The 207,813-nt window shown below is 38.7% G+C and overlaps 11 protein-coding genes across 24 annotated transcripts; 3 read left to right on the top strand and 8 right to left on the bottom strand.

Annotated features, from left to right (window-relative positions):
• Positions 1-1,168: 1,168 nt before the first annotated feature.
• mfsd4ab (major facilitator superfamily domain containing 4Ab) lies at positions 1,169-25,607 on the bottom strand. 5 transcript variants are annotated; one of them, XM_074682051.1, is made up of 14 exons: positions 25,553-25,607; positions 25,079-25,150; positions 14,668-14,709; positions 12,716-12,840; positions 5,942-6,091; positions 5,660-5,858; positions 5,329-5,562; positions 5,057-5,219; positions 3,277-3,392; positions 3,003-3,176; positions 2,775-2,922; positions 2,616-2,686; positions 2,358-2,478; positions 1,169-2,253 (listed from the first exon to the last, which is right to left on the bottom strand). In XM_074682051.1, exons 4-14 carry the CDS (start codon positions 12,784-12,786, stop codon positions 2,168-2,170), a joined length of 1,533 nt encoding a protein of 510 aa, XP_074538152.1. In that variant the 5' UTR covers positions 12,787-12,840; positions 14,668-14,709; positions 25,079-25,150; positions 25,553-25,607; the 3' UTR covers positions 1,169-2,167. The 5 variants fall into 5 exon arrangements, with proteins under 5 accessions (XP_074538152.1, XP_074538151.1, XP_074538153.1 ...); XM_074682050.1 differs by having other exon boundaries at positions 25,496-25,573; XM_074682052.1 differs by lacking the exon at positions 25,553-25,607 and adding an exon at positions 25,372-25,447.
• On the top strand, positions 25,580-30,944 carry lemd1 (LEM domain containing 1). Its single transcript, XM_074682054.1, has 11 exons — positions 25,580-25,960; positions 27,641-27,752; positions 27,901-28,050; positions 28,128-28,192; positions 28,420-28,494; positions 28,586-28,741; positions 29,359-29,445; positions 29,559-29,645; positions 29,745-29,843; positions 30,121-30,194; positions 30,300-30,944. Exons 1-11 carry the CDS (start codon positions 25,766-25,768, stop codon positions 30,595-30,597), a joined length of 1,398 nt encoding a protein of 465 aa, XP_074538155.1. The 5' UTR covers positions 25,580-25,765; the 3' UTR covers positions 30,598-30,944.
• Positions 30,945-32,099: 1,155 nt separating this feature from the next.
• On the top strand, positions 32,100-91,662 carry pm20d1.2 (peptidase M20 domain containing 1, tandem duplicate 2). 2 transcript variants are annotated; one of them, XM_074682489.1, is made up of 13 exons: positions 32,100-32,389; positions 32,503-32,589; positions 34,793-35,028; positions 35,126-35,212; positions 35,317-35,450; positions 35,546-35,665; positions 35,795-35,870; positions 35,959-36,020; positions 36,096-36,174; positions 36,743-36,814; positions 36,900-37,065; positions 37,160-37,259; positions 91,299-91,662. In XM_074682489.1, exons 1-13 carry the CDS (start codon positions 32,170-32,172, stop codon positions 91,303-91,305), a joined length of 1,446 nt encoding a protein of 481 aa, XP_074538590.1. In that variant the 5' UTR covers positions 32,100-32,169; the 3' UTR covers positions 91,306-91,662. The 2 variants fall into 2 exon arrangements, with proteins under 2 accessions (XP_074538590.1, XP_074538589.1); XM_074682488.1 differs by lacking the exon at positions 91,299-91,662 and adding an exon at positions 37,607-39,052 and having other exon boundaries at positions 32,101-32,389.
• Positions 40,808-46,345, bottom strand: LOC141799933 (chitinase-3-like protein 1; the record flags this gene model as incomplete). Its single annotated transcript, XM_074682358.1, has 12 exons — positions 40,808-41,012; positions 41,538-41,619; positions 41,983-42,006; positions 43,206-43,338; positions 43,455-43,571; positions 44,628-44,810; positions 44,905-45,028; positions 45,117-45,241; positions 45,332-45,497; positions 45,811-45,867; positions 45,966-46,167; positions 46,303-46,345. Coding segments are annotated over 12 exons (1,461 nt in total), but the record flags the coding sequence as incomplete, so codon positions are not given.
• LOC141799932 (chitinase-3-like protein 1) lies at positions 65,264-75,902 on the bottom strand. Its single transcript, XM_074682357.1, has 12 exons — positions 75,797-75,902; positions 69,236-69,262; positions 68,944-69,145; positions 68,790-68,846; positions 68,278-68,443; positions 68,067-68,191; positions 67,852-67,975; positions 67,574-67,756; positions 67,320-67,436; positions 67,070-67,202; positions 65,731-65,762; positions 65,264-65,686 (listed from the first exon to the last, which is right to left on the bottom strand). The coding sequence occupies exons 1-12, from the start codon at positions 75,900-75,902 to the stop codon at positions 65,264-65,266; spliced, it is 1,695 nt and encodes a 564-aa protein (XP_074538458.1).
• Positions 84,909-87,837, bottom strand: LOC141799931 (chitotriosidase-1-like). Its single transcript, XM_074682356.1, has 10 exons — positions 87,813-87,837; positions 87,381-87,585; positions 87,237-87,293; positions 86,980-87,145; positions 86,539-86,663; positions 86,338-86,461; positions 85,728-85,910; positions 85,529-85,645; positions 85,277-85,409; positions 84,909-85,177 (listed from the first exon to the last, which is right to left on the bottom strand). The coding sequence occupies exons 1-10, from the start codon at positions 87,835-87,837 to the stop codon at positions 84,909-84,911; spliced, it is 1,404 nt and encodes a 467-aa protein (XP_074538457.1).
• A 1,190-nt stretch (positions 91,663-92,852) lies between the features above and the next one.
• Positions 92,853-99,772, bottom strand: LOC141799119 (acidic mammalian chitinase-like). The gene is made up of 12 exons (XM_074681228.1): positions 99,198-99,772; positions 98,845-98,905; positions 98,727-98,756; positions 98,434-98,638; positions 96,028-96,084; positions 95,767-95,932; positions 95,548-95,672; positions 95,200-95,323; positions 94,921-95,100; positions 94,665-94,781; positions 93,381-93,513; positions 92,853-93,291 (listed from the first exon to the last, which is right to left on the bottom strand). Exons 2-12 carry the CDS (start codon positions 98,867-98,869, stop codon positions 92,996-92,998), a joined length of 1,458 nt encoding a protein of 485 aa, XP_074537329.1. The 5' UTR covers positions 98,870-98,905; positions 99,198-99,772; the 3' UTR covers positions 92,853-92,995.
• A 1,973-nt stretch (positions 99,773-101,745) lies between these two features.
• nfascb (neurofascin homolog (chicken) b) lies at positions 101,746-119,146 on the bottom strand. Of its 4 annotated transcripts, none has more exons than XM_074681313.1 (28): positions 118,597-118,944; positions 115,176-115,266; positions 113,929-114,046; positions 113,727-113,832; positions 113,448-113,638; positions 112,727-112,849; positions 112,385-112,603; positions 111,810-111,921; positions 111,468-111,655; positions 111,258-111,389; positions 111,020-111,163; positions 110,617-110,728; positions 110,350-110,513; positions 109,666-109,813; positions 109,000-109,124; positions 108,815-108,916; positions 108,536-108,733; positions 108,029-108,099; positions 107,696-107,918; positions 107,230-107,345; positions 106,283-106,493; positions 106,064-106,186; positions 105,540-105,713; positions 105,287-105,418; positions 105,137-105,206; positions 103,739-103,750; positions 103,545-103,580; positions 101,746-103,457 (listed from the first exon to the last, which is right to left on the bottom strand). In XM_074681313.1, the coding sequence occupies exons 3-28, from the start codon at positions 114,002-114,004 to the stop codon at positions 103,223-103,225; spliced, it is 3,543 nt and encodes a 1,180-aa protein (XP_074537414.1). In that variant the 5' UTR covers positions 114,005-114,046; positions 115,176-115,266; positions 118,597-118,944; the 3' UTR covers positions 101,746-103,222. The 4 variants fall into 4 exon arrangements, with proteins under 4 accessions (XP_074537414.1, XP_074537413.1, XP_074537412.1 ...); XM_074681312.1 differs by lacking the exon at positions 115,176-115,266 and adding an exon at positions 119,083-119,146 and having other exon boundaries at positions 101,747-103,457; positions 118,597-118,752; XM_074681311.1 differs by lacking the exon at positions 115,176-115,266 and having other exon boundaries at positions 101,747-103,457.
• A 229-nt stretch (positions 119,147-119,375) lies between these two features.
• LOC141798749 (calcium-independent phospholipase A2-gamma-like) lies at positions 119,376-127,630 on the bottom strand. Of its 2 annotated transcripts, none has more exons than XM_074680569.1 (9): positions 127,408-127,630; positions 122,435-123,936; positions 122,207-122,359; positions 121,963-122,120; positions 121,420-121,514; positions 121,166-121,337; positions 121,010-121,067; positions 120,720-120,914; positions 119,376-120,168 (listed from the first exon to the last, which is right to left on the bottom strand). In XM_074680569.1, exons 2-9 carry the CDS (start codon positions 123,836-123,838, stop codon positions 119,710-119,712), a joined length of 2,694 nt encoding a protein of 897 aa, XP_074536670.1. In that variant the 5' UTR covers positions 123,839-123,936; positions 127,408-127,630; the 3' UTR covers positions 119,376-119,709. The 2 variants fall into 2 exon arrangements, with proteins under 2 accessions (XP_074536670.1, XP_074536671.1); XM_074680570.1 differs by lacking the exon at positions 127,408-127,630 and adding an exon at positions 125,317-125,439.
• A 787-nt stretch (positions 127,631-128,417) lies between these two features.
• On the bottom strand, positions 128,418-131,163 carry LOC141799703 (uncharacterized). Its single transcript, XM_074682017.1, has 3 exons — positions 130,686-131,163; positions 129,209-129,397; positions 128,418-129,104 (listed from the first exon to the last, which is right to left on the bottom strand). The coding sequence occupies exons 1-3, from the start codon at positions 130,824-130,826 to the stop codon at positions 128,910-128,912; spliced, it is 525 nt and encodes a 174-aa protein (XP_074538118.1). The 5' UTR covers positions 130,827-131,163; the 3' UTR covers positions 128,418-128,909.
• Positions 131,164-131,696: 533 nt separating this feature from the next.
• On the top strand, positions 131,697-194,481 carry LOC141799744 (monocarboxylate transporter 2-like). 5 transcript variants are annotated; one of them, XM_074682085.1, is made up of 6 exons: positions 131,697-131,968; positions 133,564-133,683; positions 133,785-134,015; positions 134,200-134,343; positions 135,924-136,775; positions 136,866-137,693. In XM_074682085.1, the coding sequence occupies exons 3-6, from the start codon at positions 133,799-133,801 to the stop codon at positions 137,087-137,089; spliced, it is 1,437 nt and encodes a 478-aa protein (XP_074538186.1). In that variant the 5' UTR covers positions 131,697-131,968; positions 133,564-133,683; positions 133,785-133,798; the 3' UTR covers positions 137,090-137,693. The 5 variants fall into 5 exon arrangements, 3 of the variants coding, with proteins under 3 accessions (XP_074538186.1, XP_074538185.1, XP_074538187.1); XM_074682084.1 differs by having other exon boundaries at positions 133,530-133,683; XR_012599258.1 differs by lacking the exons at positions 131,697-131,968; positions 133,564-133,683; positions 133,785-134,015; ... (1 more) ...; positions 135,924-136,775; positions 136,866-137,693 and adding exons at positions 155,842-156,300; positions 157,565-157,709; positions 190,496-190,636; ... (1 more) ...; positions 193,391-193,477; positions 193,633-194,481.
• Positions 194,482-207,813: the final 13,332 nt, after the last annotated feature.

Genomic DNA, 207,813 nt, shown 5'->3' with positions numbered 1-207,813 from the left:
TATGTGTGTGTGTGTTCTTTTCATTTATCTTTTTGTTTAAGACAATAAAAGAACTATCTATCTATCTATCTATCTATCTATCTATCTATCTATCTATCTATCTATCTATCTATCTATCTATCTATCTATCTATCTATCTATCTATCTATCTATCTATCTATCTATCTATCTATCTATCTATCTTCAAATTCTATGAAGTTTGTTCTGCTTGATGCAAATAAAAAGGTAGATTTTCCATTTTCAAACACTTACATTGTTTTGTTCTTACACTGTGTGTTTACAAATGTTTCAGCAGTCAGAGCTTTTTTAGCTTCATTAACTCTTGTGAAAATATGAATTTATTACACTAACTGGGTATACAGTCACCAGAGGAGGCTCCTCTGAGGATATTTAGCACTATTCTGTTTTTAAAAGCATATTTGGGAGTATCTTTCTCCTCTCTGAGGTTTAATTAATTTCTTACCTGGTTGCAAATTTGCTGTTCCAACTCAAATGTTTCAGATATGATAAATCCCTATTGGGTTTATTTGTGCCATGGTGACTTAAAGTTGGAAGCAAAACAACTTACAAGCTCACACAAATTATTTAGTTAACTCCATACTGGATACTTTTTATCTGTTGCATTCAATGGGAGACGAGAGCTGCCTTAAAGAGCAAAGCCTAGCAAAGCAACAAGGCTCCTCTTCTGATGTCTGCTGCTGGAAAGAACACCATTGATTCTGTTTATCAGGGTCCTGAGTTAGGTCAGTGAGCAATTGAAGCACTGTGTGTGATGTTTTCAATCTTATTCACAGCAGCATCACAGTTTGGGTCTCAACCTCAATTTCTAAAAGATCAATAAAAGGTTGTTATCCATCTGTGTTAAATATTTGATTCTGGTAGGTTAAAACAACATCACAAAAATACTGGTTAATTCTCAACAAAATAAACAATTCCAGGGACAACCTGATTAAATACATCAAGTCAAATCAATCCACGGAAAGAATACAGCACTTTTTTCTTCTACATGTGGACAGGTATGTCAAAATGTTAGTTTCCAACAACACAATGCTTATTTTCAATACACCTTTTATTTCGTTTGAAAGACATAAAACTCTGATAAATTCTACCAATTGATGAGAAAAAAGGAAAAAAGACCCTGTCCTGCAATCAGGGCACAGCTGCTGAATGCATCTTTAAGTTCAAATCATGATAAAGTAACTAACCCATGAGCTATAGTTGTAACAGCAAGAACAGTGAAAGCTGTGATTTTGCCCCATACATAATTGCAAATGTCCCCCCAGAAAAGAGAGGTGAAAGAGATCAGAAATATCGAAATTAGTTTGACGTAAATTATATTAACCAAGCAGGCTAATGTGACAGGGATGATGTATTGTGAGTTATTTGGATTAGAATTCCAACAGTGTGAACAAGACCATATCTTGTGAAAGGAGCATTATTTTTTTTTCTGGTTTGAAAGTCATATCTTTATACCTTTTTGTTCCAGGTATATCTCATAGGCTTCTGGTAAAGCAGAAGATCCCAACCTGTAAAACTGAATTTTGATTTATTTCCTCCTTTTTTTCTATCCCATGTGCACATGTTGTTGCAACTATCCTAAAAAAGTTACCAATTGACTGGTTTACTCTTCAATAACTGGATAACTGTTTTACATGTGTTATAAGTCCCAAAGTTCCCATTTCCTTGAGATCAAAGTCCTTCTTTACACATTGTGAATGTTTAACGATGCCAATGAAAAGAAAACAAGAAAAAACAGTGATGCCTGAAGATGTAGTGTTTACGTTCGCATTTTCTTCTTAGTTGTTGACTGTGGTGTCTGAATTGATTTTGTATTATTTTGACTGCATCTGCTTTTTTTGACCACACTTCAAGTTAGATTACAAAATATCAGAAACAGGAAAACATATATTTTATACAGGCAAACTTCATCTTTTTTCTTGAAAATCTTTCAACAAAAATGGCATATTTAACACAACGCTATGGTCTATGATTGCGTTAAAAAAAAGAAAGAAACTAGAATGTTAAACATTAGTACAATATCTGTGTTGCAAAAAAACCCACTTCATTTCAAGTACAACCAAAGTATAACAGAGGCTCTGATGATAAATTACTGTGTCATCTCACTCTACAGCAGCCAGTTAAGGACAAAACACAGCATTTGCTAATCTCAGCTGCTTTCTTTTTGTACTGTTTTGGCTGAACCATCCTGCTCTGTAGCTGCTTCTTCCACCATGGCAGACTTTTTTGATGTCCCTGTTGGGATGCAGAGAGGATGTTGGAGTTATTGAGGATGAGAAATAAGTAAAAACAAACACCTGAGAGCAGTGTGTGTACACGTTAACTGATTGATTCTATACCTGTGAGGTAATTTCTGTGCATTCGATGGAACAGCATGAGGCCAATGAAGACGATAAAGCCGATGCAGGCTATAATCATCCCGCACAGCAGGAAGCTGTAGCTGCCTTCAGTGTGGATAATCTAGGAATGAGATAGGAGCATTAAACTGCTGAACATGACGGTAAATCTCTGCTGGGCTAGCTTTTGCAATTATAAGCCTATTTCTCAACTTCTGCACACTTGATTTTTAGGAGAAAGAAGATGCTCATCAGACTTACTGAGCCAACCAGAACCTGCATTACCATCTCTCCCATCCCGGCACTTGTCACCAGGACTGATGTTGCACATCCTGCACAAAGAAAATAAAACAAACAGGTTTTATTTCCTCTCCTTGCTTTGTTTTACTTTTTATATTGTGCTATAACACTTTATTATACCCTGATAATCAAGGATGTCTTCCGTGTAGGCGAGCATACAGGGGAATATGCTGCTGAGAAAAAGCCCACATAAACAGGTCCCAACAAACAAAAAGATGCGGCTGGTGTAGAAAATAAGCAGCATCAACACAGTTACGATAGCACCTGCCTGTAAACACAAAGGAGAGGGTATGTAATCAATATCTCTTCCATAATGTGATGCCACTAAAAATGTTTTATTGGTCTCACCAGGTTGAACATGAGCAGCCGCACAGGCTGGAAGCGGTATGAGAGAGGAATAGACAACAGACGTCCAGCAGTGATTGCTGCCCAAAAGATGCTGGCCAGGTAACCAGCTGTCTTTGGTGGCAGAGACATAGGCGGGGCCACCCCGTAGTAGTATACAAAGCCGGCGTATGCACCCTGGACGGAAACCACAGAATCTTTACTGTGTTTATTGTGGAGAATATTTTGTATGCATCCATAAAACTTTATATGAAATAAGAGATGTGCTCCCACTTACCACAATACCATCAGTCATGAAGAGCACCATCCCACCAAGGATATGGATCATAAAGAAGGATACAGGCAGACCACGCAGGTTATCATTCTGACAGCAGCTAAAGATATCCCCATGACCTGTAACACACCCAAAAGTCACCACTGACAGAGTGCAGATCTCAAGATATGATACTGTTTTCCTTTCCTCACACAAAATCCAGCACCAAGACTTTAATTTTGTGTTGACATAGAGTATCCCTTCAATAACTGTATGAAACATATACTCAACAATGGAAAAAATGGCAGACGGAGTTCATGATTATAGTGTGACACTCGTGCATCGCTTCTCAACTGTCATTGATAACTGAAACTACAGTTCATCAAACCAAAATGAAAGTCCACATGATGATTACAGTTTTCATCTAAAATGTACAGATGTCTTCAAATCCACCTACTACAGAGTATGAAGAATAGACTACTAGTACATACTGCATATGATTATAGTGCATACTTACCTTTACTACTTTCACATGAAGTATGTAAGTGTCTACATGTAGTATCTATTGTTTACTTTCATTTGGACAACATACAAAAGTCATAACTAGGACTAGATATGTTGTATGTTGTCCAAAATACGAGTACACACTAGATATGACTGTGGTATATTGCATGTACTCCTAGTACATACTACATAACAATGTAGTATTTAGTACATACTATCACTATAAAGTACATATGAATATTGTGGTCATAGAAACCACCAATGCATACCACTAGTATATGCTAAATAGGAATGTTGTGTTTAGTGCATACCACCAGTGCATGCTTCTAGTACATCCCTAATATGAAAGTTGATGTGTAGTATGCAGCACATACTGCATATGAATAAAGTATATATATTAGAATGGTTTTTTGTCGACTAGTACACTATTAGTACATGCCACATAAGTATGTAGCACATAGTGCATACTACTGGTACATACAGCTGGTACATACTTTTAGAACAAGTTTATTCTACGAGTTAATGCTAAATATGACTATAGTATGAGGTACACACTCTAGTACATTCTTCATTTGAATGTTGATGTGTAGTATGTAATACATACTGTATATGAACATAGTATATACATTTGGATGTATTATGTAGTGCATACTATTAGTACATGCCACATAAGTATGTAGAGTGTAGTACATATTACATATTTGGGTACTACATATGAATGTAGTATATACTATATACTGCATACTTCCTTTGAAGTTAGTATGCTATATGTAGTTAGACTGTTTTGTATGGTCTGTTTTAAAGTATGCTTTGCCAGTGTTCAATTTTGAAAAGTGGGAGTCAAGCTGATAGAAAAACCACTAGTTCTGTTTAGTGCACCTGTGGTGTGTAATAGGTTAATGCATTTTTATACTGACTTTGGTAAATTCTTTAGAATAGAACACTTACCTGTGAAATGGGAATTACCTTTTCTGTGACTGGAAGTGCTAAATCGCCTGGGTTTCTTTTGTATTACTTCACTGTCACCTAGCAGACTGTCAAACAGTAGTGTCATTGTGTTGTAGCTGTAATGCTAACTCATTAAACCGTTGTGGGAAACAGTATGCCAGGCAGACTGGCCTACAGAGATTTTTTTCCTTATTTCGTTTGACATGGGTGGGTTTTTTTTTGGCATACAGCAGATTCCATTCTTTGTCACATCCATACTACACTTTGGCCAAAACAGTACATTCTGCTAGCATAGAATGTGGTTTTGGAAACAGCCTGTGTTCAGCAAAATTCTTTTCTCCTTTATCTTTACCTCCTGCTTCATGCTCTTTCTGCTCCTCTTCTGCACCCTCCACACCCTGCTGGTGCTCCATTGCTAGTTCATCTTTGTCCAGAAGTCGAGGCGTGCCACTGGGGCAACACGGGATCAGCTGTTCTCGGTACATTAGGTACAGGACTGCAATGGGCACAGGTAGCTGTAGGACAGGTTATATTAGATTTGTAAAAGGAATAAGAAATACAACTCCACTCATGTATAGTGGGTACTCATGTATAGTGGGTACTAAGAATCTCCCAGTTTCTTACATTGATGAGGGCCATGATCCAGAAGGCGTAATGCACAATGGACTCTTCCTCCACTGCATGGTGGCTCTGGGTGGTGTTGTGCTCTAGAATTGGAGTGTGTCTCAGCATGAGCCTGACGTGATGCATCATCTCAGTCCCATTCCCTGTGCCGTTCCCACAGCCGCCCTCTGAGAGGAAAGGATCTGCAATCAGAGGGCTCACCAAGGCTCCAAAGCCAATGAAAAAATGAAGAGCCTGCAAAATCAAGAAACAGAAAGGAAGGGAAATAACTTACTGTGCTATTATGTATTTGCTCATACATATAAAGTGCAGTTACAAAACGCATTTCTACCTGTAAGAAGACAGCTGAGTCCTTCTGATAAATGGTCACTAGTTGGATGTTGGCAATGGTGTCAATGATTCCCATTGCAAATCCTGACACAGCCATGGCAACCGCAAGCAGGAGGACATTATTGCACAGTGGGATGATGGCAAATATAACAGAGATGATCAAGGCAGAGACAAACAGGGCAGATAGAGCACTGAACAACCTTTAAGAAAGAAAAAAATGAACTTACTATAATGGTCTGTCAAAGTCAGGGGTCTACTTTATTTGTGACTTCATGGCACTTACGTTCTCTTGAAAACACCACCGACAGAGCTGCCAATCAACAAGCAGAACTGCTGGGAGAAGAACACCCAGGTGATCTGATCAATAGATGAACTTGTTTGGCTTTGCAAATCACAAATTGTAGGTCCAAGGAAAGCGATGCAGAGTCCAAAGCTGAAAAAAACGCTCCAGTATGTCAGCGTGTGGTGGGCGTTCCTTTTAAACAAAGTTAGGATCCGCTCATCCACAATCATCTTGGCCTAAAGAAAGATAAATTCACCTCAACAAAAACCAACCAATGATTTTTTAACTACTTAGCAAAGTGTTTGCATATATGACAGAAACTGAAGTTTGGTGGATGCTCAATATAGTAGATGTGAGTTTAGGGATCTCTTTTAAAGCTCAGAGCTCCCTCCTCTTGTGATTGCTTAACTGAAAAGGATGTCCTCTTGGGTTAATGGGTGAAGTGGATTTCCTTCTAACAATAATAAGTCCATTTGAATGGTGTCAATGATTGGCAGTGTAAAGGACTGTGTTGAAATGCGACCAGAAAAGAGCACATTTGTGTGTGGCACTCCCAAGTCTATCAATGGAAAATGTGTCACTGAGGAAAAAATGACTGAAGTCTTTGTCATGGACAGGTTTGTGTTCTCTTATAAACCTGCAATCAAGTTAGAAAGATAGAACACTTCTTCACTGATGTTACTACAAACCATGTATGTATGAGATTCAGAATTCAGTATTATTAGCTTTAACTATCCCATAATCTAATTTTTCATTTAAAAAAAAAAATTCTTAACCAAGATTTATAGTTACATCAACTTGGAGTAGTGCATTCACGATGAATAAGAAAAGCCTGCTGGTTACTGAAATTTACAAAAGTTTCTGATTAAAAATGCTAAAGCTCTGCGCAACATCCACCTCATTTCTGATGGCAGCATCACACTCTACAGACTACAGCCTGCTGGACACTCATTAAAACAAGACGACATCCACATCCTGCACAGTGTGCATCAAAAACTTTTGGACACACAGTATTAAGTTTATAACTTTATGTCATATAAAGTTTATAAGCTACCACACAATAAAGGGGTTTATATTGAGCGTAACCCCAGGCTTTTCTCTTTAATTTTCAATTGTCAGAGATATTGATTTGGAGGTGTCTGCAGGGGGTAATTTAGCGGTCCCCAAGCAACAATAAATGAAGCAGAGCACTTTTTTTCAGGTCTACCCCCTTGGCAAAAAGGCAACGTAGTGCCCTGCTTGTTCTGCATTGTCTTAATGTACACATCATGTTACAGGCAATGAACTTGTTTCAAAGACTGATATGTTTCTCATCCATCTAGTTACTTTTTAACTCTTTGATCTCTTGATGGATTTTAGTTCAGCCTCTCTGTGGGCAGATCGTCATATTGTAGTGGAATGATCCAGCCAAAAATTACTGAGATGACCATTTGGACTTATTATCAAAGGATCTGTGCTTGTCCAAAAATATGAAAAATGAATTTTCCTGGAACTTTTCCTTGGAGTTCAGATATGGTTGATTTGCATGTGATTATAAAACACGATATCCTTGGCATCATCACTTATAAAAGGTCATGCAGCAATCTATTTCCTAGTAAATAGGTCCTGAGTCATGTGATTTGATACAGATACTATGGACCACACATACAACTGTACATCAGTTCTTTTTAGTAGATCAAAATACTTGATATGTCACACAACTATAAAGTAAAAATGTCTCCATGTCCATAACGTGTCAAGCAACCTATGCTCTTAAAAGTTTTGTCCATCCTTGAGAATATCAACAAAAAAAATGGGATAAGTGTTATAACTTTGTGCAGATATGTATGGCTTGCAGTGTATTGAGGATATTGATTTTTCAAGCTCACGTATTATGACACACTTTAAATTTGTCAATCATTGTCATGGTTTGGTTTTGGATTCGTGTTTTGTGTATTTTTAGATTCTCTTGTGTCCTATGTGTGTTCTTGTATATCTTGGGATTCTATTGTTTTTTTTATTCTTTTCTTGTGTTTTCTGTGTTTATCTCAGTTATTCTTTTTTGTTTTCCCTTGTTTTTCCTGTTCACTTTGTTGCTCCTTGTTTGGTTTAGGTGTCCTTGTGTTTCCCTCCTGTTGACTGCCCCTTGTGTGTTTCACTGTGTCTTGTACCACACCTGTGTTTAATTTTCCCACCTCCTTTAAAATCTCTGTGTTTCTTGATTTCTGTGTCAGTTCACTGTGCATCCTGATGTGTCACTCTGTATGCTGTCACATGTCTCTTCAAGCTTCTTGGTTTTCTTTGTGAGTTTTCTACAGTTTTGAGTTTTGTTTCTTTTGTAAGACTTTTTTGGTTTTTGAGTTTTTGACTATTGAGTTTAAGTTTGAGTAAATATCTTTGATTTTTTGTTAAGTATGCAACTGGGTCCTCCTCCATCCTCCTTGTTTTCCATGTGGATTATGACAAAAGCATAACTGAACTATATCCTTAGGTAATATGCTAATGAAAAAGGCACTGAAAAGATGTTACCATCAGACTATTTTTGCAAGCAACAGTGCCATAAAGCAATAATATCAAGGGCCTTACAGTTAGTGATAGGTGGGCATAAATATCTGTTTATTAAACATTGCTCCAGGTCATTCCAGTCACTTGACTTAATCTCTTTGGTATTCATCCAAAATGAAATAATCTAGCTCAAGATTTAAGTAATGGCAGGGATAGGGCACTCAAAAACAGTAGTCCACAAACCATGACTAATGACATAACAGCGGCAATATCCACTCTATATGGTTTGTTAATGGTAAGCTAATGTTAACATGCTAAAAGATAAAGGTACAACCAGCAAAACATTTTTCTTTCGAGAAGTTACCGAAGATTCCTGAGTGTTTTTTTTTATTTATTTTCTTTAGCTGTTGTGTGTGGATAAGTCTAAAGTTCAGGGAGACCACTGAGAATAAACAGTCAAACACTGCAATGGTTAGCTTGACCCATATGAGAAGAAATGCCGACCTACCTAGAATTTACTCCTGCCTGGTTTTGATATGAAATAATCTGATATTTCAGTGCCATTTAGATTTAAGAAAGTCATGCATGACTTGATAAAAGAGCAGTGAGTAAAGTGTTGTATTACTTAGCCCCCAGTGTTATAAATAAAAGACTGAATATCTAATCCTTTTAATGATTAGAGCAGGAAAAGCTCCTGCGACTGTGGCCAAATATGGGCTACTGGCACAGTTTAAACAAAGACAGAAAACTCTGCAGGCTTATTATTTAACCAATAAATTTAGACATTTTTAAACTTATAATAAAATAACCTTGGCACTGTTCTCAGCAAGGAGAGGATGTGTATTATATATTTAGAGTTTAAAACAACACCAAACCTTTTATGTTTTACTTATTTCCTTAAACCTGAGCATTTTTAAGCTTTCTGTATTTATAGATTTTTCCTGGGTCTTGTTTTACTCCTGCAAAGTCAGTTACTTTTGAAGTGTCTGTTTTATCTGATCATATAATGAATATCTACATTAGCTGTCTGATTTTTTTAATTAAATGCATCTCTTAGTCTCTCTTTGTGCAATGTAAATAAATCAATTTTGGATGACTATCTACTCAGAGTTACACACACAAGCTTACAAAGCTAAACTGTGTAACTGATTTGCTAACATGCCCTGAAAAGTGGAGATGCCGCCCCAAAGTACTGAGCCCTGAGAAATATATGTGTTTATACAAAAGGCATTCATTAACAACCTCTTCCTCTGTCAGAGATATAGCAACAAAAGAAGACTTCCTCTGGTAATTGTCAACCAACTTGTTCTTAAGGTGTTGGAGACAGTTGTTAAAAATCAACAGTAACTCCTGGTTACTGAAGTAGGACATCAGTTTCTGATTATGCTCAGGTTAGATAGAGAGATGAGTCTGTTAAACTAACTTATAGCAGTGAAGTGTTTAAGATCACGTTCACCCATGGGTTCCCATCCTTGGATTGGTTTCTTTTCACATTTAGAATGGAAAGGTTAGCCAAAACATTTGAGCTTTAGAACAAAATAGTGGTAAAACCTTTTTAGACTCTCTTCTCCTTTATTATTTATTTGTTTGATTGATTGCTATTTGTTCTTTTATTTATCTCTTTTATTCAGCTCCTTATATTTACTTTAATCTTGTTCTTCACCATTTCTGAGCTCAGTCACAGAACACAAGTCAACGGTGGTTTGTTCTTAAAAAATATGTTTCACGTACTATGCAAAATTTCCTCCACATTGCTCATGTATGCTTACCTAGAAACCTTGTTCTTACCCCAGTGACAAAATGATGGTGTGATTTGACTGTTGACCTATTTATTTAGAATTGATTATATATTACTAAATACTATATAAAATTATTATATAGTGGTTTTGACTAGTGCTGCACGATTTGGGGAAAAGGTGCGATTTGCGATTAGGTGGACAATATTGCGATTGCGATTGTGCTTGCGATTTAATAAAAAAAGTTGTGTCATAATGAGTCTACAGACTTGCTTGGTTATCATGGAGAAAAATCTGAATTGCATGTGCTGACATTGCGATTGCGATTGCGATATCCTCTTTTGTGATTACGTAATTGCATGTGCTGACATTGCGATTGCGATTGCGATTGCGATAATCGTGCAGCCCTAGTTTTGACTAAACAATATTAAGTACTAAACACACTTGGGACTTTAGGAGGTACATGGTCACCATAGTACAGTGGAACTCATTGGCTGAATCTCAATGCCCCCCCCCCCCCCCCCCCCCCCCCCCCAAAAAAAAAAAAAAAAAAAAAAAAAAAAAAAACCTGAGCCCTGAGCCCTTATGGACTTAACTAAGATCACCTGGAAGGTGTCTGAGTGCATGAGTGTGCAAGGGCTCAAAATGGTGTTACTCGGATTGGGACAGCACTTAGTCACTCCTTACAAAACCTGCATGTCATCATGCAGCTCACCTGAGCTGGCAGTATGAACTGTTATTGAACAAGCTTTAAATATTAAATTACATTTTACCGATATGCTCCTGTAAGTCAAAACAGTTTATCCAACAAACTAAAAGAAATATGTGAAAAGATAAGAAGTTTTATACATTTACTCTTAAAGACAGGCAGACTTTTAATCATAAAGCATCAACATTGGTTTAATTTCTGCAATTCTTGTTTGCCGTCTCTCTTTTTTCTATTTCCTTACAACGCGTTCATTTAACCTGCTGTATTTGTGGGCTTCCCCCAAGAACCCTGTGTTTCTATGCTTTCACCTCATATTACAATGAACTCTGGGTAATTCCCTCACAGTAAATCTGCAATCATACTGACTTAAGGAAAGGGTGCGCTAAGGGCGTGCACTTCACAATTTTACATTCGGATAGCCTTAAATCCTAACAGACTTTCTGGGGACGTGCCTCTAAGCCAGTGTGTGTGTGAGTGTGGACATTGAGATTCAGACATTCAAGGGGGAAAAAAAACTCTAGAAGAGGGAGAAGTCCCACACATAGTTTCAACACTAGATGGCACACAAGTGTTGTATTTACCAACAACTGAAAGTAGAAATCAACCATACTTTTCTGTATTTACATATTTCTTCTATTTAACCTTAAAGGTTTTGTCTTTAAATTAGTTTATTTATTTGGTAAAAAGTGATAGGATAGCTAAAGAGAATAGGAAATGTGGGGAGTTTAGAGCGGAGAATAAGCGTCCCCCTGCAACAAGGGCTATTGTCTCTGTACATGGGGTGCACCTAAATGTGTCTATATCTTGATAAGTCTGTCATCTGTCAGGAAAATATGCTGTTATTTCTTCTGTCCTAATCCTGTTATTTTATTTGCATTGTGGAAACATTGGGGAAAATAACATCACTTTTGTCATTTAAAGAAAAATGCACCAACAAAGGTAAATATAAATGTTAAAAGGGGGCGAGAGTCATAATCTGTCAACAGCTACAACATACGCTCAAATGTCTCAGCCAAGAGTGCTCTCTTAATTTTCTTTTTTTTAAAAATATTTGATTTGATCTGTTGCTCTTTTTGAGAAGAGTTTTTTTTTTGTTCATGATGTAAATTTGATGGGGAAAAAAATGCTGTTTAAATGAAGTCTCCTCCATTGATCAGTATTGAAATAGAACATTAATGAATCTCCACTAGGTAAAGCATAATTACGTCAAAAGAGCAAACAAAATCAAAGTCTGATAACCGAAATGTGGCTACCAACATACTTGTTCTTGCTCTCTTTCTCTCCCTCTCTCTGTCGGGATATGGCATCTCTTTAACAGTGCAACACATGGTTTTCTAATGGCAGCCACATAAAGTCACAAAACATCAGTAACAGGGTTTAAAGTGGACAAAGACGGCTTTGATTCACTCCTCTCTGGTCTCATCTCTGTTGGCTGACATTTAGCCAACTCTCAATCAGACGCTTGAGGCAGAGCCAGGACAGTGTGACAAGAATCATAATCTTATAGATCTTTTTTTTTCCTTCTTTCTGGTCTTCTCTCACTTCATGGCTTTGCTTGTAATGTGTTTCTTTGGGTTCAGTGAGCAATGGGAGAGGAGATCATCTGGCCAAAAATGGCAAAAGGAGAGAACTTTACTTGGAATAGAAACTAAATCTGCTAAATCTAGGTGTATTTCCTCATGAGCTCATGGTTGTGTATATTTAAATTTTTCTGAAAGCTTCAGTTCGGTTCCGTAGTAAGCGATAACGTGATGCTGGTGTGTGGATATGGCAGGTGGTCATAGCAAGCATGGAAAAAGTGGTTCTGGGACTCTTCAGCTGCTTGTTTCCTTGTTGTTGGCTTACCTCAATGAAACAATGGTGAAGATGTTCATTTGATGACCTTGATGATGTGCAGGCTCTTTCTGAACATCCATCTCCAAATCCTTATTTTTGGGTGTTGGGAAGCATTTGTAGTTTGCATGTGTGACCTATCAATAGAGCATCAGCTTATTAATCATGGCACTGAAGTTAATGGTTTTCTAAAATTATGTGTACATTTTCTGTTTAGTGCACAAACAAATCCAAAGCATAACCAAAGATGTCTCAGAAAACTACATTTGTACTGTGTATAAGCTACTTGTATAAAGGTTAAGCTCTGTACATTCTGCAGAAAATCAAGAACTCTTAGAGCCGACGTGTTTCAATCAGTGTTTTTATCATGATGTGAAAACATAAGAGTTCAAAAATCACATTAGAGGACAAAACACTATGGGAAAATTATAAAATTATGCAAACAAGAGAAAATTATTGCATAAAATGTTTAGGATAAGGATAAAAAAAAGCGAAACAAAACAAAACAAAAGGCTATTTACTAGTCAAAATAACATCAATGAAAAACAACTTTGATAAAATCCAGATCCTAACATAAAAAATGGCATATTTTACTCATATCGCCCACTGATGTAGGACATTTCCCTAGAGAAGTCTCAGAGTTTGTTAATGTTTACGCACTACGTAACACAGCTGAAAAGTGATCACTTGTCATCTGGTGTAAGGGGCAACTGAGATTCAAGTATGTGTAGCCACAGTTAGCAACTGATATTTGTCAGAATACACTTTTGTGAATTCAAGTTAAGAAATAATAGACCATAATGGGACGCAGATGGCATATCAGTCTCCTGCCCCTATGTGGGCAGCCTGGGTTCTAACTCGGCCTGTGGCCTCATCCCTGCATGTCATTCCTCACTCTTGCCCTGTTTCCTGCTTTATCCATCCATTGTCCTCTCCTCTCTGATTAAAGGCACACCCCCCCCCCCCCGACCCCCCCCCCAAAAAAAACCCCACCACCACCACCACCGCCACCACCACCACCGCCACCATCACCACCACCAACAACAACAACAATAATAATGAATAAATGAATAAAAAACATATGAAACTGCTATGGTTAATAAATATGTACAGTAAGTGTGCTGCTGGCCCTTGGTCAATCTTGTGTCCAAAGAAGCTGAGCTGTAAGTCATGAGGCAGGCTTCTCTCAGGCTTGAAGAAATTTAGACGTCAACTATCTACATTTCTCCAGCCAGGCAGTCAGTCCCTGAAGTCCTGGTTGAAAATGGCCTGCAGTGCCCCCTTTCATTCCCCTCCCACGCTCCTCCTCACACCCAAAATAGAGCCAAGGATATGTGGCATGCAAACAGACATGTCTGCAGGGTAAAACAAGACCATTCCTTTTAGACAGGAGCTACTACTGAGTACTGGCAAATGAGGGGCAGACATAAAGCTTTGTGGAAGACATGGACAGGTGTTTCTAAACCCAGCTCTTCAGAGAGGAAAATTAGTGTCACTTTAATCTGAAACCATTCCAATAAAATGATTTACAGAGATGTCTTAGGAGTAACTCTATTTTTAAACTGAGAACCTGCAGAGTCCAATCCAAAAGTTTTAGTATGGAATGAAAAGTAAATCTGTCTTTATTTCAAGTCTATACTCACAGACTCATTTGCTAATTAGTTTTAAGTTGGAACCACTTGCTCTCATGACAATGCTCATCAAAAGTCATTTTTTAAAGCACTGGAGTGGTATTTTGTGTATTGTTAAGTTGTAAAAAGTCTTTTTAGGCTAGGTTAAGGTTCTGAGAGCTTCCGTGAACAGCACTGCTTTTATATTTCAGTGTGTACATGTGGTCGTTCAGAGTCATTTGCATTTAAGACTTTGGGTAAGACCTTTTTCTCCCACAGTTTGGGCTTTAATATCATGCGAATAGAGGTTCAAGTTCAGTGGAGCATTCAAAGACTCCAATCAGGAAATCTCACCCAGGATTCTTCACAGCACAGTGGCAGATCACATCTGGAGCCCTGTGAAGACAACGGCTCCTGTCAGCCAGGTTCACTCAGTATGGCGTGATACTGTAATAGCTGATCTCTGTTAAATATGTTGATCATACACCTATGCAAAATGCTGCATTGTTTATAATGACTTTAACTTTAAACAGCTTATTAACAGCCACAACACCTTTTATTCACATATCTATACCACACCTTAACCTGCATCCCATAAACATTCTCAAAATATATATATAACAGTTGTGATTGTAATAAAGCTAAGGTATAAAATTCCTGAAATCTCACATGTTTTCATCTTTTGGTTGGTTTATGTGTGGTCTTGTGAAGCAGTAAAGCTGACATTAAATCCTTTTCATGGTATTTCTGGGTGTAGATCAGGCTGTACTTCAAAATGTTTACACAAATCCAGAAACATATTACTCATCAGGTGCCACTCTATTCTAGCTTAGAAGGTCCTTCATGGCAGTGAAAAGTAACATTTTTGGTGTCAAAGGAGAAAAGGAAGGAGCCCAATCAGAATGTCTCAAAAATCATGTATGTATATTATATATTATAATGTATTTCATTTTTTCAAAACAAGTCATGCAATCCTATCAAGTTCTGTTTCATGTTTAAAAAACCTCTGACCTGTGTTGTTATTGTGGATGGAGAAGCTTTGTTTAGTTTCACAATCTGTAAACCCTGCTCTCATTGATTCCCCCAGAGATGATCCATTTGTTGTTCAAAATCATCAGAGGGACAAAGCTCTTATTACGTACAAAAAACTTTCCCAAAGTCAAGTGTCTATGGAGCAAGTTTCTTCATTAAAATAAAAAAGGAACAAGCAATATGGGAGGGGAACCCTGCAGCAGAGATCAAGGAAGAAAGGTAATCAGAGTCAGAATCAGAAAGACTTTATTAGTCCTTGGGGGGAAATTGATTAATCAAAACTAAACTTGGCAGAAAAATTGAGGAAGTTTGTATTTGATAGATTGTTTCTTTGCTTGTGCTTCTTGGCAATAAATCTTATATCACTGGAAATCATGTTCATTTACTTTTAAATTGTGCCACATTTGTAGGGAACATGCATTTTGGAATCAGCAGGAAAGCTGAGTGTGTCGATTGTGCCCATGAAAAATTTGCCAAATCTTCTCATCCAATGCCAAACAGCTTATCCGGCCACTGACTCTAACATTTAAGTACTTCCTGAGGACGAAATGTCAAGAATTCTAGTTCACTCTTTAATGTGACGGTTGTTTTGATATAATTTTTTATATTTCACTTGGGAAAAGTAAAAAGTTGTATTTGTGGCAAGGCTGACGATTTTTAATTGATGAATCTCAAGAGCTAATTGTAACACTCCTGTTAAAATTTTATTGATTTGCATTTCAAAAATATTTTTTAAGTTTGTATTACCAATTTCAAACAATTCTTACCAGTGACTTGATTTTTTTTTTTTTTTTGTGTCAGTGCCCTCTGAAATCAGTCTATTCCTGTTAGTAAACTTCCCTAACTCAGAAAAACAACTTTTTGGGGACCATACCTAGCAATAGTACATCACAACTTCAAGACCAGAGATCTCTTCAGATTTTGAAAACAACAGTTGTCTTTCATCCCTTCACTGGTATGTTCTTGTTTTCACAAAGAATTTACTTCTTTTTGTTTCTTTTTAATACGCACTTTTCTGTATCACCTCATTTAAGCTAATGAGGATATTCTCAAAGATTCTCCAGTTTTTAATGAAGGTTAAACTGATGAAATGAATGCCATTGATGTTATGATGAATAACAAAAGCAGGCAAACTGCTACTGTGCTTAATATCTTAAGGTTCAAAGACTTTTTATTCTTGAATAAATTAAAAAAAAAAAAACTTCTTTACTGTTCTTGAATAATTGTTATCTAAGTTATGAAATTGAAAAGTGTGTCCCACAGGATAAGAGTCAAAGTAATGTCTACTTTCCTCATGTCAGTGAGTTCTACATTATAGACGGCTTAGAGTGAACCAACGCAAGAATAGAAGTCATACATCGTGCCCTTTTCCACTGATGAAATGTGCTGTCAGTGGATCAGCACAGATAATAATTTGAACGCTGTGATAGAGAGTAGGACCCTCAGTGCATTCAATAAAAGGCAAGTGATGAATTCAAATTCCCCACAAAGGAAAACAGATCTCTGTGCTGAGGACTGAAACCAGCTTCACCCCCTGAAGATTTTCCTGTCAGAGGAAAGAGAGCAACTCATGCATGCAGCTGTCTAATAATATATGTTTGTACACACATCTGGACACAGAAAACACAACAGTGATTTATCCCTCTCTATCATAAGACACCCCACCATCCTCCTCCCTCTCCTCCTCTGCCTCCCTTCGACACAGTTGTAGGGAGCCGAGCAATGATGCGTGTCTTGGTGAAACCTGGTGAATAGTAATGAAGCAAGCCTGTGTGTTTATTTGAGGGAAAGGAAGAGGAAGACGGAGAGCAAGAGAGAAAGAGAGGGGGGGAGAAGGAGAGAAAGAGGATAGGGAAGGGGGTGAGACGGAGAAGGAGGTGGAGGGGTAGACTGGGAGTGAAAACAGGGCTTCTCTTGCGGCACTGATGCAGTTCAAGCAGCTGTGGTGACTGACAAGAAATGCACCTCTGTTTATCCCATACACGCTTTACATAGTCACCATCATTAGGCGGATTCTGTGACGTCACCCATTAAAAACTGTATATTTTCTCTTGTTGTGCTTCATTATACAGCAGCTCACTCTCCCCCTCCTTTCACAGACACAAGGGAGAGGGAGGGAGGTGCATTAGTCGAGGAAACGGATGAGGGGCCAGAGAGTGAATGTGGCTCAGAGAGGGGCAGCAGCACCTGCTGTCTTCATCCTAGATTCACCAGGCAAAACAGCATTCTCTCCACAAGTGATGGACTGTTAGAGGGACAAAGAAGGGAGAAAAAGAGGCCCAGACAAAGACTACAAGACTACAGGATCCTTAGATCAGTGCAGATGACTGAGTCATTGCTCATTTGGTGATTAATTTGATCTGTTTTTTAAATATCTGCGCAGGATGCTTTAAAAACTAACCTGAGCCATGCCTGTGTGAGAAAACAAGCATCTTTTAGTGAGAAAAAAAACAACAAATAAGAGATGTGAACTTGTGTTTACAATCGAGAAATAAGTGAGTGGACTATTCAGCAACTGGCTGCAAAGATCAACTAGAGTGCCAGGCTGAAAGGAAGGGAACAAACACAATAGTCAGCCCCCCTACCTCAGCCCCTTCTTTTATCCTTTTCCATCCAGGACTCATGGGCACTCTGCCAACTTGGAATCTTAAGAACTCATTCAAAGAAAGCCAAAGAAAAGGGAGTTGTTTAGAAAACCAGGACCCATTCTCTCACACTCTCTTGTTTTTCCCTTGCACTCCCCACGTGAAGAGAGATTTTTCTGGTTGCTGTTTTCTCTGACATTGCAATGAGGAAGGGGGGGGAAAGTGGGCGGTGAAGAATTGTCATTCATGTAACGTTTCGTCAGATTTGAGGTTTGAAAGTATTGTGAGCAAGTGATCTCCCTACTGAGCCTCTCTCTTTCAGTTTTCATTCTGCTTTTACTCCCTCCACTTTCACTCCCTCTCCTGCTCACATAGTAACTCCTCCTCCCCCCCAACACTCTACCCATTGTCTCTCCATACAGTATCAGGCTGAGGGGATGCCATACACGATCCAGGCGGAGAAGCAAGAGAGGGAGACAGAGGTAAGAGTCAGATTTATAGTGTGAGAATGCGACCGGCACTAAATGCACGTCACTGTTACTTTCAGAAGTGTTGCTGCTCAAATATAGCTGTTTGTTTTCATTAAGGATGACAGAGAGGAGGCTTCACTGATGCTCTGGGGCTTTAACGTGTTGTGTGCAGTGTTTTGGTTGTCTTGTCTGCTGGTTGAATGTGCAGAGGGGTGTGTTTTAGCCTCTGAAACTGGAGCAGTGCATACAATGAGAAATCAGGTGCATCCTAATCTTTATCTTTGTGTTCAAAACAACTGTCTAAATGTGATTTTTGATGCTGAATCCTTTTGGTGCTTTATGTACAATTTGTTGGAGAATATTTGCATGCTGGTTATTCTGTTGAAAGAAAAGAGAAGTGAATTAAAGTTTATATTTATCACACAAATCTAAAACATATGTCTCTTAATGCTTTGAATTGGCTTCCGGCAAGGGTGGTATTTAAGGGCTTTAAGCCAGTGTGGCCCTGTGGCTGAGATTCACCTTCTTGTCTGGACAGAGTCAGACGCAGAAGCTTTTTTTTTCTTCCTAATTTATGCTGAGACATGCATGAGCACTGGCTCTCAGGAGCACTGTGGCAATGGTCCTTTTCCAAACCTTAAAATGCTGATTGAGTAAACACTTCCCCCTCAATCAGAGTGAGATTCTCTGCCAGAGATCAGATGTATATCCAGCATACATAAAGGCCAAGAGGAGATCAATCTCAGTGTGTAAACAGTTTCATGATGGGAAGGCTCAGGACAAAAAAATCCAGCTGTGTTTCAATCTCTTTAGGATAGAGTTAGGGCAGTATTACTAAAGGTGGACATCCCAAAAGTGAGGCTTTTTAGAAGAGAAAAAGCCATGAAAAAATTGTGGTTTTACTCCCTTTCACTGCCAAAAAAAGCTGGAAACAGGTGCATTACAAGACAACGAGAAAGTGGTTCTCCCATGCTGGACAGTTGCAGCCCAGTACAGGAAGCTTTGTGTGCTTTCTCAGAGAGGAGGGAAAAAAAAGATGCTGTCTCAATGGGGCTTTTGTTGTTTGAGTTGGGAGACAGCAAAAGCACAAGAAACAGTGACTGACAAATACCTGGCCCCTCTGTGCCTCAAATACCTCAGCATTGCACTTGATACAATGTCAACAAATGCCTCCTCTGTCTACTAGAGTAGCCCGTTTCCTCTCCGACCACTGGATTTCTTCATGTTTTTATAAAGACTACTGTTTTCTGAGCAGACATCTGGGTGAGCAGATTTGGCCTGTGCTGAATTGCTTTTCAATGAGAGGTTGAAAATGGTCCAATGTGCTTAAAATATAGGACTCAATTTGTCTATTTCCCTACAATGCATTGAAGTGGCGTCAAACTATGAATGATCTTGTTAAAAAAAAACTATCATGCATACTATTAGTGCTTCTGAGCATAAATAACACTTGACTTATTAGCATGACTGCTTTGATGAAAGAAAGCAATGCATGGCAACACGAAGGCTTTGTATCTACAAAAACATGTTTGGTCGTTATGAAAAACTGCTAAGCCCCCTGTGCCTGGTGGCTGAATTAAAAAGCTGAGGTAATGATCTCCTTTGTGCTTGAAGAAGTCAAGCAGAGGGCTGCTACGGAATATAGAAAGACTTTACGTAATCTGTTTTGAATTCAGAGACAAAATCCTTTTGATTAACACTGCACCTCTTCCCTGTAGACTTTGATTTGAAACTGCATTTTTAATCAAAGATTATTCCATAAACCCCCTTGAGAAACTGAATAGCTTAAAGAATATCACAGAATGATTCATGCATCATGTAAGGGTCAATTTATTTGAGTTTGGGCACTGAAAAGTATCATTCTTTCTGTTAAAGTCTCACAAGACAGTTTCACTTTACTCCCCTGGGCTTCAGATGAATGCTTGCAGTTTCTTTGGTTAATTATTCATGTGGAAGTGAGTTTGAAATCCTGAACGCTCCCTGCTACCTGCCCCTGTTGTTTCCCCTTTGTTGTCAAGCTTTCAGCTTTAACTGCATGATTTCTCAAACCCCTTTTGAGACGGATCTTGTGTTATCATCTTCTGAGTCTAACCACAGCTGTGTCTTATGGCTTTCTATTCCTATGTGAGTTCTTTCTAACACGTCATGTAGGGTTCAAAGCCATTGGATACACTCTGGACAGCCACCACGGGAACTCTGATGACTTTTTTGCATCTCTTTCCAAAACGGAAGCTCAAGTTCAATCATGATTTGGCACTTTTAGGGAAACAGCTATTTGTGGCGTGTAAAATCTTATGTAATGGCATCAACAAACACTGTAGCCTTCAGCATTCACATCACATCACATCATCTTTCCTCACATGAGCAAACTGGAAGTGTTGAGAAAATACACATATTTTGGGGTTGTGCTAACAGTGATGTTTCTGCAGAATGGTGAGCTGCCTAGTCTTAATGTTACAGAGGTGACTTAGGAGATAAACAAGGAAATGAACCACCTCCTGTGTTGCTGTAAGTCATGTATCAATGTACTTAAGCGAAAAGATCTACCTGACTTGAAGGCTAACTGTTGGAGTAACACATTTGTTCATAAGGATATTTGTTTATGGGGAATGTTAATATTTTGGATTTCTAGTCCCATAGGATGATTTTTTTCAGATCATAATCTCAGGAAATGGAACCTATCTAAGTCTATTAATTTTAGTTAAACATAGATACGCAGTGAGAAGTCAGAAGTTATGTATGTAGATGATACAATGCTTTATTTACCAGCAGGATCAACACAGGAATGATCTTGTGTTTAGGAAAGAGAACTAATGGGTTTTGTTAAAGGCCCTGTGTTGACTTTTTAACTGATCTTGAAATAGTTTCACTTTTATATTTTCCTATTTATAATCTGTGATTTGACATATTACAAGTGCCAATAGGCTATTTATATATATCATTTCTTAGTATCTGTGGACAACCCAGCCAATCTATTTTCAGCACAGTCCCTATGACAACACCACGCCACCTGGAAAAGTTTAGTTGTAAAAAGTAAGATCTGTCCTTTTTCCTTTAAAAAGAGTTTGGATTCATTCTATGATGATTGCAGACTGGAGCTGGAGCTGGTCTGGCAAAAGAAAAGGACAGAAGAGTAGTAGAAAGGTAAATGGAAGAGCGATATAGCACAAGCTAAAACACAGATTCAGCTGTTTCTGATTCTAATTTCAATCAATAAAATGAAGAGCAAGGTTACGTTAGCTCTGCTAGGTGAAGTTGTGGTAGTGGGGCAGTGGTAGGACATAAAAATAACTCACTAAAGACGTGGACACGTCTTGACCAAGAGGCAATCTCCGGTCTAAGACTATGAGACAATGCTGAAGTGCTAAAATCTGCTGTTTCTCGAGTGTTTGCTTGAGGTTGGCTCCGGAAGTACCTGAAGTCACACACCAAGCCAAAAAAAGCCATTTTCAAAGCAGAAATTAACCTATTTGCAGCCTGGTTCAAAAAACTTCTCCTGTCTTAGTTGCTAATTTTACTACCGGCACCCACTGAACGGGGGTTGAATTTTTTTCTAACGTGCCCATTCAAAGGATATTTAGATCGTGAGCTCCATCAATAAGAGGCACAGCTGAGGGTCACGTGACCGACAGACGCCCAATGGCTGTAGGCGAAGCCCTTGCCACTACCAATATGGCCGCTATAGCCAATGTGCTTCATTTTCCATTTCAGAAACAGACGGGTGACGTCGGCGAGACTACATTCATGTTTTACGCAGTCAATGGTCTTGACCACCAGGCTTTGAGTAGCACTAAATACAGCCTTGTACTAAACTTTAGTACAAACTGAGTTAATGTAGTTTGTTGTTGTTGTTGTTACCTTTCAAACCATAGCCCTATGTAACTATGCATAAATTCACTACCTTGTCACTTTGTATTCAGTAAAAAAGTTGTAATGAAAAAAGAAAATTTCTTAAAAAAAGATCTGCTCTCCATTCATTTGATTCTAAAACAAATGCATTCTTTGACAAAATTCATATACCTGTGACAGTGGGTTGCACCCACCAGCATGGGATAGTGCTCATAGAAAACAGTCTTTGTCCCAGAAAAAAGCTATCAACTACAGCCTAAAGTGGAAGGTAAAAAATTGTATTGCTGTCCTTTCTTTTGGGTGCTTGAGATTTGACTTAAATTGTCTAAGTGTTTTTAATTCCAACCTCATCCTGTAAACCTGTGAGTATTTTAATATAATGTCTGCATGGGCCCCAGAAAGGGCACTTGCTACCTTGTTGGAAGCTAATGATGATCCAAATTAATTAAACAAATTTAAGTATTGGGAATATTATCCGCCTCACTGATAGGTACCCTCTGTGGGCCTATCAATCTACTACCACTCACCCAAATATTATAGACTAACTGCAAAATCTGCTGGCAATGGAGAATTTCAATAGTTACAAAGGGTGAGTGTATCTGGTGTAATTAGAGAAAATTATTATTTACAATGATGATAGAAATCACGAGTACTTGGAGCATGGGAGCATTTTATTAGTACCACATCTGTTAAGAATAAACATATTCATTCTCAGTAGTTAAAACAAGAAAACTGCCTTTGCCTGCAGCTTTTCAAAAGAGGAACACTTATTAAAAGTAAGCCACTTTGGTGCTGATTTGTTTGGATCCAATTACTGGATTTTTATTCGCAGGTAAAAAATTGTAAGAAAAAAAAAAGTATCACTTTTATTTTGTTTACCCTGTTGATTTCTTTTTCTTTGTTTCACTAATTGATAATGAGAGATAATGGTCATCTGACATTCATCATGACTCTCATTAACTGAAAGTAAAATGGGATCATTCGATGACCTTTAGAAGGGCTGAATAGTGCAATATACCCACAACTATCAAATTTGTCCACAGAAAATTTGACATTTAAAAATGCTCTACTATTCCTTGATTCTCAGCTTTATTTAGGACCAAAAGTTGCTGAGTTTTTAATGGTGCCCAGAGGAGGAGAGCTAGTTGATATCTCTGAAACTGTATCATTCTGGGTACTTGGTGTGCATCTAAGCCAGCTGATCCGTTTCAGCACTTGTAAAAGCCCTTCAAATGTGGCCCCTTGTGGTTCCTACCCCCTCCCTGTCAAGTAGATTTTGTAAAAGGATTTCAAGAGCATCCGGCCCTCTGACCACAGCAAGTCTCTGTTGAATACCTCTTGACTTTGAACTTTATCTATGTCTAACTTTTTGAACCAGTAAAACCTTTTTGTGTGAACTACAAACTCAATCTACGACAGTGACTTCAAGTTTATTTATCAATCATGAAACTGAAAACTAGATTTTTTTTTTATGGTTTGAAATGTCAAAACCGTGACAGTAGCAGTAAAAGATTCCTAAAAGCAAAACACTTGATAACCCCTTAAAAAGAGTTCACTTGGCTGATAAAATAATAGTGACCTTTTTTTTGTAACTAACCAAAACATATTGTTTACTTCTTTGACTTAGGCCCTCTTCATCATAGAATTTGCAAAGGAGATGTTTAAAGAAGATATTTGGTATTGTGAAAATACATTTTGACAAGTTGGCATTGTTGTTTCTTCTACTTTTTTTTTACAGCACTACCTGATGAATAGAGAAGTAGAAGGAAAACATTGCTGGGATCCTACAACAATTCAACCCCATTCACATTCACAAAATGTGCAATAATATTAACCATTATTAAGAAATGAATCTGTAGGCCACCAGTCAAAATAAAGCAGTATTGAGTTTATGGAAAGCAATTAAATCTTACATGAAATTGTGTCCCCTCACACTGACATGACATGGAACAAAAAGTACCAGTGGGCATATGATCTAATAATCAAACTTCGTACATGTTCACAGCTGATGGATTCCAATTAGGCCACTTAATCTGCTTATCCCTCTGGCAATACCAAAAGAAAACCTTAATTTTTCTCACATCACATCACAGTTAGTTAATCCTATCCAAAAATGATAGAGATTATACTCCCCAGAGTTAACGGCACAGAAGGTGACTAAGTCTGTATAACTCAAAACCAAAATAAATTCTATTTGTTTGATTAGGGAAGCCTTATTGGGATTAAATATCTCTCATATCTTTTTTTTTTTTTTGCAAGGACAGTGTTTTATAGCTATATTTTATATACTCTTCCCACGGAATAAAAGGAATGGAATATTACAACAAAAAGAGTTTTTGCTATTACTTGTAGCAGTAGTGAGTCTTTTTTGACTGAAGTAGGACCTGGTTCACTAGACAGGATGACTGCAGGGAGCAGCTGTAGTTACTTTAGTACCAGATGTTAACAGAGAAATGGGGCGTTGAGTTTTACCCCCCACAGTTTTCTCCCCGAGTTAAAAAATCATGTTTCTGGGGAACACCACTTCTCTAACCTCAAGTGACCTTTGTAATCAAAGCCTAATGGGTGATGTCACTTAGGTTAGATGCTTAGGTTAGGTTCTAGTTACATTAAGCAGGTTTTCAGGGTCATATCATATATTCATTGGTTGCTGTTTCCAGAGATGGTTTTCTGTAGTTAAATGATTTTGTTACTGGTGGGAAAGATTCCAGCTGAAGGTGTTTGGCTTTAAAACGACCCTCAGTGGTACATACAGCAATTCATTGCTTCAAATCTAAAAAAATGTTTTGTTTTTCTCTATCAACAGGCGTTATTAAAGGATCAACTTACCAACTTGAAAAATGCTGCAGCAGCATGGGTCAGACTCCACAACACCAAAGACACTCAACATCCGGGCAACACCTAAAGGATAAAGGTAAACAGTACATAGATTATAATGGTGGAGTTTACTTTCAGAATTGAACTGTCTGAATCCTATTTTTTTCTCTCATCCTTTTTTGCCCAGCACATATGGAGAGTAGACACAAGTTTGTCTACCCTGCATGTCCAGAATGTCTGGCCCAGATATTTAGTGAATGTGTTTCCAGGCAAGCATCTAACTTGTAGCCTAAGCTTTAACTTACAAATGCCTCCACTACGTGAAGAACTGTCAAAGAACTAACACGAGGTCAAAAATGCCATTTCCTTTTTATATCATTTAACTTATTGTGATAAAAATATATAAAAAAATATTTGTTAGAAACCCACTTCTAGAGCTCCAACAAAAGTTAAACACACTGTTAGTGATGTTCTTGTGTTCCTCACATTCAAGTTGGCTAATGTGCTTGCTGTCAATCAAGTCACCGGCTGCAGCTGTTAGTTCATTCAGTCAGTCAGCGTGTTGTTTGGAGCACATGCTCAAGAGACTCTACGTCGGAGACGTCTGACTTGCAACGCGAATCCTTAAAAAACATAGCCTACCTCTAAGCATTTAAGTTTTACCGTTTTTAGAAGTATTTCCTGCGTTGTCCTTGTGATATGCCGCTGTTTCGTGAGGACCCTGCTAACCTGTCGAAATCTAGACTGAAGTCCGATCTACTCGCCCATAATGTCGCGCTGCCACCATCAAAGAGCAGAAAGGAGGTTTATGTGGAGTTGCACTTAAAACACATTAACCAGAAACACGCTGCGGATTTTTCTAGCGATGAGGAGGATCAAATACAAGATACGGAAGTGAGTGGATAAACTTGATTTAAATTTCAGCTCAAACTGATAAATAATCGTTCTCTTACAACTTCCACCTTCATTTCTGGTTGTTCAGTTCAGTTCGAAAGAACAGGTATTATAGGATGACTCCTTTTTTTTCCCCCAAGCTGCTTGTCATGTTTGAGGAATTATCCCTCAAATGGACTCTGACATAACAAATATGCTTTGGTTTATTATTATGCTTTGGCTTTGGGTACATCAACAGTTTTAGTAAGTATGACGGATCGATTTACATTGCATTATTAAGTTATAATTAAATTGATGCTTCTCAAGATCAGCAGAGTGTAATGGAGGAGGAACAGATTTGGGTCAACATTCTCCTGGGCTTGCTGCTGCATTTGTGGTCTTGACTATTGAACCACCAGCTGTATAGTTGGTATAGATTTACATGGGTCCTTTTTGTAGTTGGCAGCTACCATTACAGTTGAGCGAAAGCACCTGTTGCACTCATTTATGTGTACCAGGAGAGGATGTTGTTTCTGTGGTGCATTTACTACAATATTTACTGTACTGAGAGTCAGTGTCGTGGCCAAAGCTGAATCAACAAACCAATCAAGGAACTTGCTTGAAAAAGGCATGCAGGTCTTTTTTTTATTTTTTTATTTTTTAGAAAAATATAAACATGTTAACTGTACTGACTTGCCAGTGTTTTTCTAGTTATAAAAGTTAAGGAAATTAAATAGTATAACAGAGGAAAGGTGCATTAGCTTTGCAATGCTTGGTTAGGGGCTGCAAGTACAAAAAAAAAAAAAAAAAAAAAAAAACAGGTGTTGATTATACCAAACACAAAGCTTATATTTCTTTAAATTTCAAAATTCACAACTTTAACTTAAGAATTTTTCTTCTAATCTCACATTTCAGGACCTTTTCTATTACAAGTATTCATATTACTTTAGCTGATACGAGTCATCCTAAAATATATTTTTTCTTTGCTCACGTTATTCTTACCACGCTGTCTCCTGTGTAAGCTCTCCACAGAAATCAAACCTCCAGCTCCCTTTACAGCTGAGATTACCTAAAGCTTCATTTCAACTTGCCCAAGCAATGTTGTTTTGAAACCCAAATTTCGAACATTTTGTATATGAATTGGAAAACAATGTGACATGTTCAGGTCTTAAGCAAAAAGATCACCTATGTCATTGAATGTTGGTGTGTTTGTGTTACTAATTGAACTCTTGAAAGATGCCAACCATGGTTTGAAAAAGTTTGATAGGCATTTCTTGCAAAATAAATTAGATAATTTATTGACAAAACTATTCATATAGTTGTAAATTGGGCTCTCCATGCAGTAAAACTTACATACTTAGTTGTGGTCAGATGCAGGCACATGTGTACAGAAAATAATTAATTGACCACTGAGCCAGTAGTGCCTTTTGCAAGTTGCTTCCTCAAGTTTACTCGTCAAATAATGTTATTTGCAGATCTAATGCAACTAAATACTCTCAAAGGGAGTTGTTCAAGTTTTTTTTATTCGGATTTCTAAAAGGTGATGGGTTAAGAGCTCCGTGCTACCTAACAAACAAGCTCTTACTGAAAAAAGGACAGATCGGTTTCTTTGTCATAAATATGTTTCACGTTTGACCCATTTGCCCAAGAAGACAGACTTCTGGTTTCATTACTCATATTAAAGGAGTTTTATTTCTTCAGGACAGGGATGTGGATCGAGAGGATGCTGAGATTCCTGATCCGAGTACCTTGACTGATGATGACCTCAAGACTGCACTGCTCAAACATGGTTTTAAAGCTGGACCCATCGTGGGTAAGGTTACACTCAAAACTGACAAGGAACTGATTTTCATCGTAAAACTAGTCTCCTAGTAATTATTTTGTTTTAAAAGTGCTTTTCACCATTAAGTTAATTGAAATTAAATAAATCAATAGTAGCTACTGTTCTTTGCTTGTACCAGCCTCCACCAGGGCCTTGTATGAGAAAAAACTCAGGACGCTGCTCCAGTCCAATGGGCATGACCATCTAAATGGAACAGAGAAAGGTGTTTTGTACTCTGATAGTGAAGATGAGGATCTGGAAAATGAGGAAAAACAGGACCAAGAGTCAGGTATTATTTTGTATTTATTTAGCTGGATACTTTAAAATTTGCTATCAATTAATCATGCTCTTTTGTGATGTTTTCAGAGTCTGAAGGAGAAGACAAGGAAACAGTTGAACAGTCAAAGCAAACTGAACAAGAGAGTAGCCAGGTAAGAAATACAATTAAGATATCTTAGTTAGGAATATTGTTTGTAAGGGTGCTCATAATACATATCGTTTCACGAGTTTTCCATCATCGGCTGTATCAAGTTTTAGCCTACCAACAGTGCCACTTAGTGGTTTTAGATCGCAACTGTGCAACTGGGTTCTCATTCCAAATGCTCAACTGTTGAATGATTTACCGTTGGTGTTCTTTTGTTGTTTTTTCCCCCCAAAGGTTACACAGGTAAAGCCTAATTTTCAGAAACGTGGTTTTGTTTACCCACAGTGCTTTTTACCGTCATCGAGGCTGGTAAATATTCACACGTTTTCTGATTGTCTGACTGACAAACTGATTAGTGAGTAGACGCTGATTTTTTTTTGTCTGGGTTTGCCCTTTGTAGAAGGCTCACGCTTCCAGAAACAGGCAACCGGCTCCCAGGTGGAATTCAGAGAATGCAGTTAAAACATCAGAGCAGAGTCAGTCTCAATGCTCACAGATTCCCGGAGGAATAAGTAGAGCATCGTCTGTAGATCAACTCTCAGGATTAGGATCAGGGGTAGGCTGGCCTTATTTCACATTTCTTGTGGACTTTAAATTCTCTGCATTCCTTGCTTGGATCCACTGTTCCCAACCTTTTTGGCCTGAGTTAACCCTACAGCTATCTAATGTTTATCACTAGTTTTTTTAAACATCCAATGTTGTTTGCCAGCTATTTCAAACATGATTGCTCAAAAGAATTTATCTATTACAAGATTCAGTTATTCAGCTATGCATTCAACATTCCAACATTTTTCACCCATTTACCGAAAACCTTCGTCAGTCATTTTAGCTGTTTTAACTCCTTACTGAGACTTTCATTTCCTTGTTATCTATTATTCACACATTCCTCTACGACTGTATAACAGAACGTGAATGTAACAGATTCATATTAGTTTAAACAAACCATAATTTTTATCCAGTGCCCCATAATCTATCTGTGTCCCCCAGCCAAATCAAGAAGTGCATCCTGAGGAATAGTCACTTCTGATTTGGTATCACAAACATCACTTTTCTATTGCCACCAATGGGATTGATTTGCAGAGGAAAGTTTTTGACTGTCACTGGTGTTAAGAAGGTTTGATGAATGACACATTTGTTCTGATGTTAAAATGATAGTAATCCTGTTATTTTAAGGTACCTTCTAGATCACAACCAGAGAAGCCCAGCAGTTGCTCATCATTTCCTTCTCGGGCCTTCAGCATCACTGAAATGGTTGAGGAGGAAAGTTAATCCCATGTTCTTCAATCTAAAAAATGGCACAGATGTATTTTTTTTCTTATGTATCGCTATTGCACTGCTTACTGTGCAATTTACATTTGACTTATAAACAACAGATGGAGAGTCGGGCGTTGCTCTCTTCTAACACAGACACTGAGCTGAGTGGGAGCGATGTGCATGATCATTGGTCATGCTCCAGAGGGGTCAGTAGTCTTCACGTTGTACACTTGCACTTGGGTAGGGGGAGGTGTCACAAAGATCCAGTGTACCAAGATGTGTTACTTTTCCTTCCTGTCCTTTAGCCAGACATGCCAGGTCAGGACAAGTACAACATGAGGAACAAGACCCCGTACCACACTCCAAAGAGTTCTCCATATACAGGGGGAATGAAGACAAATGCAGTATTTGTCTGTTTTACTGTTTTATTCACTTTGTTGCCTGTGTTTGGGATTTCCTTGCAAAGACACACTTTGTTAAATGTGACTGTTCCAAAGTTTCAAACATGGCATATGCCTCTTTTAAAATTTTGTGTGCATGTGTAAAATCACTGGTTACTACAATCAGCCTTTTCTTTGCTTCCACCTGATTTGCTGGGCATATGTCTCCATTGGACTCTCCTCCACGACATTTTGCTGTTTTTCTTGTTCTCTGTTGACAACCTTTTCTGTTTTGTTCTAGCTCTCCCAGGAGCCTATGAAAAATACTTTCAATGATATTTTTCCGGCTGCAGTGACTACGCCAACAGGGATCTAGTAAGTTCTGTACTTGTAAAAATTGTGATGAATTCTTGAAAGTCTTCAAAATTGTTGACAAAAATACACAACATGGAACAATCCAAATACTCTGTTTTATTTCAGCGCAACTTGTCGGAGACCTATCAAAGGTGCTGCAGAAAGACAGATTCAGTTTGGTTATCCAGAATCTCCCCTCAGTCCCACAACTTTGGAGAGACGAGAGTTGGAGCGCCGCCTTGTGCCCGTTCACATACAGCTTGTGGTATTCTTCATTGTGGCCTGCCTGCTTTACTTCTTCTATGCCTTTGCGGAGGACAATACATTGAGCCCTGTCATGGCCTTACTTGACTTTTTAAACCAGGAATCAGAGAGTGGAGAGGGGCTTTTACTTCAGGCTGAGACACAGGACACGGCACAATAGTCCTCTTTTTTTCCCCTCAGATGTGACATGTTGGTTTTTGTAGATGCTGATAATTTTCAGGGAACACACAATTCATATTGTTTTGTTGATTTGAATGTTTGTATGTTTGAATGGAAATATATCTCATGTTCTACATTTTTATACGTTAAGCTATTGGCTGTTTTACCATGGAGCTCTTTGTTCATGTAGTTAAACCATGTGCTCGTACATTGATATTTTCAGAGGCTGAAAGAAACGATAATGCACAAGGTTTTGTACTGCAAAACCTAACAGGGATGATGATTTGCTGTTATGGTGCATGTTACCTTTAAACTTTTGAACTATAATTAAATAAAGGACCTTTTTGTTTCAAACTTTGTGCTTCCAATAACTCACCAAGTCTGACAGACTACATGCAAAAGGTTAGAATCTTCAAGCAAATGGGAGGGGCATCTTGGTGTGGTCGAGGATGATTGAGAGAATTTAAACAACCTCGCTATGTTTGACAAATGCAATCATGCAGTTAAATTTTTTTTTTTAATCTCATGGCAGGTAATAATAGATGCACTTTCAGGGTCCGAGTCCGAGGTAGTTTTAAAACTATCTGCCTTCCTTGCTGACAACTATGACTGATATGGTGACCATTTTTGAATTATGCTTAAGCTGTTATACCTTTATGGATGAAAAGCATTTTCGATCAATATCTGTATCAAAAACAAAACAAAAAACGATCAAAACAAACAAAAAGAAACTGGATGGATTCCAAGATTCCTCTTGGGTTCATATGTAACTGCTTCTCTCATTTTCAGGCCCGTATTTGTGCCCCAGGTAATAGAGCACTTTACATCCTTAGCAACTATTGTACTATTGCAGTGTTAATATTTGTTAAATTCTTGTTTGAATAAGTGATTGATTTTTTTTTTATGAATTATTTTTTAAATGCAGATTGTTTTAATTGCACTTCTTGTATTTTATATTTTTTTAATCTTATATATCTTTCAATATTAGGTTGTTGGGTGCTTTTAAAAGCAAACTAGAGACCTAATTTTTAACCTAGCTTTTAATTTGGAATAATTTCTTTTCAGGCTTGGTCAGCATTAACAACATGGACATCATTTTTATTTTATTTTAATTTTACTTTGATGAATTTTACTTCCGTGCTTATATTTTAATTTTAATTTGATACATTTATTACATTTTTTTAAATTTATTTATTTATTTATTTATTTTTTACAATTTTACGATTTACATTTATTACATATTAAATTTATTTTACAGATTTGAGGGTATCCTTCAGATGTTGTCATATATTGCCTTTTGCTTTGCACTTTAGCTGAAGTGCCCAGCTGCACACTTAAATGTATGAAAGGTGCCATTCCCTCTGTGCAACACGCGCAGACTTACAGGATCAAGGTACAGTAGCGCTTTGTTGCTTAACTGTGAAAAATGCCTCCCACTTGCATACTAAAACATTTACAGAAAGTAGGTGAGCCTGTCTCCCTTTTTGCCGATAGGTGGCTCTCATTGCACAATATCTACCCAGTCAGTCTGCACACAACCACAGCAGATGAGCCGCCATCAAAACAAACGACTATGACAGACACGGGACCAAAGTTCAAAATACTTAAGTTTTTGAAGATTATTATTTTAAGTGTCTTTATTACTGCCCTGGTATTGTTCACTATAGCATCTATCAGGACTTTTACGCTGGACGTAAATGCTGGGCTTCAACTGGCACATTGGGAAAAGACGAATAACATCGCGCTTGTCATAGACCACCACCAGAGAGAGGAGTTCCTTTCTAACTTTAAAGGTCGGTAAACTGCTGTTAGCTGTTTTGGAAAGCAGCTGAAAGAAATGAAATAAAGCAACAAACAGCCCACAGTATGTGTAAGCATGTTTAACTGTCTCTGTTCATTCATTCAGAGGCTATACGAATCCCCACGGTGTCCTTCTCAGAGACAGAGAGCAACACTACAGCACTACGTGAATTTGACAAGCTCCTCCGAAGAGGTAAAAAGTGGCACAACGTCAATGGCACATTATGTGATATAGCTTCAGTTTTCACGTTATCTACGCAGGTTGAAAATGGGTATGCTGCTAGCTCGAAACGTTAGCTAACGGTTGCTAGTGTAAGGCAAAGCTGCATGTGAGAACTTGTGCTTTTACAGTCTTTTGTGTAAGGAGGTAACCTCTCTCTTATGGTTAGAAATAGCTTTAAAACATAGGACCATTTCTATTCGTTTGGTACTGAGAGTTTCTCTATTATGTGTCTTTCTACGTTAGTAATGGTAAACTACGCACAGCCTACTAATCAAATTATAGCTTTCATGTGACTTTTATCTCAGTTTCTCATTAAAATTTAACTTTAGTACGTTGTGACGCATTAAAAAAGTTGATAGCATTTTTAAATCAGAGCCTTTGCTTCCAGCTTCCCATATGGTTTACATTGTAATGATTCAATTTAAAAAGTGTTGATGCTATAGATGCAAATTAGTTTTGATTAATTCAATTTTAACACACCCCAATTTAGGGTTCAATGTCTTGTCAAAAGACATTTGGGCTGAATCTCAATGCCCCCCCCAAACCTTTAACCCTGTGCCTTTACGGATTTAATTGACATCACATAAAACTGGGTGCAAGAGGCCTTGATGGCTCAATACGGTGTAACTAGAAATGGGACATCACCATGCCACTTCTTGCATAACTTGCATGTCATCAAGAAGCCCACCTAAGCAGCATTAGGAATTTCTATTAAATTTTTTTTTCAAGTTTGGAAATTATGAAATATTAACCAATATACTGTTTTTATTCAATCAGTTTAACCACAAAATTCAGAAGAAATGGGCTAGATGAATTTAAAATAGTCTTTTTGTATATTTATTAAACTGCACATACAATTCTAGATTTGTGTAGAGATAGGCCTAATTAGATTTAGGCAGATTAAGGCTGTTTGGTACATGTATACTTAGAGGCAGGCAGACTTATATTTCTAAAGGGATCAGACCTCTCCGTTTGAGATGACTAATTCTGCCAATGAGCCACATGGGGGCAGCTGAAGCCCAGACGTTTATTTGATAGTGATTGATAGATAGTTCCATCTTTAAATTGGCAGCCCAAAAAATGTGAATGTACAGCAATGTTTTATGATCAAGACTATAGTTTAATGGACACCAAAACCCCAAATGTATTTTATACTTTTTTGATTTAAAAATTAGTTTTACCTCTGCCAAGGAGGTTATGTTTCTGGGAGAGTTTGTCTGTCTGTTTGTTCATTTGTTTGTCTGTGAACAACATAACTCAAAAAGTAACAGACAGATCTTGATGAAATTTTCAGGGAATGCTCAAAATGGGATAAGGAAGAAGTGATTGCATTTTGTAGGTGATCTGTTTTCACCATATGTGGATAACTGTATGATAATTGCTCAGATTGCTTTGCAAAACAAGACAAGGTCACAATAATTTTTGACAGATGTGAAAGTATGATCCAGGTCCTGGCAATATTCTGGATACTAACATCCGGAATATGAAATATGTACTGAGTCATCATAATTTTCAACACTGACAGGTAACAAATTATCATACAAACCTGGAACTAACACCAAATTGTAGCAGACAGTCTGCTGAAAGTAAGTATAACATTAAAGTAGGACTAAAGTGTTGTGTGAAAATCACAATATGCTTGGACTGCACTCTCTGAGTGTTTTTCTAGTTCTATGTATCAAATTATTTGGAGCCAGAAAATTTGTGACTCTTTCACTTGAAGAAAGAGCTGGATAATTTCATACAGTTTTCTGGTAGACTAAAAGTGGTGAGTTGAATAGTCTAAACTGTGTTTATTGTTAAAAAAATATTGATCAGAAGGATTACTGGTTTTAATTGTGGTAGCATCAAGTTTGTGAGCTCATTGGAGACATATTTAAAAATAATTTGTAACTACCAATACGTGATAATATCTTGTCTTTTAGCCTAAGTAGAGGACATTATACTTCAAATGTGCTTAATTTCAGTTTTAGCAGTGCAGCCCAATGCGGTAAATTATTTTTTTAAGACCCCAACCCACAGGAGAGCTATCAATATAATAAAATCCTCTGCATTGATACACATGGAACTTTGTAAGACTCCCATAACTTTAAAAACACACACACACATTTAACAGTTTCAGTAGTTCAAAAAGATAGAATTCCTATTTTACCATGTATTTCTCCCTTCTCAGCTTTCCCCACAGTTTTTTCCTCAAGCTTGGTCCGTCATGAATTGGTGGCTAACTATAGCCACCTCTTCCGGGTGCAAGGCTCAGACCCTAACCTGGAGCCATATCTACTGCTGGCCCATATTGACGTTGTACCTGCCTCAGAATCAGATGGCTGGGAGGCCCCACCATTTTCTGCTAAGGAGATAGATGGTTTCATATATGGTAGAGGCACCATAGATGACAAAAGCCCTGTAATGGTAAGAAAACAAACAGATACTTTTTGAGAAAGGTTGGAGTATTGGCCATTTGTCTCTTATGTCCCAAAGAGGCTGACCAGTTGTTCATGTCTTTCAGGGAATCCTTCAGGCCCTGGAATACTTGCTGATAAGAGGCTATGCACCACGCAGAGGATTTTACATTGGTCTTGGTCATGATGAAGAAGTACTCTTTACAGTTCATGAATCTTGAAGTATTCATAACACTTTTTGAAACTATCAGAGTAAAATGTAACTAACTATCTGAGCCATTTAATATATTTTCTAAAGGTCAGCGGTTACAAGGGGGCAGTGAACATGGTGCGGTTACTGAAGCAGCGTAATGTGCACCTGCACTTTGTCCTGGATGAGGGCCTGGCAGTTCTGGATGGTATCATTGGGGGTCTTGATGGTCCTGTAGCTCTGTAAGAACCTGTAATATGTTGAACTACCCAAAAACAAACAAAAAATGACTGATCCACAATTTTACATGTTTGTACTCATGGTTTGTGTTTTGTAGGATTGGAGTAAGTGAAAAAGGTGCTGCCACCATAAAACTCAGTGTGTCCATGGCCCCAGGACACTCTTCAATGCCTCCTCGCGAGACCAGCATTGGGATTTTAGCTGCAGCAGTCAAAAAGTGAGAGGACATTTTCCAAAAAGACTGTTTGTGTTTCTGTATAAGCTATTCATATGATTTGTTTTTCCTCTAAAAAAACAACAACAAATAAAAACAAAACCCAAGTCTTTAACTGCACTATAATTTCAGGTTAGAAGAAAACCCCATGCCAAGACTGTTTGGTCTGGGGCCTGAACGGGGAACCTTTGAGCATCTAGCCCATAGGGTAAGGGGAATTAAATCCTTGTCTCTCAATCATCACGGCAACCAGAAAAATCTTTGTTGTTACTGACTTCTTTATTATTCCAATTCAGTTCAAGCTCCCAATGAAGTTCATAATGTCCAATTTTTGGCTCTTTTCTCCACTCCTTGGAAGGTACTTACAAAGTAAATTTGTTGTATTCCTTTCAATTTTGTCTATAGGAATGAATCTGTTTCTTTTTCTTTGCAGGGTACTTGAGAGAAAACCTGACACCAATGCTTTTGTAAGGACTACTACAGCGGTCACCATTTTTAATGCAGGAGTTAAGGTACAAATATCATATTAAAGGAATAGTTTGGTATTTTTTAAGGGATAGTATTTGGTTCTTGTTAGTAATAGTAAGAGTATATACTACAGAAGGATAAGATCAGTTTGGCTCTGTTGTTGAGAAATGGCTATCTTCCACTACAGAGGTTTGTTGTCACACAACTATAAAGAGTGAAAGCTGACTTAAAAAAGAAAAACTAATTTGTTTTCTGATTTTCCACTTTAATGTCTGAAAATCTTAAAATCTCCAAAAGAAAAGTCAGCGAGGCAGGGGAACTTTGGTGTGATGAAAACTATAGCCAACTGCTGAAGCTGCTGGTATTCTCTGACGCTGAGCCATAGTTAGCTAACAAAGCTTGCCTACATCTCAGGTCCCAGGGCAGACGCTCTAGAAACATATATTGCAAAAGCACTGTGTAACCAAGTGCTTACCCTACTCCTTAATCTTATTCTTCCTCCCTGTAGTCTAGGTGAGAAGTTTTAATTGCAAAATACGGGATTGAAACTGTTACATTTCAATCAATTAATTGTTTTGAAAAAAAGACTCTAGACTTTCTTGCTCTGTCTAGGTGAACGTCATCCCTTCCTATGCTGAAGCCTTTGTTAATCTACGAATCCATTCATCACAGACATTACAAGAGGTAGGGATTGAAAAGTATTTATTTCTTCAAGAATGCTTTTTTCCTTCATGAATATTCTTTGGATACAATTTGTTGTCTGGGTCAGGTCCTGGACCTTGTCCAGTCTACTGTTGGGGATGAGCGAGTAAAGATGGAGCTTGTTGATGGATTTGACCCTCTGCCTGTCAGCTCATCTGATGAGAAGTCCTTTGGCTTCCAGATCATCAAGAAGACAGTGTTGGATATGTTTCAGACACTGACAGTTGCACCAGGTAATATCCATACAGACTGATTAGATGAAAAATATATGGTTGGTTTCATTCACCAGTTTATTTTTGGCTTTGAAATGTTATTTTGATTATGCAGGTATCTGTGTTGGGAACACAGACAGTCGACACTTCAAGGACCTCACCAATAACATTTATCGGTTTGCTCCTATCTGGTTTAAGCCAGGTGATCCTCAGAGGTAAGATTCTAGTTCTCTGTGAGACTGAATAAATGTGGTAAACACAGTTTCAACTAACAGCCTTAGCAGGGTATTACCTAACAAACTTAAAGCTGGATATCTGACAAAAGAGAGCTTTCTTCTTGCATTGGGATGGAAAGTTCTGATCTGTCTGAACTGTTTCCATATAAAATATTCTCTGAAACAAATTCAGTAAGAAGAGTGTTTTTTTTTTGTTTAAATACCCTTTTGCTCACTTTCAACTTTGGTAACTAATTAAGCATCATCCTGCAAAAGAAACAGTGATTTGGAAATTAAAACAATTGAAAGAATTTCTTCTTCTTTCCTTTTTTTTAACCTTTTCTCAGATTCCATGGCATCAATGAAAGAATTTCCAAAAAGAACTATGAAGAGTTCATAGTCTTTTACTTCAATCTGATTCAAAACTGCGACATCCAAAAGCTCCCTGAGCCTCACAGCTCAGTCCATGAACTCTAAGCAGTAGGACAGTAAAGGTAACCCATCACACAACTGCATACCAAAGGTGTCTATTGTTTTGAATAACGTCAACACCTGGCTTTGACTTTATCATAAGCTGTTATGAGTTATGGACAAAATTCAAACAAAAACTGCTATATGGAACCAGAAATTACTTTTTAAAATGCTTTTGTAAAAGATGTTAGTGCAGTATTTGCACTGTGTTGAACTTATCTTGAGAATTCTAAACTGCATTTCTACACTGCAAATAATATCAGACAACTGTGATCATTTTAGACTGCAAAATGGTGATTTTATAAATCAATGATGAGACTAATAAACACCTGATAATGATTCAGTTGCAAGAAAATGTATGTGAACCTTTTCAAATTACTGGGATTTCCACACAGGTTGGTCACAAAGTGTGCTCTAATCTTCATATACGTGTCACAACAACAGACAAGCACTGTCTGCTTTAACTAATACCACACAAACAGTTATATGTTTTAATGCTTTCATGTTGGTATTTTTCAAGAAGCATTACCTGATTTCAACCATCCATTGCACAAAAATGCTCTCAAGAGACCTATGATACAGCATTGTTTACATGCACAAAGCTGGAAAGGGTAACCAAAGTTTCTCTCAGGGCCTTGATGTTCATCAGTCCGCAATGAGAAAAGTTGTCTGTGAATGGAGAAAGTTCAGAACTCTTGTTTCTCACCAGACTGTGCATTTTTATGAAGACAAAGACCCTTACTTCTCAGTTTGGTGTTCAGTTTGTTCATCAACAACAAATGCAAAATCTGCCACCCAGTACTCATCTGAGAGCCTTGGGACGTCTTGGCCTTTCTTGTCACATAATTCTCCAATATCCGCTTTCAGGTCCCAGACTCCTTTTGGCACTTTGCCCAGGCTGAGCTATCTGACAGCTGTCTGGTAGCTGATGTAACTATGTTCAGTCTCGTGCTCCTCCAAAAGTGCAATAAACTGTCTGTGATTCAATGCTCGTGCCCTGATGAAATTCACTAATTTAGATACAACATCAACAACCTGGTTAATTTTTTTTTATCTCTCTCAGTGACATCACCCCCTGTTGTCTTCCCTTTCATTGACCACACTGCTGCCAGCTCCTCCGTACTCTTTAAGTTTATTTTCCCCACTGACAAATACAAGTAACAGTGCTGTGTCCTTGACATTACAGCTCCAGTCCAAAGCCAAGGAGAAAAAGTCCAAATTTGCCACTTTGTATTGCAGTAGAACTCGCTCAAATGCCTGTTATTTTCGGGCATATCAGTACCCCCTAGTCCACCCAGCACTATTTGACAAATTTTCCCTCCTGTTTTTAGCAATTTTGGGGGATATCACAAAGCTATAATTGAGTTTAGCTTAGCTCACAAAGTTTCTGATGCCTGCACCTTTTTAGCATCTGTCAAGTCGACTTTGTGACTTATCTGCTTGTGACAACTGGTCATGCACATGTATTGATTTACGTAATGCATCATTTTGTGCGTGAATTAAAAAAAACAACTTCAAATTAATTCAGTGCAGCTTTAGTCTATGCATGAGGTTAAAATTAGAAATTGGTTTATTTTGTATTTTTTTATGTAGAAACCCAGGCAGTTCCAAGGGGTTTAAATAATTTTTCTTGCAACTGGTTTGAACCCATACACTTGAAAACCTGAAATTGTGAACTTTTATGACATTATTGCAAGTTTCCTTTTCCTTATTATTTTCCACTGCTTACACTACACTCTATTATAGAATACTTTTCAGTGTCACGAGTGCAGTTCAGGGCAACATGTTGAATCTCAACAATAAGAATAAAAGTTCAAAAAGAAAAATATATCAAGTTCTGTGTTTATTCTGTTATTTAACTCAAGTAATTTGAAGGTCTAGTTCAGTCTAGTCCCCGTCCTTAGTGACAAGCTCAATTGCAGATATTGTGCCAGAAAAGGCTTTGATTACTTCCCAGGTTTTGGATTTTTGTCTCACTACCTGCTGACCCCACTGAATACTCAAGGTTTAAAGCCCGTTTAAGGAGTTTCTAAGTGATCCACTGAAGTATCACTACCATATATGCCTGATCATAATTCACAATTTAAAATGAGATTATCAGCACCAAAAAGGTGGTTTCTAAATGCCTATTCTCAGTTCTCGGTCATTCAGTAAATAACTTAAAATAAAAATGTGAGACTGCACCAGTTCATTGAGTGAACAAACTGAACAGGAGCCCCTCTCTCCTTCCTAGTCAGTCAGTCAGTGACTGGTGTAGGAGCTCTCGATCAGTATGTTTACTGAGCTGACTGACTGAACATGCGAGACTGCAGGTCCTCAGCCTAATCAAATGATTTTTTACAATTCGATTTATTTTTGTAGATGAAATAACTATAAAAGCTCTATTGTTAATCGCTTCCAAAAATCACACCTGTCCTAACCTTTTCAAAGCACAATCATTTTACAAGAAGAGGTGAAAAGATTTTATTCCAGCTTCATTAGCAACAGTGTGCTATTGATAAAGTGTGAAGAAGACAGTTTTGCTTATAAAGACCAACAACTTAACAGAACAAAACATAAACAAATTCACTTATAAGTTTATTTAATTGCTGTTATTGATAGATAACATGTCGTAGAATATGATGTGATCAGTGCAGTTTACAACAGCAGTGTTGCAGATTTCATAGCACAATAACAGTCATTCAATGGCTGTGTTATTTGAACACCCTCATAAGCTATCCTTTGATACACCAACAATGACAAACAGATGAAAAGAAGTTCAATTAGGAAAGACTTGTTAGGATAAATAACTGCAGTGAAAAAACTAAGAACATTAACACCAAGTTAATAGGACATAGATATTTCCCAGTGATGCATCTTAAACCTTTGTAATATGAATAATGTTGCTCACAGAAAATACATTGGAAACCTTAAATGGCAGAATACCCTATGTTAAGCTTCTATTTTTTCCCATGTACAGTACAGAAGTAAAAAGTAGAACAAGATTATAGATGACCCTTTGAATAGTTAAACCCATGTAACCATAAAAGAAAAAAATGGGAAGACACAGACAGAAAAATGATTTTCATGTCAGACATTCACCTCTTAAAGTTACAGCATGAGCAGCCTGTATTGAAGACCAAAGTTGGAGGGCAGGGTAGGTGATGACCTGTATTACCATTTCCATCACAGCTATAGTACATGGTTTCATCATTTGGGTCAGCGAAACGCCCACTCCGGTTTCCACATAGGAATCCAGCAGATGCAGATTTGGTGGTTGTGGTTGTTGTTGTCGGTTTCCTAGTTGTGGTTGTTGTTGTAGGTTTTGTAGTTGTGGGTGTTGTTGTAGGTTTTGTAGTTGTGGGTGTTGTAGTTGGGGTAGTTGTGGTTGTTGTTGTAGGTTTTGTAGTTGTGGGTGTTGTTGTAGGTTTTGTAGTGGTGGGTTTAGTAGTTGTGGGTGTTGTTGTAGGTTTTGTAGTTGTGGGTTTAGTAGTTGTGGGTGTTGTAGGTTTTGTAGTTGTGGGTGTTGTAGGTTTTGTAGTTGTGGTTGTTGTTGTAGGTTTCGTAGTTGTGGGTGTTGTTGAAGGTTTTGTAGTTGTGGGTGTTGTTGTCGGTTTCGTAGTTGTGGTTGTTGTAGGTTTTGTAGTGGTGGTTGTTGTAGGTTTTGTAGTTGTGGGTGTTGTTGTAGGTTTTGTAGTTGTGGGTGTTGTTGTAGGTTTTGTAGTGGTGGTTGTTGTAGGTTTTGTAGTTGTGGGTGTTGTTGTAGGTCTTGTAGTTGTGGGTGTTGTTGTAGTCAGGGTAGTTGTGGGTGTTGGGGTAGGTGTGGATGTTGTTGTGGTTGGGGCAGTTGTTGTAGTTGTAGGTGTTGTAGTTGGGGTGGTTGTGGGTGTTGTAGTTGTGGTTGTTGTTGTAGTTGGGGTGGTTGTGGGTGTTGTTGTAGTTTGGGTGGTTGTGGGTGTTGTAGTTGTGGTAGGTGTGAGTGTTGTTGTAGTTAGGGTAGATGTGGGTTTTGTAGCTGTAGGTGTTGTAGTTGTGGGTGTTGCAGGTGGGGTAGTTGTGGTTGTTTGGGAAGTTGTGGTTGTTGTAGTTGGGGCCATTGTGGGTGTTGTAGTTGTGGGTGTTGTTGTCAGGGTAGTTGTAGGTGGTTGAGTTCTGATTGTAGTTGGGAGAGCTTTGGATGTTGTTGGAACATTTGTTGTTTTAAGGAGAGTTTTTGTTGAAGTTTTCTGAGTTGTGGTTTTAGGGCGACTTGTTGTAGAAGTACTTATCATGGCTGTAGTGGTGGATTGTGGAAAACCTTGAAGAGAAAATGAGGATATTGTGTTATTTTTAGTTTGCACTTTTTTGATAAGAAAATATACTTAGCTAGACCTCTTTTTATTCAATTTTATCTGTTTTGTTCAAGTGTCATGATAGTTTTGCATATTGCTAAATTTTTTCATTATTTTGTTTCAAATTTTTGTTTTCTGTTTTCAGATCAGTCTTAGTTATCAAGGTGTTTTTAATTTTTATTTTTTTCAAATGCTTTGTTTTCTTTTGTTTTGTATTAGTTTCAGTATTAGCTTATGTCTTTTGCGATATATTAGATAGTTGTCTTGGTTGAGATTCAGAAATGTCAGAAAATGTATTCACAGAGGACAGGGGAACAACTTTTCTCATACAACAAGAAAGCTCTGCCTCAGTGTTGTCCGCCCTACAGTTGTCTCATACTCCATCATACAACCTAGCCAAGGAATAGCTTCTGTTTCATGAGAAGGGGGCTGGGCACTCTCTTGTACCTAGACAAGGTAAAGTAAAGTAGCCTTCCTGTGTGAGCTTTTTAAATGGACTTTGAGGCCCCATTTACACAGCGTTTCACCCTAAAACACAAAAAAAAAGAAAAAAAAAAACAAATCTACTTTTACAAGGCAATGCAGAGGGACTGAAAACGCTGTAATAAGTATGCCAGGCCTGTAGGTAGCGCTGTAACTATTTTTTCCAGAAGTAACTCCTAGTAGATCTCCACCAAAGCAGAGTTGGGCTGATCATCTGGCAGATTGGCTAATGCTAATTGCAGAGGAGGTGCCCATTATGTTGAAAGACAGTCAACAGATTCAGCAGCACAAGGTCAGCATGGTAGTCCTTGACAATCTTAACAGTACCGCTGTGCTGTTGTTTGCGCAAAGCTGTTTACACTGCAACGGTGGCTATGCTGTTTCAGAAAAATTCTACCCTAGGGACTGTTTTGAAAACTCATGATTCAGTCCAGATAGGGTATCATATATTTTCTTAAAGCTTTGTTTTTATTTTCATATCAGATAAAAACATTTTTTGCATTTTTTTTTTATTTTGTTAGCTATAATTATCTTGGCTGTGATGACATCAAAATAAATAAATAAAATAAAAGTTATTGAAATATTATTTTTAACCTACTTAGATGCATTAAGACCAATTTAAATGCAACATACACAAAAACTTTTAATATATGATAATGGACAGTTCTAGCTATTAGGTTACCTGGCACAAGGAGATCATGCAGTTGTCTGATGAAAGGGTTTTTCCCCTGCTTACAGAACTCTCCTTTAAAGTCATCCAGGTCTACTGACCAGACAAAAGCCCCTCCATAACCTTTCTCATTTAGGTAATTGGCCTGAGGGAATGAGAGAGAAAATATGTCAATGGCATTTTGGAATGCATGAATTAAACCTGATTCATGAGCAGCCTGATATTTTCGGAGTAACCAATAAGTATAATAAAGATGATTACCTTGGCTTCAAGGCTGTCTGTATCATCAAAGCCTACCCACTGATTTTCTGTTATGGCGTATGGAACTTTTTGATCAGAAATGCGCTGGATTTCAACCCCTTCTGTGTAAAGGCAAGTCTGAAAAGGAGAGTTAGATACATATTAAGGACTGATTTATGCTAACTACTGGTGCACCAAAAAGTGCTGCACCAATTGCAGTTAAAGGGATAGTTCAGTTTTTTTGAAGTGGGGTTATATGAGCTCTATGTGACCACTAAGGACATTAGATACAGTAGAAAGTTGTATCGGTGGATGTTTCCCCTGTATTCCTTTCAGTCGCCATCTGTAGCAGCTCTTCTACTGTGTACTCCGGTTCACACAGGTATCCTTTTGGTTCCAAAGTGAATGGAACTTCATCATCGCTGTCATAGTCACTCATTTTGAATTATGTATGCTGCCTCACAATCCTTAGAGTACAAACAAAAGAATTATGATACTTGATCAAACTTACACGAGGCGACAACCGGTGCCCGAAGCATAGCTTGTTTACATTCCCTACAGCTGAAAGGAGGAGGGGGGACGGAGCGCACTAGCGCTGCGTGGAAGGATATATGACCAGTTAGTTAGGCCGGATAAATGTTTATATTTCTGAAGACTTAATGCTTTTAAAAAATATTTTATGTAGCGTACTCTTAAACTGTGGTATTACTTTTTGATTTTAGCTCTTGTAGGCAGAGAAAATAGCCTTTGAATTTGGTACGGTCTTTCCCTGTTAGCGCCTATTTCCTCGTCACCATCGATTACAGTTTGTGTCTTACTGAGGGAGAGGAGACAACTTTCTACTGTATCTGATGTCCTTAGTGGTCACATAGAGCTCATACAACCCCACTTAAAAAAAAAAAACTGAACTATTCCCTTAAAGCAGTGTTTCCCAATCCTGGTCCTGGGGACCCCTGCCCTGCATGTTTTAGATGTTACCCAGCTCCAGCACACCTGATTCAAATGATCAGCTCGTCATCAAGCTCTGCTCGAGCCTGATAACGAGCCATTCATTTGAATCAGGTGTGCTGGAGTGGGGTAACATCTAAAACATGCAGGGCAGGTGTCCCAAGGACCAGGATTGGGAAACACTGCTTTAAACTGTTAGCTTAATTTCATGCTGGTGATACCAATATTAACAGCATGCAGTCATACCTCGTAAGTGGCCCAGAATCCTTCTTCACCAGTGTAGCAGCCTTCCTCAGCAGGGCCTTTGGCTGGTGCGCCCACAGCAGTGGAGTCAGATGCAAGTGTGAAAGCACGCCCATAGAATCCGATGCCCATGTTCAGTTTTTCTGCAGGTGCTCCCTGATCTCTCCAGTAGCTCATAGCAGAGTCCTTAAAGGGGCGACCCAAAAAAACAAACTAAGAAGATGCAAGAACTTTTTTGAATACAGAGATTTTTACAGGAAAATTTGAACAGTGGGCTTACAGCATTTGAGTAGATATTGTCTCCAGTGTCTTGTGGTCCGGTGTACAGGGGACTGTGGTGCCCGGTGACATTTTCCCAGGGGCCGTGGAAGTCAAATGTCAGCACATTAATGAAATCCAGGTGCCTGATTACATGCAGAAGACATGTTCATTGACCAATAACAACAGATATTGATTGTCTGTGTGGCAGTGGTTACTCTGAAATATTATTACTCAGCAATCTGTTCCACTTCATAGCTGGCATCAATGATTGCTCTCTCAGCAGAGACAGATGCTGAAAGGATAAGTCTGTCCTCTCCTCTTGCTATTCCGTCAGCCTCAAATGCATTTTTGAGTTCCTATGAAACAAAAACATAGTTTGTCTGTTTCGAAAAACAATCTGATCATTTTCATACATTAAAGATTATTTTTCTTAATATGCAGCTGACCTTGCACAGCTCTGTGAATCTCTGCTTGTCCTGTGGTTCGCTCCCAGCTCCTCCAGGGTACCTCCAGTCAAGGTTAAGGCCATCAAACTTTGCTGTTCTCAGTAATTTGACCACAGAATCGATGAACTCTGCTCTGTTTTCTTTTGTTTGAACCATTGAGCTGAATCTGGAGCAAATAAAAAAAAAGGTCTTATATCCAGTTAAGTTTATCTAAAGAACTTAGTTTTATTAAATGAATGCAACAAGACAATGGAAGCCTGAGGACATTTGTGAGCAAATTATATAAATAGATGTAATGATTTAGATACCATGATTCCATCCATAATAATGAATGATGTAAGCAGTTCAAAAAAAAAATGTCACCGTTAAGATGTTCACTCTTCATTATTATGGTTGTCGAGGTTGCTTGTGATGCAGAAATATCTGTTATTTAAGTTATACCAGTTGTGCCTAAGTGCCTGCTCTTGAAGATAACTTACTTTTGTGTCCTAAAGGTCAAGCCACCAACAGCCAACATGGTTTTCAGCTGTGGGTTACTACAGAAGCATAGAAATGAATTATTTACTTATTTATTCATGTCAAAAACACACAAAACGGCATAATTTACAGTATACTTTTGGACTTAAGTACTGACCTTTCCTTGAGTGCATTGAAGTCGATATATTGCTGAACATCTTCTACATTGGCAGGAACTATCTTGTTCTCGTTTATGTCAGCAAAGGCATAAGCCAGATGGGTACACAGGTTTGGATCAATGTTGGAAATGCTAAACTGCCCATGAGCAGGTCTTTTTTCGGCCATGCTGTCATAGTAACACATCAGCCTCTGTGAAGAAGCTAAGACACAAACAGAAAACCTGATTAGGTTAAGGTAAGTTTTTGGAGTGATTAGCTGTATTACATGTTGGAAAATTGTTATTGAAGAAGTGCTAGTAATTCCACATTTTTGATTAATGTGTATAATGAACTTACCCAAGCTGGTGAAGATCAGGCAAAGACCTTCAGAGGGGACAATTTAATTAGTTTGAATTTAGCCACTTTTACTGTTCAAATTATAGTTTTAGCCAAATACAGAAAAATCTTGAGTCACCACTTATATTTCAACATGTTTTTATTCTTCCGGTTGGATTTATTATTTCAAGTCATAGTTTGAAGAAATTTGTGCAACAACCACAAATCCATGATAAGTAAATCAAACTGGGCAGATTTTGTTGCAGACAAAGAGATGGGTACACAATCAGAAACTACTCACAGATACATTCAGTTGAAGTCAATATTTAATGAAATATGCCTACCTGCAGATAGAGCAAGCTTCCACATGTTGTTACTGTTAAGATACAAAAAAATAGAAAAAAAAGAATGCTTCTGTAAATGTATTTATATACAAAAATACATATCTTTTTTTCCACAGAAAAGCTGGTCTGTAGAAATGTCAGAATCTTTTCAACCCCTCCCCCCGTCATGAGAAAGGTCTGGATGTAAGATCAAATAGATCCAGAATTCATTGGGTGACATCAGATTGTCTCTTAATAGAATTAAAGACCTTCATTCAGTCAAGACGAAAAAAAAGGACACTTGTAGCTTATCTTTTGTAGATATTTTGTCGATATGTACAAAAATTAACATCCAGTGTCCGCATGAAAAGCACGCTAGCAGTGTAGTAGGGCCCATGGTTGGTAGCAGCAAAGGTTTGGGGTAGCAGTGGATACATCCCATTCTCTGATCAGAGAAACAAAAGATGGAGGGATGTATTAAACTAAAACAAATGAATGACAGAACTGTGATGATTCACAGTTCCAGTTGTTAAAATGAACTGGTTTTCTATTGTTGTGAGAAAAGTTACATAAGGATTTGTCATCGTGTAATTATGAAACTTCCTCACAATTCCTCAATTCAACAATTCCTACATGGGTTGGAGTTTTCATAAATGCAAATGTCTCTTTCTTAATTATGCAGTACATGTGACCATTATCACCGCATTAAAGAAAAGTATGTCTTAGATTTTTTGTTTTTAAAACTAGTTGTAATGCATTGCAAGCACAATTTAATGGCTTTACGTCATTCAAAAGCTATTGAATAAAAGATAAAGAAATCACACGTGCCAGCTGCTCATTAAATAGGTGTGACACTAAAAGACTGACAATTGTTGAAAATTACAGTCTAACAACTCTCAGAGTTTGTGTGGAGTGTCTTTCACTGTAAAACCAACTTCTCTAGACCATGAAGTACTTATGTATTACAAGTTATTATTTCTGCTGTGATCGGGTTTGTTCTTACAAGCAAATACATGTATGTTTAAATTAAACATACATGTATTTATTGAACCCCCCCCCCCCCCCCCCCCCACACACACACACACACACTTTACTGTTAAAAAAAGTACATGAACACGTTTTTAAGAAATGTGACAGCAGAGTTATTGAATTTAATTAGTAGGCACAGCATAAGGCATTGTGTTCAGCAGCCACCCACAGTATCTATGAAAATGGGTTTGGACTATAACGTGTAAGAAAAACTAGTCTGACGAACATTTCTGGCCATGTGAGCCATCTTTCTTTATGTAAATCAACATCATCGCAGGTCACAGCTCTATGCTGTCAGTTAAGCTTTGTGTCAATATTTTTTGTATCTTTTAACCCCTTTAAGAGTTCTCATGAAGTTCCTAAAAGTTGCTTCACAAATCTTTTTATTTTCTGTAAAGGCCCTTTTAGGACTTAATAATTTCTCTGGAATTTGTGTTTTTATAATTGGTTATTTTTGAATGCTTTGAGTATCCTTATTAGTATTTTCAGTGTTGTAGGACATTAACAGGATTCACTAATGTCACATATTACAGACATGTCTAAGGGGACAGGGCTACAACCGACACAAATAGATAGTCACCTTCTCTTTACTAAACTACACACATAAACTGAGTTCAGGAAGTTTGCTTGTCATCACATTTTGAACATAGAATGTATGAAATATGGACAAAGTGTTTGGAAATTAACCATTTGCTTCTTTTATGGCTTTTTAAAGCCATTATTGGCCAGAGCCATATGAGAAAGGCAGTAGGTTTTGAGCCTCTACACTAACAGCCACAGGGATACTGCCTGTCAGTCAGGTGAGCTGTACCTCTAAATGGTCAAACTTGTGATTTTTAATATCTTTCAAACTGACAAGTTATAAAAATTTTCCCTTGTGGCTTTATTTATCATAGCCAGAGGTTGCTGCTTGGTTTCAAACAATAGCACTGTGTCACTTTGAACAAAGTAAAGCAGTGTTTAAAAGAAGATTCACTTTCTATTCATTTGCCACCCAAAAAAAAAACTCTCTTGGCAAGAGTCACATCCTCTTAACAATGAGTGATAGTGCTCACAGAAAATGGAGTTTCTATTCCAGAGAAATTTTAAATTCTGGGTAGTCTTCACAGCTCCTTTAAGCTGTGTTTTTTAGGCTTTTAAGATAGAATTAGATACTCCTTTTTTTTGTCCTACAACAGTAAAATTTATAGAATTACAGTAGCAGACAAATGGCACAGTGTGTGCACAAATATTACAAAAAGATCATAAATATAAATTTAAAAAATATGATAATATAAAATAGAATAATATATTTAGTGTAAACTATGACAACACATTTACAAGACTATTCAACCAAAAGATATATGTAAAGAACCAACATGCAAGTTCCATTTTTGTACTATTATTTGAAGGAGACAGGACAGAACATGAAGGAAAAAAGCCAGGAGAGTGGTGAATGACATGCTGGTAAGACGCGCAGGATGCCCACTTCTGGACCATGGTAACTGTATTTAAGGTGCATGAATTCGCCACTAAGCCAACCAATACCCAGGATTTATACATTTCAATCATAGAATGGCCTTTGAAATGCAGCAATACCAATTTAAACACGTTTTACAATATATTAAATTTGTACAACAAACTCTACAACAGCTAACATCAGCTCGATCAAAACACAAGGCCAGAAACCCCCTCCTAAACATACCTTCCAAAATGTAATCAGTAGTTGTGACAAAGTGCTCAAGGTAGTGAGCAAAGAAACGGCGTAGAAATAGAGAAATATTTTGTCAAATAAAATCAGAGTGAAAAGAATACTCACAGTGCTGATGTTGATGAGGCCTACTCTGTCTGTCTGCTGAGTGATGGCTGAGTGATGGATGGCTAGTGACAACTTTTTTAATATAGGGAGAGCGCCCACAAGGTGTGGCAGCAACAGAAATTAAGGATAATTCGATGTGTATTATACTGACCAAGCATAGTCATCCATTGGAAAGCAGGGGCGAAGTCACATCATGCCCTGCCCTTTGGTAAGTATCAATTAATAAATTATTCTTAGCCATGTGCTTTTTCTGTTATGGGAGGCCCAAGTAAAGCCATTTGTATTGAGGTGCTATTGAATCTCATGTAAAACACTCACTTCTGTCAGTTTTTCCTTTTATTTGTTAATACGGCATAGTTAAGAGTTTTATTTGTCAATTTTCACACCAAAACATGCAACTATTACTAAATTAAGTCCAAAAAAAACATTTGTGCAGGGATTGTAAAAAACACAACAATTTAAATGAGAACCACACCCAAAAATTGTCACAAGATGATGCAAAACCTCATTAACAATATAAGTATCGTTGTTAACACCTAGGCAACTGAAATAAATAAAAGAAAAATAACTCTTCAAAATTAAGAATATATATATATATATATATATATATATATATATATATATATATATATATATTTATATGTGTGTGTGTGTATGTGTATGTGTGTGAGGGTTATGTAACCTTAACCCCCCACCCCGTAATATATTTATTATAATATTAATAATAATAATAATTATTATTATTATTATTATTACTGTTAAAAGAACTGGCAAAAAAAAAACAGAATAAGATTTGTGCTTTATTGGGATTTTAATGGGCTTTGCTATAAATTTATAGTACAGGGATAGATTCAAGCCTAGTTGCTATAATTAGAAAAAAAATACATTGAGATGGGCATTTTAGCAGAATTATGACATGACATGCCTAAAATGGCTTCATCAAGGTAGTGAAAAATGGTTGCCCATAATGTTGGAATAAAACTTTTATCTCTTCCCATGAAGTGATCTTGATAATTTGATTTTTTCTTTGTGGATGAAGTTTTTATCTCCTAAAAGCTCTATTAATGAATCTCTTTCAACAATCACACCTGCACTAACCTATTTTAAATCGCAATCGTTTCACAAGAAGAGTTTGAAAAGGTTTTATTACAACTTCATGGGCACAGTGTCTTGCCAATAACGTGTGAAGAAGGCTGCATCTCTTCATAAAGACCAACACCACCAAAAAGAGCAAAACATAAGCAAATGCAAATTTATTTCTAAGTTTATTATCTTATTAGTTATTGATAGATGAATCAACATGTGGTAGTTTATAATGTGATCAATGCAATATTTTACAGCAGATTGATTAACACAATTGCAGTCATTCAATGGCTGTGTTACTTGGACACCCTCATTAGCTATCCTTTGATACACCAACAATGACAAACAGATGAAAAGAAGTTTAATAAGAAAAACTTTTTAACATAAATAACTGCAATGAAAACTAAAAGAACATACAAACCCAGTGAACAGGATGCATGGTTCCTAATGATGTATCTTTAACTTAAGTCATTTTGTGTGTATAATTTTAAAACCTTAAATGCAAGACTACGCCATGTTAGGTTTCTTTTTATACATGTACAGTACTGCAGCGGAAATTGGAAGAAGATTCAAAGAGAAACCTTTGAATATTTTTAACCATCTACCCACAGACATAAAGAAAAACAAGACACAGACAAGACATTAATTTGCATGTCAGGGACTTGAATTAGCATAGTTACAGCAGAAGCAGGACTGATCAAAGACCAATTTTGCAGGGCAGGGTCGGTGAAAGCCTGTGTTACCATTTCCATCACAGCTGTAATACCAGTGTGGATCATTTGGGTCAGCAAAACGCCCACTCCGATCTCCACAGTCAAATTTGGAAGATGCAGATGTAGTTGTTGTTTGGGTGGTTGTGAGTGTTGTTGCTTGTGCAGTTGAAATTGTGGGTGATGGAGGTGTTAAAGTAGTTGTGGGTGTTGAAGCTGGGGAAGTTTTTGGTGTTGTAGTTGTAGGTAGTGATGTAGTTGTCAGTGTTGTTGTAGTTTGGGGTTGAGTGTCTGTTGCTGTGGTTAGGGTAGTTTTGGGTGTTGATGGGGAAAGTGTTGGTGTTGAAGAAGTTGTGGATGTTTCTGTAGTTGATATTGTAGTTGGTTCAGATGAGGTTGTTGTAGTTGCTGTAATTGCGGTAGTTGTGGTGGTTGAAGGAGTTGGGATAGTTGAAGTGGTGGTTAAAGTGGTTGTGGTTGTTGTTATTCCGTTCGTAGGTGAGGGAGTTGTGGTTGTTGAAGTTGGAAGAGTAGAAGTTGTGGTTGGAGGAGTTGTTGTTGCTGTAGTTGTTGATGCAGTTAGTGTCCTCTTTTGATTTGTGGTTGTTAGGTAAAATGTAGTTGAAGCTGAAGAAGTTTCAGTTGTCATTTCAGCAGCTACTGTGGTTAATGGGAGAGTGGTGGTTTTAGTTGGGAGAGCTGTTGTAGTTGGAGGAATTGTGGTTGTGGAAGCCATTTTTGTAGTTTGTGGAGTTGTGTATTTAGTTAGGGTAGTTGTTGTAGGGAGACCTGTTGTTATAGTTAAGGGAGTTTCCGTAGTAATTTGGAAAGCTGTTGTTGGGGGTAGTAGAGTTGTAGTTTGTGGAGTTGTTGCCATTGTTGGGGAAGTTTCAGTTGTAGTTGGGGGAGCTATTGTAGTTTCTAGAATAGCAGTTGTAGTTAGGAAAGTTGTTGGCAGTGTTGTTTCAGTTGTAGATGGAGGAGTTGTTCTCCTTGTTGGGGCGGTTGTGGATGTAGTTAGGGGAGTTGTTATTGATTGTGGGGTTTTGGATGTAGTTGGGGGAGTTGTTGGAAGATCTGGGGTTGTAGTAGAGGGAGTTGTGGTTTTACTTGGTGAAGCTGTAGTCGCTGGAGTAATGCTTGTACTCTTGGAAGCTGCTGTAGTTGCTGGAGTTCTTGTAGTCAAGGGAGTTGTTATGTGGAGATTTGTAGTTGTAGTATGGGGAGTTGTCGCAGTTGGTAGCTTTGTTGTTGTTTGGTCTGTTCTGGTTAAAGTTGTGGGAGTTGTTGGAGTTCTGGTTGTTTTTGAGGGATGTATGGTTGTAATTGGGGCAGAACTTGTAGTCGGAGGAATTGTGGTTGTAGTTAGAGTAGCTGTTGGAGTTTTTGTGGGAGGTAGTTTTGTTGTTGTTGGGACAGTTCTGGTTGTAGTTATGGTAGTTGTGGTTTTACTTTGCGGAGCTGTAGTTGTAGTTGCTGGAGTTCTGTTTGTAGTTTGGAGAGATGGTGTTTGTATATTTGTGGTTGTAGTTGAGGGGGGTGTTGTCATAGTTGGTGGATATGTTATCTTCGTTGGGACATTTCTGGTTGAAGGAGTTTGGGAAGTTGTCAGAGTTCTGGTTGAAGTAAAGGTAGTTGTGCCTGTAGTTTGATGAGATGTTATAGTTGCTTGAGTTGTAGTTATAGTAAGGAAAGGTGTTGTTAGAAGACCTGTGGTAGTAGTTGAGGTGGATGTGGTTGAAGTTTTTTGACTTGTGCTTGTGGTTGGGGTAGCTGCTGTTGTAAATTGAGTTGTAGTTGTAGTTTGGGAAGCCATTTTTGTAGTTTGTGGGGTTTTGTTTTTAGTAAGGGTAGTTGTTGTAGGTGAAGATAAGGAAGGCTTGGTTGTAATTTGGAAAGCTGTAGTTGGGGGAATTGGAGTTGCAGTCAGCGAAACTGTTGTCATTTTTGGAGAAATTGCATTTGTTGTTGGGGGAGCTATTGTAGTTTCTAGAATAGCAGTTGTAGTTAGGAAATTTGTTGGCAGTGTTGTTTCGGTTGTAGATGGAGGAGTTGTTGTCATTGTTGGGGCAGTTGTGGATGAGGTTAGGGGAGTTGTTATTGATTGTGAAGCTTTGGTTGTAGTTGGGAGAGTTGTTGGGAGAATTCTAGTTGTAGTTAAGGGATTTGAACTTGGCAGAGCTGTTGTCGCTGTTTGTGAAGTTCTGGTTGTCATTAGGGGGTTTGTTGGAAGCTGTGTTGTTGTAGTAAAGGGAGTTGTGGTTGAACTAGGTGAAGTCTTCGTTGCTGGTGTAATAGTTTTACTCTGGGCAGCTGTTGTAGTTGCTGGAGTTCTTGTTGTAGTTTTGATTGTTGTTGTTTGGAGATTTGTGGTTGTAGATGAGGGGGTTGTTGTCAAAGTTGGTAGAACTGTCATTTTCTTTGGGGAATTTCTGGTTGAAGGAGTTGGAGGAGTTGTTAGAGTTCTGGTTGAAGCAAAAGTAGTTGTGCCTGTAGTTAGATGGGATGTAATAGTTGTCTGAGCTGTAGTTGTAGTAAGGAAAGGTGTTGTTAGAAAACCTGTGGTAGTAGTTGTGGTAGTTGGGGGAGCTGTTGTCGTTGCTAGAATAGCAGTTGTAGTTAGGAAATTTGTTGGCAGTGTTGTTTCGGTTGTAGATGGAGGAGTTGTTGTCATTGTTAGGACAGTTGTGGATGTAGTTGGGGGAGTTGTTATTGATTGTGGGGTTTTGGTTGTAGTTGGGGGAGTTGTTGGAAGAATTGTGGTTGTAGTTGAGGGAGTTGTACTTGGCGGAGCTGTTGTTGTAGTTTGTGATGTTTTGGTTGTCATTAGGGGAGTTGTTGGGAGATCTGTGGTTGTAGTAGAGGGAGTTGTGGTTGTAGTTTCGGTAGTTGATGGAGGAGTTTTTCTTGTAGTTGGTGGAGCTGTTTTAGTTGGCAGAGTTGTGGTTGTAGTTAAGGGGATTGTAGATGTGTGTGTTGTGCTAGATTGTGGGAAACCTTAAAGACAGAAAAATAGTAATTTGTCAAAGGGAATTTTCTTTCCGTTTACATTTTCAAGTTATGTTCATTACTGCATTAACAAAGCCTCATTGAAATAAAGTCTTGCTGAATAAATCAAGACCCATGTAAATTAGATGAACTGTAATCCTTGCAACATAAAAAAATATTATTTATTTTGGTTACCTGGTACAAGTAGATCATGCAGTTGTCTGATGAAAGGGTTTTTCCCCTGCCTACAGAACTCTCCTTTAAAGTCATCCAGGTCTACTGACCACACAAAAGCCCCTCCATACCCTTTCTCAATTAGGTAATTGGCCTGATGGGATGAGAGGTAAAATATGTCAATGGACTTTTGAAATACATGGGCGAAACCTGATTTATGAGCAGCCTGATATTTTCAGAGTAACCAATAAGTATAATAATGATGTTTACCTTGGCTTTAAGGCTGGCTTTATCATCAAAGCCTATCCACTGATTTTCTGTTATGGCGTATGGGACTTTCTGCCTAGAAATGTACTGGGTTGTCACCCCTTCAATATAAAGGCAAGTCTGAAAGGGAGGGTTAGATGTCATATTGAGAACTAACTTATGCTAACTGCCAGTGCACATAATAGTGCTGCACCAATTACAGTCATAACTTTTAGCTTAATTTCATGCTGGTGATACCAATTCCTCATATTTATAGCATGCAGTCATACCTCATAAGAGGCCCAGAATCCTTCTTCACCAGTGTAGCAGCCTTCCTCAGCAGGGCCTTTGGCTGGTGCACCCATAGCAGTGGAGTCAGACGCAAGTGTGAAAGCACGCCCATAGAATGCAATTCCCATGTTCAGTTTTTCTGCAGGTGCTCCCTGATCTCTCCAGTAGCTCATAGCAGAGTCCTTAAAAGGGGCAACCCCAAAAAAACAAACTAAGAGGATGCGAGAACTTTTTTGAATACAGAGATTTTCACAGGAAAATATGAACCCTGGGCTTACAGCGTTTGAGTAGATACTGTCTCCAGTGTCTTGTGGTCCAGTGTACAGGGGACTGTGATGCCCTGTGACATTTTCCCAGGGGCCGTGGAAGTCAAACGTCCACACATTAATGAAATCCAGGTGCCTGATTAAATGCAGAAGACATCATCTTCATTGACCCATAACAACAGATATTGATTATCTATGTGGCAGTGGTTACTCTGAAATATTATTACTCAGCAATCTGTTCCACTTCATAGCTGGCATCAATGATTGCTCTCTCAGCAGCGACAGACGCTGACAGGATAAGTCTGTCCTCTCCTCTTGCTATTCCGTCAGCCTCAAATGCATTTCTGAGTTCCTATAAAACAGACACATAGTTTGTCTGAAACAAAAACAAACTGATTATTTTCAAACATGACAGTAATTTTTCTACATGCAGCTGACCTTGCACAGCTCTGTGAATCTCCGTTTGTCCTGCGGTTGGCTCCCAGCCCCTCCAGGGTACCTCCAGTCAAGGTTTAGGCCATCAAACTTCATTGTTCTCAGTAATTTGACAGCAGAATCAATGAATTCTACTCTGTTTTCTTTTGTTTTAACCATTAAATTGAATCTGGAACAAATTAAAAGTAATAGATTTGTTCCAGGTAAGATTACCCCAAGACCCAAGTTTTATTAGTTTGTTTCATAAACACAACAAGGCGCTCAAAGCATGAGGTCATTTGTTTTTGTGAGCAAATTATGAGAATGGATGTAATGGTTTAGAAACCATGATTCCATCCATGATGATAAATAACAATGTAAGTCAATGTTTTCAAATTGTGGTCTAGCGCCCCCTGGTGGTATGCAACGACTGTGAGGAAATTGTGTGTTTTTTATGGAACATTGGAAAAAAAGGGCGGAGGGGGTTGTTGAGCTGCTACACAAATTGATAAAATTAACAAAAATTGAGTCATAAAAACGCTGACCATGAATTTCATTATTGATGCATTGAGTCAAGCAGTTTTTACATTCTTCCCTGAGCAGTGGAGCTGTTGACGTCCCATATAAACATGAGCGTAGAAGGGTGGAAGTGAAGTGAAGCCACTGAGCAGCAGAGAAAGCAGCCAGGCTTAAAACTTCTTCAGTGGAAAATGTTTGGTATGTCTCAGAACTTGTCTTGTCTTGTCCTAGCGTTTACTGATCTTCCCATTTCACACGTAAAAGAAGTTCATGAAACTTACGGTGGCGGTGCAGTAGTGAGCTTCGGAAACTCTCATTATACCGTTTTTCTCTTTGGCTTGCTACATGCACACACACACAAACACACCTGCCTCCTTTGCCCATCAACCAATCACGTGCATGCTCTCTCACACAGATGCCTGGCCTAGGTATCAGGGATGACTGACAGGCTAACAGCCTCTCACTGTTATTAGTCCAACACATTTGATGACATTAGAGAAAGCTCAGTAACTGCCATTTCAATGTTTGTTTTTTTTAAGTCATTTAACTTAAGCGTAGCAATACGTGTAGCCCAATTCATGATAAAAATATATATTTTTTTAAGTCTTTAGAAGAAGGTCTGAGTGATGACATTGGTATATGTAAGTAGTGAGGCACTGTTATCCTGTACTAGAAAAAAAAATACTAGTTCTGACTAAAGGAAATTGAAGAAATAAGATGTATGATTTTATTTAAAAAAAAATTGGAAGATTGATCAATTATCAAAATAATATTTATTTGCAGCCCAAGCAAGTTGTGACATGTATGATTTGAGTTTTTGGTATATCAGTTTGTTCTCTGGGGTGTTGTTCAGGGGCTATTAAGCCTGGTGGTTGGCAAAATTTTCTGGGGAGATAAGTGGTCCTTGGTTTAAAAAAATTTGAGAAACAGTGATGTAAGTAACAGTGTTATAATACTTGATTTCCGGACCTGGACTTGAGTCCAGATGTGCCAGACTTGTGACTCAACTCAGACTTGTGCGCTGGTGGCCCAGACTTGGACTCAGACTCAAGCTCTAGCTGCATAAGGACCCGGCATACTCGGAGGACAATTCCGAATGTGTGATAATGAGGCAGAAATGACATCCCATCATATAAACAAGATAAACCATGGTTTCACAATGTTTGGTGAAGTTTTGATATGTTGAATTCAAATAAGAAGAGTGAAGAGTCAATAACTAAACTGTCACACTGTAAAATTTAGGTCAACATTCACTAATGTGAATTAAGTGAATGTGTTTTTTTTACACATCTAAATTATCCAACACAGATACTCCAGGTTTACACAGCCACTGATAGATGGCAGTATTTGTTTGTCTGAACTCAGCCTTGGCTCTATTAACCACAATATTTTATCAAATAAAAGTTATATACTTAAAGTACTAGTATGCGAGTTTCCTGTGTCCTCCTTTGGGACTTGGGCCAAGGACTTGACCTGAACCTGAACTCAGGTGAAAAGGACTTGATCCTAAGCTATGTTGACTTGACTACAACACCAGTGAAAATACATAATGACAAGTGGTCCAAAACATAATGCCAGCTTCAAGATTTTCACTCTTCATCATTATGGTTGTTAAGGTTGTTTGTGATGCAGAAGTTTGTTAGTTAAGTAATACCAGTTGTGCCCCAGTGCCTGCTCTTGAAGATTACTTACTTTTGTGTCCTAACGTTCAAGCCACCAACAGCCAACATGGTTTTCAGCTGTGGGTTACTACAGAAGCATAGAAAGGAATTATTTACATATTCATTTATGTGCAAAACATACAAAACAACATAATTTACATTATACTTTTGGACTTAGGTACTGACCTTTCCTTGAGTGCATTGAAGTTGATATATTGCTGAACATCTTCTACATTGGCAGGAACTATCTTATTCTTATTTATGTTAGCAAAGGCATAAACAAGATGGGTACACAGGTTTGGATCAATGTTTGAAATACTGAACTGCCCATGAGCAGGTCTTTTTTCGGCCATTCTGTCATAGTAACACATCAGCCTCTGTGAAGAAACTAAGACACAAACAGAAAATCAGATCAGGAAAGTTTCTAAAGATATCAGCCCTAATCACCCTTGTAAATCAACATGAAGAAATGCTAGTAACACTGCCATTATGATGAGTGTGGACAATAAACTCACCCAAGCTGGCAAAGACCAGACAAAGACCTGTAGCAAGAGACATGCATTTTTGTGTATAGCTATTTCAAAAAGCTTTAAGAATGAGTCCACTTAAAGGTCCCATAAATGTGCAAAAATCACTTTATTAAGTCTTTTAGTTAAATTTGTGGGTCGTCAGCTTTCCTCCCAGCCCACTGAATGTGATATTTAATGACAAAACCTTCCCTTTTTTGAGCAATCAGGAGCAAGTCTGCCCTGATTGGTCCACTGGAGCAGATACCCCCGAACCCCCTTCCTGCCCACTCCCCTCCCATCTCTCCAGCAGCTATCACTGCCATCACTGCTTTGTTTTTGGCTGTAAACAGCCACATATTTCCATGCACGAGCTTCCCATCTTGGAAGAAGACAAGACTAAGTGGCTAAAGTTCATTTATCAAGAAATGTGCCAGCTACACTCAGTAAAACTGTGCATGTGTGTGCTAGTCACTTCACAGCTGACTGCTTTTCCAGCTTTGGACAGTACAACAGAAGGCTAGCGAATAGACTAGTCCTGAACCCAGGCGCATTACCAATCATCCGCCAACAAACCTTGGACCCTGGAAATGTGAGTATTTTAAATGCTGTGTGCTGTGAAGCAGATGTAAGAGCTTTTCCTCAGTTTCCCCCCTGTCTCTGTGTTACCTTCAGGATGCTAACTTTAACTGCGGTTAGCCTGTTGTTTTAGCCTGTAATGTTACAGTAAATGAGCTTCGCTGTTGTGTGACGATAATGAGTGGTGGTTCATTTATATACAAAGGTCACGCCCACTAAATCAGACCGGTCTGAACAGACAGGCCATGAGAGCCTGGAAACAATGCTGCTGTGCTTGTTTATTAGCTTTTTGGACCAAAACATGCTACTACCATTTCATGAAGACATCAATGATCCATATGAAACTGCAGAAAAGGAGCATAATACGGGACCTTTATATTGAACCAGACAGAAAAATTGATTCATTATTCCAGTTTTGTGACTCACAGCTTCCACAACAGATTTCCACAACAAACACAACCACTAAAACATACTAAGTAAATAAAATATTTTTCTCGCAGAGAAAGAGACGAGTGCTCTAATCAGAAATTACTCACAAATACATTCAGCTGAAGTGAACATTTCATGCCTACCTGTAGTCAGAGTGAGCTTCCACATCTTGTTACTATAAAGGTATCAAGAAATAGGAAAAAAAATATGTTAAGACATTTATTAATATAGAAAAACAGTTATCCAAAAAATGTTCAAACTATTGCTATAAAGACGTTTTTTTTTTATTAATGGGACATTTCATCCAGTAAAATGTCAGCATGTATTCAACTGCAACTTAAATTCCTTGTGTGTTCCAAGTCAGTTGCATCAAGAAAACGTAAAAGATTATCCCTTGACTAAATAAAAGGCATTCATTTAGAATAGGGTTGGGAACAAAAAACTCCTCGCTTAGATACACACAAGAGTTGTGACTTGTAATCATGTATATTTTTGTCAGTTCTTTTGTGCTCATCGTTAATTCTTTTTTCCTTTCCCATTCTTTGCTTCTTTCTTCCTTGTTCCTCTGCCTCTACCCTTTTGCAACATTTTTACACAACATCTCTATCCTGGACAAAAACTTTTCAATTCTTGCAAAAAAAATACATATCACCACATCATACTTTTTCATTAAATGAAATATATATTATTTGACCTGTATTGCAGGAGCCTTACATTACTGTGGCTGTAGCTGTCAACAAATCTCCAAACTGACAGTCAATTCACCTTTTTCTTTGTGTTGCATTGCTTTTCACGTTATGTAAATGTTAAAAAGACATATTGATTCACTTTTGAAAAATTAACAGCTATGTGCTGTCAGTCAGTATTGTGTTGAATTTTTTTCCCCCTTTAATACCAAAGTTCAGATAAAACTAAGGTTAATATTTTTCAGACTTAAATGTTTTTATACTAGAGAAGATATGCCAAAAGACTGGTGAATGACATGCTGGTAAGAGGCACTAGGTCACTTTTTGATGAAAGTAATTTTTTTTAAGGTGGATGACTTCGGCAATATGCCAAACAAATACCCAGGATTCACAAATTTCAATCATGGATTGCCATTGTCCTTCAGCAATGCCTTCTAAAAATGCTTACAGTATGTACAGTAAAGTATGTTTTGGAATACTTATAAAGAGTTTGCACAATAACCACTGCAGTATATTGAATGACATCAGTGAGGACTAAATCATAAGAAAGAGCCAGTAAAAAAACCTCATTGTACAACTTCCTTTCTCCTTATGGTAATCAGTAATTGCCAGTTCAAGAGATTAAGTATTTGAAACTAAAAAAAAGCCAAGTAAGAGAAATATTTAATCAAGTAAAGTCATAGGAAAATGAATACTCACGGTAGTAATGTAGAAAGAGGCAATTACTATCCTTCTCCCTAGTGAGTGGATGTATGGCTCAGGGTGAAGTTTTAATACTGGTAGATAGCTTACAGGGTGTGGCAACCACTGAGGGGTAAGGGATAATAAATACAGGTATGCATTTCTCAAAGCATCATCATCTATGATAAGCAGTGATTTAAGCTGGGGGTAAGTCCCTTCACACCCTGCCCTTCTGATTTGCAAGTATCAATTACTAAATGTTTGTTAGCTATGTGCTTTCTTTGTTATGAGAGTCCAAGAACTGCAATGCTATTTGTGTTAAGATTGTTTTTAAACAGGCAAATATTTTAAGGCTGCGGATTGAAGAATTCTTAAATTAATTGGAGTACTGAAAATGCAGACTGTACTTTCAGTAATCCTATAAAAGACCGGTGGAGATGAGGTTAGCTGTCAGTCAACTCAGTTGTGACTGCAGATGTATGAATAACTCTATGCCATTGTATTAACTTGCTGGATCAAGTTTAAAAGAATTCATTTCTGAGTAGAAAATGATCCCTCCAAAACTATTTTTTTGACCAGAATCTTCTGGGGACATCCTCTAGTGGACACTGAATTAGTTTCTGAATTAGTGACATTTCTGGGGGTTGCTGAATGTTTTTCTGTTAAAACAGCTGAAACTCTTTTATTCCCCACTGTTGACGAAAGACTTGTAGATGTGTCAATGTTCAGAACTGACCCAAATACACCCAAAAGTAGGTTGAAGTTGTTGGACTAGAACACTTGCGTACTTTTAGCAGCCTCAATTAGCGAATAATCTGCCTTGATCTGAACACCTGCCTCGCACTTTGCTTTGATGAAAGCCTTGAAAAACTTGACAGAAGGGATTAACTGAATCATTATCAGATAATCTCTGTTGACTTTAAAGGGTACACCTATTTTTTTCCATTCCTTAATTTACATTTCTGGTTTGGCCTCTTTTTTTCCTCTCTCTCTTACTTTGTATTGTCAACTGACGACTGCAGAAAAGTCAAATTAAAAGTTGGACATCTGATTTATTCATACAGCCTGCTATGTCACAAAGTTGTAAACTTCAGTTTAGGTTTGTGAGGGAGGCACATGACATGACAGCACCCCAGGTATGAGAAATAGAAACCATCACCTGGCACTATTCTAATGACTAACCATTTTACATAACTCAACCATGTTACCTCGTGTGTGTGTGTGTGTGTGTGTGTGTGTGTGTGTGTGTGTGTGTGTGTGTGTGTGTGTGTGTGTGTGCGTGTGTGTGTGTGTGACATAGTAAGTTAGTGGTTGCTTTTCAATGCCTCAGTGGCCAAAAAGATTGTACCCAACATCAACACTCACCCAACATAAACTGAGACTGTACTGGGTGTTGTTTTAATGTACTGTATCACTGTAAGAGTTTTAATATTCTGTCCTCCTTGTTAGATTAGCAAACATGCTTCAAAATGCACAACACAGTCAGTCTCATAGATCCCTGTAAGTATAAACTGTAAACTCAAAAAGGATGAATTGCATGAATATTAAATTAGCTTTTCACTCAAAAATGAACTGCACCACGTAAAAAACAGAGATTTTGATTCATGTTTGAAATAAGATCCTAGTGGGTTTTGTTTAGAGGGGTCCAAAGCCTCCAGTCACTCTGAACCCCATGTCTGGAACTCCCTCCCACTGGACATCCGTTACCCTCAATTCACACATAAAGCGCTGCCCACTACTCCATACTTGGAAACCACTCTTATCAATCATTGCGTCCACAGAGCACGCGCCGCGGTCTGCCAACACCATGATCACAAACGGCTGAGCGTGGCTGTTTCGCTGCAAGTCTATTTTGGCGGAGAAATGCACTGCAGAAATGTGTCAATCTCTGCACAGCAGATTGTACCAAACAGGAAATTAGAGATAAAAACAATCAGATTATCTGGCAATTTCGAAATAAAACACCACGTTCCGGCTCCTGATCGTAAATCTTATGCTTGTTTATCCAAACCAGGTCTCTGGCACATGGTCAGAAGATATCAGCAGGTCATATACAGATGAAATCCAAGCTTTTGGACAAGGAAAGTTAATCTTGGAGGTGAAAAACTTCATATCCCTATATGACGCAACATATTCTTTTGATAAGGACACCAACAGAAGGGAGAAGGCATGGACTGAAGGTGCTGAAGTTTTGGGAGGGCCAGGTGAGTTTAACATGCTAGTTAATCACCATGCAGGTACATTGTCATGGGTGGGATTCCTGCGGGAACACATGGTTCTCCTATGATCTTGTGTTCATGAGAATCCAGCTGCTTTATGCACATTTTTTGTGTCTCTTCAAGTGAAGTTGAAACGTTGGAAAAACACCTTAGTGGTGTCGTAGTATCTGGTCAATCCTGCCTTTATGTTCATAAAGATAACTTACTTTTTTTGGTTGAAGGTAGTACCACTAACAGCCAACAGGGTTTTTAGTTTTGGGTTACTACAATGGCACATAATATGATTATTATATCAGTTATTTGTTGATTTCAAATTTAAAACAATGTAATTCAATATTTTTGGACTAAAGTACTGACCTTTCCTTGTGTGCATTGAAGTCAATATGTTGCTGAACATCACCTACATCCACTGACCTGCTTTTGACAACTTAGTCATGCACAAGTATTGATTTACCCATTGCATCATTTTGTATGTGAATTAAAAAACAAACAAACAAACAACAACAACAACAACAACAACAACAACAACAACAACAACAACAACAACAACAACACCTTCAAATAAAAAGCAGTGCAGCTTTGGTCTATGCATGAGGCAAAATTAGAAATTGATTTATTTCGTATTTGTTTTATGTAGAAACCCATACAGTTCCAAGGGGTTCAAATACTTTTTCGTGCAACTGTTTTGTACCCATACACTTGAAAACCTGAAATTTTGAACTTTTATGACATTATTGCAAGTTTCCTTTTCCTTATTATTTTCCACTGCTTACACTACACTCTATTATAGAATACTTCTCAGTATCATGAGTGCAGTTCAGGGCAACATGTTGAATCTCAACAATAAGAATAAAAGTTCAAAAAGAAAAATATATCAAGTTCTGTGTTTATTCTATTATTTGACTAAAGTAAAACAAAGGTCTAGTTCAGTCTCACCTTGGTTACCAGCTCAATTTCAGATATTGTGCCAGAAAGGGCATTGATTACTTCACAGGTTTTGGATTTTTGTCTCACTACCTGCTGACCCCCACTGAATACTCAAGGTTTAAAGCCTGTTTAAGGAGTTTTAAGTGATCCCCTGAAGTCTCACTACCATAAATGACTGATCATAATTCATCATTTAGAATGAGATTATCAGCACCAAAATGATGGTTTCTAAATGCTTATCCTCAGTTCTCAGTCATTCAGTAAATAACTTAAAATGAAAGTGTGAGACTGCACCAGTTCATTGAGTAAACAAACTGAACAGGAGCCCCTCTCTCCTTCCAAGTCAGTCAGTCAGTCAGTGACTCGTGTAGGAGCTCTCGATCAGTATGTTTACTGAGCTGACTGACTGAACACGTGAGACTGCAGGTCCTCAGCCTTATCAAATGATTTTGACAATTTGATTTATTTTTGTAGATGAAATAACTATAAAAGCTCTATTGTTAATTGCTTCCAAAAATCACACCAGCCCTAACCTTTTTCAAACCACAATCATTTCACAAGAAGAGATGGATAAGATTTTAATCCAGCTTCATTAGCAAAAGTGTGCTATTGATTTAGTGTGAAGAAGACAATTTTGCTCATAAAGACAAACAACCAAACAGAACAAAACATAAACAAATGCTGGTTTACTCATAAGTTTATTTAATTGCTCTTATTGATAGATAAATTAACATGTTGTAGTATATGATGTGATCAATGCAGTTTACAACAGCAGTGTTGCAGATTTCATAGCACAATTACAGTCATTCAGTGGCTGTGTTATTTGGACACCCTCGTTAGCTATCCGTTGATAGACCAACAATGACAAACAGATGAAAAGAAGTTTAATTAGGGAAGACTTGCTAACATAAATAACTGCTGTGAAAAAAGTGAGAACACGAACACCCAGTTAAAAGGACACAGATGTTTCCCAATGAAGTATCTTAAACCTATGTAATATAAATAATGTTGTTCATTGACAGACGTGGTTTCAAGGAAATGACCACTCTTTAAAAAATACAGCAGCTGAGTAATGATGGTTGTAAGTGCCTCAATGGAGTAAACATTGAAAACCTTAAATGATAAAATACCCTATGTTAAGCTTCTGTTTTTTTTTCCATGTACAGTACAGAGGTGAAAAGGAGAACAAGATTATAGATGACCCTTTGAATAGTTAAACCCATGTAACCATGAACGAAAAAAAAGGAAAGACATGGACAAAACATTGATTTGCATGTCAGACACTTCAACTCACTTATGATTACAGCAAGTGCAGCTTGTTTTGAAGACCAAAGTTGGAGGGCAGGAAAGGTGATAGCCTGTATTACCATTTCCATCACAGCTATAGTACATGGTTTCATCATTCGGGTCAGCAAAAAGCCCAGTCAGGTCTCCACATACGAATCCAGTAGATTCAGATTTGGTAGTTGTGGTTGTTGTTGTAGATGTTGTAGTTGTGGGTGTTGTTGTAGTTGGAGTAGTTGTGGATGTTGTAGTTGTGGGTGCTGTTGTAGTTGGGGTAGTTGTGGGTGTTGTTGTAGTTGGGGTAGTTGTAGGTGCTGTTGTAGTTGGGGTAGTTGTAGGTGTTGTTGTAGTTGGGGTAGTTGTAGGTGTTGTTGTAGTTGGGGTAGTTGTAGTTGTGGGTGTTGTAGTTGGGGTGGTTGTGGGTGTTGTTGTAGTTGGGGTGGTTGTGGGTGTTGTTGTAGTTGGGGTGGTTGTGGGTGTTGTAGATGTTGTAGTTGTGGGTGTTGTTGTAGTTGGGGTGGTTGTGGGTGTTGTAGTTGGGGTAGTTGTGGGTGTTGTAGTTGGGGTAGTTGTGGGTGTTTTTGTAGTTGGGCTAGTTGTTGGTGTTGTTGTAGTTGGGTTAGTTGTAGGTGTTGTAGTTGGGGTGGTAATGGCGGATTGTGGAAAACCTTGGAGAGAAAAATTGAGATATTGTGTTATTTTGAGGTTACACTTTTTTAAGCAAATATACTTAGCAAGAGGTCTATTAATTTAATTTTTCTGTTTTGTTCAAGTTTTGTTAGTTTGGGATAATGCTACATTTTTTTATTATTTTGTTTTTGTTTTTTTTTAAATATTTTTTCTTGTTTTTTTTTACATTTGTTTTCTGGTTTCGGATCAGTCTTAGTTACAAAGGCATTTTTAGTTTTTATTTTTGAAAATGCTCAGTTTTCTTTTGGTTTTATTTTTTTCAGTATTAGCTTATGTCTTTTGTGATATATCGGATAGTTGTCTGGGTCGAGATTCAGAAATGTCATAAAAAGCATGGTGTTATAAAACTCTAAAAATCATACCATTTTCAAAAATGTATTCACAGAGGAGAGGAGAAGAACTTTTCTCATACAACAAGAAAGCTCTGCCTCAGTGTTGTATGCCCTACTGTTGTCTCATGCTCCATCATACAACCTAGCCAAGGAATAGCTTCTGTTTCATGAGAAGGGGGCTTGGCACTCTCTTGTACCTAGACAAGGTAAAGTAAAGTAGCATTCCTGTGTGAGCCTTTCAAATGGACTTTGAGGCCCCATTTCCACAACGTTTCACCCCAAAACACAAAAAATGCAGTGACAGAAAATTCTGTGTTTACAAGGCAACGCCTAGGGACTAAAGGCTGTAATAAGCATGCCATGCCTGTAGGTGGCGCTGTAGCTGTCTTGTCTAGGAGCAGCTTTTGGTAGATCCCCACCAAAGGACAGTTGGGCTGATCATCTGGCAGATTGGAGAATGCTAATTACAGAAGTGGTGCCCATCATGTTGAAAGACAGTCAACAGATTCAGCAGCATGAGGTCAACGTGGAAGTACTTGATGATCTTAACAGTACCGTTGTGCTGTTGTTTGTGCAAAGCAGAGCATGACGTCAGCGTTTCCACTAAAAAATTTTTGGCTTGCTGTTTACACTGCATGGTGGCTATGGTGTTCCAGAAAAATTCTACCCCGGAGGCTGTTTTGAAAACTCATTATTCAGTCTAAATAAGGTATCATATTTTCTTAAAGCCTTGTTTTTATTTTTATATCAGTTGAATTTTTTTTTCATTTTTTGTTTTTGTTTTTTTGTTAGCTATAATAACCTTGGCTGTAATGACATCAAAATAAATAAATAAAATAAAAATTGTTGAAATATTATTTTAAACTTACTTAGATGCTTTAAGGCCAATTTAAATGTTACATACTCAGTCACCTTTAACATATTATAATGGACAGTTTTAGCTATTAGATTACCTGGCACAAGGAGATCATGCAGTTGTCTGATGAAGGGGTTTTCCCCCTGCTCACAGAACTCTCCTTTAAAGTCATCCAGGTCTAGTGACCACACAAAAGCCCCTCCATACCCTTTCTCATTTAGGTAATTGGCCTGAGGGAAAGAAAGGGAAAATATGTCAATGGCATTTTGAAATGTATGGATGACATCTGATTCATTGGCAGCCTGATATTTTTCAGAATGAAAGCTGAGTAAAATGAAGATGATTACCTTGGCTGTAAGACTGGTTTTATCATCAAAGCCTACCCACTGATTTTGTGTTTCTGCAAATGGATCCCTCTGACCAGAAATGCGCTGAATTTCAACTCCTTCAAGATAAATGCAAATCTGAAAGGGAGGGTTAGATATCATATTGAGATTTGACTGATTGACATCAGTTAGGACAAAAATGGGTCACATCATATTTTTGTCCTGTGACAGTGTTGATGATACCAATTGCATATATTTATAGCATGCAGTCATACCTCATAAGTGGCCCAGAATCCTTCTTTACCAGTGTAGCAGCCTTCCTCAGCAGGGCCTCTGGCTGGTGCACCCACAGCAGTGGAGTCAGATGCAAGTGTGAAAGCTTGCCCAAAGGCTCCAATTCCCATGTTCAGTTTTTCTGCAGGTGCTCCCTGATCTCTCCAGTAGCTCATAGCAGAGTCCTTAAAGGGGCAGCCCAAAAAAACAAACTTAGAGGATGCAAGAACTTTTTTTGAATACAGAGATTTTCACAGGAAAATTTGAACAGTGGGCTTACAGCGTTTGAGTAGATATTGTCTCCAGTGTCTTGTGGTCCGGTGTACAGGGGACTGTGGTGCCCTGTGACATTTTCCCAGGGGCCGTGGAAGTCAAACGCCCGCACAACAATAAAATCCAGGTGCCTGATTAAATGCAGAAGACATCATCCTCACTGACCCATAACAACAGATATTGATTATCTATGTGGCAGTGGTCACTCTGAAATATTATTACTCAGCAATCTGTTCCACTTCATAGCTGGCATCAATGATTGCTCTCTCAGCAGCGACAGACGCTGACAGGATAAGTCTGTCCTCTCCTCTTGCTATTCCGTCAGCCTCAAATGCATTTCTGAATTCCTACAAAACAGACACATAGTTTGTTTGAATCAAAAACAATCTGATCATTTTCATACATTGCATGTTGAGTTGGACATGCTTCTAACCTTGCACAGCTCTGTGAATCTCTGCTTGTCCTGTGGTTGGCTCCCAGGTCCTCCAGGGTATTGCCAGTCAAGGATTAGGCCATCAAACTTCATTGTTCTCAGTAATTTGACAGCAGAATCAATGAACTCTGCTCTGTTTTCTTTTGTTTGAACCATTGAGCTGAATCTGGAACAAAGTAAAAAAAAAAAAATAGTCTCCATTTTACCTCACAATGCCAATGCATTTAAAACTTGTGTTTCGTTACCTTGAATACAAGGCATTGATAGCATAAAGTCACCTTTTTGAGGAGACGCAGTGGCTTAGTTTCTATTTTTCAACCACTAAGATAGATAGCAATGTCAAAAAATCTGAACATGGATTTGCAGTTGTGTGTTTATGCTGCCTTATATTATGCTTTTTTTTTTTGTCTTTTCAAGTGCCAAACACAGTGAAGTTGAAAGGTTGGAAAAACAGCACAGTGGTGTCATAGTATCTGGTCAATCCTGCCTTTATGTTCATGAAGATAACTTACTTTTTTTTGTCGAAGGTAGTACCACCAACAATCAACAGGGTTTTTAGTTTTGGGTTACTGCAGAAGCACAACATATAATTATTATAGTTATAGTTATTTGTTGATTTCATATTTAAAACAATATAATTCAATATTTTTGGACTAAAGTACTGACCTTTCCTTGAGTGCATTGAAGTCAATATATTGCTGAACATCACCTACATCAACAGGAGCCAACTTGTTGTCTTTTATGTCAGCAGAGGCGTAAGCCAGATGGGTACACAGGTTGGGATCAATGTCTGAAACACTGAACTGCCCATAATCAGCTCTAGCCTCCGCCAACCTGTTATAGGCACATATCAGCCTTCTGGAAGAAGCTAGGACATGAACAGAAGACATGATTAGAATAGTTGCTGAAAAGATTAGTCCTGAAAATGTCCTTGTCAACCAGCATTTGTTCAACTTACCCAAGCTGGCTAAGACCAGGCAAAGACCTGTAAAAGGGACATGCATGATAGTTTGTAGTTATTTAAAACACACACACACACACACACACACACACACACACACACACACACACACACACACACACACACACACACAAAATCTAAAACATTTAAAGATCAGTGACAGTGGCTGATGAACAAGTTTTAATTAATCAAATAAAATATCAAGTTACTCACATTTTTTACAGCAGATACATTTTTGATTTTTACTCCAGTCTAATAAGCCATTGCTTAAAATTTTCACGACAACCACATATGAGTAATAAGTGAATAAAATTTAGCATTTTCTCATAGACAAAAAGATGAGTACAAAAATTAGATACTTCTTGCCTTTAGTGTAAATGAACAAGTATTGAAAAATATAATAGACCGACAAGCATGATCTACCTGCAGTTAGAGTGAGCTTCCACATGTTGTTACTGTGAAGATATACAGAAATTAAAATATACACATAAATATATACACACACACACAAATGAATGCAAGACATTTTTAAATTGTCAAAAGGAAATAGTTGTCTGTTTCTCAAGAATGTTTGGTTGAGTGTACTTTAAAAACACTGACTGCTGACTCCAAGTGGGCAAAATTAAATAAGCCGTCTAGTATATCTGAAACTGTTTTGTTACACATTTGCAGGCTCATTTACTGTCAAAAAATGTTACATGGAGACAAGATATATGAAAATATGTAACAGCAGATTTAATAAAATCACTAGCTGTAAGGGAGTGGAAAGGCTGTTGTTGTTGCAACATCATACCATCCACTGATCCACTCATTGAGGTTTAAACTGGAAAATGCAGGAGAGAAACTGGTTTGGCTAATATTTCCAAGCATGTGAACTAGCTCCTATGCAAATTAAATGTCTTACAGGTCACAGCTCTGCACTGTCAGTCAAACATTTATTTGCAGAGTTTGTACAGTGATCAACAACTGCAGTTGTTAAAATAAATCACTAATATATCAAAATCAAACTGCCAGTAAAAATACCGGTGCATTCCACTTTATCTCTTAGTTGATGAAGTATTCAAAGCAGTGTTAACAGAAATAACTGACAAACAGATAAATTTTCTTGTTGGCTAAAATCAGAATGAAAAGGATACTCACAGTGGTAATGTCCAAAGAGGCATATACTATCCTTCTCCCCAGTGAGTGATGGATGACTGATGGATGGCTCAGGGGGAAGTTTTAATACAGCCAGAGATGTCACAGGGTGTAGCAACAACAGAGAAGGTGTGGACAATTAATGCAATTTTGTATTGTCCAAAGTATAATTTTCTTTATTTTAAACACTGACGGAACAGGGGTGTAGTCACTTCATGCCTTGCCCTTTGAGTTTCAATTATCAGTTATGAAACGTGTCTTAGCCATGTACTTTTTTTGTTCTTGGAGGCCAACAACTCAAAAGTTACTTGTGTTAAAATGCTCAAAAAACTTGATGTGAAACTTAATTTGGTAACTTTTTTCTTTAAAATGCTTTTTCTTTTGTTACCTTTTGATACCTGAGTCACTATTAGGTAGCACCTTAACAATTCGTTTGTATAAACACTGTTTCCTATTAAGTTGAAATAAAAAATGTGTGATTTGTAAAGGTATTTGGAAGAGTCCGATCGATAAAGATGAACATTCCATGTATCAAGAACAAAACACATTGTCACAATAGTTTCATATGAAGGGGTAGAGAATAATGTAATCCAACTGGGTAAAAAACTCAACCATAAGGGAATTTTTCCTTATGTTCTCGTTAACTGCTGTATGTGCAGTATCACTTTAAGAGTTCTTTATGGTGTGCCCACATCTTGACATCACATATAGTAGCAAGCATATTAGAAAAACTAACAGTGAAAAAGCATTAACACAGTGGGTTTGTTGATTCCAGAATTGACAATTTTCCAATCTGTTTCAAACCCCCCCCCCAAAAAGATAAATAAATAAATAAATATATAAATAAATAAATAAATAAATAAGTAAATAAAGGCATGCCCAGGATGGTAAAAAAGCTTATCACCTTCAAAATATACAAAGTTAAAATGCTTGAAAAAGTGCTCAAATGTTTCGCGAAGCTAAAACGAACAAAATATTCATTATATTCCCAAAAAACACAATTTAATTTATATTTATTTTGAGTTTATCTGTCAAATACTCGTGCATGTTGTCCGATGGGGTGGACAAATCTATAACTTTATGAAAAAATTTTAATATTTGAGCATGATACCTTAAGTCCTGCTCCCTTAAAGAGCTTTAGAGGCTTAAAATGTTTTTTTTTTCTTGTTGGAGATGTTTTGAAATACAGACTTGGCTTAGGTCTAAGCGTTACACTTGTGATTGTTTATTTTCTTATCAAGGCCTATACAAAGTTAAAATGTGTGATGTGTTGTACTGTTTTGGAAAGCAATGAAAGAAAAGACAATTCATGAAATCCCCTTCCCAAACACAAACAAAACAAAACAAATATAAACAAACAACAACAACAACAACAACAAAACAATCTAATGTTGTTTTTTGTTGAACGCTCAGGCACATGTAGTCTACTGGAGTGGACATGTCTGTAACTTTAGGAAAAAGTAAAAAAAATAAAAATAATATAAATTAAAACGTTTTTTTCGTGCTCTAAGAAGAATAAAAACATGTTAGTAAAATATCTTGACACAGGCTTTTATATTTTTTGCATCAGAGGGTCAAACAAAAACGCAAACATCTAGTAAAAACGACAGCTCACTCGCCCAATACCTGAAATCTAAAAATATCCCTTAAACAGTCTCATATGATGTAACGCTGAATTATGAACTGTAAGAAAAGACAACGTACACACGCATCATAAGGGCGAGAAATACAAGAGAATAGCTTAACAGCCTCATTATGTTAGGCACATCTAATTCAAAAATGATTGATAATGAACCAACAAAAAAAGGCGCCCAATAATAGTTTGCTCTAATGACAAAGAAAACAACACTTGATGGAATGATGATTAGCAACAGCATCATTGAACAAGGCAGGGCTGGAACAATTGTTTTGAAAAAGTTAATTTAATAGCACACTCCCAAAAAGATCAAGAAACACCTACCTACTAAACTGTTGTTATTAATCTCTTTTGAAAACAGCATTATACAAAGGTTCACGGTGTAAAGCATGCGATGGACTTCCAATAATTGTAATAGAATCTTCGAATATTTAGGTACAACGCTTTGGTAGTTGAAAAACTGAGATTATTTCATGGAAAGTTAAAGCTCTAGGTGAAGAAAAATAATAATGGGTCAGTTGCTGTGTTATCTATTTTGAAGCAGGACTCTCTGTTTTTTGTGTGCAGTCGGGTTTCAGCCAAGCAGCAATCTCTGGTCCAAGAATATGAGACAATGCAGAAGTGCTAAAATCTGCTGTTGCTTGAGTGTCTACTTGGGGATGGCCCCAGTAGTCTCGGATGTCACATACACACTACACTAAGCCAATTAAAAAAAAGATTTTGCAGCAGAAATAAACTTATTTACAGTCTAGTTCAAAAAACATCACACAGCATGCGCTGCGGTCCACCGGGGCCGTGATCACCAACAGATGATCATAACTCTCATCCTGGTTTATTAAAACTACGTCACTGGCACATGGTCAGAAGTGTTCATCTGGTCAGTTTCAGATGAAATCTGAGCTTTTGGACATGGAGAGTTAATCTTGGAGGGGAAAAATTTTATATTCTATACGACACAGTACATCATTTCTATATGGATAACAACAGAAAGGAGAAGACATGGACTGAAGCTGCTGAGGTTTTAGGAGGACCAGGTGAGTTTAACATGTTAATTAATTACCATGCAAGTACGTTGTCATGGTTGGGAACATGTGGTTCTCCTGAGATTTTGTGATCTTGGGTATCCAGCTGCTTTGGGCGCTGCCCTGGGCTGCACTGGGCAGCGCTCCAGAGATGCATCCACTGGGAATTGGAGTGCCCCAAAACCATGGCTCTGGGTGCTCACGCTTTATGTGTGAATTGGGGGTCACAGCAAGGCCATGTGGAAGCTCACTCGAGCTGCAGAAAGGGCATGTTGGTTTGTTATATGTTTCAGTACTTTTTCATTTACTCTAAAGGGAAGTATTTTCTAACTGGTGTACCCACTATTTTTTCTAACTCTGCAGTTCAGAGGATACTAAGATCACTAGCTTGCCCAATCAGAGGCACAGCTGAGGTAACGTGACTGATGGGCACTCTGTATCTGTTCTCAAGCCCCTGCCAATTTGTCTCAAAAATCAATTTCAGAAACAGACGTGTGACATGGGGTAGAATATGTCCAATAACTATACAGTCTATGGATTTAGCCCTGCCAGCCAGTAACTATCACTTATCACAAGGGGGTGTCCAATGACTTGACAATTGGCTTTTCTCATTTATGTGGTAAACATATTTACTCGGACGGGCCAGCTATCTTCTCTTAGTTTTGTCAGTAAACACTTGAGGTTAGAACTTAGCTCGAAGTAGTCCAAAAGCCAAGCACAACTTCACAGCTTCTAGCATGGCTAGAGACTCAAAGGGAACCAGTTGCTGGTGATCACTGATAAGCTGTGTGGCCTTTAAACTGTGTTTTATTGGTTGAATTGAGTCTGAACTCTCATGCTTGGTGATCATGTTTTGTCTCATGCAGCATGTAGAGGCATTGTTATGTGCCATGGAATGGAGAATATCTGCTGTATGTTCTGCTGTCTTACCACAGGGTAGAGAGCAGTTTCAGTCTAGACCACTCAGTAAAACAGCAAGAATACTATGGCCATTGTGGTAAAACAACTTGATTCCTCTAACCCTAACTAACATTTTGAAATTTGAAAACACAATCAGCCACTGTTAGAGATTTCAGTTAGTTACAAAATAAACAAATATTTACACTGATACATCTTTAGAACTGGAAAAACAGCACAGCACAGCAACAGTGGTGACAATTATTTTTTTCTCAGTACTTTTCATGCCTTAAACAGAAGGCAAAGGGAAGGTTTCAGATTAACTCACTTCAAAACTGCATTTCTTAATTTTCCACCATGAAGGTCACAAGTTCAAATCATGGTTTAGGCAGAGTGAGCCTCTCTGTGTGGAGTATGTATGTTCTCACCAGTGGGGTAGGCTTGATTTTAACATCGGTAGGGATAAAGCAAAAGTAGCCCCGTTATATATAGTATATAAAAACAAGTCTGCCTGCTTCTTGTATCCAAATAAAATTCACAGCTCTACCACCGAAAGCCTCGGTTATTGTTTATTTCTTGTTTTTAAATAAACCACCATGTCTTAATTCAAGATCACCTGTTCTGTTCACAGTTCTGTTGCTTCTTCTGTCACCTGAGAAAAGTGAGGGTAACAAATTGATCGCTATTAAGAGTGAGAAAATGGTGTTTTTGCATATATTACCAGGTGTCTTACACTTTGTTTGGTGAAAAAGCTTTGCACTTTTCTTTTCTTGCCTGACATTCAGATCGGTCTCAGATGTATTTGGGAGGCGGTGACAAAGTGGGGAACCCTTTGTGTGCTATATGAGGTGCATATTTTTCCTCTTCAACCTTAATATTGGTGGGGACTTTTCAACCATCCTTTGAGATTGGTGTGGACATGTCCATACCATCCATACGCAATTCTTCGCCCTTGGTTTGCTCTGTGCATGCATTAGCTTTCTCAGGGTACTCCCACTCCCTCCCACAGTTCAGAAACATGCTCTTCAGGTTATTTAGTAATCCCAGTAATAATTGCCCATGGGTGTAAGTGTGAGTCTGAAAGGTTGTCTGTCTCTGTGTGTCAGCCCTGTGATAGACTGGCAACCAGTCACAGGTATGCCCGCCTCTAGCCCTGAGACAGCTGGGAAAGGCTCCAGCCACCTGCAGCCATGAAGTGGTAGAAAAAACATGTACAAGACAAAAATCAGCATAGGGTAGGTCCACCTCTATCCACAGGGGGGCGCCAACTTCAACACAAATGGCAAGTTTCTCACAGAAGCTTTGATAGTTTTTGAAACATGTTTTATTTTCCAAGTTAACATTATTTTTTTAATAACCCAACATCCAGCATATATTTATATGGTGATATCAATATAACACAGAAGCAAAGGCTTTTTTATTTGTGCCACATTCTCTTATTTAACCCTGACAAGCAGTGCAACATATAATGAGAAAATCCATAAAAAGAGTTATATACCCCAGCAATAACAGATAGACTCTATCTTATAGTGAACAATCAAGTTACACGTAAGATGTAATGTGGAAAGTTAAAAATAAGACAAACTAATTAATGCTCATCTGTGATAAATTGGCAGTGATAGGACAGTTCCTTATTATGTATGCACACATTAACTACTTTAAGTGCTATTGTGAATGGCTATTGTTTACCACCAACTAAAGACAGAATCAGAAGAATTTTTTCATATTACAGCCATAACAACAACCCCCATCTGTTAGTGAGAATAAGTCTGAAAACTTATGCATCACTATCTTCGCAACATTCACAGACCTCATTAAAGACCTGATCATTTGGGCAGGATTTGTGAAGAGCTTTTACCCCATCACAGCTGTAGTAACAGTGTGGGTCATTGTCATCAGGGATAAGTCCAGTCTTGTTGCCGCAGAGGTTTCCAAAGTTTCCACTGGTTGCTGTGGTTGAAGGCATCGTCATGGTTGTAGTTTCACTGGTGGATGTTGGTGAAGTTGTGGTTTTAGTGGGCCAATCACAGCGATTTAATTGTTCAATGAAGACCAAACTTGAGAGGCACTTTCGAAGGATTGGTGACTGATTTACACAGCTGTAGAAACTATTCAGGTCTTCAGGGTTTGCATAATTGCCATCTGTTTTACCAACACAGAACTCATTTTTTCCATGGCCAGTTGGATTGGTTTGGACAGGTGCTTTTGGGGGCCAGTCACAGAGATTCATCTTTTCAATGAAAATCAAACCAGATGGGCACATGCGGTGGAATGATTTCTGACCAACGCAGCTGTAGAAACTGTTTTGGTCTTTTGGATTAGCATAATTGCCATCACTTTTTCCAGCACAGATTTTGAGGCCCTCAGAACCAGGGGTCATTGTTGTAGGACTTGAAGTTGCCATTTTCACACCAGATAAGTCTGAAAGAATATGAGTCAGAAAATGACTTAAAAGTTTCTGAGCCTGACTGCTACAATGCTGTGTGTTCTATGATAATAAGAGCATACATCTGGAGTCCCAATCAAATGAGCACTGCATGTGATCGAAAGTCCTAAAGTCCTACATTGGTAAGACTGTGGATATGGTTAAATGAATGTAGAATTCTTACCCAAGCCGACAATCATCAAACAGAGACCTACATAGGGATAGATGGGTTAGTAGGAAGTTACAAATGAAGGGAATGAGGGTAAATGCCATTTGTGGCCCTCGAGAGGACACGAACTTGACTGATATACCTTACCTGCAGTTAGTCTTAGCTTCCACATGTTGTTACTCTGATGAAAAAGATCTCTGACTGAAAGTAAACAAAATTAAAAAGGTTTGATTTATAAGAATAGAAACACTCAAAACTCATTTTGATAGATCATCACTCTGAGTAGTTGTTACCTCTACAGCAATACGTTTACATTGTAGAAGTAGAAATTTTGAATCTATGCCAGACCAAGAACCTTAAACCTTACCTGTGAAAAGTTCCTTGCAATTACAAGCAGTCATTAAATTAACAATACCAGCGATTGAGTACAGATTGCTTCCTAAATGTTTTTTTCAATTCATCAGCAGTTCTCTTTTCAGAGCACAATGTGTCAGGCATTATCAAAACTTGAAATCCTACGACACTTGTGTCAGGAATGAATTTGATGGGTTTTCTCATCTCACGAAAGTTCAAGAAAATCATTCTCATGAAGAATGTCAAATTTAGCAGGTGTTTGAAATTGATGAATTTACTTTATTTAAAATGTAATAATCATGACAATCATTTTTGCAGGGCATTTTGCTATTGTAAAAGCATATACTGAATTGAATTGAATTGACTGATTGCACACAGGAAAAATCCAATGAAGTACCTCTGAGCATGATGTGATCAATTCTGTAACTAATGTTCGTTATCTGTTTTCTATTACCCAAACCACAATTCTTAAAAGTAAGATTCAATTATTTATTTTTACTAAGTAATCAAAAGTATCTGCAGTCACTGAAGTAAAAATCTTATTTTTCAGTCAGAATGAAAAGCATAATGATTCAAACAAAGCACATTAGAGTGGATTAAAATGAATACTTACAAAAACAAAGGTACAAGAAGCAACTCTCTATCTCTCCACGACTGGTTGATGATGTGCAGGTCTGATTGGAGTTTTTAAGGGGTCTGACAGGGTGTGGGACACCGCAGGAACAAAAGGTGGGGTTATTAAAGCATTTTAGTTAATTATAACTGACTTTTGATAACTGGAACAGTGGTAAGAAATAGGTCAAATCAGGCCAGGACTGATAGACTCACACTGTGAAGTGAAGTGTTGAAGTGAGCACGTAGATAACACAGTAATTATCCATACTTAGATGTAATAAAGAGTCATTAGATGAATAATGATTTGTTTCAAGAACATCAAAGACCCACTGGTGATAGGTGTATCATTTGCACGATTGTAAGACACTTACACTTAGTGGTTCTAAGTTGTTTACGAATACAGCTTTAAATGTTAGATATGAAGGCTACTTAAGCTAATTTTTCAGAACAAAGTAACATCTTCCAAGATCTATTAAAAGAGAAGAGAACACCTGCATGAGCACGTAAGACCAATCCAATTGCATGGAGATGAGAAATAAGCTATCAACAAATATCTGTACAGAATTGTTAGCTTCATGGGGGAAGCAGTTAATGGTACCATTTCAGACAAAGCTCTGTGTTGAATAAGGCACACATAGTTTTGTTTTGCATCACTCACTAAATATATTCTGTTTTTGAAAATTTCCCTTATACTGTATATTGATAAACACGTACAGAACCTTCTGTTTCTGTGCTGCATAAGCTGTAATAATTCAAGCTTAAGTTTTCCACAAACCACGACTTGAAAATGGAATTTGGGTGAAGCGCTTACTAGATGTCAAATTATCAGGGTGAAAAAGAAGTCCTTGTTGTATACTCTATTGCTCTAAACAAACCAAGTGAAATCATTTTAGCTTTACTGTGGTATTTAAATAGTCTAAACATTATTAGGTGGAACACAATTTTCATACCTGCATCCAATTATTTTGCATTTCATTGAATATATATGGTTATATGTTGTTGAGATATGCATGTTAATACATTGTTGACATATGCATGTTAATGCGTTATAATAAATAATATACATATTAAATCAGACATCCTCCTAAACCAAAAAAAGAATGCAGACTGCTGAGTCCGAGACTTGGTTAATAATAAAAGAACCAGAAAACTACGTCCAAAGAACTGCACCAAATCAGATAAAGACAACACATATGATTATTTGCCCGCAGACGTCGCTGGTGTGACCCTGTTACCTGGTGACTCTCAGCCTTAGTCACTGATACTATCAGCTGTGAGTCACCAGTTAGCATGGTCACTATTAACTCCAAAACACCGGTTGCTCTGTGAAGGTCACAATTTGATAGACGTCGCCTCTGTTGTATGGTATAAAACTGACCACAGAACAATCGAACATTTTCATGCTGATAACAGGTTGAATTTAGTGTTTAAAAAATGTTAACTCGTCCGAATGAATGAAGCTAAACACTGCTTCGGCGGTCAATAAGCGTGAGCAGCTTTATGATGACACAGAACGATAATCCTTCCATATGGAATGAGCTTGTCTCTGTGTGTGTATGGTAGAGGTGTCCCAGTTCGATATTGATATCGGATATCAGTCCGATATCAGCAAAAAAAACAAGTATCGGTATCGTATCGGAATGCATCTAAAATCTTCAATATAATCACTCCAATATAAGCAGTTTCTGTTACCCATTGGTTAATAATAAATGGGTCAGTTTTTCCTCATAGCTACTGTTGCTGACTTCTGTTCTTTGTTTGAATAATATAACTTAATCAAGCCTTTTCTAACATGACAGACATACTACAATTTAATTAATAAAAGTATGCATGTTTAGTGCTGATATCGTATCGGAATAATATCGGTATCGGCCAATACTCAATGCTGCAGTATTGGTATCATATCAGAAGTGAAAATGTAATATCGGGACATCCCTAGTGTATGGGCACACCTGTTTGTTTGTCTGTTAACACCGTGCATGAAGAAGCATGAGAGAGGTAATTCTAATTCTAAAAAAACAATAGTGCCCTCAGCCTTCGGCTCCTGAGAAAGAAAGAAAGAAAGAAAGAAAGAAAGAAAGAAAGAAAGAAAGAAAGAAAGAAAGAAAGAAAGAAAGAAAGAAAGAAAAAAAGAAAAAAAAAACAAGGGGGATAAAAAATCATCGAAAATGTTTTTGGCAGAGAAAATAACAGATTTTGATTCTCACTGCTTATGTTTCCACCCCAACCTTGGATACTGAAAAAAAACATATATCTAAATCAGGCCCTGATCATCTTATTTCAAATCATGGATAATAAAGAGACAAATATTTAAAATTGAAACTATTTCAAGATCATTAAAAAGTCCTCACAAGGCTGTTAATTTAAGAATAAATAAATAAATTGGAGTAGTTGTAGAATCATAAAAGGCACTGAAGCATGAGATCAAAGTTAGGTATTAATCATCTTCAAAAGTCTCATTAAAAAATTGATTGCAACAATTTGGAAAAATAAAAACTTCTCAATCAGCTCCTTTGAGACTGTGTCGTCAGATTTCAGAGCAGCAGATGTTCACTTAGTAGTGACTGACATTTACTTGTCTTTGACACACAAACACAATCTCTTACTCAAATACATAAAAGAATGATTATATCTGTGGAAAAACTTCACTTTATCATCCCTTTCAACAATTTGAACAGAAACTGGATATTGAATGGCCTAAGTCTCTGTGATACCACTGTCAGTTTTCTCTGGAGGTATTTTAAATGCAGACTGTACTTTCGGTAATCCTATGAAAGACAGGTGAGATTTGGTTAGCCGTCAGTCAACTCAGTTGTGACTGCAGATTCAGGTATAACTCTAAGCCACTGTATTAACTTGCTGGATCAAGTTTAAAAGAATGCATTCCTGAGTAGAAAATGAGCCCTCCAAAACATTTTTTTTGACCAGAATCTTCTGGAGACAGCCTCTAGTGGGCACTGAAAAAAGTGTACTCTTTTTTTTTTTCGCCCCCTCTGCTGAATTAGTGACATTTCTGGGGGTTACTGAATGTTTTTTTTTCTGTTAAAACAGCTGAAACTCTTTTTTCCCCCACTGTTGACAAAAGACTTTAAGATGTGTCAATATTTAGAACTGACCCAAATACACCTAAAAGTAGGTTGAAGTTGTTGGACTAGAACACTTGCGTACTTTTAGCAGCCTCAATTAGCGAATAATCTGCCTTGATCTGAACACCTGCCTCACACTTTGCTTTGATGAAAGCCGTAAAAAAAACTTGACAGAAGAGATTAACTGAATCATTATCAGATAATCTCTGTTGACTTTGTGGTGTACGCCTATTTTTTTCATTCCTTTATTTACATTTCTGGTTTGGCCTCTTTTTTCTCTCTCTCTCTTACTTTGCAGTATCAACTGATAACTGCAAAAAAGTCAGATGTTGAAAATTGGTTATCTATTCATACAGCCTGATATGTTACAAAATTGTAAACTTCAGAAGGCACATGACATGACAGCACCCCAGGTATGAAAAAGAGAAACCATCACCTGGCACTGTTCTAACGACTTACCATTTTTTATAATTCACCTAGGTTATGCTTTCTGTGTGTGTGTCTGTGTGTGTGTGTGTGTGTGTTTGTGCGTGTGTGTTTCTGTGTGGAGGATGTTTCAAAATCCTAAAGTCAAACCCATCATTCTGGAAGATTAAGCAGATTATCATATCCAATTATTTGTAGAAAGAATAACTGTGCTTATCACATAATTATTCAAATATGATTAACCCTTATTGGTCTTCATGTGTTTATTACTTCTACATCATGACCTTCACAAGGAACGTGACAGAGCAACAGCTCCGTTGCTGCTTAATCGCTCACAATCAAAGCAAGAAAAAGGAAGTCAACAGCTCTAACCAGGCCAGCTGACAGTCCTGGGTGGGCCTGGGACAAGATAATCTGAGGTGGGACCCCCTGAACCCTCCTCTCCTCACATCTCTTCCTCTCCTGTTCCTCTGCTCTTTTTCTCTCAAGCTCTCCACTCCTAGCTGCTTTATATTACCCAGTCCCTATCATTTTGTCCCGTCCATTGTGAGATGTGGCATAGGTCAAATAGCAAGGGAATGGACTTCTGTCTATATCTACTGGTATTTCCCTTGCTCTCTCTGAGAAAGGGGTTTGTCTTGCCTTCACACGTACCACACTCACTCTGTCACTAAGTCATTTTTGATGGCCATAATGCAGAGTTGCTAAAATCAGGGTCCCCTCCCTCTCCCTCCTCTCTCTCGCGGGTAGCCTGAGGGCCTTTTTCAAACCGCCCCCTACACACTCTTCCTACCCACTACCCCTCCGTTTGCGCGTTCTCGCGGAGTGTCCGCCACATTAAGGGCCATCCCAAACCGATCCGCGGGGAGGGATAGTGGGCTATAAAACCCTTCATGAGCGGGTCTGCACAGATGCCGACTCGCTGAACACGTGCAGCGCTAAATTGTGTCCGGTGTCAGCCATGGAGGAAGCCACAGACCAATGTAATTACCACGCATATGTGCCTGCACAAACACTGTAAAACTAACACAAATATTTAATGACTGTCATGCAGATGTTCACAACTTTAGATGTGCATGTTATTGATTAAGGTCTGCCCTGCATTTGTTTAGACAGTTCGTGTTTATTTGAGTGTTTAATATTTACAAAAACAAAATAATTTATTCAAGCGAGAATGAAACATGAAAAACTCTTCAATAAAAAAATTAAATGCAGCCAAAGAAGCGTGGGAGTAAGTTTCTTTTGTATTTTCTTTGTTATATTTTCTTTTATTTTTCTTTGTTTAGCTGTTTCCGCCTGAGATCGAGTGAAGTTTCTGTCCCAAAGCTGTATTTATACCCTACACCCTGATGAAGTGAACTTCATTCAGCTGCGAGTGTGACTCCGTGACCAAGTGCACTCTGTCATGGAGGGGGAGTGTGTAGGGGGCGGTTTGAAAAAGGCCCTGACTCTGCTCCTCCGCTTCGGAGCTGCGGGGCCCCTCCCACTCCGCTGTGACTCCGTCTCTCTCCCTTTACCTCCTCTCTCACATGGGTTGCCCGACTCTGCTCCTCCGCTCCGTAGCTGCGGGTCCCTCCATCATCTCTCTCTCTGTCACCTGCTTGCAGCAAGGTCTCTCTTCGCTGTCTTATCCTCTCTACCAAACTCAACTGTTTCTATCAAAGATAATGTGCTGTGTCAAGCTTTGATACTCAGTGGACGTCGATAGAGCTGACCAGTTAGCTTACATTACAAGGCTGACAAACTTATCTGCGCTGTTTCTTACCTTGCTGTACGTTTAATATACTTTTCCCAGCTTCACTGTCATCATCTATTTTTAAAACATTCATTCAGTAAACCCTTAAGGGCTCTGTTTTCTTCCTCTCTTTTTCTTTTCTTTTCTGGGCACCAGATTTGTGTTTACCAGACATTTTGACCATAGGAAATTCAATTCGCCTGACATCAGAGTTTGATCATGGGCCAAACCATTTTTGTACTGAGGGGGGGATTCTTTACCATTATTTTAAGGGCATTTAAAAAGAAGATAAACACAAACATTATGTCAAGTATTGTATATATACCCCCCCCCCACCAATAGTATTTTAACATTTTTTAATAGTTATTCCATAAGTTGATGAGGGCCCAGTCCTGCCCCCCCATTGTGAGCCCGGGACAACAGACCCGTTTGTCCCCCTCTGTCAGCGGCCGTGGCTCGAACTACTGGGAAAATATAGGTGACACAGCTTATGTTTGGCATTTTCTTTGAATTTAAAATAGTTAAACTAAATAAAAAGAACAAGACCTTCTGTTTTGAAGGTAATTAAATCTTCCATTTTTCAAACCAAGAAGACAAGGTAAAACATTACAAAGACACCCTGAATGACTTCTCTGAGCAGACTTAACCCCAGCTCTTTTCATGTGACTTGACTCAATGCATGCTTTCGTTTAAACTCTTGCTTGTACCTGAATTTTAATGTAAGGAGGAAAATTTAACCATCCCTTTTCTTTTCATTGGCAGGCCTGGAGGGTACTGAATGTTCAAGCGTATGTTTAACAGGTGTGAACAAACAGGTGCATTAAAGGTGCAGCTGAGCTGCAGTGACACGTGTTCAAAAACATGTTGTCATCACGTCTACCTGTTTCGAACACTCAATGGAGGTGTGGTATAGGACGCACCTTTGGTGGGGTATAATTTACAGCATTTTACAGCATTCCTTTTTAAAACAAAACTCTGCTAATGACCACTGCCACAACCCTACCTAGTGATTAAAGTTAATAACACAAGCACACCTAATTATACCTGCTGTAAATTCATACATTCAAAGAAGGCTGAATTAACGTCAGCTTGTTGTCGCATTTGAGACATGTGACTCAGCCTGGCTGTGACAGAAAGTAGGAGACATTCTTATTGGCTTTTGATTAGGATCGAAACTTTATTAAATGGCTGCTCCATGATTGGTTACTAAGGAGATCAAATCCTACTCTAGGAGATATAATTGGCTCTTTTGGTTAGATTTAGGTTAAAATATTTCATTTGATGCCATTATTGTTATTTCTTATCTCTGTGAACCAACAAAAAAATTCAGGTGTCAGTTTGGACTGTTCGTTAAGGTGCACTGAGGCCTATCATCAATGAGACGACTTAAGTTCAATTCCAATTAGTAATATGAAATTGCCCGCAAGTGTGAGGGACCGTCTGTCTCTGCGATTGACTGGCGACCAGTCCAGGGTGTACCCCGTCCCTTGCCCAAAGACATCTGGGATGGGCTCCAACTACCTGTGACCCTGAACAGAGAAAGCGGTAGAAAATAAGATGAATGGATGGAAAGGCTATAGTTCAATCTGTAGGATTCCTGCATGTCATCCCTCACTCTTTCTCTTCTTCTCTTCTGTTTATTTCTAATGTTACGTCCATCAGAATTTTACCAGCAAACATCAGCAATCATTAAAACAAAGCCAATCTTTCTTGAGCGAATACTTGATATGAGAATTAACTTTGGTGTTATTTTTTGAAGAAAGTTGTTGAGTTGCTGAGTTGTGCTCAGGTTCATCCCCAGCACATTCAAACCTCACTTTGTTTTCAGATGTTGCTCCACCCTGAACAGGGAAAACCCTTCCCTCGTTACCTTGTGTGTCAGTCATGTGCTGAGTAACAACATTGACATTTCATTCAGGTTACATAATTATGGGGTATTATATAACGAGCTGACGTTTACTTTCTTTGGCACTAAAACATGTTAAACCCATCTTTTAACATGGCCTCAAAATGTCTGTTTCTGTTTGAACTGTGGTAGACAGTGTACTAGATTAATGAAGGACAAGAAGTCAGATAGGTTTATAATAATCACAGACTGAAAATTTTTATTCACCCCACTCTCTGAACACAGTGACAAAGATTTTCAAGCTGTCAGAATCACGAGGGCATCAAGGCCAATTGCAGCATTTGCAGTTGTTGTCAAAGACCAAAGTAGCAGGGCAGTTCTGGATCCAGGTCATGCCGTTGGCACAGCTGTAAAAGGAATGTGGGGCATCAGGTTTGGCGTAAACCCCATTGGCCTTTGTGGCACAAAAGTTGCCTGGTTCTGTGGAGGAAGATGTAGGTCTGGGGCGAGGTGTGGTGCTAGGCTCTTCTTTGTTGGTGGGAGGAGTCACTGGATTTGGGGTGGGTACTGTGGGGGGAAGGGGAGGGAGATCTGCAAAAAGGTAGAAATTATTTCAAAAAGTAAAGAGATGAAACATCAGCAAATCTTTGAATGAGATAATTGCATATGAAGTGTAAAGCTTCCATCTACCAGAGGCTAAAAGTGAGCGAAGATGGTTGATGAGTGCGTAGTTTCCTTGTCCACAGAACTGTCCGTTAAAGTCATCTAGATCCAGAGCCCACACAAAAGCTCCTCCAAAACTGTTGGCTTTTAGGTAACGCACCTGGATAAATGATGATGGAAACACTTCAACAATAAGTATTGAACGTAATGCCCCACAATATGTCTTATTCGGGCTTGATAAATGAGCAACATGTTTTTTTTTTAAAATAACACACCCACCTTGGTCTCAAAGCTTTCTTTGTTGTCAAATCCAACCCACATGTTTTGTTTGACGGCATATGGAACTTTCTGATCCTCAATCAAGTGGACAGTGGCCCCTTGGAGGAAACCGCAAATCTGAAAGCAAGGTTAGATTCATTAATGGAGCATTTATCTTTGTAATTAAACACAAAACTCCTTTAAAAGTTGATTATTTCACCTCGTAATATGACCAGAAACCAGCCTCTCTTGTAAAATCACCAGCAGAAGCTGGACCACTGGTCGGTGCTCCGACCTGACTTGACTGAGAGGACAGAAGAAAAGTTCTGCCATATGTAGCAAAGCCCATATTCAGCTTTTCCACAGGAGTGCCTTGGTCCCTCCAGTACCTCATAGCAAAATCCTGAAAGTTTTAAAGAAGAAAAGTTTACACCATTTGTATTTTACAACCAAGGGCTGGATTTACAGAAAACAAAAATGTGTATGAAAAGGAAAGCGGTTTGCTCCTTTTTGCCAGTTGTGGCTCATTGGGATAATGTATAAAAGCTTAAGTGGAACCTCATATAAAGGGACACCTCACATTTTAAATTCAGTGCTGATTTTGTTTTGCAATCCACTCTATTCTTATTTATTTAGGCACGCATTTATGTTAGCAAACCCTGAACTCCTCTTGCAGCGTTTCAACATTTCAAAATTTGTCATGTGATACTTATCAGACAGAAATTCAAGAATCCATTTAAACTTGAGATAAAAGAGGGATACTTTTTCCAACAGAAGGAAGTCTAAACTGTAAGTTTGTGATGCAGCTGATAAATGAGCCCATTACTCACAGTATTTAAGTAAGCATGGTCTCCAATGTCTTGTGCTCCCTTGTACAAGGGGCTGTGGTGTCCTGTCATTGTCTCCCAGGTGCCATGAAAGTCATACGTCATCACACTAACAAAGTCCAGGTACCTGAACAAGAAATGCATGGAAAAATAATGGCTGGTTCTATTTACGGAAACAATGGGGGGTGTAACACAAAGGCATACTTTGCCAACTCGCTGATTTCATAACCAGCATCAATGGTGCCTTTCCCAGCAGACACAGCAGCAGTGAGCAGTAATCTGGGTCGCCCTGTGGCCCTCCCTTCAGCCTCGTAGCCAGCGAGAAGCTCCTACACAGCACAGGATAATGGTAAATTTGCATAATGCACAAAAGTCAAAATATCAGTTAATAATTCTGGAACCTTCCAAGTTTATTGAAATTTCTATAGCTCACTATCCACCCAGTGGCTAGACAAAATGACACTGACACTAATTGACTGAATATTATTATTGATTTTTTAAAACTAATAAAAACTGACATTAATGAGAAAACCTGCTTTTTAAAATAATCAAAACTAAAGTAAAGTTGAAAAAAAAAAGTCAGAATAAAAAGAAAAAAAAAGAAAAAAAAAAAGAAAAAAAAAATATAACAACTTTGGATCTTACCTTGCACAGCAGTGTGAATCTCTGCTTATCCTCCAGAGGACTTCCTCTGGCACCAGGATATTCCCAGTCCAGATCAAGTCCATCAAAATTGTATTTTCTCAGTACTTTGATGGTGGACTTGATGAATATGTCTCTGTTGGCTTGTGTTGACACCATGCTAGTAAATCTAGAAATCATTTTAGGGAAGAAAAAGCTCTGAAGTGATAAATGTATGCATTTTATTGATCAACATTAATTAGTTCATGCTCAAATCTTACTTTTGCGTTCCAAAGTTCCAGCCTCCTACTGCCAACAGTGTTTTAAGATTTGGATTCCTGTGAGAAAATGGGAAAATATTTTCTACATGCATATTCTGCCAAAACCTTTTTATAAAACATAATCTGAGCAAATGCAGAACTGACCTCTGTTTCAGCGCATTAAAGGACGTATAGAGCTCGTCATCGTTCCATTCATAAGTAATCAACTCATGCCCATCATTAATAACAGCAAATGCATAGACCAGGTGGGTACACAGGTTTGGATCAACATTTGTTGGCACAAACTTCCCATTACCAGGACGGTACTGAGACCAGTTGGTGAAATAACACAACAGTCTGGTGGATGACACTTAACATAAAGAAAAGTTAAACAATTTTTGAGCATTAAGCAATCACTGCACACACAGATACACAAGTCCAGACTGTTCAGTACTTGTTATTTGCATAACTTGTGAACTCACCCAAGCTCCCAAGGGAAACACAGAGACCTTCAAAGTTACAGGTTTAGTCGATCAATGTTTGGTAAAAACAGATTAAAATAAAGCTGTATATTGTTTTTAAGATATTGTGCCTTACCTGCGAGTACAATGACCTTGTTCATGGTGATTGTGCTTGGAAACAAAGAGCACTGAAGGCAACTACTTACTGAAGACAATTATGTAGACAAAACAAGCTAATGATTGACAGAGGCAGGTTGTTTGACCAATAGTTTAGGCACAGAGATGTTGCCAAACAGTCTGTCAAATATCTGCAGCTTGTATAACCCTCTGATGCATGAATAATGACATTCTGGGTCAACATTTTTCCCTTTTTCTTTTTTTTTTTATTCTTCTTGGAAAAAGTGTTTTTCAATTTTTCCCCCCCAAAACTTTGAGGGTTTGATTTTTCTTATTCTTTTATTCTTTTTTTTTTTTTGTATTGGAAATATACTTGGTGATAGATGGTTAACTACAATTTACTGCTTATTTGAAACATTTTCCAAAACAATAGAATTCTTAAATTACTTGAGTGTCACTATGTATTATCTTACCTTTTATGTAGCTATTAATTATTATTTCCTTTTTTTTTTTTTTTTTTTAACCACTAGTGCTTTTGGAACAGAAGAACTGACAGGATATGCCAGCATTGGCCGACAAGTTCAGCAGTCATCTTGGTGTCAGAGAAAATTTGCTTGCAGTTACAAAGACTGACCACTGTATGAACCTCTGAGGAGAAGAGCAGCAGAGAGCACTCCAGAGACTGATGATAGAGACCACTGCATTTAGGAAAAATTAATTTTAGATAGCTGTCCACTACAATGAAGCACCAAACCAGAAGGTTTGGGGAATATATCTTACAGTGAAAATTTTAACTCTCAATACTCCAGTAAAAAATTTAACTTTTTTTATGTCATTCTATTTGTATCAAATTCACTCGCGTCCATCCAATTCATTCTCAATATTCTCCAAGAATTTGGAAGATTTTCAGGTTATAGACTCAACCTTGATAAAAGTGAAAAGTGTTACCCATAAATGATGCTGCTAGCCAGACATCTTTGCATTCTTTAACCATCATTCTTTAATCATGGAAAATAAACTGAATTATTTTGGTGTATGCATCACAAAATCTAGCTCTCAGTTGTCAGTGGCCAACTTTATCCCACTACTTTGTCATACGTGAGAAGATTTCCTCTCCCACCTCCGTGGCCAGTCAAAATCCAGTGGTTCTACATTCTCTAAAGTTATGGTCTCAATTGAGAAAACATTTTGGTCTGATTTCCATTTCTACTTATGCCCCAGTTGCAGACAATCACCTGTTTAAGTCTTCTCTATCAGACAGTGCATTCAACTTGTGGTCCAGAAAAGGAATCTCTAACTTTAGGCAACTGTATATGGAAGATGTTTTCACATCCTTTGATCAAATCAAAACTCAGTTTTCTCTCCCAGCCAGCCATTTTTTGTAGTATTTACAAACGAGAGACTTCATCCAAACACTGTTCACCCAGTTTCCTTCCCTGTCACCAAAAGCTTCTCTTGAGATGATCAATGGACCAAGACACTTAGTAACATTCATTTAGCATCTATTTGTGCAAGACATGGCCTCATACAGTTTAAGATTGTACACTGCCTTTATGTCCGAGGTCAAACTTTCAAGGATTTTTCCTGATATTCACCCATTATGTGACACATGCAAACAAGCCCCTGCCAGTTTGTATTATACATTCTGGTCATGCCCAAGCCTTACACCCTACTGGTCAGCTAATGTCCTCTCAAAGAATGCAGGTCAAATTATTCAGCTATATCCTTTTCTTGGTCTTTTTGGTGTGCTTTCGGGTGAAGGTACTTAATACTAGTACAGTTGTGTTGTGTTGCCTACTTAGCCCTTTTGGCTAGACATCTCACTTAAAGGGGCTGTGAGGAGTTTCTAATGCTGCATTTCCACCAGGCAGTCCGGTTTGGTTTGTCTTGGTACAGTGAGCATTTTGTGGTGTTTCCACTGACTTATCCCGTGACAGATCCCCAAATAACCGAGATGAGCCATCCCACTCGTTGGTAACCTTCCGTTGGGGTGCCAGACTAAACTGATCCGATCTCTGAAGATGGAGCTACAACACTGCAGATCATTTATTGGTCAAAAGAATCGTCATTTACCGTGCGACAGGGGCTGCATTTCTACTGGCAGCACATAGTCTTCTCTGAAACAAAACTTGTTTGCAGTTTGTATCAAAGAGCCACATGTCAATCACAAAGAGGACGAAATGCTGCCATCGTTGCTCTTTGTTTACTGTGTCGCGTTTGTCTTCTTCGTTGGATTTATCAGTGGGGTACACTGTGTCACACTTCTATGGTGTCACGCTATTATGATGCGGCTGTCTGTATCCAGCTTGCACCAAACCATACTGATCTAAACCTGACAGCTTGGTGGAAATGGGGCTTAAGTGGTCTTGCAAAAGCCCCTCATCTAGATATATGTCTGCTGGTAATCCACAACTAATAATGAGGTTTTCAGCACCTGTATGCAGTATGTTATTTGGGGATTCTACTTCTTAGCTTCCTGATCGAGTCAAGCATGACCAGATTGATTTTTGGCATGTCAAAGTCTTTATTACACATATGTCAAACTCAAGGCCTGCGGGCCAAATGTGGTCCGCTACTCCATTTTATGTGGCCTGCAAGAGCTTTAAAAAGGTCTGAATGATTGTCTTATAATAGATAAGTCAAAAGGGTGCATTGATCATAAACTATGTTTAATTTCTACTGATTACTAGATTGCAGTGTTTTCACATCAGTGCCTTTTTTCAACTAGTGAGATTGAGAAATAAAACAATGATCCCAAAATGTCCAGGAAGAGAAAAATTGATGCAGATCGAAGGCTGTTCTGTTTGTGCATCAAGGAGACATATATATACAATAAAATATTGTGAATTCTTGGAATGGGAGGAAGATACAGAAAACAAATAACAACTCTCTCCCTATTTTCCATGAACCCCTGTTTAGTGCTGGAGATTCATAGCACTGTGCTTGAAACCCAAATTCTGGAGTTAAAGGGAGAATAAAATCTGGAATTAGGGCTTCACAAACCCTTAAAAAAAGAATTGTAGAGAAATGAACAACTACAGCAACAAAAAGGAAAAAAAGATAGTGAAATGGGGGTACGATGAAATGATCCACCATGTCTCTAGAACATTAAAGAAGTAACAGAAAAAAATCAAAAATAAGTACAGAGGGGAAATAAGGATCCAAATTGTGCTGATAATACATCAAAGATGTATATATGGAGAGATAATTGATCTCTGTTGCTAGGCGCTGCCCAAGTAACTGCCTGTTGCAGCAGCTCTCTCGTCTTTGTCAGTTTCTTGTAATTTTTTTCGTCTCTTTTTCGTAATCTTTGTATTTGGAGTGGATCATCACTGTGTATGGTTCATTGTTGGTCATGGACACCAAACTTTTTGTGACTTCATCGATATTTTTACTACTTTTCTCCTGTGTTTGTCTGGAGATCCTACATGTAACCGTGGCTGCATTGTTTACATGTGAAATTAGCTGTTAGCAGCCTGTAGCATGTCAATGCTAACTAGTGTAGGGCTTGATGATTTCCCTCGAGGTGAGGAGGAGGAGGAGGTGAGGACGACGTGCTGGCTCTCGGATGTGAGCTGGGAGGTGACGACGTGGACCTGTCCTTCCATCAATCGTTGCTAGGAACGTAGGATCTGGCTCCGGGGGATGGACGAGCCAGCCGTGCCAACCCAGTGGCATCGTACTGTTCATGGACGTGGCTGACGGAGCTGACATCGGACGCCGGTGCCACATTGGAGGAGCTTCGCCTGCTGTGAGCAGACAGGATCCAGGAGACAGAGACTGAACAGACTGCTGGGGAGGCTCAGTCCTGGACCATGTGGAGGTGGAGACTGGCTGGGCTGGAGAGTGGTGGACGAGTGGTGGACGGGATGTCGTCATCTAATTTCTTATGAACCTTTTTTGCACTTTCTATACTCTTTCTTACTTTTGTTTTCTTAAATGCTGCGGTGACTCCTGAATTTCCCCTTGGGGATAAATAAAGTATTTTCTATTCTATTCTATTCTATTCTATTCTATTCTATTCTATTCTATAAAAAAGATTAGAGGAGGAGATTGCTGATTTAAAATGATGGGAGTTTCTGAATGTGGTTTAGGAAAGGTCCCCATATCTTTACAAAGTTTTTGTTACAGCCAGCGATCGAGTAGCGAATCTTCTCAAGATCTAAACAGGACACAAAGTCGGGGCAGCATCCCTCCACGTCAGAAGCCCTGCACGCCTGGCCAGAAGAGAGGCAAACGACAAAGTTCGGGAGTGAGGTTTGCCTCCTCTTCTGTAGTTGCAAATAGCCATCAAGGATTAGGTTCCAAGGTTGTGTTCAGGGTTTGTGATAAAGTTTGAAAGACTTCTCCAATTTTTTTCAACACTGGGGCATGCCCAGAATATGTGATGTGAAGAGTGCCTTCATCCAATCAACATTTATCACAAAAGGGATCCACCTCAGGATAAAAGTGAGATAGTTTGGGATTTACATATGTGGGCTTTGAGAACAACTTTAAACTGCAGAAGGCAGTGACATGCACAGAAAGATGTTGAGTTAACAAGCCAGTGGGTAGTTTGCCACTGGTTTTCTGATAATGTGAAGTTCAGGTCCCTTTCCCAGGCAGCCTTAATTTTGTTAAAGAGATCCTGTCTTATAACCGTCAGCTTATTGTATATTTTAGAGAGAAGCCCTTTGCATGTTGGATGCAGTTCAAGCACATCACCAACAACGTTTGTATCAGATGCTAGAGAAGCTTTGCACCTGATAGTGGATAAAGTGTCTAGCTTGCAAGAACCTGAAAAAGTGAGATTTTGATCTGTTTAATTTTGTGGATAGTTGTGTTTTATACCTTTAAAACTGTCCTAATTTTACAGAGGTTTTGTAAAATTGAGATGGAAGATGGGGGTCTATCAGGTTTGTGTGTTTCAGACTCATTTCAGGCAAACTGAGCCCTCTCCAGTACAGTGATAAGAATTGGTGTTCTGATAAAAATGATATTTCTTTCATAAATCTGAAAGATGGAAAAAAGGAACCATGCATTCTTAACAAAGAGTTTATTGAAGCAGAACAATATGGCAAAAAATAGTTTTGTACAGTTCATTTGGAGAAAGTTAAGTGCTTTCATGTCAGAATCATTAAACAATGATGAAATTCAGGCCCCTATGGTGACCCCAAAACAACATTTAAAAAAAGAACATGTGAAAGGCTCTAGGGTATTACTTTAAGACCAGTCACAACATTTGCAGCTTTCTTTAAACACAAGGTTCCCAGGACATCTCTGGACGTATGTGTGTCCGCCAGCACACTGATAAAAGGTAGATGTATCTTTGTCATTTTTGTACAGGCCATCAACTTTCCCACCACAGAACTCACTTCCACCTCCGCCTCCTGACGTGGTGGTCTTAGTAGTGGTGGATGTAGGAGCTGCGGTGGATGCTGGCGTGGTGTTGCCGTGGCTGGGATGGGTTGTTGTGACCACAGGGGAATGTGTTGTCTCAGGAAGGGGAGGAGGAAGATCTAACAAGATGATAGAAAAAATAAATTTAAGAAGCTCTTCAGTGTTGAAAATAAAAAAAATGCCCTCCAGTGTTTGGGCGTAGGTTTACCTGAGTTCAGAAGGTGGCGCAGGTGGTTAATGAGAGGATATTTTCCTTGTCCACAGAAGGCTCCAGCAAAATCATCCAGATCTAGAGCCCAGACGAAAGCTCCTCCATATTTGTTATCTTTCAAATAACGTACCTGTGGAAAATCACATATAGACAGAGCTGCAGTCATACTGCTGGAATTCATCCATGTCTACTGATGAAATTAAATCCAGGACTGCATTGTTTGTTCTCTTATGTGCAGCGAAAGTGGCTTCTCAGATGTAAACAGCAGATAAAGAAAGCTGGTTTTTAAGTGTAATACCAATTTTGAGACAAACTGTGAAGTAGATATTCAGCTGAAAGTATGCCTGACCTGTGGTTGTGTTTACGGAAAAAAAGTTTCAAAACACAACTGAGGCTGGTAGACAGGATCCAACCTGTAACTTAGCGTAGCCTTATTCCTAGAACAAAAACCACAATACCAAGGACCAATATCTTTCTGTTTTCTTGTTTTGTTTTTTTTTTTTACTTTTACTAATGGGTCCTTGTGTTTTCTTCTGTTTATCACCCCCCCCCTCCACTCCCAATTCTTTTTCTTTCTTTCTTTCTTTCTTTCTTTCTTTCTTTCTTTCTTTCTTTCTTTCTTTCTTTCTTTCTTTCTTTCTTTCTTTCTTTCTTTTTGTCCATCGATCTCTTTTTCTTTGTTGTTTTTCATCTGTCTTTATTTTTTTTTTTTCGTGATTTTCCCTTATTTTCTTTCTTTCTTATACTTGCACCATGTTTTTTGGTCTTTGATATATTAGATTGTTTTATTTCATACCTTTCTCTGAAAACACATTATTTAAAATTAATATTTGATTTTGTGTCCAACCAAGGTAAAAAAAAATGTTGAATGATGGATTAAGCTGCATTGCCACAAACTTACAGTGATGCATGGACTAACTTGTCCTGTTTGAACCAACAAGAAGCAGCCAATCATGAACACTCACTGTCATAGAGTGCCACCCTCTGCCCAAGCTGAGGTACTAAACATTTTACAGATTTAATTCAACTAATTAATATACTTAAATCTAGAAAGTAGAGCGTGATAAAATGTTTTGTGGCTTATTATTCTTTTTGAGCAATTATGTATGTATTTTATTAATCAACTGGCTCTGATTATTGCTGCTGTAACACAGCAAATTCCGAGTTTGGGGTCAATAAAGTAATTCTATTCTATTCTATTCTATTCTATTCTATTCTATTCTATTCTATTCTATTCTGTCCATAAAACACTTAAGTCAGGGGTAATGCGGTAGTAATTACCTTGATGTCATAGCTCTGTGTGTTATCAAACCCGACCCACTCATTTCCTTTAGTGGCATAGGGAACCATTTGTTCATCGATCCAGTTGACATGTCCTCCTTGGATGAAATTGCAAATCTGGCAAAACAGCATAAAAAGGTACTCAAATTACCTGGAACACAATCAACATAAAAATTCAAATTTTTTTTTTTTTAGTAACCTGCACATTAGCGCCTTGTATTTAACTGTGGTCTCACCTAATGTTGCTTTCTCTCACCTCATAGTAAGACCAGAAACCAGCTTCCCTTGTGTAAGTCCCGGCAGTGGCTGCCCCGCTGGCTGGTGCTCCAAGAGCATTAGATGAGGTTGTGCGAAACGTGCGTCCATATGTGGGGAAACCAACCATGAGCTTGTCCAGAGGAGCTCCTTTTTTCACCCAGTATTTCATGGCAAACTCCTGGAGAGAGTTTGGAAAAAGGATAATTTGCTTAAATCAGGAACACTTGGGTATCTTTGTTTTTTTGGGTGGGATTTTTAACAAGGGTTTTTAACTCACCACATTGTAGTAGATGTTGTCACCCTGATCCACAGAGCTGCGGTACAGGGGGCTGTTGTGTCCAGTGAATGGATCCCATGCTCCATGGAAGTCATAGCTCATGACGTTAATAAAGTCAAAGAACCTGCCAGACACAAGCGCAATGATTTGAATAAAGGAAGTAGTCATTGTTAGTCACATTCATATTTCTACATGTTACACCATCAGTGGAGCCAGGGGGGTTTGTGTGGTTTACCATGCAGACAGTTCAGGGTGATGAATCAATTAATGATTCTATTCTAATGAAGAAGAGGAATAAATAAAGCAAGCCATACGTGTTTACTTTGAAGTTCAGTCACAGATACTCACTTTGAGACTTTAGAAATCTCGTATCCATTGTCAATATTTGCCTTCCCAGCAGCCACTGCAGCTGTGAGCATCAGTTGTGGTCTTTTGGTCTTAGCTGCCTCTTCTTTAAATGCAGCCACTAGTTCCTAAAAGCAGGACAAAGCGTTGTTTGTTCATTATAATCAGGCACATGACCTTACAATTTCTGAAATTTGAGACATGAGCACCCTGTGCTCTGACCTTGCAGAGCACTGTGAACCTCTTCTTGTCCTCTGGAGGACTTCCTCGTGCACCAGGATACTCCCAGTCCAGGTCCAGCCCATCAAAGCCGTGCAGTCTCAGGAATCTGATCGAGGAATCGATGAAGGTCTTGCGGTTTTCAGGAGATGAAACCATGATGGTAAATCTGCCAACATTAAAAATAAAATTACTGTCCTGTTTGTGTGTGCTGAAAATGTCCCAGTGTCATGGTTTGTTATTTCTGAAGTCTCATGAACTCACTGATGAGATCCAAAGTTCCAGCCACCAACAGCCAACAGAGTCTTCAGTGCAGGGTTCCTGTGTGTGAAATAAGCAGACACATCTGTTTTTAACCAGTGATCAAAGAAGTAACTCTAAACTTCATGCTATGCTCCAATGTAAATTTGATCATTTAACTTTAAAACATTTTTTTCTTTCACAATATGTATGTCAAGAAAAAAAAAGTGCATCATATACTTTTGCTTATGATCCCAAGTATCCTGGTGAATTAATTTGTCGCTGTTATCTAAATTTTTTATTCTTTTTAAACATATTTAGCATAACTGCCAGCTGTGATTAAATAATTGAAAATGGTCAGGTGATAATGCAAATAAGAATCATCTGACCACCTGACCACCTGACCACCTGGCCACGGTTCAGGAGTAGTCCCCTGTTTCTTTTCACATCTCAACAGTTGGCACACAAAATGTCTTTTCTCAACTTAAGCATACAGCTTCCATACCATAGACTGTATAATATATGGATGCAACGTCCATGGCATCACTCATTTGTTACTCATATAACATTTTGAAGCAACTTGAAAGCGTGGGCTGAAGTGGGCTCTGAACCTCCTCACTATCAGCTGTGAGTGTGATTAGGTAAACACGTCACCTTAAAGGTCCCATATTATGCAAAAAACAATTTGATAAGTCTTTTAGTGAAATTTGTGGGTCTTTGGCTTTCCTCCCAGCCCACAAAATAATTATACATACATTAATAATTCTAATAATCAATGACAAAACCTGTACATAGTAGTGCTTGTGAATGTAAAATCCTGACCTAAAACGAGCTGTTTGGATTTTGAGGATTTGCTGATGTCAGCGATTCAATTTTTTGACCGATCAGGAGCAAGTCTGACCTGATTGGTCCACCAGAGCAGATACCCCCGAGAGAGAACTCTCTCCAGCAGCGGGGCGGAGAATGCCCAAGTTGAAGAGCCATCACTGCTTTGTTTTTGGCTGTAAACAGCCACATAGTTCCTTGCACAAGCTTCACATTTCGGAAGAAGACAGGACTAAGTGGCTAGAGTTCATTTATCAAGGAAATGTGTCAGCTACACTCAGTAAAACTGTGCATGTGTGTTCTAGTCACTTCACGGCCCACTGCTTTTCCAACTTTGGACAGTACAACAGAGGGCTCGCGAATAAACTGGTCCTGAATCCAGGCGCATTACCAACCATCCACCAACCTCAGACCCTGGAAATGTGAGTATTTTAAATGCTGTGTGCTGTGGAGCAGATGTAAGAGCTTTTCCTCAGTGTCCCCCCTGTCTCTGTGTTAGCTTCAGAATGCTAACTTTAGCTGCGGTTAGCCTGTTGTTTTAGCCTGTAATGTTATGGTAAACAAGCTTTGCTGTTTTCTAAACATTGTGTACTGGGAGCTCGTGGCGCCGCTCTCAGTGACGCGGTAGAGCGGGACAATATCAGCAGTGGCTCATTAATATATGAAGGTCACGCCCACTAAATCAGAGCGCTCTGAACAGAGGGGCTATGAGAGCCTGGAAACAATGCTGCTGTGCTTGATTTATTGGCTTTTTGGACCAAACATGCTACTACCATTTCATGAAGACATCAATGATCCATATTAAACTGCAGAAAAGGAGCATAATATGGGACCTTTGATATCTTCTCAACTGCTGGGTTATAAAAAAATTCACCCCCATACAGTGTGTGCTGACAGAGAAATCAGCCATTCAGACCCAAGGTGTTTTTTGAACCAAGTGAAAAATGGTGAAAATTTACTGTAGCAACAATTACATCATCACCATCGAAACTTCTCATTGTTACATGATATAAAGTGAGTAATGCTTCTGATCTGATGTGTAATTCGAAAATTGACTTTTATGATAACGTGTATTTAATAAAGAAGACACATTGGCATTAAATTTTTGTATTTTAAAAAAGTGTAATGTTATCAAAACAAGTATTTATTTTGGTAAGTTAGTGAGTTTATTTGCTTAAGTTAAAGTGAGATAATAAATTTTATTATTTCTTTTTTTATTTCTGGTTGGCACATTTAAGACAGCGACCAGTTCTCTTCAATTTGCTAACTATATGCAAATCATACCATAGAGAACTGGATTAAAACTTTGGTCAGAATGCAATCAAGCTGCATCAAATGTGTGTTAATAGTAAAACAACTAACTGGGTGGACGTATGAGTAAAAGACACAAAAGAAAATGGAAAACAAAATATATTAACAGCACAATGTTCTGATGAAAAGTTTTGAAAATAATGGAAGACATGGTGTTCCTCTACAGTTTGTGACGGGAGCAAAATGTTCTCAGTAAGTGTACTTCAGACATCCATCTTTATCACGCCTGCCGGTGCAATCAGTTGCTGTTGAACAACTGAAGATATGACTGTAACACAGGTGGGAGTAACTCACCTGTGTTTCAGCTCATTGAAGGATTTATACAGGACGTCATCGTTCCACTCATAGGTTGACAGCTGATTGGAAGGGCTGATGATTGAGAAGGCGTAGATGAGATGTGTGCAGAGTTGTGGGTCTACATTGGATGGCATAAATCTGCCAATGTTCGGTCTGTACTGGGACCAGTTGGTAAAATAGCACACCAGTTTGGCTGAAGATGCTGCAGAAGATGGGAGAAATTTTCAACTTTTCATTGTGGTTTGGTAACCAATCTTCAGTGACATATAAAGAAATTTAAGCATGCATACCCAGTTGGAGGCACATCAACAGGGACAGGCCTGGAAGAGGGCAAAAAAATATATTTGTGGACATTTCTTTTCTTCATCAGTTAGATTTAGCAAACTAAAAAAGGAGATTTAAACCTACCAGCCAAGACTGTGAGTCTAGCCATGTTGCGTCAACTCAGATTTTTCCTCAGAGTGACTTGCTGCAACAGCAGAAGTTTTTGGATCAGAGGATTTCAAAATTAACTGCAGGCTTTTTCAGCCACATAAGCACACATAAACTTCAAAAGCCTTTAACATGAAGCAAAGGGAAAAATATTCTGAATAATAACTTCCAAATGCAGCATCATAGTTGTTTAAACAGCTACCTTCTGCTTTTCCGATATCAAAGGTGCACATTTGAAATATTATCTTTAAAACATAAGTATTACAGGCTTCACTTTTTCAGATATTGTCTGTATCAGCTAATAAAACATCCGTGTGTTGATGACTTACCTGTTCTCATGCAACCAGCGGGCTGGATCTGCCTCACATCCACTTAGAGGTCCCTTTTTAAAGCCACGGGCAAGTGCAAAGGTTGAATACCTGTGAGGTCCAAAGCACGCAGACACAGAGGATAACTGTCTCCGTGAAACTATGTAGATGTTGGATGACAACAAACTGTAAGTAAGAAGATGACCAGTGATGATATGAACAAGCTTTTTACTGCCAGAGACGATAAGAGCGGGGGAGGTTATGTAAACTTGCCTCTGTAAAGTCATATAGGTCAGATCAGCCAGATAAATCAAACAGACAGATGATGTATCAATTGATATATTATGTGTTATGTAACATTAGATGAAAAACTTTCCAGAGATTAAAGGATAGTTTTAGATCATTAAATACGTCAAACCATAAGGCAGTAAGACTTGCAGCTTACAGCATCTGTGTTATCAGGTTGTTAAAAACTGCACTTGGACTTGAGTCAAACTGATTTTTGTTTGTCATGATACGATCATTTCAGGCTGTCTTACTTGAAAGTGTTTAGTGTTAACTGGTTAATACAGCTTAACAGTGACCAGTATTTTGAATCTTATTGATATCTTTGTGTTGATTTTTATAAACCATCAACTTTCAACTGAAAATGTGCAATTATGTAAAAAAAAAAAATCCTTTGAACTGAAAAAGAAAAAGAAGCTAACCCCAAATTATCAGCCTGTTTTAATAAAACACTGATTTCTGTCTTGGTTGACACACTTCTGTTGTTAAGTGCAAATGTTTTTTAAGGTGCGCTATATATATATATATATATATATATATATATATATATATATATATATATATATATATATATGACAGAGACAGACAACCTTTCACATGCACACTTACACCTACAGACAATTTAGAATTGCCAATTTACTTGGTTTGCATGTTTTTGTACTGATGGAGGATGCTGGAGTACCTGAAGAGAACCCACTCATGCAGACTCCACACAGAAGGGCCCACTCCTGAGCCATGGTGTTAACTGGTGACCGTTCCTTTGTGCAGCAGTGCTTACTGCTTCACCACTGTGCAGCCCCAAATAAATCTATGTTGTAACAATATAAATCTATATTGTTATTGTTTCAGACTCTCTGTGTTAATATAATATATGTCATTGTTATATAACCTTTAAAACATTTAAGAATTAAACTTCTTGCATGGTTACATCTTACTCTAGAGAGCATAACCTGACTCTGGTCAAGCACTGACATTAAACAGGACAACAGTATGATGCATTAATCTCCTTTATTTAAAAAATGCTTTGACCAAATGAATGTTTGCATATTTTCAAGCTTAATGTATTTGTTTATGCTTGTTTAATATTTGATTTAGAAACAACAACAAAAGAGACAACCTGTATGTCAATGTTAGCTGTATGATTAGTGTCTTTATCGCTGCAGTCTGAGGTGTCCCAAGGTGAACATTTTAACAATGCAGTTTTAGGTCCCATGACATCAGAGACAACAGTATCATATCAGAAACCTAATAAACTAGGGTTAATAGATAAGATGTCCCTTTCCATTAAGCTTTACAATAAGCTTCATGATGTAACTCCAAGTTATCTTCTATGTCAGCTAATGACCAGAGTTCAGTGAGCATTGTTTAAGTTTAGCTTAATGTTCAAAGATCACAGCAACAGCTCCAATAACAGTTTCAAATATGAGGTCATACCCACATACGCTGACTTACAATGAATAAGATACAAATACAAGATATGTTGATTCATTCTATGGATGTACTGTGCAGCTACAGCTAACTTAACTTTGCTGAAAGAGATGCAACACTGAAAACCAGTCAGTAGGACAAGCTGTGGAGCAATCATGGGAGACTCCAAAAAGGTATTAGTCTTACAAGAAAGAAAGAAAGAAAGAAAGAAAGAAAGAAAGAAAGAAAGAAAAGTCTGAAATATTCTGAAACTCAGGATATTTCAGACTTTTCTTTTCTCACTGAGCTGCCGTCATGAATATAGCTTTGAACAGGTTTAACCAGCTTATTTATGAAAATAAATCTACAAGTATGTTCTTTTAGCTTGAATAGATGTTCCCTCTGGATTCCTTTACCCTGTTGATTCATACCAAGTAAAATTAGACAGCCCTGGATTTTATATAGGATTGGTTTCAATCTTGAAAAAGCGGGACGAAGATCTTTTAAAAAAGTGGCTACCTTTTCATTAAAATTGAACAACAAGGCTGCTGTGGCACATTAATAGGGCTGCCCTGATGAATCTCACCCATAAACTGTTAAAAACATGGTGTAGTCTTCACGATGTCACCCATCTGTTCCTGACACAGCAAAATGAAGCCAATCACAGCCATATTGGATATGATGCAGACTTTGACACTTATAAGGAGCCAATCTGTCACTTAATGTGAGCTTTGTCTTTGTTTGGAAAATCAGACCACCCTTATATCTTCTAAACCACTGAAAGATATAAAGAAATTAGCATTTCAGACCCAAGCTGTTTTTTTTTCTTTTTTTTTTTTTTGCTTGGTGTGTATTTGGTTTCTGTTTTTTTCGACAGGATTCTCAGTAAACAGCAACTTTCAGCACTTTCCTTTCACTTTTCACTTCGGGGCTTCATTTCTCTAAACCTGCTGCTCCTTGCCCTTACTCCAAACATAACAACCTCTAATGACTAGATTTATAGATTATACAACAGTTAGCTCTTCACAAGTATTCTGATTCAACAAAAAGTGTTTGATAATCACTTTTCTCTAAAACTTCTAATTGCAACTTTTGGTTTGTGTGAATTTTTGTGCCTGTTTTTGCTGAATTGAAACCTCCACCTTGTGCTTATTTTTTTCTTCTTGCTTGAGTAAGTTTTGTTTTTAGAATAAAAATGGTATACTGACGCTACTTGTGCCACCCAGTGAATGTTTTGGCTAAGGACAATGCAAGGTTTGGCAAATTTTTCACTTTTTTTATTTTTTTATTTATCAAAGTTGACCAGTAGCTGTATGCATGCATCTCTTTCTTCTGGTTGCTTCCTCCAAACAGGATTTGATGAGAAGCAAGCTGAAACTCCATCTTTTCTGTGATCTCATCCTGCTTTGTTCTGCTTCAGAGTACGATCGCTTTGTAGAGGTATGGCCAAACCAGTTAAGCCAAGAGGCTGCTTCAGAGCATCTCAAAAGCAATCGACTGTGAAAATGTTCTTAGAATAGCTTTGAGTACTTCTTTGAAAACAGGATACCATATTCAGAGTCAACTTGAACTTATTAGAAACAAATTTGTCCACTTTATTTACATTTAAAAATAACTACAAAGCACAGATATCAGGATTAGTTATTTCATCTCTGTGAGTAATGGGAAAGGGGGGCTGGTAGTGCAAGGAGAACATTTAGGGCAAGATAGGTGGAGAAAAATGAAAACTAAAGCAAAAATATATTCTTGGTTTTTGCCTTTCATCTGTTTCCTTTGACCCAATGCTTCTTATCAGACTGTATTTCCAAGTCAATTAAGCAGTGACAGCAAATCCAAGGAGATGTTTTATCATCCTTATCTTGCACAAACAATGCTTTATTCCCTGCTGCACTTTCAACACAAGTGTAAGCAGAGGAGCCGAAGTTCAGGGGATGCTCAAGTCCTGGGCACTGCAGAGGGTAAACTACGCACAGCTAACATAGCAAAACAAAATAAATGTTACAGATGTAAGCTTAAAGAAAGAATGACATGAAAGTTAAATGGTCCTCGCAGTTGCTTTTATCAACATGATAAACTGATCCTTGTGTCTCCTGTGATAGCTGATCAAGCATATGTATTTTCTATTTACAGGAAATGCAGTAAAAAGGTATGCTGCAAACCTTGCTCTCCACCTGTCACAACTACTCCTCTGTTGTTTTCCCTTTAATACGCAAATGTTGCCCTGCTTGCATTTAAGGCATCATCCTCTCCCTCCAGAAGATGAATCTTCTTGCTGGAGTTGGAGGGCAAAAACTTAGAAAGTCATGTAGCATAAAGATGAATTGAAATCAGGAAGGCATTTTATGGTTTGAGTTCTATGCCAGGGAGTAGATGGTATTCTTTGGCGAGTGGAGCTCCAGACTGCCAACACCAAAGTCCACGTCCCTGATATCTCTCCTGGTCCCTGTGTACTGGCCGATGAACGAGCCGTCCTCGTCAAACTGGATCTCTCCTCCTTCGCCGTAGTCTACCAGACTGTCGTCACTGTCTGAGCGCTTCATGATTGACTCTATAGATGGCTGGCCTCTCTGGAGCCCTCTCTCCTCCTCTCTGTGAAGTAGACATCTTATTTCATATACACAATACTCTAGGTAGAGGAAAAAAAATCACTGATAAATATGTAAGATAAGAACATACCGTCGAGGATAGGGCAGAGTGGAGACTCGTGCTATCCTAGAATACGAAGAGAATTTGTTGGTAATTCTCGAATAAAATGCTTATTTCAATACAAGTTTTATGATAAATGCAATATTTTTTTCTCAAAACTTCAAACTGATTTTACAATTAAAATATCAATTGTGTCAATGAGTCAATATTTAGTCATTCCGTACCTTTCAAGAGACCTTGAGTGATTCAGTTGATAAAGAACGGAGGTGAGGTGGGGGGATAAAGGTTTAAAGAAAGAATAAGATAAAAAAAAAAAAAAAAACACAAATAATGTAAGTAACGTCAAAAAGTTATTATAAATGAACAAAAATATTAACACTGTTTGAGTTCTTCCTGTAAAAGGTACCTTGAGGAGTTTTTACCACTATTAGCACTGAAATGCAAGATGTATTTGTTTTTAAAGCTCTTTTTTAGGCTTTTATGCCTTTATTCAGAGAGAACAGACAATTGAAGAAATAGGGTGAGAGTAGCTCACCGGAAAAGTGCCTCAGATTGGATTCAAGCCTGGACAGCCTGTTAACGCCCTCGGTCATTATGTATTTTGTATTTATCTGCCTCTCTCCTCTGCTGTTAGTGTGTGGGCTGCAGGTGGAGAGCAAAGATTGGATCCTTTGGGGGTGATTGCTGCATCAGGATTGGAGGAGCTGCTGACATCACTCCTCTTGAGCAGCACCTGACAGAGGCTCAGCCCTGCCTTTCACCTCTGCTGCTCCCAACAAGTGACCAGGTTCTGTGTGCAACTTTTAGTTTGTGAGTTTGTTTAACACTGGGCAAATGTAAAAAGAGGTGTAGCAGGAGATAGAAGCCTTGTTGTTTGGAAACATTCTGTTTTCTTCTGTTTTGAGTAAGTAAGTTTGGTGAGAAACCTGTCCTTTTGTTTAATGCTTTTGTTAAGATACAGGAAAGTTAAGGAAAGTAGATTTTTTGTTTATTCTAGGCACTGCTTTTATCCACGATAAATAAATTGTAGATTAATTTATAAAACTGCTTTTGCTGGTCTTTCTTGGGAGAGTGGAGTGCAGTACATGTTGTATCCTTTGTTTCCACAAAGAAAACGAGGTTGTTCGAAAAGTGTTGACTGGTAAACATGAACCTCAAAGACACAACTTTAAGAATCTTAAACACAATATTAACCTTGCAATTAGTTTTAGTCTCGAAAGGAAATTAATAAAAAATGTACAATCTAAGGCCTACATTAAGTGTAGTTTTTTTTCCTGTTTCTATTCATGAAGTCTACAATTTTTGCCAATAGTACGGCTCCAGAGGGCAGCTTCATTCACAAATTAGGATTTGGATGCACAGCTACAGATCACACTGGTGTAAATACAGACTACTGTTATTATAGTTGCAAACTATCCCTAACCAATGTTAACTGCAACATTATGCAGCATTCAAATGAGTTGAAATATTGCTATAGAAATGCTAGTACACCATTTCATCAAAACCTGAACTTTGGTATGAAAGTTTGGTAGATTAAAAACAACTGACAGAAAACTTTTGTCAAAATGTTTAGCCTTAAACTTTAATTTGTGAAACATTTTCTTTTCAATTTCTAATTTTACCTGTAGTCAAATGATCCCTCTTGATCTTTATCATCCACCGGCTCCAGTGAAATGTCCTTTTTGTCTCGTACTAAGATAAAAAAAAAGAGGCTGTTATAAGAGATTCATTTTGTAAAACCAGACTGGACAAAATATGACTCATCTCTGTACCTGGGTATTTCCCCCCACGGCTCCTCTTAATGAAGCACACTATGAGTAGTATGAGCACAATAAGAGCCACAGCACACATTATCCCGATGAACCAGCCTTGAGTGGTGATGTCCACCTGGTCAGTGGCGTATGCTGAAATACACACAGGTGTATACACACATCTTTAGACACAAACTTCATTCAAATCATATCTACACAGTTCTGAAAATCATTGTCAAACATGACAAAAAGCAAAGAGAAAGTAATAGATTACTTTCAGTTGTGTAGTGGGGTGACTCCTCTGTGTGCCAATCCCCTATCCCAATCCGAGTCCGAGCCGCCACTGAGAATCTGTATCTAGTGTAGCGGTCATATCGCCGCACTGAGAAACTTGTTACATTTGGAGGAAACTCCTCCTCTCGCAGCTCTTCTCCTCTGGTGGCGTTCACTGTGAAGAGAGTGAAAATTATACAGTGTAAAGAGGACTCTTAATGCTACTGGAGCGAACACAGCTGAGCTATTAAGTACCTCACCTGCTCAGAGAGAGCCTACACAAGTTCTCATAACCCCCTCGAGAGCACACTTCAGTGGTGTTTTAGTCTTTGAGTGCATAGTTAAGTCTGCTATTATGTGCTGCTGAGACGTGGACTCTAGCCAGCTCTTGTCGAATAAAACCACAAACTAATTTCTGTGCCTGTTTCTCCTTGGAGGACTGCAGTGCACTACATTATGCTTACACAGTGGAGTCTGTGCCGACAGAACAATCTCCAGAGTGCTTCAAATGTAGAGCTGGCATACCTGTCTGGTACTTGAGTAAATATCCAGTCACAACACCATTGGGTTCAGCTGGCAGTTCCCAATCGACATAAATACTATCCAGATGGCGCTGCTGGATTCTGAAGGACTTGGGAACAGATGGAACTACAAATAATAATAATAAAAAAAACAGGAAATAAGAAACATGAATTTAGGTGCATACTCTCCTGTTTTTGGAGGGTAAATTTGTAGATTTCTTACCTCCTTCAGGTGTTGAAAAGTGTATATAATTACTGGGCGGACCTTCAAATCGATTGTTTGTCACCACTATATACATCTTGTAGTTGCTGTAGGGTATGAGCCCTGTGACGACACCAGATGGCTCTGGACCGTTCTCTTGAAATGATTGGGACTTCATTCCCCGGTTGACCCTATGCCACCTTAGCTGACTGCTGTCACGCCAGTAATAGACCTGAGAGGAGACAACACAACATTCTGTGTGTTGAGTGTGGGTTCTGTACAATAAGGTGACCTTTCAGGGAAGTGACTATAATATTCTCAGGCTAGCAGTGCCAGAGTTGATTCGTGTTGCACTTGTTCGGTCATCGATTTATGAGGTCTTATGCTGAAGGTACAGACAGTAAAAACCAGTCAAACAGGAAACCAAATCTAAAAACCTCAGCCAACTGTTACATTAATCATCATTTAATGAGAAAGAGTATGCTGCATGAAAAAAGCCAGTCAATGCTAAAATTTTGAAGTCTAGATTTATCATGACTAAATTTGCACAACAAATTTGCATTAATACATGAACTTAAACTCAGTTTTGAAAAAAAAAAATGCATTGTGATGGTTGACAAGGCAGCTCTTCTAAAGAAAAGTCAGAACAATTGGCACTCCTTCTGCTGACTGGCTGCATTACAGTAAATGAACCCTACTCAGTGTACAGAGACTAGACTTTAAAATCATATTTTGTCAGAAACGTCCTTTAAAATTGGTTTTTCAAAGGCCCTTTGAGGACTATGAGTCACACTGAACAAATAGTCTGCTCACAGTCAGAGGTTTTGTTTTAATAATTAGATATTTGATGTGATGTGATCTACTGATAAGACTTGATTATTAAGGTCACTGGTTGAACTATCCCACACAGTGCATTGTGTCTACATTTACAGGTAACTTACATAAATGTCCATTCACGGGAGACAAACCTTGTATTCCTTCAGTTCTCCCATCATTGAAGTTCGTGATACTGGGTCCCAGTGCACGGTTACCTGAGTGCTCTCGATGTCTGACACTCTCAGGTTGAGAGGTGCAGTTACTGGACCTGAAGAGGACAGAGATTATTGCAGCCATCAGTGAGGATATTTGCAGCCATCAGTGAGGACAAAGAAAAAGAGACAACCACTTTGGGGGACTCATTTACATCTCATTTAAATTTGAAAACTATAAAATTAGGCATAAAAATCATATACATAGGTTTTGTGTGCAGTCAGATATACAGATAAAACAAACAATTCGCATTTGAGTTCATATCAGAAGAGACAGAAAACAGTATGGATAAGAGAAAATATGTCTTTAATTATTCACTCCATATCCGGTCAATCACAACAGACATCAGGAAAAGAAATGTACATGAAAAAAGTTATCAATTTGCCAAAAAATATATGTACTTACGGTCCTCTCCCGAGTAACCAGTGACAACAGGAGACTCTGGACCCAGCCCAAAGTCATTGACAGCCTGAATTTTGAGATCATAGGGAGTAAAGGTATCTGCATCATAGATGTAGTACTTCAGCCATTTAGTGGTTGCATTCTTCCACTCCTCCCGAGAATCTCTTCTTTTCCACCACACCAGATACTTCAGGTGAGGCCCGTTCCACTCTCTGTAGGTCAGAGGCTGAAAGCAAAGTAAATGGCATCGTTTGATTTCAGAGTGTTTGACAATCAAAAGTTGAACAGTTCAGATAAAAAAGTGGTACAGATTTTGATGGGTCAAATCTAAAGTACCTCCCAGCTGATCTCCATGTTATTTCTCCACGTACCCACACCCTTTAGGTTCTTTGGGATAGCATCTGGGGCTGTTTGGGAACACAAACTCAGGTTTTCAAACAGTTGTTTAAAGAGTAGCATAGTATTTTAGTAAATGCTTATTTTTTTGTTCAGAGAAGAAAAAGAAGATCATAATTAATACCTTACTAATCTTGTAAATTATAATGCTACAGCCTGAAGAAGTTAGCTAATCTAAGATAAACTGTAGCTTGGCTAGATTTTCCATTGTTTCATCTTTTTTTTTTTTTTTTTTGCCAAGTCAAGCCAACCATCTCCTTCATTGCTTCTAATTTAATGTTCTGTCATGAGAGTGGCAGCAATGTTTAAATGTAACTCTCAGCTGTTAGCTAAAACCACGTTGCATGAAGACTGTAGCAGGGTAGACTTCCAGAGAACAAGAAAAAAGGGACCAGCTTTTAATCTATTTTGACCACAAAATTTGTAGTTCAGGGGGATCAAACTCACGTGCACCACTGCTCTGGAAGCGCTTAGACGGCCGACTTGGGCGACTCATTCCAATCTCATTTATTGCAATGACTCTGAACTCGTAGTAGGTGAAAGGGTTAAGATGCAGGATTACAGAGTTAAGAGTCCCAGGGTATGTTGAAAGGTTTTTCCACTTTCCAGGTAACCAGTCATCATCGTCATACTGCACCAAGTACTCTGAAACAAGGGGATACATACAATCTGGTGAATATGAAAATGTTTGCCAAAGGAACTTGCGAGTTTTGAGACATCTTTTACCTGTAATGGGGTTGTGGTTGCTGGCACCAGCAACCCAATTAAGTCTGACACTACGTTCATACGGATCTGACAACTCTAGGTTCGTGGGAGGATCAGGACGGTCTGAATATAAACAAAGAAGAATATCTAAAAATCCATTATGCAGAATGGATAATAACATGTTGTCTATTTTAAACAGGTCATACCCATCACCATTAGGCGTGCTGAGGCAGACTTCTGGTCCAGTTCACTTTTGATGATACATGTGTAATTTCCCTCGTCACCTCGGTTTACATTAGTAATGATCAGATTTGATTCGTCCAAAGAGATCCTTGGGGAAAATACAAACAGGTACACCTTTCAGTGTTTCAATGTTTATACTACAGACAATAAATAAAAGAAAGGGGTTGTGCTTTGTTTCAAAAGTGAAGCTGATGTTAAAACCTGCACGACATCTAATGGCCAGCAGAGGGTAACTGTGTTACTAATTGAAACCAAGTGGCAACCCCTATAGTTAAGATATGAAGCCAAAAAACGACAGTTCTAAGAGTGTCCACTTGAGACCCATTTCTTTTAATACAAACTGTGTTTTATGGTGTTAATTTATAAGAACTCTGACAAAGCATGATTATATTGAAGCCACTGGTGGCTGTCAAGTCCCCCATCAAAACACAAGGACACAGAAGCAGAATTGCATATTCAACCTGTTTTTTTCCTAATACAATCACTTTTGGCTTCACAAAAAAACAATACTAGAAAACCCAAAATGCCCCAAACCATGGTGTTCATAGTCTGGTGGATGGCATACTTATTAAATATAGTCCATTCACACTGGAGCATTTAATCAAATAAGCAATTCACAGAAGACGTACCTCCAGCCATATGCTACTGTCGTTTTGTCTTTCATCCAGGTAGTTGTGACAGGAGTGGTAACATCAGCTTTTACACCACACTCAAAGCGCACATCTGTTCCTCTGATGACTTTCATACTCTGTGGTCTAGTTACAATTAAAGTTGGCTCTAAGAAGAACAAAAGAATAAATACATTCATTACCTAGATAGTCAAGTATGACTGAGTATCAGCGCCAACTTACAGGGGAGAAGAAGAGGTTACAGATTTAATGTTTTTATTTGAAAATTTTTGAGGAAAAAAAGGTTTATTGACAAAAAAGCAAGTCTATGGGGAAATGGGCAAAATACTATTAACTCATTCTTTTAGCATAAGGGAACCACTTTGTCATTAAATCTGGATTCTGGATCTGTTTGTACAAGACATTGATTTTATTGAGAAAGCATCTAGTGAGCAGCATGTACTCTCTTTTACATCTGCTATCTTTATTCATCTGTTGAGTATAACTGACGCTCCTCATTTTAAGGTAGGTGGATGGCTGCTCTTTGATATTCACTATATGTGATTACAGTCTATGTAACAATAGCCTGTAATCACTGATTCTTTCTCTTGAAATTATAACTTTATTCTTGTAAATTCAAGACTTTATGCTTGGAAGCACTTATATACTCTGTGACCACCAAAAGAGTTCTGAAATTATTCTCACCTTTGACCTCTACTCTGACTTGACTCTCATCTCTTCCTGCCAGATTGCTGACAACACACAGGTAAGTGCCCTGGTCTTCAATCCGAATACGTCTAATCTCCAGGGTTCCATTGCTGTGGGTCTTAAAACGGTTTCCTTCAAGATTCCCCTGCCCAAATTTGGACCTGGTTGTGTGAAAGAAATAAACTTTATTTTTTTGGTAAGTGTTATTTGAACTCTTCTTTTATTTTTTTTTTAACATCCAAGTACCAAACAGCTTGTTCTCACCATCGTAAGTCTGGTACTGGAGATCCAAAGAAGCGGCAGTGTAAGAAAGTACGACTGTCCTCTACCACCTTGATGAGTTCATTCCTGGGCCCAATGATTTGAGGTGTTGCATCTGTAAAATCATTGAGAAAAAAAAATATCAGTCTATTCTTTTCTATATATGCAGACTGCTGTTAGATCCAAACGGAAAAAGAAAAACAAACAAAAAACCCCCGCCAATTTAGAACATTTCCAAATTCTTTGGCCTGGGTGACAGTTTCAGAAGGGAGCATTGCCTGCAATACATTAAAATTGTCTTTTTGAATGATGACCACTTGGTAGGGCATTGGATGAATCCACAACTCATGTCTCTGGTTATCAATCATTTGAGTCATAAAATAATAAATACTGCAAAGTTACTTACGTAGCACATTGACAAAAGCATTGGCGAACAAATACCCAAACTGGTTGGAAGCATTGCACTGATAGACAGCGTTGTTTGCAGCAGTCACGCCACGCAAAGTTAGCGTGTCTCCTGATGCCTGTCTGTTCGGCTGTGGTGTTGCAGCTAAAGAAAAATACAGACAAATAAGAAATAAGAATAAGATGATTATTATTATTATAAATATTACTTTGGACTTGATGTTGAAAAAAAAACTTACTTTCAATTGGTTCTCCATTGATAAACCAGCTGATTGTTGGGCGAGGAACCCCATCAGAACGACACACCAAGCGTCCATTTTCCTCAGGAGCCAGAATTAAATCAGTGGGCTTCTCCAACCAAAATGGTGCAGCTGTCAAATGTTAGTACATCAGTTTTTTCCCCCAAATTATTTCATAGTAAGAATAGATGTTGAAAGTAAGCTTCTCACCTTTGACCCTGACAGTTATTGTGTGCTCGATGTATCCAATCTTATTGGTGGCAGTGCAGGAGTAGTCACCAATATCTTCAAAAGCTGCCTTTGGGATTTGAATCATCTTGTTGAAGTTTTTTAGTTTCATGCGTGGTGTTGCCACAAGGTCATAACCATCTTTAGTCCATGTAATGCGAGGAGTCGGCCTAGAGATTTAGAAAAAGGTGACTCTTGTGAAATCAAAGTTGAACTGTATACTGAACAGACAATTTACAGTCAACACTTGAAGTCTTTTTATGGTAGCATTCAATATTCTCACAAAAACATTCCACTGCAGTTTGTGTGGTCTTTGTTTCTTACACTCCTGCAGCAATACATTCGAGCAGCAACTCCTCCCCCTGCAGGACCTGGATGGAGCTGGACGAGCCTTTCGGAGACAGCCAGGTGGGGGCAGCTTCAGCCACAGTACGAGCTGGTTGGAAAAACAGGATACATAAATCAGATGTGCTTTTAGTTAATTTTTAACACTGATAAATAATAAACAGTGCTGGCTGACCATCAAATAGAAGAGGAAAGCTGAAGCATAGCACAAACTCACCACAGTTAGTAAGTTTAGCTGGAGGAAATGAAAAGTCAGTATTGGGTTTAGTCTGAAATAAAAAAGAAAAAGTCCAATTCAGTCAGTTCAACAACACTACAGGTTAGGCAAAAATATTTGTAAATGAGTGTTGTTAGTCTCTATGTTTGGTTAGTTAAACATGGCGTTAAACTCCATGGTTTAGCCTGCTATCAAACATTTAGCTTCATCACTACACTGTTTAATTATTTCTTTGATTTAAATTAGTTTCAAGAGTAAAAACCTGATACTATATGATTTTTTTTCAAAAAGTCAAAAACCACCCACAGTCATGGGGAACCTGATTCATCATACTCACTGGTAATTACTTTAACAACCACTGGCATCTTCTGCTGGATGACATTCTTATAGGGTAATCGTGCGTTACAGCAGTAATCATGAGCAGAGTCGTTATACAGAACGTTTGAGAAGTACAGGTCTCCGTTTACTCCCATGGACACCCTGCGGTCCGGCCGCACAGGCTGCATGGTGGGGAAAGCCGTCTGAATGGGCCAGTTGAAAGGTCTTGCATAAGAGCCTGTAAAATATATCTATATATAAGTTGTCAGTTCAGTAGAATTGCATATCAACAGCTAAAGTGTGTGTGTGGATAAGTATATTCTTGAGACTGATTGTAATGTAACTGTTTGGAGGAACTTACAGCTAGACATCCAGTAGGTTTCAGGTTTAGGTGGGCCAGAGGGAGGGTCACATGATAGGACCAGAGGCAGGCCTTCGCTGACCACCACAGGCTCCAGAATCTCTCTCGGCCACACAGGAGCTCCTTAACACAGAGACAAAAATCCAAGTAGTATGAATTAGGTTGTGCTGTTTGATATCACTATCACACTGAGGTAAAGACACAAATGTCTCAGACAGCCAATCAAGCCTGTATGTATTCTTTGGATGCTCTATATATATTCTTTTTACGCAAACGTGGCATGCTCATTCTTTGAGTAGACACCTACTGACCACCAAGGTGCAAAAGGTGCAAACAGGCATCTGGTTGGCAGCACCTGGGGGTGCCAGTAGCTCAAAACAAAAGCCAGTATCAGCAGCAGAATAAGCATTTTGGCATTGGCAGAGAAGATGTAGCAACATTTTAGTGGACACGACCTACACACTCTGCTCTGCTGCTTATCTCACAAATGCATGTCCCTTACAAATGTGGCACCATATAAAGGAAAATAAACAGGGTTTTCAACACTATAAGATTTGTTGCCAAGAAGCATTGAAGAAATAATCCATCAAATACACATTTCTTTACTTTTTATGCTGAGTTACAAAATGATATGAGGTGGGCCAACACATCTAAGATAGGTTTTTACTGGATGGCAATAACAAACATGTAGTAGTGCAATTATTACATAGAGTGATCTTACTGTATAGTTTTACTATGATCTTATTGGAGTATGCAGATCCATATTCATTGGAGGCAATGCACTGGAACACTGCTTCATACTGCTCTGGATTGTTCCAGGCATAAATGTCCAGTGTCCCTGAGCGCCTGCGCATCGAAGTTTGAGGGTCACGTGCTATGTTGAAGTACTTCCCGTTACGCCTCCATGAGAAACTGTAAAAGAGACAGAAATCTGGATGAGGTAGCTTGTAGCTTATGTCAGACTCCACAATAGTGCTCACCAAACGTCATCAGCGCTCACATGGGATGGGGGTTTCCTTTGGCTTCACATTCAATGACCATGGTGTCTCTAGGGTCAACAATATGCTCCTTCATAGACTGCTTTATGATGGTCGGAGGCTGTCTGACTGCAGGCAGAGAAATAAATCAGCTTAATATTTAAATAGACTTACAAATGTGCGATTGGTTGTAATAAATTACAACATGGAAGTTCAGTGACTCACTTTCCAGAGGGATGTCCAAACTCCAAACACTCTGCCATGAAAGTAGCAGCAGAGCTGGTGTGAGCAGTGTCCCCATCTTTACAGAGCATGGGATCAAGCAACACTTTCCCCACTAACTCTATGGAAATTTAAGAAGATACAAATGATTAAATGATTTAGTTTTATAGTAAAAGTGTGATTTTATGTGTAAAAACTATACTTCAGAATCCCTTTCACCCTTCAAGATTGAAAATTATGTTAAAAAAAAAAAGAAAAATGTTGCATAATGTTCAGTGATTGTGTTGATGCAGTTTACCCTTAAACACATCACATGTTATGTTTAAAGGGATGAATACTGCATATCCCATGAACACCACTACCCACTAGAACCATATTCAGTTATGACAAATGTGGGGTTTTCAAAATGTGACAGGATGCAAAAATGGGAAAAAACAACTAAATCTAAGTCTTAAGTCCGTGCAATCTGATTTTCAATGTTGTTGTGAAGCACAAGTAGCTCAAATTTACCTCATCCTGCTTCTCTCTTTAGCTGCTGCAGTGTAATGCAATATGTTTAGTTATTGGACTAATTTGACACTTAAAGCACTTATGTCATGTTTCCATTGTGTCAGCATGTTATCAAAATATATTAATAATACAAGAAAAAAAAAGAAAAAACTTGTTACAAATACTCATTGGCAGAGGTGAGAGCTCACGACAGTCTTTTAGGCTACAGTCAGCCCATATGAAAAGCTTCACACATCAACTACTATATTCAAGACCTGATAATGGTATTGTCATAGGCACATGTCTATAAGCCATTGACACAGGCATTTTTTTAAACTGCAGAAGATGTTTATGTTGAAATCTGGATAACTCACATTTCTGCAAATTCAGAGAACCTACAGCTAAGTTGAACAAGTAAACTTCTCTTTCTCTTTCCTTAGCAACAGACAAACATAAGAATGTTCACACTGGTGCAATGTATCAGAATGCAAATGATGTTTGGATCTTCAATTTTTGTGGGGATGAACCCTCACAAACTTTCTAAAATGAAAAAATGGATGATCGCAAAACCATGATTATTGCTCTTACGACAATCACACCACCAAAAAATGTAATCATTGTATCAACCAATAGTTACCGTGTTTACAAGAAAATCAGAAACACTGATGCCCTTTTTCAAAGTCGTCATCACATTGTTCCTTCAGACACCTAAACCACAAGTGATGTAAGAAGGATCAGAACAAAAGGATGTCAGTACTTACATCTCTCATGTCAAAGTCACATCACAGCTCTCCTCCCCATCTCTGCAGTTTTCTGTGCTTTTTCCTTTGACTCTTCCCAACAAAGTTATTCCTGTTCCCACAGTTTACCAAAATAATTCCTCAGACCTTCAAATATCAGGTCAAGAGCCCTCGAGGGCTTCATTCACTTCAGTAATAGAGTTTCTGTCTGTCACTGCCACTTACACCCTGCCCACCCAACTCATGAATAATGAATGAGCACCATACACCACCCACTCATCACCCACTTCAGTCCACCGCTCTGACCGGGCTCTCATAACTCTGAGCTGTCCACAACTACAAGTTTGTCGAACAAAACAAAACCAGAAGCTTGAAAAAGTTATCCCAACAGTTTGAATGTTTTTCAGCCAAGCATTTTTATACTGCTTTGACTGAGCAGGTCAGAGGACATTTTGTTCTTTGAGCCTCAGAGCAAATACTGCTTGTTGACCTGCTTCAGAGTCAACAAAATCAGATTGGTTTGGTCAAATGAAAGCATGAAACAATTTGCATTCCTGTTGGTTTTGATGACATCAAATTGTGGGCTTTATTGTTGACTGGAGTGAGCTGGGAACAGAGAATGAAAGAAATGCTTGTTTCTTTCACATGAATTTAACATGTGGCAAATCTCAAGTCTCACGAGCCCCCAACGGCCTGAACAAAGGATAAAAATATCCAGTGTTTAAAACTAATAAATAATATTTCAATATGTTTTTCTTTTCAACTTTGCACAATTTTAGTATTAAGGAATTACACAGTCTGCATTTTAAAGACCTAGTGGTTAACTTTAATGATGTTCTGGGCACCCCCTGTGGACAGAGCTGTACAGCCCATCTTTTTACTGTTGTTGCCCTGTACATGCCAAAGCAAACACTCTTTAGACCAAAAAAAAAACAAATTTCAAATTTCAAACATGCAATTATCAATGAGCTTTTGACAAGCCTGCCTCGGCTACATGCTGTCGGTGTTTTTGTCTGATCCTATCCCTCCATCCCGTCAGCAAGAAACTAATATAGAATAAAAACTATTGTTTTGTTTGCTATTACAGATCCTTATGACACATCACTATCAATTTGTTTTATAACCTGCAAAAACTCCTTACAGGAGCTTTAATTTTCCCCCAATTTCCCATGATACAAATTAACATTCACATTCACTTCCTGAGAGGGGAAAAGGTCATTACCATTCAGCTGAGATAATCCTACAGAGTGAAGAGGCATTTTTTTCTTCCTAGGGCACAATGCCAAAAACACAGGAGAAGCTGTATTTGTGTAAAACAAAAGCCATCTTACAGAGTCCTGACCTGTGTAGGCATTCAGGCATCCCCACAGGGCTGCGTATACAAGCCAGCACTGACTGGGCAGAACAATAGCTTGGTGATGGCGGTGGGTGGGTGAATTAAGGTGAAGTTATTCCTCAGAAATGTAATTCTTATTTAAATATATCACTTATTTCTTGAGATTTGACACTCTGCAGTCAGACTTTTGTATCTCTGCAACTATTACCCTCCAACCTTGGCATTCACAGCTGAAAAAACTTGACATGCCTCACATGGAGAACAAAAGCAGAAGAGCTATGTTGAGCTTCTTGGCTCACTGAATGGACTTTTTCCAGCCCATACATTGAACTGAAACAGGCCTGGCAGAGAGCAGTGATCAGTGCCATGCACCAGATTGCACACTGAAGAGGCAAAGAGATGGACAGAGGCAGCTCAGTGACGACAACAAGGTCTCAATGCTAGCAGGGTCTCCTTTGGCACGTGTTGGCCAGGGCCAGGGAAAGAGCAGATGGTATAGATGTGGGAGGGAGCAGCACAGGCTGCCCCTTGAGAATCAGAGCACCTATCGTTCAAACTTTGACATCACCACATCAGGGTGAGCAGAACAGGGAGTCAGAGAGAAACTCCATGACACTGACACATTAACACATCAGCAGTGGGCATTAAAACATTGTGTGAAAGTAACAACTACATGGTGACGTTTTTAAAAAGGAACATATCCAACAACTGCAACCAAAAAATATTCCTTAGAGCTTCCTGTAACTTCCTGTAATTTATAGTCATAGCCTTGCAAGTTAGCTGCTTAATGCTAGTTTTAGCTAACATGTTTAAAAAGTCATTGCTAACATGCAGGTATATTTGTCAAGTATGTCATTAGACTGTATAATAAACATACATGTCTCTGTGACATCACCCATCTGTTTCTGATACAGTTTTGAAGCATAACGTCAGCAGAAGCCATAATGGTGATGATGCAGAGTTTGAGCCTCTTCACAAACATCTACAGGGTGCTCCCTGTCACTCAGGTGAGCTATGCCTCTGATTGGGCAAACTCCTGATCTTAATATCTTTTAAAATGCTTAAGTTTTACAAAAAAAAAAAAAAATCAGCCCTGTACAGTGTGCCAATAGAAAAATGAGACTGTCAACATTTTGTACTAGGCTGTAAACATCTCAAGCAGATACTCAAGTTCTGCATAACCTCTTTTCCCGTGGCCTGAGATTGCTGCTTGAACTAAACATAAAATCCTGCTAACTTTAGCATAAGCTTTGTGTTCCCATGAGAATACATTATAAAGCACACAACAGATAGAATTATATCGCCGATAACTGTAGCAAACCAACCCTTTGAAGAAATTAAGGTTTCATCATTTTGTACTGAAACCAATAGTAATTCAACCATTACATCAAATTAAAACCACAGATGTTAGCCTCTTAATCTCAGGTACCACTCAAAGCCAAATAAATCAATTTCTTGTGTCATCATTTAAAATTTGCCTAAACAAAACAAACTGTATTTAAGTGGACATACTAGCATTCCAAAATTGTTGGTAATGTGACAATGCTAGCTTGGCCAATATTTGGATAAATTGCTTTATCTGTGTGCATTATTAGTATTATTATTGTAAGCTTAGCAGTTCATATACACTCAGAAAATCTGTTTGAGCTTTTATCTTAATACTTTTTTTTTTCTCTCTGGTTACATATTTTTTTGTTTTTAAATTTATTTTCCTGAGATGTAGCTAACGTTTATGCCATAACTCATTTGTAGAAACCACATGTAATATTATGACAAAATAAATTCAATCAAAGTTAGATTTTTGATTGTAGCCAAAAGTACATAGGCATTTAAATGCACTGTAAAGTCATATCAGTGATAGGTGTGAGAGCTGAGAAATGTTGAGTTCACTCTTAAAAATCTGCTGAGGCAGTTTTAGACCCATCCCACTTCTTAACTCAGACAATGACATCATTCAAACCTTGACTTCCATTGATAAGTGTCCTGAACGACAACCACAAGGATTAAAGCACTGCTTCAGAGTAATACTCTCAACGGTCGTCCGAAGTGTTTAATAATGCATGCTTTATATAAAGGTATATATGCTGAAAAGGTCAGGAGTCCTACCTTGAGTTATTTCTCCGCTTTTTAGTCCTTCTCTCCCTTTTTGCAATGAAAGATGAATCCTACTTTCTTCTGTGGCAGTAGATTCGTAACATCATGCTCACAGTCATCCTCTCCTTTACAGCAGCATCCAGTTGTGTTAATCGTCACTTTTTCATCCTAAAGAAAATGTGAAGCAAAATAACCAATGCCCATGCTGCCCACCAGGATGGTGGTCCCAAGCTTGGGTCACACGACCAACGAGGCCCAAGAGCTTGTTATAATAAATCCATTGTGAAATCCACACACACATATAACGTCATCCTCATTGTGATGGGAGAATAATACAGATCTGACGTCATGAACGGGTTAGTGGATACAGTAAAGATGTCACCCAGCTTCTATCTCATCACAATCAATATCAACTTGTGAAAAAGATGAAACAATATCTGTATTTTTTAATGTCAGCTGTTGATTTTTGGTGTGTTAGATGGTGGGTGGGTTACTGACCTTGTAGCTTCACTCTGGCTGGCACGAACACACAAACGCTCTCTCACACAAAAAGCCTTTCTGTGTGGAACAAAGTCAGTCTGTTGTGGACAGGGTAGGCACAGCTTCCAGACACATGGGGGGATTTAACCCGTCACATTCAAGTGATTGGATGATTTCTTCCTCATTGATAAAGTCTCACATCACTTTACAAGATCAAGCAGACAAAACTGGTGTTGATTTAAGATGTTTACAGAAGAAAAAAGACTCATCAAGTATATGACAGTTTATTTAAAACCAGTGAAGTGGCTAACTGCACAGTCATATAATATTACAGCTGCTTGGTTACATAGAGGTATAATCAAAGCTTGTCCTCATGTTAGTAACACTAAGGGAAGTGAATAGGTGTGTGCACATAACATGAGACTTTTCAATAAATAAAGTGTATCAAAGTGCTTTCTTCATTAATGTGTGTTTTAATTTTGTGCGCTATATCATCAAGTCATCAAAACACAAACACTATCCATAGCAGAATCCTGTACTTTGCTAATAGATATCATGTTTTGTGCAAAATTGTTGTACTTTCTTTCCTCTCCCCCATAGCTTGTATAATCATACAACTATTTTTTAACCTTACGACGCACCAACTCATACCCATCTCTGCTTTATCTCCCAGGCTCTCTCACTTATCCAGTCATTAGTCCTTCTAACAGCCGACCTCTCTGCCCCTAACACTAAACACAGCCGTGCCAGTTTAGGCCTGTTTCTCTCCAGGTAGCTCTGAGTGTCTCTCTGCAGCTGGTCCAGAGCCCTTGGTCGGCTCTCGTCCAGGGACACCACAGCGCTTAACATAGGATTGAAGCGAAAGTACACATCTGGAGCTAGCAGGTCGTCTAAGAGAGTGTGGACTCCTTCAGTGTCGGTGGCACTGCTGATCAGGTTACTTATTTTGGCCCTCAGGCTGGTGGAGGTGGCAGGTCCTCTCTTAACGTTGTCATACCGTCCAGTGCCGAGGGACAGCACGCACTGGAAGGGCTGGTTAGGCCACAAAAGACGGCTCTCGTGAACTGCCAGGGCACAGGGATTGTTCAGAATGATTCCTCCATCCTACAAAAGCAGACATAAATAAATCTGGTGTAAAAACAAAATCAATAGTTATAAGCCAAATATTAATCATACATTTTAACAGCTTTACCACAAATGACACTTGATCTAAAGGTTTTTTTTATTATTGCTATGAAAATGTTAAGAGAATGAGTAAGGTGGCAGAAAGAGAGGACAGATCTATGGTTTAAATTTCTTCTTACTCACATTTCCATACCATTTCTATATCAGACTCTCTATGTTGTTCTCTGTTTTCAACTGTTATTCTAATATTTAGTCAAATTTTTGACAACAAGGTGTAAACATGATGGGTTCAATGGTCGTCAAGTTTGCAATTGTTTAACTGTACTTTCCCTTTTTTGAACATAACACAGTTTTCAAATGTCAATACATATTAAATGACGTATTAAATCAACTGAGAGGTAAAGTACATCTCTTAAGTTATATACATCCTTTGCTCTTTTTTCAATGAAGCACTAAATAAACCAGTTTGAGTCTCTCCTTGCTGGTCTATAAAGAGATGCAGGTTTGTGGTCAGAGTCTTTGGTTCATACCTGGTGAATGTCACTTTGTAAAGCAAACTCCTGGAAGTATCCTGGTGCAGCTGATGATGCTCGCACAGCCTGCCACATCTGGCAGCCTGAGGCTCCTGCATAGCGACTGAGAGAGCCTGGTTTGTGATTGTAGTTGCGAAAAACAAAGGCCTTTGGACTTGTGCCCCAGTTTACTACAGCACTGACTGCTGAAACCTGTACGGACATAAACAATACTGTATTTTTAGTTTTCAGAAACCAAATTCTATTCTGACAGAAGCCCTTACAACAAGTGATGAAATTATTTATACCTTTGGACTCAACTCATCTCTGGCAGTTTTAATGAGAACTCTGTGCCCCAGCTTTTCTCTGAGAACAAAATAAACAGAAAATGTTTTTCGAACAGGTTTTTAATGATTTACTTATTCACACGTTGAGTTGTTTGTTAGAATTTGTGCAGAGCTTACTGTAGTATTGTCTCCCAGTTCTCTGTGTTATAATACGAGTGACTCCAACCCATCTTCACAGTGCCAACCAGTGGGTTCTGTCGGAAAACCTCAGAGCCAAATCGACGGTACATATCGGCACACTCCTCCAAGGAAAAATGGGCCAGACCGAGCATGAAGGCCAGAACAGCACCTTAAGTGAATACAAGCAGAGACATGTTATAGATAAGATTAATTGAGTAATTTTAAGTTGCTTCTCACCTGTTGCTTCTCACCTGTGCTCACTCCACAGATGTAGTCAAACAGCTGGTGGATCTTTTTGCCTGTTTCAGCTTCAAGTAGCTTTAATACCTGCAGAGGAACCACTCCTCTGGAGGGGGTTGAGAAAAAATATTAAATGAAAAAGGATAAATGGAAGTCCCAGAAAACTTCCTGAACATCATGCTGGGCTTTATTAATACTTGTTAAATACGAAAGTACAAACATAACAGGACAATAATCAGTCATAACTACATTAAGCACATCAGTTCTTTAGTCCTGCATTGCTTTGCGATTATACCTTAAAACATGTTTATTTTAGTTTTAAATGGTGCCACATTTTTAAGAAACAAGCACTTGGAGGATGAGCAACAGAGCTGGTTATGTGGGCTGCACCCATGACAAATTTGCCAAATCTTCTCTGCCAATCTTCTGGATAGAAGTTTATATATATTGATTAAATGTCAAAGAAAGTTAAGATGAAAACATTTACACAGGAATGTAATCAGCATTAATGAGTGTCCATCATACAATCTTTAAATAACTGTTTCAAAAGTTACCTGGTTCCACCACCATCAATGGAGAGCACTCTAATGCCTCGACCTTTCACTGGATCCAGATATCCCATGAGCGCCATGGTTTCTCTTAGGGCGCTCTGCAATTCTGGGTCATCTCTGTAGGTTCGTCGCTTTCTCAATAGTGTGACTGCACTTTTCTCCTGGGAAAAGAAACCTCCTCAGGATCTTACCAACTTAAAATGAGGAAACAAAACCTTGTGTGTTTCATTGTTCATCTTTGACAAACCTGCCACATTACAGCTTTGCATGATGGGTAACGGATGAGGTGTTCGTTGAGAGCTTCCACGCAGGAAGTCAGAGCCTCAGGAGATGAAGCCTGAACCAAGCCGCTAATCAACCGGCGAGTCAGCTCTTCTGCCTGCCTTTGACTCAAGAAAAACTAAAAATATACGACCAGATGTTACTCGGGAACTCCTCAAAGGAACAGACTGTGTAGCTTTTCACTTTGACTTACCTTTTTGTTCAGTATTTCCTCTGGGGAAGTCATGGCAGGTTTGGGTTTATGCTGGGCTAAAGGGTTTAGATAAGAACCCAGGAGGTTAGGGATGGCACTTGTCGGGTTGCGAATGCAGTCCATTAAAGTTACAGTCCTCAGTCCCTCTGAGGTAGCAGATCTTTGGTCCATCTCCAGAAGGAGATCTCTATCGATATCCTCCTCCACCTCACTTTGACCCTTGAAATACTCATTGATGTGACTGGCCATTTGTGAGAAGTTCTCCCCAAAGTTTGTGGCATCATGGCTGCTGTGGAAAAGGCCACTCTCAGGGGCAGTTGGCTCTTTCTGCTTGGGTTGTGATGCTGTGCTTTGAGTTTGCAGGTTAGATTGTGTTGAATGGTGTTCTTTGTGAGAGCTTTTCTTTTCCACAAATAGTTGTTCGTTCCTTTTTGGCTCTTCAGTGACTTTTGCACCAAAGTATTTATTGATATGTCTTGCAAAGTGATGGTAGCCCTCATTCCAGCTTTTCAGGGGGTTAACTGGTTCCATGTTTATTTGAGAGATCTCAGCTTCTGTAGAGTTTTTGATGCTAGTGTTAGGTGCATGTCTCCTCTTTGTCCTTCTGTTTATCCCTCTGGTGTTCGATATGGTGTCCAAAGTCTCTTGTGTTTGGACTTTTGAAAAACCTCGAGAGAAAGCTGAGTTTATATGATTAGCAACATAGCTGTAGCTTTCACCAAATGTTGAAGCCAAAGTGCTGATATGAAATAGCTGCAGTCCAGAATAGCTTCGTGCTGGAGGTCTCACTCCAGAGCCCTCCTGTTCCTCGTTGTGCTTTGACGTTTCTGTCGTCTCTTTGCCTTCCAACTTTTTGCGCTCCCTGGTTGCCCAGTGGTTTTGACTTCGTCTCAGTGACCTGCTTACATGACCTTGGGGTGTGACAACGAGGTCAGCACTTTCAGCTAAGGGTACTACCTCTTTACTCTTGAAATAATAGTTAATGTGGCTGGACAATCGATTAAACGACTGACCAAGGCTTCCTAGTGAACTTAAATTAAAGCTCTTTTGAGACTCTTCAAAAATTCCAATTGGAGCCTCAGCTTTGAATGTGTTTCTACTGGAGGATGAGTAAAAACGCACATTCTGGAGACATTGCATTCCTTTGGCAAAATCACTGAGGACAATAAAGGATGTAAAGCCTTTACCACTGAGAGTAAAACCATTAAAAGTATCTTTTCTTGTAAATCTGGAAGGACGTGGAGGTGGCAGCAGTGAATATCTGCTCAGTTCCAGGTAGAGTGGCACTTTAGCCAGGCGAGGGTACTTCCTGAAAAGGCTCATTAGGTACCTAATTTTGCAGTATTGCCTCAAAGTCTTGTTCCCAGAACTTGAACATGAGTTGGCACTGAGGTAGCGACCCATGTTTGACCTGATGTCGAGAACAGCAATCAATCAAAGTCCAAATATCATCTTTTGCTCAGATTGAGACCGTAGACCGTAGCAGCATTTTCAATGGGAATCTAGAAAAATGGAATAAACAAAACATAAGAACAGAACATAGCAACTATAGCCATACTAGCAGATCTCTGAGTTTCTCTTGACAGGGTGTCACTTAAAGCTCACTGCCAAAACCACTACTTCCATGCTCTACTTAGTGTTCAACTTTGAGTGTTTTCATACTAACTTTTCATCTGCACTTGTTGCAGTAGTACAATACTAATTATTCTTTCCATTAATGGAGTGATCTAATAAGAAATGTTGCATGCTCAGTAGTTTTCTTTCATTCGATATGTTATTGCTGTGACTGTTTTAACAATGTAAATGTCCCTGCTGTTGTAATATAAAGGCTCATCTGTTATCTCTGGGCTTAGAAATTTACTATACTTTATTAGAATGGCTGATGCATAGCCACGTACAACACATTTTTATACTAAAATCATACACTGGAATGTATATCTGTACACTACTTAACCGATAGTTGTTATAGTAGAGAGTGATGCCAAAAAGAGTAAATTCTAATAATCTGTGTGTGTGTGTGTGTGTGTGTGTGTGTGTGTGTGTGTGTGTGTGTGTGTGTGTGTGTGTGTGTGTATCTGCACCCTCACTGTGAAAACTATGTAAGGCTGCTCAGGGTTTACATCAAATAGTTTTCCAGTGAGAATTTTCAGCATAGTGTGCCACAGTTACAACAACTGGACCAACTTTGTATTTCCCAGAGCAGCTAGCATGACTAGAACATGTGATACACATCATTTTGTTTAAAAAAAAACAAAAAAAAACAAAAAAAAACATTACACTACCCTTAATCTAGACATTATTTTGAGCAATAAAAATTACACAAAGTAATGTCTCACCATGCAAACCCATGAGAGCACAAAGATAAAAATAAACATGTCTCAGAATCAGGTCAGTTTGGTTATTTATACCTCTGCTTCATGTCTGTGGAGAGATTGCATGTTGTCACATCTGTAAACAGGTGACAAATAACACAAAGCTCAAAGTGAGCTTATTATATACACACACACACAATATGTTTAACAATGCCTTTTATCAACACTTGTCCCTTAATGTAATACGAAGCCACGCAGTTAAGTCAACAATTCAGGCAGGCTGTGCATAACTGTACATTCTATGACAGGTATGTCTGTTATGTGACTTGGATATTTGAGACTTCTGTCAGCTTTGTCCTGAGTTGCTCTTCCCAAGCAAATACTGTGCAATGATGCAAAATATAGAGACATAAACACTTCAGAGGAAGCAGCAAGCCTGAGTATTCAATAACCAAACATGTCCAATAGCTGTTTTCTACTTAAGTGGGGGAAGGTCATGGACTAAAGAAGCTTAGAGCTCCTTTAACCTTGACAGAAAGGGTCAAATGAAAACACTGACTTAAGATTTACCTGCAAGAAAACACCTAGTTCTTCTACCTTCTTAAGTTGTCTTCAGTGAAATTTCTGTCCTTAAGATCCAAACACTTCTTTTGGCTGTCAGATGTACTATTTCTGTTGTGTTTTGATCCTTAACTCAGACCTTCTTTCCTGATGTACTTCAGTCTGATTGGTTCAGAAAGACTGGGAGGTGGTCAAGCAAGGCCAATGCTCTTTAAGACCACACAGGCTTTGGGTCATGTGCTGCCACTGCAGAGTGCCAGACTGGAAGTGCGACTGAAATTTGAGGAGGGGGAGATAACTTAAGGATCTGTGTGAGCTGAGGTTTACTGCGTCTTACGTCATAGTACAACACAAAAACACACAGAGACATCCCCCTCAACCAGAAGGAGCTGTCTGACTGGTCACCAGCTTTGTAGTTCTTGGAAGCTGTGCATAGTTTCCACAAGGTACAAGTGATCAAAACAACCATGGCATGTATGCAATGGTACACAAGGACATACGCTGTGACAGAATGTGTTCACGCATTAGATCAAGTGCCTCAAACCATTTCAAACAGCCTGGCGCTTGATACCAATTCATAATGAATTACAACTGTATATTTGTTCTGTGTTTTTTTTTTTTTTTTTACCAGTTAAGCTATGGTGCTCTTAACTGAAAGAGGTGTCCCAGTGATATACTGGCTCTTACTGCCTATCTATTTCTCATGCTTGAGTGTCAGAGGGACCACATGGTGGGTTGTATGACTTACCAGTGGAGCACAAATATAGGGGATGTCTTCCTCTTAATTGAGCTCTCATTCTTCACATTAAAGCACTTTGTGTTTAATTCAGTTCAGATGCTTGCAAAATACTTTTCTACACAAATTTTCACAAAACCCCTTTTCACTACACCTAAGTTTTTTTATTCTTACACCACACAAAAAGTCCCCCAATAATTTGTATACCAAAATGTAAAGTCTCTAAATATATGATAAAAACGTATGTGGATTCCACTAAAAGGTCTCTGCCTTGAATCCTGAGGCACAATTGATAGATATCTCCTGAAGCTCCAAATTTATACACTCAGCAAGCACAAGGTGCTCAGCAATGCTCAACATTTTTTATGAAATTAAAAATCATGCCAGAGAAAAGGGCAACTGAAATGAAAAATATTCAGAATTTTCAGGTCTTCATTCAAATGTCAGGGGAAAAAATCAAATAGCTTCAAAAGAAAAAAATACAAGACTGATTTTTTTCTACTGAGTCAAAGAAAAAAATATGAAGACATGTCATCTTGAAGACAGCTGATGATTTTGTCTTTAGAATTGAAGACCACTTACTTCAAAGGAGCATGTTCACCTTCACAGCCGATGGTATTTCAGGCTCAGGATGACATCTAGTGGCAGCCTGCTGACAGTTTTATTCTAGATCTGCTTTTGAATGGACTTCATCTGGGACTCTGGGTAGACTGGGAACTGACTTTATTTCCGTCAGCGATTTATTCTGCATCAGCTCTTTGTCAAATTATTACAGTTTTACAGACATCACAGAATTACTCTCAGACCTTTGCAGTTAAGCAGTTTTCTCGTGGTTATGTTTTATACAAGGGCTGTCAAAGTTAAGGCATTAATAACGAGTCAGAGCTATTTTTTTCCCCCACGCAACAATTTCTCTGACGCAGAATTGACGCACGTATTATGATTTCGACCCTCCGGAAATCAGGCTGTTGCAGAGGGTTAAAAAATACAAACGTCCATGAGCAGAAGTGGAGAAAGAAATGGAAACACGGTTCCACACTTTTCAAACGTCATACATCAGCCGCTGCAGCCTAAGTGTAAAATATCAATGAAAAGGAAACCTAAATGTCAGCAGAGCTACTCAACCAGAAAACAACCAACCTAATGTTGTGTGAAGGCAGTGCAACCACAGGACAACGTTTTAGTTTGTTGGTTGGTTCCCTTAATGTTAAGGAGACGTTTTACGTTACTTTCTGTTACTAGGGAAGGACATGTATCATTGTCTCAAAACGTTTATGAACTCAATTTTGTTGATATATTCTGATATTCAACCGTTTGAAGGATGGTTGCACGTGAAAAGTCTTAAGTTATTCTAAATACTGCACCTGCGTCTGTCTTCAGGTTGAAAAAACTCCGCCTGCCGCAGCCGTGGGAAAGTCGCCTCATCCTTAAAGCAACCATAGTTTCTCTTCCAGTTTCGCAGAAAGTCAAAAAAACAAAAAAAAAAACAAAACAGAAATTAAGTGCTGTAATCCACGATAACTGCAGAAAGCCAACTTTACGGCTTGTCATAAGTTTACGGCAGGATATGTTTAAAGTCGGTCGGAAAAAAATGGCTATGCTAATCAAACGCCGTCGTGATGGGTTTAAATGTCACGTCAAGAAAATGAAAATTCACGTTTTGAAGAGAAAATAGAATTAAACTTTTTTTTTCAGGTAGATACATTTTTTTTATCAGTAATACCAGATTGGTATTACATATTGAACTCTGACAAGCTGAAGTACCCTAGTAACACAGAACGTAAAGGGAACGTTAGCTTTTGGTTGTCTAAAGGTTAGTTAGAACCATACCAAGATCTTATGTTAAGAGAACGTTCCCCCTTGGTTACACTGAAACCACACAAAGCCTTACGTTCCCTTAACGTAAAGAGAACAGAAACGTTCTCCAGTGGTTGCAGTCCTACCTTCACACAACATTGGGTTGGTTGTCGTTTGGTTGTTTTTTGGCTAACCGAGAACGATGAGTAACTGTGCTGACAAAATGATAATTTACACATTGCCACATGAATGCTGTCAGAGTTTTGGCCAATTTTTGTTGCCTTTAGTTTTTAGTTTCATTTGTTTTTAGCTTTAATGTCCTGAAATGCACTATATAAAAACTTGCTTTAATATTTGTTGTAAGCACAGTGTGCCTTACGTTGTCATACTTTTGCTCAAAGTCCTCTTAAGGAAGGCAATAAAATAAAGTGTATGTATTGGGAAAAACTGCTAAAAACATAAAAACAGAACACTTCTAAGCTTATAAGCTTTAAGTACATCATCAAAACCCCTGCTGCCAAGAGTTTCATAACCAAAAAACCGTGTGTTGATAAGGATAACACAGAGCCATGTTCTTAACTTTTTTCTGTTTATAGGTTACTTTTTGATGCCATCCTAACAGTGTGTCTGAAAGGTAAACATGCAAACTAATCAGGAGTCATTATGAGATGTCTTTGTGAATACATGAATAGGTCTTTGCACTTATTTAGTACAAAATAATCTTTGAGATTTTTTTTTTTTTAATTTGCAATTGCTGCCATTATTAATCATTTCTGATTATTTGGGCAAATACAGCAGAATGAAGAACAATAGTTTCGCCTTCTCTACGGTATTTCAACATCAGCTTCTTTTTTGTATATGGTCCATCACTTCAACTAGATAGACCTTAAAGGAAAGACATTCTGCCTCACAGCATACACATTCAATCACACACCTAGTTTTGCTCCTATGCTAGATACAGCCGAGAGACTCCTAAATAAAAAACAATGGTTCATCACCAGAAACAGTTACACAGTCCCTGTTCATAGTGGGATAACTTATTAAACACACTGTTTTCAGTGGTCAAAAGTCAGTGTGCTTTCTTTTCACAGCGTCCTGTGGTGCACTCATTTCCACGTCCAGTCCACTTTAGGCGATTTCTGGCAAAGATGGCATAGGATTTGTCCATAAATGGTCTCACAGGAGGCCATGTCATGAAGCGGCCCAGCCAACCAAGTCCCACTGCACTGTACATGACTGCAAAGGCTGGAACTCCACGATGCACCTGACAAAACAAACACAGATATAGCTGACCGGCTATCACAAAACTTATACACTATTATTTGGTCTGATAGTACAGAACTAGCTAAATTTGTTATGAAAATTTACCATCCCCTTCTGATCAATCACGTGCATTTCCTCCATGGCCATCTCATAGCTGACACCCTTGTATTTCTCTCCATCATAGCCCGGCAAGGAAATGTCGATAAAATCAACTTTCTTTGGCTTCTCTCTCTGCAAAAACTGGAGGAACCTGATCTCTGTCACACAAATGGGACATAGCCCATCATACAGCACCTGAAACAGAAAACACAAAGACTCACTCATCTTACTACAAGAGTCAACTGATGGCAGAGGTTTGAGAGTGAAAAACCTTTTAAGACTTGCAAGAGTTTGTCTTCTAGAGTTACAAGGGTGTCAAGAAATTACAAAATCAATGAAAAAGAAGTACGTAAACAAAATCAAAACTATATGACTATATAACTTAAACAATTATTTTTGCGCTGTTTGGGTTTTTACACTCAATTACCATCAATAAACAAATAAAGGACCGAAAAAGTATGCTTCATTGAAATAAAAAAGTATGTTATGTCAAATTATGATACACCTGGGTAGATGTAAATCAGACCGCAAAAACTGGTCAAGTAAGTCATAAACATACCTAATTTCATAGTTAAAACCCAATAACACTTCTTAAAACTTCATATTTGTTCTGTATTGAGTCAGATTTATGTACAGCCCTTGACATTTTTGCTAATCAATACCATTAAACCTTAAAAAACGCAATTTTATACAAAGGTTGGCTGATTGGTGCATTATAAAAGCCCACTTGCGGCACATATGACAAACTGGGGGGTTGTCACTTTCAATGTATGACTCCTGAAGGTTATGTGATGGCTTTTATTGGATTATACCATTACTAACCATTCTTGTATTCATTTTCCTTGCTAAGAAGAGCAAATTTTGAAGATCTTGGCTTTTCTTATTATTATTTCTTCTTCTTCTTCTTCTTCTTTTTTATAAAGGAGAACTGCTTTTATTATAAATGTGATGTTTTCTTTAAAGTAAGTTAAACTGGGGAAACTTGTTCAACCACTGAAGCCAAGGTAAAGAGCTGCCACCCGGCAAGCAGCTAACAGGGTATCTGTCTGAACAGCTAGCAGGAGGATAAGTGATGTTAAACACTGGGACTGGTCAACTTGTCATGACAATGTGCACCTAACGTGGCAGTTTGTTAAAAGGTAAGGGATTCACTTCAATCGCGGCACTCCTTAAGACAAATTATCATCAGAGTAAAGGCTCTTCGTGTTGCAAAATCTTTGACCGAAAGTTTGCGTATCTACTGTAATATCACGTTTAGCTCATAAACTGTATGAAACAGAAAACTATAACGATCATGTAACTATAACAAACGCATAAAACAACACATTGTAGCACTTCCGCATTGTCTAATATTCTGAGACCGGAGGTTGCCGATCGGTTTAGATACTTATTCACGGAACGTTTACTACAACATGAAACAGGGCTATAGTGATAGTAACTATCTTACCATCTATATGGCTCTGCATGAAACACAAACTCTTACCTTGACACCTGCAGATTCAGAGCTAATGGTCCGATGTTGATGTTTGCAGAGGGCAGGTGTAACTCCCAATATCTTTGAATTTACACAACTGGGCAATCTGCCCAACCCCGAGACAACGCATGCTCTTACTCTGGGAAACATTGGCAAATTTCGAATCACTTAAGCAATTATTCAAGAGCCAACTTGTTAGTTACAAAGTAAAAATCCAAGCAAGGCACTCTCCAGAGTGCCTGATGTAGATGTCCTTGCTCACTTGTCAGCCACACTCACGTTACGCAAGCCGTTGAGTAACACCGGAAGATGGGTGACTGACAGGGTTCAAAAGCAAATTGTCTGCGGATACAGTAAACGCCAATTTTCACATTTTACCGGGTTAAAGCTTTTATTTGTTTTATAGCAGAGTTAAATCGTGCAAACGGTGTACCCAGAGTTTTCACAACAACTGTGCGGTGGAAGTGACGAAAGGGGGCGTGGTAGGTGCTAGATTCCACTCCGCTGGAGCAAGAGGTCCCACTCCGTTATTTTTCTCCGAGAGAAACTGCGAAAATACTGAAATCACCTCCTATTTTTACGCGAACCTTACCACCAAAAGACTTCATTTTTTAGATAAAAGTACCTTAATGTGACTTTATTTAGTCTAAAAAGTGTTTGCATTAAGCACACTTACATATACATATATATACTTATAAATACTCGAATTTTAGCAGTCTATCAGCATTAAACTGCGCATTAAATTGATGAATAAGACATACGTATTTGCAATATTTTAACAAGAAATTATTGCAACAGAATATTCAGTAATCCATTGGGGTTGAAAGGCAGACGTTGTGGTTCAAGCCCTTCCTTCTTAAATTGCTGCCTTGCTATAATACAATCTGAAAACAAACGTTTTAGCTTATGTTTTTTGTCTTTTCCTGGCTTCACAGTGTCAGGTAAAACGTGGAAGGGGCGTGGTTACACCCTGGCCTGCAGGTGTAAAGGAATTTGGAAAAAGTGGCGCGTACTTGGCGTTTTGATGTAGTACGTTGTCCAGGGCCTGTTTGGTAACCACAGGTGAAAGGCACAGCTGGAAAAGGAGATAGTTTATCTTTTGCTCAATCTCCAGTGTCAAAAGTTTACAGCCCAGATTTGTGAGCTGATATTTGTTATTTCGGATGATGATAAAGAGGATTCAGAAACTACTTTCATCAACAATGACAAGGTGGAGGACAACAGTGTGTCCAATATGGAGGATACTGAGGAGGAGGATAAAGAAGAGTGGCTCAACAAGCAGCACCAAAACAGTAAGCGTAGAGAATTCTTGCTAGCTGGTTAGGCTAACATTGAGGTTTTCCGAGATGACTGGTTTTGGATTCTGACTCTGTAGTTTTTTTAAACATTTTTTTTAGCCTTATAGCCTTTTACAATGCATTCCATCAGCTTTTGCCAGTAACTCATTAGAGTACATTCCTTAGACCCTTCCATAACAGTTGGATTATAATACTTGAGGTTGTCCTAATTTGACTCATTAATTTGACAGGGGTCTGTGGTTCCGAACTTTATTAACTAAAGGTGATTTGCAGTAATGACTAAATACATTTGAGACCTTTTGATTAAGAGAAGACACACGTTTGTACTGAGCCCCTACATGCCCTGAAGGCTTTCAGGTCCTCCTTCTTTGACGTTTAAGAAGTTTTTGTATGCTAACAAAATAATATTAATATTAAACTGAGGACGTGGTGTTTTTGGTTAGGCAAGTTGTAGTGACTGATTGAGTTGAAATATTTGGGAATTATTACTGTGAACTCTTTTCTCTGGTTTTAAACTTATGGAGAAATGCATCTGATGCTGTTTGGATGACAGCATTAGAGCCTATTAATCTAAAGGGCGTTGGTAAAGGTTTAACAGTCTGTCTATTTGTCCATGCATTCATTATCGTTACCTCTAAACCTATTCAAGGTGGAGGATATCAATTTGTTCATTCTTCTGTCTATTAAACTTTTCCCAATGATTATCTCCCTAGTCGCCTTACTCTACTGTACCTTGCACTTGCCTTAGCTTTCTGTACCATTGTTGTATCAGATCACGGTTGAATATATATCCACAAATACAAACTGATAAGATTTGACATTTTGGCTGCACTCAAAATGCAGCATGCATCATCTTGTGACCATAAAGCTTGTTGTATCAGGTGAGCCCTAATGTGTCTTCACAAAACCATCAAGCATATTCTCATGTGTAAATAACAGCCAGGACATGTTTGCTTCCATGACTGACTGAAACAAGAGCCTTCAGGATTTTGAGGTATAAGAAAAGTAAAAACAGGGTGTTTTTTTCATCAACTTGCTCAAAGTCATTCAGAGTTAGATATCTTATTAATTCAGAAAACACTGCGTTTTCCCCCAAGTGCATTCACAGCATGTCCCTGAATGTGTGTTTATTATTGTAACCCTGCTGGATTATTTACCCAGACCTGATTTTCGTACACATTCCAGACACAACAAGCCTAAGTGTTGTATTTAAACTACACCAAGTCTAATGTTGAGCAGTTAAAAAAGTGCTCTGTGTATACATTTAACAGAAGAGGTTTGCAGATTATTAACTCAAGTTTTCAAATATAAAACTTAACATACTGAAAAAAAAAGAATGAACATATCACAGGTGAAAATCTAAAAGTATATTTTACCCCACACAAATTCAGACAGTAACAATAGGTTCATGAGGATCTCATAAATTTTTAATCTGATGTAAAAACAAATGGATGTTCTTTTACTTGTCAGACACTGGTACTGATCCGTGTCTGGTCATGTTGTTTTCCTAAAGTTTGACCATTCATAGTCACAGGCTACATATTAATCGCTGTAGCTGTGTTTGTGTGTGTCCACTTGTATTTATTGAGCGAGCACACGTGATGAGATCAAAGGCCTTACAGCAGAGTCCTGCTGAGGGAGAGAGCCTCAGCCTTGTACAACAACAGGGTTCAGAGCTTGGGTGATACTTTTCCAAAGACTGTGCAGAGGTGAGTTTGTGTGTGCCGGTTCTCTGTCTGTGATGCAAGAATAGGAATGTGCATACATTTTAAAACTGTCTCCACAACTTTAACCTGTTTCCACTACGCAGCTGGTGTATAGAAAATGCCCCCCGCAGCAACAACCAATCTCGGCTACACCCCGCCAGATGGAGGCTGGGGCTGGGCTGTCGTCTTCGGTGCTTTCATCTCCATAGGATTCTCCTACGCCTTTCCCAAGTCACTCACCATCTACTTCAAGGAGATTCAGGAGTATTTTTCAGTTTCCTACAGCGAGATTGCCTGGGTGTCCTCCGTCATGCTTGCATCCATGTATGCAGGAGGTTAGTGTCCACATTTTACATTTTGAAACATTCCCAAACTAAAACATTGAGACTAAAGGTGCTGTAATAGTATTTTTGATATGTAATGAACCAGTACAGATAAAGCCCTAGGATAGCGAACCTTTAATAAACCTTTAAGAGAGGAAGGTACCAAAACTCAGAAGTGGTTCTCTCCTTTGTGCAGGACCTGTGAGCAGTATTCTTGTCAACCGCTTTGGCAGCAGGCCTGTGGTCATGGTCGGCGGGGTCATGGTCAGTGCCGGCATGGTGCTTGCTTCTTTTGGTCGTACAATCATTCATCTGTACCTTTGTGTGGGAGTCATTGGAGGTAAATGTTATTCATACTGCTTCATTTTTTGAATCCTTCAAATCACATACACTTAAGTGAAATCAGACCTTTCTATTATTAGCAGTCTCACTCTTTGCAGTGTTTACTTGACAATGTTTGGCTGTGATTGGCTCATACAGGAGGATGCTTCTTGTGTGGTTACTCCTGTTTAGGAGGTTTTTCCATTATCAGGGTCAGTCCTTTGTGCTCCTGTGTGGGGTTAATCAGGGTCAGGTTGTGCAATGAGTAAATGTGCTAAAACCCACTGCGTAAAATCGAAGCATCTCCATGTGGCCCTGTTGAAGCAATACTTAGACCTAAGCAGGCATACTCTAATTCCGTTTTGGATATTTCCTACTAAATCAGATGAATTTTGAAAATCCCCCACACACATGGATGTTTGCCAGACCACATGGTTCTGCTACAAACTTTGAACAAACAACATGTCAGACTTTAAACCTTGTGCGCATAGAGGTGCTCCACCTACAGGGGTTTAATCTTGGAATTGGACCACTGTGCTAAGAATGGATCATTTCAGAATTTAAAACTTTGGCTGCAGCAATCAGTCATTGAAAAAATGTCTCTTAAGTGCCAGGGTGTTTCTTTGGGTCAAGAATTTTCTTTTAAGAGGTGTCTAACTCTGGGATTCTCAAACTTTTCAGCCTCTGACCCCAGAATAGCAACCTCCTACTACTGGAATACAATCCAAAAAACCCCATGATGTTAGAATTTTGCTGATAAACAGAAAATTGGACTACCTATGTGCACAAAATTGTTGCGTTTACTGAATCAATGTGCCCCCACTTATATTATTTTCAAAGTTCAGTCACCTTGGGGGTCTCAAAACAGAGAAATCTTGAAGGTAGATGAAACCTTTTCTCTCTGCATAGTTTGGTATAAAATTTAACCCCAGTTTTTGTTTATATTTGTACAATATTGAATGATTTTTTTTTAAAAGATGAACCCCTGACTCTGTAATTTTAAAGCCTTTAACAGCTTTTAGCATAACTAATTATAAATCTGCTTGAAAATTGGATTTAGGTGTTATTGTGGGGCTACTGTTGTAATCACAAGGTTGTTTGAAGAATGACTCAGATTACAGCCACCATCAGCCATATATACACACACACACACACATATATATATATATATATATATATATATATATATAACTCAAAACCAAAAATATTTTGATGAATCAATGTACCTATCTGTGTTGATACTTGAGTACTTTTACATTCAAAACCACCCACTTTCCCTTATTCAGAGCAAATGTGCAAATGATAATCAAGAGAAACAGGCCACTTGCCTGGCCTATATTTTTAAAGTTTCTCTAGTGCTTCACTGAAAATCTTTTACGTGTTTCATGTTGTTCTTTCAAATTTTCCTTGACATACTGCATAAATGCAGTGATCTGAAACTAAGATTGCTGTAGGAATATCCCACCATCATTTCAGTCACCCTTTCCAATCAGCTGCATGTTCAGTACGTATGTGTCAGAGAGGGCATTGAAATGTCAAATAAATGAGTAAAAACACATTTTCCCTGTTATGCTGATAGTGTCTTCTTTAATTTATCAGGTTTTGGCCTTGCCTTCAACCTGCAGCCTGCTCTTACAATCATTGGTACTTACTTCCAAGTGAAAAGGCCAATGGCGAACGGATTGGCTATGACAGGAAGTCCAGTTGTTCTCTCCACTCTGGCTCCTCTCAATCAGTTTCTGTTCGATTCCTTCGGCTGGAGGGGCAGCTTCCTCATTCTTGGATCCATTGTCCTGAACTGCTGTGTGGCAGGTTCTTTGATGCGACCGGTAAACAAAAAGGCCCTGCCTGCGCCAAAGGCTGAGCCATCGGAGTGTAACGGTGCTGCTGCTGAGGTAGCTGCTGGTACACCGTCAGCTACCCACCTGAGCGAGGAAAAAGAAAGTGAGAGCAGGAGTCAGAGCTGCATGGACAAACTCATTGATCTCTCCCTCTTCAAACACAGAGGATTCCTCATCTACCTTGTTGGTAATGTGGTAATGTTTTTTGGCTTTTTCGCTCCTGTGGTCTTTCTGGCACCATACGCCAAACATCTGGGGTTTGATGAATATTCAGCAGCTTTGTTGCTTTCTATATTTGCTCTGGTGGACATGTTTATCAGACCTGCAACTGGCTTCATAGGTAACACCAAGTGGATCAGGCCTAGGATCCAATACTTCTTTAGCTTTGCAGTTTCCTACAATGGCATTTGCCACCTCATGTGTCCTCTGGCGAATGGATATGTGGGTCTGGTTGTTTATGCCGTCTTCTTTGGCTTGGCGTTCGGGATGGTTTCTGCTCTCCTCTTTGAGGTTCTAATGGATCTTGTTGGAGCTCATCGCTTCTCTAGTGCTGTTGGACTCGTTACCATTATCGAGTGTGGACCGGTGCTTCTTGGACCTCCACTATCAGGTTTGTGAATCAAAACATCTATAGGATTTTATTTCAAGATACATAATCACAACAGAATGACCAAATTAATCTGCATTTTTTTTTTTTTAGGAGCTCTGGTTGATATTTTTGGGGACTACAAATACATGTACTACGCATGTGGAGTCTTCATGCTGCTGCCTGGCATATTTTTCTTCATCATGCATTACTACAACTACAAGAAACTGGATGAAGAGAGGCGGCAGGTCGAGGCTGTGGATATGAGGACTTGTGAAGAGGCAGTGGAACTTAAAACGAGCCAGGATGATAAAACAGCGCATGAAACAGATGGATGAACTTGCTGACTCTGAATCCATTTTATTGGACGTGGAAGGATAACACCACAGAGGCCTTACAGCAGGGCATACAGTGTATGGAGTATCATTGATAGAAATTATTTTATATGCTAGATGAAGTTGTTGGACTCTTTGGGCCTTTGCTACATATCTTCAGACCACATTTTATTGGTTGTTTTATGAATGTTATTATTTCTACATTATGTGGCAATAGTAAGATCTTAAAGCTTTCCTTCATGAATCATACAGTAATGCCTTTGGTACAATTACCATAATGACTCTATAAACATTTACGATACCTCTTTGTGTCTTTAGAGGATGAATAAATAGTCATTTTCCTAAGAGACTGATATAAAATAATGAGTCTAACCCTCACATAAATATACCACATTTGTCCCTTTTCACACTTGTACCACTAGATGGCACTAGACACTGCTATGTGAGGACTGAATGTACTCCACATGTCTCATTAAACTGCAGTTTGACAAAAGATATCTTCATAGGATGTTTTGGTTCATTACAGTATAGCTTTCAAAGTCTAGGGCGTGGCCCGCCCATAGGCCTCCTGAACTTGCGACCGGGTCGCTAAAGGCGCAGCAATTAAAGGATGAGAAATTAAATCACTGTTGTAAAGACAAGAGTATCTTCCCCAAAGACTCTTCACACAACTCGTAAGTGAAAGTCTCAGTGGAGAGGACAAATCCCTATTTATTGGGGTCTAGTCTTAAATGTATTATTAGTGTCTTGGGGATGCTTGTTTTAGTTAAGTGCAGCTGTAAAGGTTCTGTAAAGTTCAATGCAAGTGTTTTAGCTCTGAAGTTTTCTAAAAGTGTTAGAAACACTCTGTGGATTTGATAATAGAACTGCATTTGCATGCAGAGATAAAAAGATGTTAATCCCAGCTTCGTTAGCATAAAAAGTGTTGTGCTTGTACCACATTCACTGCATTTGCCACTTTTCTAACCAATTCAAATAGTTTTCTTTAGCTTTCATTGAAGCTTGCCTGAGACACATTTGTATTCTGTGCATTTTAAAGAACATGATAAAAGTAGTTAGAAGATTGTGACTCATCTACCTTCAGAGGAAATACTGACTGCAGATAAAATCTGTCATTTTATACCAGGTCGTATTCATCCCACCACAGGTCAAACTCTATATTCTAAACTTTATATCCAACATTGCATGATTACACCCCCTTAGTGTCTGGCCTTGAGCACCTGCAATTCAAGAGGAGCAGAGCAGAGAGAGAACAATGCCATTATTAGAGAAATCTACTTAAAGGATCCATTTTTATCACGTCCCTGCAAGGTGCTTATTGACTTCCTTCTGTAGATAGACTGAAATTGCTTAAGTGAAGAAAATCAATGTGTTTATTTATAAGCTTAGATAGCAGTATCTGAATATGAGATAAACGCTGTGAACCCATGGCTTAAGGATGTGTAGTCTTCTTTTTGGGTCCTGCTTTAATTCCAATTAACTTAAAACCTTTGGTTTTATACGGCAGTAATGCACTTCTTTATTAATTGCCGATGGGTTGCCTGAGTGTTAGTGTTCTCTTTTTATGGCTGTTTAGTTGGAATGTGTGCTTTTATTTGACTTAATGATTGAACATCATCACATTTGTTAGCGGTCATTAAAAGAACTTGTTAGTTAAATTAATCATTTATGGGTTATTACTGTAGGCTCAAAACGCTGATCATATAGTGTTTTTTAGTAGAAGCACAGCCACCCTCCACTAGACTGTAGCTCAGGTTAGTGGCTATTGATGTAACACAATATGCAGATATAGTAATATTGTGTCTAAGCTCTGTCTGCTGAAACTTGCAAAAATGTTGTGAGTCAGAACAGCAGAACTTTGGTCAATTTTGTTGCTGGTGGTCTAAAACTCTTCATGGGAGCATTAATTGAAATCATTAATTGTGGTTGAGAGAATGGAGCATTGAAGGTTAGTTCTACTCCTGTTTGATTGAGCTTTTTGTTGTTACATTTTTTTATGAGTTTCCAACGTATGATCTTGCAATCCCATTGATTTTATTTATACAGCACAGTTTCTAAAACAGAACTATTAAGTAAAAGACTGCATGGTGAAATGATATTATTTTTTAGGAAACATTCTACTGCGGCCCTTGTTACATATAATGGAGTAAAAATATACACAAATGCCAAAAAATATTAATTAATGGTATTCATTCATCCATTCATCTATCTATCATCTGTTCTGCCTTTCCCAGTCGGGGTCATGGGGGGCTGAAGCTTATCTCACTTCTCATTGGATGAGAGGCGGGGTACACACTGGACAGCAAATTGTTTCATATTAGTTTAACACAGCTTAATAAAAATGTTTCACATCCATTTCATTGTCATGGCTACAGTGAAAAAGTTCTTCTATAATGTAGGTATCAGTATTAAAGGGCAGCACACGACAGCTGTCATCTCCTGTAATGGACATGTTTTCAGGTTAATGAGTGGACTCTAAGTGGGAAAGTGAAAACCTCCAATTAATAACAGCTCCCATAAACTCTGCATCAACTCCTCCATGAACAGCTTGAGCATAATCACTGTGATGAACTGTGACTGATGTCACTAAATCTGTCTTTAATTGGGACCAGGATGATTGAATCCATGCGGCTCTGCATCCAATCTCTGTGACTACTGCTGCCCTGCTGGGACACGATGTTTGAACCCCCCTGCTGGCTAACCCAGAGTTCTGTTGAAACCACGAGCCTGGGATGTCTATAAAGAAGGGAGTGATACTGTCTATTTAATCCTACATGTTTGTTAATAATCTCTGCTAATCTTCTTTACCCACAGCGGCAGAACTAATCTGTCTTCACAATGTTTACACTCAGAGGGAGGGCAACGTCATGCAAATAGCTTAGACTTAAGAGTTTATTTATCAGCCCTGTGGACAGAGCTGCTAATGACACACCGCTGGTCGAAAATAAACACAGATAGATTTTAGCCACTAACATGGACATGTAGGGCATCTTGACATGTTGCAGCAGACAGAGGAGCAATTGCGGTTTCAGTCTCTTCAAGGAGCTCTCAAGGACTCAATCGCACTTTCCAGGGAGTAGACACCATGTCCTGTAGTGTCTTAACTGACTTCTGAAACACGAGATTTAGTGAGATCATTTTGGGAAAAATGAGGTACTTTTCCCAAAATCCATAATCTCCCAAGAGCTACCACAGCATTGATGGAGGTCACCCTGATTTTTATGGCAAATAAAATCATATTCTTTAAAATATGAATCTGCAGCAGGCCACATTTGAATCTGTAGAGTGGATAACAGAGGAAGTCTACATTTTGTCTCACAGTCCTATGGGAACAGCCAAAATCAAATGAAAGAAACCTGTTCAACAAAACCCCCAAAATCTGAAAGAAATTGTTATTAATCATCAACATTTCCTACACTTGTGAGTTACTGGTGGGTTCCTTTAGAATTCCTAACCGTGGAGATTTTACACTTCTACTCACCTACATTAAAGGAGACGTCTTTTAAAATTTCTTGTTTATCTAGCCTCTTATGAGTGGCTTGCAAAGTAGGATTTCACCTAAAAATAATATCAAAGGCTTACAAAATACTATGCATTATTAAAGATAAAACTAGGACTGAGACTCATGAATATTTATATGTAATAAATATTTATGAATATTCACATTTAGTCTTCAAAATGTCAAAAATCAGTTTAAAATTTCCATGTGTCATATTCAATCACTCTGGATTCATCGTGTCTTGTTTGGCCCGACAACCAGCGAAAAACCAGAGATCTTCAGTGCACATAGATTATCAAACAGCAAGAGTAGAAAAACCTGTTTTTTGGTAACATTTTGTGGAAATTGTACATTATTTTTCTGAGTTATCAATCAACCATTTTTTTCAGTCCTTAATTAACTAATAGAATATTCTATTACAGACTAGAGCTTTAGGCTCCACCTTAATCAACTGTGACATTAATTTGCAACCCAATGTATCCATCATAATCCATTTATTCAATATATATATAAATATAATAATGTAAAGGGAGACCTTCCCCATAATGAGAACCTTTGCTTTTATTACACAGTGGTCATTCTTAGTATGCTCTTTAGGATATAATGAAGCTTTGATCATGATCACTTTGATTTATGAGTTAAGATTATGATAAATGATTATCCATCAGGTTATGATGGTTTGTTATAGTCAGCCCAACCCATCTCCCATACAGCTCGACCCATTTCTAAATAAAGGACTTGGAACTGTCTAGAACTTTCAAAGCTTGTAATTTCCTCACTGTCTAAGCAGAAATTAAACCTCTGGCTAACGAACTACTCTGCAGGTAAGAAAAGAGGCAACATTTAGCAAGGCTTATATGCCCAAACAGGATCACACAGTACATAAAACAAGGAAAAAATTTATTTGCAGAATGTAGCCAATGTTAGAAGATCGAACACCTCAAGCCTTTGACATTTAACTGTAGCTACAGTCTAATTTCTGACTGAGAGTGATCAAATTTAGCCATTTTGGAATTGATGGAGTCGCCATCTTTTGGCCAAATGAAAGAATGCACTTGTCACACCACCCCTAGGGAGGCATCAATCCAATCAAATAGTTCAATCAGATATCGTTGACGATGAACTGATCCATTGGACAGATTCATAGGGGTCATATATTCAAATCAAAATAGCAAAGCCTAAAGTTGCCAAATCATTCTCCATCTCATCTCTGTCGTCCTCATGCTAAATTGATGCTTTGTTGGATTGGGTCAATATCAGTATTGGTCGATCTAAAACAGAGTTTTGAAGCAAATTGTCAGAAGGAGCCATATTAGAAATGGGACAAGCTTTAAGTCTACACAATAACAGCTAGAGGACGCCTGCCTGCCAGTCAGCTTAACTGTCCCTCTGATTGGGCAAACTTATGATCTTAGTATTTTCTAAACTGCTGTTAGAAAAAAATTCACGGTGTGTGTGCCGTTCCAATAATACTGCGTTCCAGGCAACCTGTAACTTGTATTTTTCCAACCTGTAACTAGTGAAAGTGTACTAGAACAGCTGTGAACTCATACTAGATTGATGTACTCGAGTTATGTCTGCAGGTTTTAGCACTTCTGCATTGCCTCATGTTTTAAGACTAGAGGTTAGAGCTTGGGTTTTTTTTCTGATTAAATTTGAAGTAATGATTGTTGCTTTTAGAGGTCTGTTTCTGTTTTAATTTCAAGATCAGCCTACGATGGAAACTGAATTCTTTTTCAAATTGTCCACAGGCTGAGGTGTTATATGCTGTACTCTTTTCTTGTATATTGATTTAATATGATGTGTATGATCAGGCTGTGTTACTATTACTGTTGAGAAATAACCATCCTTGTTATGGGGCTTTGACTAATCAGAATGAAGTATTCAATGAAGCCAAATGATTAGAACTTATGTCAGGTATTAATCCAAACATTAAAAAATGTAATGAAAAGTGAAGTGTGACAATCTTTGGCTGAATATCTTTGATGTCTTTAGAAGACAAAGTTAATTTGGTTTTACAGACACTCGAATATTCAAACTCTGCAGCTGCTGGACAACAGGCTTCCTTGTGGAATAGGAATGTAACAAAGCAGATCCCTGATGACAGCGGCCACATTTTGAACCCAGACAAAAGAGGGAACTTAAACTCCTCAAACTACTCAATCATGACTAATGCTTGTAAAAGAAATTGAGTCGCAAAGCAAAGGGACTTAATGAGATTATGTTACCCATAATTAACAATCTGTGCAACACATTTTCCAAAACCGAGAACAGTACGTCTTTTTTGTCTGCCGTCAAGTCTGAGAATGCGTGAATTATCATCCAAACACACATTTACCCCACTTTTCCGGCTTGACAATGCAGAGCCCCTGACCAATATGCTTAATCTGCCACTCAAAATACATTTAGCCTTTGTGAGAACAAATGTGCACTGCTGAAACACTGGTTGTGGAGACTCTCTGCTGCCTATTAGAAGCATTGTTCCTCTTTATCTGGCGAACACAGACAACCACTGAAGCTGGCATGTCTGGGGATGTATGGTGCTGTTTTGTTCATATTACAGGAAGAATAAAAGGATTGTCCTGTGGATTATGATCTATCCTTTGAATACTGCACTGAATTATGCTGCTTTATGAACAGTTTTGATTGAAGAGCTGAGGGAATGGATGACAAAGTACCCAAAAGCAAAGTAGCATCTTCACATTGTGCACAAATGTAGCCTGATACAATCTGTGGTGTGTGGATAATAAAAGTAAATAGCTTGTGTTATCAGTCTATCAGGACAGCACACTTGAGTGACCAATTCCACCAGAGAGATAACATTGTAAGATTGCATTTAATTCCTCTGTCTTGATTTGGAAAATTGTATTGAACCTAAGATAGTTCCCAATCCCCGTCTGCTGACGCCTGAGATAGGCATTCCAGCTCGCATATCCTCGGGGATCGACACCCAGGCCGCGGCTGAGACTTAGAGCATGACAGAGACGACTGGGCATGGAAAAGGGAGAGGAGCAAAAATAATTATGAGAGCAACTGAGGCGTAGCGGCTTGTCCTTGCCTCAAAATGAAAAGCAGGATGAAACATGATGGCACAAATCAACTGCAAGCCCACGTACAGTACCTGATTCACTCCTAACATCTGTGTAATTACACATCAGAAACCCTGTAATACTGGGAATCTGTTACTAAATTGTGTCATCTGCACATTTCTGGTCGGGACCCAGGATCATTAAGTGTATGATTAGCTTGAACTGAAATTGTTTATGAGCAGGGAGCAGTGATGATGCCAGCTATGTCTGGGAGAGTGGGAGGTATAAATGACTAAGTTATTTTGATACCCAGAGTGCAGGATGGCTTTTTACTATTAGCGCTGAAAAGGTTCGGACTATGCCGGCCTTTGTGAGCACGAAAGAGCTCTACAGTGGGTAAATTGAATCAATGTCATCAGGGGTTCTTTGTGTTTCAAGGACAGACTCTTCTGAGACTCAAACTGACATGACGAGGTTGTTGACTGCCACAGCTGCCTCGCTGAGCCCGCCAAAGGTGTGTGATTAAATTCTCATTCTTTTCCTAAAGAGAAGTGGAGCCATTTAGAACCCTATAAACCATATGGACAAGTCAATAAAGTGTCTTTGAAGTAGACCTTATTGGTTTTCTCAGAGGGAAATGACAATGGAAACTGAATGCTTTTGTGTGCAGCACTCAGAAAGTGTGAACACAATGGGAGTTCTTTTTCAAGATTTCATGTGTGAAACAGTTTTAATGGTGTTTTCTGCGGCTATGCAGGTGGAGGTGGCGTTCAAAGCGCCATCATGTGGTTTGTAGATGTCAAATGTATTTTCAGTCCCTTTAAAAACTAGAGATAGCAGAACCCCACCACTGAAATGGTTTAGTGGTCGCAATCAGCAGCAGTGACCCTTCACGGTTGGTCACTGGCAGGTATAATGGTGTGACAAAGGCCAGGAATGTGGTGGATGGATGGTTAAAAGATGTCCCTGAGTTTTCGCCACCCATATAGGGCAGGTACAAAATGTGACACTTTAGATACGGCTCAAGTGCAAGTTTGGCATATTGTCACAGTTTAAGTCTGCTTTTATTTTTTTAAACAATAACGATCTAATTTTATTGTCTTAAACCTGTAGTTACTATCAACACATTGTTGAATTCACAAATCTTTTGGTGCAAAAAGCTCATGGTTAGTCTCAGCAAGAGGATAGAGCTCTCAAGCTGTGAGGTTTAGCCCAGAGGGGATATTGCATGCCCCAGGGATGGAGGCTGTAGTCCATGAAGCATACCTCTATTATTACCTGCAGCCTTTTACTACATATCATTCCTTCAACCCATCTCTAGAAAAAGCCCCTACCTCCCCCCAACACACACAAAATTTACCATACATACTCCAAGTTTGTAACTAACACCTCTTACACATGACTTTTTAAGTGCAAATTGACTTATTGTGAAACTGATAAAGATAAAAATCGTTGATGTCTTTGATGCCTCTGACTATTATTAAGCGTAAACGTGCTGAAATAAACAGGTACATTGGAAGTGCTCATACTTTGGTGAAAGGTGAGCTGAATGTATCAGGTTGCATTGAATGCTTGTAAATTCACCCTGGAGTCTGTGAAGGACCGCTTAGAATTTGAAGAATCTGGCAGGTATCTAGAGTTGCTGAGAGTTATGGATAACTGTGTCTTATGAAAGCAAAGTCAGGCATTCAATCTGGCTTTTGTCACAGTCAGTTCATAGTTCAGATGTAGTTAGCAGAGCTGATAAAGCCAGCACTTGTGAACATTTGAAGGAGTTTTATGAATGACTCAGAACGGATCCCAACAGGCTAAAAAATGTATATGGTTAAAGAGAGGTATAGCTTTGTGAAATTTTAACTCACTTTTTTTGTATTCCATGAGCCTCTGCAGTTTTATTTCAGGGGATGTGACAACTAGGAGCAGATTTCCCCATGTGTCAAAGTCAGGACTTTAAAATTCTATAGCTGTGTATTTTTGATTTCTGATTGGGATTTTTCTGGCCTTTAAGTATTTTTCTGTGTATGATTTTTCTCTACAACACTATAACTCATGTAGTTTATAAATTAGCATTAACCGAAGGCTTGGTATTTAGGCTGAAATGAATGTAAACTAGATCAGTGTTTAAACTTTTAACACTGGACCTGACCACCTTCCCTTGTGGACTTTTCTGCTCTTCAGACCACAAAAACACCCAGACCCAAAGACACAAAGACAATGGCATCAAACTTTAATGTCTCACACCACAGACCAAGCTGCTATATTTGATGTTTTTCTGAGGAACAAGCTGAAATAAAACAGGCTTCCTTTATGTTTACATATATTGGTCAACTCTGTCATTTTGCATTTTAGTTTATGTATGACCATTATGAGTCTAACACAGGACATCACCATGTTTATGTTGAGGTACTTCTGGTTATTTTCACTTTTTGAACAGCAAAAAAGTTTCTTATCTCTTCAACATCTCTCTTCTTTTTTTCTTAGTAAATACACTCCAGTCATTTTTCTTCCTGCCAGGCACAATCAATCAGTGGCAAACTTTTAAATGCCTACAAGAGCCTTTAGTTATCAAGTATTTGTTGGTGCTGTACTATATTTATGAAAGCTCCACTGAAGCCTGAAGTGAGAATTACAAGTGATTTCCTTTATTTCCTCTTTGTAGAAAATTAATCCTCAAAGAGTCATTTGGTGTAGATTCTGAGGGATCTAAGCAAACACTGGTCACAGTGTCTATAATTGTAATGGAGAGAAGAGTAAGAGCTAATGCAACAGAATGACAAACAACATAACTCACAAACCGACTTCAGCTTTAATGTATTATAATGTATTCATAAGGTCGCTCGGTGGTGATGGATTGGCTGAGTCTCAGAAAGTAGGAAGCTAATAAACAAATTTGTTAAGTCTTTATCTCCCTTCGCTGGTGCAACTCAGGATGCAAAACCACATGTCCGGCTTTGAAATGACACTAAGACACGTCTTTAAAACTGAATCAAGACTAGAGCATAAAAATATTGAAACTGGCAAATTGCTCAAGAGGGCATAAAACCTAAATTAAAACAAGGCTGATGTGCTGAAGTCATTATTTGAAGAAAAGGCTAATTGTTTAAAAGAATGACTTGTTCTTCTGTCAAAGTAAACAGCTTATATAAACAACTAAATAAGCAAACTATACACAACAGACCCAAATTAACTTCATCATCACAGAGTGAAGAGCATGATTGCAAGTGCGGGCAGTGTTATACAATGCCATGTTTGAAAAAGCAGCCCTCTCAGCTGTCTAAATAGGATGATTGCTGCTGTTCTGAAGGGTCCTTCAGTGAGAGGAGCTTCGGAGGAAAAAGAGACACAGAGAAAGAGGCAGCACATGTGGGAGGTGCCATATAAAACATCACTGATGAACTTGTATGGGTCTGTGCAGGGGTTCTAAAATGTGACTGCATTGTAGTCTGCACATACACCTATAATTTGTGCGAGCCCACATGTCAGAGGATGGCAGGTTTACTAGCACTTTTGCTAACAGAAAATGAAAGATGTCTGAGGCAAGGAGCTCCTTTTTTATTTTTTTGGTCTTGTCGTCTCTTTGAACCGGCGTTCACAGCCAGGTGAAGGACAGAGTTGAAGGAGGGCATCCTTTGAGCAAAAGGCTGATTCTTATTATCCTTTAACAACATGATGATCTAATTATCTCACCATGTAACTGTTGAGCGTATTGCTAATAGCAACCATTTATCCAGACACATTAATTGAAGCAGACTCCTGCAGTTAATCAGTTGTTTTGGCCATTTTGCGAGTCACGATACTTTAACCCAGCTTTCTGTCTGTCACCACATGATAGTCCGTGGTAATCAGATCTGGAGATCTCATTTCCACTCTTGTTATAATATTCAAAAGGTTTTTTGATTAAAATCATTTTTTCTTTGTTCTTTTTGTTTTTCCAGCCAGGCTCACCTGTGTGAAATGTTAAATGAAAAACCACTCACATCTCCTAGGCCTTATCCAGAGTTTCTTGCAGATTATCATGCTCATTAAAGCTTACAACAGTTCTGTCAATCTAATAAAAAAATTGGGTGAAGACACAAGGTTTTGTTTTGATGAGCCAATTATATTTTCGTTTTGTTTTATTTGATTTTTTCATTTTGCAGTTCTGCAGCGATCAGTCTGTGTTCTTGTTTATTGGGTTGCTAAATAAATAGACAGTATTTCCTTTAAGAGGGATCATTGTTGTTGCATATGCTTGTGAATTATTCTGTTAAACAGGGAATTCCTCATAAAACAGGGATGTAAAATACAGTAGGAAGCGCAAAAGAGAAACTCATTCTGCACATCTACTGTATACTGTATGTGATGTTTTCCAGTGTTGAGTTATGACTCGAGCACACAATGGATGATAGGACCATAGGCTTATCAATAATGCATAAGATAGTAAGAGAAATGACAGGCACTCTGCTGGTAGGTTCTCTCTAGAAGCAAGCCATAAATTTGCAGGGCAATAATAATGACTCTTCTCAGGGAAATAAAGGCCACCCTCTGCTCCCCGTAGTCATAAACCTGACTCACTCTTCCATTGGTTGGAAGAAAAATGCTTCCTCCCTCATCCACACAGGAGTCATACACAGGAGGTACTTCAACCAGCCAGCTTGATATGCAATCATCTCTCTTTACAGAGAAAAGAATTACAATTTCAGTTTTTGAATTAGCTATTTTCCTATTTTGCCTGTGGAGGTGGGAAAAGTACAGTGCTCAGTAACAGTGGAAAGAAGTTCACATCAACAGGTCAGGAAAAATGTTCCGCAAAGATTTCAAGTAATTTTGCTCTGAGCGTATTGTAATTACTTTTTTCACCAACACTTCAAGTCAGGATGTTTCTTTTTTTTTTGAAAGAAATTTTAAAAGAGTAATATTAGTGCTACAGGAGAAGATTGATACTGCTGTGATATATGTGAAATAAGAATCTGCAGCTAGGGAAAGGCAAGCTGGGGGTAATATTATTGCAAAACAAATTTGCTTGACTCATAAACTGATCATTATTTCATGAAAGTCTATCATTTTTTAATTATTGTTTTTAAAGTTGAAAAAAAGGTTCTGTTTTTTCAAGCTTAGCTAATTCTTTGCTAAAGCCAATGATTATTTGGCTAGCTAGGGAGCAAGATAAAGTAGCTCTGTAAAGGCATCCTAGCATTAACATCACTTTTTTTTTCTGACCATTCTCTTGACTTACACTCCAGTCTGGTAGGTGGCAGTGAATGCACCTGAAAGTTGGTTGCCAACCATCAATAAAAAGAACAAACAAAAGAAAGAAAGAAAGAAAGAAAGAAAGAAAGAAAGAAAGAAAGAAAGAAAGAAAGCATTAACCTAGTTATTATACCTAGTTAGCTTGAAAAACTGTCTAGACAAGATAGCTTGGTTAGCTAGGAAAAGTGGCTTCTTAGTATAGCTAGTTAGATAGGTGAAATAGCGTTGTAGCATTGATAATTTGCTAGAAAAGTAGATTCTTAGCAAAGCTAGTTAGGCCCCGTTTACATGACAACGTTTCATCTGAAAATACTAAAACGCAGTGGAAAAAAATCTGCGTTTACACGGAAACGCTGATGAACTGAAAATGCTGTAGTAAGCATAGGTGGCCTGTTGGTGGTGCTATAACTGTCCTGTCCAGAAGCCGCTTTTTGGAGAGCTCCACCAAAGTAGAGTTGAGCCGGTCATCTGGTGTATTGGGGAAGTTAAAAAGTGGAGCAACAGCTGCACTTTTTGTTGAAAGACAGTCAGCAGATTCAGCAGATTGAGCAGCACAAGCACAACACGGTAGTTCATGACTATTGTAACAACAGTACTGTTGTCCTGTCGTATGTGCGCGCGAGGCGGAGAATGACGTCAGCGTTTCCACTGAAAATGCCGGCTTACTGTTTACACGGCAATGGTGTCGGAGCATTTCAGAAAAAACCCACTCTGGAGGCCGTTTTCAAAAGTTTGCATTTTAGGTCACCTGAAACGCCGTTTCTGTGTAAACGCTAGGCTGAAACGCAACAAAACTTTTGCGTTTCACCCTAAAATCGTTGTTGTGTAAACGGCCCCTCAGATAGGTGAAATAGCTTAATAGAATGGATAGTTTGCTAGGATAAGTAGCTTCTTAGCATATCCAGTTAGTTTAGAAAATTGTCCAGGCAATACTGCTTGTTTAAGATGTTGTTTAAATTTAACATAAAGCTAGTTAGCCAAAACTGCAGACACAGATTCTAAACTTGATCACGACAACAGTCTCTTAGTGGACTGGGAGAACCAAGTAGTGGCAAATATGCATGAAATGAAAAAAATAGAGCTTCTTCTGTGTGGTCATTGCAGTTTTTGGTTATTTTCTATTGGGCATAGACACATCATCATCCGCCCCTCAAATCAATTTGTTGAATATAGTATTAACTTTGAACCCTGCATCTAATAGATAACAGAAATTGCACTGTCTCAAATGCAAACGTTTGTGGCTAACCTCTGCTGGTGAGGTCCCTCCAACTATTCATGTCATATTCTGGCAGCAGTGGTCCAGAACAAACACTGAGGGATGAAGAGCACTGGGGTGAGTCTTAATAATCAAACAGCAGGTATGAAACAGTTTAGGGTCCATTTGTTGTGCTGAGTGCTTTCCACAAAAGGTTGCATAAGCCACTCTGACCTTGTCGTACAGAGGCTTCTTCTGAATCCCTTCGACACTGCACAGGAGACTGGCAGGGATATGATACAGCTCCCTCGTCCTTCTGAATTATGCATCTCCAAGTTGGTGAAACAGCCGCTCAAAAAAATTCTGGTCGAAGGTCATAATTTCTGTCTTTTGCACCGGTTTATTACACAGCTGTGTAAAGCACTTTATTCATTAACAGCTAGGGAGACTGATTTTGGAGTTGACCCTTGCCATGAAAGCCATTCCAATTGAACAGAACTTTTTAATGGAATAAATAAAATCCATTTTTATTCAAGTCAAAATATTGTATCAAAGTCTTGATTTTGAAAGAAACTTAAGAAAACCCTTGCACATCCTTGTCTTGCTCATACTTGATTAGCTGTACTCCTGACACTCCACATTATCGCCTTACTTAAGGACAGTTATTGGTATTCAAAATTAGTAATTTGCTTTTTCCAATCATGGATCGAAGAAAGCCTAAGCACAGACCAACCATCCCTGTAAGTCTCATCTGATTATGTATGCATCCCTGACATGTAACATACAGCCGCTACAGGAACACGACCGAATTATTATGTCCATGCCATTCATGTGGTAATGTAAACATCTGAAGGGCAAATGTGGTTTCATCTCAGGAGATGAATACGGACATCAGAGGAGAACTGGCAAGTTCAATTACATGAACAACCACAATTTTTGGCTTGTCATTTGATGTGATGGAGCCAACGTGACTTCAATGCACCATGTCGAGTGTATGAGCACAGGGAAAATGCACGAAATGGGATGAAAGATGATTGATTGTATGACTTTGTGGCAAAAGCATCTTCTGGTTAGATTTCCACGCTTTTCAAAATCCCTCAAAGAAACTAATCTCCTTGTTTAAGGTTTCATATCCGATTTGACAATCTTAAAGACAGGGGACACAAGAAATGCACATCACACTTGGCATATGCTGTATTCTTAATCTCTGTTATTAACTCAGCCCTGTGCTCTTGACACAGATAGCTACTGATGGCTGATGACATCTTTAAAGAGAGGAATAAAATCCACTCATTGTGTTTTTTTTTCACCTGGGTGCCACAGGAGAGAGCAGGTTTTACAGTAGCAAATCTCAGGAGGCACAGAGGTGGTCACTGGGATGGAACGGTGAAGCTCAGAGCCAGAAGGCAACAGCATCTGCTCTCTCTGGAGACTGTCATCAGCAGTTTGGGCCAAAAGAATCACTACTTATGTTGAAATGTCTCTGTGCTATATATACTTTTTGCTCCAGCTTGATACTGCAATGATGCATGATTTTCTTTGTTAATTTGAAAATTTCACCACACGCATGCACTGACATTTGCCTTAATGGTTGGATCAAATGGTGTAGCTCTCAGTAAATGTCAATCGGACTCGGGAAATAATGGAGGCCTTTTCCAGTTTTTAATTATGCTGGTTTGAAAAATAACAGTGGTTGGCATGCATTAGGTTTGCAAACTGTGAGCTTTTCATTCTGCTTCTCACCTGAGTTTTCTCATATCACACCTCAGGTGGAGAAAGGTTTGTGTCTTGGAAGTTAATGAACTGCCTTGCCTGAAAGAAATATGCCCCGCTCTTATCCACAACAAAGATATAATGGAAAAGATTAATATCCTTAAAAGAATCTATTAAACGTTAAGACCAACTGATGTAAAAGGTGAGACACCCAATTTCCATTAAACATGAGGGGCTCAGCGAATCGAAAAAACACACCACTCAAGACTTCAGTTATTTTAATAGTTCAGAGCTGATTCTGCCCGCTAAGACATTAATACTCTGCTGAATAAGATTCAAAGGCCAGATTCTCACACTGCCTACTATAAAGATAATCTTATTTCTTACTTGGCTGAACTTGAGAGTTGGCTCATGCAGATAAGGCAGACACCAACCGTTTTCCATTGACCTTTCCAGAAAGGAGTGGAGAATGCTTCAGAAAAACAAAAACACTCAATGAAAATGCAAATGAATGACTTGAAAGACGTCCCCTCACTCTTTCACTGTAAGTAATTTACTGGCAGTGATTTATTGATCTCGGAGAAGAGATATTCCAGTTGTTTAAGCAACACCAGGATATTATCTTCTTCTTCTTCCTCTGTCTGTGAATCTGTCGTTACACCACTTGTCTTTCTGGTGTCACAGCTAGCATGCAAACAGCTGGAAAATGCATGCGAGGATTTGTACAAAATTAAAGCAGAAATGCCTGTAGAAATAATTGACTTTTATCTACACTACCCTTCCTCCTCTTTTATTGTTCAAAAGGCTTTGCTTGGTGATGCATGACATGATCTACGGTACGGCATGTTGTGTCTGATAAAAATCGGCCTCCTGGGAATGGCGTTGTTGTAATCAACAGTAATATTGTCTTGAAATGTCACTTTTTTTAGGGCAGCTAAACCTTTAGTGATCCCTGTTATGACAAGAGTCGGCACAGCTGAGGGGGAAGCTAAATGGAAAACTGCTCCATAGTTCTTCCTGAGACATCTCCAGCACTCCCACCCCAAGCGAATCACAACGATTTATTGACATTTTTGCTCTGCTTAGCCACCCTCGGCGTAAAGAAGAGACCAACACCTTATCTCTCAGGCATGCCATTTTGGAAAAGGAAATTTGACATGGAATCAGACAGGCGTTAAGAGTACACGAAACAGCTGCCACTATTGGTAAACTACGTGGCTGTATGTTGTCTTTCTGCAGATGTTGAAAGAGGCACGGTGCCGTGGACATGTCCCCAAGAATCTCATCAATACAGGTTCGTAACTCTCAGGCCAGAAGCCTCTGGGTGTGCTGGGATGCCTGCTTTCTGGCAATTTCTGTACCAACCAGTTTAACTTTAAAAGTGAAAACTTTTTTGAGCATTCTCATAGAAGTTGTCTCCTTTTCAGGGTAACTTTTCAGAGAGCTGCCGTCAGAACCTTTTAGGGAGGAGTCCATTGAATCAGCAGTGCATGAACCTTCTTCAGACAGAAACTGGTGGTCTGCAGGTTCGGAAAAAGTCTTTCTTTCTGCAAAGATGAAAGAAATATGTTCAGATTGGGCTTTTTAAGAAACTAAATGACATTACTAGATCTTTCATTTTTTAAATAATCGAAGCAATTAAACATTGCTGAAACTGGGGGGCCTATTTGGCGTTTCATGTACAGATGCTGTAGTCTTAAAACAGGTGGCCTGGGTTTGATTACAATGGTCTGACAGAAAAAAGGACAGAATAGCTGAAGAAAGCTAAAAGAGAGGGTGATACAACCTGAGCTAAAGGCTAACACGGGGGCTAAACCATTTGTGATAATGTCCATTCCAACCCACTTGCAGACGCTATTCTGCAGTGGTCTGTCCAAACGTGAGAGTCTATAAATAAAATGAAGAGTGAGGTTACATTAGCTCTGCTTGGTAGATGACTGGCAGGATATCGCTAATCAGGATTCACTAACGGTGCACGTTACATACATGTCTTAGAGCACCGGGCTGCTAGCTGTGCTAAATAACGAAAGCTACAAAACTACATACAAACTGACAGTGTTAACTTGTTGTCATGTTAGCCTACAGATACATTAGTGCACCGGGCTGCCGATAGCACTACATATAGCCGGCTACTACTATATGTGAAAATGAAAAAAGCACAAGTGTGGAATTTACAGCCTCACTATCATGACTTGTTGGGGTGGTGTTATTCTTCTCTTTTTGATATGATTTATTTCTACTGATTAAACTCTTCTTTCCAGGTGTTCAGGATAGTTACCCCTGTGTGCCAGGCCTCTTTTACCCGCTTTACTTTAACCTGCAGGGGTCAGGCTTCAGAGTCAAAGGCAGCCAGCTCACGTGTGGGGGATTGTATAAGTGCAGAGTTGACTGACCTTATAATATCGACTGGCATCGGCTGGATGCATAAACCCTCAAGGGTTTTAAATTGAGTAAGTCTTGATTTATTGTGATTCCAATGTAGCTTTGTTATTTGTGATATTGATTTAGTTTTGGTTGGTGCTATTTTTTCCCCATATTTTATGGTAGATAAGAAAAACAAATGATTGAAATGTGGGATTAAGAAGTCTGATTTGGTATTCTTTGTATGCTTTTACTTGTTTCGTCAGATAAAACAGTTAAACTGCCCCAGAGAAAAAAAAACATGGTATTCCAGAGCCCTGCAACCAGATTTTCCAAGTGTTATCAGTATTTCTCAAAGCCAAATGCTCTGCAATGGGTCAATAACCCGTTACAACTGTAGATACCCTGTGCACAGCACTCTCAGGTGATGCTACGAATCCACAAACTTGGGGGGGAATAAGAGATTCACGACACACAAGACGGCTGAATTGCGTCTTTTATTCAATCCTCATTTTCACAAAAAAACTGTTGAATAGGTTATCACAGGAATAGATATCATTGACATTATTGAATTTTGATCCACATCCTCCTGTGTGCTCCAGGAAATTTACAAAATCTATACAAACTGTCTAAAAACAGATGGCTAGAATAAAATACAGAACTTTTATACCAAAGCATATTGTCACCACGGGAAAAACTCTCAGAACAATTAATGACAGAAGCTATTGTTCCCCTGCAGAGCAACTCAGCAATTTATGCTTCTTGGCTTCCTGCTATATGTCCCAATTCCCCTCTGCACCGAGTTGACACTGCCAATGCCTCAGATATTAATGCTGTATTGTAAAGTGTTTCTAGGTCTCAAGCAGTTTCTTGCTGTTCCTCTCACTCTGGGTTTTCTTCACTCCTTCCTGAACTGGGAATGCACCCTGTCTTCCTGAGCGAGCATCAAAATAAAAAGTGAAGTCTTTATGCTGTAGAGATGGCAGTGTGAGCTGCAGGCCTTGGGCATTTTTTTGCATAGCAGTTATAAGAGAAAGAAAAGAAAAAAAAGATCGAGGCACAATGCAAAGTAGAGCTCACCTCGAAGCTAAGGTGACAGGGAACAGAAAGGAGCTGTTTCCCCCACACGCACAGATCTGAGCTGATTTACACTGAATAACACCACCCTCTTCTCTTTTCTTTGCCCCAACCACTACGTCTCCATCACAGTCTGAAGCACTCCCCCACTGTAGGTGAAGATTACCTTCAGATGAATGGACATTATTATTATTTCTCAGCACAATCCGCTTTCAATTTTCTTTTCTTTTCAGGTTGTGAAAACATGTTCTCTCCTAATCTTCTTTGATGCACTTCTCTCTAACAACACGAAGGCAAGATAAGGACTGGGGCGAGGTTTCTGCTTCCTTGTGTGTTTGTATCTTCTGTTATAATGCCATGATTCCCCTGTTGAGTCCCCTGGAATAACTTTTGAGCATTTAAAGACATTAAGTGTCTTCTTGGCACTCTTTTTGTGAGAGGAAGAAGCTGGCAGCTCAGAAGGACTGAAGTGAAAAGGGAAGGTTGCTTGTGGACAACAAGGGAGCATTCTGAGTGTTATTGTTGAACATGTGGTGCCGGTTTCCCTGATTTGCATTTCACAGAAGCATATGATAAGGTGGAGCTCCCACCATGCCATCTAATCCAGAGGCAGTCTGGCTTTAAGACATGTGATACAGTCTTTACACTCAGCAAGGCTGTGCGGGAACATTTGTCTCTTAGTGCTCGCTGAGGGGGGGACTCGGCGAGAGAGAAAGAGCCGCTGCTCAGAGGCTGCCTCTCACTGGAAGGATGCAGACTGTGAGGGAAGAGATTCCACTACAGTTAATTAAGGAGCACTCTGCACGTGCCTATAAATGCGAAGGGGCAAATGAATTCAGTGTCAGTGGGAGCAGCTCCTCGAGGGGAAGCAGTGATATTTCAAAGGTGGAATTGAAAGAGCTGTAAATCTATTTCCTGACTCCGGCTTGACGGTCATTTCTGAATCACTGGACTGTTGCTATCAAAGTGTGGAGCAGGCAGGCAGAGTCAGTGGAGTTCCCTCCTCGAGCCAAATTCAAGACTTACTGGATGGGATCAACATGAGCAGCATTATGGATGGATTTATGTCATTCTGCTGAGATATTTATACACTCTTTGTCTGGTTGCTCAGGTAAGGTATTCTTTTTTCCACTGGGCAGAAAATAAATCGTGGCATTGTCGGGAGATTTAGCTTTTTGCATAAAAATGGCAAATCAGACATTAACCATGAAATCAGTTTGAATTTAACTCACAATGTTAAACCTGGACTCTTAAACAGAATACTGTTCAGAAAAGAAAACATCTCTGTACTTTTATTCCCTGATATTATTCAGATTAATTTCTCTAACAATTTGCATTTTACTTCTAATGTCTAAGAGCTGTTTCCTGCAGTGTGTTATTATTGTACAAGCTTAAAGGCACAATGAACATGTGCAAGGAATGAGAGGTACTCTGCGATTCAATTGTATTATTCATTTTCTTAAAACATTAATAGGACTAACTGAATTAAGACACATCTTTCCTTTCTGAGTTTTTATAAAAGTTTGCATGCACTTCTAAATACAGGAGCATTAAAGTGGTGGTCACATTTTAAAAGATAATTCTAAGCCTTTGTAGAGCATATCATGTGATGCATTTGATATGATGGTGACTAACCTTATTCTTTCTGGCAGTTTTCTGCTGTAAATAAAACAGCTGTGAAATGATTCCAGGGCTGAAACATTTTGTATTTTCTCCCTCACAGATTTCTTTCTTTCTATGACCAGGAGCATTCCTTGCTTCCTCGCTGTCGTTCTCTATCACTTTTTTCATTCCTTATCTAAACAGCATGGTGAAACATTACAAGGCTTTTGATTCCCATTACTGCTGTGTCACTGTCACATTACTCTGACAGATACAGAAAAGCCTCAGCAGACAGCTGCTCACAAAATCTTATCTTTCTTCAAGTTTAGATTTTTTTTTTTGTAAGGGGGGTGGGGGGGCAGGCATGGCTCAGGAGTAGAAGGGAGTCAGCCTGTCATGGGAAATCTCTGCTGCATGGGGGGAAAAACTCCCTAAGGATCACTCCCCGTTTTCATGGTTGTGGCTCAGGGACAAGACAGGGCAAACTAGGAGGAGGAAACAGTGAAGAACTCATCCTTATATAATCATGCTAATGATAAATTTGATGACTAAACTTCACAGAGGAGCCATAAGGCCAATTATAAGCTTCAGTGCTTGAAAAAAATAACCCTCAAAATTCCTCTTTTTGGTGTTAATTTTTTATTTTGCTCATGACTCTGAAAGTGTGTGTTAACCTTAATGTGTTGGGATGATCAATGGGTTAAGGTCGAAGGTTGAGAACACACTGTTTTACATTTTCTTCGTACATTGACTCCACCTCTGCTGGTCTTCAGCAGATGTGTCCTGTCATGTCCTGGCTGCTCTGCCTGTGCCTCTGGGTCAGTGTGACGGCCATCCAGCTGTGTCAGGCCACTTTCTACGACACCATCCAGCAGCACCATGGGACACGGCCCGGACGCACCACCATCCACATGATTGGTAAGTTCTCAGATTCACTGTAAATGATAGACGCATAGATTCTTGATGTGCTTTTATGATGCTGGTGATGGGTTTGGTTGCTCATGTGTTGAATTAGATTGTCACAAGCCTGGGTTTATGTTTCCTTTATGATTTTATTAAGTCATCATATTCACTGATATACTGAGCTGGGTCACACTAGCAATTACTGAGAGTGCACGTTATGTAGTTGTGTTTTATTCGAGGATTTGGGCCTGGTAGCAGTGGCACATCCAGCATTTTAGACATAGGTGTCCCAACTCACTGATTTATGCAAGGACAACAGCATTTAAAAATATTTTTCCATTATATCTACCTCAACTACAAACAGTAAGGAATCATACAGGTGCTGCATGAGGTGGGTGCCTTTATTGCAGGGCAGTGGTTTGGACTTGAACCTGGCCTGTGTTGTGGACAATATCCTTTGTACATAAGGTGCAGAGTTTAACCTCTCAGCTCATCCAGCATCCTGTCATGTTTTTTTGGTTCATATAAAAAATTTAAATAGAAAAAGAAAGAAGATTGCATGCATAAAAATCGTTTGTATTTGGTGCCCTCTGTGCATATGACGGTTGTTGTTGCTACATTTGATAGTGTATGACAATTGTATAAGAATAATCTGTTAGTCTATGGGCATTAAGAATAAATCTGACATACAAGAGTGTCTCAGACAGTGACATCCTTGATATGGATTTTAATTAATTCATGGACTGGGTTATGTTTTAGATTTCAGAATATGACCAACGATGAAACCACTGGTGACGGCATGTTTCCATATACCTAATCAGAATTTTAATAAAGTCTAGCCATTGACAGTTTAGGTGGGATGTTAATTTAGCATCTCTGTGGCCAAACTGCCTGCAGTGTCTGCAGGTATTATCTTCAGAGTTTTTGAATTGGCCTCATGTGTGCAGTGACAATTACTTATAAATTACCATTTTTTATATCTTGATCAATCAGTTTATCTCTAGTGCTTATAGAACTGAAAGTCTCATTCTGCTGTTTTAACAGCCAAATGTGTTACCCATTCAAAATTGCTGTGGAAATTTAAATCCACGGCTCTTTTAGAAATCATGTCATCTGGTACCTATCATGTTTTAGCAGTTCCAAACATTAAAAAAATCACCATAAAGAAACAATCAGTCTTCTTGCTGGTGGTGGTTTTTACTTTTGTAGGACTCGGGGCTGAGGTGCTCAGCTGAGAACTCTTTATGGGAGCTTTAAATCCTTTTTTTCATTTAAGTCCCAAAAGTGTCAAGCAGCCCATATGTTGGTTTAAACTTTTGTATAGCCTCTAACCAAGTATACATGTAATCACAGTTTATGGGACAAAAAGATTTCAGGGGGGCAATGTCACCCCTAGCTGCCCCTCTTTGAACACCACTGGCCAAGATGAAAATTTGAGCTCTGAGATCACAAAGAGAAGCGATGAATGCCTTTGCATTTTCTTCTTGAGCTATTTCAGTTGATATTCATGCTACACTGCTCCTTCTCAATTTGATCTGACTGATTGTGGCCTTTGTGAAATTGCACTGAATAGAAGACGACCGAAACATTGCCGTCAAACTTTTGATTTGGTTAGAAGGATGTGAGCTGTTGTTATAGTAAATAATTATGATCCAAGGATTCGATGGAGGAGAGGAAGGCAAATGCTTGTCAGAACTTCAAAGGGAGAAGAAGCTGCAGAAGTGTGCGGGTCCTTGGTGTCGGTTATTTCCTGAATATCAGCAAGGGGTCTTTTTCAATACTCTCAATATTGTCAGTCAGAAGACTTCCTGTTCCTACACCTTCATTTCATTACTCCTGTCTGGAACATGTGTATCAGAGGGGGGAAAAGACACTAACAAAAAGGACGTCTTAGAGAAAAGTGGTCTCTTGTCAACAAAAGGGAAATGGAATTAATATCTGAAATGTGAATTCAGGTAACTGAGGAGAGAACGAGTTCAAAGCGAACAATCCGAGTCCTTCAGGAGCCTCTGCACTAAAAGTGTAAATGCCCTGTCATTCCATTTACCATAGCATGGCCAACCCTCACCCTGGATAAATGAGATGCCAGGTTTATGAGAGGAGGATGGGATGTCTGTCTGGATTGATTCTGACTCTGGGACATTTGTTCTGTGCTGGGTGTTGTGTGCCTGTTGGATTGGCGGGAGGATTGGGGTTGACGGGTCATGAATTGGTGGCAAGGAGGCCGTCGGTTGCGGACCATTCGGCCAATCATTAAAGGCAGCGAAAATGCCACAAGTTCACGGCAAGTGGTATTACCAGAGGAAATCGAGATTACAGAGGGCGGAGGATCAGTTGCGTCCTTGCCAATAGAAATTTAGATCTATAGGGAGGGATTGTTGTTTCGCAAAAAGCAAGTCAATCATGTGTGTCGACTTTGGGAGCAGCCAAATCTTGCTATCCTTTCAACAAACACAAACTTCAGATAAATTATTGGTTGTAAATAAAAACACCTGTAGCGTGAAAAGGGTGTACGTGACAGGAAGATTACACATTTATCAGCAGAGTTGTGTTTCTTACGCCAAACAATAATTTCTTATGACAGCATATAAGCAACTCTTCCACTCTCACTCTTGAGTTATTGGCACAGAACGTGTGTCCAGAAGTCCATTAGCCGGATGACCCTTGAATAGCTGCTTGTGTGTGCTCAGTGATTCGGACAAGGCGTCCTGTTTTCCAGCCCTCAGCTCTACTTACAGATTGCTGCCTGCCACTCTCTCAGATACGCTCTGGGCTGTTCCCTCTCCCCCTCTGCCTTCCCTGGGTGCAGGCAGTGTTGCTCTCTCTGCGGTATGATTCATAAGGTGCTGTATTTATTTGGTGCAAAGAGCGTGAACTGTGCACGAAATAGAACAGATTGTGTTTGTCGTGCATCTGTAATGTGGCGAGCGGAGATGTTGCCTTTTTTGGGGTCATGTGTTCCTCGACCTCAGAGGAAACCGCTGGGAGGATTTCATTGTTTTAAACACTGCTCGCAGAAGAGGAATGACCTCTATTTTGTGTGGAAGCTATTGGAAACATGAAAATCCGCTGTGCATTCCACTTTTCTGCAGCTCTTATGAGAAATTTAGCAAAAGACTGGAATAAAAAGCGGACTGCCAAAAGAACAAAGATGCATTGAGAGTTTGGAGCAGCTGTCTATTTCCAGCTGAAGAAATTGTGCCATCGGTGATGCTAAAGCATGATGTGGAGGTGTTTGCAGAACGTACGACAAAGGGTGGATGGTTGCTGCCTGAGGTGGCCTTGCTCTCCTGCAAACTCACTCCCACCAACAGCCGGCTTTGCAAGGTCAAACTGTTCATAACTGAGAGGTCATTGATTCTCAGCACCGTGTGCACATCGGCCTTTTACCTTGTGGTTTGTGTAATATGTGTAGCAGCAAGTGAGTGAGCGAGAGACTGTGCATAATGAGATATGCAGAGCAGCTGAAGTGAGGGAAACGAGCAGAAGTAACTCACTTGTAAGTATCCACTGTATATTATAATTTATTCAGACTCGGGTCATAAATACTTAACACTGTGTGATATCAATTTCACAGCCTTTCTCTTTCCTCACGCTGTAACATATGATAATAGATATAGAATATATTCATACTCTCCTTTTTTAGATCTGTCATAATACACCTTTAAACATGGACTTACTTTTAGTTTTAAGTCACTTTATTACTTTTCTTCCAAAATATTCACTACACCTGCAGTTTTGTTTCTTTCCGGGGCAAAAGAAATTCCTCTAAAATCCCTCATGTCTCCCATTCAGGAGCTTTGGAGTAGAGCTGAGGATCAGAGCTTTTTTCTAATGCGCTCCAACAAAAGAAACCACTCGCTGCTAAAGCTCACAATACAACAAACATGAAAAATGGATTTTCGCCTGTCACAAACAAAGGTTGCATCCTCTATGCACTGTTTTAGACACTGACAATTTAATAGCCTTATATAATGCATCCTGCAGGCACATTATTTTGACATATATCTTCCTCCTCCCCGCCCATAGTACTCCTCTCAACCATGCTCTCGCTAGTGTCAGCGCTGCTCGGCTGCAGCGCCAATGGGAAGTGGCGTGCAGCCTTAGCCCGAGGCCCCTCCACATCTGGAGCTCGGCAAACCCACTTTGTTCTGCAGTTGTTAAACATGCCATTGTGACAATGAAAAGGCCTCTGACCACTCTGTAAAACAGCATAAACTCTATAAACTTCAGAGCGCATCTCCTTTGCTGTGTTGGCTCTGAGAGGCAAAGCTTCTTCAGTGACTGTGGTGTTGTATACTTTACAGAAATCAACTTTCCATTTCCTTTTTTAGCCCTGAGAAGAAAATATATACTTAAGTAAATGAATCTGAGGACAATCAGGGGTCTAATTATCACTGTATGCTCACAGCTACAAATAGGTTTTACATATTTCAATATTTCCCATTTATTCCCTCTTCCACGCTATGAATAATTCATAAGAGAGCACTCCTCTAAGCTGGTGGATATTTGTTTATACAGCATGTTTAATTGAAGTCTTTCAGCCAATTCTGTGCAGGGGCTATGGTTTGTGGTCACAACGCTTAAATGCAAAATGAATTTCTGTGGCCCACAGCTTAATTAATTAGCCAGCGTTCTCTCTCAAGACTCCACCAGCTGTTTCTCGCCTTTGCCAGAATCCCCACACATTAATAACAGGGGCGTTAGCAGCGGCTCGCTGTGTAGCGCTGTGTTATGGTCACGGCTGTTTCTGGCAAAGTTCTTTCTGTGTTTCAACTCTTTTTCCTTGGGGGTGTAGTATTTTCATCTAACATGGTACTTTGGGACTATACACAGTTACTTATTCATCAGAAGTTGAACTGATCTTTGAGTAAGAAAAGAAAAAAAACACCTTCCTGATCAGGCACATTTTACTTTTTAGACTCTGATCTTCTTTTACCTTTTGCCATCACCTACTAGCTACTTAACTTGGTTATAAATCATTTAGTCGCTGTCAAAATCTTAACTGAATCTGAAATTCATATTAATTTATGACCTGTTTGCAAATGCATACATGTTAAATGATGAGGAAAAAATCATCATTGGTGTCATCATCATGTCGCTTATTCATTTGTTGGGCATTTTTGAGTGAGTGTGTATGTGTAAGCTGGACCTTTGCAGTCAGCTCCAAGTGGACACTTAAGGAACCGCAGTTTTTATTGGTCACGTATCGGATGAAATTCTCAAGAGACTGTCACTTGGCACAGAGGCTATGGACCTTTAAGTGGCCACACAGGTTGATGCTTGGGCATAATTTGCATTTATATCTAGAAATGCTATTCATTTTCTTTTAAAATAGATTCCAGTGCAACAAGTCATCCTCAAAGCATTAGAATCCATATTTTGTTGAATGCAGCAAATTGTAAGCCATGACAACAAGTGTGATGCTATTTTTTCACAAGTTGTAGAAATCCCCCAAAAATGCCTGCTCTAACAACAACGAAACAAACCACAAGATCTAAGCTAAAACGATTAGGTCATCACATAAGGATCTCGTAACTGGTCAGTGGCACTTTGGGGGAGTGTATCCAGATGTCTGGCCTATCAGAAAGAAGGGGTTTTCTGGAGCTGGGAGCCTTAAAAAGACAGCAGCTACAATGCAGCGTTTCAGACAGAAGATGAAATAAGGGTCTTCTAAAAGACCAGTGTAAAAAAACAGGAGTAGTTTTTAGCTAGATATCCTGTAAAGCTACTAGAAGGGACTGCAAAGAATTGGATTTAAAGTAGGCTTAAATAAAGTGTCACAGCGCAGGAAATCAGCTGGGACTCTGTAGTCCATCACTTTATACATTCCTTACAAATGCTAATCACCTCCTTGTGAGTCAAGTGGCATATCAAAGGTTATATTTCATTCAGTTATAAACAAACTAGGATGTGAACATAGCTCAGACAGCAAAGTGTTGAATCTTGTGCTCTTTTCTGCTCAGTGCAAATGTAATTTCAAGGAGAAAGGTTGCAGAAGGGCACCATAAGAAAAAGTAAGAGAGTGAAGAGACTAATTGGATGATTCATCCCGTAAATGTTGAGATATACATACTTTAGTCTGGCGTGGCATTGCCATCCATGAGAATCCACTATGAATCTATTTGACCTTAAGTCTCTAAAGAGCTGAGGCTATTGTGAGAGGTTTTAAAGATGTCATTATTAAGTAGCAAAAGATGAGCTAGGCTTGTCAGCTCAATAGTGTAAACAACTGAACCACTACCAAGGTTATATGGATGAGACTGTAGAGGAGGACTGAATAAATGCTCTGTGGGTGATGAGATGTATCCTTTTAGTGTTACTCAAAGTCTGCAATGTTTCTGGTTTCAGGTTAGAATGAGCTTAAATGTTAAACGTTTATGTTTATGCAAACGTAAATGTATGATTTGCAGCCCCTGGCTAATTGTTTCTTCAGAAAAATACTCTTGACTGTTCCTAAAGTAGGCTCACAGTTAAGAGACATTTGCTGTTAAGTAACCGCTGAGAATAGTGGAGCCCATTTTGCCTCAGAATGGCATTATTAGTTTATCACTTCAAACCACTTTGCCTTTGTTGTGTTGAGGAAGCCGAACATCCTCTCGGGGTCATTACCAAGATTTTAAGACCCTTGTTTTGTTTTGTAGTCAGCAGCCAAATGTGTTGTTATGACAGCTGACATCGCTAAAGGAGGGTTGACTCTGAAGCCCAGTGTCCTGATAAAAACGCTCAGTCTGCTTTAATCCAGAAATAGTCCTTAAACAAAGCCAAGCAATCACATACACTTTTTCTTTTTGTTGTGAGCAAACAGAAAAACAAGCCAGTGATTTTACAAATATTTATCTACTCTCTCTGGAAAGTTATTGCACTGACTATTCAGCGTCATCCCCAGCAGATGATGAATCAGTGCCTCCTTAGCAGAGTTTATGGATTACATCAATTTTTCATTTTGGTTAATGTGTAATAATGATGTTAGGTGTAATGAGTGTTAAAGTTTAATTACTGTGAATTATGCATCTGAATCAGTGCAGGAGCCTGGTTTAGAAACTAGAGATAGACTGGGGCAGACTTTTAAAGAACTGGAGCACGTCTGTGAGTAAAAATGTGCCCGTGCTTACATCTAATACTCTGTTTCTTGGCAGCAATGAACACATCATTATTTATACTTATGTGGTTTATTCATTGGGATAAATAAATTCAACAATCCTCATTATAAATAATATCTAGAAATAGCTGCTAATTGTGACGCCAAATATCTCACAGCCAAAAAAAGATTATGAGACAACACACATGTAAGAGACCCCTATCCTCCAGCAAGACTCACTGTCCTTATTTCCTCCCCTTATTTCTTTCCTGTCATTTTGTATCCCTTTTTTGAGTCATTCTCAGGCTGTTTATGCTTGTTTTACATCTTGTTTTGCATCTCATTTGGCACTTCATTCAGCTCATCATTTTGCATGACATTTTGGATCTCTTTATTGTTGTTCTGCATCTCCTTGTCGTCATGTTGCATCCATCCAAAGTTGTCCCTCCTCGCTGTTTTGAAGCTTAAGCTTAATTCTGTATTTCAATTTTTTTTATTTTTTTTTCTCTTCTTTTTTAATTTACTTGTTTTTTTCTGGTCAAAATCCATTCCTTTTTAGTCATTTTTGTTGTTACCGTTTGCATCTTTGCATCTTTCTCTATATTGATGTTTTTTCGCATCATTATTTTACCATTTTGAACCTTTTCCTTTCCCATCTTTATTTTTTGAAGCAACTTTTTGAAGTTGCTTATCTTTGTTGTCTCATTACATCTCTGTGTTGTCCATTTTTTCCATCTTTTTTTGGAATTTTGCATCTCTTTTCCTGGTCATTTTGCTTTTATTTGCAGCTCCTGGTGCATGTATTTTTTTAAACGTCTTTGTACGTTTTTTCCCATTTTTTAACTGTTTTGCCCCTTTTTGCATTTACCCTTTTTTGCACCTCTTCAGAATGTTAACTAAAACATTACTGAGCCGCAAAATTGCTGTTTTTTTATAATCCCATGCTACTTTGTCCCTTTTGACACACTGGAGTTAAGCTACTGCATCATTTTCCCTTCCCATTCTTGAAACTGTCATGCTAAAAAACATCCCAACACTACTACACTTTCACAAGGAACATTACACTTTGAAAGCTCCTGGATGACTAAGTTAGAAATAAAAATGTGCTCTTGGATTGAAACAGAATTGAAATATCACCAAGGATGTCTTGTTTGAATGAACAGCTGTGAACCAAGCATACAGGCGCAGCTTTCAGCCTGCTGTCGATGGGCAGCTGCAGCGCAGAAGCTCGCGGAGCATTATTTTGAAGTGTTTACTTTGATTGTGGAAATCAAAGAGCCTGCTGTATAGATAGCAACTGACTACAATCCAGTATATATCATCAAACATTTGTCCTGGGGTTTGGCCCACAGAGGGACAAGAAAGATCAACCAAAGAGAAACTTCAGAAAAGTGCAGACTGCAACATTAACCAGGGATCACTGGACATCAATGGGTAATCAAAATCTCCCACACTGAATTGCTTGAAGTTCTTTGTATTACTTTAGAAATGGTATTTTAGTAATGCAATTAAGAAAAATCAGTTATTTAAGTTATGAAACAAGTTAAGTGAGTTAATTGTATCCCTTTTGTACATGATTTGAATCTATTTGTAGTTTGTTTATTTATGTTTTTTATCTCCTCATCTCTTGTGGCTGTTTGCTTCATATTGTACTATTTTTACATCTCAAATGGATTTTCCTCTTTTGTTTTTTTTTGGTTTGGGTTTTTTTTGCATCTTTTTTGGGGGGTCTCTTTGATTTCGTCTGGCATCATTTTGTTCAGCAAATTTTGTTCCCAGTTGGTATTTTCTTGTAGCCTTTTGCATCTCTCTGTTCTTCTTTTGTACTTCATTTTCATATTCTTGTAGTTTTTAATCACTCTGTTGTATTTCCGTAACTAATTAGGATGGTATTGCCTTTCCTGTTTTTGATTTATTTGAGTTTTTTGAGTGATAGCTCTGGCCTCACCTTTGCAGCAGCAAAAAAAAAAAATTCAACAACTCTTGTTCAAGGTATCATATTGCACCATCACTGGACTCTACCTGTTCAGTCTTTGCCTGCTTTGCCTCAAGTTTCTCCACTGAACCCACAAAGATTCATAATAACACCAGCCAGTACATGTTGTGTCGCCACAGTGACAGCACTTCAAATTCCTCTTGATTAATAGGAAAAAAAAAAAAAACATCAGTCCAACCTTTTATCTTTTGTTCTCCTGCCAGATAATCAAAACAAGCTCTCACAATGGAAAGGATCCCAGCATCACTACTCTTCACTGTAATTGCTGATGTCAGTGGTTGCACAAGCCTGTGTGGGTTCATGAGCAACACGACTCCTCTTTAATTCAACACTTTCCCCATGAAATAAAAACTACTGTTAAACTAATGATGGAGTCTTGTCCCCACTGTTTGTAAATATTAAATCAGGTCGGCCAGAACTTTTATCTAATGTGCTCAGAGGATTGTTTCAGCACACACTGTCCCTGCGAAGGTAAAAGGCTACCACGCTGCTTAGTTTATCTGTTCATCAGTGGCAGTGTGTGGATGAAACTAGTTTGATGCTTTTGTCCTTTTTTGATTCTTTTTTCCTCATGCGGGACTCTGAAGGTGTGGCAGCCCTGCGGCTTGTCTTGCCCTTAAAAGACAACAAACAGGGATTTTCATCAGTTTACTCTTTGAAATCCGGGCTAGAATTTGTCTGGATTTAGAATATTTAGTGACCTAGTTGTGCGACACATCATTTTTAGACTAATCTTAAAACTGGGTCTGTATATTCTGAGTAATTTCATGTGACTAACCCCCTCCGCCCTCCCAAAATTGCATCAGTGTGGAGGAAAACTGCTTCTATTAATTCAGCCTCTGTATTTGTAGTGGGGGAAATAGGAGCTCATTTCCTCATTTTTGATTTTCTCAATGAAAGAAATACTCTTCCAGAATGGGAATTATGCCTGAGATCATTTCATACAGCATTGCCTTTGTGGTTTCACTCCCCTATTTTAAATGCTTGGCAGGAATATGAAATTCATTATCATTACTTAGACCTCATTAAACTGAAAAGAAGCATCTCAACTTTCTAATTGGTTCCAAGGGGGAGGGAAGAAGGAGAAATAAGCAAAGTAATTAATATTGAGTTTATCTGGCTCTATTGCTGATTTCTGCTTTAGTGTTTCCTCGGTGTGCCATAAGTCTCTGTGCATATTTACACTGCAGATCCAATTACCTTTTTCTGGAAACTGGTGAGAGGAGCTGGAACAAAAATGGGAAAACACATGTGGTTAAATTTGAGTAACAAGACTGGTGGATTGAGTGAAACATTGCATGTACTGCAAAGATAAATCATAACTAAAAATATGATATGCTTTATCAAAGTGTTTAAGAAAAATTGTGTTACCCAGCTGAGTTTAATACTTGGCTCTTAATTACCAATACCCCAGAGAGACAATGTTTTTTTTTTTTCTGAGACAACCTGATTTCACAAGTCAAAGTCAAAAGAGTCCCATGTGATGCTCTTGTGCCTGTTGACACTGTGGCATAAATTTTGTTTCTTTTAGTAGGTATTGGTACCGTTCACATTTAAAACGATACAGTACCAATGCCCAGTAGCTGGTAGCAGTATTCTCAATATATAAACTTGCAATTTTATGTCCAGCATGGGAATATTCCTACCCCACTCCTCACAATCACAAGGATGCCTTTAGGTACAGTTTAAACGAGGTCCTGTTTGATTATATGTGAATTGGTGCTTGATACTACAGACACAATTTGGGTAGTACCCATAAAAGTACCTAATTTGGTACCCATCCTTATCTATTAGTATTTTTGGTTTGATTTATTTGGGGGGCATACAATTTTGGAATCATAGTCAGTGGCTGACAAGTCAACTGGAGAAGAGGAGAGGAGGTTTAGCACAGAGAGCTGATTGTAAAGCAGTAGAAAAGAGATACCGGTAGTGTGAAAAAAACAGGTGAGGGCTTGGCCTTGTGGTTTAGTCATGCTAGTCATGTTAATTGAGATGCTGCACGACCAAGCCAAAAAAAACAGGCTTTCACAGTATTAAAAAGCATATTTACAACCTGGTTCAAAAAACAGCTTGTGTCTGGAGTCTAATCACTAATCTCAATATTGGCGCACACTGTTGGGGGGGTGGTATTTTTTTCTAACTCAGTGGTTTAGGAGATATTCCAATTGTCTTATTGTCCAATTAAAGACACAGCTCAGCTCACGTGACTGACAGGTGCCCTAAAGCTGTTAGAATGGAAGCCCAAAACCCATATTCAACATGGTTACGTCCAAGGTTGGGTTTATTTCACAGTACCTGAAATAGACGAGTCATGTCACAGACACCCTGTTTTGAAGGGTCTTTGGCACCGATACGTGCGATGGCCCATGTTCGCTTCCAGCCTCAGCCCCCTGCCTGTATACCTTTCCCCACTCCCTCCTGGTTTCCTATCCGCTGTCCTATCCTACAAAAAATAAATGGTAAAAGCCACAAAATACAAGTTTAAAAAAAAAAAAAACTAGTGCAAAAGTGCACCATTATGGTCGAGTGATCAGTTTGGGAGAAGCATAAGACTGTCTTTTGAGCAGAGGCCCAGGTTTGAAGCCCATGAGCATTGCTTTCCAAAATGTCACTCCCTACTATCGCCCTGTTGCCTGTGCTAACTAATAACCGGTCCTCCTTTAATTATTGGATTCAAGTTAAAAAATGTTAGTGAAAGAAAAGGTCGCCAAAAAAAATTGTTAGTTAATTTTTCGAGCCGAAGAATAGAAGACTTTAACAATGTGCTGTGTTCATTTCATGCATCAGTTGTAAACGCTGGTGTTGAGACTTTAATGAATAGGGTTTGATATTAATTTCATCCATAGGAAGAAATCTGATGAGAGCATATCATTGCCACTGAAATGCTCCCAACAGCAGAAACTGGAGGATTACTTTATTTAATCTGTATGAATACTACATTTCAATCAGTAGGAACATCTTTGAATCAATATTTTGTAGCAGCCTGTGTATTTCTGTAGTTGATAGGTAATTAACAGGAAAATTCAAGCCGTTTTTAGAGCAGATCAAAACTCCAAAGTGAGACACGGTTTGTCAAGGTTCTATCCACTTTAATCATCCATCACCTATTTTGTCTCTTTTACAGTTAAAAAAGCCTTACATGTTAAAACAAATTAGTAAGTAAAGGAAGATTTTTTTAAGTCATCTGTTTTTGTTTAGAGGTACAACTTCCAAAAATAAAACACCCTATTGAAGTTCATTTAATGTTTAGTAATACTAAAAAACAGAGTTAACATAATCAGACAATGGATCCTGTAGATTTCATTGATTTAATCTAGCAGTCAGTTGAAGAAAACTCATCCTCTGCGTAAACATCAGAGCAAGTTTTGTAAGAGCTTAAAGTATTTCTCCATACTCATGTCATATAGTGTTCTTCTTCCAAGTGATTAAAATGCTGACCGTGTGCCACAATCAGCCCTAACGTGTCAGACTGAATACATAAAGAACCGTCTCCGCCAATTCCAGCTTGCAGGTGTTGCATAATCACCACCGTCGACCCTTCGGAGCACATGTCAAACAGCATGAAAGGTCATTCAGCCCTCTGTAATATGCATTATTACACAGTTTATATGTAGAAAGCTCATTGGCACACAGCAGCCATCAGTGAGAGAGGCCAGCAGTCACATCAGAGGCAAAGCAGCTGCTCTAAAGGCTCCCTGCCACCACTCTATCTCTATGTTCCCCTTTTCTTCTCGCTGAATGTAACTCTTTCATCAGAGCAGGCGATCTAAAAATATGTAATACCAGTTCTGGACGTTTGCCAGGCGAGGGAAAAGGGCTGAAATGACTGACAGGAACAGCGTGACATTTAAAAGTGAATGACATCACACTGACAGGAGACATAATTTACCATCGCAATTTTTTCTGCTTGCCCGTTTCTAAAAATGATGTGTGCTACAAGAGAATAACCACAGATAAAGCGCTTTTGACTGGTTTTGCTTAACTGGCATAAAGGATGCCTTTTTTTTCACTTTTTAGTTGACGCTGTGCCCCAAAAGAAACATTTTAACTATGAAAAAAGATAATCAGGCTTGTTTTTTGAACGTGCGGGTCTTGCAGGGAGTCAAAATAGCTTTTATGTCCTTGATCAGAACCTGTCTTGCAGAGTCCCAGGTCTGCAATGTGTGTTTGACAGATGAGACGACACTTTGCGGCTCACATGCAAATGCAAAAACCCCCTTTCGCTACTATTCCCTGCTTCCTCTGTTCCATGCAGTTTTCATGCATCTTAAAACAACAGCAGCTCTGCTCTGTGAGTAGTCATTTTGCATTTCAATAAAGTATCACTTTCTCTTTTTGGACGGCTGCACAGGACCAATCTTAAGGCCTCTTCGTGCGACACGCTGTCAAAACCCGCCAGCCATATTTCATGAATCTTTGTGCTTTTGTTTGTCATGGACAGTGCCTGTTTTTAAAATAGCATTGCATAGATTTCTTGTAACTGGTTTTGATTCCTCTCTCCAGAGAGCACATGCAGTCATGAGTGTAAACTTAGAACACACACGTGCTTCAAGGAAAGGCTCTGGTGTGTTTAATCCCCTTGTGTTGACACCTGTCTTGCGCTTTTTTAGAAAACCTGTTCAAACAAAAATTTCAATATTGTACTGAAGCTGTTTTTAATTGTTTGCATAAACACACAAGTCCTCTGCATTCTCCTCCTGCCTCAAAACAAATTTGTCTCGCAGTTTATCGAGCAATATGTCACTCACTTTTACCTCGGCATTTATGTCTAGAATAACAACAGTACTTCAGGGACTTCAGATGTTTTCGCAGAAGGCAGGAGGGGGAAAAAAAAAGTCACTCAATTTGACACCATGCAGTCACACATTTTGTGCCTCTCACTGTCTTCCATCTGCATTAATTTGACATTCTCTAATCTGCCGCTCCCATTTCCTGTCAGCGGCAGAACTGCTGTAGCCTGCTGGCTTGGATGTCTGCAGAGAGAGAGCATGCATGGAGGAAGTGGAGCCTATTATGGGTCACCTTGGATGCATTTCCCATTAAAAGGTGACAGGCATGCTGCTCTGGAACAAGGACTGCTGCCGGTTTGAAGATCCGGGCCTGCTGTCTCTTCTAAATGAGTTTTAGGCTTCAAAATAATTAAACACAGATAATGGGGACTTTGAAGGGACAGGGATGTGACTAAGACTCTGTGTTTGTAGGGTGACAGACAGATGTAACACCGTTAGGATGGCTGTGTTGAGTGCTCAACTCTGGATGCTGTTTCTTTATAAGAGACAACAAATCCAATCACAGACTCAATCCAAAGATATCCGTCCAAAGAAAGAAGTCTGGTGAATTTAGCATCAGTCTGTTTACTGTGAGGGAAAAAGAGAAGAAAACAGCAAAGAATAAGCAAGACAGGTTCTGACACACAAAAAGCTGTGGGCTATTGCAGAGAAATCGACTAAATTGAAGAAGGCACATGAAGCAAACACCAAACTGAACATGGGATGGATTTTTGAAGATGGTGAATGGAAAAGGAAACATCATCAGACTTTGACAGTGACAAGACAGAAAACCTCGGTCAGCTGCTGCAGGGATTTGTAGGGTCCTGGTCACCTCGTCTCACTTCAGCATCAATGGAAATATTCAGTTTTATGTGAGTAATAAAAAAGCAAAGTGAACTGAATTTAAGAAGGCACCAGAGTTTTCTGTAGCAGAGGGACATTTTCATTTCAAATATTTAAATACTTTTTTGATGTATAAAATCATTTCCTGGCCAAATTATTCAATTTGCTCGGGAGTAGCTGTCTCGTTAAGCAGAAAGAATAGAGAGCAGGAGAACACAAAATGTCTTTCATTCCATTTTAACTTTGGGACACATTTAAAAAATCTGAAACACACCAGGCAAGATGACTCAGGCACTATCTGGGCACCGAAAGGTTGGATTAGGTCCCCCTGTTTTTAAAGGGTATGTTTTTCTGCATCACATGAAACAGACCAATCAGAGCATCTCATTTCTTGTTAGAGTCAGGTGCAGCTAAGTTAAGCTTGGGTTGGCATATTTAACTTTATCCTTCCATTGCACTCATAAAAATGTTTACAAAAAATTGGAGGTGTACACACTCACACAAGGTACGTCAGTGTAGCTTCCTTATTTATTTAAATCTTAGAGTATACTGACAATTACAGGCAGGGCTAATGATGACTGACATCCTATTTTATCTTTATTCATGTCTGGGGGTACCATGATGAGTGTAACCAAGGGCAATGTTTTAAGGCTTACAGAAAATACATACATCTACTCCATAGCTGTGAGAGAGACAGTGTTGAGACAGTGTCCATAAAATGATGAAGAGTTTGGAGATGACCTAGGCTCTACGGCTGTGCTGTACTGAGGTAAAGAAGGTGTGTGAGGAAACAGTGGTGACTGAGTTCTTGTTTTCTGGCGCCCCTAGATCAGCCCTATCCCAAACACTGCTGTGTGTTTCTTTATGTGTCTTATGAACTCCTCTGTTCATCTTACTATTTGAATAATCAGGGCAGATCTGCACCACTGACTTCAAATTTGAAAACCAGGTCTTTGTTGGTGAAATGCGTTGATGCTTTCTGCTTCCCTGAGATAGCAACATGCCACTCTTCCTTTACCACATCTATTTATAAGACCAATGGGGGCTAACTGTGCAGTTTCACATGCAGTTTACACAACACAGGAGCAAGGCGTACAGGTGTAAGCTGCATTAGGTTAAAAATAATGCATGTCTTAGGCAGGGCATCCAGTCGGGCCTTTCTCTTCAGGATGTATCACCTTGCTCATAATGGGGTTACTAACTAACTTGGACGTCAACAGTTACACATTTTGTTTTGTCCAATCATGTTTGCCACTGTTGAGCACAATCTTGCCCTTCAGTCCTACGGTTTTATCATCTTCATCATCCTATAAGTCTTGAACGACATCAGCAGATATCTTTCATCACCCCTGAGTTCCCTTTCACAGTTTTACACCTTCATCTCATTGATGACATCATCGACCAGCACCTCCACCACCAGTGTCTAGACTGGTCGTTTCTGCTTCAGACGCCCTTCGATCCCCCTGTCTCCCCATAGAGTTCAAGCAGCAAAGAGTCTCTGACAGTATTTCAATACCACATCATCTCTTTAAAATAAATATTCATCTTTAATTAACATGCATGTCTCTCCAGATTGAAATATTGAATCTGAAGTTATGTATGCAACAAAATGTGGTCTCTACAGTTAGAGCTATGTCCACAGCAAATTTCATCTTAATGAGCTAACTTACTTTACTGTAACTTTTTGGATTAAACTGAATATTGCCACTGATGGCAAAGTAAGACAAGGCTAAGATGTCTGGAGAACCTGAGTGCCTTTTTTTTCTTATCACAGTCAGTCTGTTCACATCTAATCTTTAATTTACCATCTTTACACTTCGTCCATCAACCTTCTTTGTTTTCACCTTTTTATCCAATTAAGGTAACTGAGGTTATGGCTCATAGTTTATGTGTCTGTTGACCTACACCTTCATTACACAACCTGATGTCAGTTTAGTCAACTTCCATCTCCAGACTGGAATGATAACTTTTCTATGTGTCCCTTTCAAAAAAAAAAATCTGCAATACAGGGGGTAAATTTAAAGTAAATGGGAAGACCCCAGCGTGAAATAGGAAGGTCTTGGCCCAGCCTGAAAGGGCTCAGAGCGGGACCTCTGCAGGAATATTGATGTTCATGTTTCTGTCCTTATTCAGCTGTCCTCCGCAGAGAGTTATTGTAAAAACTATACACAAACAAAGAAAATATCACAACTTTTTTTCTTTTTATTGTCACTAAGCTCTGCTGCTCAGAACTCCAAGCAGCAACAAATGGGTGAGGTGGCGTCACTGCCACTTTGTTCATATATCATAGGGTCTATGGCTGTAGCCCCTTTGCACTGATGTGTATGATCACTGCATTTCTTAATGAGAATAAACCAATTGTTGCAATGTGTTTTTGACCAACCAGATTTAAAATGTAACACATCTGGGCACCAAATAAGAGAGCTGGTAGCAGAACTTGGACCAGTCACAATTTTGTGTTCAACAATCCCTGAATTATTACATTACAGCACCCTGCTCACTCCACATTACCTCCTATAATTCAACTCCCAGCACTTGAATGCGAGTCAATAAAGTGTCCACATAATGCCACAGGCTGCCAATCACTGGAATCCTAAGCCCCAGGAGAAAGACAGGTTACTGGCTGAATTGAGTCCCTTAGGCTTTCCACTTGGCTCTATAAAGATGAAACAGTGACTACTCTCTTTGCTTACCTATCTGTTATGTGCAGCATGAATTAAGCACCCATATTTCATTCAGATTAGATTTCAGCAGAATGAAAGATTGGTTTTGAATCTCTCTATTTAGATATTGTCATGTACACATTGTGTCAAACGCCTGTAACAGATGGCAGGGAAATGTTTCCATTCAGATGGTATACTTGCTATCAGCATCTCCAGAGACATGCACACAGTCTGAGCTCATTACAGTAGACGGCGAGTCATTGCATACTTATTGCGTGGTGACATTTCTATTGAGATAGACTGACCATTTTTCCGGGCGCTATGGCTGTTTCATCACGTTGGAAGAAGCATTTACTGGTCCCACGTGAACTCTGCTCACAATCATTAGCACAGACAGAACTGAGATACAGAATGAGTACAATACTCATTCATGTCACGCACGATTTACCGGAATTTGCTCTCATCCCAGTTTGCTGTCCATAGCTCATGCGATTTTAATGCAGTTTTGTAGGTTTTCAGGCATGAATCATTGTGCTGATCTCCATCCAGGGGACTGAAATTCTCATGCTCATACCAGGTGTTGTTGTTTGTGTAGATAATCACAGTACATTCAAGTGCTTTGACAGATTTTCATGCGATAAGCTCACACAAAGCAGATCTCCTGCTGTGAGTAGTTGTGTGAGTGCCAGAGGGTTTGTCAGGTCTCAAAAAGCTATTTTACTTTCACTGTTCAACTTATTTTACAGCAACTGTCAACATGCTTTTACATCTTTATTTGTACTCATCAAAGTGTTTTTAAGTCTCTTTAAGGCAGGCAAAAATAGCATAAGGGAAAACTTGACAGAAAAGGTGGTAAAGACCAGGGCTTTTGTTGGGATGTGTCCAGGTAAAATCTCAAATTAACTCTTCTCTGTGAGCCTTAAGTAGCATATGAGTTTGGCTTTATATATTGTACAGTAGGTTTGAAAAAAAAAAAAAAAAAAACGAGAAATATCTTTAATGATAAGAAAACCAGGTGACATAGAATAAGCATTTGCATTCATTGCCAGCCATTACTTTTGACGATAAAAAACGACAACTCTTTCCACTGTACAAAAGTGAAACCAAATTACCCCACCTAGAAAGACGCTGACATCTGAGGCTGGTGAGATCACCTTGAAGTTTCCTAGATAAGATTCAATATTAGAGCCTAAGTATAAGTCACGCCTCCTTTTTTGATTAACATGCACATAATCAAAACAGACATTTTCTCTGTGATTATGAAGACCCTCCACTTTTCAAGGCCAGTTTTCAGAAAATACTCTAATAACCAAAATTTATTTTATTTAAAGAGACTATTTTAATTGATATTATGAGAAAATCCAATTAGTAAGACCTGTGTTTCAAAATAATTCGTATGACAGCTCTGGTAACGGGCATGCCTTCGTTACGTCTCTCAATAAACGCACAAACCCTCCTTTTGATGGAGGGCCACTTTGAGGACCACGATAAGCTTTTCTTTTACAGTCTTCATTTTTCAGATGCTCTTATTGGATGCGCAATCTTTGGACCTTACTCTGTGTAACTCTAATCATGTTTTGGCTCCCTAACAGTTTTTTAACGTCTCTGCTGCATTGATCATCATTATTCTAAAATTAGCATCATACCTCCACCTCAGTTGTGTTTTAACTCGCCAAACTTTTGGTCCACTTTCTTCTGGAAAATCACCACATCTCTCCATTGCTCATTTCCTGTCACTGTTATTTATTTATTTATTTTTCTGTGGTAAGGCTCAATATTTCAAAACATCTGATAGCCATCTGCATACAAGCCTTTACATTCATTTCATGCAGACTTACAAATTTGGATCAAAAGTTGCAGTAGCACTGGAAATCATGAAGGCAGTGTTGAACAATGATAGTAAAGTTACAAAAATAGTAACAGTTAATTATTCATGAATATATATTATTGTTGTTTTAAGCCCTTGACAATACAAATTCTGTTTTTTTTTATTTTATTTTTTAAACTGGGTAACCTTACCTAATTTTCTTTTTGCTCTTTTCTGATTTTATTATATTATATTATATTATATTATATTATATTATATTATATTATATTATATTATATTATATTATATTATATTATATTATATTATATTATACTATTTATTTCTTTAATAAATAAAAATTATTACAAAGAAAAAATTAAAGATCCCAAAACTGAATGAAAAGGAGCACAAAGAAGACAAACTCTTATTGTGTCTGCCCCTTCTTTCACAGGCTGCAAACCAAACAATCACATAACAGTAATATATTTTATATCGGATGTTTTGATACTTGTGTCCTGAATGACATTTCTTCCACTGATGTTGATGTTACTGTTTTATTTTTCACTTTGTAAAGCACTTTAGATTGCTCTTGTATCAATAGTGCTTTATAAATAAATTGTCCTCAGCTTGCCTTTGTAAAGGAGAAATATACAAATCTTTAGCATTCGTTGCACCCTCTCTGGCTTGTCCTGCTGTTTTCTACTCTCAAGGAGGCAGGTTTGTTAATCAGGGTGTCAAACTACTTTTAATGACATCAAGTAACCAAATAAAGATACACTCCTCAGAAATAGAGTAATCTGAAGGTAACAGCATGATATAACCTAACTTTGGTGATGGAAACATTATGCGCCATCGTTTTACTTTTGGGGCGCTGCCATGTCCTCCAAATTTTTGTACATTTTTAGTATAAACAGAAGGAATAATATAAGTTCTTATTGTTTTGTATAGAACATGTACACTGCATCCTTTTTGTTGTTGATTGAAAGTACTTTTAGCTTGTGCAGTCATATGAGTCACATATTGTTATAGTCACAATAAAAATATAAACATAAATCATGAGGCAATCACTCTGTGAATGTGACAACTTTTTCCTGACAATGAAAAAGCTCCAAAGCTGAGAGAGTGAGACAGACAATCCTGACAGCTTTCTATAGCTGCAGTTAATGAGAAAACCATGAGACAGGCTGACTATTCAGTCTATAATGATTTGTACTGAGGTATGATATTCATCCTTGACCTTGAAAATAACAGTTGAGTAAACAATCCCACCACCGGGTTTAATTGTGACACTTCCTACTTTTACTTTAGACTGAGTGCTGACTTCTTCTCTGACTCTACATTTACAATTCAAATGACTGTTTTGATAACAGAAAAATACATACAGCAGTGATGTAGTTATAAAATCAGTCTTCACCGCTGGGTCCACTCTATAGCTGGGGGTCCGGGACTTTTGACTATGTCACATTATCCCCATCATGCAGAAAAACTATGTCATATGTATGAGTCCTGCATCAGAGTGCCAGCATTAGCAAACAAGTATTCTCATCAAACTTTTCTTTCACCAATTGTGGCTCATATTGTAATAGATTAGATTATTTGGTTTATAATTATTGTTATACTAAACAGGAAGAAAAGAGGTCTTAGTTTTATCTTAGAAGTGTTATCTGCTGAATAAGGTTGAATAATAAAAAGTTAGAGTACACATTATGTTTTATTATCATATATATTTTATTATTGTTTGTTACAAGCAGCACTGGTAGAAAGGGTTTCCATGTTGTATCTGGTCCAGGTGGAGTCAAACTAAATATCTTATATAGTCTTAAATAGTTTATTCTATGACAATAAGTCATACTTTCTGGGCTGATTTATTCATAACTTTCTTTTTCTTTGAATGTAAATTCCTTATTTTTTAGTAACCAGCAGCTGTCAGATTAGAGTAATGGAGATAAAAGAGAAAGATTTCTGATTGAATCCAGGTAAAGTAGGAGTCAAAGTGGTCTGAAAATCCAAATACTCACCCTTTGAAGAAATCTTGACTGCTACTGATGTTGTCTTCACCTTCTCATCGTACTTCATGTGTGTTGTCAAATGAGCTATGGGATGAGATATACTGCAATTTACACAGGCAGTCACTCTCTTGGAGATGTCACATCACGTGTGCCACAAACTGCATGATTTTGACTGACAAAGAGTTTTACCTTCCGGTGAATCAGCAGTTGAATAAATTAACTCGTTAGAAGTCACTTAATATGACGAAAAATAAAAAATATCAGCTCCTGACATCAGATAATGGCACATTATAGGACAGTGACTGTTATTGTCAATAAGGACTGAACTGTGCATCAATGGAGGCTTTATGTCAATGTAATCAGCTTTTGTAGTTTGGGACTCAAAATGTGACAGAGAGCTTTATAACCCTGAGAGGTGGAAGTTGAAATCAGATCAAATTATCCGTAATTCGTCCCACAACAAGGAAATTTACAATATTACCGCAGCAAAGTGTACATTACCACTAGAATATATTAAATGAAAATAATATGTGTAACCTCAGAAAAATATACACAGAACTATAAACTACTTGTAATATGTACAGAACCAATGTGGATGTATGTAATTATATAAAAAAATTGCAAATCAGTGGGGACAAGAAATTTATAGAACACATGTAATTCTGTTATTTATTTATTTATTTTTTTCAATTCCACTGACCCTAATTTAAAATCATTTAAACAGAGTGTGTCATCTGTACACTTTAAAAGAAATTGAGTCAGACTAAAGCTGTTGATAAGCTCTGATGCAAACAAGAACAGAAAATGAGGGCGATGGATAACAAAATTAATTCAAAGTTCATAGTTCTCGTTGAGGATTATTTTCTGTTCAAGCCATCAAAACAAACCAACAAAAGAAATCTCAGCGTATGACAAAAGTCTGCTTCTAAAAAACCTAGAATCTAGGAACAAATCCTCCCAGGAAACATGACAGACCCTTCACCCTGCAGAACAAAAAAAGTTCTGACTTTCTCGATTCTCTCAGACCTAAAAATATCCTGGTCACCTCGTTTCTTGACAGTCTTTCACTCCCCGCCACATGGTAATGAAGAGTTGGGAGCACACAGCATGGAGACAAAAACAACGCAGTTCCAGTTGAGACCCTCTGCTTCTGCGTGACCTCTGACCTGCCCAGAGACAATTTCTGTGCGACCCTTGTTTCCTGTCAATCAATATGTTGCTGGAGAGTGAGCACACATGAGCAGACAAACACACACATTCTCTGCACGCTGCAGCTGTTAGTCCTGTGGCGGCTTGGCTTTGTTCATAGTCCCTGATAATGGGGAGAAAATGGAAATACAGAAAACAATTATACCCTTGCATGGCTTCAGCCTTCACCTGATGAGAGCATTCATCTCCAGCCATGTTATTCTCTGACTCCCTCTGAAATATTTATAAAGCAAAGACGAGGTCTTTGAGCGTGCAGCATGTTGTTCTGGCAGGCTGAATCCACGGGTGAACTTAAAGAGTGCACGTCAGTGTTGCATAGCTTTTGTTTAAAGTTACCCAGCACACCTGCCAGCTGGAAATACCATACTGATTTGCATTTTTATTTGATTTTAATATATTCTTCTGAGGTGATGATTTTCCAAATATAGAGCATCCCAACTCTTTCCTCTGTTTGCTAGCAACGAGCGATGCAAGTTAATTCTGTTGAGTGGTGTGTTTTTAATAGATCAAAGAGGAAATCTGGGGCTGTCTTATGCAATTAAGGAGACGCATTAAGAAGAACAAACCCCTGTGGGCTGTTGTTTTCAAATGATGCCCCACTGCTTCCACTGGTACATCACGATTAACGTTGTGTAGACATGCCCTTTTGTTGAGTGCATCAGACAGCGGAGAAATATTCTCCCAGACCGGCTACAAAATCTGGATATTTTTCAGTAAAACCAAAGGCTGTTGATGTTTTCTAAAACGCAGAGCCTGGAGTCAAGATAAGCCAGAGAAACTCTACAGACTTGGCAGTAAGAAGGGAAAAAACAAGCTTTCCTAATTCTTGCCTCACCCCAGATTAAAATTTGGCTATTAATTTCCTCAAACTCACTCATCCAATCAACACTCTAACAATAGTTCCGTGCATTAATACTCGTCATTTAACTCAGCAGGAAGCAGACACTGCATAAAAACCACAGGGGAGAAACACTGAAGCCTGAATGAAGTGCAACTAGTTTATCAAATTTTAATTTGACATCTCTTGTGGGTTTTTTTGCACCTAAGAGAGTATGTTTTTTTTTTTTTCTTAAATAATTCCATGTGGCAGAAACCAGAGAACAGAGTGTGAGACGAGACCACTGATCTGCCTCTATTCAGCGGGTCAAGTGGGGCTGTGCTGGTAATCCCCACAGGAGCTCACATGATGGCTCAATTATATCCAGAAACTGACACACAGCTCTCGCTCTCTCTCACTGTCACTTAAGAATTTAAGCTACTTTAAGGCTCAGTTTGGCTGCTTTGAAATGGTGGGCTGAACAGATATTCTTTATAACACAACTATTACCACAATGGCACACTTTTCTTCATGCAAATCTTGAAAGTCTGCAGCCACGTTCTTGTCCCACTTTACCTGACAAGAATCAGGATTTAAAGCTTAACAAAAAAAAAAAAAAACCTGAATTCACTGTCTGAACACACTGTCTACACTGTGAAAGACTCCAACCTACGGTCTAAGAATACAATGCGGAAGTGCTAAAATCTGCTGTTTCTCGAGTGTCCACTTGAGGCTGGCTCCTGAAGTACCGGAAGTCACGTACACACCAAGCCAAAAAAGCGGTTTTCAAAGCGGAAATAAACCTATTTACAGCCTGGTTAGACAAACGTCTCCTGTCTGAATCGTACATTTTACTAACAGCACCCACTGTAGAGGGGGTGAATTATTTTCTATCTCAGCCGTTCAGAGGATATTAAGATCGCAAGCTCGCCCATCAAAGGCACAGCTCAGGGTCACGTGACCGACAGGCTATAGCTGTATGTGAAGCCTTGCCATTACCAATATGGCCGCTATAGCCGATGTGCTTCATTTTCCGATTCAGTAACAGGCGGGTGACGTCAGGGACACTATTCCATGTTTTAAATAGTCTATGACAATTTCATATCAGTTTGTGGATTGTTGGACAGCCTTTTATTGTATGGACAAATCTAGTTGTTCAAACTTAGATTCATGATGCTGTATATTACAGTCATCATCCTTCATCCATCATCAAGTTAATCTGTTACTGCACACAGATGGTCAGGGGCTGGGATATCGATTCATTTGAAAACAAATCTAGGAGAAAATAAATGCATGAAGGTCATGTACTATGGGGATTAACCTAGAGTGAAAATTGTTCTTAGTTATCAAATTGTTTTAACTCCTCCAGCAGAGCATCCACAGCTGCTGTTAGAACTGTTCATAAATGCTTAAAGAGCACAGTTTAACACCATTTGAAGAATGATTTCTATTTCTGTTATAAAGCTTTATTAATTTTTATTCATTGTCACTCTACATTAAATACTTTATTCTAACTATTCAAAACCACAAAAAACAGTATTTCAATTTCTATTGTAGAAGCAATGTCAGAAATAACCTGATCACATGGCTCATTTACCCCTGCCTGTTAATACTATAGTCAAAGAAATCTCAGGCTGGTCTTCAGAGTCAAAAACAGTGACAGTTACCAGGCAAGAGCTGCTTGAGGAGCTATCAGCCCCTGCTATATAACCGAGTTCAGGGAAAGTGGAGTAAGATCTTGTTGTGTTGGAGTCTTGCTCACCCTGTTGAGATTCCAATTGCCTATAAAAAGTCCTATATTGAAAGGCGATACAAAAAAAGTAACCAGTGTGCAGAATACTCAGCTGGAATCAGGGGGGCCACCCTAACAAGTGCTGCTGCTGTGGTTTTGACATTATTTTCCCCGACTCTCCGTCTCCACTATAGTTAGCTTACCTCTGTGTGTGTGCCCATATGTTTGTGTGTGTGCCATGTGCGATGCAGAGAGCAGAGGAGAGGAGCGCGACCACGTACTTAACTAAAGGATCAGGGACCAACTCCGCTCTGCAACCAAACAGGTCACTCATGCTTCCCCCTCATGCACCCGCGCTCATCCATACATGCATACATATGCAAGAACCTATGAACCCGGCCTACCTGCATATGGTAAAATATACTTCGCACGAGATCCTGAAAAATTTCGCAGTTGAGGCTATCAGGGTTTTTTTTGTGTCAATTAAGGGGTCTCGACACTCGTATTGACTAAAATCTTATATTTCACCAGAATGATGTCAGTGCATTTGAATACAGCTGCTTGGTGCACATTTAACTATTAACCCATAATTACCATTACAATTTTGTTATATTGTCTTTGCACAAAATTTTAACAACAATCAAAGCTTGTGTATATTTTTTAAACTGTGGAGCAAACTGATCAGCGCGATTTCATGTTGTTGGATTATCTTGCAAAAACTGACGTGCTTTTTCCCAGTCTGAAAAGGACTGGTCCAATCACCATCATTTTAGGAGAGGCAGTTGCTACTATGACTACTAGGCACGAACCAACTGAACGTTCAAACATCACTAAGGCTGTCTGTCAAACTAATTTTGTTTAGTTTACTTTCTAGCGCATTCCTATTGGTTCATTTGATTTGTTGCTTTGACATGAAATGTGATTCATTCTTTCTAGATAAGGTGTATATCTTCCCCAATCCTATTCAAACATATCACAAAATTAAACCACAATTAAACTTTTCAAATCATAATAATTTAAAGAAAAGAGGTAGAAATTTATTTTCCCAACTTTATGGGCGAGCGTATATTCTTGAAATGGTGTGTCAGTCAGTTAAGGTTGTTATGTTGATTTTGTAAAATCAAATAATGGGCATAACAACCCTGTAATAAAAATGCTTTATGCCACTCCTTGGTGTTAGTATTAACAGGAGATGATAATCTGATTGTCACAAACTGTGTTGGATTCATTAACCAGTCAATAAATTTCCACTTTGCTCAGTTTTTCATAATATGGTTTATGATTTAAAATGGTATGAATTGAAGGTTTAAATTCCATCAATATTGGCATCCTTGTACCACAGCTTGTACAAAAGAAAGATTGTTGTCACTTAGAAATTAACATCTTTTTTTTAAAACTGTGTGCAGGTATGAGTTAATGCTTTTATTCTGCTTCAAATGCTAATTAGAGAATGTTGAAGTACAGACTAATTTAGTGTCACAGTTTGACTTCCATAATGACTGAATCATGCCCACCTGCCCTGAAGTAATGTGTTGCTGTGTCCTGTTTTGAGCAGGTTTTCTCTTAAGATAATTTCCACAGTTACATTTATGCTTCTGAGAGACAGTTTTCCCTACATCAGAAGGACATAAAAAACATAAATAATATGCAAATGCAGTAAAGCAACACATTCAAATGTTTCCTCGACACATTCCACAAACCCACATCTCATTGTCAAACATAACTCCAAATCACTTTCCTTCACTCTTACTCTCACTCTCTGCTCTTTCTTTCTACAACCTCCTTGATCTTGTGTCATGCTGACGGGTGTAATTGTCAGATGGCCCTTGCTGCACAGCTCTCATGTGTGGAGAGCCTGAGCGCGGTAGGTGGGAGAGGCCAGCGGTTGAGGTGGGTCGAGGTTGTCGGTCTAGTCCTCTCATCCTTCGGGCAACAGCAGCTAGTTTGGTGATAATTGCACAGTGGAGTCAGTGTTCATATTCATGATAGCCCTGAAGCAGGCCTCTCCTCCTGTGACTGGATGTCTTTTTTTTTTGGCTGCTCTCACACATCTCCTCATCTTCTTCATTTTACATTCAACGAGCTGCAGGGGCCTAGTTCTCTTGGAGCATTAAAGGACTATTATTCTTGTTTACAGCAAACGTGTGAGATTTTACAGTTGTTACTGCATGGAATAAATCTGAACAAAGAATGTGCCGAAAGTATATGTAGATTAAGTAAGAGATAGTGTATGTGCGAATCTGGTCATTTGAAGTTAAGAGCCATCAGTGTGTTGTAAAGCATGTTATAAGGTGATTATGGCATGTTAAAAGAAGTGTGATTTACATCCTGCAGTCTTTAGTGAATTAAATTCAGTAAAAATCTCAACTTTTCTACCAGCAGTCCATTGTGTGCAATGAAAAAGAAATCTGAAGCTTGTAACATGATAAAAAAAAGACATATCTGAAGTTTTAATTTATCGTTTTTTAAAACAAAAAAGTAATAAAAATCATCCTCTTCCTTTAGTGTTTATTTCCAAATGTTAAAGCATAGATTCTCTGCAGCAGGTACACACATTTCAGCCCTGTTTTGTATCTAGTGCTGGAGGAGATTTAGGCTTGCAGCTACTGGTAGAGCATTAATCCCTTTTTCACCCAAGCTAAAATTAGTACAATCAGTTGTACATGCTTTTGGTTTGCATTTGGGGAGGAAAGCATAGTTTGCTTTGCAAGAAAGCAGGAAAGCCCACTCTCAGGCAGAGCTAACCCTTAGTTTGTCCTCAAGTCCATACAGCGTTGGGCCTGTTAATAGAAAACAAGCAAGGTCACTTAAGCTGAGCCAAACAACGTGATCCCAGCCAATCAATAACACTGACAGCGCCCTCTGACCTCCAGGGGTGTGTCCGGACTTTATTGACCAGGGTGGCCCAACTGGGGCAGTGACATAAACAAATGGCAAGGGTACAAAAATGTGTCCGGACACATATGATGTAATAGCACTTGTTTTTTTCAATTCAAGCAGCCTGATGCAAAGCAGCCCAAATAGTTGATTCAAACATAAGTCCCACCTCTGAGGAGACAAATAGCCATTCACGGTTTAGAACTTTGGGGTAGCACATTTGGGGACTAATCAGATTTTAAAGGGCGCCACAGCCATCTTCCTGGCCACACCCTTGACCTCTTCTTCTTTCTCCTGCCACAACACCTTCTTCGTGTCCTCAGATTGCACTGTACAAAAAGGTAGACAGCACAACCAGACCCCAAAAGTGAAGCTAAAAGTTTTTGAGCTCTACTTACCAATTGTATGGAGTTTGGGTCAGAAATCCAGCCTCCTCCTTATTAATAGCTAAGAAATCCAGGGGATGTGTCCAGATTATTTTCTGGGGGCGTCATACATAGATCTTATTTAAAAAGTGAACTAAAGTATGATTAACGTAACTTTTTATTTGCAAAAAATAATAAACATTGTACTGTGTAAAATTGTACAAATACTTGGCCTTCTAATAGTCCATGAGGTTCAAGTTTTGATCTGTGAAAGACAAACTGATAGACATTTCTGCCTGGGGTGGCCAGGCAGGGTGGCCAACCAGATGCCAGGGGTAATCGGTGGCCACATCCCTGCCTATATCAAACTTTAGAATCGAGATAAACATCAAAGATTTGTTTACCATTGTTTCTGTAAGTACAGTTGTTTTTCATAATGTTGATTTTTTTTTTTATTAGTTATTTGATGCTGAAAAACCAAAACAAGAGTTATCAAACTCTTGTTAGTTGTGAGTATCTGCTTTAACCACATCTGAGGGTTGAGAATAGGTAAAATGTGTGTTTTGTTTGCAAAAGACACAACACATTGATAATGTGGCTCCTAAAGTCCATCCCTACAGCACAGGCTCTGCGTCTGCAAGATGTCAGCAGCCACCTTTGTCAGGGTATTCTGGCATCACTTTTTCACAGTATGAGAGGCTGCTTCCAGCTTGAAACATGGCTCCAACACGTTAATGATAGCTCTCAAATAACATCACCTAGTTGGCTTGTTTTAAAAATATAATTGCCCTGAAAGCTGTGTCACTGACAGCACAATAAAGGTGACGCTCAGTGTTAAAGCTTTATTTACAGCTATATCTTTTCAGTGAGGTACTCCTCAGCTAACACTTAAACAACAACAACACAGCTGCTTTAAAGACAGACCTAACTTCACAGTTATTAGAGAGAGAATCTCTGACACCTGTATTTTTAAATTCTTTCATTTCTTCCCTGTTTTGAGGCTAACGTACCCTCAGGCAGCAAATGCTCTTGATCCTGCACTGTTGCTACTTATTAGGGAGTGAGAGTTGTTTTCTGGCATAAATTAAAGGGGGCGGAGCTTTTGAAAAAGCACCAAAAAGAGGGACGTGTTTGTTTTGGCTGTTGATTTCCAGTTTCAGTAAGATTTCTGGAGAACTGAATTGTCCAAGTCCTCTGATAGAGGAAAGAATAAAAACAAACTGCTGCTCTTTCTTTGCCATTGTTTGTACTTTTTCCTAATGTTTGCCTTTCGTGACTTGTTGGATGATATGAAAGCATGACAGAAGTCAAAAGCGGAAAATGTTTCTTTGCTGGAGCTTAACAGACATCAGAAACATGACAATGTGCCCCAGGCAGACACTGTGTGAAAAGGTTTTAAAAGTCACTGCTTTAATTCTTTGCAAAGCATCTTGGAGTTCATCTTGTTTAGTCTTATTTTTCACCAGGCCAGACCCATCAACCAGTTCATTTTCGTTTTTGCTGGCCCGAGGGGTTTGGGCTGCTGTCATTCTAAACTAATTACCACCAGCTCCGGATGGACTGGGCCAATCATAGTTCTTCATTTAGAAATTGGGTGGTTTTTTTGCGGTAATGACACAGGAAAGCTGCTGCAGCTTCTTCATAAACTACTGCAGTTGTTTTGAACAAAGTTGATAATGTATTCTTAATAAAACAAAAAAAAACTTACAACTTTTTTTGAAGAGTTTATTAGTGATAAATGTGAGTTTACTGTCAGTGCTGACTGGATTTTCTGCTGTGCTGCACAATCACAAAACACTGATTGGAAAAAAGGTTTGTCCAACCTTTTTCTTGTATGGGTCCAGTAAAGTCAGGCCAGCTTCTTCTAAAAAGTTACAGTAGGTTGTGTCTACAAATAGCAGCATTTTTTTTTAATTAATAGAGGTCATATGGGAATTATCTATCTATCTATCTATCTATCTATCTATCTATCTATCTATCTATCTATCTATCTATCTATCTATCTATCTATCTATCTATCTATCTATCAAAAACAATGCATAAATTAAAGCTGCAAGCAGCGATGAGCTGGATACTTGCCAATCAGAGCATGTCCTAGCCATCACATGTGTAGCAAAATTTGGCTCAGCCAAAAGCCATAGGTGTAGGCATGATAGTTATGGCCAAAAAATTTCAGGCCCGTAGCTTAAAGTAAATGGCATGGCTGCGTCCTGGGCACAACATTGAACATGTGTGTCTGTTTTTATGCAGATCGGAAAAATTTTAAAAATTCCAAACTTTGAGCCTATGTCGTAGCCACAGTGAAAAAAATTCTGAAAATTATAAAAAATTAATTACGATTATTGATCTTCATTGTGTGTAGTATACACAAGCCAAGTTTGAAGTTGATGTGAAAAAAACCCGGGACTAGTTTGTTCATTACATAGCCTAGAAATTGCAAAATTACAATGTTTAGGTCCAAATAGCGAAGTTCGTGTTCGGAAATCACAATAGTTGTAAGAGACTTTTGTTGGGCTGAGAATGCTTGTCATACACACCACATTTCAGGGCTGTAGCTCAAAGTAGTCCGAGGGGCTGCAGCTTTAAGCCCCTAGGGGGCGCTTTGGAGCATTAATTTTATGCAAGCGGTGGAATCATACATTTTTCACCAGGATTGAATTTTCGGGCTAGCCTTTTTTCCAAGCAAAAGGCTTGCAATTTGGGGTTAAAGGCACACACGGAAGAAAAAGAATGGAGTGTCAGTGGCGCACTCGGATAGTGCCCTTGGTCAGTGATAGGAAGGTTGCAGGTTCAAGCCCAGCTCTGGGTGACACATGGCGATGTGTCCTTGGGCAAGACACTTAACCCCAAGGTGGTCCCACTGCTGCGTCAGTGGTGTGTAAATGGGCATTAAAGGGTATGAATGTGTTACACATACTGGTGGATACCTAACTTAGCAACTCTGTACCATCAGTGAGTGAATGTGAGAGGGAATGGGTGTGAATGGGTAAGTGGGACCTGCGGTGTAAAGCAGCATGGAGAAGTCCAAGACTAGAAAAGCGCTATATAAGCTCAAGTCCATTTACCATTTACCAAGAATAATCGCAAGGGTTTCAATAGGGCTTCGCCCCGATTCTCAGGGCTCGGGCCCTAAATATTGCTTCATTAAAAACACAAAGTAGATGCAATACATCCAGGTGACAGAGTTAATTTGCAACTCCGGTCTGTGGTTTAGCTTCCAAGATTGAAGTAAAAAAAAGTTGGGTTAGGGAAACTACACCCATAAAATTACACAAAAAGATCAATGTATATAACAAAATTGAGGACTTCACCTAACATAAATGATAAGCTATGATGAAAGAGCAAACAGTTAAACAACCACATTTTTTTAGGTTTAAAGATTTATACAGTCGGGGTGCGCAGACCTGTGTTTTTTATCTAAGTGTTAAAAACCTTAAATTCTGTCGATTTTTAGTGTCATTATGACTATGTGTCTGAAGAACCATTTTTCCTTTTTTTTTTTTTTTACCATTTTAATTATCTGTTTATTTCAGAGGTGAAAATTGTGGGGGTTAAACTCATTTGTCACTCTTCATTTTATGGATGGTAACTGATGTACAAATTCAATATACACCAAATATGATTCTGTATCTTACTCATTTCTGTTGCAAAATATATGAAGTGCAAAAAGTTTTGACATCTTTACGGCTGTCATGACATTTGCTTCTTCAACATTTTAACATCTTACGTGGAAAAATTCTTGTGCTCCAGCAACCCCAGAAGGGGATGGCAGTTGGATGGAAATGCTCATGTTGAGTAATGCAAACAAGCATAGGAAAGCCAAGGGTCCCTGCACTGATGCAACCAGCACCAGAGAATCTTTAGCTGAGCTAAGCTGTGGCCTAATAACCAGAGAATTTACAGTCAGAAACCACTTACGATAAATTATTTATTGAAGTAGATATCTCATAGTAATTTTATTTTTGAGTTGTCTGTTAACCCTGTGGTGCCTGTTGTCGTAAATTTGGGACATACTCTGTCAGGTCTTGATGCAGCTGAAATGACCTTTGTATCTCATTATTACCTATTGGTTCATATTCTACACATAACAAAGATTGTATCAGATCCACTATGTCGCAATATATTGGTCAGGGGATGAACTTCTTATGTCTATACATATAATATAACTTAGCTATAACTATTGTGTATAATACTCAAATTTACAATCTCCACTTAATTTAACATCTGTAAGAATGCAAAGACACATAAAAACACAAACAATCTGTTTTTATAGTTGTTAATTCAGGCAGTGAAGGGTTAACTTACCATATGATTGTTCCTACCCTTGAGTAGACAAACCAAAATTTTACCAAATTTGAAGAGTTGAACAAAAACTATAAATACTTGAACTAGTTTGGAGCAGCTTTCACAAAAAAAAGCATTCACATGAACAGAACAGAAAATTAATGTTCCAGTAAGCTACACATGAAGTACAGTCTTGAAATTACAGATAACCAAAAAGTTGACTGATGAATTTAATGAGTTGGTGAGCTTTGTGACCACTTTAATTTTTAAAGCAGGTGAATTTGTCTTTGTAATCACTTCTGAGACTCAGGCTCAAAGTTCTTAATCTTTTTTTCTGTTCTTCTTTCAGAAGGGGGCACATGTGAAGTGATCGCTGCTCACAGATGCTGTAATAAGAATCGTATTGAGGAGCGGTCACAGACGGTCAAGTGTTCTTGTCTGCCAGGGAAGGTGGCTGGAACCACCAGAAACCGGCCTTCATGTGTTGATGGTGAGTATTTCAGCAGAATAAGAAAAAAAACAATTTCAGGTTTTACTGTAATGTTTTCGAAACGCAACAGGAGGAGAAATATTAGTTTTGAATCTGTTTTTCTTGCAGGGAGTAAACTGTTCTCATTTCTTTTTCAATCCAAGCAGATATGATTTGTGTTACACAAAAAGAAAAATTCTCCCAGACAACTCCACAATATTTTTCAGATCCAGAAATTTGTATGAATAAAAGTCTGTTGCACATGAAATACTCTGTCCTAGATAGGATTAACATTACCTGGGATAATGTCACAACCAAATTTGGTTGCTGACAGTCAGCTGAAACTATCTGCAGGGGTAAGCTTTCCTCCAACCCCAGACAGTCAAACACACCCGAGGCAAGAGTGAAGAAAAAGAATCGCAAAGCAGAAGGATGCAGAGGAAAAATAGCTGTTGATTACATAGGAACCTTTAAGGTATTTCATGGCTTTTTTTATGAGCTTTGACAAATGTCTGCTACACTAGCTCAATCCCTTGTAAGAAATGGATTTGGTGCTGGGTTTTGACACAACCAAAGCACATATTGGCTTTAGCAAAACCTCTCACCTGCAGCTTTTATCTTAAATCCTTTTGCAAATATTACTGCAATCTCTGAGCAGACTGGGGGAATTTGAGGTCTTTCGATGTCAGCTCTGACAGATTCTTTTCCTCCGTCACACATTACACACCATTTACTGTCTACTTACCCTGTATTTAAGGCAATTTTCTCCTCTGACGGCAGAAATGTGGCGTGCATTAAAGTCAAGTCACAGTCACACCTACCCATCCACTCACTCAATGAAAAGCCTCGGCTCAACCCTCTGTATTCATGTGTGACTGCACGTTAGAAAGAAACTGCTCTGGAACGGACAACCGTTTTGTCTGAACTACACGTGTGACATGATGAAGTTTATGCCAACTTTGACATGCATATTTAAAAACCAGGATTACACACCCCTTCTCACTTTTCCATATTCATACTACAGCTTCTTTTCTTTCATCTCAAAATTGGGGTTTGAAACTGAAACACTGTTATAAAGTTGAAATGAAGAATTCTAGGTTTTCAGTTAATATTCAACAGTTGTCACCATTTTACCGCTTCCATCATTTATGAGGGGATGAAGACGTATTATATGATAAAACATCTGTATTTTAAGGGAAAGAGTATTCGATAACCTTTAAGCTACTGTCAGACAACAATGTAAGCTAAAATATGACCACTTCGTACGTTAGCAAGGAAATAAATACAGACAAGAAATTAAGTAGGAATGATAATTTACATTTTCTATTTATGAGTAAAACAACCCTATGATCAGTAACATAGGCTTAAAACCATCTGCTAATTTATAGTAATATCAGCTAATTACTCATCTAAGGTAAATGCTAACATTGACTGAAACTATATCTATCTAAAGCAACATTTCAGAGGCTCCTTCAACTCAGTCTTTTCCCAGGCAACATAGGATGTATCTGGGGTTGCCATTATTGCTCAGTAAGTAGAGCAGGCGCCCCATGTACAGAGGCTCACAGTACTTGATTTGCTGCATTTCTTTTCCCACTATCTCCCCACCCTTCCTGTACCTCTCACTCCAGCCATCCTACCTGATAAAGGCTAAAAATACACCAAGCTAGTTGTTGCAGACCAATTTGCTTGACATGGCAAACTCTCGAGCAGCTGAGGAATACGCTTTTCACGCTCATATCTCAGTTGGATAGCTAGTTAGCTACTTTTAGCTGCTGATTGAACCGAACTGAAAATGATTAAATCGGGAACTTTTTGACTTTCAACCAAGGGGCAACATCCTGTCAGTGAAAATGAAGCCTATGCGGAAGTGCTAAAAGTTGCTTTTTATCGAGAATCTGGTTGAGGCTGGCTGCAGAAAGACCAGCAGTCACGTACACAGCCAGCCATAAAAACAGACTTTTATGGCATTTAAAAGCATATTTACAGGCTGGTTCAGAAATCGGCTTGGGTCTAAAATGCTCATTTCACTATCTCACACGTTGTACGATAAGGAAATTTATTTCTTTCTCTGCGGTTTAGAAGCTATTAGGGTCATTTGACCAGACAAAGCTCAGGTCATGTGACTGGGCGGGTGCCCTGTAGCTGTTCACAGCCGGGGTCATAGCAAATGTGGCTGCGTCCGCGGATTGGCTTCATTTCACGGTTTCAAGAACAGATGGGTGACGTCGTCCATGTTTTATACAGTCTATGCTTTCAATCTTAGAAACAGTTGTTTCACTTCATCAAAGCATTTGAGTTCCTCACCCTGAGCATGGCATTACAGGAAATCGTCCTCTTGTTATGCCTGACATGTGATCACATGTCAACGGCCCCTTGTGTCTGAACAGCCTGGTGCAGGTATGTGGTTTTTACACTCCACTGGAGTGAGAGTTACCTGAATCACTATTTCTCCTCTGTTTTATTGCCTGTAGCATCCATAGTAATTGGGAAGTGGTGGTGTGAGATGGAGCCTTGCCTGGAGGGAGAGGAATGCAAGACGCTACCTGACAACTCGGGCTGGATGTGCTATGCAGGCAACAAGATCAAAACCACAAGGGTAAGATAACCTCTCTTGACCACAGGAAACAAGTCATTATGGCTGAACAGTGGGGGAGACATATACAGCACTGTGACATCAACACTAAAGCATAGTTATTGAAATTGTCTTTTTCTGCAAATTGACTTGTGACAACAAAATCAACCCTTTAATTTTCTCCTTTTTTTTCCTATCAGAACACTCAGCCATATACGACATCAACATATTAACACTTAGAGGAAAAGATGCAAAGGAACGCCTCTGCTGGAGAGGTTAATCAGCAGGTTGGAAAATGCATTTCTTCTTGGATTTCAGTATGCTAATCAATTTTATTCAACTTATAAAACAGCAAAGCAATGCAAAAGGGCAAAACTGAGAGTTGATGTTTATGTCTGTGATGTTTACGTTGTTCCCATTCTTCTTTTCCTTCTTGTTTCAGCACTGTCACAGGACCAATTATCACAAAGACTATGAACCTATTGTTGCTTTAAGAAATGTGAACACTTCTCAGATTAAAGTGTAAAAAGATGTAGAATACATAAAGCACATCCCTGCCCGAGGCTACTGAAAATACTGACGCTCCGAGCTGCCTATGGGGAACTTCATCATAACCTTGTAATGAATATATTTTCATCATTTCCTTCCAACTTTGAGATGGAAACGAGACTTTCTGTGCATTTGGATTATTATCTGGAGAGCATCTGATGTCTCTTCTTCAGACATCAAGAGGACAGACATGCACAACGAAGCAGCAAACGGGAGAGAGATACATCAAAGGACACAAGATGAGCGAGTACAGTAGTTGACAGCCCTCAGGATTTTCTTTTTTTAATATTGTCAAAGGAAAAATACTGTACATAAATTGTTTGTCTTTTCTTGTGTACATGAGATTTATTTATGATTGTTATGAAAAATTATCATTTAAGTCCCTGATTGCAGTCTTGATCTTCTTCCTCCTTACCCACAGAAACCTAACACAGCCAAAGTTCAAAGATGCAACACTAAGAAGATACATCGTGAGGGAGACCTTTTTTTCATATCAGCTTGTGTGTCTTTCTACTGTACATTTTACCATTTGTTTGTATGGTACTTGTTTGCCTTTGATCACCTCTTAAATGGATCCAACCTCGGTGACCTGTCAACTACCCTGAAACTGATCGACTCACCAAAAATGTGATACCAGTAGGTTGTTTTTGGATACTTGAAATGCCTTATTTGTGTCAAATCATGCAATTGATGATAATGTACATATGAAGCCATCTCTTGACATGTGCTGAGATTTCATTAAAGTCACTGTTCCTGTAACTAATGGGAGTGCTTCCTGCCTTCACGGGCACTTGTAGTTACATGTTTACCAACCAATACGGCTATATATCTTTTACTTCTTCTTCTTTTTTTTTTTTTTTGTTTGTTTAACATCTACGATTCCATGTCCAGTTACGTGCAATAACCAATGAGAGCAGCAGACAGGAGATCAACGGGATGTGATTTTCTTTTCAGCTCTCAAGCTACAACTGAGCCCAGAGCCAAGAAAAATATGGAGAAAGAGGATTTGTGATGTTACCGACCATATTCTTTTCTCAAACACATGCCGAGATGGCCAGCTGACAACACCTATCATTCTCCGTGTTTGTTTATCCTCTAACATCAGGTTTGATCATGTAATCTTCGGTGAAATCTCGTCTGTCACATCAATTCCCCAAACACCAACCTAGGTGTGTTCTCTAACAGTACTATAGAAACATTTGGTATATGCAATCAAATAGTTGTAATGCTAAAAATACTTCTTGACTGTATGTATGTGAGTGGTCTACCACAATTTTAAGGTGGATCAGGATCCAAAAGCTATTTTGTATTTGGCCACCTCATGCCGATGTCTGTGTAAACCAGAGGTCGCGTGAACCAATTATTCTCAGTCTTTGACAGAATTATTTGAGCAATGACGGAAAAATCTGAACGTCACTTTGACAGATTTGGAACCCAAGAGCGATCCAGCCCATCACTTTCTTTGTTACACAACCATTCATTAATTACATACAGCATCTGCAGTCCATCCTCTGTTGGTGCCGAGCCTGCATAGTTCATCAGGCACTATGTTGTCATGTTGTTTTCACAGGTTGTTTCTGAAGGCGCAGCTATGAAGTTATTGTGTTGGAGCTCACTGGTAAACTCTACGACTCTGAGACCGCCTCTCTCGTACATTGGGACTTCAAAAAATGTACTGAATTAACAGTGGTCATTCCAGTACCCAGTGTAGCAGCAGAACTGGGCTTCAGCCTCCATAAAGTCAAAACAGATGTGTGAAGTCAGCTGTCTGTGGCAAAGACACATAACCTGATGCTGACCTCCTCTGAGTTTTTTTAGTTTAATTTTTCTAAAAAAGTGTTTTTTTTTCTTGCTGTGAGAATATTTTCTACTTTACAAAGCTCTGGAAAGCAGAGTGGGTACCACTGTTCTTATTTTCAATTGTCTACTTTTTTATTAAAATTTTCTCTTTCTGCTCAATAAGCAATGTAATCGCCTTGCATAATAACGCTGCAAGTTGTATTTAAGTTGCTTTTGTGATGACATGCTAAAATATAATTCATATCTAATAGGTCTCGTCATCATTTTTTGTAATAGAGGGATCATTTTTCATTTTGACTGAATTTTTACGGCCCTGTCCATCAAAATGGCGAACAAGTAAAATATCTAGCACAGCGTATGGTGTGTACCCTAATTTCAACACTTATCAGCCTCTGCCTGAAACATGTTATTCCCTTTTTTTTCGGTGCAAAGTAAGACAGTTTTATTTGTCATGAAACAACCTCAAAGTTGTGCCTTTGCAGCCCTCATCAGAGGTTAGTGTTTAGCACCCACTTAGCTACCCATTTAGCACAAGTTCACTGTTGCACGGCCTGTGGTTATGATGCAGCCAAGGTTTAATGTGGCTTGAAGTTCTGAGCCTCCATGGAAGGTCTTCATTGTTGGAACAACCCCAAAGGTCAGCAACTGTTGAGACATAAATCCTGTTTCTACTGTCTTTGTTTACCAGAGATTCATCAGTGAAGTTGCAGGCATAAAAACGTCCTCCTTCCTCTGTGTCTGTCTTTGTAAAAAAAAATAGCTGAAATAGACGAGACATCCTGAATTAACAAAGAGCGGAGCAGACTGTTGAAACAGACTTTCAATGCAAGGAAAAATTTGGACAAAACTCTGAGTGTCCTTGACAAAGCTGCCTTGTTGGCATGTCCTTCAGCATTGTCCTAATTGAACAGAAGAGCCTGATGTCAGGTTCAGGTGCTCTCAAAGTTCTCAGAACAAGCTATTCAGGGAACCCAAATAACATGTCCAGGTTCGTAGCATTGTTAATGTATCTTAATATTACAAAACTTTGCCAAGGTTTAATATAAACATCCAACTTTCTATTATTAAATGTTTGTATATGGATAAGCATAATAGGTCTCCTTTGAAGAAAAACATCCTTGAATCAAAAAGAATAAAAATCCTCTTCTTTCCTTTTCATTTTTTAGTGCAAGTATTTATCATTTCACAGCACGGGTCCCCGATTACCTATACATTATGAACTGAACCACGCATATTTGTGTTATACCACCTTTACTTTCTGCATTAGCCAACATCTATCAACTTCTTCATCTTCCCTTTGACCTGACTATACAGCCTTGGTATTTTTCAACTTATATTGCCTCAAAGAGATTCAATATTTCAGCTCCAAAGTATGAAGTGGCTCTTAGACACTAACCCTTTTTCCAAAGACTGGGAGCCCTCATGTCTTAACAGATGAAGGTCAAAATAACAGATATTATGCCCATCACTCATTTGGAGTCGACAACTTACAAGCAAGTGATATGAATTTCAAAGTGAAAGCCTGTCTTGATGAGGATGGAGATATAGCTGTTGATACTCGAGTCGATTTAATTGGATCATTGCTCAACCAGTGGATGAATCAATCTAGAATGATGAGCTGTTACACTTATAATAACAGAATATTAGCCTTAGTGTTGACTTTTTAACACGATGTTTGACACACCATCATGAAGTTGTGGTGAATACCAACAAATGGTGCACTGGTTTTTGAAACAGTTTATAAACTCTAGCTACTTGTAAACAAAAATTGGGCTATGTAGTGATAAATTTGGAAAGTTTGTTTTTGTATTTTGTAGCTATGGACACAGCTAAAAATCAGAAAGCCAAATACAATTCCTGTTTCTGTGGTTCAAAAATGAAGCTGGATATAAAGCTAGCTCAGGTAGCAGTTTTCAAGCCTGCCACCCAGGCTTATTTACTGCAGCCTTCCTTGCCCTCTGTACACACAGGTATATATTGTAGCAAGGAACGATTACACACTTAGATGAATGGGTAACAGGACCAGCTCCAATTTTTACAGCACTTTGATGCAGTATCTCAGTGGGATACTGACCACTGCCTTCACAGCCTCTGCCCTGCAGTATCCATTCTGGAAGGAACTCTGGGTGACTGCTGCTGCTGCTGCTGCTGTGCTGGGTGCCATCCATCTTCTGGAAAAATGAAACTTCTTTCTAGAGCTTAGACTCCATTATTTTCTCTGTCCACTTAAAATCAGCTTTTGTAAAACTAGTTCTTCCAGTCATGAGAATTAAATTAATATAGATCTGCACTATATTTTTTTTTGCCAGGAAGAGCTTCCCTTTGTGGTGGTGAATATCTCATTTGTGCTTGCTGGTTAAATATGAGCATCTTGTGATTTTGCAGTGATTAATTTCAGTGAATTTTAACACTGACAGTTCCAGTAATTCTCCCAAAACCTGTGTCCCATTTCTCCCCCCCCCCCCCCCCCCCCCCCCCCCCTCTCAGTGCTTTGGTCACATGGCATTTCTTATGCAAACCTTACGGGTAAGACAAAAATGTTTTTATTTGTTACCCTGCAGGCAGGCTGAATCTTCAAAAGCAGTTTTTGGGATCTCAGACATGTCTGCTTTCTGCCTGGTTTGATAAAATGTTTGCTTGTGTTGAAACCAATAATTAAATCCAATATTTCAGTTCAACTCAACTTGTGTTAAGTACATGGCGCTGGCTGCAGTAGTGACTAATGCTGTCTGAGGAAATATTGGATTTCACCTTTGGTTACGCCCCCGGCAAATATTTTATCTTTCTGAGCAGACAGAAGAAATCTTTTGGGTCACAACAATCTCTTTGAGGATACAACCTGATTCTGTTTAAAAGGTAAAAAGGCACAATTTGGCTTTCCAAACAGGTTGGCATCATATGCTGTGTACAAGAAGTGGGCCTCTGGATTTTAGAGTAAAAGTAGAGTTGACACGCTTCAAACTCTCCACATCAACCAGCAGGGGGAGACTCAGCTAGGAGGAAAAGAAGTATGTAAGTGTAAAACATGGATGGAACAACAGCCACCCTAAGTGAAGCCAGAACCTTTACAGCCCAGCCTCCCCTGGTGATGTGCTCCATGTTAGGTCAGAAATCCCACCTCCTCGTTTTTAACTGAAGAATCATGTGTTAAACTAGAAAATTAAAAAAACTTGCTAAAGAAATGTAGAAAACAGTAGAGGATAAAAGGAGGGCAACAGTGAAACAGTAACTACAACAGCATATGGTTTAAATCAGAAACTGCTCTGCTGTGGACTGTACCAACATAAGGGATCTTTGACATTCAACTTAAATGCTTGTTTTGGTTAGAGGAAGGTGTCAGTCTCAGAGCACCACCAGCTATAAAGCTTCCTGTCTCCGTCTTGAGATCTTCTCAAGACTTGCTGAAATGATGAGGCCACATAAGGATCCTCTAACTGGTTCATGACATACTGGAGGGACAAGCCTCAAACACTAAGGTCTACCAGTAGTCCTGTCCCCGACAGGGCCCCAGATGGCAGACCAATCAGACGAAAGGGGGTTCTTGGAATGGGAAGTTTTAAAGAGACAGCAGATAAAAAACTGTTTCAAGTAGAGAGTGAAATAAAGTTTTTCTCAAAGACTAGTGGGAAAAAAATAATAAGGTTTCTCTTTGGCAGCCATGCATGTCAAGCCCCTATGAGTATAAAGCCTTAAAAAAGCTTAATACCACATCTTTGATGTCTTCGAAATTAATGGTCATTAACATTACCATTAACAAACATCCTACAGTCCAAGTCTGACAAAATATTTAATCAGAATAACAGACTTTATTCATTTAAGGTGGGTTGGGAATGCTATCTCAAAAAGCTAGTGTTTTTTTTTCAGGATAAAGACTCCTTTCCCATGAGCACAAGCACTCGTGTGGATCGGACTCTTACCAATGTGTGCATTTGTTTCGAGACAAATGAATGAAGATCAGGTCTTCTTTTAAACACTACTTTACTTTAGTCAAGAAAATTTTATTCAAGGTACAAAGTGACAAGGTAATGTATTCATTTATAGTTACGTGGGGCTACTGTTTGGAACGTGCCAACAAAATTATCAAGTCAACTTCGTAAACTCAGTCTGTAGCATAGTTTGGCTCATCTACCAACTCCAACCTCACCAAGCAGAGCAAACATAACCTCACGTTTCATTTTACTGATAGACTCTAAAGTTCGAACACACCCCTGCAGAATAACTGCTGCATGTGGGTTGTAACGCACATTATCACAAACAGCCCAGCCCATGTTTTAGCCTTTGGCCCGAGCTCTATCGATGTCCTGTTTAGTTTTGTTCTGCTCTTCTGTCCTTTTTCCTTTTGCCTAACCTGCTCCATTGGACACCATTACTACTAAATAAATCAGAGAAATATTTTTCATCAAAGGAGAACACACAACACCCTTTTAACAGCTAAATTTTTTCTGCCTCTGATGTTGTCATGGGGACTTCTACAATCTGGTCCTGGACGACCTGACAGGAAAACTGAGAAATATTGCTTAGAAACAACACATTTTGGCGCTCTTATTTTAAATTGTGGATTGTGAACAGGTATGTTTATAAAATTGAGACCTTTTCAAGATCACTCAGAAAGTCCTCACAAGGCCTCTAAGATCTGTATATCATGCTAAATCTACAGTGCTGTATTATCGTGCTTAAGTCGTCACTGATCCATCCTTCTTCTTTAAGAAGGAGGAGTTAAAATTACTCTATTTTCTAAATGAACCTTAGATTTAAAAGTAACATCAATAATGAATGGCTAAAAGATAAATGGGAATATGCAATACTCTGTTGGCAAATAGCCACAAAGACTTTATGCCATGATTAAAGCACATCAGTTTACCCAACCTGTAAAACAGCTATGCTCCCCCACTAAGAGGGCTCCAGAAACCCCTTTTACATTTGATTTTTATCTTGAAACACGAAGTAGATTAGATTCCAACCCTGTATTTTTCTGGGACTGTGGCTCTTAGTGAACCACACGCTAATCTAATGTGCATAATAACTAAATTATACTGGCTTGTCATACCAGCAGTTGTCACCCCCATTCATTAACACACAGAGTGTTAATTTCATTCAATTAGGAGCCCTGATGAGGAGAGACAACCGAGGTTAGGTGTAATGAGATGTAGACACAGTGCCTACTGTAAATACAGGTGTGGTTTTGTTGGCGATCAATAGTGAATTAATCTGCATCTGAATGGGGTGTATCCAGTGTTTACCTGCTGTGATTCTGCTTTGCACATGTTGTTTGTTTGCTCCATCTGCTGTGAATTGAGCAGTATAAACACAGTTACCAAATTATAGCACACTGTCTTCCATCCATTGTACTGAGAGGATGCCATTTGTCGCCGTAGCAGCAGCGACTGTTATACACGGCTGTATAAATACAGGAAAACACTCTTCAGGATTTTTTCTATTTGCTTCAGGCTATCACAAATTGAACCAGCATCTGAAAGATGTTCCCTGTCCAACATGGGATTGCTAAGTGGGCATAATATGTGCAAGATGGTAGCGAGCAGTATCCCATTTTGTGTCAGTCTTCAAAGCGGCTCTTTGGGCTGCTGCTGTAGGCTCTGATGTCTCACATCAGACTCCAGAACAGTGAGAAATCAGACACAAGTGATGATGATGTGCCCTGACTTCTTTTTATGATGCACCAGGGACGTCCTGGGAGTTGAGGCTCCCTTGGGTTTATTTTTAAGACACTTTTCATTCAAAACACTCAGACAGTCTAGTCAGGCTCTATTCTCTGCAGTTGGAAGTCGCTGCTGTGTTTCCATGAATATCAAGGTGAGAGTTAGAGCAAAAGGATATGATGATAAGGTGTGTAAGTGTAAAATAACTCCTGTCAAGGCAAAGCCCCCACACACCAATAATTACCTGCTTGAGGATTGAATTTTCAAGAAGCCTTTTTATCAGAAATGTGTGACATTAACTGCTGGGATTTTTGCCAGATCTGCATGAGATACACCACCAATAAACTATACTCAGCACATACACAGCATGAAGCAAACTGAGGTAAAAGTTCTTAACTGCTCACTGCAGTTGTTTTCCTGTAGTATCTTGCAAGATTACTGAGTCTAATCACATCCTGTAACCGAGATCTGTCTCTACTGCCCCTGCAGGATTCTAGGATTTCAAAGTCAAGGTAACGTGGACTAAACTGGATTCTAATTAAAGTTGACATCAGGTGCCTCATGCTCCTTTCTCCCTCCTCCTCAGGCTTTCATCTAAATGATTCATGCAGAGAACACCGAGCCTTTCATGCCGTTAGGTCCTCACAAAGGAATAACAACTTGATCGCACAAAGCAAACGGACAGATTTACAATGACACCCGCACAGTTTCTGTTGCACCGGCTTATATCAAGTTATGTCAGAGCGATGCCGAGGCGCTCATCTGACATCTTGTGTCTTTGTGGGAGTGATTTTACAGATATTCATGCTGACAAATTCAAGAGAGGAAATCAAATAAGAGGGCTAAAAAATGGCTTTCTAATTATCCTGAATCCAATTATACAGCATCACGGAGTCCAAATACAACAAAATTTAAAGCTTCCAGTTGTGGTAATTTGAAATAGGTGTGACCTGCTGTGAACCTGATATGATTGTTCGGGAATGACTATGACAAGTGTGTGTTTATACGTATATGTGTATCTGCAGTATCTGAGGCTGGAGCACTTGCACCTTGAGAAAGCATCACTTTGAGCAAGGCCACGTCCTTTAAGAACATCACCCAAGCGTCTCATGGAAACAGAAAACAGACCCCCTCTCTGAAATTGTAGGAAGAATAAATAATTACTGAATACAGAGATGAATACTTGGAGGCTTCTTCTCTCTTCATAAGTGGGAACAGGATTTATCTCTGTGCGAGAAAGCCTGCCTTGAATCCAAGATGAGCTCCTCCTGCTTTGTGTTGTGTTATTGTCAACAACACCTGGTATTGAACGCAATAACTACAGGTATGCAGAAATAGGTTTGGTATAATAGTTGAGCTTTGTAGAGGAGCTGAACAGACTTATTGTGACATGGAAGCACCCCAGGCTGAGTAAGACGGCTGCATGCTCTTCCCATTGGTTTGTTGGAACAGCAAGCTGAAAATGTGGTCTCTGCAAACTTGAAAATAATGTAGGGTTGCAAAACTTATCAGTACTTGCAACTTAAACTAGGTTTCTCATTTAGTTTCTAATGTCTTAAAGTCTTCAAATATTTTTTTTTCCTCAACATGATACAATCAATCTGTCTAAGATTTTATTTTTTTCTAACTGCAGTCAATGGCATAATGTGAGAGTCAGTTGTTAAAGTTCAAAATGAATGGTGATCGACTCGTGTCTGAGCCATCTCTCTCTCTGTGCAGTGGGTTATTTTTTTCCGTCACCAATTACAGATACACATACAAGACACTTTTTAAAACAGTGAAGAAAATAGACCAGCCCATTTTGAAGGTTGAACACATATATGGTCTGCGCTTTATTGAGACATCTTTTGAAGGTAAGACGTGCAATCCTAGTCAAATGTTTATACTTTTGTTGATGGTAATAAAAGAAAAATTCAGTGAAGTGAAGGATAAAAAAAAATGCTTATAAGAAGGCAATTTAAAAGCCTGGGACATGAAAAGTTAAATCTCACTGCTTTAAAAGCCAAGACCACCTTGTAAAACCAAATCATCTCACTGATGTTCTTTTGCCCTTATTGAGTCCTTATCTTTGAACAAAATGTTTGACATTTGGGGAAACACACTAATGCGCTCGCTTGCTGGGATGTAGATAAGAAATTTAATCCACTTTGAAGACTGTAGGCTAAGTGTGAAGCAGAAGTCAGATGAGATTTACTCGGAATGAAGGGAAGTTCATGGGATACTACAGAGCCCCCTAGGGGTCATGGTGAGATTTTTTTTTCGGAAGACTTTTGCGTTCCCTCGCAGTACTTTTGCGTTCCTTTGCAAGACTTCTGCTTTCCCACGCAATACTTTTGCGTGCCCTCGCCATAGTTCTTTTTCTTCCAGTCCTTCAGAGCCATACTTTCACTTTTGCTCGGCTACTCCCGGTGCAGCAAAATACATCAGCTCAGTGAATTATACTTTCAACCAAAGGTGACATTTGATGTTTGTGCTGGTGGGTGCTCAAAACTTACACGACTGCCATGTTGATAAAGCAGCAAAAATGTTTGTTCCAGCACTTTGTGTTATGTAAAAGTATTGCTAGCGCAAAGGCACGCACTCACATTCTACAGCAGCAACCAGCATAGAAGCACACAGTCATGTCATCTCACAAGTGTTGTGCACGACACCAACACTGATATTTCACAGTCTTGTAAGTGTCAATGGATAATGCAGTCATAAGCATCAAGGGAATGCAAAAGTATTATGAGGGAATGTGAAAGTATTGCGTGGAAATGCAAAAGTATTGTGAGGGAATGTAAAAGTCTTCCTGAAAAATAACTTGCCGTGACCCTGAGGGGCTCCATTACTACATACACCTGAGCATTCAATATAAAGATCTGAGGTTAGTTTAAAATTGAACAAAATTATGTTTTTAGTAATTACATAAATAATGATTTCTTTTTATGTTTTGCAACACATTTTACATTTTCAAACATTTTAATTTTGTATTGGAAATATACTTGGTGTTGATGTGATGTCCATTTCAGTGGACACATGGTAAATTAGATCTTTGCTGCTCATTTGAATCAAAGTCTTTGGAAGTAAGTGAATAATAGAAAAATAGTATTACCTGCATGAAACTTTAAACCCTCACATTTTTTACCTCTTTGGTTCTTTTAGCGTAGATGGACTGCTGCATATGCTGTGGTCAGTGGTCCACAAGTGACCTGTGGCTAAGCCACGCCCCTCCCCTCACTGGGAAGTTTAAATAGAGTCCTTAGGGACAACGGCTTATGATGATGTACAACCACCAAGAAACAAGAACTAAAACAAAATGGGCCTATGAACTCCCATCAACCCAAGTGGCATGATTAACAACGCAGCTTGAAGCTAATGTTAGGCTAACTTTAGCTAACAACAGAGAAAAACTCAAGCAGTTTGCCAGACTGCAGTGGTGGTTCTTGTGTTAAAGATAACTTTATATTTCATTCCAGCAAAGTGACAATGCATTGCCTCAAATATAAAATCAGCTTACCTTAAATCAGATGTAGACATCGTTGTGGTCTACCCTACAACTTTACCAAAGAAGACACTTTTCTTGGTCGAGAAGTGGCCCAGAAAGGGGAAAAAATACACTCTGTCATCCAGCCTCTCAGGATGCCTTGTCCAGAAGATGTATGTACACCATGAACACCTTTAGAAATAACTTCTTTAAAAAACTTCATAAAACAGAACAAAATGCAATGCATTTCAATGGATGTTCAGGCAGAGAATTTCCAAGTGTATGGGAGTGCTACACGCAGTGTGATTGGCTCATCATGTTTGAGGGTGGGGCTTAGTAAGATCAATTGTGTCCGTCTGCAATTCAAAAAAAAAACTTACAGTTACAAAGACTGACTACTGAATGAATCTCAAAGAAGTAGAACAGCAGAGAGCACTCCATAGAGTCCATCGCAATTAGGAGAAAACAACTTTTAACTGGCTGTTGCTATGCAAAATAAAGTTAAAGAACCCTCTGTTTATGAAAACATTATGTTACTTCTCTACACAACAATCCTGAGTTTATGAATAAGCTGCCAAAAAGAAATAAATGTATGAAAAACACTACACTATTAATCAAGCTAGTTACACAGAGTGCCATTTATAGTTTAGTTAAATAAGATAACAAAGGAAGCTGTGTGGTTTGTATTTGCATTAAATAAATCTCCAAAGTGACCACACAAGTAAAATTAAGCTTTTGGCTTTAGCAGGGGTGACACATAGCAAGCAGCGGGCAGCACAATTGTCACTGAGTCATCAAGCCCTTACTAAACGTAACTGTAGACTTAATGCTATATAAATGACTATGTTACCTTTAACCTCCAATACTGATGTGATGAAAGAGACATTTTCATGGCTTCAAAAGCTTTACAATGGGATGAAAAAGGAATCAGGCTGTTTTACAGTCACCCTCAGTTGGCATCTGAATGGCAGTTTTGACGTTTTTGGCAAGATTTTTTTATTTATTTATTTTTTTTTACAGAGGTTAATAATCTAGTTTTTCTGGCTTAACCTTACAACAATAACATCACTCCAGAAGGAGACCAAAATAGCCCTCAATATGACACCTCAAATAAGAAAAAGTCTGGGTTGATTTACACCAGAAACAGTGATATTCACCTTATTAACACTTAGACATGGGTGGTTTTAACAAGGCAAGGTTGAATATGTAGTTCCAAAGAAGGCTTTTTTTATGAATAATTATTTTGAATTTTCACTTTTCACAAGATTGAGAGAGTCCTTTCTTCTGCATGTATCTCTAATACTTATTTGATCATGACAGAGAGTCTGTTTCATTAATTTAAAACTCAGCCATGAAACATATGGACGCATCACACATAAAAGATAACATTAATATCATCCAATTAAAGTTTGTTCATTTAATTATAAATGCACAGCTTTCTGTTTTAATTAAGCCAAAGAACTCCCTATTGCAGATACGATGTAGGCATAATGACGGAGCAAATGGATGAAACCTTTCAGGCATAACCGAAATACTTTCAGTGTATTGCTCTGAGTCGCCCATATACAGTAGTTGCCTGCAGTAAAAAGAGGCTAATTTAGCTCCCTTTGACACACACAGACACAAACACACACAGACACACACACAGTATACACAATGAGAGAGAGAGAGAAGAAGAATTGTGTTTACATTTTTTATTGCAAGTGTCAATTCCATATGAGGGAAAAGTTGTTAAAGTGGAACAGAACAGCATTTCCATTATGTTTTTCATGTGCCCCAGGACAGTGTGTTTTCTATTAGTGAGCATGAACTACTGTCCCCAGCAGACTATCACAAGAGAGGGTGAGTTCCCTGCAACATATCACCTGAAAACTGATACCAAATAAGCTGCCATGATTGGGTTATTTGTTACATTGGATGAGTTATGACTCATGCCTCAAGAAATGTTCAAAACTTTTTTGAAAAATTGCAGTTTTTAATTCTTTTTGGATAATCTTGTGTCTGAAATATAGAGAATTGAGAGTCATGCAATCTTGAGTTAATCTGTCACTGACTGAGGATCCTATAACTCCTACCTTAATTACCATAATATAGCTGCTTTCATTTTGAATTTAGGATATGACTTGAGTTTTTAAAGCCATGCGTTATGACAGGCGCTCAGAGGGCTTCCTCTCAATTTGCACTGACGAACAGAGATAAAGCTCTTTTGACTGGCTTTACTGTGATTTCACAGATAAAAGGTAATCAAGCTTCACTGCTCAGATATCCTAAACCTTGGAGAGAACCTGCCTGAGTGAATCACAGAGTTTATCAAAAACACATCTATAAGTCACCTAATGAATGTCACAGCAGCAGCTCCTTTGAAAATTAATCAGAAGAAATAAGTCGTGAGTGCCGGAGATATTTTAGGAACACATGCACAAATCTGAGGACGTGCGCTGTCATCCTTGACATAAACCCCACTGGGATGTAGAAAGATTTTACCTTATTTCACAGAGAAATATAACTTCTGGTTGAAAATTTGAATTAAAAGTATCTCTGTGGTCTCATTTAATGCTGCAACAGAGAATGTACAACTATGACAGCAAAATATACACAACGCAGTGCAGACATAAAATATTAAAATCTCAATTTTTTTCAAGGAAGTTAACACAGAGGAGAGTGTAACGATCTTAATTATGTGGAAGTTATATCATTTCCCTGTGGATTCATCTGTTTTGTAGTTTCTGTTATAGTCGAGAAGAAAAAGGAGCATCATGACTTCCTGATCTTTCCCAAACTTTCTTATTCTGGTCTTCGAGGAGCAGTCAAGGAATCATGGTGTCTAAATCATCATCATCAGCTGAAAAACTCAGTTTATATGAACAAAATAAGTGTTAGATTTCTGGAGTGGCTAAGTAGCTTCACTGAGATTTCATTGTATTTGCTTGTTTCATCGTATTCATGGGAAGTTAAACTCCGGTAAAGAACTTTTAAGTTGTGTTGGTTTTGGCATCTCCTGTGGACAAAGTGACACAATTTATCTCCATGCTGATTGCACAATTTTAAAAGCCAAAATTTATTTGTATGCTCATTATATTACTCCCAAATGGCTGTGAAAAATGAAGCTGATGCAAAAGTGTTAAAAACTGCCGTTCCTCAAATGTTCTCA

The sequence above is a fragment of the Halichoeres trimaculatus genome, unplaced genomic scaffold, assembly GCF_033239565.1.
Source record: "Halichoeres trimaculatus isolate MK-OKI-2021-1 unplaced genomic scaffold, fHalTri1.1 fHalTri1_scaffold_11, whole genome shotgun sequence".
Lineage (NCBI taxonomy): Eukaryota > Metazoa > Chordata > Actinopteri > Labriformes > Labridae > Halichoeres > Halichoeres trimaculatus.
The sequence above is the reverse complement of the archived record's forward strand: the minus strand, read 5'-3'. Positions and strand labels throughout refer to the sequence as shown.

Excerpts from the sequence above, each read along its gene's own strand:
- mfsd4ab (XM_074682049.1), bottom strand. The coding sequence starts at position 6,171 with ATGATTGTGGATGAGCGGATCCTAACTTTGTTTAAAAGGAACGCCCAC. Across the intron at positions 2,923-3,002 it reads GGCTGCTCATGTTCAACCTG|GCAGGTGCTATCGTAACTGT; the intron begins GTGAGACCAATA and ends TTGTGTTTACAG. Across the intron at positions 2,479-2,615 it reads TGCAGGTTCTGGTTGGCTCA|ATTATCCACACTGAAGGCAG; the intron begins GTAAGTCTGATG and ends TCTCATTCCTAG.
- lemd1 (XM_074682054.1), top strand. The coding sequence starts at position 25,766 with ATGCCGCTGTTTCGTGAGGACCCTGCTAACCTGTCGAAATCTAGACTG. Across the intron at positions 25,961-27,640 it reads ATCAAATACAAGATACGGAA|GACAGGGATGTGGATCGAGA; the intron begins GTGAGTGGATAA and ends TTATTTCTTCAG. Across the intron at positions 27,753-27,900 it reads TAAAGCTGGACCCATCGTGG|CCTCCACCAGGGCCTTGTAT; the intron begins GTAAGGTTACAC and ends TGCTTGTACCAG.
- pm20d1.2 (XM_074682488.1), top strand. The coding sequence starts at position 32,170 with ATGACAGACACGGGACCAAAGTTCAAAATACTTAAGTTTTTGAAGATT. Across the intron at positions 35,213-35,316 it reads GTCTTGGTCATGATGAAGAA|GTCAGCGGTTACAAGGGGGC; the intron begins GTACTCTTTACA and ends TATTTTCTAAAG. Across the intron at positions 37,260-37,606 it reads AAGCCAGGTGATCCTCAGAG|ATTCCATGGCATCAATGAAA; the intron begins GTAAGATTCTAG and ends ACCTTTTCTCAG.
- LOC141799932 (XM_074682357.1), bottom strand. The coding sequence starts at position 75,902 with ATGACGATGCCTTCAACCACAGCAACCAGTGGAAACTTTGGAAACCTC. Across the intron at positions 68,847-68,943 it reads TTCAATGCACTCAAGGAAAG|TAACCCAAAACTAAAAACCC; the intron begins GTCAGTACTTTA and ends GTGCTTCTGCAG. Across the intron at positions 67,976-68,066 it reads GAAGTGGAACAGATTGCTGA|GCACCTGGATTTTATTGTTG; the intron begins GTAATAATATTT and ends GCATTTAATCAG.
- LOC141799931 (XM_074682356.1), bottom strand. The coding sequence starts at position 87,837 with ATGAACAAGGTCATTGTACTCGCAG. Across the intron at positions 87,586-87,812 it reads CAAGGTCATTGTACTCGCAG|TGTCATCCACCAGACTGTTG; the intron begins GTAAGGCACAAT and ends CTTTATGTTAAG. Across the intron at positions 85,178-85,276 it reads TCGCTCACTTTTAGCCTCTG|ATCTCCCTCCCCTTCCCCCC; the intron begins GTAGATGGAAGC and ends ACCTTTTTGCAG.
- LOC141799119 (XM_074681228.1), bottom strand. The coding sequence starts at position 98,869 with ATGGCTAGACTCACAGTCTTGGCTG. Across the intron at positions 98,639-98,726 it reads GTTGATGTGCCTCCAACTGG|CATCTTCAGCCAAACTGGTG; the intron begins GTATGCATGCTT and ends CATCTTCTGCAG. Across the intron at positions 95,101-95,199 it reads ACAACATCTACTACAATGTG|GAGTTTGCCATGAAATACTG; the intron begins GTGAGTTAAAAA and ends AACTCTCTCCAG.
- nfascb (XM_074681312.1), bottom strand. The coding sequence starts at position 114,004 with ATGGGGACACTGCTCACACCAGCTCTGCTGCTACTTTCATGGCAGAGT. Across the intron at positions 109,125-109,665 it reads ACAGTAGCATATGGCTGGAG|GATCTCTTTGGACGAATCAA; the intron begins GTACGTCTTCTG and ends ATTTTCCCCAAG. Across the intron at positions 106,187-106,282 it reads CTTTTCAACACCTGAAGGAG|TTCCATCTGTTCCCAAGTCC; the intron begins GTAAGAAATCTA and ends TATTATTTGTAG.
- LOC141798749 (XM_074680569.1), bottom strand. The coding sequence starts at position 123,838 with ATGGGTCGCTACCTCAGTGCCAACTCATGTTCAAGTTCTGGGAACAAG. Across the intron at positions 122,360-122,434 it reads AGGAAATACTGAACAAAAAG|TTTTTCTTGAGTCAAAGGCA; the intron begins GTAAGTCAAAGT and ends GTATATTTTTAG. Across the intron at positions 121,068-121,165 it reads AACTGGGAGACAATACTACA|AGAAAAGCTGGGGCACAGAG; the intron begins GTAAGCTCTGCA and ends TTTTGTTCTCAG.
- LOC141799703 (XM_074682017.1), bottom strand. The coding sequence starts at position 130,826 with ATGTTTCCCAGAGTAAGAGCATGCGTTGTCTCGGGGTTGGGCAGATTG. Across the intron at positions 129,398-130,685 it reads CTGAATCTGCAGGTGTCAAG|GTGCTGTATGATGGGCTATG; the intron begins GTAAGAGTTTGT and ends TTTCTGTTTCAG. Across the intron at positions 129,105-129,208 it reads TGATTGATCAGAAGGGGATG|GTGCATCGTGGAGTTCCAGC; the intron begins GTAAATTTTCAT and ends TTGTTTTGTCAG.
- LOC141799744 (XM_074682086.1), top strand. The coding sequence starts at position 133,799 with ATGCCCCCCGCAGCAACAACCAATCTCGGCTACACCCCGCCAGATGGA. Across the intron at positions 134,016-134,199 it reads TGCATCCATGTATGCAGGAG|GACCTGTGAGCAGTATTCTT; the intron begins GTTAGTGTCCAC and ends TCCTTTGTGCAG. Across the intron at positions 134,344-135,923 it reads TTGTGTGGGAGTCATTGGAG|GTTTTGGCCTTGCCTTCAAC; the intron begins GTAAATGTTATT and ends TTAATTTATCAG.